At 42.6% G+C, this 219,642-nt stretch overlaps 50 protein-coding genes and 3 pseudogenes across 53 annotated transcripts, besides 3 other annotated features; 30 read left to right on the top strand and 23 right to left on the bottom strand.

Moving 5' to 3' along the window:
- Positions 1-52,038: 52,038 nt before the first annotated feature.
- NCS54_01313100 (Hypothetical protein) lies at positions 52,039-53,445 on the top strand (the record flags this gene model as incomplete). The annotated part of the gene is made up of 1 exon (XM_053158340.1): positions 52,039-53,445. The coding sequence occupies one exon, from the start codon at positions 52,039-52,041 to the stop codon at positions 53,443-53,445; it is 1,407 nt and encodes a 468-aa protein (XP_053014315.1).
- Positions 53,446-54,199: 754 nt separating this feature from the next.
- On the bottom strand, positions 54,200-56,252 carry NCS54_01313000 (AA-permease domain-containing protein; the record flags this gene model as incomplete). The annotated part of the gene is made up of 4 exons (XM_053158339.1): positions 54,200-55,262; positions 55,327-55,536; positions 55,613-55,820; positions 55,919-56,252. The coding sequence occupies 4 exons, from the start codon at positions 56,250-56,252 to the stop codon at positions 54,200-54,202; spliced, it is 1,815 nt and encodes a 604-aa protein (XP_053014314.1).
- A 1,552-nt stretch (positions 56,253-57,804) lies between these two features.
- On the bottom strand, positions 57,805-58,389 carry NCS54_01312900 (N-acetyltransferase domain-containing protein; the record flags this gene model as incomplete). Its single annotated transcript, XM_053158338.1, has 1 exon — positions 57,805-58,389. The coding sequence occupies one exon, from the start codon at positions 58,387-58,389 to the stop codon at positions 57,805-57,807; it is 585 nt and encodes a 194-aa protein (XP_053014313.1).
- Positions 58,390-61,361: 2,972 nt separating this feature from the next.
- Positions 61,362-62,927, top strand: NCS54_01312800 (Calpain catalytic domain-containing protein; the record flags this gene model as incomplete). Its single annotated transcript, XM_053158337.1, has 1 exon — positions 61,362-62,927. One exon carries the CDS (start codon positions 61,362-61,364, stop codon positions 62,925-62,927), a length of 1,566 nt encoding a protein of 521 aa, XP_053014312.1.
- Positions 62,928-64,237: 1,310 nt separating this feature from the next.
- NCS54_01312700 (FAD-binding PCMH-type domain-containing protein) lies at positions 64,238-66,050 on the top strand (the record flags this gene model as incomplete). Its single annotated transcript, XM_053158336.1, has 5 exons — positions 64,238-64,495; positions 64,554-64,641; positions 64,854-65,266; positions 65,367-65,743; positions 65,801-66,050. 5 exons carry the CDS (start codon positions 64,238-64,240, stop codon positions 66,048-66,050), a joined length of 1,386 nt encoding a protein of 461 aa, XP_053014311.1.
- A 1,020-nt stretch (positions 66,051-67,070) lies between these two features.
- Positions 67,071-68,225, top strand: NCS54_01312600 (annotated as a pseudogene). The gene is made up of 2 exons: positions 67,071-67,681; positions 67,739-68,225.
- Positions 67,071-68,225: a sequence feature.
- Positions 68,226-68,587: 362 nt separating this feature from the next.
- Positions 68,588-69,325, bottom strand: NCS54_01312500 (Hypothetical protein; the record flags this gene model as incomplete). Its single annotated transcript, XM_053158335.1, has 1 exon — positions 68,588-69,325. The coding sequence occupies one exon, from the start codon at positions 69,323-69,325 to the stop codon at positions 68,588-68,590; it is 738 nt and encodes a 245-aa protein (XP_053014310.1).
- An 84-nt stretch (positions 69,326-69,409) lies between these two features.
- On the bottom strand, positions 69,410-69,934 carry NCS54_01312400 (Hypothetical protein; the record flags this gene model as incomplete). The annotated part of the gene is made up of 2 exons (XM_053158334.1): positions 69,590-69,934; positions 69,410-69,535 (listed from the first exon to the last, which is right to left on the bottom strand). Exons 1-2 carry the CDS (start codon positions 69,923-69,925, stop codon positions 69,410-69,412), a joined length of 462 nt encoding a protein of 153 aa, XP_053014309.1. The 5' UTR covers positions 69,926-69,934.
- Positions 69,935-71,335: 1,401 nt separating this feature from the next.
- NCS54_01312300 (Integrase catalytic domain-containing protein) lies at positions 71,336-75,540 on the bottom strand (the record flags this gene model as incomplete). The annotated part of the gene is made up of 2 exons (XM_053158333.1): positions 71,336-72,661; positions 72,727-75,540. The coding sequence occupies 2 exons, from the start codon at positions 75,538-75,540 to the stop codon at positions 71,336-71,338; spliced, it is 4,140 nt and encodes a 1,379-aa protein (XP_053014308.1).
- Positions 75,541-76,682: 1,142 nt separating this feature from the next.
- Positions 76,683-77,081, bottom strand: NCS54_01312200 (Hypothetical protein; the record flags this gene model as incomplete). Its single annotated transcript, XM_053158332.1, has 1 exon — positions 76,683-77,081. The coding sequence occupies one exon, from the start codon at positions 77,079-77,081 to the stop codon at positions 76,683-76,685; it is 399 nt and encodes a 132-aa protein (XP_053014307.1).
- Positions 77,082-78,316: 1,235 nt separating this feature from the next.
- Positions 78,317-80,207, top strand: NCS54_01312100 (annotated as a pseudogene). The gene is made up of 3 exons: positions 78,317-78,603; positions 78,652-79,413; positions 79,472-80,207.
- Positions 78,317-80,207: a sequence feature.
- A 1,076-nt stretch (positions 80,208-81,283) lies between these two features.
- On the top strand, positions 81,284-82,645 carry NCS54_01312000 (HET domain-containing protein; the record flags this gene model as incomplete). Its single annotated transcript, XM_053158331.1, has 1 exon — positions 81,284-82,645. One exon carries the CDS (start codon positions 81,284-81,286, stop codon positions 82,643-82,645), a length of 1,362 nt encoding a protein of 453 aa, XP_053014306.1.
- Positions 82,646-84,369: 1,724 nt separating this feature from the next.
- On the bottom strand, positions 84,370-87,161 carry NCS54_01311900 (Sulfatase domain-containing protein; the record flags this gene model as incomplete). Its single annotated transcript, XM_053158330.1, has 3 exons — positions 84,370-86,576; positions 86,626-86,870; positions 86,929-87,161. The coding sequence occupies 3 exons, from the start codon at positions 87,159-87,161 to the stop codon at positions 84,370-84,372; spliced, it is 2,685 nt and encodes an 894-aa protein (XP_053014305.1).
- Positions 87,162-90,535: 3,374 nt separating this feature from the next.
- On the bottom strand, positions 90,536-92,512 carry NCS54_01311800 (Hypothetical protein; the record flags this gene model as incomplete). Its single annotated transcript, XM_053158329.1, has 5 exons — positions 90,536-91,205; positions 91,268-91,599; positions 91,663-91,931; positions 91,985-92,078; positions 92,129-92,512. The coding sequence occupies 5 exons, from the start codon at positions 92,510-92,512 to the stop codon at positions 90,536-90,538; spliced, it is 1,749 nt and encodes a 582-aa protein (XP_053014304.1).
- Positions 92,513-93,938: 1,426 nt separating this feature from the next.
- On the top strand, positions 93,939-94,890 carry NCS54_01311700 (WW domain-containing protein; the record flags this gene model as incomplete). The annotated part of the gene is made up of 2 exons (XM_053158328.1): positions 93,939-94,042; positions 94,098-94,890. 2 exons carry the CDS (start codon positions 93,939-93,941, stop codon positions 94,888-94,890), a joined length of 897 nt encoding a protein of 298 aa, XP_053014303.1.
- A 1,453-nt stretch (positions 94,891-96,343) lies between these two features.
- On the top strand, positions 96,344-97,491 carry NCS54_01311600 (Hypothetical protein; the record flags this gene model as incomplete). Its single annotated transcript, XM_053158327.1, has 2 exons — positions 96,344-96,682; positions 96,733-97,491. The coding sequence occupies 2 exons, from the start codon at positions 96,344-96,346 to the stop codon at positions 97,489-97,491; spliced, it is 1,098 nt and encodes a 365-aa protein (XP_053014302.1).
- A 496-nt stretch (positions 97,492-97,987) lies between these two features.
- Positions 97,988-99,762, bottom strand: NCS54_01311500 (Hypothetical protein; the record flags this gene model as incomplete). The annotated part of the gene is made up of 2 exons (XM_053158326.1): positions 97,988-98,068; positions 98,116-99,762. 2 exons carry the CDS (start codon positions 99,760-99,762, stop codon positions 97,988-97,990), a joined length of 1,728 nt encoding a protein of 575 aa, XP_053014301.1.
- A 614-nt stretch (positions 99,763-100,376) lies between these two features.
- NCS54_01311400 (Hypothetical protein) lies at positions 100,377-102,129 on the bottom strand (the record flags this gene model as incomplete). The annotated part of the gene is made up of 3 exons (XM_053158325.1): positions 100,377-100,466; positions 100,517-102,071; positions 102,125-102,129. 3 exons carry the CDS (start codon positions 102,127-102,129, stop codon positions 100,377-100,379), a joined length of 1,650 nt encoding a protein of 549 aa, XP_053014300.1.
- Positions 102,130-103,219: 1,090 nt separating this feature from the next.
- On the top strand, positions 103,220-105,297 carry NCS54_01311300 (annotated as a pseudogene). The gene is made up of 7 exons: positions 103,220-103,715; positions 103,774-103,965; positions 104,018-104,152; positions 104,209-104,408; positions 104,461-104,612; positions 104,665-104,694; positions 104,748-105,297.
- Positions 103,220-105,297: a sequence feature.
- A 654-nt stretch (positions 105,298-105,951) lies between these two features.
- On the bottom strand, positions 105,952-106,697 carry NCS54_01311200 (Hypothetical protein; the record flags this gene model as incomplete). Its single annotated transcript, XM_053158324.1, has 2 exons — positions 105,952-106,536; positions 106,587-106,697. The coding sequence occupies 2 exons, from the start codon at positions 106,695-106,697 to the stop codon at positions 105,952-105,954; spliced, it is 696 nt and encodes a 231-aa protein (XP_053014299.1).
- A 361-nt stretch (positions 106,698-107,058) lies between these two features.
- On the top strand, positions 107,059-108,734 carry NCS54_01311100 (Autophagy-related protein 1; the record flags this gene model as incomplete). The annotated part of the gene is made up of 2 exons (XM_053158323.1): positions 107,059-108,221; positions 108,272-108,734. Exons 1-2 carry the CDS (start codon positions 107,065-107,067, stop codon positions 108,732-108,734), a joined length of 1,620 nt encoding a protein of 539 aa, XP_053014298.1. The 5' UTR covers positions 107,059-107,064.
- A 1,210-nt stretch (positions 108,735-109,944) lies between these two features.
- NCS54_01311000 (Hypothetical protein) lies at positions 109,945-111,465 on the top strand (the record flags this gene model as incomplete). Its single annotated transcript, XM_053158322.1, has 9 exons — positions 109,945-110,055; positions 110,114-110,256; positions 110,310-110,351; positions 110,405-110,471; positions 110,522-110,549; positions 110,618-110,630; positions 110,684-110,773; positions 110,830-111,172; positions 111,223-111,465. 9 exons carry the CDS (start codon positions 109,945-109,947, stop codon positions 111,463-111,465), a joined length of 1,080 nt encoding a protein of 359 aa, XP_053014297.1.
- Positions 111,466-111,781: 316 nt separating this feature from the next.
- NCS54_01310900 (CBM21 domain-containing protein) lies at positions 111,782-113,047 on the bottom strand (the record flags this gene model as incomplete). The annotated part of the gene is made up of 1 exon (XM_053158321.1): positions 111,782-113,047. The coding sequence occupies one exon, from the start codon at positions 113,045-113,047 to the stop codon at positions 111,782-111,784; it is 1,266 nt and encodes a 421-aa protein (XP_053014296.1).
- A 1,599-nt stretch (positions 113,048-114,646) lies between these two features.
- Positions 114,647-115,619, top strand: NCS54_01310800 (BHLH domain-containing protein; the record flags this gene model as incomplete). Its single annotated transcript, XM_053158320.1, has 3 exons — positions 114,647-114,748; positions 114,896-114,926; positions 114,991-115,619. 3 exons carry the CDS (start codon positions 114,647-114,649, stop codon positions 115,617-115,619), a joined length of 762 nt encoding a protein of 253 aa, XP_053014295.1.
- A 5,429-nt stretch (positions 115,620-121,048) lies between these two features.
- On the top strand, positions 121,049-122,245 carry NCS54_01310700 (Hypothetical protein; the record flags this gene model as incomplete). The annotated part of the gene is made up of 3 exons (XM_053158319.1): positions 121,049-121,466; positions 121,520-121,749; positions 121,808-122,245. 3 exons carry the CDS (start codon positions 121,049-121,051, stop codon positions 122,243-122,245), a joined length of 1,086 nt encoding a protein of 361 aa, XP_053014294.1.
- Positions 122,246-122,649: 404 nt separating this feature from the next.
- NCS54_01310600 (Pyruvate, water dikinase) lies at positions 122,650-125,046 on the bottom strand (the record flags this gene model as incomplete). The annotated part of the gene is made up of 1 exon (XM_053158318.1): positions 122,650-125,046. One exon carries the CDS (start codon positions 125,044-125,046, stop codon positions 122,650-122,652), a length of 2,397 nt encoding a protein of 798 aa, XP_053014293.1.
- A 913-nt stretch (positions 125,047-125,959) lies between these two features.
- On the top strand, positions 125,960-127,513 carry NCS54_01310500 (Pyruvate decarboxylase; the record flags this gene model as incomplete). Its single annotated transcript, XM_053158317.1, has 1 exon — positions 125,960-127,513. One exon carries the CDS (start codon positions 125,960-125,962, stop codon positions 127,511-127,513), a length of 1,554 nt encoding a protein of 517 aa, XP_053014292.1.
- Positions 127,514-128,249: 736 nt separating this feature from the next.
- Positions 128,250-128,874, bottom strand: NCS54_01310400 (RING-type domain-containing protein; the record flags this gene model as incomplete). The annotated part of the gene is made up of 3 exons (XM_053158316.1): positions 128,250-128,427; positions 128,484-128,690; positions 128,741-128,874. 3 exons carry the CDS (start codon positions 128,872-128,874, stop codon positions 128,250-128,252), a joined length of 519 nt encoding a protein of 172 aa, XP_053014291.1.
- A 2,267-nt stretch (positions 128,875-131,141) lies between these two features.
- Positions 131,142-131,678, top strand: NCS54_01310300 (Hypothetical protein; the record flags this gene model as incomplete). Its single annotated transcript, XM_053158315.1, has 1 exon — positions 131,142-131,678. Exon 1 carries the CDS (start codon positions 131,160-131,162, stop codon positions 131,676-131,678), a length of 519 nt encoding a protein of 172 aa, XP_053014290.1. The 5' UTR covers positions 131,142-131,159.
- A 1,321-nt stretch (positions 131,679-132,999) lies between these two features.
- NCS54_01310200 (Hypothetical protein) lies at positions 133,000-134,241 on the top strand (the record flags this gene model as incomplete). The annotated part of the gene is made up of 1 exon (XM_053158314.1): positions 133,000-134,241. One exon carries the CDS (start codon positions 133,000-133,002, stop codon positions 134,239-134,241), a length of 1,242 nt encoding a protein of 413 aa, XP_053014289.1.
- An 878-nt stretch (positions 134,242-135,119) lies between these two features.
- Positions 135,120-136,211, top strand: NCS54_01310100 (Endo/exonuclease/phosphatase domain-containing protein; the record flags this gene model as incomplete). Its single annotated transcript, XM_053158313.1, has 1 exon — positions 135,120-136,211. The coding sequence occupies one exon, from the start codon at positions 135,120-135,122 to the stop codon at positions 136,209-136,211; it is 1,092 nt and encodes a 363-aa protein (XP_053014288.1).
- A 456-nt stretch (positions 136,212-136,667) lies between these two features.
- NCS54_01310000 (Hypothetical protein) lies at positions 136,668-138,015 on the top strand (the record flags this gene model as incomplete). Its single annotated transcript, XM_053158312.1, has 6 exons — positions 136,668-136,778; positions 136,834-136,859; positions 136,907-136,986; positions 137,040-137,307; positions 137,363-137,834; positions 137,884-138,015. 6 exons carry the CDS (start codon positions 136,668-136,670, stop codon positions 138,013-138,015), a joined length of 1,089 nt encoding a protein of 362 aa, XP_053014287.1.
- Positions 138,016-138,810: 795 nt separating this feature from the next.
- On the top strand, positions 138,811-139,644 carry NCS54_01309900 (Hypothetical protein; the record flags this gene model as incomplete). The annotated part of the gene is made up of 1 exon (XM_053158311.1): positions 138,811-139,644. The coding sequence occupies one exon, from the start codon at positions 138,811-138,813 to the stop codon at positions 139,642-139,644; it is 834 nt and encodes a 277-aa protein (XP_053014286.1).
- A 2,062-nt stretch (positions 139,645-141,706) lies between these two features.
- Positions 141,707-142,711, top strand: NCS54_01309800 (AB hydrolase-1 domain-containing protein; the record flags this gene model as incomplete). The annotated part of the gene is made up of 1 exon (XM_053158310.1): positions 141,707-142,711. The coding sequence occupies one exon, from the start codon at positions 141,707-141,709 to the stop codon at positions 142,709-142,711; it is 1,005 nt and encodes a 334-aa protein (XP_053014285.1).
- A 1,621-nt stretch (positions 142,712-144,332) lies between these two features.
- Positions 144,333-145,166, bottom strand: NCS54_01309700 (Peptidase-S9 domain-containing protein; the record flags this gene model as incomplete). Its single annotated transcript, XM_053158309.1, has 1 exon — positions 144,333-145,166. The coding sequence occupies one exon, from the start codon at positions 145,164-145,166 to the stop codon at positions 144,333-144,335; it is 834 nt and encodes a 277-aa protein (XP_053014284.1).
- Positions 145,167-145,569: 403 nt separating this feature from the next.
- On the bottom strand, positions 145,570-148,809 carry NCS54_01309600 (C2H2-type domain-containing protein; the record flags this gene model as incomplete). Its single annotated transcript, XM_053158308.1, has 3 exons — positions 148,510-148,809; positions 147,282-148,458; positions 145,570-147,233 (listed from the first exon to the last, which is right to left on the bottom strand). The coding sequence occupies exons 1-3, from the start codon at positions 148,732-148,734 to the stop codon at positions 145,570-145,572; spliced, it is 3,066 nt and encodes a 1,021-aa protein (XP_053014283.1). The 5' UTR covers positions 148,735-148,809.
- An 8,040-nt stretch (positions 148,810-156,849) lies between these two features.
- On the top strand, positions 156,850-158,398 carry NCS54_01309500 (Hypothetical protein; the record flags this gene model as incomplete). The annotated part of the gene is made up of 4 exons (XM_053158307.1): positions 156,850-157,689; positions 157,742-157,796; positions 157,846-158,229; positions 158,277-158,398. 4 exons carry the CDS (start codon positions 156,850-156,852, stop codon positions 158,396-158,398), a joined length of 1,401 nt encoding a protein of 466 aa, XP_053014282.1.
- A 3,461-nt stretch (positions 158,399-161,859) lies between these two features.
- Positions 161,860-163,740, top strand: NCS54_01309400 (Hypothetical protein; the record flags this gene model as incomplete). Its single annotated transcript, XM_053158306.1, has 1 exon — positions 161,860-163,740. One exon carries the CDS (start codon positions 161,860-161,862, stop codon positions 163,738-163,740), a length of 1,881 nt encoding a protein of 626 aa, XP_053014281.1.
- A 565-nt stretch (positions 163,741-164,305) lies between these two features.
- On the top strand, positions 164,306-165,183 carry NCS54_01309300 (Hypothetical protein; the record flags this gene model as incomplete). Its single annotated transcript, XM_053158305.1, has 2 exons — positions 164,306-164,708; positions 164,768-165,183. 2 exons carry the CDS (start codon positions 164,306-164,308, stop codon positions 165,181-165,183), a joined length of 819 nt encoding a protein of 272 aa, XP_053014280.1.
- Positions 165,184-166,034: 851 nt separating this feature from the next.
- On the bottom strand, positions 166,035-166,709 carry NCS54_01309200 (Hypothetical protein; the record flags this gene model as incomplete). Its single annotated transcript, XM_053158304.1, has 1 exon — positions 166,035-166,709. The coding sequence occupies one exon, from the start codon at positions 166,707-166,709 to the stop codon at positions 166,035-166,037; it is 675 nt and encodes a 224-aa protein (XP_053014279.1).
- A 1,366-nt stretch (positions 166,710-168,075) lies between these two features.
- On the bottom strand, positions 168,076-169,944 carry NCS54_01309100 (MFS domain-containing protein; the record flags this gene model as incomplete). Its single annotated transcript, XM_053158303.1, has 8 exons — positions 168,076-168,267; positions 168,324-168,558; positions 168,612-168,778; positions 168,830-169,093; positions 169,147-169,405; positions 169,458-169,582; positions 169,638-169,731; positions 169,787-169,944. The coding sequence occupies 8 exons, from the start codon at positions 169,942-169,944 to the stop codon at positions 168,076-168,078; spliced, it is 1,494 nt and encodes a 497-aa protein (XP_053014278.1).
- An 871-nt stretch (positions 169,945-170,815) lies between these two features.
- NCS54_01309000 (Peptidase M20 domain-containing protein 2) lies at positions 170,816-172,215 on the bottom strand (the record flags this gene model as incomplete). The annotated part of the gene is made up of 4 exons (XM_053158302.1): positions 170,816-171,063; positions 171,112-171,242; positions 171,294-172,075; positions 172,126-172,215. The coding sequence occupies 4 exons, from the start codon at positions 172,213-172,215 to the stop codon at positions 170,816-170,818; spliced, it is 1,251 nt and encodes a 416-aa protein (XP_053014277.1).
- An 805-nt stretch (positions 172,216-173,020) lies between these two features.
- Positions 173,021-174,468, top strand: NCS54_01308900 (Zn(2)-C6 fungal-type domain-containing protein; the record flags this gene model as incomplete). Its single annotated transcript, XM_053158301.1, has 3 exons — positions 173,021-173,661; positions 173,709-174,024; positions 174,079-174,468. The coding sequence occupies exons 1-3, from the start codon at positions 173,186-173,188 to the stop codon at positions 174,466-174,468; spliced, it is 1,182 nt and encodes a 393-aa protein (XP_053014276.1). The 5' UTR covers positions 173,021-173,185.
- Positions 174,469-174,528: 60 nt separating this feature from the next.
- On the bottom strand, positions 174,529-176,410 carry NCS54_01308800 (Hypothetical protein; the record flags this gene model as incomplete). Its single annotated transcript, XM_053158300.1, has 3 exons — positions 175,889-176,410; positions 175,302-175,844; positions 174,529-175,257 (listed from the first exon to the last, which is right to left on the bottom strand). Exons 1-3 carry the CDS (start codon positions 176,363-176,365, stop codon positions 174,529-174,531), a joined length of 1,749 nt encoding a protein of 582 aa, XP_053014275.1. The 5' UTR covers positions 176,366-176,410.
- Positions 176,411-177,673: 1,263 nt separating this feature from the next.
- Positions 177,674-180,170, bottom strand: NCS54_01308700 (Fn3-like domain-containing protein; the record flags this gene model as incomplete). The annotated part of the gene is made up of 6 exons (XM_053158299.1): positions 177,674-178,573; positions 178,621-179,023; positions 179,070-179,464; positions 179,512-179,669; positions 179,716-180,027; positions 180,080-180,170. 6 exons carry the CDS (start codon positions 180,168-180,170, stop codon positions 177,674-177,676), a joined length of 2,259 nt encoding a protein of 752 aa, XP_053014274.1.
- Positions 180,171-181,312: 1,142 nt separating this feature from the next.
- NCS54_01308600 (Hypothetical protein) lies at positions 181,313-183,217 on the top strand (the record flags this gene model as incomplete). The annotated part of the gene is made up of 1 exon (XM_053158298.1): positions 181,313-183,217. The coding sequence occupies one exon, from the start codon at positions 181,313-181,315 to the stop codon at positions 183,215-183,217; it is 1,905 nt and encodes a 634-aa protein (XP_053014273.1).
- A 720-nt stretch (positions 183,218-183,937) lies between these two features.
- Positions 183,938-185,145, top strand: NCS54_01308500 (Hypothetical protein; the record flags this gene model as incomplete). Its single annotated transcript, XM_053158297.1, has 4 exons — positions 183,938-184,020; positions 184,074-184,536; positions 184,588-184,782; positions 184,831-185,145. The coding sequence occupies 4 exons, from the start codon at positions 183,938-183,940 to the stop codon at positions 185,143-185,145; spliced, it is 1,056 nt and encodes a 351-aa protein (XP_053014272.1).
- A 1,625-nt stretch (positions 185,146-186,770) lies between these two features.
- On the bottom strand, positions 186,771-187,991 carry NCS54_01308400 (2EXR domain-containing protein; the record flags this gene model as incomplete). The annotated part of the gene is made up of 1 exon (XM_053158296.1): positions 186,771-187,991. The coding sequence occupies one exon, from the start codon at positions 187,989-187,991 to the stop codon at positions 186,771-186,773; it is 1,221 nt and encodes a 406-aa protein (XP_053014271.1).
- Positions 187,992-189,645: 1,654 nt separating this feature from the next.
- NCS54_01308300 (Peptidase A1 domain-containing protein) lies at positions 189,646-190,947 on the top strand (the record flags this gene model as incomplete). Its single annotated transcript, XM_053158295.1, has 1 exon — positions 189,646-190,947. One exon carries the CDS (start codon positions 189,646-189,648, stop codon positions 190,945-190,947), a length of 1,302 nt encoding a protein of 433 aa, XP_053014270.1.
- A 636-nt stretch (positions 190,948-191,583) lies between these two features.
- Positions 191,584-193,830, top strand: NCS54_01308200 (HET domain-containing protein; the record flags this gene model as incomplete). Its single annotated transcript, XM_053158294.1, has 1 exon — positions 191,584-193,830. One exon carries the CDS (start codon positions 191,584-191,586, stop codon positions 193,828-193,830), a length of 2,247 nt encoding a protein of 748 aa, XP_053014269.1.
- Positions 193,831-196,988: 3,158 nt separating this feature from the next.
- Positions 196,989-198,262, top strand: NCS54_01308100 (Hypothetical protein; the record flags this gene model as incomplete). The annotated part of the gene is made up of 2 exons (XM_053158293.1): positions 196,989-197,358; positions 197,412-198,262. 2 exons carry the CDS (start codon positions 196,989-196,991, stop codon positions 198,260-198,262), a joined length of 1,221 nt encoding a protein of 406 aa, XP_053014268.1.
- Positions 198,263-198,583: 321 nt separating this feature from the next.
- On the bottom strand, positions 198,584-199,966 carry NCS54_01308000 (Hypothetical protein; the record flags this gene model as incomplete). The annotated part of the gene is made up of 9 exons (XM_053158292.1): positions 198,584-198,623; positions 198,673-199,092; positions 199,139-199,276; positions 199,325-199,362; positions 199,408-199,562; positions 199,616-199,657; positions 199,707-199,797; positions 199,846-199,875; positions 199,922-199,966. 9 exons carry the CDS (start codon positions 199,964-199,966, stop codon positions 198,584-198,586), a joined length of 999 nt encoding a protein of 332 aa, XP_053014267.1.
- A 621-nt stretch (positions 199,967-200,587) lies between these two features.
- NCS54_01307900 (UBC core domain-containing protein) lies at positions 200,588-201,391 on the top strand (the record flags this gene model as incomplete). Its single annotated transcript, XM_053158291.1, has 1 exon — positions 200,588-201,391. The coding sequence occupies one exon, from the start codon at positions 200,588-200,590 to the stop codon at positions 201,389-201,391; it is 804 nt and encodes a 267-aa protein (XP_053014266.1).
- Positions 201,392-219,642: the final 18,251 nt, after the last annotated feature.

Here is a 219,642-nt window from a genome sequence, read left to right as displayed (position 1 = left end):
TACCTCTTTACCTAAAGAAATATAATATAAATATTATAATAAATAGAAATAATAAAATTAGTAAATAAGTATATATTATATAATAACTCTATTAATTAAAAGAAAACCTTAAGTAAATTAAAAAGATATTAAAAGAAAAATAACTTAAGAATATTTTATTATAATATTATATTTATAAGAAGCTTTTTATAAAAAAACTTAAAATAGGTTTATTTAAATATATATATTATAACCTTAGAATTAAGTTTATTAATAAAAAATAACCTAGCTTTAATAAACTTTATTTACTTAATATAATATAATTATTAATATTAAAGGAATATATTAAAGATATATTATAAAAAGAATATATTTAGGAAAATAAGTTATTTATTAAATACCTTATTATATTTATTTTAAAGAAAAATAAAAAGCTTTAATTTTATATTAACTTTAAGATACTTAATATTTCTATAATTAAAGATTATATATTATTACCCCTTATTAATTAGCTAAAAAATTAACTTTTTAAAATAAAATATTTTATAATATTTAACCTTAAAAAAGCCTATAACTTTATATAAATTAAAAAAAGATATAAATAAAAAACTACTTTTTATATTAAATATAAATTATTTAACTACTTTATTATACCTTTTAGACTTATTAATATACTTATTATATTCTAATAAATAATTAATAATATATTATAAGAATATCTAGATATATTTATTATATATTACCTAGGTAATATTTTTATTTTCTTTAAAATAAAAGAAAAATATATAAAATATATCTATAAGGTATTATAAATATTATAAGATACTAAGTTATTAATAAAACCTAAGAAAAATAAATTCTATACCTTAGAGGTAAGATTCCTTAGATATATTATTTTATATAATAAAATATATATAAACCTTAAGAAGGTCTTAGTAATTAAAGAATAAAAAGAATTAATAAATATTAAGGAAATATAAGCTTTCCTTAGTTTTATTAATTATTATTAAAGATTCTTTTAATAATTTAAGAAGGTTATTATATTATTAATTAATATTAAAAAAAAAGATAAGATATTTATATTTAGGAATAAAATAAAAAAAGCTTTTAATATAATTAAGAAACTTATCTTAAATAAATTAATATTTAAGATATTTAATGTATTTTAATAAATTAAACTTAAAATAAATATCTTAGACTTTATATTAAGCGCTTAGATTAAATAATAAAATAATAAAGGATTTTTATACATTATTATATTTTACTTTTATAAGTTATATAAAATAAAACCTAATTACCTTATTTATAATAAAGAATTCCTTATAATAATTAATACCTTTAAGGAATTTTAATATTACCTCCTTAGAAATAAATACTAAATTAAGGTATATATAGATTATAAAAATATTACTTATTTCGTAAAAACCTAAGAATTTAGTAAATAATAATTATAATATATTAAATATCTTTTAGAATTTAATTATATTATTATCTATATTAAAGAAATAAAGAATAATAAAGCTAATATTATTAGCTAATAACCTAACCTAGATATTAAATAAATTAAAGTAAAAAAATAATTTATATAATTTATATAAAAGAGATAGCTTAAATAATAAATAATTACTTATATTAAATAATAAACATTATTATATTACCTAATAAATAAATAAAAAATAAGATTATTATTAATATTACTCTTAGAGAACTTAGAAGACTTATAATTAAATAAATAGATTAAGTAAGAAGCTAATAAGGGATAATTATATACTAAAAATATATCTTAATATTATAGAAATATATAAAAGAATGTATTAAATATTAGTATTAGACTATAAAATATAATAAAAAACTTAATAATAGAGATTTCTAGGAAGTAATATATTAATATTTTACTTAAGAAAACCTTAATATAAGACCTAAAAGCTACCTTAATTATAAGATATATAATAATAATATATAGCTAAGAGATAAAGACCTACTAAAACTATATAAATATAATCGGGCTATAGGGATATCCTATATTATTATAAGAAGTACTTATATAATAGAATAAAATAATATACTCTTAAAATAAATCTAAGAATATAACTAATAGCTCTTAGATAATAAGAAAATAAATAAATAATAAGTTTTGGATAAATTATAATATAACCTTATATATAAAATATATAGCTATTAGTTATATAGGCATTAAGGAATTAATAAAACCCTAATATAAGTTAAGATAATATTTATTTTTCTTAATATAAAGAAAACTATCTTAATAGTTATTAAATAATATAGCCTTTGCGTAAAAACTAAGCTATAATACTATAAACCTTATAAAAAACTATAATTATTCCTAATTATAAGATAACTATAGGACTTAATTACTATAGACTTTATTACTAAACTACCCCTATTAGAAAAACTAGTTATTAGAAACTTTTATAATAATATTTTTATTATTATAAATAAGTTTATAAAATTTTCTTATTTTATACCTTATAAAGAATTAATAATAATTAAAGAATTTACTTATATTTTCTATTTTTATATTACTAAAATATATAATATATTACTTAAGCTTATTATAGATTAAGGATTATTATTTACTTTAAAGTTTTAATAAAGCCTTATAAAATACTTAGGAATTAACTATAAACTCTCTATAATATATTATAAATAAATAAATAAATAAATAAAATATATAAATTAGATATTAAAATAATACCTTTGATATTATATTAATTATAAATAAACTAACTAAGTTAAGAAGCTATTAGCTATATAGCTAGCTTATAATATAGCTATAAATAAAAGCATAAAGATTATATTAATTTATATTAATTTTAGATTTATATTAGATATATACTAATAAATATAAGATATTATTATTAATCTTAAAGTAATTCTTATTAATAATTAACTTAAAAATCTTTATAAAGAAATAAAGATAAAACTTAAATTTATTAAGAATAAAATAATAAATTATATTAATAAAAAAAAATTAAGGGATTAATTTTCTTAAAAAGAGATATAATTTACTTTATAATAAATAATATTAAAATAAAATAATAAAATAAAAAACTTAATTATAAATATATTAAACCCTATAAAATTAAGTAAAAAATATTAAAATATAATTATAAATTAGACTTATTACCTAAGGTTAAGCTTTATTTAATTTTTTATATTATATTACTTAAATTAATAAAAATTATTGTTTAAGTTAAAACTAAGAATAAATTAGAAACTAAAGTTAATAAATTAGAAAAATATATTATAAAAGCTATTCTTAATATAAATAAAATTAATAATAAAATAATATATTTTATTAAATAAAAAGATTACTTAGATTTAGAAAATACCTAAGAACCCCTAGAGTACCTTATTAATATATAATGCCTTCTAAAGAACTTCTATTAATAATATTAAAAAGATATATAAACTTAATACTAATAGCACTCTAGTTAATAATATCTATAGCACCTATAGACTATGCGGTAATTATAGCTTCTAATTCTGCCTTCTTAGTTACCTCTAGCTTATCTAGAGAATATAGCTTATAGATAGCTATCTTAATACCCTTAGTATATAATTAATATTTCTAGCGATAAAGCTAAGTTAAATAAGCTAAAACCTTATTTATCCTCGCTTAAGCCTCTTATACTTCCTGCTATAAGTATAAAAAGTCCTCCTTAATATACTTTTCCTTAGAATCTAAATAATTAAATTCCTAGTAAATATAATTTACTTAAGGATTATTAATAATAAAAAAACCCTATAAGTAAGAATATATAAATAAGCACTAAAGATATTTACTAATATATTATAAGAAAAACTATAATAAGTATTTTCTTTATAATAATCTAACTTTTTAAGTAAGGCTATATAATAAAAGCTAACATATATATATAGCAAATATAATAATTAACCAAGCATAATAGAAATCTTAATTTTTTATATTAATATAATAATAAAAACATAATAAATTAATTAATTAATTAAAACTATTTATTATACTTTTCCCTAGACATCTTAATTACTACCTAATAGGTCCTTACATTATAGCCAGGCTAGCTATAGATACTATAATACCAAACCCTTAGTCATACTAACCTTCTTTAACTACTATATCTTAATACTTTAGCTACTACCTATATATTAATATCTATTTAATTAATTACCTACTTTCCTTCCTTTACTATTATAACCCCTTTTTTTTATAATTAGGTTCTTTTTGCCCTTTAGCGCTAACTAAGTATTTTATTTGCCTCCTAAAGGTCTTTATTCTTAGTAGTTAGTAAGGTAACCTAATATATAATTACCTTTATCCCCTTCTTAAGAGACCTTAGGGCTTTAAGGATTAACTCTAGGGAGCTACTTTAGTGCCTTTTGATTTATCTTTTAAGGTATTTAGATTAAGATCTAGCCTTAAGTATAATCCTTAAGGTCTTTAAGACCTAAGAGGTTAAAGGCTTAGATCCCTCCTTAGTAGGCATTAGAGTTTATAGCTATATATTAAGCTTCGAGACTATAGTTTCTAGGTTAAGGGGAATAAAGCTAGCTCCTTTAAAAGCCCCCTTGATATTTCTTTTTATTATAGTAGCTTTATATATAGCATAGAAGGCTAGAAAGAACTTAGTCTTTAAAATATAGGTTATAGAGCATCTAATTAGATACTCTATTTCTTAACCAGAGGCCTTTTTTAATAGCCTAAAGTACCTAATATTAAGAGGCTAGAGTAGATAAGAGGAATAAGGTAATATATAAAGCTAGATAATTTTTTTTTTCTTATAATATCTCTTAAATTTAATTAATTAATAACTTTTATAATTATTAAGGATTAAGAGATAATAAGAACTAATTAATTAATTAGTTATATATTAATTAAAGTATTTTAGCTACTTAAGGCTAGTCTTATTATTAGTTTAGCTATTTTAGGTTATTATAATTACTTAATTACCTAGAAGGTTATTTTCTTAATACTAATTAGTAAGTTAATATTAGCTTATATTAATAATAAATAGCTAGATCGCCTAGCCTTTTATATTAATCACTTAAATAACTATAATTTATTCTTAGTTTCTAAGCTATACTAATTTTAGCTTTAAATACCTTTCTAAGCCTATAATAACTATTCTACTTATAATTATACCTATAAGAAAGCCTATCTTATTAAAATTATAGATATTATTTAATTAGATATTATATTTCGCGATTATATTTATTATAAGCTTAAATTAATTATAAATAATAATTAGATCTTTATATTTAGCTCTTTAATAGTTATATTTATAAAAAAAATATATCTTAAGCTCTAAGTATTACTTAATAAAGTTTAAAGCCTAATATATATTAATTAGTAATATATCGCGGTTAATAAGTAATTAATTAGCTATTTCTTTAATACTATAAAGCTAAGGGGGGAATCCTTATAAATCTAGGTTAAGAATAAAATAAATAAAAATCTATTTCTTTAGATTAGATAGGTAATGCGATTTATTAAAGGTATTATATCGAGATTAAATACCTTGCTATTAGCGCTATAGCCTTATCTAATTAATATTATATATCTCTATAGCGCATTAGAGGCTTAATCTTTAGTTATTCTTAAGGGCCTAAAGTATAAGAAGTAATCTAACTTTATTATTTAATTAAGATATAATAAGTTATTAAGAATTAATTAATTAAATAGAGATGATATAGGTTAAGGGATTTTTGTTACGCTTAGTTAACTATTATGTTCGCTATATATGTATGTTATAAGAATAATAAAATAAGTAAGATATAATTTTAAATCTAAAATAATTAATAATATCGCCTAGTTTAATAATAATTAATTACTTCTTAGAAAGAATAAGATAACTAGATATATTAATAAAAGATTTTTATAAGTTAAAGATTAATATATATATATAAAATAACTAAGATTATAGATATAGCCTTAAGGATAAGATTAATAAAGGGGAGATATTATATTATAGCCTAAGAAACCTCTAGGTTATATAATAAAAGGGACCTATATTATCTTATTAATTATAGATAGATCAGGGTAGATTACGCCCTATAGGCCTTAATCCTCTCTAATCTAGTAAATAGGATTATAACAGCTTAGGCCCTATAGGCTAAGATCTTTAAATAAATAAAAAAGCTTTAAAATATTTTTTTATATCTTTTAATTTATAAATAAAGCCTTAATATATAGCTTTTAATATATTATTTTTATTATTTAATCTTAAATTTATTTCTTTTTATTATATTATAAATATTTAAAAATATTTTATTAATCTTTTAATATTATTAATTTTAATAGTTTTATGTTTTTTATTTTATTAATATTAATTATTTAATATATTTTATATTAATTTCCTTTATTTTAATAGTATTTTAATTTTTTATTAAGATTTCAGAGATATATATATTAAGTATATATTAATTTATTTTTATAATATTAATTATTAAGCTTATTACTTATATTTCTAGGCTTTATTATACTTTTAATAATCATATTAGCTTTATTAATTAATAAGTAAATAATTAATTATATTATAATAAAACTAAATAGTATATTAATTATATTAATAAACTTAAAAATTACTTAATTTTAGTACTCTGTAGTAGAACTATACTATACTTCTATGTATTTATAAGGCTTTTTTATAATTATATAACTTATATTCTTTTCTAGTAATTTAATTAAGTTACTTATTATATTTATATATTATAATACTTACTTATTATATATAAGTAGGTATTATAATTAAGTAAATATTATATTTTTCTTAGCCTTTTGAATAAATATTATAATAAAATTATTATAAATTAATTAATTAAATAAAATTATTTATTATATTTTTCCCTAAATATTTTAATTATTACCTAATAGTAAATAAGATGGCTAGTACTACGAATAAAGTCTTATATACTAATTAATACCTCTAAAGAAACTTAACTCTTATTTAATAAATATAAATAATTTAAAGAAGCTATTAAAAACAGTTTTAAAACTATAAATCAGGGTTATGATTTAGTTAGTAATTAATTCACTAACTAAATGACTAAGCTTGGTTATAATTAAAAAGTTACTAACTTTTTAGTCTTGGTTTAATTAATGTACTATAAAATGTTAATTGAAAAAAATTAGCCTAATTAATTTAAAGTGCCTTTTTAACTAAGACTTTCTAGTCTAACTAAAAGCAACTAAAAAGTTATAATTTTAATTACTTAATTATATAATAAATAAATACCATTAATTTTTAACTATATAAATAGGTTATATACTATCTCTATTTTATTTATATTATAATAAAACTAATCTTATATTTTTGTCTATTTTATTAAGGTTATTATATTAATTTTAAAAATCAGTATTTTTAAGAAGCTTATTTAGAGCTCTTTAAGAATAATAAAGGAATTTAATTAATTATACCTTATATATATTAGTTAAAAATTAAATAAAATATATAATAGCTAAAGGTCAATATATAGATATTTATAATAATTTTCTTATTATATAGCATTCTCTTAATAGCCTTTTATAGTTATCTTTAATAATTCTCCCTAGTATATAAATATTTAAAAGCTTAACTTTTTAGTCTAAGTAAAAGGTCTTAGTCATAGTCTTAGTCTCACTAAGACTAAAATAGCCTAACTAAATTATATAGCTAACTAAGACTAAAATAATTTAATTATAGCCTTAACTAAGACTAAATGACTAAAGTTAGCCCATAACTAATACTAAAGTGACCAAATTATAACCCTACTATAAATAAAGAGTAATAAGCTATATAAAAGCTTAAAAACCTATAATAAATTAAGCCTACTTTAACCTATATAGCCGAGTTTATACAGATTATCTTATTCCTTAATTAAAGGATTAATATACTTTAAAGTATATTTATAGAAGACTTAAGGATAAAATTAAAGATAAACTCTATGAAATAAATAAACCTAATACCCGTTAAGATTATATATAGATAATTTTTAAGATTAATAATTAAAAGTTTAAGTAATATATAAAATGATTTAATAAAAGACAGATTTAGGGAAATACTATAAATTAATTTAAAAAATAAAAACTAATATAAAGAGGTACCTTATATAAGACCTATAGAGCTTAGAGTTACTTAGCAAGGACTAAAAAATACTAAGTATTACTATTATTATATATAAAGCTATATGGCTAATAAATATAAGAAGAAATAATAAGATATTAAAGAAAGATATTACTAAGTAAAGCTATGATAGCTCCTTTTTAAAAAAAAGAAATAATTAAATGCTATTAATACAATTATAAGCTATAAATAATTATTTATACCCTTAAGATACTTAAGATAATATAATAAAGATATAATAATATTAATCTCTAACTAAGAGAAGTTATTATATCTTATTAGGCCGCCTACTTGATAAAGAAATAAATAAAAGGTAATTATATAATGAATAATATATAAAGAAATAACTTTACGAACTAATTAAAGCCATAAAAGCTAAATAATTATACTTTATAGACTTTAATATATAAAGGCCTTTATTAAAGCTAGGTAATGAATTAAATAAGAAAGCTATTATAAGATAATAGATTGTTATTATAGTAAGAAAAAATAAGTAGTATAATCCTAGCGCTAATATTTATTACTTTAAAAGATCTTAAGTATAATAAGAATTAAATATAAGTAAATTATAAACATACTAAAGAGACCCCTTTATAATACTTTAAAAAAACAATTATTATTATTTAATTTTATATTACTTAAAATAGGGATTAAAATATTATAATTAATATCTTAATAATTTTAATACTAAAGGCTTTATACCTAAAGCTAGAGGTCTTAATAGGCTTAAAGTAATAAGGTTTATCTATCTAATTATTAATAGCTTTAATAATACGCTAAAGCTAGCTGTATTAATAATAAATAGCTTATATCTTAATTAACTAAAGAGATTAAAATTTAACCCCTTTATATAATAGCTCTCCCCTCTAATATTAACCTTTTAATTACCCTTATAATTTTTAAGTATTTAAAGAAATTAAAATTAGTTTTATTATGCTTATAAGAAAAAGTTTAAGTATAATTAATAATAACTATAATTTATTAGTTAATTAACTAATTAACTAGTTTATAATTAATTAATATAAATTAATTAATTAATTAATTACTTAATAATATATTAATAATTATAATAGTTACATTTTATAAAAACTTTTAATTAAGTAATTAAAATAATATAACTAATACCTATTAATATACCTTTTAATATAATTAAAATAACCTTAATAAGGAAATTTATAAGCTTTATAAAAATATAAAAAATATTTATAATAAGCTATAAGAAATAATATTAAATAATATATATAATAAGTAAGTAAGCCAGATAAGCAAGTAGGCTAAAAATCTTAACCTTTAAGACGGGATTTAAGATAAAAATATAATAAAGTATTTAGTTAGTTAATTAAACTACTTTACTTTTCCTTAAATAGCTTAATAATAATTTAATATATTCTTCTATTATAACCGGCCTTACTATATATTCTATAGTAGCTTTCCTTTAGTCGCGCCGACCTACCTCGATTATTACTTCTTAATAATTTAGCCTATACCTATATATTAATATCTATTTAATTAATTACTTCCCTTACCTTATCTATAATTATCTTCCCTCTATCTTATAGGCAGGTTCTTTTTACTCTATGCTACTTACTAAGGGCCTTATTTAACTATCAAAGGTTCCTAACCTTAGACTCTATTAAGATTATTTTATATATTATTGCCTTTATTCTCTTAATTAATAACTTAAGAGCCTTAAGAATAGACTCTAGAGAGCTACTTTAATGCCTTTTAATTTATCTTTTAAGGTATTTAGACTAAGAGCTTACTTTAAGGACTATCCTTAAGGTCTTTAATACCTAAGGGTTAGGGTAATTAGCCTCCTCCTCTAGGGGTATTAGGATCTATAGCTATATATTAAGCTTTAATATAATACTTTTAGGGTCTAAAGGAATAAGCCTAGCTCCTCTAAAATACCCCTTAATATTTCTTATTATTATAATAGCCTAGTAAGTAATATAAAAGGCTAAGAAGAACTTAGTCTTTAAGATATAAGTATTAAAATATCTAATTAATTACTTAATCTCTTAATTATATACGTTTTTAAATAGCTTAAAGTACTTAATATTAAGAGGCTAAAATAAATAAGATAAATAAGGTAATATATAAAATATAATAATCTTATTTTCCTTATAATACTTCTTAAATTTAACTAAATAATAGCTTTTATGCCTATTAAGAATTAAAAGATAATAATAACTATTTAATTAAATAATTATATACTAATTAAAATACTTAAGCCACTTAAGACCTATCTTATTATTAGTCTAGCTATTATAAGTCATAGTAATAGCCTAATTACCCGGGAGGTTATTTTCTTAATACTAATTAGCAAGGTAATATTAGCCCGTAACTATAATATATAGCTAAATCGCCTACCCTTCTATATTAATCGCCTAGATAACTATAGCCTATTCCCGGTTTCTAGGCTAGACTAATTTTAATCTTCTATGCCTCTCTATGCCTATAATAACTATTCCGCTTATAATCATGCCTATTATAAAGCTAGTCTTATTAAAGTTATACATATTAGCAAGAGTAATATTATATTTTATAATTATATTCGCTATAAGCGCGAATTAATTATAAATAATAATTAGGTCTTTATATTTAGCCCTCTAATAATTATATTTATAAAAGAATTAAGTCTTAAGGTCTAAATGCTACTTAATGAAGTTAATAGCCTATCGCTTACTAATAGGTAATATATCATAGTTAGCAAATAGCTAATTTGCTATTTCTTTAATACCATATAGTCACGGGGGAAACCCTCGCGAATCTAGGTTAAGAATAAATTAAATAATAATTTATTCCTCTAGATTAGATAGCTTATATAATTTAGGAATAATATTACGTTAAGACTATATACCTTTTTGCCGGCGACCTAGGGTATTATAATATATATTATAGATCTCTGCGGCTTTCTAGATACTTAATTTTAGGTCATTTTAAAGGGCTCAAAGAGCAAGAAAAATATTTGCCTTCTTATTTAATCGAGATATCTTAGGTAATTAAGAATTAATTAATTAATTAAAAAGAGGAGATATTAAGGGATTTTTAGCCCACTCGCTTATCTAGCCCACTTACTTATTACATATATTAAATATTTTTAAAGTAATATATTAAGTAAAAACCTTAATAATCTAAAATATATTAAATTTATAATCTTTAATTATAATATTTATTTGTTATATTTAGCTTTTTTTTATATAATAATAATATTAATAAAAGAATTAATTTTATTAAAAAAAAGGCTTTTTTTATTAGAGACTCTTAAAAAGAAACTAAAAGAAAAATAAGTTTTTATTAATAAGAAAAATGAATTTCTAAGGGACTTAGAATATAACTAATATATAGTATAACTTATAATCCTTATTATAAGTTTTAATACCTTTTGCTATACTAAATAAGAGGATTAAAAAAGTTTTATAATTAGCTAGGATTTAGCTATATAGCTGTGACGATCATGTGTTTCCCAAGGGATAAACTAGTCATGCTAGGTTTATATTAGCAGAGAGTACTAGGCATAGTCTAAGCAATAAGGTATAAGTCACGTCTAATAATATATTTAAGGGTATTAAGTATAACTAAGTTACATTAATAGCTAAGGTAATTATTATATAAAAAGGCATAATAAATATATTTTATATACTTTATATAGTTTTACTAGAGCATAAGGCTCCTTAGAGCGCTTTGCTCTAGGATTATTATTACTCTTTAGAGCACTTTATTCTTTTTATATATCGCTCTTAGTCTTAATTGGCCAGAGGGGTATAAATCCCTTATGACCTATCTAGGGTTCTGCCTTATAATACCGCCCTTAGTTAGATATAGGTTATAATATAAGGTCTCCTCTTTATTAGTTTTATCCTTAAGGCTATATAAGTAGACTATATTATCCTATTAGTAAGTTTAGTAAAACTCTCTCTTTTTATTATATTATACTAATATAATATTTAGCTATATTTTAAAAATAACTATGCGAAAAAATAGTAAGCGCAAGAGCTTACTTTAAATTATTTTAAATGCTAATAAAGGTATTAATATATCTTATATTTATTATTTTAAAAATAATAAAAAATGCCTTATTTTAAGGAGTTATCGCGGTATAGTAAGTATATTTATTAATATAAACCCTATAATAAGATATAGGTTACTTCTTTTTATAAGTATTAAGGTCTTAGATATACTTTAATCTTTATATTAACTTATAATAGTAACTTAATTAGTTAATTAGAAAAAGAAATTAGATATAGATAAGGAGTTAGTGAGTAAGGACTTATTGCGGCTTTATAAGGAGCTAGTAGCGCTATAGTTTTATCTAGCTACTACTGCTGGCTAGTTATCTTATATCTAAAAGACCCATAGTAAGGTAAAAAAGTAAAAGTCTAAGATAATTAGGCAGGGGATATAGGGCCTAGATAAGAAAGATAGTATTTTTCCCGCTTTAGATACTTATAAGCATTAGGTAATATATAATCTTTAGACTAAGTATATTCCTAATAATATTAATTAGTTATTATTAGGTCTCGGTAATAATCTTTTAGATATAAGCCTTTTAGTTCCTCTAGGTAATCTAGCTAATATTACTTCTTTTATTAGCGTTATTAATAGAAGTTCTTTAAAAGGTATTATATATTAATAAGGTATTCTAGGGGTTCCTCAGTATTTTCTAAGTCTAAGTAGTCTTTTTATTTAATAAAATATATTATTTTATTATTAATTTTATTTATATTAAGGATAATTTTTATAATATATTTTTCTAGTTTATTAACTTTTATTTCTAATTTATTATTAGTTTTAATTTAGATAATTCTTTTTATTAATTTAAGTAATAAAATATAAAAAATTAAATAAAGCTTAACCTTAGGTAATAAATTTAATTTATAATTATATTTTAAGATTTTTTACTTAATTTTATAAGGTCTAATATACTTATAATTAAGTTTTTTATTTTATTATTTTATTTTAATATTTTTTATTATAAAGTAGACTATATTTCTCTCTAAGAAGATTAATCCCTTAATTTTTTTTTATTAATATATTTTATTATTTTATTTCTAATAAATTTAAGTTCTATTTATATTTCTTTATATAGGTTCTTTAGTTAATTATTAGTAAGGATTACTTTAAGGTTAATAATAATATCTTGTATTTATTAATATATATTTAGTATAAATCTAAAATTAGTATAAGCTAATATAATCTTTATATTTTTATTTATAGCTATATTATAGGCTAGTTATATAGCTAATAGCTTTTTAACCTAGTTAGTTTATTTATAGTTAATATAATATTAAAGGTATTACTTTAATATCTAATTTATATATTTTATTTATTTATTTATCTCTTTATAATATATAATAGAGTATTTATAGTTAATTCTTAAATATCTTATAAGGCTTTATTAGAATTTTAAAGTAAATAATAGTCCTTAGTCTATAATAATTTCAAGTAATATATTATATATTTTAGTAATATAAAAGTAAAAAAGGTAAGTAAATTCTTTTCTTATTATTAACTCTTTATAGGGTATAAAATAAGAAAATTTTATAAGTCTATTTATAATAATATAAATATTATTATAGAAATTTCTAGTAGCTAATTCTTCTAATAGGGGTAATTTAATAATAAAATCTAGAGTAATTAAGTCCTATAGTTATTTTATAACTAAGAGTAGCTATAGTTTTCTATATGGTTTATAGTATTATGCCTTAGTTTTCGCATAAAAGTTATATTATTTAATAACTATTAAGATAGTTTTCTTTATATTAAGAAAAATAAATATTATCTTAACTTATTCTAGGGTTTTATTAATTCCTTAGTATTTATATAGCTAATAATTATATATTTTATATATAAATTTATAGCATAGTTTATTTAAAACTTATTATTTATCTATTTTTTTATTATCTTAGAGTTATTAATTATATTCCTAGATTTATTTTAAGAGTAAATTACCTTATTCTATTATATAAGTAATCCTAAGATATTTATTTATTTTCTTAGTTTTTTTATAATACTTCTTATATCTATATATTCCTTTTTATACTTTACTCTTAAGGTTATAATTATTATAGTATTATTACATAGCTCGAGTTATTTTTTCTAGATTACTATAATATATAACTTAGTAATAATAATAATTAAAAATAATTTAAAATATTTTATTAGGGATAAAGATTTTCTTATTATAAGTCTAGACTCTATTACTTTTTTAGTAGTATCCTTATATATATTTAATAAAGTCTATAACTAGTTATTTATATTTTCTAATAAGTATAAGGTATTCTAATAAAAGTACTAATTATTAGGTTTATATAATAATTTTTTATTATAAGTATCCTTCAAGTATAAGATATAATAATTATTCTTTAACTTTAGTTTTCCTAGTATCTAGGTTAAGTTATTAGCTAATAATATTTATTTTACTATTCTTTATTCCTTTAATATAAATAATAATATAATTAAATTCTAAAAGGTATTTAATATATTATAATTATTATTCACTAAGTTCTTAGGTTTTCGCGAAGTAGGTAATATTCTTATAATTTATATATACCTTAATCTAATATTCACTTCTAAAGAGATAATATTAGAGAATTCCTTAAAGGTATTAATAATTATAAGAAATTTTTTATTATAGATAAGGTAATTAAGCTCTATTTTATATAACTTATAAGAATAAAATATAATTAGGTATAAGAATCTTTTATTATCTTATTATTTAATTTAAGCCCTTAGCGTAAAGTCTAAGGTATCTATTTTAAGTTTAATTTATTAAGATAGGTTAAATATCTTAAGTATTAGTTTACTTAGGATAAGCTCCTTAATTATATTAAAGGCTTTTTTTATCTTATGCCTAAATATAAATAGTTTATCTTTTTTTATAAGGTTAATTAGTAATATAATAATCTTTTTAAACTTCCTTAGGAATTTATAATAATAATTAATAAAACTAAAAAAGGATTATACTTTCTTAATATTTATTAGTTCCTTTTATTCTTTAAGTACTAAGACCTTCTTAAGGTTTATATATATCTTATTATATAAGATAATATATCTAAAGAATTTTACTTCTAAGGCATAAAATTTACTTTTCTTAGGTTTCATTAATAACTTAGTATTTTATAATATTTATAGCACCTTATAGATATATTCTATATATTCTTTTTCTGTTTTAAAGAAAATAAAAATATTATCTAAGTAATATATAATAAATATATCTAGATATTTTTATAGTATATTATTAATTATTTATTAAAATATAGTAGGTATATTAATAAGTCTAAAAGGCATAATAAGGTACTTAAATAGTTTATACTTAATATAAAAAGTAGTTTTTTATTTATATCTTTTTTTAATCTAGATAAGGTTCTAGGCTCCTTTAAGGTTAAGTACTATAAAGTATTTTATTTATAAGAGTTAATCTTTTAACTTACTAATAAGGGGTAATAATATATATTCCTTAATTATAATAATATTAAGTATTTTAAAGTTAATATAAAGTTTGACCTTTTTATTTTTTTTTAAGATAAATATAATAAGATATTTAATAAATAACTTACTTTCCCTAATATATCCTTTCTATAATATATCTTTAATATATTTCTTTAATATTAATAATTATATTTTATTAAGTAGGTAAAGTTTATTAAAGCTAGGTTATTTTTTATTAATAAATTTAATTTTAAGGTTATAGTATATATATTTAGGTAGACCTATTTTAAGTTTTTTTATAAAGAGCTTCTTATAGATATAATATTATAATAAAATATTCTTAAGTTATCCTTTTTTTAATATCTTTTTAATTTACTTAAGGTTTCTTTTTAATTAATAGAAGTATTATATAATATATATAATTATTTATTAGTTTTATTATTTCTATTTATTATAATATTTATATTATATTCCTTTAGGTAAAAAGATATCTTATATTTACCTCTTCTTAGCTTCTTTAATATCTTTAATGAAAGTTAGAGATTTTATATTATATTCTAAGTTATTATTTATTATAAAAGGTATCTTATTATTAAAAAAAATACTTAGCTAATTCTCTAGTTAAAATATAAGTTATAGTATTATAATTATAGGTGTTTAAGTATAAGGTTATATTACTTATTTAATATAATATTAAATAATATCCCTTAGTTTTTTTTTTTAATAAATACTTTAAGGTAATTAATCTCGCTAATAATAATATTATTATTATAATTAAAAGGGGTTCTTTCTAGGTTAATAACTAAGTAAGGCATTTATTTATACCTCTATAATAGCTTAAGCCTATTTGCTATTATTAAGTTAAAGTAATTCTACTTAGCTCTATTGTTTACTAAAGCGTTTAATTATTTTCCCTTAACTTATACTTTTAGTTCTAGGTATTATTACTTATATACTCTATTTATAGAGTAGAGGGCCTTTTAGGGTAATTTCTTCCTATATTTATCTATTTATTGCCCTATGCTAGATAGGGTATCTAGTTTTTTAATATTATATAGCTATAGTAGTTAAATTTATATTTGCTATTTATATAGGCTTTATAGTTATAATTGTTTTCTAAGCTATCTTACTATTATTAATAGCTTTCTTTTATTATCTTATCTTCTTTATATCGCATATTACTTAGTTCTAGGTAGACCTTATTAAGGTCTCCGCGCTAGGTATAATTAGTATATTCTTATAAGACCTTATCTATAGGCTTATAATCTTTTCTAAGGTATAATTAAATGCCTTTATATTATTCCTTATTAATAATATTTCCTTAGTAAGTTAGGAAGTTAAACCTTTTCTTTGTTATATATTCTAGCTAGTTATATATAATTAATACTTATTATTTATATTATAGGTATATTTCTTTATAGTATAATATAGCTTCTATATTAAGGTAGCTTCTATTAAGGGCTTTTTCTTATTTTATTATAGCTTACTATATCGCAATAATAATTTATTATTTTAAACTAATAGCTTCCTCCTTAGTAAGATAGAATTATAATATAGTAATACTAAGTCCTTTATATTATTCTTTTACCTTATATTAGAAGGTTTTATAAGCTAAGTAAGGCTTAGTATTAGGCTAAGGTAATTAGATTAGAAAATAAGTATTTTATTATTTATCTATAATATATATACTATAATAATAGTTTTTATATAATACCTAAGAGATTTCTTTATATTATAGGTATATAGATATTATGCGTGGGTTATCCCATGGGTTATAGTAAGGTTTAAGCTATCTTAGGTTTATAGCTATTTCCTCGTAATATACTTATATATAGATATCCTTTATATTATCTATATTTTACTATTCTCTAGCTAATTAGATATATTAGGTAATTATACTAAGCTAATAATATTTATTAATCCCTTCGCGGATTAATATTTTATAGTTATCTTCTTAGAGTGCTATATATTAGCTATATTATTATTAGCGGATTTATATAGTATTTTATTTTTATTATGCTTATATTCCCGCGGAGTATTAGCTATGGTTAATAGGTTTATAATATCTATTTAGCTAAGTAATAGTAATTATTTATTATTTATTAATAGGGTTTTCTTTTTTATTATTTAATTCTAATAAAGGGTTTTATATATTTAGGTTAATAAGGTATAACTAATAGACCTTTAGGGGTTTAATTAGTTTATAGAGTTACTTTTTTATAATATTACTAATTATATAGTTATTAATAGCTTATTCCTTTATTAGGTAAGTAACTTAGTAAGGCATAGTAATTTCTCTAGCTTAAAGTCTTATTTTATTATATTTTTTTTATATTATTTTTAATATCTTAGTAGTATAAATAACTATTTAGGGGTTACTATCTTAGTTAGTTATATTTAGGTATTTCTTACCTTCTAGGAGGTTTTATTATAGCTTTAATTAATAATACCTTTCTTTAATATCTTACTATTTCTTTTAGTATTTATTATTAACCTTATAGCCTTTCTTATAATAATAATAATACTTAATATCCTTATTATCTTTTTAAGCTACTCTAAGTTCTATAGGTCTAGCGTAGGTCTTATAAAAGGTATTACTCTTAGCTTACTTTTATTTTTAAGACTAATTAGTATTATTCTTATTGCCTTAGATTTATTTCTTATTAGATTTCTCTATATATTATTTAAACTATTAGTTATTAATCTTAATAGCTATATTAATATAATCTTAAAAATTATTAGGTTTTTCTATCTTATAGAGTTTATCCTTAACCTTATCCTTAAGTCCTTTATAAAATATAATCTAGAGGGCGCTTATTCCTTAGTTAAGAAATAAGGTAATTTATATAAACTTAGTTATATAGGTTAAAGCGGCCTTTATTTATTATAAGTTCTTAAGTTTCTATATAGCTTATTATTCTTTATTAATAATTTTAAAGTTATACTTGATTATATCCTTAAAGTTTTTATATTTAATAAAAAAGAGTTATATTTCCTTAATAGGTTTATTTTTAAGAAAGTTATATAGCTTAGGCTTAAACTAAATAAGTATATTACCTATAAGGTATTATTAGTATATAAGACCTTACTTTTTATATTAATTATCTTAATAAGAAAATATTATTAATATGCCCTAAGGGATATAAAAAATATCTTAATATAAATAATTTATTTATTAAATAGCTCTAAGTCCTTAAGCTTAATAATCTTATTAATATCTTTATAGGTAATATTAATAGTATTATATTTAAATATTAAGCTACTAAGATTATAAATCTATTATTATGCTAGGTTATTTTACTAGGCTTAGAGCATAGTAAGTTAATTAATTTAATTCTATTATTTATTAATTATTTATTAATATTATTATTATTACTATTTTATAGCTTAATAAAAGTATTTTTATATATTATTTATAAATATTTTTATACTTATAAATTATTCTTAAGTAATCCTAGTATTATTTTATATATTATCTAAGAGGTTATTATACTAGGTAATAGAGTAATTATATTTATTCCTAAGTTTATAGACTTTATTCTTATATAAGGCTAGAATAATATATTCTTTATTATTATTATTTATATCTATCTAGATATTAGGTTTCTCTAGCCTAATTATAAGCTATTTTTACTAAAAAGTAATAAATAGCTTATTATAAAGGGTAAAAAAAAATCTAATATTAGGCGCTATAGTAATAATATTATTTAAATATATAATATATTACTAAATAAGAGCTATTAATATATAATAATTATATATTTCCTAAGAGATAAACTAATTATATTAGGTTTATATTAGCAGAGAGTACTAGGCATAGTCTAAGTAATAAGGTATAAGTTATATCTAGTAATATACTTAAGGGTATTAAGTATAACTAAGTTATATTAATAGCTAAGGTAGCTACTATATAAGAAGGTATAATAAATATATTTTATATACTTTATATAGTTCTACTAGAGCATAAGGCTTCTTAGAGCGCTTTGCTCTAGGATTATCGTCGCTCCTTAGAGCGCTTTATTCCTTCTATATATCACTCCTAGTCTTAATTAGCAGAGGGGTATAGATCCCTCGTGACCTATCTAGGGTTCTGCCTTATAATACCGCCCTTGGTCAGACATGGGTCATAACAATAGCTATAGGCATAACTATATTAGGAAATAGGGGTTATTAGTATTATAAGTTTTAGAGGGAATAGTTCCTAGAGTTAGCGTCAGAGTTCTATTACTAAACCTAAAAAGAGTTAGCGCTGGGGCTTAGCGCTGGACTAAAACTCAGAGGCAGATAGAGGTTTATAGGTTTAATTAATTATACTTATCTAGTTAAATGTATAATATATATATCTTAGCTTATATAAATATGCGAATAATAATAATTTTAATAGTAATTTTAATATTAAAAGAAAATAATTTATATTATTAAATTAGTTTAAATATATAATATATCTAGCTAATTATAAAATAATAAGATATAAATAAAATATAAAATAATATATATTTAAGTATATTATAAAGAATTAATAATAAAGGCTTAATAGGTAAGGTTATATTATAACCTTAAGATAATTCTTAAATTATATTTATTAATATAGCCTTAATATAAAAAAATCTTATAGATTTTATATAAAGATTATTATTATAATATATATAGTATAAATATATAATAAAATAATTATTTCATAACATAATTATTATAACGAAATATTAAATCCTATCTAAAATATAAAACTTATTAATATAAAATAAATAAATACTTTAAAGAAATTAATATTAATACTCTATGTTTTTATGCCTTGAAAAAAGAAGGTATTAGCTAAAAATATTAGATTATTATTATATATAGAGAATTATAATAATATAAGAAGAGATATTAGATAGAAATTACCTTAATATAAAAGTAATATTATATTATAAAGAGATATATTATATTATAAAGAGATATATTATATTATAAAGAGATATATTTATAATATACAAATTAGGTAATAGCTATATATAATTAGCTATAATATATAATAAAAGAAAGATTTCATTTCTTAACTTATTAAAGAAATATTATTAATTAAGAATTATATAAAAATATTTAATTATACCTTAGAAAAAATTATAGACCTATTAATATAGTCGTATATAAATATATTAATTATCTTAGGTATAGAGACCTTACTAAGGTCTATTAAGAAATATAATTAGTAAATTATATTAACCCTAATAATAATAATAAAGCTATTAAGTAAAGCTATTAAGAATAAACTAATAGCTAAGCTAATAACTATAATTATAAAGCTTATATAAATAATAGCTAGAAGTTTAATGACTTTAATGATATAATAATAAAAATAAAAAATCTTATTTAATATAAGGCACTAAGTAGATAAACATAATAATATATTACTATAAAAAGCCCTATATTTTATAAATAACAAATATACGTAATAATACTTAGAACTAAAAATATAAATTAAAAGAAAATAATTAAATACTTTAGTAAATAATAAAGCTAAAAAGAATGATTTTAACTTAATAATAATAAATAAGCCTAAGTTATTATAGAGGTATAAATAAATTCCTTATTTAATTATTAACTTAAAAAATCTTCTTTTGATTATTATAATAAGATTATTAACTCTAAGATTAATAACCTTAATATCTTTAGTAATATAAAAAACTAAGAGATATTCTTTAATATTATATTAAGTAAATACTATAACCTTATACTTAGGTACTTATAAGTATAAAAATTCAACCTATACTCTAATTAAAGAATTAATTAAGTATTTTTATTTAATAATATAATACACTTTGGAATAGAAAATAACTTATATATAAGAGCTTAAATTATTATTAAAAAGAAATAAAAAAGTTAAAAAGAAATAAATATAAAATATCTCTATAATTATAAAAATAAAATATAAATATTATAAAAAATAAAAATAATAATAATAATAAATAATTATATAAATTATCTAATAATTCTATAAACTTAAGAAAACCCATAAATAATTAATAAAATTATATAATAACTTGAAAAAGAAATTTAATTTGAGAATATATTATCCTAGTATTAGCGCTTTAAGGAATTCTTTATAAAAGAACTTAAAATAGGGCTACTAAAATATATATATTATACCCTGCAAATTAGATCTATTGATAAAAAATACTAGAGCTTTAATAAGCTCTATTTACTTAATGAAATATAATTAATAATATTAAGAAAATATATTAAAGATATATTATAAAATAGATATATTAAGGAAAATAAGTTATATATTAAATACCTTATTATATTTATTTTACTAAAAAAATAATAAGCTTTAACTTTATATTAACTTTAAAAAACTTAATATTATTAATAAATTAAAAGCTTAATAATTTAAAGTGAAATATTTTATTATACTTAACCTTAAGGGAGCTTATAATCTTGTTTATATTAAAGAAAGATATAAATAAAAAAATCGCTTTTTATATTAAATATAAATTATTTAAAAACCTTATTATATATTTTAGACTTATTAATATACCTATTTTATTTAAATAAACAATTAATAATATTTTATATAAATATCTAAATATATTTATTATATATTACTTAGATAATATCTTTATTTTCTCTTAAATAAAAAAAAATATATATAAAATATACCTATAAGGTATTTTAAATACTATAAAATACTAAGTTATTACTAAAGCCTAAGAAAAATAAGTTTTATACCTTAGAAATAGACTTTCTTAGATATATTATGTTTATAATAAAATATATATAAACCTTAAGAAAATTAAAAAAATTAAAGATTAAAAAAGATATATTAATATTAAAGAATTATAAGCCTTTCTTAGATATATTAATTATATTTATAAATTTCTTAAAGTATTGTTAAAAGAAAATCACTAAATCATTAATAGAATTTATGAAAGAAATTAACCCTTAAGAGTAAAAACTTGAGCTTAATAAGGGTTTGAATAAACTAAAAACTTACTTTAAATAAGCCTATATTTAAGATATTTACTTTATCTTAACAAATTATACTTAAAATAAATACCTTATATTTTATATTAAGGGGCCTAAATTAAGTAATAAAATAATAATAGACTTTTATATTTAATTATATTTTAGTTTTATAAATTATATAAAATAAAATTTAATTACTTTATTTATAATAAAGAACTCCTTATTATTATTAATATACTTAAAGAAGTTTAATATCATATGCTTAGAGGCTATTACTAAATTAAGGTCTATGTAAACTATAAGAATATCTCTTATTTTAATAAAATATAATAACTTAATAAAAAATAATTTTATTATATTAAATACCTTTTAGAATTTACTTAGACTATTATTTATATATAAAAAAAGGAAAATAAAAAAGTTAATATAATAAATAAATAACCTAACTTAGATATAAAAAAAACTAGGATTAAAAATAATTTTTATAAGTTATGGAAAAAAGATACCTTTAATAAATAATATATTATTACTTAAACTTAATAAAATTTACTTTATTACCTTATAAATAAATAAATAATAAACTATTATTTAACTTATTATATTAGAAGTTAAGCGGCTTATTATTAAATAAATAGATTAGGTTAAATACTAAAAAGGAATAAGTATATATTAAAAAAATAGTTTTATATTAAAGAAATATATAACAGAATTTCTTAAATACTATTATTAGACTATAATATATACTAAAAAACTTAATAATAGAAGTTTTTAACAGATAATACACTAATATTTTAATTATAAAAACCTTAATATAAGACCTAGAAATTACTAAGACTATAAAATATATTACTATTATTATTAGCTAAAGCTATTTCTTAAATATTATAAGTATAACCTTATTATAATAATATTTTATTTTATTATTAAAATAACCTATATAATAAAATATAGTAATTTATTCTTAAAATAAATCTAAAGATATATTAAATAATTCTTATATAATAATAAAATAAATAAATAATAAGTTTTAAATAAATTATAATATAACATAATATATAAGATATATAATTATTTATTATATAAATAGTAGGGAATTAATAAAACCTTAGAATAAATTTGAATAATATATATTTTCCTAAATATAAAAAAAAATATTCTAATAATTTTTAATTAATATAACCTTCATATAAAGACTAAGGTATAATACTATAAACTCTATAGAAAATTATACTTATTTTTGATTATAAAAACTAAGATCTCTAGAGGGGAGGTTATTATAAAAATAGAAGGTAATTAAGTATTAAAGCTATTAATTAATTAAAATAACCTTGGCTAGATATTATATATATAGGGATCTCTTAAAACTTTATAATTAAGCTATTATAAAAGACTTAATAAATTAAAGTCTTATATATTAAAGACATTCCTTTAATTTATAATTTTGCCTTGATCTGATTATTAAGGCCTATTATCTTATAAAATCTTTAATTTTTATATCTTCTAATTAACTAGATTAGTCTGAAACCCTAAGTAAGCCTTTTAAAGGTTTATCTCTAAGAACCTTAAAGTAACTATAACCTTTATTAAATAATAGCTCTAAATATGAAAAAAATAAAAGCTTTTTTTTATTTAAAGATATAAAAAATATAATTATAAGATAAGAATTATAACCTTTATTTAATTAAATAATAACGAATTATAAATAAACTTAAATTAAAAATAAATATTTATATATAATTAAAGAAAGACTTTATATTTATAATATTAAACACTTTAGCTATTTAGATTATATTATTACTTAAAATATTATAGCAAAATAAAAAATATATGAAATAACATTAAGAATCATATTAATTAACCGAAGAGAAAAACTTAATGTAATATAATATATAGCTAGAATATATAATAATTATTAATTAATAATTATATTAGTTATTTCCTTAATAGAATCATCAAGCTTTTATAATAAAATGAGCTTTTTAGTAGTATTACTTAATTTTAAATACCGATTATAATAGAAAAAAAAAGACTAAGATAAGAGAATAAAGAAATTAGAAAAAAATAAAATATTAAATTAATTAATTTATAATAGCTATAAGCCTAATATTACTATAGCTAAAGAGACCTCTAGGCAGGGTTATGATTTAGTTACTTTAGTCTTAGTCAAGGGATAATTTTAGTCATTTAGTCCTAGTTAAGGCTATAACTAAATTACTTTAGTCTTAGTTAGCTATATAATTTAGTTAGGCCATCTTAGTCTTAGTTAGACTAAGACTAAGCTAAGACTTTTTAGTTAGACTAAAAAGTTAAGCTTTTAGTTACTTATATATTAAGAAAGATTACTAAAAATAGCTATAAAAAGCTATTAAGAGAGTATTATATAATATAAAAGCTATTATAAATATATTTATATAAGCCTTTAGCTATAATATATTTTATCTTTATTTTAATTAATTTATATAAGGCATATTTAAATAAATAACTTTATTACTCCTAAAGAGCTATAAATAAGCTTCCAAAAAATACCTATTTTTAAAATTAATATAATAACCTTAATAAATTAAATAACATTATAATATAAGATTTAATATAATATAAATAATATAGAGATATTATATAACCTATTTGAAAAATTAAAAATTAAGGTTATTTATTTATTATATTAATAAGTAATTAAAATTATAACTCTTTAGGTACTCTTAGCCTAACTAAGAATTCTTAGTTATAAAAAGGCATTAACTTTAGTCTAATTAAAATTATTAATTAAAAAAATAAGGTAATTATAATTAGACTGACTAAAAAATCACTAACTTTTTGATTATAACTAATGTTAGTTAATTAGTGCGTAAATTAATTACTAACTAAATCATAACCCTGCCTCTAGGCTATATAATAAGAAAGGCCTACCTTATCCTACTAATTATATATAGATTAAGGCAGATTACGTCTTATAAGCTACAATCCCCTCTAATTTATTAAATATTATTACAATACCTTAGGCTCTATAAGCTATAATCTATTATAATCTATCCCATCGCATAAAATATATAAGCTATACTTATTATACTTTTTTATACAAAAACTATCTTAATTATTAATATAACTTAATTATACTTAATACGTTTAAATATAGTACTAGATATACCTTATACCTTCTTTACTTAGATTATACTTAGCACTCTTAATTAATATACACTTAATAGAATTAATTTATCTCTTAGGAAATATATTATTATTATATATTAATAACTCTTACTTAGTAATATATTATATATTCTAAGTAATACCTATTACTATAATATCTAATACTAAAATATCCCTTAGAGCTTATAATAAGCTACTTATTATTACTTAGTAAGAATAACTTAGAATAATATAAAAAGACTTAAATATCTTACTAAATACTAATAATAGTATAAAAAATTTTATTCTTACTTTATTTAAAAAATAAGACTTATAAACCTAAATATAAATATAATTACTTTAATACCTTATATAATAGCCTCTTAGATAATATATACTAATACTAAAGTTACGTATGAGTATCTTATCGTAATATAAGATATTATAAATAATATATATAAGCGCTTTTTAGAAACTATAAAATAATAATAATAATAATATTAATAAACTATTAAGAATTAATATAAATAAATTAATTAGCTTATATAGCTCTAAGAGTAATATAGTAATTTAGCTAGATAATAAATTAAAGATATTAATAGCCTTATAATAAGTTATTATAATATTAATATTACTTAGTAAGATATTAATGAAATCTTAAAACTAAAAGATCTTAAAGTATTTAATAAATAAGCTTATTAAGTTAAATTATCTTTTATATCTCTTAAGGTATATTAATAATACTTTAATCCTTATAATATAATAAAGCTTATTATAAATATTATAATATTAAACTCTTAATTATATTAATTTTTTTAATTATTATTTTTAAATAACTTAATTAGTATTTATATATTAATATTTATTTAATTAATTAATTATTTTTTTTATTTTTATAACTTTTATTGTTTATAATTAAGTTTTTTTTTAAATAATAAATAAAATAATATATAATATATAATTATGCTTTTTTATTAAAAAAAACCTTATAGCTTTAAAGATTAACTTTAAAGAGCTATTTTAATACCTTTTAATATATTTTCTAAGATATTTAAACTAAGAATTAGCCTTAAGTATAATCCTTAAGATCTTTAAGACCTAAGAAATTAAAGACTTAGTTTTCTTCTTAGTAAATACTAAATTTATAATTACATATTAAGCTTTAACATTATAATTTTTAAGTTAGGAAAAATAAAATTGATTTTTTTAAAAGTCTTCATAATATTTTTTTAATATAATAATATTATATATAATATAATAAATTAATAAAACCTTGATTTTTAAAATATAAATTATAGAATATTAAATTATATATTTTTTAATTTAATTATATATTTATTTTAATATATAAAAATAATTAATACTAAAATATTAAAATAAATTAATAAATAAAATAATATATAATATTAAATTATTTTTTTTTTAATTCTTAAAAATTAAAAATTAATAAAAATAATAAAAGTTAATTAAAGTATGTATATTATTTAAAATTTACTTTATGTATATTTTAATTATTTTAAGTTATTATAATTATATAATTATTTTAGAAATTATTTTCTTAATATCAATTAATAAAGTAATATTAGCTTATATTAATAATAAATAATTAGATTATTTAGCCTTTTATATTGATTATTTTAATAATTATAATTTATTTTTAGTTTTTAGGCTATATTAATTTTAGCTTTAAATCTCTTTCAAAGCCTATAATAATTATTTTATTTATAATTATACCTATAAAAAAGCTAATCTTATTAAAATTATATATACTCTTTAATTAAATATTATATTTAATAATTATATTTATTATAAGCTTAAATTAATTATAAATAATAATTAGATTTTTATATTTATCTCTTTAATACTTATATTTATATAAAAATATATCTTAAGCTTTAAGTACTATTTAATAAAATTTAAAGCCTAATATATATTAATTGGTAATATATTATAATTAATCATAAACGATTAATTATTTCTTTAGAATTATAAACTAAGAAAGAAATCCTAATAAATCTTAATTAAAAATAAAATAAATACTAATTTATTTCTCTAGATTAAATAGCTAATATAATTTCTATATAATATTATATTATGATTAGATACCTTTTTATTAGTAATATAATTAATATTTAGAGACTATATAGCTCTTTATAGTATATTAAATACTTAGCTTTAAGTTATTATAAAGGGCCTAAAGGGTAAAAAGGGTTCTAGCTTTAATAATAATAATAAATATCTTAGGTTATTAAGAATTAATTAATTAAGTAGAAAATATAATATTAGAGGGAAAAATATAATGCTTACTTAACTACAATGCCTAGTTATTATATATATTATAATAATATCTTAAAACTTTACTTAGAATTATATTTATACACTTTTTATTAAGCTTTTATCTGGGTAGTAAAAATATAAAACCTTATCTTATTTATTAAGAAACCTATAACTTAAGCTTCTTATTTATTAACTTTTTATTTAAACTTACTTTATAAAGTAAAAAAGCTTTTATAATTATATTTCTCATTACAATAAGGTCATAAAGAATATTAAGTCTTTATTATATAAAAGCTAATTATGTTTAATATACCTAGTAAGATTATCTAGAAGTTACTTTTAATAATTAATAAAGTCTTCCTTATTATTATATATATGAATAACTTAAAGCCTAAATAAATAATAACTAAAAAAAAAATAAATTAACTCTTTATAGGCCTAATAATAGCTATAAGGCTATAAAGAGCTTTTTTAGCTTTAATAATCTTATAAAGCTAATTTATTTTAATTAATCTAACATAGCTTTAAGTATTTATCTTAATAAGGTCAATATATTAAGGAGATAAATTAATATAATATTATATTAATTTACTTCTAGGCTTAGCTTATATATAAAGAGAATATACTTAGTAATTTAAGTTATTATCTTAGATTATATTATTATTAATAATAATTATTAGCTATTATTAAAATAAACAAATAACTTATTTTTATTATTATTAGTTAATACTATATTCTTAGTAAGATAAGGTGTATTAGGGTAAAAGATCATGTATAAAAGTATCTATAAAGTATATTTAATATTAATTCTTATACTAAAAGGCACTAAGTATATCAGATTAAGTATATATAAAATTATATTATTATTATTTAGGTATCTTACTTTACTTTTAGGTATACCTTAAGGTTACAGTACTCCTTAATAACCTACTTCCTTATAAATATTTTAATTACTTTATTTATATATATAATAAAGTTCTCTTAATCTATACTATTAATCTTAATAATAATATTTTTTAAGAACATAAGCTAGCTATTAAAGCTATTAAGTAATTAAGATAATACTAGCTATATATTATATACATAGGGACCTCCTAAAAGTCCTATACCTAAGCTATTACTAAAAGGCTTAATAAATTAAAGTCTTATTTATATAATAGACTTACCCTTTATTTATAATTTTATCTAAATTTAATTATAATTATATCACTTTATGCCACCTAAAATGGGAATCAAAGTATCTCAATTAATATCTCAATAATTTCAACAGTAAAGGCTCTATACCCAAAGCCAGTAGTCTCAGTAGGCTCAAATCAATAAGGTTTATCCACGCAATCATCGATAGCTTCAATAACGCGCTAAAGCCAGCTCTATTCATAATGAACAGCTTGCTTCTTAACCAACTAAAGAGGTTAAAATCTAACCCCTTCACATAGCGGCTCTCCCCTCCAACGTCAACCTTCTAATCGCAATTCTCGACGACTCAAAGAGGTCAAAATCGCTTCCATTATCCTCGTGAGAAGAGGTTCAACCACAACCAACAACAACCACCACAACCAACCAATTAACTAATCAACGACCGGTCAACTAGCCAACAACACGTCAAGGAGATCGCGATGGCTTTCCACAGAGACCTTCAACCAAACGATCAAAGCAGCGCGGCTAATGCCCATCGGCATGCCTTTCAATACGACTAAGATGACCTTGCCGAGGAGATCCGCAACTAAATTTAATTATTATAGCTTATTATCTAATTATTAATTAATTTCCTCTATATACATCATTAATATAAAATTAAGATAAAAAACTAAAAAAACTTTATTATTCCCTAAGATAATAATTTATTCCGCGGGATATTATAAAAACTAAGCTAAGAAATATCTTAATAAATTATCTTAATTTAAAAGACCTTAAGAAATTAATTTAAGAAACTAAAAACTATTATAATTTATTACTATTTATAAGCTAATCTTATAATAATATATTTTTAATAAATAAGGTAAATTTTATAAACCTCTTTTATATTAGCTAATAATAAATATATAAATTATAATAGATAATAAGATCTTATATTACGAAAGATATTTTATAAATAAGAAAATATATATTAATACTAATAATCTTTGTTTAATTTTTATTTTTAATATTAATATTATTAAATATATTAACAAAAGCTTATAAATATAAGTAATATAAATAAAACAAACCTTTTATTAAAGCTCTTAGAGTACCTTATAGACTAATTAATTAATACTTAGCCTAGGGACTATATAAAGTGATATAGATATAATTAGAAGCTATTAATTAAAAAGGCTATTATTATTAATATAAATATTTAACTTAAAGGAACTAATATGAGAAATTAACTTTATATATAAATAATATTAAAGTAATGTATTAAATATATAATAAATAAATTAACTAATAAAACTATATCTTAGACTTAATAAAAAAAACTTATATAAAAAGAGTTTAAGACATTTATATAAAAATAATATATTATCTTAGAGCTCTAAGAAAAACAAGTGAAAAATAAATTTATAACTATAAGCTTAAAGCTTAATAAGGTATTAATATAATATTTTATTTATTAATATATATTTTATAAGAGCGTATTGAAAAAATAAAACAATAATAAGGCCATAATTTATTATTTCTTTATAACTTATATAATAAGATAAGAAAAAAGCTTAAGAGCTAAAAATATATTTTACAAAAGACATATTATATTTTATAAAAAGCTAAATACCTTTAGATTTAAATTATTAATTGAAATAATTATCCTAAAAAGAAATAACTATAAGATAATACTAAATAGCTAAGTAAAAAGTATTATTTTTTTAATAAATATCTCTTGAATCTTATATCAAAATAGAACTAATATGTATATATACTAAATATAATAATTAACAAAGTATAATCAAAATCTTAATTTTTTATATTAATATAATAATAAAAATAATATAAATTAAATAAGTAATTAAAATTACTTATTATATATTTTTCTAATATTATAATAATTACTTAATATATTCTTATATTATATTTAATTTTATTATAAATACTATAATCTTAAACCCTTAATTATATTAACCTCTCTTAATTATTACTCTTTAATAATTTAACTATTACTTATATATTAATTTTAATTTAATCAATTATTTACGCTTTATTATTATTATTATAACCCTTCTTTTTTATAATTAAGTCCTTTTAACCTTTTACTATTAATTATATATTTTATATACTTCTCTAAGGTCTTTATTTGTAATAATTAATAAGATAATGTAATATATAATTAAGTTTTTTAAACAGACCCTAAGGCTTTAAAGATTAACTCTAAGGAGCTAGTTTAATATTTTTTAATTTTTCTTTTAAGGTATTTAAACCAAGGTTTAGCTTTAAATATAATCCTTAGAGTCCTTAAGACCAGGGGTATGATTTATTCGGTAATTAATTCACTAATTAATTAATTAAGATTAGTTATAACTAAAAAGTTAGTAATTTTATAGTCTTAGTCTAACTAAATTTGTATTAAATTTACAACTAAGGATTTTAATGAGACTAAACTTAATAGCTATTTATAACTAAGAACTGTCAGTTAGACTAAATAGTAATTAAGACTAAGACTAAGGATTTTTTAATTAGACTAAAAGTTATATCTTTAGTTACTATATAAGTTATTTATTTATTTAAAAAATAGCTTATATTAGTTATAACTACTTAAATAAACTTATTACTTAGTTCTTATTAGCTTTAATACAAAGAATATCTATATTTTATTATATTAAATATTCTTTTTTAATTTTATATTACTTAATAAGCGGTATATATTTTAATTATACATTATATATCTTAAAAGCTCTAATTTAACTCTTAGAAGAGCACTTAGATTGAAAATACTATAATTAAGCTAAAAAGGACCTTTATTATAAATACAAAATTTTTTATAATAGAATTCAAATTATAAAGAATACATATTATATAATAACCCTAGCCCTAATTAGCTTTTTAAATTTATATAATAAAAATATGATTTTTTTTATTTTAATAAGTCTTATAATAATAATAATACTAAGGAGAAATACTTTTTTAAATATTAATAGTTTTTGGAAGCTTATTAAGTAAAAGTAATTATACTTAGAAAATAGTCCTATCCTTTTAGTATATATAAAAGTTATAACCCGAAGGTTATTATTATACTTAGTTATCGCTATAAAATTTCTTTAAAAATTATCTCTCTTAAAAGCTCTAATTTGACTCTTAGAAGAGCACTTAGATAAGAAAAGATATAATTAACCTAAAAAAAAATAGCTATAAGAGTAATAAAAAGATATATATATATATTCTTAATAAGATAATTATTACTATAAGCTTGATAAGGTTATTTAAGTATTTATAATTAATATAGGTTATTTTTAAAATAAGTAAGTAATTTATATAATAACTAAAGATATAACTTTTTAGTCTAATTAAAAAATCCTTAGTCTTAGTCTTAGTTAGACTAAAATAGCCTAACTAAATTATATCGCTAACTAAGACTAAAGTAATTAAAGTTAGCCCTTAACTAAGACTAAGGTAACTAAATCTTAACCCTGGCTAGAGGTCTTAATAGCTTTAGCGCGTAATTAAAGCTATTAATAATTTCGTGGATAAACCTTATTTAATTAAGCCTATTAAGAATTCTAGCTTTAGGTATAGAGCCTTTATTATTAAAACTACTAAGATATTAATTAAGATATTTTGATCCTTATTTTAGGTGGCATAAAGTAATATAGTAATAAATCAATTCTATATATAAATCACTCTTTATATCTATATAATAGTTAAGAAATAACTCTAATAGCCTTTAATATATATTATTATTAAGCTATTATTTATTAATAGAAATTAGGCCTTTTATATTACTTTTAAGATTTTTTATATACTTATATCTAAAAAGTAAGTTATATTTCTTTTTAATAATAAGAATTAATAGCTAGCTATACCTTAAAGTATATTTTAATAACGACTCTTTTAATATCTTAGGTATTAAATAATTCTTAAGAAAAAAATTATAATAAAGGGGAAATTTATATATATATATATTCCTAAGTGTATTATTATCTTTATTATATATATTGTCCTATTATAGCCTATTATATTATAACTTATATCCTAAAAATAATTAAAAACTATTAATAAGAAGTTAAGTAATATAAAAAAGTCCTTAAGCTTAACTAATACAAGCTATCTTAGTTAAAAAAAATCTTTTATATAAAATCTCTTGATTAAATTTAAAAAATAAGCCTAAGATACCCTTTTTATTATTATATTTTAAATTACTTAAAACCCTTTTCTAAAAGAATTATCTCTTAAGGACTTAAACTAAGTATTTTACTTTATATATAAAATACATTACTTATAACATATTTCATAAAAGACCCTATTTATTCCCAAGGAGCTTATTTTTAAAAATAATTTTATTATAATTAAGTATTAATTATTAAGGTATATATAGGGTTCTGATTTAGTTACTTTAGTCTCAGTTAAGGGCTGACTTTAGTTAGATTAAAATAGCCTAACTAAGACTAAGACTAAGATTAATTATAATTAATTAGACTAAGATTAAGATTTTTTAGTTAGATTAAAAAGTTATTTCTTTCGTTAAGGGAAAAAATTACTTATAGTATATATAATTAATTAAATAAGCTTACTAAGCTTATATTAATAATACCCCTATAAATTATACATTTGTTATTTATAAGAAATACTTTTTCTTAATTTTATATGGAATAATTCGCCCTATAATTTAATTAAGACTGATATTTCTTAAAAGCTCTAATTTAATTCTTAGAAGATCCTTAATATAGAAAATTCTATAACTAAGCTAAAAAGACCCCTTTATATAAGTAAAACAAACTATAAGATAATTAAAATTATAAAATACATACATTACATCATAACCCTAACCTTAATAAAAATTTTAAAATTATGTAATAAAAATAAGATTTTTTTTAATATTAAGTTTACCCCTTTTTACCCCTTGTTTTGGCTTTAATATCTTTTTTTCTAGCTTTAAGCTAGCTATATATAAAGTAACCTAAAATATATACCTAGAAAACGTTTTCTAGACTATATAAGTAGATAATATATTTGCTTATCTTATACTAGAATAGCGTACTTTTACCCCTTTATTATATAATAATTTATAATTTAATATTTAATAATCACAGAGGGTTATTAGGTTGATTTTATATAACTTAGAGCTATTATTAGCTAAAAAGGTTCCTTTTGATTTCTAATAGCTTTTTCATTAATTCTAAAGCTATCCTTTTAAGTTCTAACTTATTATAAATCTATTTTTAATTTCTAATTAATTTTTATTATCATAATAAGCTATTTCCTCTCTTAAGGTACTTTTTCTCTATCTATTTATAATACTATAATATTAATTACCTATTTATTATATATATTAACCCTTACCCTAACCCTTACCCTAAAATAGCTATATTAATCTATATTTAGTTAGAAGACTAAAGCTAATCTTAATTATCTAATTCTAATACTATTTAATCTTAAATTTCTTCCTTTATTAATTCCTTTAAAGATAATAATAAGAAAAATTACCTCTACTTTTTACTTTCTTTTTATAAAAGGTCTAAAATTTATATAATTAAAAATTAGCTTTTAATATAAACCCTATTACCTATATATTAAAATATACTATATTAAATCCTTATAACTTATATTATATAAGTAATTATTAGGGTTTTTATTATAGTTTATATTAATTATTTTTAAATATAATAAACATAAGATTATACAAGTAGCTAGCTTTTAAGCCTCTAATTTTATAACATATTATAAGTAAAAATACTCTAAAATTACTTATAGTAAAAAATTAAGAAAAAAAGCTAAAAAAAACGTAAATTTATTTCCTATTTTATATAAAATAAAAAACTAATTAATTATAATTATAATAGAAAATAACCCTAACCCTAAATTAGATTTTTTTTAATTAAATTATAAGGGAAAAGTATTAAAAACCCTTATTTTCTTAGCAAGACTATCTAAAGAAGATATTATACTTTATTATCTAAAATAACTTATCTTTTTAAGTTATTAATAGTAAATCATTCTAAGAGCTATTATATAATTATAATAGGTATTTTTTGCCTTTTGTTATTATGTAATTCTAAAAAAAAAATACTACTTCCCCTATAGCGAATTACCTACTATTAATAGGTAAAATTTTAAAAGCATTCTAGATAAGACTTTTAATATAGCTTTATTTCATCTGAATTCCTAGTTAGATATAAATATAGCTAATTTAGGGTCTTTTTCTATTACCTTTAATATTTAGTCTTCTAATAGGTAAAATTCCTATTTAGGAATTATCTTATCTTATATTTTATCTAATTTTTATTTAGAATATAAGGTTACTAGTAATTATAACCCTAACTTTAACCCTAACTATAACCCTAACCTTTTACTAATATAAGTAGGCTTAAATAAGCTAAATAAAGCTTATACCAGGTTATATATTTATAACTAATTCCTTTCTACTTTAAAGGAATTTCCTACTATTTCTATATAAAATATATTTAGGTAAGCATAACTATTTTATTATCTATTTAGAGCTACTTATTTATAATATCTAAACAAAAAAACCCTTTATTATATAAGAAAAAATAACTATGCTTATTTATAGTATTATACGCGATAATATAGTAAATAATAAGTATTTTTTAAATACCTTTCGAAATGTAGCTAAAAATAGCTATAGAATAGATTTTAAATATAATATTTACTATATTAGTTATATTTTTAACCTTATAACATAAGATATTCTTAAAGAATATTTAAATATTAATTTTCCTACTTTATCTAATAAAGTAGATAATTCATTTACAGAAAAGAATTTAGAAGAAGAAGACAATTTAGAAGAAGATAAACTTAGCCCCCCGGGCTATAATAATAAGTATAAATTAAAGCTCTTTTTTATTATATTTTGTTATTTTATATATAGCCTTAATAACCCAAATACGCCGTATTATTACTATTATAAAATATCATAATACTATAAAAAAGCTATTCCTAGAAGCAATAAAAAGGGGAAAAGAATATAAAGCTTTACCTTATGATTTTAATATTTAATTTATTCCTTTAGGTAATTTTATTTCCTTTTTTTCCCCTTTTTTATATATATTATATACTAATTAATTATATAGATAATATAACCCGTTAGAACTCTACTTATAATATAATATATAGCTCTTATTTTAAAAGTGCCTATTAATTATATTATTAAAGTAGATTCTATTAATAAGGAATTAAAAGTTATTGCTTTTAATGACTTAGATTGGGCTATTTTAAAAGACTTAGAATTTATTTTTTAAGTCTTTTTAAAAGCTTTAATTAAGCTATAAGGCTAATTTTATTTAACTATGCCTAGGGCTATGATTTAGTTACTTTAGTCTTAGTCAAGGGCTAACTTTAGTTATTTAGTCTTAGTCAAGGCTATAACTAAATTACTTTAGTCTTAGTTAGCTATATGATTTAGTTAGGCTATTTTAGTCTTAGTTAGACTAAGACTAAGATAAAGACTTTTTAGTTAAACTAAAAAATTAAGCTTTTAGTTCCTTATATACTAAGGAAAATTATTAAAAATAGCTATAAAAGGGTATTAAGAGATTATTATATAATCTAAAAATTCTTATAAATATTTCTATATTAACCTATAGTTATTATATATTTTATTTAATTTTTAACTTATATATAAGGTATATTTAAATTAACTTGCTTAATGATTCTTAAAGAGCTCTAAATAAGCTTAGTTATTCAGTTAGTAAATTAATCACTAACTAAATCATAACCCTAACTATGCCTAAAGGGTTATTAGATATTTATAAATTATATAATAACCTTAAAAACTTAAAAAAGAACTTTATAAATAAGTTAAAATTACCTAATAAGATAATTATTTGATTATTTATTTACTATATATTTATTATATATTTATTAGATATTTATTACTAACTTATTTATAGGGTTATTATGCTAGTTATTTTAATACTATCTTAAAAGGTATAGAAAAGCTAGAAAAATATTACCTTAAAAAGCTTACTTTTATATATTTAAAAAAATATAAATATATAATTCTTTTTTATTTATTTATTATTATATCACTTTATGCCACTTAAAATAGGGATTAAAATATCTCAATTAATATCTTAGTAGTTTTAATAATAAAGGCTCTATACCTAAAGCCAGAGGTCTTAATAGGCTTAAATTAATAAAATTTATCTATATAATTATTAATAGCTTTAATAATACGCTAAAGTTAACTCTATTTATAATAAATAGCTTATATCTTAACTAACTAAAGAGGTTAAAATCCCCTTTACGTAATAGCTCTCCCCTCCAATATTAACCTTCTAATCACAATTCTCGACTACTCAAAGAGGTTAAAATCTTAAAGGATTATGCTTCTATTATCCTCATAAGAAGAAGTTTAACTATAACCAATAATAACCACTATAACTAACTAGTTAACCAATTAATAACTAATTAATTAGTTAATAATATATTTAAGAAATTATAATAGCTTTCTATAGAAACATTTAACTAAATAATTAAAGCAATATAGCTAATACTTATTAATATATTTTTTAATATAACTAAGATAACCTTATTAAGGAGGTCTATAAGTTTTATAAGGGCATAAAAAGTATATATAATAGGCTATAAATAATAATATTAGATAATAGCCTTAAGAGTATTAAGATAAATATATAATATAATAAATTAATATTAATTAAAATTATAATCTTTAGTTATAATATTTTTCTTTTACCTAGCCTCTTTTTACTTAATTATAATACTAATAAAAGATTTAATTATATTAAAAAAGAGCTTTTCTTATTAAAAGCTCTTAAAAAGAAACTAAAAGAAAAAAAAAATCTTATTAGTAAAGATACTAAATTCCTTAAGGACTTATAAGATAATAAGTAATATAAGGCATAAGTTATAACGCTTATAATAACTATAAAGACTTTCTATACCGCTAAATAAGAGGATTAAAGAAGTCTTATAGCTAGCTAAGATCTAGCTATATAGCTATAAGTATAACTATATTAGGAAATAGGAGTTATTAGCGTTATAGGTTTTAGAGGGATTAATTCCTAGAGTTAGCATTAAAGTTCTATAAACCTGAAAAGAATTAATGCTAAGGCTTAGCGCTAGACTTAGCGGTAAATAAAAGTCTATAGGTTTAATTAATTAAACCTATCTAATTAAATATATAATATATATATCTTGGCTTATATAAATATATAAATAATAATAATTTTAATAGTAATTTTAATAATAAACTTATATATATATATATATATATATTTTAATAATATTTTAAAAGATTTTAAATAATATTAATTTTTAAGATTATTATTTTTAATATTTAATTTTATTATATTTTTAATATTTATTTATATTTATTTATATTTATTATATTTTAAATGTTTATAAGACTTTTTTTATAAATTTATATTAATCATTAAGTATTATAATTAAATAAATATTATTTAACTTATTTTAAGTTATTATTTATAAATTTAAATATAATATTAATATACTTTTTAAATATAGTATTATTTAATTATAATTATTTTTTTATTATATTATATATTTTTTTATAAATATATTAAAAAATATATTAGTTTTTTTTTAAATAATTAAAATAATATATTTTATATTATAATATAAAAAATTTAATTTTCATTTTATTATTTTATAGTATTTAAATTAAAAATTAAAATTTATAATTATTATTTTAATAATTTTAATAATAAATATTTTATATTTAAGATTTAATATTTTTATTTATATAAATTTATATAATTTATATATATAATTCTTTATAACTTTAATATTATATTAAAATTATTTTTATTTATAATATATAATTTATATTTTATTTAATTAAAAAATTAAAGTTTTTTTTATATAATAATTTGTTTTAATATTATTAATTTTATAATTATTTTTATAATTTTTAATGACTTAAAGAAATTAAAAGTATTTTTATTATTTATAAATAAAAAAGTTTAATTATAATTAATTATAACTATAATTATTAATAATTATAACTAATTATAATTATAATTAATTAATTAATTAATATATTATTAGCTAATTAATATATAATATAATAAAAATTATATTTATTACTTTTTATAATTTTAATTAATTAATTTAAATAATATAAGTAGTATTTATTTATATATATATATTTTTATAACTAAGATAATTTTATTAAAAATATTTATAAGCTTTATAAAAGTATAAAAAATAAGGTTAATAACTTATTAATAATAATATTAAATAAAAACCTTTATAATATTAAAATAAACCTATTACTTAATAAGTTAATTTTAATTAAATATTTAATATTTAATTATAATATTTTTCCTTTTTTACTTAGTTTTTATTTATTTAATTATAATATATATTATAAGTTTAATTTTATTAAATAAAAAGCATATTTTTATCAATAACTTAAAGGAAAATTAAATTAAAAAAACCTTATATTAATAAAAAAATATTTTTATTTAATATATAATATAACTTATAATATTTATTATAAATATTAAATCCTTATATAATCTTAAATAAAAAAATAAAAAAAAGTTTTATAATAGCTTACTAAGATCTAAGTATATAGCTATAAGTATTCCTATATTAAGAAAAAAAAGTTATTAATATTATAGGTTTAAAATAAATTAGTTTTTAAAATTAGTATTAATATTTAAATATAAAAAGAAGTAATACTAAGACTTAGTATTAGACTTAGCAAAATATAGAAATTAATAAACTTAAGTAATTAAATTTATTTAATTAAATATATAATACATATATCTAAGCTTATATACATATATAAATAATAATACTTTTAATTATCATTTTAATAATAAAAAATTAAAATATATATAAATTAAATATATAATATATATATAATAAATAAACTAAGTATGTAAGTAAACTAAATATCCCTTAACTTAAATTCTTTTTATTTACTTAATTAATTCTTAATTACTTAGTATATTATAATCTAATTATAAGGCTAGAATACTTCCTGCCCTTTAGGCTCTTTAAAATAACCTAAGATTAAGCCTTTAATATACTATTAGATATACATAAGGTTAATGAAATAATATTATATTACTAATAATAAGGTATTTAATTCTAATATAATATTATTTAAACATTATATTAATTATTTTATTTAAAAAAAAAGATTTATTTATTTTATTCTTAACTTAGATTTGTAAGCATTTCTTTTTTAACTTTATAATATAAAAAAAATAACTAGTTAATTATTTATTAATTTTAATATATTATTAATTTTAATATATTAGCCTTTAACTTTATTAAATAAAATTTAGAGGCTAAGATATAGTTTTTTATAAATATAATTATTAAAGAGCTAAATATAATTATTTAATTATTATATATAATTAATTTAAGCTTATAATAAATGTAATTATAAAATATAATATTTAATTAAATTGCATAGATAAACCTTATTAATTTAAGCCTATTAAGACCTCTAGCTTTAGGTATAGAGGCTTTATTATTAAAATTACTAAGATATTAATTATAATATGTTCATCCCTATTCTGGGTAGCATAAAGTTAGATAATAATAATATTTAACTAAATAATATTTATAATTTTAATAAAATCAGGCTTTTTTTAAATAGAATTATAAATAAAATAATTAATATAAGCTTAAAAAGGTATTTAAAGCTAAAATTAATATAACTTAGAAATTAAAAATAAATTATAATTATTTAAATAATTAATATAAAAAATTAAATAATTATATTATTTATTATTAATATAAGTTATTATTATTTTATTAATTAATATTAAGAAAATTACTTTTTAAATAATTAAATAATTATAATTATTATAATAATTTAAAATAATTAAATTAATAATAAAATTAATTTTAAATAACTTAAATACTTTAATTAATATATAATTAATTAATTAATTAATCTTTAGTATTTTTTAATTTTTAATACTTATAAATATTATTAATTTATTATATATAAGAAATATTATAAAAAAAAATATTTAATTTTATATATTATTTTATTTATTTTATTTATTTTATTTATTTTATTTATTTTATTTATTCTAAAATAAATTTATAATTAAAAATAAAATATTTAATTAAATATTTTATAATTTATTACAAAATAATAGGCCTAATAGCTAGATTAAGGTAAAATTATAAATTTAAGGTAAATTTCTATTATATATAAAACTTTAATTTATTAAGCCTTTTATAGTTATTTTACTATAAATATTTTAAGAGGTTTCTTTATATATAATATCTAATTAAAGTTACCTTAATTAATTAATAACTTTAATAGCTACCTTATATTCTTATAATTACCTCCTCTCTAGAGATCTTAGTCCCTAAGATCTTTAAGTAAATAAAAAGGCTTTAAAGATATCTTTCAAGTTCTTTAATTTATATTTAAAGCCCTAATAAAAGCTCTTTAATATATTACTTTTAATCATTAAATCTTATCTTTTTTCTCTTTTATTATAATATAAATAATTAAAAATACTTTATTAAATCTTTAATAGTATTAGCTTTAATATAAGCTTATTCTTATTTTAATTTATTAATATTTATTAAATAAATAATATTAATTAATATATTTTATTATAATTCTATTTATTATAATAATACCTTTTTTTTTTTTTTTTTAAGATTTCTCTTAAGATTTTATTTTTTTTATTATTATATTAATTTCTTTTTATAATATTTACTTTTAATATTATTATATATATTTTTAAGCCTTATTATATCTATAATAACTCAATTAATTTTTTAAATTCTAGCTAAGAGATTCTTTTTATTGTATTTATTTCTCTAAGATTTATATTAATAATTACTTAATTTATATTATTAATATTAAGTTTATTATTTCTATTTTTTATAATTATTATACTTAATAATATAATATTATAAATTCTTTAAGTTAAGCTATTAACTTTATATTATTAACTTTTAGCTTAGATCCCTAATAAATCACTAAGTATTACTTAATAATATTAAAATTCCTTTATTACTCTCTAAGAATATTACCTAATATAAATTACTTCTTTAATATATAATTTCTTTTTATTTTTTATATTAAGCTTTAATATATTATTATTACTCTTAATACTTATAATAATATATAAAATAATATTAACAATTAATATATTAACCTTACTAAGAATATTAATAATAAAACAATAAAATACTATTAGCTTATTAAATTAGCTTTTACCTAAGAATTATAATTTATTTATATTTTTATATTTATAAATTGTTTTTTATTTACTTTTAACTTATTATTAATTTATTATATAAGCCTAAATTTATATCTATTAAGATTTATAATTTAATAAATATTATTTAGCCTACCTATACTTATAAATATATTAAGTATTAAATTTTATATTAAGCTTTATTTTACCTTATATCTATTAAGATTATACCTATTATAAAAAAAAAAAAAGCTTATATTTTCTATTATAACCTTTTTAGTTATTACTTAACTAAATAAATATTAAATATCTTACTACTAATTTTATTTTTATTTATTTTATAGCTTATATTTATATTTCTTTTATTCCCTAGGCTAATAAATATATTATTAATAATAAAAATAATAATAATCTATTAATAGCTCTTTCTTGTATTAAAAAGACTAAGATTATTAAGAAGAATAAAAGTAAGGCTATAATAAGGCCTTAGTTTACTATTAATAGTAATATTACTATTAGTCTTTTTAACCTTTAAGTAATTAATTCTAATTAGAGTCTATTCTTTATAGTTTTTAGCTTATATTTAATAATAATTTAATAATAATTATTTTTTTTATAATTTTATTAAATTATAGTTTTTATTATTTATTTTCTTTATTTAAGTATTTTTAATAATTAATACTTTTATCTTTTTTATAGATATTTAACTAAAAGATTAGCTATATATTATTTCATTTTTTATAGCTTTTTATTATAACTTTATAATATTTCTTTATTATTACTTGTATATTTTCTAAGTAATAATTAAACTCTTAAGTATTATATTTTATTAATTAGCCTTTTTATTTAATAAAATAAAATAATATTTTATTAATAAGCTTATAGTTTATTATCTTTTTTATTTATTATTTATTAAGCTTATTTTTAAGCTTTAATAAGGCTTTTAATATAATAATAGTATTTAATTAATTATTTTATAATTTAAGAAATAATATATAAAATATCTTATATATAAATTAATAGATTTTTAATAATCTTATAATATAAGCTTACTTATTATATTTTATAACGATTTTAACCTTAATAAATCTTAGCGCTAATTTAAAATATTTAAACTTTTAATTCCTTATAAATATTTTAATATATTATCTCTAATAATATATTTATAGCTTATATCTTATAATATAATATTTAAATTAAGATTTTAAAATATAATATTAATAATTCCTTATTAGCTTATATATTTAGCTAAATATCTCTAAGTACTTAATAATACTTTAAATATTTATTTTTACTATTAAAGAAATATATTTAGTATTTAATTTTATATTACCTAAAATATAAATTAAAGTATTATAATTAATATCTTAGTAATTTTAATAATAAAGGCTTTATACCTAAAGCTAGAGGTCTTAATAGGCTTAAATTAATAAGGTTTATCTATATAATTATTAATAGCTTTAATAATACGCTAAAGCTAGCTCTATTTATAATAATTAGCTTATATCTTAACGAACTAAAAAGGTTAAAATCTAACCCCTTTATATAATAGCTCTCTCTTTTAATACTAACCTTTTAATTACCCTTATAATTCTTAATTACTTAAAGAAATTAAAATTACTTTTATTATTCTTATAAAAAGAGGTTTAATTATAACTAATAATAACTATAACTAACTAATTAATTAATTAATTAACTAATTTATAATTAATTAATTAACTAATTTATAATTAATTAATTAATTAACTAATTTATAATTAATTAATTAACTAATTTATAATTAATTAATTAATTAATAATATATTAATAATTATAATAACTTTTTATAAAGACTTTTAACTAAGTAATTAAAGTAATATAATTAATACCTATTAATATGCTTTTTAATATAACTAAGATAACCTTAATAAAGAAATTTATAAGCTTTATAAGGATATAAAAAGTACTTATAATAAGCTATAAGAAATAATATTAAATAAATATCTTTAGAGTATTATATTAAATAAGAACCTTAATAATTTAAAATATATTAAACTTATAATTTTTAATTATAATATTCTTTTTCTTTTACTTAATCTCTTTTTATTTAGTAATAATACTAATAGAAAGATTAATTTTATTAAAAAAAAGCTTTCTTTATTAAAGGTTCTTAAAAGGAGGCTAGAGGAAGAATAAGTTTTTATTAGTAAGGAAAACTAATTCCTTAAGAACTTAGAATATAGCTAATATATAGCATAGCTTATAACCCTTATTATAAGTATTAATACCTTCTGCTGCTATATTAAATAAGAGGATTAATAAAGTCTTACTATAACTAGCTAGGATCTAGCTATATAGCTATAGGTGTAATATTAGGAAATAGGGGTTATTAGCGTTATAGGTTTTAGAGAGATTAGTTCCTAGAGTTAGCATTAAAGTTTTACTAAACCTAAAAAGAGTTAGCGCTAGGGCTTAGCGCTAGACTTAGAGGTAAGTAGAGGTCTATAGGTTTAATTAATTAAACCTATTTAGTTAAATATATAATATATATATCTTAGCTTATATAAATATATAAATAATAATAATTTTAATAGTAATTTTAATAATAAGAAGAAATATATTTAATATATCTTAAGTAATACTTATATAATATCTTATTAAAAAAACCCTTTATTATTAAGTATCTATTATTATTATATATAAAAGTAGCCTCTAAGAGTTATATTACTTAATAATTAAGCTTATTTCTTATATATACCCTTAGGTATTTCTCTAGGATATAATATATTTATTTTATATATTTATTTATTTATAAATAATAAATAATTAATAATTAATAAAATATTACTTTTTTTTTAAAAAGTTTATTTTAAATTTATTAATAATAGATTTATTTTTATTACTTATACTACTTTTAAGAATATTAAAATACTTTTTTATATATTTAAATAATAATACTATTAGGCCTATAGCTTTAAGCTTTTTTATAATTAAAATAAATATTATATATTTTATTATATAATATATAATACTTAATATAAGAATATATCTCTTATTATTATTATATATACTTTTTATTAAATTAATTATAATATTAAGATTAATTTCTTAAAATAAATATAATAAAAATAATAATAATTAAAATTTATTATATAACTTATATCTTAATATTTGAATACCTTAATATATTAAGTAATTTTTAATATATTTATAGATATTATTTATTATACTTAGCTAAAAGAATTTCTTTTTTATTAAGTCTAAGGTCTTTTAAATACTTATATATCTTACTCTTAAATTATTATAATATTAATAAAATATCTTTAACCTTAAGGCTTTTTACTTTAAGATAATTAATTAATTATTATATTATAATAATTTAAGTCTATTAATAATATAGCCCTTATATTTATTAATAGTCTAATATATTTTATTTTTTAGCTTTTTATATTATTAATCTTAGCTTTATAATTTCTTAATTAATATTTTAAGCTTTTTAAAAAATAAAAAAAAAAGTATTATTTTATTTCTTATAAATTATTTTATAATATAATATAAGATATATTATTTTAAAATAATAATCTTAGCTATAAATAATTTCTTAAAGACTTAATTAAAGCTTTATACTTCTTAAATAATTTATTATATAATATCTTTTTTATTTAACCTTTTAGTGCTTAATAATAATTATAAATTTAATATAATAAGTATTATTTTTTAATTTATATTTATTAAAAATAATAAGGCCTTTTAATATAACTTTAATAGCTTATATATATATAATTATAACCTAAGTTATACCCTAAAGGCTAATAATAATATTTTAAAGCTCGAATAATAATTTATATATAAGAGCTAATTTCTTAATTAATATAAAATATATATTTTTATAGAATATTCTTTTATTTATATAATTTAATTATAATAATAAGTTATTAATAAGGTTTTTATTCTTAGGTTAATATTAACTATTAAAATTAAAAATAAAAAATTTATAAATTTATCTTATTAGTTTCTTTCTTAATTCTTTTAATAATATTTTAATAATACCTATAAGGGCTTAATAATTAATAAGAATTAAAAACTTCTCTAAGAGGCTTTATAAGTAATAACTTTAATATTTAAGGCTATTAATAATAGCTAATAATTCTTATTATCTTATAGCTTAGTATTATTTTATATCTTAGAGTTTTTATAATTAATATATAATAAGTTATTATTAAGATTTTATTAATTAAGTAAAAATAATTAAAATTACTTTACTTAATATATTTATTTTAACCTTAATTAATTTTAATAAGTTTTAATAATAAAAAATAATTATAAAATAAAAAGTATATTATAGGCTTTTAAATATATTATTAATTTTTATAAATTAGCTAAAATCTTTAATTTCTTTTTTATTTTTATTTATTATTTATTATTTTATTAAAAAGCTTATTATTACTAGGTAATATATATTAAATTTCTAATAAAAATTATAAAATCTTAAAATACCTTATATATTTTTAAAAATAATTAATATTAATTATTTTTTTATTTAATTAATATATAAGGGTTTTATTTAGATTTTTTTTATCTAATAATATATCTAAGAAACTTAATATTTTATTAATAAAAGTAATATTTAAATAGCTTTTTTTAAAGCTATATTTTAATAAGTTATTCTAAAACTTTATATAAAAAATATATATATTTTTTTTTAATTTAAATATATATAAAAATATTATTTATATATAAAATATCTATTATTAAAATTACTATTAAAATTACTATTATTTATATATTTATATAAGCTAATATATATATATTATATATTTAACTAGATAGGTTTAATTAATTAAACCTATAGACCTCTATCTACCTCTAAGTCTAGCGCTAAGCCCTAGCACTAACTCTTTTTAGGTTTAAACTCTAACGCCGACTCTAGGAACTAATCTCTCTAAAGCCTATAACGCTAATAACCCCTATTTCCTAATATTACGCCTATAGCTATATGGCTAGATCCTAGCTAGTTATAGTAAGACTTCGTTGATCCTCTTATTTGGCGTGGCAGAAGGTATTAATACTTATGATAAGGGTTATAAGCTATGCCGCGTACTAGTTATATTCTAAGTCCCTGAGGAATTAGTTTTTCTCGCTAATAAGAACTTACCCTTCTTTTAGCCTCTTTTTAAGAGCCTTTAATAAAAAAAGCTTTTTTCTAATAAAATTAATCTTTTTATTAATATTATTACTAAGTAAAAAGAGACTAAATAAAAAAAAAAATATTATAATTAAAGATCGCGAGTTTAATATACTTTAGATTATTAAGGTCCTTACTTAATATAATACTCTAAAGGTATCTATTTAATATTATTTCTTATAGCTTATTATAGATATTTTTTATACCCTTATGAAGCTTATGAACTTCCTCGCTAAGGTTATCTTAGTTATATTAGAAGGTATGCTGATAGGCATTAGCTGCGCTGCTTTGATCGCTTAGTTGAAGGTCTCTGTGGAAAGCCATCGCGATTGTTGATGTGTTGTTGATTAGTTGACTGGTCGTGGATTGGTTGATTGGTTGGTTGATTGGTTGGTTGTGGTTGTTGTTGGTTATGGTTGAACCTCCTCTCACGAGGATAACAGAAGCGATTTTAACCTCTTCGAGTGGTCGAGAATTGCAAGGGCGATCGGAAGGTTAGCGTTGGAGGGGAGAGTTACTACGTGAAGGGGATTTTAACCTCTTTAGTTAGTTAAGATATAAGCTATTTATTATGAATAGAGCTGGCTTTAGCGCGTTATTAAAGCTATTAATGATTGCGTGGATAAACCTTATTAATTTAAGCCTATTAAGACCTCTGGCTTTAGGTATAGAGCCTTTATTATTAAAATTACTAAGATATTAATTATAATACTTTAATTCCTATTTTAGGTAGTATAAAGTTAAATAATAATATATAAAATATAATATATATTATATAAATTAATAAATAATTTATAAATACATATTTAAAAAATAATTAATATATTTATTAATTTAAATAATATAATAATATACTTAAAGTAATTATATTTTATATAAAAAGTAATCTCTTAATAGTTTTTTTATTAACTTTTATTTTATAATAAGTATTATAGGTATTAATCTTAGATATATATTTAATTCTATAAAGCCTATTTAATAAGTTATTAATAAATAAAAAGATATAATAATTTTTAATTATTACCTTATTTAGCTCTTTATAGTTTATATAAAGCCTTAATTTTTTAGTTTTTTTAAAAAAAAAATTAAGGATTTTATTTTATTTATAAAGTATTATATATATTTATTTTTTAAGTTTTTTATAATATATTCCTAAAAGGCCTAATATTATATTTTATTTATAAGATATAATAAATTATATAAGAGATTTTTATTTTTAATTAAATTAATCTTATATATAATTTTTATAAATATTAATATATTTTTTATTATTTATTTATTAAAAAACCCTTTTAATTTTTTAAGTTTTAAAAAAAACTCTTTAAGTATTTCTCTAAATATATTTTCTTAAGCCTTAAATATTTATTAATTAACCTCCTTAAAAATAAAAAATATTATAATATATAATATATATATTTTTTCTTTATTTTTAATTATTTCTTAAGTAAAAAATATTAAATTAATAATAATAATTATAATATAATATTATTTATTAATAATATAATTAATTGTTATATTTTTTTTCTTTTATTAATAATTATAATAAAATGCTATTATATATATTATTTTTAAACTTTACTTAGTTAATACTTATTATATTTTTTATAATTTATTATATAAATTAATAAAAATAAAATTAATTAATAAGTATTTCTTAGATATATTTTTTTTTAAAAAAATTTAAGCCTAAGGGCTATATAATTTCTTATTAGCTTAAGGCTAAGTTTTTATATAAGCTTTACATTAATAATATTAATCTTTATATTAATATCTATAAAAACTATAATTTCTTTTCTAACTATATTTTAAACAATTAATATAAAAGCTATAATTACCTTTTTACTTAATATTTATTTTTATATAAATAAAAATAATAATTTAAGTTTAATCTCTATTTTTCTTTAATTTTTTAATAAATTAAACTCTTAGGCTTTAACTTTATTAATTTTTATTAATAATCTATTTTTATTTCTAAGAAGGTTTTAATTTATAAAAATATTATTATTATTAATATATATCTTAATATAATATACTTAGGTCTTATAGCCTTAATAATTATATTTATTATACTTTAATAATAACTTATTTTCTTTTTATTCTTAATATAATATTAATATAAATATATTTAAATTACTTATATTATAATAATTTTATTTTAATATAAGGTATAAAAGATATTTATTAAAGGAATTTCTTTTAAAGCTTTTTTATAACTTAAGTTACTAAAGAAATAATATTTCTTATTTAATTATTTAAGATTATCTTAGAGGTATTTCTTTTTAAAATAGTTATTTTAATTAATAATCTAAATTTAAAGATATTTAGTTTTTTATATAATATAATATATTTTTTATAAGGAATATTTTTACCTTTTAAGATTTTTTTTAATTTATTATATAGATTATAAAAAAAATAATAAGCTATAGCCTTATTATTTTTTTCGTAATCTCTTATAAAATATATATTAATAAGTAAAATACTATATTAATACCTTACTAGGCTTTTAGCTTATAATTATAAGTTAATCTCTTATTTATTTTTCTTAGAGCACTAAGTTAGTATATTATTTTTATATAAATACCTTAAATTCTTTTTATATATATTTTTTCATTAAGCCTAAAATATAATTATATTACTTAATTTATAATAAGTAAATAAATTTATTTATTATTTATTTAATTTATTACTTTAATATTATTTTTATATATAATTTATTATTTACATTAATTATTTTAAGCTAATTATTAATATTAATAATTATAGCCTTTTTAATTAATAACTTATAATTATACCTAGGTAGTCTTTTATAATCTCTTAGCTAGTTATTAATCAATTAATTTATAAGGTATTTTAAAATCTTTAATAAAAGATGTTTTTTTTATTTATTTTTTATATTTTTATTTTTATATTTATAGTTTTTTCTTTATTTATTTATTAAGATTAATATTAAAAATATAAAAAAAAAAAAGATTATTAATATTAATTTTTATTTTTTTATTAATAAGATATTTTTTTTAATATATAATCTTATTAATTATAGTAATTTTAATATTTATTATTAATTTATATTAAAAAAGTTTATAATATAAATTAATAATAAATATTAATATCTTTTAGTCTCTTAGATTAACTCTTTAAGGCTTTTTAAATTATAATAATTTAATAAGTTATTTCTTAGATTATTTTTTATACTAGCCTATGAAGTAAATAATTATTTTAAGAAATAATAAGATACTTTTAATTCTTTTATTTTAATTTAATATTAATTATTTATTAATAAAAATTAAAGAATTATAAAATAATAAGCCTTAATAGCTAAATTAAGGTAAAATTATAAATTAAAAATAAGTTTTTATTATATATAAGGCTTTTATTTACTAAGCTTTTTATAATAACTTAGCTATAAGTATTTTAAAAAGTCTTTTTATATATAATATCTAACTAGGGTTACCCTAATTAATTAATAGCTTTAATAATTATTTTATATTTTTATATTTATATTTTAACATAATTCTTTTTTTTTAATTTTTTATATTATATATAAAATTAATATAATTAATAAAATAATAAAAAGGCTATTAAAAATTAATTTTATTTTTTTTAATTTAAAAATTATTATTTTAAAGCTTAATATATAATTATAAACTTTAATATTTATTAAAAAAAAAACTAAGCCTTTAATTTTTTAACTCTTAAGAATATTATAAATTATATTTAAGGCTAAATCTTAGTTTAAATACCTTAAAAAATAAATTAAAAATATTATAATAATTTCTTAAAATTAATTTTTAAAGCCTTAAGGTTTTTTAAAAAAAAAACTTAAATAATAATATATTAAATTATTTTATTAATTATTAAAAATAAAAACTTTTAAAAAATAAATAAAATATTTAATTAATATTAAAAAGTTAAAAAGACTTAATAATAAAAAAAATTATAATAATAAAATAAATAAATAATTAATTAATTAAATATATATTAATATATAAATAATAATTAAGTTATTAAAAAATAATAATTAAAAAAATTAATATACTTAGGGATTTAATATTATAATATTTATAATAATCTTAATTATAATATAAAAACCTATTAAGTAATAATTAAGATATTTAAGAAAAAATATAATAAGTAATTTTAATTAATTAAATAATTTATAATATTTTTATTATAATTTTTATTTATGAGGGTAAGAAAAAATAATTTATTTATTTAACTAGTTTATTTATTATATATATATATTAATACTTTTTTATATTTTTTATATTTTTATTTTATTTAATTTTTTATCTTATGTTCTTCCTATTATATTTATCTCAATACCGCCTCTTATCAGCTCTTGGGCGCTTCTCTACTCAATTAGGCCTAGACCAAGATCATAGCGTTACTCTACAGTGTCAGCTTGCCTTAGCGCGTAGTCAGCCGTACCATGTCGGAAGTCCCTTTCATTTCCTCCTGCTGTAGCTCCTCCCCTCTCTCGAATCTTGGCTTTCTCTTAAGGTCTTGGCTTTTCCTTCCTTGTCTCACCCACTTTCCTTCCTTCACATGCACCCATCGCGTCAATTTGTGCATCAACGCTCGGTAGGCACTCCGAACTCCACTGTTTCCTTCACCATGAGAGACTGACTGACTCTCCCAGTTTTACAGAGATCGCGTCCCCTAACGCATTCGTCGACGCCGTGAACCGTTGAGCAAGATGCAGGCCACCACTGCCACGGTCCAGGCGACCGAAGACAAGACTCAGGCGGCCCCAAATGTGAAACCTCTTCACTCGCCCGGACTCGACGTCCCGTCCTACCCACAATCGCCTCCTTCGCCAAGCGTCCACGTCCACCCGCACCTCTTTCATCGCACTACCGAACCCGATGACAGCTACTTCACCGGCCCGCGAAACCTCCAGAGCCATTCAAAATGGCCGTTGGTCATGCAACTCCATGGGTCCATCATCCCCAAATTGATGGTACCACTCCTTCTCATCGCAGCTTGGTCGACCCTCATTACCGTCATCTCCATGAAGGTTAAACCCATCAACGTTAACTCCGTTCTTCTCACCATTCTTGGTTTTGTCGTCGGTCTGTGCCTTTCTTTCCGCGGGTCCACCGCATACGAACGTTACGCCGAGGGCCGTCGTTATTGGGGAAGCCTGACCTTGGCATCACAAACCCTTGGTCGCATCTTCTGGATTCACACCGTTGAGCCTGCTGGCCAGGACTCTCGAGAGATCCTCCTCAAGAAGATTGGGGCTATGAATCTTATCGTCGCCTTTGCGATGGCTCTCAAGCACCAACTCCGTTTCGAACCCTGTGACACCCAACCCGATATCCAGCCCTACATTGCGTCTCTCGATACCTTCATTGTCGCCAATGGCAATGGCACTTCACCCGAGGCTCGCGTCAGCCGGTCGAAGTCGATGTACCATTCTGCTGGCGAGTATCTGGGCATTCCCTTTGCCACCAGCAATCCCCGGAAGGCTGTTAAGAAGGCCGAACAACACCAGGGAAATCTGCCTCTTGAAATCCTCAACCACCTTGCTGTCACTCTGGACTCGATGGTGCGCAACAAGCAGCTGCCTGTTCTCATGCAACAGACCCTCGCGTACAATCATCTGACCATGCTCAACGACGCCATGACAGGCTGTGAGAGGGTCCTCAACACCCCACTACCGATCGCCTATACAATCGCTATCAGCCAAATCACTTTCATTTATGTCATCCTTCTCCCGTTCCAGCTGACGGGTAAGCTTGAGTGGATCGCCATCCCGGCCTCCATCGCTGCCGCCTACATCATCCTTGGTCTGCTCTTTATTGGCCAAGAGATCGAAAACCCCTTTGGTCATGATGTGAACGACTTGCCGCTCGAGACATACTGCGATCAGATTGCCGCGGATATGGACCTCATCGCCTCTTTTGACACTCGCCAGTCAGACTCTTTCCTCCTGAGCAGAGACAGTCTGCCCCTGCACCCGGTCAGTGGCTCTTCCCCTGAGGTGTGGATGGACCGAAGCGTCGACAAGCTTCGACAAGTCATCAAGGAAAAGCCTCGCACCATTTTCGAATGGCGGCATGGACGTGGCCGCAAGGAAGATGGTACGAAGCAAGCCTAGAAGAGTGGAGGGCATGGTGACATGGTCCGGATCATTTATATTATTGGAAGTTTCACCTGTCTCAATGTTACTAGAAAAGCTTAGCATAGTTTAGCATGGAGTTGAGAGAAGCAGGAAGGCACTGTTAATCAAATTGACCCTTACCGTTTACCTTCCGCCTCCAACAGTCAAGCTGGAACTCCCGTTTAAGTCGGTGCCTGGGCCAATTTCACAGCTTGAACTCCAACAGCTCTTGGCGCTTGTCAAAGGGTTCAAGCCAATAGGATTTGCACATTTCACAACGTGCTCGTGGTCCAAGCCGTCGTGTACCCATCCATTATTTCTTGTATGATGACTTATTCTTCTCCTTGCTGGTGTCACGAGTTGCTGTCAAGTTCCCACTAAGATGGACCTCACCTCTTGTACCTAATACAACAAGGCGATATCTCAAATGATGGCATAGGCTTGTTTCGTAGACAGCTTCACGGCCAACAAGATCACAAGAGCCCAATGGAGGATTACAGTCTGCTGTTGGGGCTGTGAGAACGACATGCCCTTTCACAATGTAGAATGGAGCTAGGTCTCGATCAGATCTTGCTCGCTACGACGTGATCCCCGTGTTCGATGACATCGATGACAATAGGGCTCGTTGATTGAGTAGTGGTTGCGAGGTTTGAGAATTGAAGCACATCGTCCGAGCCTAGTTGTGAGAATCTTGTCAGGTATTAGGTCTATTGAACACTTTGTCTTCGCCGCGATAGCCTATCTAATTAGTCTAACACATGGTATTATACACTCGTTTCCAGAGGGGCCAGCCTTTTCTCGCCTCCGCCTCGTCTTCGTTCCAAGTCTGCAGATACCTCCGACCCGTATCAACATCCATGTCCTTGTCGCGCACAAACTTTGTACGACACCAAAGCTTGTGACCTAGATAAAAGGCAAATATTATAGGCACAGTAAGGACTTGCATGAAGAAAGTCTTAACCCTCTCTTGCGTGGAGGGTTCTCCATCTTCAAGCGGAATTGGGGATGCCGCAACCCAGAACTGCAAAACCAGCACCATTCCATAAGATCCCAGCGCGACCCAAGATCCCCATACGCCGACTTGGGAGCGGAATGCTAACTGTGAGAGGTTATATCCAGATAGTTCCCAAGCTTTCCGGAAGCGGATGTGGCAGAGGCAGATGCTGGCCCAGGTGAAGAGGGTGCTGAGCCCACTGATCGCAAGAAGCCAGTTGAAGATTTCGGTATGGATGTCAGTATCGGCGAGAAATGCAAGTAGGCCAACGACACAAGCAAAGATGATAGCAGCCAGCGGGCGGCCACGACGATCGATGTAGGTGAAGATCTTTGGCGCCAAAGACTGCTCTGCCAATGCAGTCAGGGTGCGGGACGAGGCATACACGGCAGTATTGCCAACGCTGATGAGAGCTACAAGGATGACGCCGTTCATAACACTCGGAAGCACCGTCTGACCACCGCTCTCGATGGCAATGACAAAAGGACTAGCCACGGCATCAGAGCCAAACTTGGCCCCCAGTAGCCTAGGTTGGTTATAAGGCACCAGCAAGCCGATCAGCAGGATCGAGGTGATATAGAAGATGCTGATTCGCCAAAACACTTGCTTGACGGCGGCCGGCAATGATTTTCGGGGGTTTGCGGTTTCGGCTGCGGCGAGTCCAACCATTTCAGTGCCAGCAAAGGAAAAGGTTGCCGTGACCAGAACGCTGGCGAAGCCTTTGAAGCCATGGTGGAAAGCTCCAGGGTTTGACCAATATTGGAACCCGATGTAGCCGCTATCTGGATGGCCCATGACGTTGATGATGATACCGAGGAGGCTAGATCACGTCAGAACTGGTCCCCTTTCTGCCTTGCCGTAGAGGGGGAGTTGAGCTCTCTTACATAAATCCTAGAATGGCTATCACCTTGACCGTGGAGAAGATAAATTCTGCCTCGCCATATCCTCGCACACCAAGCAGATTGATGCCCGCGATGATGACTAGGAACATGGCAACAAATATCGACTTGCTGGGCTCTGGATTCCAGTACATAGTAGTGAAGGCGCCCGCAATGATTTCAAGCGGTAACACGATGAGGTACTGGAGGGTATAGCTTCACATGGTGTCAGTGTTCATTGTCTACTTCAGGTGACTCCTGATGAGGGGTTCAAGGCCGACGGGACACTCACTTCCAACCCATCGCAAAGCCCCAAGATGGATCCAAGAAACGAGTCGAGTAATTGGCGAAGGATCCGCCAACTGGGAAAGCCACGGAAAGCTCGCCTAGAGCCTGCATCGTGAAGAACTGCATGACGCCCATGATGACAAAGGCAAGCAACAGGGAGGCTGGACCACCACGATAGAGAGCTACTCCTGACGCGACGAATAGACCAGTTCCTGTAATGGAGATAGTTGTCGTCAATACATGAAGAATAGATGTCATCGAGGGCGACGCCAATACCGCATGAGGCAGCTGAGTTGAAGGGTCCACATACCAATTGAACCACCAAAGGCAATCATCTGCAGATGACGATTCTTGAGTTCCCGGGCCAATTGCGTGTTGGCAGACTTGTAGTTGGCCCTCCGAAGACTGAAGAACCGCCCATGGGGACCATGGGCTGTGCCGTGGCTGCTCAGGCTCATGCCATCATCTGAGCTGTTGGAAGCTGGACCAAAGCTGTGCAGCAAACGATTGAAGGCCCCCGTTGGCTCCGGGACCGGCTTCTCCGGCTCGCTAATGGTGACGGCGAAGCTGTTTTCGACGAGGATGACTGGCTTCTGGGGCGGCGGCGGTATCGCCTGCATCTCAATCTCTCGTTGATAGGCCATGGTTGAAGGCATACCCTGAGGTTGAGCGATGCTCAACTCTCGATCTGTTCTCACCTCACTCGTGGGTTGGGCTGGCTGTCGATTGACGACGGGTGGCCAAATCTCCAAAGGGCGTCGCAGCCTTTTCACAGGCAGGGGATTCCCTCGCACATCACAGCACGTGCCAGCGCTCACCTGAATCGCTTGAGCCCCTGTCTCCACGTCCGTTCGCGGGACGACGATTCCGCTGCCAAGAGACGCCTCATCCTTATCAGCAAGCGAGTGCTTCGAATGTCGTCTTGGGAGGGTGGTCTCGCGAGATCTAGATGCCTTCGAAGCTTCCTGTGGTGCAATTGCCATACAGGAGAATCATGCTTCATCAACAGAAGCGATTCATGCCATGTCCTCGATTCGTGAAGGCGCGCCACATGGCGTCGCCAGCTGATACGATTGGCAATGAGCTAAGCAAGCCACAATGCATGGTCCAAACTCTAAATAGCTCGATTTGCCCCCTTAACTAACTTGTTGTAGAAAGGTTGAGACGGAGTTCCAGCCGAGCCTGTGGCACAGATTTTCCGATTGACGGACGGTTCTCAGGCCAACTGTTCCCTGGATGAGCTGTCGCAGGAGTCGGTTCCAACTCTCGGTACCGGACGAAACCAGGAGATAGGGCTAAGGGGCCGTTGAAATTGCCGGTTGCTTGTCATGACTCTTGTTGCCTCTACCGAAGTCCGTTGTGGGTTGAGCTGGGAGGTAGAGGGACCGTGCAAGAACTTTGCCTGAGATTCAAGGCATCGCTTGGGGAGTCGGGCTGCTTCTGCGACTGAATCCCTGCTCGCGCTCATTAAGGAGTACATGGGCTCGTATAGAGCGACCACGCCAATCTAAGTACTCCTTAGCAGGAGCGTCTAAGTTTTCTTTCAACATGGTTCCACTAGTTCCTCGACTACCTGGGTGGACGAGCCGGGCTCGGCGGCTTGCTTCATCTCCGCCATCTCCACCAAGACAGGCAAGCAAACGGGAAGCCATGTGGCAATTGTCCCGTACCCAAGCCACTCAGGAACCTCGATCTTGGACGTGACGCAAGTTGGTCAAAGGGTTCGAAGAGGCCTGGGGGCGGGGGCTTTCCACACGCAATATCATCGATTAGATGCTTTGCAGTCAGGGGATGATTGATAGAAGGTGCTTGTCATGCTTGAGCTATCAACCTTGGGTTTTCTTTCTTGAGGAAATTTCTAATGAACATAGGAATGGGGTAACTTCTTGCACATCTCCCCAAATGTCAGTCATCTGTCGCGGAACCGTGTCAAATCCCGAAAGCTTCGGTGGCGATGCCAAGATGAAGCATCACCCCCATGGGGCCGTGCGACGCCCTCCTTGAGATGCCACTTGCCTAAACGGCTCTTTGAGAACTGTGGGGGTAGGGAGGTCCTCGGACGAACCCTGAAATGTCACATCATGCAAAGCGTTGACATGGTTGAGCCAGAGTCGTCAGTTCTAGGATGACAAATTCACAATGTGAGGTACCACGTTGTTACAGTGCGTGCTTGAGCCATAGATTCATTGTCTCTGTTTATGCAACTGCCTCGACGAGCTTCTTCTCAAATATCTTGTAATCCGTGGGTCCCGAAAGAATCTTGGCCAGTTCAGGGTAGTCCTCGTCAAAACTGCCAAGCTTGACAACCTTGTAACCCAGTCGTTGGTACCACGCCTGCATCCTCTCCTTTCCAGCATGATGAAAGGTTTTCGGCACCAGCACTTCCAATTGCATGATCGTGCATCCGTTCCTGCGGCATTCGGCTTCCGCGAACATGGCTAGTCGCCGCCCTAACCCAGCGCCCTGATGCGTGGCATCCAGTGCCAACATGCCGAACTCTCCTCGGCCGGGCCCGAGCAACTTGATGCACACACAACCAATAGGGTGGCCGGAATCCTTGAGGTACGCAACTGCCAGTTGTCCGTTGCGGATGAATTGGGCGACTTCGGTGGGAGAGGTGCGTTGGTAATTAGGTAAGAAGATGTCCCCTTCAGCCTCTGTATAGGCTGAATTAACAAGACTGGCCACTGTCGCGGCAAAGGACTCATCGTCGGCGTGAGAGGAGGGCGGGATCTTGATGGCAATCGCTACCTGCGACTCGTTGGCTGCTTCGTCTCCCATCTTGGCTCGTGCGATAACCAACAACTTCGATTACAAGGACGCTGCACTCTAGTATGTGACTGAAACAAGCTCACAACAAAACAACAGAAATTGAGGATCAAAAGAGTACCGTGTTGTTCACAGTTTGTGAGACTTGTCTTACTCAGAAAATCAAGGCTCGGATATACGAATATCCCACTGTGACTATCCACTTTCATTGCATCTTCTTGATGCATTATGAAACCTGAACCGCTTTAAGAGACCTTGTATTTTTAGCGGGGTGTTACAAGTCTGTGAGCATGACTAAGATTCAGCTCCTTGTGTAACCTTCCATGGAATGCCAGAGAAGGGAATGCGAGAGATGAAAGGATCTTTCACTTTGGACAACGTCAGGAGTCATAGATATCACGATTGTATCAATCGCACTGGCACTGGTCTCGGCATATATACCAAACCCAGGACCGGTTGTACGCGCCGGACCTATCAGGAGTGAGTGACACTGGCTTTTTTTTTTGATTTCATGCCAATAACATAGCGGGCCTTGTATCGAAGCCCCTTCATGCTTCAGTTGATAGATCCATCGCTTCAGGCGCCAAAGTCTTACCCGGAATCACCAGGGGAAGTGGTCATGATAGTTCCTCAAGAATAGGTTTCCGCACAACTTGATCCCCCTAGTGTCGGGCCTAGGTCATTAGACACTGTTGGCAGATCAATCGAGTTACAGAAAATCCGTCAACTATTGAAAAGGTGGTGTAGGGTGGCATGCTCCGTTCTCAAACCACACACACCACTTTCGTACGGCTCCATCAACATGCAGACCAGAGTTGAGATGCAACTGCGCGGCAGCTCGCCCATAGCTAGGCTGGCTAGAATATTTCGAAACATTCGATCATCGAGTATCCTCCTATGCAATTGGAGGAGACCTTTTGTTAGCTGTAATCAAAGCCAGACTCTATGGTGTCCATGACCCTACCCTCCTAGCTGGTGCGGCAGGACAGGACCCGGGAGGTCAGTTTTGGTCTAGCCACTTCTATTGTCACAGACACAAAGAGAGCTCCAGACTTAGTAGCAAGGCACGCGACTAGAATCTTGGAGGCGCCTTGACAGGACTGCCGTCGACGCGATTTACCGGCCACATGCGAGTGTCTACTCGTGCGGCATAAGATACCGTGAACTCTCCCCCTTCCCTGAAACGTGGCGTTATTGTAATTTATCCAGGAAAAAAAAAAATGCTTAGCGAGTGCTATTAATTGTATACGGACGAGAAGCATCATGAAAAGTCAGGCTGTTTGGTCTCGCTAAGTGCAATGAAACTCTCCCCTTCTCTTTGCCCTCTCGCGTAGGTTGGTCGGATCTCGGCCGGGAGCATCGCTCTTGGATTCTATCATCGGGCGATCTCCCGAACTGCTGTCGGTCGTTGACATAAAGTTCCACATGGGATTCATTGATCTTGCAATTGACTTCAAGCCGCACAGCCGCCCCTGAAAACGGTCGGCTCTTCACCTCAACTCTCCCACGTGAAGTTATTGAGAATCAAAAGCATATGGTCACATGTGTTAAGCGAGCTGGCCGAGGTTTCTGAGTTAGGAGAAAGAATGGCATGAAAGGCCAGGGCGTCAGCAAACAGAATCATAGTGGGACGATTCTCAGATCACTGGGACAGAAATAACACTCGTCTTCACACACAGCTTGGCTTCATTCTGTGCCAGAACTCCGATCCTCAGACTTTCCCGTGATATCAGAAGCAAATATGTGAGCAAAGCCCCGAAACTTAGCTACGCTTAGTTGATTCGCATGGCATGCTAGTTTGTCAGGCTAAGAAGTCTAGAAGCTCAGGTACCTGGTTGTCCATCTTGTTCGGGCCGTGCTGGAGGACATTGAGCTCACAGTACAGACTGATGGACTTTTTGCCTCATTTCAGAAAAGACCAGCTCTGTCCCAGCTCTCATGGGCCTGTGGGATGAATGCCATTGAGTTTGGACTCAACTCGTAGTATTCTCATCTTGGGGAAATGATCTACAGCCGCCCTCGGGCCGCGGTTAACCGTGTCTGAGAGAAAGGTCACCAAAACTATAATGTGCAAATTTTCAAGAGTGACGTCGGGTAAACAGACCAAAGCGAGCATCAAGAGATAGGGTATCCCTGAGATGGATAGGTGAACACACGGCATCGGCGAGCTCAATATCTCGCTCGCAAAAAGCTCTCGTCAAGCCTCTGATTGAAGATTACGTAGTCAACAAAGCGTCTAGACCGGCAGTGATGGTGTGGCGTCTAATACCCCTCAGACAACGTTTCAAAAAAAGTCATCGTGGGTTGTGCTCCAATGGCGCCTCCCGCCCGGTTACATCCGCACGCGCCCTTACACGGCCCTGACTTAATAGCGGGAGCGTTAATCATCGTATCCCCTCAAACTACATGCTTCATACAACTAATATTTGAAATCAATTGACTGTCTCTGACGAGACCCTACCATTCGGGACAACGGAAACCAATGCTGGATCGCCATCCTCGTGCGGGGACGCCATCCACGTCCCCCGCAAACTCTCTTGACAAGTGACTTTGCAAAGGCTGACATGGCGGAGAAACCGAGCATCTCTGTGTTCTGGGACTCAACATGCATGTACACTCGCGTTAAGCCGTGAGTAAGGCCGAGCGAGCCGTCCAAGCCATGCATCTGGTTGCTGAGAGCAGTGTACACGTGAAGATTAAGGCAGTATCAGGCCATGAGACTTGATGAAACCCGGCCAAGGGCAGCTACGACTGCGGAGAGAGTTCTATTAGGTGCAGACGTGATTCATCGCTGACAATGCGGCGTCTCGCCATGACGCGGATCTCATGTGTGCTGTTTACAGTCGGTCAAGGGGAGTATCTATATCTATCTCCTCCCGTTGACTCAGAACTTCCAGGACACAAACAGCTCAGACACAGCTACTTGTCTATTCATTGCAACAATTACTCTCAAAATCTTTTTCCCAACATTCACTACCGCCAACATGGGTGACCTTCGTTTCTCTTCCTCTTCCTCTGGTTCTCAGGACAACAGGACCTTCAACATCGACCCCTACACCTTGGTCGAGGCCCTTCTTGGCCAGAAGCTCGAGAAGCCCTCGGATGGCCTTCAGGCCGACTACGAAGAGGTTCCCGAGGTGACGCCAATGTCCTCTCGACGTGGCAACAAGATGCACCCCGACTCTCCTCCCAAGGACATCAACGTCGGAGCTGTCAACCCTTATGCTCTTTGCGAGGCTCTCATTGGACGCAAGATTGACAAATACTCGCCGACCTCGGCCACCATCCTGTCCAATGTCTTGCAGACGGATTACGATGAGCTCTTCGACATGAAGCACAACTCTGTGCTCTTTGCTGGACTCAAGCTCGATGAGAAGGACCGCAAGGCGGAGCGACTCAACGAGAAGGACATGAAGATCCTCAAGGAGCGTGATCTCATGACCCCTGATCTCTCCGAGATTGAGAGGCTCGACGATCTCGAGCACCTCGGCCTCAAGGACTTTGCCAAGATGAAGGTCAAGATGGCCCGCATGCAGAACGGCAAGATGCATCTCGTCCTCAATGCCCACTCTATCGGCAGGACCGTGTCCAACCGCGACTTGACCATGACCATCAACGAGCTCGTCAGCGAGTATCGAAAGCAGGGTGGCCACTGGAGCCCTCCCAACGGTACCTGGCGCGACATGTACGACCGCCTGTTCCAGGACGTCAACAAGCGACTCATTGGTGACATCGCCATGTTCCGACTTGGCGAGGAGAGAATCGCCATGCACGGCTTTGACGACCCCACTCAGGGCTGCTCGAGCAACAGCTGGCTGATTGCTGCTCTCTTCTCCGTCTTCTGGGCTGATCCCTCTTGCATCAACCGGGCTACCAGGGTCCACCACGACCAGAACCAGAAGAGGAAGCTTGCTATCAAGTTCCACGACAAGGGCGGACACAACAACTCCAAAACAGAGACTGTTGAGGTCAACTACGAGATCCCCATCAATAACTCGAACAACGAGCCTATCTACTGCCGCTCCAGCGATGGTGCCGACATCTGGCCTTCCCTGTACGAGAAGGCCTTCGCCAAGTGGATCACTGGCAGCAACTCTGAGCACCCCGATATCACCAAGACTCACTGTGGTGACCCCGTCAAGGCCATGGCCCAGATCAACGGCCAGGACCCCCACTACTTCCAGACTGAGAAGCACTCTGCTTGCAGCCTCCTTGGCCTTGTCCGCCAAAACTGCGTCAACTTCAAGACCATCAACCCCATGACCGCCTGGACCTACGCCACCGGCGACATGTACCAGGGCAGCAACATCGTGGCCAACCACGCCTACTCTGTCCTCGGCTATACCTTCAAGGGTGACAAGCAGTACATCGTCCTCCGCAACCCATGGGGTGTGACTGAGCCCCTCGGCCTCAACAGCTATCCCGACCTCCTTGAGCGCCTGACCCCTGATCAGTGGCACCCCGCTGCCATGCTCGACCACGGTGGTCTCTTCGCCCTCGAGGCCCGCGCTTTCAAGCACTGCTTTGCCTGGATCGGTATTGCCGACTAATTAAGCGAACACACCTCAACTGGTATTTCCGACCCTGAAACGAGGCAGTCGATGACCCCAAAAGTCCACTTCGTTGTCTTACGTCGACCCAACAAGCTGGGCTAATCATTTGGGTTTTCCTTTAAAATCCTTTTATTGGTGATTTTAATGTAACCACACTCCTTACTTATCCTTCTTGTTTGGTAGTCTAGGTTTGGGGGTTGGTTGTCGGGTCGGGGACAAGTCTGGTTCGCAATACAACCATGCTTTCAATTGCACGTCATTGATCTGGTGATTTTCTCAAAATGAAAGTGAATTCAGTACTCGACTACATATGTTTTAGCAAGATAACGGGACCTTATTACGATGATAGATGTGAGGAGAGGTTCTCGCTAGCAGTAGCCTAGATGTTGCTGATTACGATTGTTCAGTATTCCCCTCAGCGCCTCAACATGAAGCACGGCCACAGTGAACGGCATTGCTCGGAGAGTGCTGAATCATGGAGGAACGGATATGAAAATACTCTAGCTTGGATCTACTCGCGATAGATGGCGGGCATGTTCCTGAGTAAGTGGTTCTCATTAGCTGCAACCTTAGACCAGGGAAGATGGGGTAAATTGATCAAACATTGCCTTCTCTAGCTGCCAGTTATCATCCATAAGCCTCAGAACTGGTGTATAATGCCAGCTTGTGGCTTTTGCGTCATGCAGGTGGGCGGCGTACGTTGGAGCCCAATCTTCTTAGGGGAACTCCTTGTCACGCACGAGTATTTCCCCCCATTTTTCTTGAAAGACCGAATGCCGCCCAACGAGCTTCTTAGTTCCAATGGATCAAGATAATGCCTCAACCTTACTCTTGTGCTCATTATCGACAATGAGCCCATTCGGCTTCTCCGGACGCAGTCTGCTGCACTGTCAGCCACTAGCGTTATCCTCGGCCTCAGCTCTCGGTTGAGCAATGTTTTCAAGATTGCCTCCACTCCCAGTTTGTCATTTGCTATCTACTTGTGCTTCCTAGCCTTGGCGCTGCCTAATTGAGTATCGATTACTTCTAGTTCGTAGCTGAATATCCACCTGTCAAACCTGTCAGACCTGTCAGATTGGTCCCACCATGAATTCCCATGTCATCTTCCAATAATACATCGCTTCGCTAAACAGCCCTACCAGGGAGGGCTGCATTTGGCAGTTTCAGCTGCTTGGCGTACAGCTACAACAACGAAGCAGATATTTGGAGACCCGTATGTGAGTGATAGCAGGCTTTAAAAGTCGTGGGTGCTCGGTTCAGAGTCATTGAATTTGAACATCGCCATCCTAAGAGTAAGCAGAGCCAAGATGAGGCAATTCGCTTTCATTCAATACGCTTTGGCCGTGATATTCTTTTCTCTTGCGTCTGCAGCATCAACAGCGTCGACATGCTTTCCCGCCAAGAAGATAGCGGCTCAGCTGGGCCCCATGCTGTCTGCTGATGCCGAGATTTACATCCCAAACCAAGTAGACTTTCTCGATGTTAGCCTGAGATGGTCCAAGTTTGCTGCTCCATCATATGCGGCATACGTCAAAGTGGCTAGCGAAGAGGATGTTCAGGCAATTGTATGCTTCTTGAATCGATTTACTACGGAGCCTATCGCTAACTTGTGGCTTTTGACAGGTTCGATATGCCAACAAGAAGGGCATCCCTTTTCTGACTGTCTCTGGAGGCCATGGTTGGACTTCACAACTGCAAAGAATGCAGCATGGTATCGGAATATCTACTCAGAAACTCAACACCATGAAGTTATCAAAGATGGCAAGACAGTCAGTCTCGGCGGAGGAGTAAAAAGTGGGCAGGTTGAAAGGTTTCTTTCTGCCCAAGGCAAGCGCTCAGGTGAGTACAGCCGACTCTCAGAGTGCTTCTTACCTAGGCCTTATCAATTGAATATGTGTACTGACTTTTGATCTTCACATCAAGTGACTGGTGTCTGCGAGTGCACCGGCCTCATGGGTGTTGCCCTTGGAGGCGGTCATGGAACCCTGCAGGGGCACTACGGTTCGCTTGCTGACCAGATTGTTGCTGCCCGCGTTGTGCTGGCCAACGGGAAAGCTGTCACCGCCTCCACAAAGAAGAATTCTGAACTCTTCTGGGCCCTTCGAGGAGCCGGCCACAACTTTGGAATTGTTACAGAGGTCATTTACAAGGTGTACGACGCTCCTGCCAAAGACAACTGGCTTGTCAAGACCTTCATTTACCTCCCTGATCAGATCGGAGCTTTCTATGAAGTTGCGAACAAAGCCATCGCAAACGGGTATGGCGTTGATCGGCAGCCAGCAGGCATGCTCGTCGCCTCCCTGTACACCATCGTTCCTGATGTCGACCCAAATACGGTACGTGGCGATGTCTCTTATTTCTTCGCTTGTTTTGGACGCACAAGAAACCCCCACTTACAAAGCTTGAGCATCATCGTCGCTGACAGAGCTCCAATAGCCAGTACTACTCTTTCTCATGGTGTACGATGGCTCAGAGAAGGAGATGGCACCACATGCCAAGCCTTATCTGGACCTCAAGCCAATTTTCAACAGCACCCAGGAGATCTCCTACAGTGAGATCTCTGCCGTATTTGCGTTTGACGATAACTCTGTCGCATGCCAGAAGGGCATCCGCACACAAGGCTACTCTCTGAACCTCCAGAAGCATCATGTCCCGACCCAGTGTGCTGTGTATGATGAGTTTAGTAAATTCATAATCAAGAACCCCGACTTCAAGCGCAGCTATGTCATATTTGAGGGATACCCTCTTCAAGGAGTGCGGGCAATCGATGCATCGACCACTGCGGTGGCAGATCGAGAGAGCAACGTTATTGCGTAAGTCGGGCTCAAAATGATGTGCAATGTGGCCCTACTCTAACAACTCATCTATAGGCTTTTCTCCCTTCTCTATTCGTCGCCCAAGAATGACAAAATTGCCACTAAAATTGGCACAAAAGTCAGGGGCTTGTTGCACAAGGGGACCGGTGAGAGAGACATGAGTGTTTACATCGGATATGCAAGGGGCACCGAGGCTGCTCGACAGATCTATGGAAACGATGGCGTCCGATTGAGGAAGTTGAAAGGTTTAAAACAGAAGTATGACCCCCACGGGAGGTTCAACTTCTATGCGCGTATAGAGTGAAGGGCCCTGCAGCTCCCGTCGCATTTTGTATCGGGTGCGGATTAAAGTTTAAGGGACGATCAGGGGTTTCATCCTTCATCTCTACACCATGAAGAACGCACGGATAGCGGTCACAGGAGTCGTGGAAACAGGATAAAGATTGGGGAACAGACCAGCTCTGAAGCCGGCTATTTGTTTAACCAGATGGCTCTACCTTCATAGGTGCTCTTCGATAAGCCGACAGTTTCGGATGGCATGATTTAGTGTTTATCACGGGGGTTGCAATTGAGCACAGGGCCATGAAAAAGATTTACCACCACTAAACTGCTTTCTTATACACAAGGTAGAGAGCTACATATCCCCACCAATTGTTACCCTACGGAGCGCGGAGAACCCCCGAAAAAGGCGTCATTGGAGTTAAGGTGGTTGCTTAGTTCAGAAAAGCCTTAAACTTGTAATACCCGCGCGGCTCGCCTCCGAGGCTGTTACCTGTAGTTACCTGGCTTATTGGTTGTCTCACATCAAGTAGTTAGAAGATCAAGGACAAATTTTCTCCGTGGTTCGAGCCCGCCAAGGATTGCCACTTATGCTTGAAAACCAGTGCTTGAAACAAGGCAAATATGCTCTCCGTCATGTTTATGAAAGAATTTTGTAAGCAAAGCACATTGTACTTGTGTCCTCGAGCCACTGCAAGGAAGAAGCACTGTTCCTTCTAGGCCAAACAGAGTATCTGAAGCCGTTGTCTAATTATTGTGATACATGCCAGGCCTGGAGATCCACACCTTCGGCCAACGCCGAACGGGCATTCGTCGTGACCAGAAACATAGCCCACGATGGTTGCATTGACGCGTTTAAATCAAGCGGGTCATCCCGCTCGGCTGTCGTAGATCTTACGCGGCAGCTTATTGATCACCATTGCCAAGGCAAGCAGCATTGCGGGATATCCCTTCAGATACTTGGCAGAGGTCAGCGGTGAAAGTCAGAATAAAAGAGCAATGTCGTCGCCTTTCATTGCCATCGAACACTCATCACTTGGTTCTCAATCAGGAGTCCAATCAGTCGTTGATCATGATTCGCTTACTTCTTACCATTGCCCTGCTGGGTAGCCAAGCCCTCGTCAATGCGGCGGCGACAAAGGTCGAAAAGCGCAGCATTGATGAGATTTACAAGGCAGCCCTTGCCGAGGGCGGTGTTGTTACCCTCTGGCACGGCGGTGACGAGGCCAATTCGCGAGAAGACTTGAAAACGGCCTTCGAGCAGCGATTCCCTGGCATGACCCTTAATGTCACTGTCGACTTGTCTAAGTACCACGACGGCAAATTGGACAAGCAGATCGCCGAGAAGAACGTCCAGGTGGACAGCATCATCCTCCAAACCCTGCACGACTACCCTCGATGGGCCTCCCAGGGCGCTCTGCTGGATTACGCCCCTCTTGGCTGGGACAAGATTCACCCCCAGTTCAAGAACAAGGGAAACGCTTACCACTACGGAATGGCCATCATTGCTTGGATTGGCCAATGGAGATCCGATAAGCTCCCGGGAGTTGAGGGACCGGTTGAGTGGGAGGATTGGGTGCGTCCCGAGTTCAAGGATAAGCTTGTCCTCACTTATCCCAACGACGACGACGCCGTCCTCTTTGGCTTCGATCTGATGTGAGTATTCAGTGTTCCAGTAAGGCTTAGAAAGAGTCGCTTATACATCATATTTAGCATCAAGGAGCTCGGAACTGAATGGCTTGATAAGCTCCTTGCCCTGAACCCTCACTGGGTTCGTGGTACCAGATCCCCGAGAACCCTCCTCACCCGCAACGATACCGAGTGGGCTGCCACCTTCACCGCATCCGGCGGCCTCAGCCCTGTTGCTCCCTACAACATCTCCTTCCCCGTCAGGGGCCGCTTCGTCTCTTGGCCTCAGGCTGGCGCTATTCTGAAGGATGCTCCTCACCCTGAGGGAGCTAAGCTTCTACATAGCTTCATGTTGAGCAAGGAGTTCCTGGAGCCCCGTGGCAGCTGGACCGTTCGCCAGGATATTGCGCCCCCTAAGAACTATCCTTCTATCCTTGAGATGCCCGGAACTGACCCTACTGCTTTCGGCAAGTGGATGTCTGACCGAGCGACTGTTGAGAGACTCGGATTCTACCTTGAAGATCGTATTGGAACTGCTCAGGGTGTCAGCCCGATTGTTGACGATATCTAAGAGCATCGTTGTTATCATTCATAGTTAGTAGTTGTGCATCTATAAAAGCGTATGTTTGGAGATTTCATAGTTGATCTTTGTGCGCATCTACATGCTCAATCTCTCCATAATCAGTTACGGCCCATCCACAGATGGCCTTGAGCTCGGAGAAAGGAAATGAGTAGACCATTGGCGTGTATGTTGGTAGGTCGAACTGTACATTGATCTATCGAGTTTATTTAATGCATCTTGCTACTTCTAGTAATAAGTGTGTAAACGCAAAGAAAAACTATTTGACTCCATGGAAGCCATGAACCAACATCTCCGCCTCACCTATCGTGACACAACGCTGTAAATCCGTAACTCTATAGATGGTGAACCATCTAGAGCCATGCTGGCGAGAGAAACACCCCCAGAGGAACAGATCTCAAGCTCAAAAACGACTCAAGCACGATATAGACCCTCGCAACGATATACATCACCAAGACGGGAATGTTGAAACAAATCAAAGTAAAGAATCCAGTGTCCCAATAGTCAGTCTCGCTCTCTTTCTTTGATTTCCCATCTTCTGCATCCTCCCCGTCTCTTGGGCGGTTGGTGACGGTCCGAGAGTTGATAAGCTCGACCAGCCCCATAAAGGCAATGTCTATGATGAACATGACCGGGGATGCGCAAACAAAGAAGAGGCAGAAAATCTTCCAGAAAAGACCCTTAAAATGGCTTGGGAAGGTCCATTTCCATGCTGCTAGATGGACACCGCCGTAGCATGCAGGAAGAAGCAGTGCCAGGCCAAGAATAGCGACGTGAAAGTTCACCACCGGGTTCCGTTCACGGTGGCTGAATGGAAAGTCGCGAAAGTCCTCTGGCTTCTCAAACTCGTCAAGACGGCTGAGATAAAGAGCCTGACAATCCGTCTTTCCCTGCCGCATGAGTTCAATCTCTTCTTCCAAATGCGGCGCGTCAAACTTGGGGCCAGTCCCACGAGCAAGCACCTCACAGTCTGCGTAGGGAAATGCACTGAAAATGGCATTCCATCTTTCGAGAAACTGCGCAGTGACCTCCAGCTCTCTGGAACTTGTGTGAAGGGCCAGGCCAGATAACAAGATGTCGCCTTGCCGCATGACTGATGAGTGTTCCGGGCTAAACCATAGCATAGATGCTCGGTCGCTGGCAAGCCTGAGCGGAGGTATCGGCCGTTCCGCAGATCAAGGCGGGAAGATGGCCAGTTCGTTTGACCAAGAAGAGTAGAACTGTTGTTGAACCATCGCTGCGGCCTCTCCAAAGAATTGGCTTGGGTTCACCATCTCTAGCTCCTGTACATTGAGCGGTTTCTGTGGAATTCGGTCAGTGACCAAAGCGAAGAATTGGGTCAGAGGTCAACATACCTGGAACCAACAGGCGTAAAGAAACACGGCACAGATGACATGCACCACAGCATGTATCTCCAGCAAGGTCAAGGGTAGATCATTCACGTAGCACGTGACGCACTGAGTAACCATCCAAAGAATCTGTGTCAGAACAAGAGCCTTCTGGATGTAGTCTGCTTTGCTTTTGTCATCAATCCGTTTCCTTGAAATGTACAGCCAATGATCTTTCTCGGCCAGCCGGATGAGGCCACGGGGGCTAATGGATACTGTCTGAGGGGATGGCATATTGGCAAAACGAGTATATGCACTGGGATCCAGATCCGGCAATGAGAGGATTTCTGTTGAGATGAGCATGTTGTATTGATTAAAGAAGAAGAAAGACTAGCGCGAACCAGCGAAAGCTATAGACAAGAAGACATCCACATCCCAGCCACCAATGGATCGGAATAGCCATTGATCCGTCAAAGCAACGGATCTCAACACTCCCACTCGAGCCATTGGTGCGAGATGTTTCTGCGTAACAGAGTGTGGCCTCATTAAAACCTCAAAAACACCTTCGTGGGTGAAAAATAGGAAAGAGCTTCTATTACCACACCTGCGTTGGATTGTTCGGTCGCCGGGGCCTTAGCACCCTGGATCCCCCAGATTGTTTGATGATTTGATATTTGTGAGGCGGACAGCCTTGAGTTTCTGGTCACTGGAGCCTTAGCACCCCATATCCTCCAGATTGTTTGATGTTTGGATGAAGCCTTGGAATCTTCGATCACTGGAGCCTTAGCACCCCAGATCTCCCACTTCATCACGGACAGGTGGTTTTGATGTTTGGATGAAGCCTTGGAATCTTCGATCACTGGAGCCTTAGCACCCCAGATCTCCCACTTCATCACGGACAGGTGGTTTTGATGTTTGGATGAAGCCTTGGAATCTTCGATCACTGGAGCCTTAACACCCCAGATCTCCCACTTCATCCTAGGTTTAACGTTTGTTTGATGTTTGATGTTTGAATGAAGCCTTGGAATCTTCGATCACTGGAGCCTTAGCACTCCAGATCTCCCACTCCATTCTAGGTTTATATTTTCCGAAATAAATGTAGAGGACATTGATACTATCCTTTGTTGATATTGACGGCTGACTACGATAGTCGAACTGTCTTGCTTTCTTTGGCCGGATCCGATTGAGCAGGTTCCGTTGTATGTCTCGTAGGACTGTGGTTGTTAAGGCTGAAGAAGCCAATCCAGCGGCGTTCGCTGCGTTTTTTGTGTTTTTGTGTTTTTGTGTTTTTGTGTTTTGTAGTTTTGTAGTTTTGTAGTTTTGTAGTTTTGTAGTTTTGTAGTTTTGTAGCTCGGCCATGTGCACCTGCAATGGGATTCTTTTGCAATTGGATCCTGTGTGATCCGTTTCTGAATGAAATGGCTCTTGTATGTACGTATTGAGCGTTCAGTTATAGCTGGAATTGTTGTAGAATTTGTTATAAGAAGCCGAGGAATTCCGAGCTGAGGACCTGTGGGTCGCTTGGAGGCTCGATGAACGAGATAGACTGTTGGGCACCCATTCTCTCCCACTTGGGGCATGATGAAAAGGGATAAAAGAAAAGAGAAATCGTGTGAACTTGATATAATAGACTTTCGACGCCGCTGCTTCCAAATCCCAAGTCAGTTTGTTGGTAGGTTACTTGGTTGTCGAGAGATCGCGGAGTGTCAGTTGGCCAGGTGTTCCCGGCCACCTCCTTTTCTCATGATCCATACTTGCGTGACCAACAGCGAATCATGGGTTGGAGAGGCCCAGCGCGTTGCGAAACACGATAAACCGGTCTTTTGGGAGAGCTTTCGTAAGTCCGTCTGCGATTTGTTGCTCGGTTGGGACATATTGGAGTTCAACGTCTCCATCCGAGACTCGTTCTCGAACGTAATGCCATTGAAGATCAATGTGCTTAGTCCTGGCGTGGAACTGTGGATTTTTGGCCATTGCAATTGCCCCTTGATTGTCCCCGTAGAGAATAGTTGTTTGAAGGTCTCCATGTTTGTATTGGGCCAGAAGTTCGCGCAGCAACCCTCGTAGCCAGATCGCCTCTTTGGTGCATTGTGTTTGTCCCATGTACTCCGCTTCGCAGGATGATAGTGCGACCGTTGGTTGTCGTTTGGAGTTCCAACTGATGGCGCCTGTGCCGACGTTGAAGACGTAGCCAGCCGTTGATCGTCTGGTGTCGTGATCGCCAGCCCAGTCTGAGTCGCTGTACCCAACTAACGGTCTGAGTGGTCCGCTGAAGGTGAGTTCCAAGTCGATCGTCCCTCGCAAGTACCTCATGATGCGCTTGACGGCTTGGACGTGTTCGTTGGTTGGGTTTCCCAGATATCGGCTGCAGAGGGAGACGGCAAATGCGATGTCTGGGCGAGTGCCAAGCATGGCGTACATAAGTGACCCAATTGCTTTTGCGTACCATAGTTTCGTCGTTTTAGGAGCTCTGTATTCGTCTGGGACAGGTTGGAATTTTGACGTGCTCAGGGGAGTTGTGACTGGCTTGCTCTCCCACATGTCAAATTCCCGTAGGACCTTCTCGACATATGCTCGTTGGGAGAGGAAGATGGCCTTGTTGCGTCTGTCTCTCCGGACGGACATTCCCAGATAGTACTGACACGGGCCAAGGTCAGTCATTTCGAATTTCTCGCTCAAGGCGGCTTTGATTTGGCGGATTTCTTCCTTATCGGGACCAGCGATTAGGAGATCATCCACGTAGACGGCGATGTAGGTTGTGCCACGGATGAAGACGCCAACGTCGGCGTTGAGTGGTTTGAAGCCGAGGGTTTCCAGGAAATCAGATAAAGTCTGGTACCAGATTCGGGGAGATTGTTTGAGGCCGTAGAGAGCTTTCCGCAGTCGGAAGACTCTGCCTGACTTGTCGTCGAAACCCTGTGGCTGAGTCACGTAGATTTCTTCTTTGACGCCGCCATAAAGGAAGGCAGTTTTGACATCCATCTGTTCCAGTTCAAGGTCTAGGGCCGCAGCGATGGCGAAGATCATTTTATAGCTCATCGGCTTGACCACGGAGGCAAACGTTTCGTGGTAGTCGATTCCCTCTTTTGTTCGAAGCCTCTGACGACGAAGCGAGCTTTGAATCTGGTAATCTCGCCATCCTTTCCCCGTTTGAGCTTATACACCCATTTGCCTTGGAGGGTATGTTTTCCTGGAGGCAGGCTGACTGGTATGAAGGTGCCGTTTCTCATCAAGGAGTCGATTTCGTCAATCATGGCTTGCATCCATTGTTCGCTATGAGGCGAGTTCATTGCTTCGGCAAAGGTTTTGGGTTCGGTCGGTTCAAGGTTGTTGGCGATCATAGCCAGGTGAATGGCGATCATGGTGAAGCGCCACTGGTTTTGTTGGGCTGATGGGTCTTGTTGAGCTAGGACTGTGTATCTTGATGGAATTTGTCCTCGGGTTTCCCGTACTGGAAAACGTTGTTGGGGATGACCGTCGGCTGCTTCCGCAACGACTTGGTGTTCGTCGACTGCACCGTCGGGGCTTTGTGTTCTTTCTGGAGTCCCCAGTTCCACATGGAAGCTTGGCTCGTCTTGATTCAGTTGATAGGATTGGCTGGGGGCTGACTGTATCTCTTCGTCTGTTCTGATGTTTTCGGTTAGGGGTATAGTTGGAAGAGATGGTGTGAGATCCATCCGTTTTGCGTTGGGTTCGTCAGTTGGTTGCTCGGATGCAATTCGTTTTCTCAGCAGGGATTTCTCATCGAACACGACGTTATTCGCAAAGAATATTCTTCCATCGTCGTCGACTAAGACGTAGTTTGTGCTCCCTTGATAGCCGAGGAGTCGGCAGGGGACTGTCTTGTCGTCCATCTTCTTCCGTTTGGCTGAAGGCATCTTTGCAAAGCCTCGGCTGCCGATAACTCGGAGATGGGAGAGATCCGGCACTTCCTTGTGCCATGCTTCATAAGGTGTGATTTGACGACCCGAGGCTGGTGAGAGGTTTCGTACGTATGCCATGGCTTTGAGGACGTATGGCCAGAATTTCTTTTCCAGTCCTGAATGGATGAGAGTCGCTGTGAGCTTCTCGAGTAGGACACGGTTTGCTACTTCGGCCACTCCGTTTTGTTCGTGCTGCTCGGTAGCAGAAAAGATCATCTCAATCATCTTGTTTTCGCAGTAGAGAGTGATTGCATCAGCTTGGTTTTCTCCCCCTCGATCGAGGCGAAGGTAACGGCAGCGACGGGTTGGTGTCTCGGCTTGTTCCAGAAGTTGTCGAAGGCAGTTGCCAAATTCGGACTTTTGCCTGATTGGGAAGACCCAGGTCATTTTGGTGAAATCGTCTATGAAGCAGGCCCAGTATCTATGGCCGTCGATGCCTTCGTCTGGGAAGGGGCCAGCGATATCGCCATGCAGGCTCTCCAGTGGTCTTGTTCCTTTTCGAATGCATCCGCGGTGAGGCCTTTCCTTCATGCGCCCTTTTACGCACGCTTCACAGACGTTGGAGTCAGATAGAGGAGTGATGCCCGTGGACATCTTCATGAGTAAATGCACGTTCTGTTCTCCCAAATGGCCGAGTCGGTCATGCCAGATCTGCAGTTTGGGGTCGCTGACAGAGTATGCGGCCATGGCAGTGTGCAGTTGTTGGTCGTCCTCGTCGATCACGTACAGACCAAATTTCCTAGTGGCGCTGAGGATGACTTTACCGTGGCTTGTAATGACGGCTCGTCCTTTTCGAAATAAAATAGTTGCTCCATCTTCCTCGAGGGCTGAGACCGAGACAAGGTTGCAGTGAGCGTCTGGGACGTAAAGTGCCTTATGAAAGATCGTTGTTCCTTTGGCATTGTTCCGTATGGTTCTGAGGGTGTATGTGCCTTGCCCCGCGGGCATAATGGCCGAGCCAGCTATGCCGTTGATGGCAGAGCCGGTGAATTTCTCGAGTGATGTAAAGTTCTGTCGACGGCAGAACGTGTGGGAGGAGGCGCCACTGTCCAATACGTGAATTCGCTCGAGCAGCCCGGACGGCTCTGATGCAGCCAGGCCAAACTGGGGTTGAAAGGATAGAAGGGCCGCGTTTAAGAAGGCGACGGCGGCAGTGTGATCCTCGTCGAGTTCCAGTGACGAGGTGTTCTCCTTTCTCTTCTCAAGCTTGGCTTCTCGTCGTCCACTCCGAAGTGCTCGTTTTCTTCTGAACTCCTCAAGAAGGTCGGGGTGTAGGCCAAAACATCCGGCCTTGGTATGACCTGGTTTGTTGCAGTGGCCGCACGTCTGAGCTACTCGTTCTTTTCCAGGGCCACGCATTCTAGCCAGCAGAGCCGTTTGCGTCTTGGCCTTTTCTCGTTGTTGAATGTTCATTTCCTCTTGCTCTGCGGCGGCAAGAGCGATTTCGAATGTTACGGCAGGTTTGGTTATTTCTCCGTTGGAGCCTCGCTCGGGTAGCAAGTTGTGGTTTTGGTAGAAGGCAGTGAGGAACATTTCGTATTCGGGGCCAAGTCCGGTTAGGAACTTATTGATGAATTGAGGCGTGCCGATTTTGCATGTCTCGTCTAGTTGCAAGAGTTCAGATTGAGCTTCTCGCAGCCGTTCTGCAAAGTTCATGACTCCCGAGCATTGGTCTAGGGTGAGGCAGTTGTATCGTCGGTCGAGCTCTTGGAAGACCGCACTTCCTTTTGGTTTGAAGCGCTTCTCAAGCTCATCGAACATCTCCGTGACGGTCTCCTTGTCCTTTACCTGCTCCCTGGCGTTGTATCCAAGTCGATTGAGGACGGCTCCGCACGCGCGTTCCTGCTTGGAGAGCCAGTTGTCGATCTTTTCGACGGTCGCGGCGCTGGTGCCGGTGGGTTTGTCCTTGTTTCGTTTGAACAAGTCTCCGTATCCCGACATTGTGAGATGGTCCTTCATTTCTCGGCTCCAGTTGATCCATCCGGCTGTCGATTCTAGCTTCGGGATGTTGGCTAGGTTGCCAAGTGTTCCAGTCGATTCCTTCGAGGCCGACATGCTTGAGGATGGGTTCCTTGATGGCTGGACGAGAGAAGGCGTAGGAAGAGTGTGAGGTAGGCTCAGGTGAATCTTCCCTTTTCGGTGTAGCGATGTCTCTTGCGAGCGCGAAGCTGGAGTTCTGATCGTTGTTGATGGTATCGGCAACGGGTGCGTCAGAACTCCCACTGGATGTAACGTGGATTTGTTCTGGTTCTGATGAGGCAATCGAGGCAGCTTCAAGGCTCCAAATGCTGGTTGGACTTGCGTCTGAAAGCGAGTCGTCGGTGTCCAAGTGGGTTGCCCTAGAACCTATTGGAAGGACTGAGGGCTCACTTAGATCGTAGGATATCGCATATCACCACCAGGTTCGTGCGACCGATGCGAAACGCGGCTCGGACCTTAGGTCGTGTATCCCGTTTCATCCGGTTTCACATGCGGTTTCACGTCCGGCTTGTCGCATCAAGTACTCCAGTCCGAGAGAGGACCACTCGAAGATGCAAGGTCTCAAAGGTCCTGTGCAATCCATCAACAGAATTCGACAGCGGAAAGTTTGTCAAAGTCAGCGACACGATGAGGAAAATGTTGCTTGTGGAGGAAACAAAACAATGTCGGTTTCTAGAGCGGTCTAGCTCTCAAATTAGAGTCGTGTGAGGCCATCATGAGGCCGAGTCTCGAGTAAAAATTTTGCGCAAGTATTTTGGTCGAGAGGCTGGTGACGGATGAGGCCGGGAGGCGTGCAAAATCAAGCACTTGATTCCTAGATAAGGCGGCTAGCAGTATTCAGTGAAAATTCGGGTAAGGTGTGATGAGTATCTTTAACGCAGTGGAAGGAGGCGGTTAGACCTCGAGTTATATTGGAAATTATGATTAGGAGGATACTCAGCTGTAAGGTGGCTTTCCGGGCTCATAACCTGTTGAGATGAGCATGTTGTATTGATTAAAGAAGAAGAAAGACTAGCGCGAACCAGCGAAAGCTATAGACAAGAAGACATCCACATCCCAGCCACCAATGGATCGGAATAGCCATTGATCCGTCAAAGCAACGGATCTCAACAATTTCTTCCACGTCAATGTGAACGCCTAGCATCACGACGAAGAAGGCATATTTCAAGTCGAAATTGAACTGGGGTAATAGTCAGCAAGAAAGCCACTAGCATATATCAGAGAAACAGAGTAGCGCCTACAGATTTGTCTACTGTGCCGCTCCGACTCTGAAGGTCGCGGAGCTTGCGCCGAAGCGCCCAAGCCCGCTGTAACTGGTCGGCAGCCATGTACAGCACAATCTCGGGCGCGAAGAAGGTCAAAGCGACCCATTGCGTTTTAGACCATAAGATTTGATACCAAGCCGTCTTCTCGGGTACGTTGAGGCGCAAAGCAGTGTAAATGCACGCCACGAGAGTGAGGAGACAGCTTTGGAGGATGTCCATTGTGCCTCGGACATTGGGGGAGTTGACCCAGTTCGGGACGACGATGGCGCGAAGGGCGCTAGTGTCATTCTGATGGGGAAATAGGACGGTCCATGGCGAGTTTATTGTCGAGTTGTCGTCTGATGGCGCCATGAGAGTTCGTTTGCTTCCGGTTCAAGCCCAGAAGTTGTCTGAGAGAATTTCTTCGAAGCCAAAGCAAGCCGATGGGAGAAAGAAGGCCAAAGACACCATGAGCCACCCTGCCACGTACTGGAGTTTTCAGCTGCCAAGAGAGTGTGAGTACCCAGCCAATGAGGAAGACTGGTACCTAACAGCCGTGATTGAGACTGGTGAGATAAGGAGACAGGGCATCCAAGCGGTTTGGGACGGCGATATCTATCATTATTTGGGTACTCAATTAGGGAAACTCATCTTTGTGTGAGGGTGTGACAGCAGGATATTCATGGCTGTAGGTGCATTGGACATGGCAGCCCAAATTCTGAGAAGCGGGAGATGAGATTAGGCTACGGAGGATCCAAAATATTTGAAGATGCCATTATCAATATCTGCATGGATAAATTCTCTGTTTGTGTTTCTCCTTCAGTAGATCCTATCTCTATCAGTGATGCCAGCAAACAGCGTTAACTACGCCTTGCTTGTCAGGCAGCAGGGAATGCACGTGATCAGAAGCAGTGAGTGGGCGATTACTGGCTGGGTGAGCATCTATCCAAATCCACCTGGCCGATGTCGCATCTTCACTCGCCTTTAGATTCCAAGCATTTCAAACCCTATCTCACTGAAGAAAAGCAATCAATAGTTCCTAGTCCAATATATATATATATATTTTTTACTCCCGGGATCACCCGTAGCATCCCATCATTGTGCGTTCATGCTCCAGGCGAACGAACCCAACATACTCCCTGAAGAGGCTATCACGTGATCTGTGCTACCAGTTGAAGCAGGCTGTGGTACGAAGCAGCGGTTGGTCAAGATGAGACACAACGACACCGCAGGCATCATAGCTTCCTTTTTTGGGAAATACGGCAGTTACAGCTCTGTCAGTCGATTCAACTTGCAGCTGTGTCCAAGCAATGGGCATATCACTTTGCACTGACGCACAAGAGGGGATAGCAGTAGATGGCAGAGTGCAGAAAACCAAGTCCAGGCTTGGTACGAGTGACAGTGCGATACTTAGAACCTCTGAGCTGGAGATTTAGAGATAGTAAGCCATGTTTTGCTCAGGATCTCTTCAATGCACACCCTACAGAGTACAGCTTTCGTCTCGATGCTACCCCATAAGCAGCGGAGCCGGACCCTTGGTGGGGTTAAGCTTTTGCACGGATTGGGATGCCAGCAACATGATCTTACGCTGAGTGCTTGATAATCAGGCCCCTGGTCTTTTCTCACCTCTGATCACTTCACCGCTCCATACAATGAATGCAACGACCATCACTTCTACGACGGGTTTTGCTGCTGAAACGAGTTCGTACGGCAAAGTCCTCGTGTTTCTCGTGCTGCCATGTCTCCTTACATATGTCTATACCTCCTACGGCAACAAGGGGTACCGCTATGACCAGGCATCTCGGGAACCACCGAGGGTTCCGTACTGGGTCCCCGTCGTCGGCAACACATTTGGGTTTGCCTTTGACACGGAAAAATTCCTCTTTTCCGCTATGTAACTCTCCACCTCGCCCCTTTTGACGCTTTCCCTAACAACCCCTAGATCCAAGTTTGGCAATGTTCCGCTTCGGCTCCTGATTGGGGCTGAGCCCATGTACTATATCCCTCACGGCCAACCAATCCTTGACCTTTTCAAGGCGTCTCGCCATTTGACGACCAAGTCCCTTGGTGTTATGACCATTCGAAACGCATTTGGTTGTCCACCTGCAGATGTCAAGATTTATGCAGACGACGAGTCTGGGACAGATGCAAAGCCTGCGCCTGGCTGGGAGCACGTCGATCCTTCACAGCGACTGCACTTTGTGCACCATCGCGACTTACACACACTTCTAGCGGGAAGTTCGTTACATGCTCTTGAAGAAAAGTTTGTGGAGGCATTGTCAAGGAGTATTTCAAACGATTCCAAGTTTAAGGAGGACGAATGGACGGAAGTGAGCGACTTGTACGCCCTGTTCAGGGACTACCTCTTCTGTGCTGCACTTGAAGCCTTCTGTGGTGAAAAGTTCTTGGAGCTGTCCCCGGATTTCCCAGAGGATTTTTGGGTGTTCGATCATCATCTTCCAAACCTATTCAAGAGGCTCCCCAAATGGCTCATTCCCAAGAGTTTTCGCACGAGAGACAAGGCGCTTGAAGGAGTGCTGCGATATCACAAATATGGGCGAGAACAATTTGACTTCACTGACAATGATGCCTTGAAAGGAGAATGGACGCCCGAGTTTGGATCACGACTTATGAGGGCGAGACAGAAGATGTTCTTGACGGCTGGGTTTTCTATGCAAGGCGCTGCTGCCCTTGATCTAGGCATGTTATGGGGGCAAGTTGCATTTCTCTCCTTTTACTCCTGCCATGCTAACAAATTTCAGTGTCAATGCCAACGCGATCCCTGCTGCTATGTGGATGCTACTTGGGGTTCTCCTCGACGACAACATCAAAGATCGCCTCATGGCTGAGATCGAGCCTGCGTTCTCTGCATCTTCACTGTCGTTCGACAAAGACAGGCTTTGTTCAGGGCCACTCCTTAACTCAATCTACTGCGAGACCCTCCGTGTTCGAGTTGCCGCACCTGTGGGCCGGACGTCGTTGATCCCAGACCTCAAGTTTGGGAAGTGGAAACTGAAGCAGGGTGTGACCATGCTTTCAACATCGTGGATTGGGGGCCACGATACTAAGTTCTGGAACACTGGGAGGGAGTTCCCTGACGGATCTGTGGAGCGTCCTGTGGATTCTTTTTGGGCCGAGAGATTCCTTCAATACCAAGACGACCCCTCAAGCGGACCAGTTCGCAACCCATCCGTCAAGGCCCCATTCAAGACGAAGAGACGCACACCAGAGGACGATAGAAACGCGCAGGTTGTAACAGATGGCACGCAGGGATATTGGTATCCGTATGGCGGAGGAACCAAGATGTGCCCTGGTCGGTTCTTTGCTACTCAGGAGCTGAAGGTGGGGGTTGCCATCATGCTTCGTGCATATGACATTGAGTTGCTTGACCATGAAGCAGCTGCCAAGATCGGACCCAATATGGACTACTTTCCTTTTGGCACCATCCCTCCTAATGGCAAGGTTGCCGCTCGAATTAGGCGTCGCAAACTGGAGTAAGAAGACTTAGAATTACTTATATTTTCCGCTATGCTTTAGGTAAATGCAGACAATGCCGTGTTCCATGCCATGTTCTGATGTTGCTCGATTTGTAGCTCAATCCAAGGGTCAAGAAGGGTGGGGGCACGCCAAGCCCTCACGAATGCCCTACGACTACACGAGTAGATAGACGAAGTCAACATAAACGGTAACCAAAGCAATCGGCATGTCGAATATCACAAACCCTCAAGGCAAAGAAACGCCAAAGTGTCAGCCAAGTCATACGACCAAAACCCAAGTCCATCGTGGCTGTGCTAGCTATCCTATCAGAATCAACCCCTCAACATCTACAGATCCAATGTTTCCCCGCCCTCATTTCTTTGCCATGTCAACTGTCAGTCCTATGAACCAAGATACACTCTCCGTCTATAGCGATACCCACCATGGCATCCCAACTGTGCCACCGCTGTCGCGTCCTTGAGATCGACGACTCGGCAGTTGGGACTATCAAGTCCATCTTGAGGGGGTCGGTGGAGTATCTTGACTACAACCGACAAGGCGCAAGCAGGCAGCCAGACCCTATTCAGCTCGACTACCTCCTAGAAGATACCTTACCAGATCTCGGAGTACTGCAATTCTCAAGGACTGGTGGGGGGTTACCTTGTGACTTCTGCCAACTCCTTCGAGACTGTATCTTGGATACCAGACCTGAGGACTCGGCCTGGGCAGGCAAACTCAACATTCGTCTTCAATACATCTTCAGAGAGGGGATCCCGGAAGCATTACGCGCCTACTGGGAACCACCAGTCGGGACTGAATCGTTTCCCCAAGGCGTACTTTTTGCTTTAGAAGGAGGTCCACGAAAGTCCCCCCTCCTCCGTCGTCCAAGCAGCAAACACTAACAAGCAACAACCCAGATCAAAAGCTGGCTACGATTGGCCTATTCAAACCCTATTCGCGAGGCTTTGGACGCAGAGACTATCACGATGTTTCAAGGTGCAGCCGCACGGAGCGGCCAATATTACCCAATGATGGAGAAGGTGGGATCGTTTTGGCCATCCAGGTTGATCAAGATTGAGGGTTCCCCATCAAACAGAATGCTCAGCCTAGTCCTTCGCCATGAGATTGAGAAGTCTGAGGACCCAAGCAAGACCAAAGCTGGATACGCCGCTCTGAGCTATTGCTGGGGAACAGCAAAACATGCTGCCAAACAAGCAAAAACATTTACAACCACATTGGCGCAAAGACGAGGTGACATACCCGAGTCTGACCTGACTGCACTGATCCATGATTCGATCACCGTCTGCCAGAGCCTGGGTATCACATACCTCTGGGTGGATGCCCTGTGCATTTTACAGGACTCATTCGAAGACTGGTCGGTGGAGTCCATGGCGATGTCAGAGATCTACGCAGGCTCTGCCATCACGATTTGTCCACTGGATGCTCAGCACTGCGAGCAGAGCTTTCTTTCTCGGCGGCTGGACTGTCAAGTCGAAGTTCCTTTTACTTCAAAGCTCAGGCCTAGAATCACAGGGACATATACACTACGATATGCCGGAATGGAATTGAGCAACCCTGCCGACGACGAGATACCATCGCCTCCAGACTCTTTGGACAGAGTATTGAAGAACTCGCCATGGATGAAACGCGGTTGGACGTGTCAGGAAATGCAGCTCTCCAGGCAGATGCTTTGTTTCGGAAAGACCAGAACCTGGCTCCTGGGCACTCTCAACGCCACCACCGAAAAGGGTGATTCTGAAGTCCCCAACCCAACTATCTTGCCAACTATTTCCGAAGAGTTGTTCTCAAATAGTCTTTCTGATCGTCTGAAGGCTGCACAGCTGTGGATGTTTCTTGTGCAAGACTATACCAGTCGGCAGCTCACATACCGCAAGGACACGTTCCCAGCCCTGTCCGGTATTGCCAAGATATTTGCCAAGAGCCTCAAGGACGAGTATGCCGCTGGGCTCTGGAAAAAGAATATCTTGCGTCAGTTGATATGGACCATCACACAGGAGGAGCTCCTATCACAATCCACGTTGCCTTTCCAAAGTTTAGCGGGCTTGCTGGGGCATCTCTCTGACCCGAGAAACTGTTATGGTCCATCTTGGAGCTGGGCAAGCCGATCTCTCGCTGTTGAGTATAACTCAGACACCGATGCTGCATCAACCTTTCGAGACGAAATCGAGGAAATTAGCGTCCACACAAAGGTCGAAGGCCCCAATCCATTCGGTACTGTATCAGGGGGCACTGTTAGGATCCGGACGAGGGCAAGAAGCTTGGATTTCTCCAAAGCTAGGCCGTACGATGAGGCTAAATTCAGGTTGAATGGTATATGCCATTGGGTCGTGCCATTCGAAAAAGAGGAAGTCCATTGTCATTTGGATTGGATCACCGAAGAGTTACCAAAGGATCTGAGCAGCGCTCGCGTCGTCCTATTGCTCAGCGCAACGGACTAGCTAAACGACGAAACTGATACGGACAACCAGGTTTTGGGTCTGGCCGTTTACCCTCTTGACAAACTCCAGAACACTTGGGTACGGATTGGAACTTTTAGTTGTGGTGGTGGCCCTGGTACTATCGGCATGAACCTGTTCAAAGGTTGTACGATTGAGGAGACAACCATCCTCTGAACCGTAAGAACAGCATGGTCACTGGTGTCTCTCAGGAGAGAACCATGGATTACCTAGGGGAAATGAGTTGTTTAACCAGAGCTTGGATGAAATAGATCACAAGACCAGCCTCAAGGCGTGCGTTGTGAGTTACAGATGACCTCAGACCACTCATGATCACTAGCATTTCTATAATTAATGACTTGAGCACATTAATTTGTTGGTCCTGCAGTTGGCCCATGCAGCTGTTGGCTCCAGTTGAGCCTGAATCGTATGTCGACGGCACAACACCAACTTCACGCTGAGTTGGCCGTTGTTATCCACTTGTTGGTTTCAGATTGTCCAATCTGCATGCTAATTGATGAATTTCAGACACAGAACATGCAGCTGAAAATATTCTTTTATCCAAGGCATAACAAAAGTGTTCAGTCGTACAGTCCGGGCTTCTTCCTAGTTAGTCTCAGGTTCATTAATTGCTGGAGCTACCACTTTCACCTCACCGGCCAGGCTCGTCTTTACCCACTTCTAAAAACTTGATCACATCATACCCATTCAATGGCTCATTAGACAGCTTTCCCAATATCTGCTCCCCCACCTCGTCTGGGGTACATTGCTTAACGGGGCAACGGCCGTGTGCCTCTTCGCTCTAGCCTCTTCACCGCTTCGCTTTCATCCAAGCTTACTCTCAAAGATGTTAAGCCACGGCCAGCTGTTAAGTGTATAAGCCCTATACACTAAGGCCAGAGAATGGCATTGGCCTTCCTTTTATGTGTTCCAGTCATCCCAAACTCACGCCAAGTATTTCCAAGAGACATGAGCCGGAAAGGTGGGATCTGCCCCCACGTAGAGTCGGCAAGCATATCCGCTTCAACCTTTGGCCAAATTCTTATTGATCCATAGTGAAACATCTGCTTCCGAGACATGCTACTGCCGAGTTTGCTCCACAGAGTCTCCGTGGATTGTAAATGCGGCTGTGATCAGACTCCACTTCCCCGCTGGTAATGGGGGGCGAGTGCACCAACGGCCCTCAGCACTGCGATCAAGGGAGATGCCAGCTGGGAAGTCACATGCACCAGGGATCCCAGGGGTACCGGGATCTCTATCCAAAGTCTAACCGAGCGCGGTCAAATTTGAGACGAGGCATGAGCGCAAGGCCCGGTGGCCCGACAAGCTCTCCTTAAGGTCGGGCATCATTTCAAAAGAGGCGGCTTCCGTAGATCACTTCTGGGAGATTGCGGGGAAGGCTAGCAAGGGAGATTACATGTATCTTGGCGCCGATCGACCAGTTAGTCTGCGGTCTAAGAGTACACCGTCCAGCCGCTTCGAGAACTTCCATGGCTGGGTCCAGTCCAGGGAGCAGGGCTCTCGATATGGGGTATCACATTGGAATCACACGGCCCGTCAAGCATAGATGCTCCCGTCATTCATCATCTTCCAAGCCAAGAATCACTGCAACCAGTTCAAGCAGATGGATGCATCTTTCAGCACGAGTCACAAAGGTACAGCCAAGAATCACGACACATTCATCATAACAATAAAATCAGATTCGCATTACTCCTTCCTAATCCTAATTATTCTTCTTTATTAGAATTAAAGCCCCAGAGCCGTTTTCGCTCTGGACCCCACCACTTGGAGACGGCCTCGGCCTCGATGGCCCATTGCGCAGCCTCCTCGCCATACTTGGACTTGACGCCCTTGGCCAAGTCGCTCATAGACCACTTCTCGAACGGCGCAAGCTCGAGAGGGTCGTTCTTCAGATCGGTGAACCGATATTGGGTATTTTGGTCTAGAGGGATGACGATCCTCCAGGGGGCATCGGCAGAGGTCATGGAAAGCATGCTGGCTCCGCCGTTGATGATGCCAAAGTTCCAGGCCCTGCGGCCGTTGTGCGAGGACTTATATGGTCGGATTAGGGATTGGCCTTCGTAGTCGTTGATAAGGTCGGATGCGGCTGCTGTGTCCTTCTTGTTGAGCGAGCCGGTGTTGATGAGGAGGTCGAGAATAGTGGGGAGGATAGAAATGGAGGTGGCATTAGCATTATATTGGACCCGAGGGATATTGGGGTGTCTAAAGGTGATGGGCACGCGGAAGTTGCTGACGTGGCCGTTCTCGTAGGTGCCGGTCTTGGAGCGCTGGTCTTCCTTGAAGGCCTGGCCGTGGTCGCCGACAAAGACGACGAGGGTTTCGTTGGAGATGCCAAAGTCGTCAAAGGTCTGCATGAGCTCACCGAGCCACGCGTCTGTAAAGCGGATCGCGTTCATGTAGTTGTTAAAGTCTTCGTGCCATCCATTCTTGCCGTGAGTCTGGAGATACTCCTCCGACTTGAAGGAATGAGGCACGCCCCAGGGGTGATGGGTGGTGCTGGTAAAGTGAGAGAAGAACATGCGCCTGTTCTCCTTCTGGATCTTGGTGATGTAGTCCTTGATGTGGGACTTGAGGGTCGTCTCGGCGTATCCAAAGTAGTTTATCTCCTCCAACTCGCCCTCCTTGGCGTCAGCGTCCAGTCGGTCCTTTGTAACAATGTGCTTGAAGCCGATCTTTTCGTCAAACTTGTCTTGACGATCGTATCCGTCGGTGATGGACTGGAAGAAGGCGGGGTACCACTGCTGGTCCAAAAAGTCCTCGCTGGGCTTGTCCTCCTTGATCTTGTTGAAGAGTTCCAGAACCTGGGGAATACAAGCTTGGTAAGCCTGTGTCTCGGACTCCTCGAAGCCGTCGACGGGCATGGACCAGGCACCGCAGTGGATGGCGGCCATGCTCTTGAATGAAAGAGAAGATGTTGTGAAACCTCCAACGACATTGATGCCACCAAATCCCTCCTTGGTTGTGTCGTTCCACTGGGGAATTGCTACAGGGTCGAAAGCGGAACCGTCCTTCTTCTTGAAGTCTGCCGACTTTCCAGTGATGCGCTGGGCAACGGGCCCCAGGCCGGCAAGTCGAGCGTTAATCTCATCCTCATCCTTGCCCTTGTTAGCCTGCATAATGATCTTGTGCATGTCAGAACCGTATTGAAGAGGGAAGAGCTCCTCTCGGAAACTCTCCATCATGATCAAAGCAACGTGCTTGATCTTGACGGTTCCGTTGTTGAGCACGTCCTGCAGCACCTCCAAGATGTCGCTGTCCTGGTTCGAAATCTTCATAGGGTCGCTGACGGGGTTGTAAAAGGCGTCCTGGGCCTCGATGCCAGGGCAGCTGTTCTTAGCCTTGTCGGTCGAGTTGTCGGTCTTCTCAACCTCCTCAGGAACTGCCTTCTTCAAAGACCACTTGCCAAAGCCAGAAGGAACCTCCTCGGGGAGCCAATCGGGGACTGTGTCGCGGTACTGCTGAACGTAATCGTTGTTGCTTCCCGGAGCCCATCCCTTGAAGTGACCATTGGGACTCTCCCACTTGGACACTTCAAGCTGCTCGGGGTAAGGCCACGGGTTTCCGTTGAGCGCAGCATTCTCAGCGCACACATCGGGCGTCGACTTGAACATCTCGAGCATCTGAAGGGGGAGGGTGGCCGACATCATGTGGTACGGCGCGAATGGTCGGCAGAGGGTGGTGAGTGTGATGAAGACGGCAACACCACAGACAATGAGCCATGGTGTCTTTTGAGTCGGATATTCCTCCCGGTTATCTCCATAGCCACTCTCCAGGCCACTCTTCATCTCGTCGAAGTCATCGCTAGAGTCGCTAGTGTCGCTATCGGAGCTGTACGGGTCGAGGAGTGTGTTGGGGGATCGAGGGTAGTAGTTGCGGCGTCTCTGGGCCTTGGAGCCTCGGCATGATGTCCAGACTTGGTGATATTAGCATGAGTGAGGCTGATGAGATGTGAGACGAAATACCATAGTTGATAGGTGTTGCGACCAAGACCAGCAATGCGCCAACTCCTCTGTAAAGATACCACTTAGCAACCCAGGCAAGACCAAAAATGAGGAGCCCAGATGCAATGACGGTGTTGAGACCGCTGAGCAGGATCTTCATGCCATCCTTGTCGCCAGCATAGCTTCGTGCCTCGGACCACTTAATCTCATTGCCGGTTGAGTAAAAGAAGCCAATTTGTGAAGAAGCGGCGCCAAAAACGATGAGACTGAAATGTCTTGTCAGTACAGCACAAACAAGTGAGACAAATTGAAGCTTCAACGTACGAGAAAATACAGCCTAGCACGCAGGCGGTGACAGCAGCAACGCCCTTCTTCTGTCGCAGAGCTAGACGTGACACCAAAATGACCAGGAGGTCTGGGAGAAGCAGCGAGGGTAGGAAAAGGACAAAGGCAGCCAAGGAGACGGTCTTGGCGTGGATGGAGAGGTGGACCAGCTTGGTCAAGGTCAATGAAACGAAGGTTAACGAGAAACAAAAGGGAACGAGCGTGGCAAACATCTTTACTAACACGACTCTGATAAAAAAGTACAGGCTAGAAGAAGATGTCGAACATGGGAAAGGGAAACGGCTTCAAGGAGAGGAGAAAAGAAAACGAGAGTCAAGAAGCCGTTCAAGAATCTGGGGGAAACAGAAGAAAGTGGAGGAACGGGATCCGTCTCCGTAAGTACGGAGACAACAATGGCCCAAAAGCAAGCCGCCTTCACTTCAGGGGATCAGAATGCAGCAACAGGTCGCGTGTGGCAATGACCAACAGGCAAGTTCCATGATTAGTCTAATTAAACACACCTCGCACGGGTGTGACCTCGCGCTCTGAGCGTCAAGCAAGCATCTGTCCGTCGGGCACCTCAATAGGGCTGAGCCGTGATGAGTGGCGGTCGCATGGCTCTCTCGTATTCAATCTCGACCCGGGACACACAGTTTTCACTTTTTTTTCCTTCTTCCCGGCTAGCCGATGAGCATTGGTCGTCGCACTCAGGGGCCATTGTTCGAGAGAGCCAATGAACCATTGTGTTTTCTTCTCCTCTGCTTCCATGGCTTCAGCCCAGCGGAACCCCTCTACCAATGCCTGTCCTCATCCCGGGCGAAAACCTCCACCCCCTGGGTTGTACAGCGCATGTTACGCCTCATACGAGCTGTGCCTAAACGAAGCCGGTCTGTCAAGCTACCCCAGAGAACCAACGCGGTGGAGAAAATCTCACAAAAATCTTCCCAAAAGTTCCCGCTTCTTCCTACGGTCCCAGGGGTGGTCCCCGGCTGGGCGGTACCTGACCTGGGCCGTGGGTCGATGGCTCAGATTAATGGCACCCGCTAATGGCATAAGCGGCATGGGCAGTCAGGCTAGGGGCGCACAGGAGCGTAAGAGTGACATGTGAGGCATTTCCCCCTTGGACATGGCGTCTTTTTTTTAGAATCAATTTGCGGTACGGGGCACGCGACCATTGCGAGCAGGCACGCGAGCAGTACAGGAGAGTACAGTACAAAGATGTTCATTGTTGCAGCGGTGGCGGCATAATTCAAGAGCTACGACAACCTCTAAACTCCTTCCTAGTCACCATGATGCGCCCATTGCCGCTCCAGACTGTGCCCTCACGGAAAGTTCACCACCGTCCGTTTCATGCCGAGGCACTGCTGCACTGCACTGCGCTTTCGTGATGGAGTCGGGGAGATTACACGGCGCTCCGTCCGGTCAGTTTAGCGAGCGAGCGAGAGAGAAAAGAGTAAGCAGACAGGTAAAAAGAATCAATGATCGCCTGAAACCGAGGCCCATCGCGCCATGTTTCTCGTCTTGGCGGCGATTCGGACCATCCATGGTTCCCGGCTCGTAAAGCGTCCATTGACGCACGGCTGTTGATCATCGCTACATTCTGCTCGTTTCGGCATCTCTGTCGAGAGCCGACAGGGGCGATCCTCCTGGATCCAATGAGTTGGCGACAGATCAGCTGCGCCACAACAGCTCAGAGGCCGTCGGGGACCACGCAGGGCGGCCTGAGAGGCCGATGCTGGCCAGAAGTCAGCCACATCAGATCATCTCCGCTGGTGTGGTGTTCTAGCCGGAGCAGTTAAGGGATACTTGTTTCCCACGCGCTGCATAACTCGCGCCCAAGTACTTTTCATCCGCAGCCCTCGGAGTGTTTTCTCATTAGCTGAACGCTACCCCACAAGCCTTCCAGCCTCTCTGATCCTTTTGGTGGCTGATGCTACACGCTAAACGAGTTTGGCAGCCTTCAACCTGGACGGAAATAGCATCATCACGGAGATTACTGCTTTTGTTGCTTCAAGATGACTTGTTCGGCTGTCAGAGCCGAGAAGTGCATGTCTTTGTTGATTCAACATTGGTCGCAACAATCGACAATTCACTTGTTCTTGAAAGTCATGACAATCACTTGCTGACCACCAGAGCAATCCATCCTGCAGATCCCACGTCCTACTGTGCCGCTTTACCGCACCACTTTTACCAACCTGAAAAATCCCTTTCCTCGCTCCATATCGACAGGGCTGGTTTTCCTGCCTGTCATTCAGGATCCGAAAAAGATGCCTAAATATGGATTACGATACGAACTGTATCCATTTCGCCCCCTTTCATCTCGCAATTTTGCGAATCCTTCGCGCAAAGCACCTACCCTAGATTTGAACACCGTTTCTTCTGCGATGACGTAAGAAAAACTCTTTTGACGCTGACACTGCGATCGTACCGGAAAATCGGCATCGCCAGGCGCCGACTGATCGTTAGCCTCTGCAGCCTCTTGAAACAAGCCTGTTTTGATCGAAGCCGTGACGTGTCGAACGGCTGTTACCTTGTTTGCATAGGATCTCAACGAGGCGCAGGCGGAACTAAAGGGTTGTAAACAAGAGTGGAGGCGAATGCGCCTTTCGTAGCGGAAGGCATCGATTCTTAACTAGGCAGCTGTCATGATCCTTGCAGGATCTCCGTGGTTGATGCCATCACTGCCCGCATGATTACTGGCAGTTGCCTGCTGTCGTAAGAAATGGTCAAGCTGAAGAAGCCGAGCTTCCGTGGATAGCGATGCCTTTGAGCTTCCATGGAGTGGAATCGCCCCCATTACAGATGCCTCTTCCGAAATCAGTCGGACTCAAGTTTTGACTCAGAAATGCCTTGTTTCCAAGATTTCTACAAGTGCAGTTGGGCACTCTGACCCTTGTATACCTTTAATTGCCCGTTAGGGTCTAGACGTAGGCATGTGAGGAAACCACGATGGTTCCTTGCCTCGGCTGAGTCATTCGTCCTCGATCCGAAACACTCCTGGACAGTAGAAAGCATGTGGCTGGTTGATGAGACTTCTGGCACAGCAGCTTCAAGGGCGGCTCGGCAGACGGAGAGTGGCTGACGTATGTCTCCGTTCGGAGACTTGACACTCTCCACTTGGTTTCTTTTCCTAGATGTTAGGCAAACTCTATCTATTTGGAGTGTTATCTTGATTAGGGAGTTGCCGTTGGGTACTCAACGTCTCTGAAGTGGCGTTCAACAGATATGACACGCCCGCACCTGGTTCCTACAGGCCCGGTTTGGTGATAGGGTGCGAAATCATTAAGACTTTCTGTGGTACACCTATGGGCTTTGCATTGTCTGCTCTGCGACGTGTCCCTTTGACCCAGCCAGGGACTGATTTCGACAGGCAAGTCTCAACGCCTCTAGTAAGTAATAGATCACTGCCTAGAAATACCATAACCGTAAACAGAGTAAAGACAGAGTGGTGAACAAGTACATTCGCTGTGAACTGGCTTACCCTAGGCAAACACGGCATTGGGCTTGATGCTGTCCACGCTACGGCGTAATCCGGACAAGACAAAAAGTTGCTCATGTTTCATGGGTTTCATTAGAGACATCATGGTATATAAAAGCTAGAGATAATCTAGTAATTGAATCTCTCGCCGTTTGACGGACTCCTCACTGCCCCAGCTCCCGCAAACCCAAGCCTGACAACACCTCCACCAGCATCCCATGCTCCATACCTCACCGGTCCAAGATTATCCACCGCCTTGACAATCCCATTGACGTTCTGATTCGGATCAACGTGCTCCATGACGCGTGAATCTTGACCAAAGGTTCCAAATGCGTTTGCAATCTCCAGCGGGTTCAGGCTCACATCTCGGCCCAGCTCCCACCAGCCCCAGAAGATTGGTAGAACTGCAAAGATGCCGACGAGGGATGCGCCGACGGTTATCCACATCTTTTCATAGTCCGTCACATACACCAGTATTGTCGTACCGCTGCTATACTCGACGCGTCGCTTATCCGTCTTGTTGAACTGGGCATACTGCAAGCTTGCTCGGAAACCGAGGTCCCTGGTGAGCTCGATCAAATCGTCCATAGGATTCTCCCACGTATCTTTACATCCGGGTACAGTGTCGTTCATGGTCATATACTGCGTCGCGGGTAGCCCGTCAGATTTGATATCGTAACCCGTAGCACCGGTGAAGGACATCCATGCTGAGGAGCCGAAGAGAGCATCGACAATGGTACTGAAACCGCCTAAGATATTTCCGGTTCCGCTCGCAACAGTAGCAGCAGGAGTCATATATCTATGAAATAGCCCGGGTTAGCATCGATATTGAGTATAGTCCGCCGGATGTGAGATGCGTACTTGCGCTGGACAAACTTGTCGTCCTTCCACGTCCCCCTGAGCTCCACCTTGTTGCCATCCAGCTGTACCGGAAACGTTGAAATCCCAGCATGCAAGTCACAAGTCTGGACCTTGAGCTTCCCATTGCATTGGCTGGTGTCTTTGAAAAGCGTGGTGTAGCGAAGAAACGACCCATCTTTCATCTGATGGACCGAGTAGTCGCTGAACTCGGTCACATTAACCTGGAAGAGATACGTTCCATCGAATGCCTTTAGCATACTTGCTCGATCCATTCCGATGGTGAGATTGAAGTTTCGTGTCGACTCGGTGCAGTTTACCTGGAAGCCGAAGCCCTGTGCTTGGTCAGTAAAGACATAGCCTTACGACCTTGAAGCCAAGTTTCGATGAGATGGTACCTGGACAGAGGTTGTGCAGTTCTTGCAGTTGGTGTTGAAAGCAATAATATCATTCCGATTGTTGTATGCTTGGGCAATGTCGCTAAAGTTCTTGGTGAGAAGAGAAACAGAGTGAGTACGACCAGTTTGTATGCTGGCGTAGTTGCTAGGAAGTTCTCGAGCAATATGAAAGTCAAAGACACCTTGCTGCGCTTGGAATTCGTTTGCCGTCGAGGATGCACGCTGCATGAGAGGGCCACGTAGGACGGATAATGTCATTAGAATCGAAGCTGATAATATGAGAATGATGTGCTAAGATGATAGGATATGGCCAAGTACATACCTAGACCAAGAGTCTTGGATTTCATGCTGAACAGATTTATCGCTGCATCGATAAGGCCTGTAGATGAACCATATATGGCATGTAGTCGTTGCAACTGATGACTGTCAACTACTCATATCCTTGAACGATGATCGCATCGCTTACCGTTGCTGTCCTTCCAGCAGCTCGCCAATACGAAATTGCCGCACCTTCTGCGAATGCACATGCCAAGAAAGCGCCGGTCAAAGCTGAAGTCAAAGCTAGCCAGACAGTAGGCTGCATGTACTTGTCCCAATGATTAACAGGGACTCCATCGCTGTAGATGAGTATGAAGATGGCAGCTCCAGTTCCGACCAATGCCAACAGCCATGCCCCGAGACCACGGGCGGGGAGTCGTTTCCAGAAACCGGGTTGCCATGGTCGACTGACCCTTGCAGGATCTGTAGAAGATGGCTCATTCATAGGTTCGAGCTGGTACCATGGTCTTTTGTCTTGGACAAGGCCAATAGGACCATCATCCTTGAGCGGCCATTGGGGTGCGACACCCATTGCTGCGGCTGCCTCACTGAAACAGTGCAGACTTTTCCGAAAAGAATTAATAGAAGAGAAATGCCAAGACGCTAAAGGAATGAAAGATCGTGACTAGACGATAGTAGAAAGAATGGCTGTGGTGAGACACATCAAGGGGAGACACTGCTTCCGCAGTGAAGTTTAGGGCAAAAGGAAGGGAAACAAAACAAACTTCCCAAGACCCTGAATATAACATGAAACTTCCGAGACCGGCTGTCAAGTCTCAATAGCCCACAAATAATGACATCCTCAATTTCTATACGAAGAATAGGGTTCACCAGATCGCCTAGGGGAGCCGCTGGTAGGGGGATCAACGCTCCACGGGTTTGCTACTGGACGATCAACTCCGGAGGAAACGAGCCGGCAGTGGGTTGAAATATGGTGTTAGAGGCACGTTCAATGACAAGGAGATGTACTATTTGTTGTGTCGGCCAAGATTTATTGGCCTTCTCCCGTGGTTCTGGAAGTTGCATCGTCTAGACGTTGAACATCCCCTGGTTTGCCATGTGGTGATGCCAACAAGGATGGTATTGATCGGCCTAGGCGTTGCACGAATGAGGAATAACGCCCGGCATGCCCCTTGGAAAGGCTGAACGGCACTTACATGGTGCCTTTACACTTTCAAGCTATCGTACTATGCGACTGGAGATGGTCACACCCATAGCTTGGCTGTCTTAGTTCCCCTTATAATATGAACGACAGCCGCGACTGGAGAGATCTTGGGCCTTGAAGTACAACCTGGTGAGTGGCATCGGAAGCTTCTTTACTGATATAAACATGACTCTCAATGCTTTCTCCCGCTTCTTCGTTAAGTTGGCTGACTAATTACCAATTAAGAAACTGATCTATAAGAGGTGTATAGTTGAAATAAGGCACAGGGCCCCGGGATGTGGAAGGCCAACGTGCATCCCTGGAATGAGCAGCTACTTGGGCGATAAATTCTCCACTACGGAGTGCCTTATCGTTGGAAGAAGCCTTATCTGGGGTTACATGGCTAGACAGCCACATCCAAAAATACAGATCATTGAGCTGCTGCCTTTGCGTTGCAGACCGAGGCGTCGTTAGCGTGTTCTGGCCGAGATGGTTCCTTCAATCAAGTGTTGGCGCCTTCAACTTCTCAAGCCTTCGCGCAGCCACCAGGCACACTAGCAGCAACTGCTGAAGCAAGCCATATCAAATCAATCGACCATGCGCCGGCTATACGGCACGGCATATGGAATGAGGAAATCAGGTGCCTAGATTAGCGTCTCTCGCCAAGACTACATAGTATGTTGCCATCTTCCCTTGTCTTGGCTCTCGTCGATGTGATACTTGATCCTCCCGGTCAACAGAATATCTAACCTACCGGTATAGCTTAACGCTCCGCCAAATCACCACAAGCCGCTTATAGCACCTGTGTTTTTAGATGTCCACCCCAAACTTGGCATCTCCGGACGCCCGTCCTGAGGCCTCCTCGCCTCCCCTGCCCCCTGGCTGGATAGCCAACTGGAGCCCCGAACACAATTCATGGTAAGTAGGAGCGAGGCTTTTACTATTAGACCTGTCCATAACATCGATTTCTTAGGTACTACGTCTTCACTGCTACCGGCGTGACGCAATGGGAGTACCCGAGTGCTCCACCAGATCAACCACAATACTCGCCCGCCCCCGACCACCAGAGCCAGCCTCCGTACGACACCACGGCCGATACACCAGTCCAAGATGGAGATCGTGGCTTGGGGAAAGTTGCACTTGCCATGGGCGGCGGTTACCTGCTTGGACACGGGCGCAAACATGAACAGCATCAACAGCATGGGCTGGGCAAGATGACGCAGTCAATGGCAATGGCCGGTGCGGGTGCGATTGGTGCCAAAATATTCGGGTTATTCGGGAACAAGCAGCAACAACAGCACCAACCGTCACCACCGCCACAACCGCAAGTACATGTGTATCCGGTATACGTACCTGGCCCCCAAGCAGCCCCCTCACCCGGACCTCCGTCGTATTACGGACAGCCTCCGCCCGCAGGGCAGAACTTGGGCCACTACGGTCACACTCCGGATATGACACCGCCTGCCCAACCCTATCATCACGGGGGAATCCAGTCTCCAGTTACTGGTGGTATGGGTGCATTCACACCTCAGAGTGGACCGCCGCTACACATATACGGCGCCGTGTTTGCAGACAGGGACGTCACGCAGATAGTCAAGAGTCTTGTCACCCCGCAGCAGACCGTGACGCTATCCGGAGACACACTGGCTGAGAAGCTTGGGGATCCATGGCCTGAAGCAGAGCGAAAAATGTTCAACGTCTTGTACTCGTACGGCGATCGACCTATGGAGCTTATCGCAGCTGAGTTGGTCATGCCCGTTGCCTGAATGTGAATGATACTTGGACTAACACACACTGAACCGCAGCACGAATACGGCCAACATCGAAATCAAGCACGAGGCCATATCGAGAAAACGTATGGAATTCTGCCAGCCTCCCCCTTCACATATTATCGCCTGCGTATGGGGTTGTGAGAATCCTTTGACGTGAGTACTAAACTAACACATCGACCGAGCTCCACGAGACTAACAATCTTGTAGACAGCCGAGGATCCAGCAGCTGGAAAAAGACGGCGAGATGGAAGGTTCGAAAGAAACTCTTGGACGAGGCGGATTCTGGGACTGGGAACCAAGAACGCTGGTCTGCTATTACAGGACAGAGACTGGAGCTGTCGGGATCGCCTATTGTAGAGAGGGTGGCACGATACGCCTTCCGTGGAACCCTCTTGCCAAGTGGTCGTGATCGAGCATGCACTCCATGAAGAGTTGTAGACCGGATCTGATTCGTTCAAATTGCTGCTTCATTATCGCATGTGCGGATCCCACCAGACGGAAGTTAATAACTAATAACACCCGTTTAATAGTTGTTGAATGCTCAATCTTTTGTCTTCTCGTCGACAACACTTTTCCCCAACGATCAACTAAGCTGGTATAAAACTTGCCTGCCATGCTGAGTGATTAGAGACATCCACAGTCCCGGATCTTTGAGGCTTATCCCTAAGTATATTCATATTGAAAATCGACAACAATAACCCGGCGGGCGAAAAATCAGACCGAGTCGGCAACGCGGCTCTTATAATGCACCGCGTTCCGGATCAAAGCGCGGGAGACGAGAAGCCGTCTGTAAGTCAGCATGAGCTAGAAACATCACAGAGTTGCATCGACACTTGGCGTTGCAGCCGTTTCAAAACCGTTGGTGCCAAAAATATGACTCCCTTAAACCAAACAAGCACGGTAGATAGAAAATTAAAGCACGAGAGTCTGCTCAGCCTTCCGGACCATCAGGGCGGATCATCGGCTCATATGCCAGAGACGGGACATTGGAGTTTCCTAGAGCCGTGTTATTAACGGGCGGACGATCCCTAACGGTTGTGACGTCTCTGGGCCGAGCATGTAAGCTTTGCTTCTTCCAGCGGGACCCTATTGACTACCGATTGGTGGTCGGTAGTTTGATTGACCATCTTAGTAGGGAGGCTGAGCAACTGGCTTGGAGACGATGTTGCTGACAGAGGCAAGTGTAATCTGCTCAATGTTCAAAGTCTAGACATCGTGACGGAAGTTGACAGTCGATCACAGCGGTGTTCTACAGCATGCCGCGTTTCTTGCGCCTCAATGAAGCATTGCATCTGGAGATTAACCTTGAAGGCTCGGTGTTGAGTCAATATGTATAAAATCTCTTCATCGTCAATAGACTGTTCTTCTAGCCAGCCCGTAAACCAAGCGCCAGCTCATCATCAGATCATCCATTGCATCATCTACAGAATCCATCAAGGGAAGCAACATGAAGGCCGCTTGTATTATCACTGCCCTCTTGAGCAGCTTCGCGCTGGCTCACCCCTCAAAGCCAAGGACCTCCAACCATGGCTATCCCAATCCCACCATGGAGCAGCTGAAGGACATCTCCCGTCGAGCTGACGGCACCTTGTCCAACGCGCCTCCTCCTCCAAAGCTGGGCGAGAGCAGCAAGACTGCGTTCCAGGCTCTTGCCTTTGGTGAAGAGTTTGAGCAGGCGTACTTTTCGTCTCTCCTTCAGAATGTCACCGATGGAGTGGTTGGCTATAGGCACCATGGACGGTTCACCAAGGCTGAGCTTGTCAAGGTGTTGGAAAATGTTGTCGCTGTAAGTTTTCAGCCCTCGTGTGTAATTCACTCGCTAGCTTTGACCAACAGCAAGAAGAGCTTCACGCAATCAACGCGATCAACGTCCTGAAGCACTTCAACGTTCCCGCGCCGATGCCCTGCGAATACCACTTCCCCATGAACAACATCGAAGACGCATTTGCACTCGCCGAGAGCTTTACAATGCTTGTTGTGGGAACTCTGCAAGACGTCAGCCAGACACTTGCACAGAACAGAGACAACGGCGTTGTTCGAGCCATCGCCTCGGTCATCGGCCAAGAGGGCGAGCAGGGTGGCTTCTGCCGTACTCTTCTTGGACGGGTGCCTTCTGAGAAGCCTTTCTTGACTACTTCTGTCGGAGCATTCGCATTCTCTTACATCCACAACACGTTTGTTGTTCCGGGCTCTTGCCCGTTCGACATCTCAATGATCAACCTGCCCATCTTTGCCAAGCTCGACGTTAAGGATGGCTCGATGGGTCTCGATGTGAAGCCTAAGGACCAGTATCTCACCCTCACTGCCGACATTAGCACTGCGGGAGGTGCCGAAAAGTTCCTTGGCGGTAATGGAAAGGGCCTGTACCTCACCTACTTCAGCGGCCAACTTCTGCCCATCAGCGAACCCATCACCAACGTCAAGTGGAACAAGGGCCGTATCACTTTTGACGCCTTCTTCCCATTCACGAAGAATGTCATGAAGGGACTGTCTGTCGCGGCCTTGACAACCTCGAACAACTTTACCGCCCCGGGTATGGTCCCTGGGGCTACGATCGCTGCCCCGGCTGTCATTCAGGTCAACGAGAAGCTGTAAGTATACGAACAGTTGGACTTGCAACAGTCAATCTGCTGCCTGATGTGCATGAAGGGGATGGGCGGAGTGTTTTGATCTTGGTTGATGTGTAATATGCTATTATTCTTTACCTTCTAGCTGCAAATACTTCTATCAATTTATGTGCGACTCTCACACCGCGGCTTTTTTAACGGTGATGTGGATGGCGAGGATTCTCTTAAACCGACCTCACATAGCTAAGCAATCATATTTACTTGTAGCCCCTTCAAATTTGACCTGGAGTGATTGTTCATGCCTTGTTTACGGGAGAGTATCAGATGTCGCTCATCACTCTTACCAAGCCTGAAGGAGTCTGAGGAAAAGTAAGATACATCATATGACCCTAGGCGATGGAAAACGTTGAGATATGTATTTTTGTTCGTATGTACATACGGGGTTTCTTCTATTCATTCCGTCGGGCAAAAGCCTTTATCCCTGGCTGTCCATCTATGCACAAGCCTCATGTTGAAATACACGCTCAGAGCTTCGACCGAGAAAGGTCAATACTGAATTCAGCCTTGGCCATATCCCGAAGAGCCCTTCTGAGGATCTTTCCAGACTACAAGAAATTAGCGTCGTATCTTGCCATGCCGTGGGTTTACTTACCGGGTTCTTTGGAATCGCCTCGACAAACCTGACTCCCCCTTTGAGACGCTTATGCTTGGCGACCCTCTCTTCCATCCACTTCACTATCTCTTCTCCAGTGATCTGTGAGCCCTGGGCTTTGACGATGTATGCTCGTGGGACTTCGTCTCCATTGGCTGGGACACCAATGACAGCAGCGTCTGCTATCTCGTGGTGGTCGAGGAGTACAGCCTCCAACTCGGCCGGTGCGACTTGGTTCCCCTTGACCTTGATGAGTTCCTTGATCCTGTCGACAATGTGAAAGATTGCTCCTGGCTCGAAGGACTCCACATAAGCGATGTCGCCAGTCTTAAGCCACCGTGTTCCATCTGGGTCGACAGCAATCGTATCAGCTGTAGCAGTAGGATTCTTCCAGTAACCCTTCATCAGAGTTGGACCTGTAACCCAGAGTTCACCGCGCTCATTTGCCTGTTCCACCACGGTCTTTCCATCCGACTTCATGATCCTCGCTGAACAGTTGGGCGAAAGCTCACCCACTGCCGCGACCTTGCTCTCAACACGAGGGTCCCATGTCATACAGGTGCATGTAACCTCCGTCATGCCCCAGCCCTGTTTCACGATAACACTCGCATCTGGCCACAAGGCTTCGACGCCCTGAGCTACCTCGCGACTGAGAGGTGCAGCGCCAGAATTGACACGTTCGACACTGCTGAGGTCGTACTTCTTGACAATCGGGTGTTTTGAGAGATAGACAAGAATAGGCGGAACACACATGAGGGTCGAGATGCGGAACTGTTGCACGTGCTGCAGCATCTTCTCAAAGTTGAAAGCTGGCATAACGTAGACGGGCACGCCGATGCGGGGGTAGATGGAGACAAAGTATGTCTGCCCATAGGCATGATATATGGGAAGAAAAGCAAGCAATCGGGATCTCTTTCGGAACTCGGCTTCTTCGGGGTCCTTGTTTGCGAGCTCAATGACGCCAGTGCCATTGGCGACGTAAGCCCCGTGGGTGATCTCGACACCTTTGGGGACTCCTGTTGTACCACTGCTGTAGTTGAGACAACAAACAGTGGTCTCTGGGTTGCTTGGCTCTCGCCATTCCCAGGTCTTTGCTCGTTCTTGGTTGCCTAGTAGAAGGTTGGTCCAAGACCGGACACCGCTCACTTGCGTGGCCTGGGTGGGAGCTGAGTGATCGAATGGCGGCAGTACCGAAGGATCCAAGGCAAAGATTTTGTCCGACGGAAGGCCAGCGGCCTTGGCAGCTTCGAGCGCAGTCTCAATTGAAGTCGACACCGTGAATAGAAAGGTACTGCCCGAGTCTTTGAGCTGGTAAGCGAGCTCTCGCGAAGTGAAGCCAGGGTTTGCGCCAGTGAATATTCCCCCGCTCATCAAGATTCCAAGAAACACGCTTGGGAAGTATATATTGTTGGAAGAGAACACGAGGACTCTGTCACCCTCGCGCATGCCTGCATCGATAAGACCAAGTGCAATCTGCTTTGCGAGGAGACGAAACTGAGTCTTGTTGAGGTGGTGAGTCTCTGGTCGATCGGCATCGATGAGAATAGGCTTTTCAGAATCTTCCATAGGACCGGAAGCCGAACCAAAGATCCATTGCTGCAAAGAGCAATCGGGGATTGGCTCCTCCCAGCGTGATCTCAGCGTCATGGTGTTTGTGAGGAGGAAGTTGTAGCTTGTAGGGCTTCAGTGGGTTTTTGTTGAGGAGCTAAGCCAACACAGGCAACCGCAGAGCTTGAGACACGGCTTCTCGGAAGATGTTTTAAAAGAGGTTTCAAGATGAAAAGAGAGACAAAATACACCCACCAACGTCTAGAGACTGCTCTCCAGGCTTTATACCAACTCTTCATCGGCTGGCGCCGCATCGAAATCTCGGAAAAAGCCAAAGTGTGGGGTAAGATCATCAATGCCCTTCTGGGCGCGTCTAACCCCGCAAAATCATCCATGACCTCGGCGTCTGGCTGCAGCCTCCCTTGTTTAAGTCGACGAGAAGAGAAGTGAGCCGAGGCACGTCTCTATAATGATACGTCACCATTGTGTTGGTCACCTGGCTTCGTTTGTGACCGAAGGGGCAAGTGTTGCGTGGGCTGAACTGAGCTGAACAGAGTTAAAGGCTACAAACAGAAATTCGGGATATGCATTTGCTCCAACGGTATAGTTGCTATTCTCATAATGAAAGAAACCCCGTAGTCCACGACCTCCTTGGCGGCAATGGCTGAGGGCATGATGGCTCCCAGTCCCACCACACCCCTCGCTCTTCTCTCTCAAGATGGAAGTTCCGCGACCACGGAACTGTCAACTTCCGCTGGCTCTTCCTTGCGAGGAAGATTCGCGATGACAAGGTATAATACATTCTATGGGTCTTGTTAGCATATTCCCCAAGAGTTTGAATGCGGCTTCTTACGCTCTGAAACAGCTGTCCCCATCCACCAGAAGAAATCTTGTCCTCGTCTTTTGATGCACGCTGATCTTTTTCCTCATCATCACTCGAATCATCAGTCTGTTTCTTCTTCTCTCTCTTCTTCTCTTGCTTCTTCTGTTCCTTTTCGCTATCTGAATCTCGATCAGAGTCTGCCTTGCTAGCACTGCTCTCTGCCTCAGCAGGTTTCGCACGCCCATACTTCCAACGACCACCAGTGAGCAAGGCCACGATATCACCACTAGAAGCCGGATGATTCGGATCGGCATACCGCGACCGAAACTCGGGTTTGGGTAGCATGTTGGCCACTGAGTGATCTGGATTCTTCCTGATCCACTTGGCCTGCCCACGCCTATCCATGTACTCATCGAGCCACTTCTCTGCATTGTCAAGTTTCTTTTTCTTCTTCGCCTCGCTTTCTCTGCCTTTGGAAATCTCGTCCAGTGACGGAAAGGTGAGTGGTGCTGGTTCAGGCCAAGAAACAGTGCCTTTGGATGGCTTCATGTTGTCTTGAAACTGGTACTTGAACTTCTCCAAGCTTTCCTTGCCCGAGGCTTTCTGCATCACTATGTCCTTCATCTGTTGAGTTAAAGGTGGCGACTCAACCGGCCGGCCATCCAAGGCGACCGCAGATACAAGCTCGTCGTCGTTGGTGTTGGGGCTCCAGGTCACGACGAGACACACAAGACCACGCGGAGCAAAGAACTCTGCGTTGACATGGTCCAAGAATTTGTTTGACTTGAATCGACTGTGCGCCTCGACCGTCATGAAACTCAACACGTCGATACTGGCACCAATGAACATCGAAAAGGGCTCGGGAGCAGCCATGCTGGCAAGACCAGTCAAGTTGATGGCATAGAGATATGGGTTCGGCTCCAAGGACTTGTTGAACGAATCGATCAGGTCAAGAAATGTTTCTTGGTCGATACCAACGTCTGCCAGTACTGGGGCATACGCTCGCACAAACCCGCGACCTCTATCCTTCGGGCGTCGCTGAGGTAGGATGACGGGCAACGCGAGTTTCGTGTTGGTTTCTGTTTGGCACTCAAAGGGGTGTCTCTGAAGAAAAGCCTTGGCGACGTCTTTGGGCTCTTTTGGTTCCTTTGGTTCCTCCGGCTTTGGCTTCTGCAGCTTATTGCGCACCTTGGACTCTTCGGGCTCGTGAGGCTCCTTGGGTTCTGTAGACACATCGAGCTCCTTGGGGGACTGCGGGCGTTCCTCCCGTACCGCTTCTTGGCCGACAGCGTCCAGCTCCCAAATGGCCTCATTCAGCTGTGCGGCGATGGGAACTTCATCTGGCTGTCGGGTCACAGGCGCATTCTGTTTCTTTTTCGCTTCCTTCTTCTGTCGTCGGTAGTGGATGGCTTCGGAGACGAATCCGATGCTTGCAGCCGTCAATCTAACGAGGTCATCGACTGGGTCATCCTTCTTCTTGATGAGGCCCCCGGGGCGGCTGATGTTTTTGTCTCTCTCACGAATAGCCTCTTGGACTAATCTAGAGGTGATCTTGGGTGCCACCGTCTTGTCTTGTTTTGGTGTACTGAAGACTATTAACACGGCACTGGTGTTACATGATTGAGCACATGTATTTACCTCATATTGGGATGGTGGTAAGCGATGTTGCTGAAATTTGAAGCTGTTCATGTCAGTCTTGCTTGAGACAAGATCTCAACACTCTTTTATGCAAATTTCGCAAAACACACCGCCTCATTGCTTTGCCTGACGGGGCGTAATTTGTTTCCAGAATACTTCGAGATTGAGGCATCCGACGGTGAAACTGAAGAACACTCGTCATTAAACGGGAACGAGGCATGACGAATGCATCCCAATCCTTCTTTCTGGGCGTGATCTTGGCGTTTAGCGGCCAATCGACAGAGAGTACCCACGGCGCCCGCGGGGAGCGAAAGATCTTGGCGTAAGACTTGCACACGAAGGAGCCAAGATCGCCCGATGAAGCATGGCAGCTCGAATGGAGCCCTGTCTCAAAATTAAAGTTTAGATATACGCGTTTGTGATAAGCTTCTTGTCCCTGCTTGGCGTATATGTTGTCTTGTAGTGGCATCAGAACTATGGCTTTGACGATAGGAAGGCTATTTTTGACAGTGGATTCCTCCGTTGTTGATTTGTCCAGGTACGTATTGGAATCTTGCCCTCCACGCTTTCACTACAAAGTTGCGAGACAAGCAAGCTCCTTACACAACCAAGAACCGCGATGCCACAAATGGCTGGACTACAGAAAATCGCTGTGCATGGGCATGGGCGTTAGCGATCTCAACACAGTCCAGTTGTAAGGGGTGCACTCGACGTCACTGGAAGAGTGCTGTGGTCTTGAAGTTGATTCGACAAGCGCACATGTCGACATTTCACCTCTATTGGCAGCACACAGACACAGCCATGTTCATGCCGCTGACTGGCATGAATAGTCCATTGCCACCTGAAGCTAAGCAATACGCCCCACGCGTCATCAAGGCACCACCTTGGAGATGTTTAGCATGTGTTGGTTACTAGCCTTGTGAGGCCATCCTTGCAGCGCACAATGCCGCCAATTCGAGGCAAAGAGAAATGCAATCCGTGATTGTTGATTTGTCGCCAGTTGTCCTGCATCTTCAGCCGCTGATGTCAGCTCTACAGAATATGTTTCATTTTTATTGAACAATCCAGCATACATGAAAGGCCATATTCTTCAGCTCGAGTTCCAAAGATGCAGCTCTTGCTCGTTCTTCTTCTTTCTCTTTTGGAAATTGTTTCGATATGGCGACCCTGGGCATAGTACTCAACTCAGCCCTCGACTCAGCCCCGCTGATCACGGCCGAGGTTTCATTTTTGCTAGGGATCGTCGCACACCTGGCAATCAGGCCGTTCGAAATCGACAGCCAAGCCTGGGCCATTGTTTTTGCCTATTTGGGCGTGATTACCACCCTCCTGCTTACTTACATCCAACTATGCAAGTTCACCCTTATCGGGGCAATTTTGAGAGCAGCATTGGCCTCGAATGCCTTCAATGTTGGTCTTGCGAGCAGTATTCTCATCTATCGAGCTCTCTTTCACCGGCTTCACCGTTTTCCAGGCCCGTTCCCGGCCAAGCTTTCGCGTTTCTATGCTATGAAAAATGCCGCGAAAGCATTGAAAGCCAACGAAGAAGTCCAGAAGCTGCACGAGATCTACGGGGACTTTGTTCGAGTTGGTATGCTTGTACATCATAAGCCTGCAACACGAACAGCAGCTGACTGGGAGTGGTGCAGGGCCTCGTGAAATCTCCATCACTCGTAAAAGTGCCATCTCAATCATCTACGAGCCACCAAATCAATGCACAAGATCAACATGGTATAGCCAAGTGTCGGACGATGTGAGAAAGATCTCGCTTCATACCACTCGTGAATTGGCAGCCCATAAACTCCGGAAGAAGGCATGGATGAGAGGCCTAGGCTTTAGAGGTACGAGATTGAATACCCAAACAAGAGTCTGTACTGACAAGAAGCGATCTAGCCCTTGCCGTATACGAAGAGAAGATCGCGTCGAAAGTAGAAATCTTGATGTCTCGAATTGCAGAGAAACAAGGCACACCAATGGACATGACTCTATACGCAGCCTTCTTTGGATTCGACGTGATGGGTCAAGTTGGTAAGCCAATCTCATCCTGAATCTTCTGACATGACATTAATCATTCGCTCTATCAGGCTTCTCCAAGGACTTCAACATGCTGGACTCAGGTCACAAGCACCCAGCCATACAAGCCTTGCATGAGAACATGGCTGCCGTTGGCGTACTTTCAACAGTACCTTGGCTTATGTCTATGCTCGGCAAGATCCCAGGAGCTACTGGGAGCTACGCAAGATTCGCAGACTGGTGCGCACGAGAGCTTCAAGCGAAACGTGCTGTAAGTTATGTCACTGTTCAATCTCCTAGACATTTAGCTGACCTCATTTAAGATCGACAACAAGAACAAAGAAACCCTCAAAGATCGCGACCCGAGAGATGTCATCTCCTGGTTGCTCAGGGCTGAAGACGAGAATGACCGCTCTGCCCCTCCTGGAGAGGGAGCTTTTCAGGAAGACTCTCGTCTCATGATTGTTGCTGGCAGGTAAGCCGTCAAGCGATAGCCCTCTATCCATGGTAATTGCTAATGATTGTAGTGATACAACGGCAGTAGCCTTGACGAACGCGTAGGCCATCATTTTCACCCAAACTCTCGATGAACCATGCTAATCATGCCCAGGCTATTCTTCTTGACCAGGTACCCAACATGTTATCGAAAGCTACAAGCAGCTGTCCAAGCTCAGTTTCCCAAGGGAGTCAAAGACTGGACCTACGAAAAGACCAAGTCGATACCATATCTCGAATACGTCATTCATGAAACACTGCGGTTGAAACCGTCAGCGCCCGGAGGCCTTTCTCGCTTGACACCCCCACAAGGTCTCCAGATCGACGAGGTCTTCATCCCTGGCGACACTATAGTCTCTGTTCCCACTTACACCATCCAGCGAGACGAGCGATATTGGGAGAATGCCCTCGAGTTCAGACCCGAACGCTGGGAGAGTGTGAACCCGGAGAAGGTGGCGTGGATTCCATTCTCAAGAGGTCAGTATAGCTGCCCTGGAAAGAACCTCGCTTTCATGGAACTCCGTATGGTTCTTGGTCGTATTGCTCTCGAGTACAGTTTGGCCTTCCCTCCTGGGGATGATGGAGAGGCCTTCGATAAGGGAGCCAGGGATACCTTCACCCTGAATGTGCCAGAGCTACCTATTATATTCACGCCGATCAACTGAGAGGTCACGGGGCTCCTAGACAAGGGGTTTCTGGTGGAAGGGCATACACCGAAGATGCTTCGAGAAGAGTCACTGCTCGAATGATAAATAGAACATGGTAGCCGTTTGATGATTTGATCAGTGGATTAATGCAAACATTGTATCTAGCCAACCATTCCAAGACTGTTGCTCACATCTAGTGCCTCAAGGAGCTGCACGCCCTTGGCTGAAGGGAGTTTGTTCACAACACTTGTCCACCATTACCCGACAACAGCAACGTCTAAACGACCCGTGAAGCAACAACTTTCTGAACCCGACGTCTCGGTATTGGGTTTCATTATTGTCCGCAATGACGTCTCCAAAAGCAGCCATTTGTGGCTGATGGTTCCTCCTGGAGCCATCATTGCGGACAATAATGAAACTGAATACCGCATCACATCGGACGTGGTTTTGGGGCTCATGCCAGAGGGTTATCGAACTGTCATTGATGGCCGCACTTCCCTTCATAGAAATAGCGAGCGCTAGCCACAGTATCAAAGAACGCAGATATTAGTCAAGAACACAGCTAATTACTATGCTCTTTGCTAACCATGTTTGCTATTGTGTCCAGCACTCTCTGCCTTTATCGATGAAGAAGTGAACCGACAACAGCGCTTGCCTCTCCGATAGTGAAACTCATTGTCTGTCCAGCGTTATATGATCGAGCCGTCGGCGTCGCTTTTCGTTGGTCGCGCCTCTTGCTGGTGTTGGGGATTGGGTGTCCGTCTCGGCGTGTTTCCTTTTCTTGCTTATCGAAACATTCGCTGCTGGCGGCGACTTGGTATCAATATTCGACAAGGGCGGAGAGGACGGGGTGACGCGGAGTGGCTTTCCAACAAATGGGCCCGTCCGTACTCCGAGCCTCAGAGCGACAGTCTGTTTCGATGCAGCGTGTGACACCATGTCACAACTCTGCGGAGTATTGGCCGATGCCGTCGTTAACGATCGCTCGGACGAGGTGCTGCTGTCGGAATCGTAGAGGCCATCGAGGGCAGCCCGGCGCATCTCTTCTCTCAGGCCTGGTGGGGTGTGTCCCGGTCGGATGTCATCGGCCGTAGCTGTTCCATACATACTACGGCGAATTTCTTGTCGAAAGATAGCGAGCTCTAGGCATCTGTGTAGCCTTTCGACAAACTCGGGGTCGTGTGATTGATTGGATGTCGGCGTAGAAGGGGCGTTAACGAGGTGCGAGCCAGCGGTCTCGACAGGATCTGGAAGAAACTAGGGGAAAAGTTAGACGCGAGACCATCGTAGGGAGGGAGAAGTCACACATCACAGGTCTGGTTCTCGTAAAGAATTGCTTCGACCAGTCGCCATGGTGCTGGATGGTGCGGAGCGCGTGGTTCAGGTGTTAGAGAGTTGCATGGTTCAGATGTCGGCATGTCGCCTTGAACAAATAATTTGGCGAGTTTCAAACAAAAGCTATATCGCAAGCATTTTGCCAACTAGATCCCAGCGATATTGAGCGACTAGGATGTTGATGCGCCGGCTTATTGACTGATTGATGTGGGAGGCCGACCATCCAGAGGCCGGCCTCCAAGAACTGGGAGGCGACCCAGCCGCGTGAGTGTTGTGATGCCGGTATGGAACAATTTTGGCCCGTCACCGGCCGGAACAAATGTGCCCGATCTTCCACCATCCTTGCCCGGGGTCGTTCGGCCGGCCCCACACGACGATAGCGTCATCCCATTATTCAACGGCTTATCGAGCTTCCAGAGCAATCCTGTGGCACACGTTTGAACTCGTCCAATGGCCTCGAGCCCTGCTAGTAGCGAGGTTACGAATGAAGACCCGACAGGGCCACTTTCGCCAGCCTCTCATGCCACGATAACAATCACACCTCACAATGCCGAGGCCAGACTTGCTTTCTCAGAGGTTGTGGACTGGCTCGTTGAAAAGTCTCAGGAGGGCCAAGATGATAACGATGCAAGCTCTGAGAGCAACGCAAGAAATCACGCGATGGGCTACATATGGTCACCACTCAGGCATGTTCGAGATCCAGGAGTTGGGAAGCTCATAGAACAGATGAATACTGGCCAGCTCTCATCGTCATCCCCAAGCTCGTCTTTCAGCCATCATTCGCCGACCCAAAATTCCGGTGCCGCCGTTGCCGTAGAGGAGGACCATCCTGACACATACATCCGGGCTGGCTGTTACTACATTGATCTCAGACGTCTACCAGGGAGCCCTTTTCGTGGGTGGTCAGCTGGAAGACGAGGAGCACGCAAGGGGCACAATGAGTTTGTATTATGCTTGCAGAACTCAGCCCTGCAGGGCATCCGACAGCATCACGCCCTCTTCCAAATCCATGAGACTGGCAGAATTCTTTTAAGGAAGTTGTCAGATCAGGGCTTTGTAGAAGTTGACGGTGACACTTTGCAACCGAGAGAATTTCGCGTCTTAAACAAGCACTCTTCCTTTATCCGACTAGGTCAACTGAAGTATGAGGTTGCATACACACGCTTCAGCACCACAAAAGAGTACACCGAAAGGCTCACCCAGTACATACTGCAGTCTATCGATAGCCATTCTATCACCCTTGACCTAAGTCTAACTCCTACTCCAGCAGCCGGAAACAGCATTCAGGTTGGCCAGTGGACTCTCACCAATGCAGGAACCGTCGGCTTAGGGGGCGAGGGGCGTGTGAGCGTGGCGATCAACAAGACTGGAGAGGTCGTCGCCTTGAAGAGAATGTCTGTGTCAAAAATCAGAAACACTCTAGAGAGGCGCCAGAACACACTTGAGGTCCTCACACGAATCGCAAACACGGCAAAGAACAATAGCATTGTGCGACTTCGGGAAGTCATTACGGATGACCCCAGAGCAAACAATGACACAGCAGACGTGTGGTTTGCGTTGACGCCTTTTGCACGCGGAATATTATCTCAGTGGAGAGCACCTGTGCAGTCAGTTTTTGCCCCGTGGGTGAAACTGCGACGCTGACCCCCCTACTCAGACGAGACATGGCTCAGACAATGATTGTGTCCTTGCTGGAGGCAGCCGACTTTCTTCACGCCAACAAATGGATCCACGGGGACATTAAGCCCCCAAACATTGGGCTTCATCACTGGAACTCGGAAAATGCGTCCATTGTGCTTCTTGACACAGAAGACGCTATCTATGCGCCCCAAGATTATGCACTTTCAACACCAGGGTGCTCCGGGACAGTGGGGTGGTTGTCACCAGAGCGGGAGATGGGGCAATTCGATTACTCAACGGATGTCTGGGTCATAGGTGTCGTAGCTTTACGGATGCTCCTCGGGAAGCATCCATGGCAGTTCAGCATCAATCCTTGGCGTCAAGGACAAGAGTTTGAGAGCTATCGTGAGCGTTTTCATACTGAGTACGATCGGGTGACAGAAGTGATCACCTCAAACTATCCTGGTAAGTTGTATGCTCTAGCTTACGAAGCGATGTGAACACGGCACTAGGAAAGCTCGGAACAGCGATACTCCAGATGATTCGACATCCCCATGCACGTGTCGAAGAGCAGGCTCAGAGAAGACCCAGTTGTCGAGAGATTCTCAAGGTCTTGGGGGGCTCAGAAACCAAAACTGAGAGTCTAGATGGTCCGTCAACCAAACGAAGTCGTTTGGATGGGTGATGTGCCATACTTGAGTATCAGTGGAGGCCTCAAGGGAGTACAGCATCACCCACCCTGTGGCTTTGATGCATCATTATGCACACAGCTTCTCACTGCCATGAAGCGTCACTATCATGTTTTTTGAACCAGCAAGCGGACCATGAAGTTCAGTGCCTTCATCTTCCGTCTTGACCACCCGTTTGTGACTTTGACATGAATGTGCAATAGGTGAGCTGAGAATATCCATTTCGGAGATGTTCTCACATCCGATTGGAATACTCGTGTCTCAGCCACAAAGGGTTGGCGGCTGGCGCGGCAAACGTAAACTCTCATGGCTTTAATGCCATTCATTACATGGCGTTCCCTTGGCTAGACCAATTCCGTTTTCGTTCTGCAGCTACTTGTGTGATACTGCATTTTACTGGGGACTCAGCTCCCATTGGAATTGGTTAGGGTACATCGCCGACCTCGTCAACGCAGCCGAGCTTTAGTGGCCGTCAGCATGGCCAGATGGGAAAAGCCACGTCAATAGGGGGTTGCAGGCCTTTGTATCACTCACACTCTTTGAGGTAACGTTGAAGGGAGTTGTAGACGTGAAATAATATGAGACTCTAACAGATATTGATGCTTTGCACTAGAGTCGGATAACCGGAATGTCTGCTGACATGGCTGAGACTGAATAGGAACCAACCCGAGCAACAACTTCACGCCCAGACACGGAAAGGGAACCAACACTCTCTTGGCCCTTGCGCAGGGCATTCCCAACTGTCACACGTCGCATCCCAGCCTCATATTTGAGGCATTTCCCACGGGCGGGGTAAAGTTTGCGCATTGTTTGTCACATGTAACCAACCAACCCAGGTCCAGAGGCTGCCTGCCAAGATGCAATAACGTGGAGTAGTTCCCGCGTGGGAAGAGGCAAGGGACAAGGGGGCCTTTGACCGGGAATACTGCAGCCCCGCGTCCAACCGAGCGTGTCAGATAAATGATATGACAGTAACTGTGTTCTTCTTGGCTCTTTTTCCGAGTGTCAACTGTCTGTAAAGATGTCCGAGAAACAAGCAACGAAGGAGACCGAGGCCTCTGCGGTCCCGCAGGCGCAGAATGAACCTCTCCCCGGTGTTTTACCCGCCAAGCACTGGGCCCAGATAGCACAGGTATGCGCAGATCAGCGGAGAAAGACACAATTAGCGAGAAAGCTAATCCTATTACCAGCAGACCCAGGACCCAGATGACGATACGGATTCAGCTTTTGAGGATAACGCCAGTAGCACGGCTTCTTTGTCTTCATCTATCCTTCAGTATCGGACGATCCACGGCCGGACGTACCACAGCGATCGGGGAAACGCCGAGTATTGGTAATGGTGACATGTCCCCAGTAACAGCTCAGAACCTAACCTTGTCTTTCCAGGGCATCAAATGATGAGAGGCAGAATGAAGCACTGGATATCATGTGAGCTTGGCTTTTCCGCACTTAGGTATGATAAAGCTAACAATCTTCAACAGTCATCATGTTCTCACACTCTCTCACGATGGCAAACTTCATCTAGCGCCTTTGAAAGATAACGTTGAGGTGTGTTTATTCCCTAGACCTATCAAATCCGCAGTCTAACTGTGTATTAGAAAGTCATCGACATAGGAACAGGCACAGGTGAGTCTTTTTAATACTCACAAGATTGAATACTCCGCCTCTTGAGGCTAATATGACTGATTGTGAAGGCATCTGGGCAATGTAAGCTTCACAGGTCTCCCTCTTAAGTTCAAATAGTGACCGTTAACACGCAGCGACTTTGCCGACGCGCACCCCAGCGCAAAAGTAGTTGGCACAGAAATCTCGCCCATACAACCTAGCTGGGTGCCACCGAACCTTGAGTTGTGAGTCTGGACCGGGCATTTGTCTCGCCTTTTACAGTAGCTGACATGGCTTCCAGTCAAATGGATGACTGTACGCAAGAATGGACCTTTGGAGAGAACTCTTACGATTTTGTGCATATCCGATGGCTTTTCGGAAGCATCATGGACTGGACCGCTCTCTTCAAGCAGGCTTACAAGACTCTGAAGCCTGGCGGATACATCGAGACCCAAGAACCTTCTATCCGCTTTGAGAGCGACGACGGTACCGTGAACGAAAAGACCGCTATGGGCCAGTTTGGCAAGATTTTTGTTGAAGGGGGCAAGAAGATGGGCCGTACCATGACAGTCTTGGAAGATGGTATTCAGCGCAAGGCGTTGGAGGAGGCTGGGTTCGAGGCGATCGAAGAAGCCAACTTTAAGGTTCGTTCAACCACTGAAGTAGATCACTTCAAGCTTCTAACTCTGCATAGACTCCCATCGGATCCTGGCCACATGACCCAAAGCAGAAGGAGATTGCGAGGTTCCAGCAGCTCGCTGTTGAGCAAGATACAGAGGGAACAATGATGTATGTGGCGGCCCTGGCTGGTTGGTCCAAAGAAGAGGTCACTGTCTACATTGCTCAACTTCGGCGAGAGTTCCGATCCAAGGCTATACATGGATACTACCGGCGCAAGATTCTCTGGGCACGGAAACCGGAGACATTTGACGGATAGTGGATATTATCTGAGGACTGTTTTTAGGTTTGTATCGAAGATTGGCGTAATTTGCGGCTTTAGTTTTGCTGCGTTTCAAATCGTACTTTTGATACTGTGCCTGGAGTTCTCTTTGGTTTTCCCTGGAGGGAAGTGAAGCTGTGAGGAAATATATCTTTTGTTTGGAAAGCCAAGTCATCAAGCAGGTAATCAAGTGCCGAGAAGGTCATCCGACACAATGGGAGCTCAAGAATTCGGGAAAGTAACATGCGACTAATACGAGGACTTAACACAGTGATGGATAGCCTACGCAGACCCTGCTATATTCAGTTTGCCTCTAACGCAAGGGCCTTTTTCTAAAGTCTAGCTGAACGTTCAGACTAGAATTGTTATCCCAGAACTCCTGACCGTTTACATTATATCGAACGCAAAGGAACATGGGCTTCATCTCAAGATCTACCAGTTCCGCCAGCCCAACTGTAAACTTGAATACGTCATAACCTTCAATCTCGCGGCAATGCTGCGCCGTAACTTCAGAGATGGTATTCCAGAAGTCCATGGTGAATCGACACACAACAGACTTGTGGTAGGCAAGATTGGCCACCACGACAGTGCCTAAGAGATTCATGCTGTCATTGGAAAGGTAGACACGATACAGTCTGACAGGTGCGGTCTCTTGAGACACGCGAGAGCGAGGCAAGTTGGGTGTGGAGAGCTCCCACTCGTACGGGCCCAGCTCCTGTGGGAGCAACGAGAAGTGGCAAGATGAGCGGTCCATTATAGGCGAGGAACCTGCACTCACCGCTATAGGACGCTCGGCTTGGTTGAAGAAGCGTACGTCCTCCAATACTGGACCGAAATGAACCGCCTTGGGGGAGGTGGGGGCGCTTGCACTCCGCCGATGGACACAAGGATGAATGGCGGGGCGGACTGGATCCGTGAATTTCCTACGCTCCCTCGCTCCTCTCCATTGATCGACCTTGTCCTGGCTGTTGGAAGGGAAGGACTGATGTTCCCCTATGAAGTGAGCCGGCAACAGTCCTCCTCCGCAGCCACCTTGGCTCGCCCTGAGCCTGCGGCCCAAGACCCCCGTGCTGAAGCTCGACCAGCAATCGTCACTTGAGGTTTTCTGGTCTTTCACGTCGAAGCCAACACCTGCTTGCGAGCAGTTGGAATGCAAAAGCCAATTGGCGAGTTGCCGCAACTCTGTTGATGTCTTGTCCTTCCTGCCCAGGAAATGTCGATCTTGGTTGATGGAAGCGGGGGTGATTGTCGTGATACCCCGGTACTGGTGCTTGACTACCTGTCTTGGCGGGGGCGTGATCGGCGCCCCGGCGGCCACATTGCTTTTCTCCGTGTGCGTGTCCTGCAGGGTCCTTGCACCCATTGCTTCGGCACAGAGGAATGTAAGTGTGTGCAGAGCATGGTGTGGGGCTGACGGAATGGGTAACGACCGCTCAGGGGTTCGATTGGCGTCGACAGAGACGGCTGAAGAGGAAAAGGAGGAAGCAGGTGATGGAGGAGTAGAATAAGAGTAAGAGGAGGCTGAGGAAGAAGAGGACGAGGGAGAGGAGGAGTGCCGTATCGGAGGAGTGTAAGGCATCACTGTGAGGATGTCCGCCTACTATCTGAGTGGCTCAACAATACGGATGAATTGAATGCTAGATGAGGAATAGGACAAACTCAACGCTGTGATTGAGAGGCACGAGGTTGGGAAGCTCGCAACATATCCTTTTGTGCCGAAGGCCGACCACGGTGTTGAACCGAATGGCCCTGATAACAGACATCCGAGATGAACCAGCTATGATAGATAGATGGTACGATTCGACGGACCCCGGAATACCCCAAGTTCAGCTCCAGAGTTCTTCGTTCTTCAGGGGTGGGGTGGAAGCTTGTCGTGTGGTCCCCTCCCAGCGATGGTCCCGAACTCAGACTGCTGGGAGGCTGTTGACTCACGGGATGTTGCCCAACTTCATGCGAGGCTGGGGTTGAAATCCCCAACCAACAAGTCTGTTCGGCTTTGCACATTCCGACCAGAGTCAGTGGTAGCCAGCCAGCCGGACAACGTGAGAGGATGAGGCCGTACAGTATAAGCTGGGTCTTGGGATGTGATGCTTTGGCCTCAATGACGTCATGGTGATGATCTGATGGACAGATGCGTGGCACAATCTCTATCCGCTGATTGGCCCGCTGGCCCGTCTTGCTTGCTGAGGTGAACAGGGTCCAGAACCTCGTGCCCTGTGAGGCTTTGCATTACCTCTCGCCATACAGTACAGGCCAGTGCAGCGAGCACGCGATGTAATGCACCCCTACACACCATGATTGTTCCGGTCCTATCCGCATGGTTAATCGAACCACGTCCCACACAGCACTCGGCACTTGGTGGCTCTCATCTCCCTCCATCACGGGGTCTGGACCTGAGGCTCTGAACCCCGAAAAGTAATCATGCCCCTTTGATTGGTCCGATCAGCTTTCCTCATTGCCCCCTCCGTAGGCAGGAAATAAGCTCCTTCATGCTGCGGCTGAGAACTGTATCTCCAAGTTGTTTGGGACTGATTGCGTGTGACGGCGATGCCACTTTCCGCTGCCGAGGCTCGATGCCCCCGGCAATGACGAGGGCTACGTAAGTTTGTCACCATGAGAATTAACACTGGGGCACTTTTGCACCTCGTCGAGTTCTTATCTCTGATCATCCACTGTATGCATGTCTTTGAGAAGGGTGACTATCCAAAACCAGGCTGTTGACCATCGTTCCAAGAGTTGACCATTGGATGCTCAAGATTTGATCTAACCCCCTTATAGGGAGATCCCGTGTGCCACATGTGTCGACTTGGAGGAGCTTGCACACTCCAAGAGGACGATTCCAGCCCCGACTGGCTGGGGACCGTCGAGGCCGGCCCCGGCCGTCCACACAACGGTGAAAGCTTCCTTGGCCTTCCCGGCTCTCTGGAGGGCGTGGGGTGACTCGTAGATGCTTAGTGGAATGATCCCAGGGTCTTGCAACGGGATCGATCGGCTTAGACTTAGCCTCATGAACCGATATCGCAACGCCTTGATCAACATCTCGATTTGCCTCACTGACGCGCCATTCACCGATGGTCTTGGTAGATATAACATCATGGGCCCATCTGGAGAGATCCTTGGCACGTCCAAGCGCTGTAACAAGTCAATTCCATCTTGGAACTTGTGAAAGAACTCCAGAATGGGCTCACTCCATACACTACGACCCTTGAAACCAAAGACATCTCCCCTCGACATTAACGATAAATTTGGGGTCTCCTCTTGGGAAGAAAATCAACTGCAGGTCAGCCGTCTTTGACGTGTTTCCAGACCAAGCCAATGCACATCACCCATCACACCCCAGCCCTGTTTCCTGGAAGAATGTTACCACCGTCCCCTGGCTCCTGCTGCCGCACCTACTCTTGGGCCCTGCTGACATCGGCTGCTGCAGATGATATTCGAATCACCGCCATGGGAGCAAGGTAATCCCTTGACTGTACCTCAGATAACACATCTAGTAGGTGCTCACGCAGCTTTTTCACGCAGCGCCCCTTTCCACGAGAACCTGGGATGCGGACGGATCATCAGCATCTGAGTACTTCACCCAAGATGCCATCTTGGCCTATGGGTTGTCTGATATCCTGTTAGCCGATCCATCACCTCTTTCTGCAGCTGGCCTAGAGGTAGACCCGAGCGACGCCAACTGCAGCGCCAGCCCGGAGCATCTTCTCTTGGATAGCAGCCCTCTTCCGATAAACCGCGATTTCCTAGAACACTCAGCACACCGGGGACCTAGACGCGGTTCAGACTTCACGCTGAGGACGGCTTCCGAGAAGCCAAAGAGACTGGCGCGTCACCGCAAGCCAGTTGGTCCGTCAATGGAGGCCAGCGCCCGGGAAGGCCACAACCTGGCCGAAAAACAGTACCGCATCCGACTCAAGGCGCAGTTTGAGGCTCTCCTGGCCGTGCTGCCAGTGGCGAACAAGCCCAACGATGTCGACCATGCTCCCAGGGTGATTCAGGGCCAGTGCTTCAGCAGAGGTGAGGTGCTGGACGCCGCAAGGGAGACCATTTTGAAACAGGAGAACGAGATTGAGGCCCTGACTGCAAAACGCGACCAACTGGAAAGAGACATGGCAACCTTGGAGCGGGTCCTACGGAGAGGCCGAATATGATATGCATGTTGGACGAACCAAAAACTGCTCCTGGCCTGTGGAATGGTTGCGTTCAGAGTGGCACTTTCGCCGTCGGCTGAAGGGAGGTAATAAGTACGGCCATGAGTGGCATTGGCCTAAGCGGGGTTACTGGTGGCCTCTTGTAAATTGATTTATGAGTTTCATATCTAGCCACAGCTGCCCTTATCTGCATTCGACTGGGGAGGACGCTGACAGGGCCTCGTTGTCAGGGTGGTGAGTAAGATCTGTGAGATGGACAATCCGTCGTTGAGTCGGAGCAAGGACGTAAAGTCGTCTGACGTGTCTTGTTCCGCGGTTGTGAGGGGTCCCGAAAATCATCGGGTTTTTGGGCAGAGCGCCTCTAATGCTGACCACGCGAGAGTACAGTAGACCACGCAGTTCTGTACAGGCCACAAGGGTATCGAGGCCGGCCATTGGAAGCCACCTGTCAGCCCAACGTGGTTTGCGTTGCGTAATCGCATGTAGACCCTGTTGGTGGCTTGGAGATACAGTCACTCCGTGCGAGCGAGATACATCAACAGACGATAGTGGCATGGTCAAGCTTTTCTGCCTCCTCAACCCCTCAACGACTTGGTGTGCTCCTGCTGACTGCCCAAGAACTAGCCCAGGGGTTAGTAGCTTCTCGATACTGCGATCCGTCTGATATCACCGTTGCTGATAACGGGGGAGCGGCCTTCGAGGACGTGACGTGTGCTCTAGGGCTAGACTTTTTGTGTGGCTTGCCCACGCTTAGACTTTGGGCTTGCAACGGTCATGAGCTCGGCGACGGATGTGTCGACCAGACCCGAGTCCTCGCAGACCCAACATGCAAACCAAGCTTCGGGGATATTACCTACTGATCCGACTGGGACCCCACGATTCATCTAAGGCCCTGGACGCGCCAACCCGGTCCGTCCTGACCTCGTCACCTCTCCCAGACCCACGAACCATAGCTACAGCCAATAGATGATAGGGACTGACGTGTGCCGCTCGAGGCCCCGCCCTTCTGGTCTGCCGGCGCACATAGCCTCGACATCTTCTACGGACCTCCAGTGAGAGATATGTCGAGGTTTGGATGCCTCGCTTTCCCTCTCACTGCTGGAGATCCGCGAAAGATATTGAGCCTAGTATGTGTGAGACTATCTTTTCTACTCTACTTTTTCAATGACGTTTCCGTCATACACTGGATCAAAGAACACATGAAGAGACACATAGCAACATCAAAACCCAATGCTGCAAAACACCGTAAGAGACTATCTTTTCCACAGCGGCCAGCCGTGGAAACTTGTGCCATCGGTCAATGGATGAGATTTGACCTGCACGTAAGGAATCAACCAGCAGTGTGCCCAGGCGCCGCTAAATTCGGCTTGCGGCGCCAGTCCGCCAAGATGATGGCGCATGTGGACAGATGTTTACACGAACCCATCAGGGATAGGAGACACCGTGATGTGGCCTGCCCAGGGTACTGCTTAGCTAGGCACTCCAACTGCCTCAATTATCTACAATGGGACCTACAATATCAACTTGAAGTACGTTTTCCTCTCATTTCTCATCGCCATGCATTGTCTCACCACATTAGCTGGTTGAAGTCGAAACCCGTGGGCTCAGACTGTCAACTGTTCTCCGGGCTTCTTTCTCAATGTACTCCCGGATAAGCAAGCAGTCGCAGCCAGCATGCTGCAGCAGCTCCATCCTCGTACGGAGCACCTCTTCCTTGAGAAAGTTATAGTAAGAGGAAAGGTATTGATTGTGGCTCTGCAAAGCATCCCCCTGTGCGACCAAGGCCTGTGCCTCGCTCTTCCTGCGCTGGCGGGATCTTTCCGCCGCAAGGCGGTTGCCTTCAAGACGGCTTCGGTAAAGTTCTTCATCAGACGTCGCAGAACCCCTGCGGCCACGTTTCGATGCCCCTCTTCTGCCCTTGCGCGGGACCGCCTTTGAGTTCCGACCATGTGACATCCTCCTGGGTAGTTCCCGGTCAAGACCGGACGCTGGGTCTTGTTGTTGTTTCTTGCTACCAGAGCTGGGAGCGCGCCCCGGCTCTTCGTATTTGGGCGAATAGACGCTCGGTGCAAGCTCTGTGATCTTAATGGCTTGCTGAAAGTCGGCGGGTGCGGGTACCAAATGTTCCAAAGCCATGTCGTAGGAGAATCTGTCGATGGCCGTATCGTCGACATACATCTCTAATCTTTGACCTAAGCTCCTCTGCAAGTCAGATGCTACAGGGGAGCTTGCCGTGAAAGATGGGGCAGAGGAGGGCATCCAGCTATCAGGAGTGCAGAATGCAGCCATGTCCTGAAATTCGAGTGAAAATGAGTCGGGGTCAAAGACTTGACCATCGTTTATAAGCTCATGCTGACTGGGTGGTTGGTCAAGCTCAAAGAAGCCAGCATCAAGGATGGCTTCCGTGTCTACCATGATAACGGCGCAGTTGTCAAGGTAGCGAACGTCCTTCGTGGTCGATGAGACAGGTCGTAATGTCCAGGCGTTGGCTTCAGTCTTGACGAGTTTGGTCTCTTACCTAGCAATGGTAAGGCTAAATAGACATGTGGCGGCGGTGAATTGGTACAAGCAGGGCAAGCCGTAGATCGATGTGTTTCTGCCCGTGCTCAGGGCTTGGTGCTGCTGCGTGAGGTCTAACAAATACTGGCTGGCGTGGTATATCTTCCTTCAAGACGCTTTGAGACACGTTGCAAGAGCAAAATGAAGCCAGGATATTTAAAGGTCAAGTCATGGAGATGTAAAAAGGCACAGCGGTTTAGTTTAATGGTACCGCCATGGGCCACTGTTCCTCCATATGGAGCAGGTCTCTTGACCACCGAGTATCTGGCCATTTCTGGGACGAAAGGTGTGACCAACACATGTACCGAGAGATGTCGCACAGTAGCTAGCAGTCCAGCCACGGCCATAAGGAGCTCATGATGGCCTGACCTGCCTCACGAGAATAAGTTTTCTCCAAAGCAGCCCTATACTCTACTACGTAGGATTATAGATAGCTCAGAGCCAACAGCCTTGGCCACGGACAGGGTTACAGTACGGTGCCGTTCGTGCGGCAAGGATCGGATTAGTGGGCGTACAGTGCTGTGCTGTGACTTGGGGTGCACTAGCCCACGGAGATTAGCGAAGAAGAGACAACAGGGCATCGGGGTTGACAAGTCAGGAGTGGACGACACTGGCAGCAGGGCAAACTAGCGCTGTACTGGAAGAATTGTCGACCTTGACTAACGTTTGCCTGATATCATGGGGCGTTAGATATGGACAGGCACTAGTTAGACGGAGCATGTGGAGGATGAAGGGTTCGGAGAGGCTCCCCCCTCCCAAACAAGGAGAGAGCTGCCATCAATAACAGGGTATCAGATGTTGGTTCTATTTTATGATTTCTGGTATGCAGCCAATATCAGATCATACCCCAACTCTTTGCTCTCTGTCGGAGTTTGCCGAATTTTGTGGCATGCTGCATTTCACTCACGTTGCGGATACCGATCAACCCCAGAGCCCGGATGCTTTTTCGAACCTTGAACCTTGGTTAATTCTACTTCTAAAATATTAGCCATGATGAGAGCCAACATGTCTACGACTTCTGGTCTCGGGAGACTGTCAGTTTTTGGGCGACGATGCCATTTCATCCCTTGACATCGAGGACCAAGACTTGACATATAACGGCCAGACATTGAGCATCCAGTTTGAAACGGGACGGCAAAGAGCAACCCATGCTACTGTTAAGATGAGCTCTTCGCCTTGTCCACCAGACAAGAGGGAAGGGTGCGTCGCATCGGAACAAGTACTGCACCTTCAGTCTCCCACCTTAACTGTTGTCGGTGACTTGAAGGAAGTTGTCCAAAGCAAAATAAGGTAAGGTCTCAAGTCATTCACTCCAAATTAGACCTGCTAAGCGGATAAGCAGAGTGTATATTGCATGTCTACAACTCGGACCGTGGTCCAAGCAAGAAGTGGTGAGCAACCGTAGTGGGCGATGAAAGCTACAAGACATCATGTAGTTAAGACTGTCTATCCAGTAGGCTGGCCAAGAATCCATTTTAGCCTCTATTTCTTGACATCAAGGATTCCGCCAGTGTCGCAGGACGCTAGCAAGCCCAAGGTGACGACGATACCGCCATGGAATTTGGTAAGGATATGTGGCGAGACAATTTTCGAGGCGTACTTGGGATTATATTCGAGGTGATACACTGGTCGGCTCGACTAAAATGCTATGGATCCCTTGGTAAATAAAATCTATAACCCTGCTTTACGAGTGTTGATTCATCTGCCAACCAACCAACCGAGACATAGGACTCAATATCACTAGCCCCGTTCACTGGATCGCCAACAATCTAACGCAGCAGCATTGACATAGTATGTGGCATGCAGAGGGCAAACCCGGTTTTGGAATACTCGGAATGGTCTTAGTGGTCTTTGATCTATCATATTGAGAGCGAACAGAAATCTGTGGTACAGGTATGCATCGCCGAGGTTGCAGGTATTTTGGCGAGAACTCTACCGGTTAGCAACATTGCTACGTTTATTCCTTGGACGTTTGATTCTAAAAAATTGTGCTAGGGTTTGCTCTCATACCGTGCTTCTGTGATGAGTGATGAAAGGTCGTTGGTTTGTGATAGGCATGGGGCATCGTTACTATCTATCGGCTCAGTTATCTCGTCAAGGGCCGGGCTTCAACTATATCTAAAAAACAATACGGCATCGCAAATTTGTTCAGTTCCCTTAGAAGCTGTCTCTTCTATCCTCCCATTGACAAAGTTGGCTTTGAAGGTCGTTGACGAAATGTTATCAAGAAGTAGTCTGGCAGTCTAATGAATATCAGGGACACCATCATCACCGCAATGCAATGATTTCTATTAAAGCCTGGGATGATGTAGATAATAGTTCAGATGCCGCCCATAATAGAGAACCTGCTAACTAACCAAATGACTAAAATCGCCATGACCCATAAAGAGATACTGCGAGGGCTGTCATCAAAGGCAAACTTCAGGATCGTGAGACCGCTCAGTCGGGTCAAGGGGTATGTGAAAATCGTCCAAGCACGAGGTTATGAAATTCCACCAGTGACCCTGTTATGTTTGGGCTGGCTAGTTGTCGAGATGTCGAGGGCCTTGGTAGTAGACTGATGAGATCAAATGAACAGCCAGCGTGCTTCATGGTGGCTAGATGTGTAGTCGAGAACTAAAGGCTGTCACGACAATGCCAGCGCACGATTGACACGGCGACCGCCGGACCCACATGGTTCAGCCTACCGTACGATTGCGGCCAAGGTGATAACATGAAGCTTATTTTGGCCGTGGGCAAATATGGAAGGATGGTGGAATCTGTGGGCGACACTTGGCACCAAGGTTCAGCCAGTGACTGCTACTGTACGCAACTTGAGGTTAGTCCCATGATCTGATGCAAAGACTAAATAATACCACTTTTGCGCCGCAATGACACACCTATCCTGCGTGGGTAACATGTTAGAGACTCTTGACTGGCTGTCTGGCGCATACCATGTTAAAAGGGGATCTCCATCCACGCTAGGCCCCTTGTCCAAAGCACAAGCTGTGCTGTACATGATCGCAGCGAGCATCCTGCTCGAGTCTATTATGGTCTCCAACTTTCAGACCGCAATCGTTGGCGTCGGCCAGGTTGGCGGCGCAGCGGCCTACGCACTCATCCTCAGCTCCCTCGCGAGCGAGCTGCTGCTTGTCGACACGGATATCGAGCGCAGGAATGGCCAAGTCCAGGACCTCCGCGATGTCGCCTACGGTTGCAACAGCGGAACACACATCCGGGCAGCCACACACCAAGAGGCAGCCAAGGCCGACATGATCGTTGTGACAGCCGGATCAAAGCACACCATAGGTAGGAGCTAGAAGCCGTGGCCCAGGCTGTATGCTTATTCGACTACTTCCCAGGTCAGACCAACCTCGACTATACGTCGAGGAACATGTCGATTATCCGCGAAGCAATGGACTGGATGAAACCACTGAGGCCAGACACGATTCTTCTCATTGTGGCAAACCCCAATGACCTCCTCACGTCCCTCGCATGCGAGCTCTCTGACCTTCCGCCCTCGCAGGTCTTTGGCTCGGGCACCTATCTAGACTCGGTTCGGCTCCGCGGGTTGGTAGCTGAAAGGTCCGGTGTAAGCGCTAGCAGGCGGTTGCGCTCCTTGAAAGGTCCTATGCTAAGAGAAACACCAGGTCTCGGCGGACAAGATAGACATCTCGGTGCTTGGTGTCCAAGGAGATTCCGAGGTTCTAGCATGGTCAACTGCAACCATCAACGGCACGTCCATTGGCAAGTCGGCCGCAGCCGAGACTCTCGACCGCGAGCAGCTAGCGTATGAGTGCAAGCACCGATCACGCAGCATCATCCGAGCAAAGGGTGCGACCCCATTTGGGCTCGGCTCCGTCGTGGCTAGCATCTGTGCCTCGGTGCTCCTGGACAAGGGCGATGTTCACCCAGTCAGCCACTACCAGAAGGAACTTGGTTGCTGCATCAGCCTACCTGCTGCCATTGGGAGACATGGAGTTGTCGGTACCCTGCAGAGGCCTCTGGACAGCGAAGAAGAGTCCAAGATAGCCCGGTCATCGGCGGAGCTGAAAGAGATGATTGAATGGGTGCATTATAGCTACTGAGAAGGACGTATGAGGTGTTTTGGGGAGATTGAAATGCATCTATGTATTTGTTTGGAGTTACATAGTGAGATTTAATGACCAGGTTTGCGACACGCGTGGCTTACATGGAGATAAGTACTTTCATGCTGAATAAAAAGTGACTATCCTCAGGGGTATTGTTTTTGGAATAAAACGTTTGCTGTTTCTCAAGCGACAGTGAGCGCCTCTTTGTTACACCTCAAGCCTGCCAGAATGGGTGTGTATATAGGCCAACCCAACAAGACACTCAATGCACGATTCCACACGGAAGAACCGTTACAACACGATAAGAGAAGGCAACACTCTTCATTAATGATAGACGGCTTAAGCTGAATAACTCAACTATAGTCATACAAGCCCCCCATACCGTATCAAGAACAACATGCTCACTCGGGCCTCTCGGCCGCCACCGCGTGTCTCTTGACAGCGACGAAGCTGTCAGGACTTACCGAGATGGAATCAATGCCTGCGTCCACCAGGAACTTTGCAAACTCGGGATGATCGCTCGGCGCCTGGCCGCAGAGGCCAATCTTGCAGCCCTTCTCACGGGCGACCGAGATGACGCGGGCAATCATCCACTTGACGGCCTCGTCCTGTTCGTCAAACAAGTCGGCCAGCTCGCTAGAATCGCGGTCGACGCCGAGCGTTAACTGCGTCAGGTCGTTGGAGCCGATGGAGAAGCCGTCAAAGTGCTCGGTGAAGCTCGAGGCCAGGATGACGTTGGAAGGTATCTCGCACATGACATAGACCTGCAGGCCGTTCTCGCCTCGCCGAAGCCCATTCTCTACCATGACTTGCAGCACCTTCTTGGCCTCGCAGACAGTCCGACAGAAGGGGATCATGACGATGGCATTGGTCAGACCTATCTCCTCGCGGACTCTCTTGATGGCGCGGCACTCGAGTGCGAAGCCTTCCTTGTACAGCGGCGAGTAGTAGCGCGAGGCGCCTCGGAAGCCTATCATGGGGTTGTCCTCCTTGAGCTCGAACTGGGCGCCGCCGATGAGCCCGGCGTACTCGTTGGTCTTGAAGTCGCTCATGCGTATTATGGCGGGCTTGGGGTAGACGGTGGCGCAGAGAGCTGCGAGACCACGCGACAACTTATCGACAAAGTAATCGGGCTTGGTCTCGTAGCCGGATGTGAGTCGAAGAATCTCTTGCCGGGCCTGCTCGTCTCTGAGCTGGTCGAAGTGGACCAGAGCCATGGGATGCACCTGGATGGCATTGCTCACGACAAACTCCATACGAGCGAGGCCGATGCCGTCGGTTGGGAGACGCCACCAGCGGTACGCAGCGCCCGGGTTGGCGAGGTTGAGCATGATCTTAGTGCGCACCTCGGGCAGGCCAGCCAGGTCGACCGTCTGCGTGACAATGTTCGAGATGCCCTCGTACACGAAGCCCGTGTCTCCCTCGGCGCACGAGACCGTCACGTCCTGACCCGTGTGTAGCACATAAGTGGCATTGCCGGTGCCAACTATGGCCGGGACGCCCAGCTCGCGGCTGACGATGGCGGCGTGCGAGGTGCGGCCGCCGTGGTCGGTGATGATGGCAGCGGCACGCTTCATGATGGGCACCCAGTCCGGATCCGTGGCTTCGGTCACCAGGATGGAGTCGTCGACGAACTGGTCGATATCCTTGGCCGACTGTAACAGACACAGTCGCCCAGAGACGGCCTTGTCGCCGATGGAGAGGCCCGAGACAAGGACTCGGCCCTTGTTCCTAACCGAGTAGGTCTTGAAGACGGCAGCATCACGTCGCGAGTGCACTGTCTCGGGCCGGGCCTGGACAATGAACAGCTGGCCCGTGATACCGTCCTTGGCCCACTCCATGTCCATGGGGCATCCGTAGTGCTTCTCGATGGTGCATCCCCAGTGTGCCAGCTGGAGGATCTCGCCATCGCTGAGGACGTAGGCCGCCCTCTCCGCCTTGGAGGTGGGCACGTTGCGTGTGCCGCGATGGCCGTCGCCGTAGATCATCTTGGCCTCCTTGTCGCCGCACCTCTTGGATAGGATCGGAGACAAGCCGGCGTGGGAGAGCAGTGGCTTGAAGACCTGATACTCGTCTGGGTTAACGGTGCCCTGGACCACATTCTCCCCGAGGCCCCAGGCGGCGTTGATGAGCACCACCTTGTCGAAGCCACTCTCGGTGTCAATGGAGAACATGACACCCGAGCCACCCAGGTCGGAGCGCACCATGGCCTGGACGCCGACCGAGAGGGCATTGGTCGTGTGGTCGAACCCCTTGGCCTGGCGGTAGCTGATGGCCCGATCGGTGAAGAGAGACGCGTAGCAACGTCGGCAGGCATCCAGAAGGGCTCGCTCGCCAGAGACATCGAGAAATGTCTCCTGCTGGCCGGCAAAGCTTGCGTCTGGGAGGTCCTCGGCCGTGGCGCTGGATCGCACGGCAACGCTGAGGCTCTTGACACCGAGCTTTGCACACAGTTCGCGATAGCTGGCTTTGATGGCGTGGGAAGTGTCTGCTGGCCAGCCGCTGTGATGGAGGAACAGACTGCGTATGGCGTGGCCCGCCTCGGCCAGGGTGATGGAACCATCCTGCCACTGGGTCATGAGGGCACCTATCTTTCCCCGGATGCAGTTGGCGTCCACAAAGTGCCAGTATGCGATGGACGTTGTGGCAAATCCGGGAGGCACCGCGATGCCCTCGGTGCTTAGAGCCGTGATCATCTCGCCCAGAGAAGAATTCTTGCCGCCGACGAGGGGACCATCGCTGCGCGACAGGTCCTCAAAGTTACGGACCAGGGGTCCTTCAGTCTCGATGTCATTCATGGTGCTTCAAGTTGGCTCGTTTTGGCCCATTTCTGGTTGAAGCTTGCTCGTCCTGTGGCCGAGGGCTGAGGGTATAAATAATAGCATCACTGCAGATCATATTTTACAGTAGCGGCCCAAAGGTGCACCTGACAAGTGGAAGCCACCATAAAGAGAAAGGTGGACTTGCAGTAGCAGTCCGGCATTGCGCCTACCCTCCCCTCCCCTCCTCCCATAATGCATCTCGTAAGCCAACTCACAGAGGCAAAATGGATGATAGAGACATGACGCATGAACAACGCTTTAACCCAAGCTTTTCTTCAAACTCCATACCATCGTCGTGATTCCTTGGCCCGTAGTCTTTGATGATATCACCGGGAGGTCGGAGCCGTCTGCCCGTCCGATGGTGGCCAGTAGCGAGGTTGTAGCTTTTCCTTGTGTCAACCCTGTTGACCAATAGGCACTCGTAAACATTAACCACAGACTTTCCGCTTCACCACATCTTTAAGTTTCGAGAGTTGATCATATCATGCCTCAGCCTTAGTTCTTGATGATATGTTACATCTCCTCCTAACGCGGACAATGGCAACACCTCCAAACTCTTATGCTAAGCCACCGGTTGGTGGTGAGGCTTCCAGCCGTCAATACCCGTGGCATCATGGTCATGCAATCCTTAGTCATGCTACTCAGTCGGTAGTTTGGGCCGTTGTTCCAACCGTTAGACATGCCTGTGTACAATTAGCCCTGTACCGTTTCTCGTCCCAAGGCCGTAACCATTCGTTAGAAGTCTCACTTCATCAGAGACATATTGCCATAAACTCGGCTTCAACTGTCTAGCATAAATGAAGACCGTGTCATCCATCCCTCATCCTAACCAGACTCTCCAGCTTCATCCCCCTGGCAGCAACTGTGCCAATATCAGTGAATGTGCACCATGGCCTCGTTCACAGTTGGCGATTATCTCGCCGAGAGGCTCGCCCAGATCGGCATCCGCCATCACTTCATCGTGCCTGGGGACTACAACCTCATCCTCCTAGACAAGCTGGATGCGCACCCACTCTTGACCGAGATTGGCTGCGCAAACGAGCTCAACTGCTCTCTAGCAGCCGAGGGCTATGCCCGTGCCCAAGGCGTCGCCGCATGCATCGTCACATACAGCGTGGGTGCCTTCTCGGCCTTCAATGGCATCGGGAGCGCTTATGCAGAGAACCTGCCTGTCATCTTCGTCAGCGGAGCTCCCAACACCAACGACGTGGGCCGTCGCCTCCTCCACCACACGCTGGGGGAGTACGATGTGGGTTACCAGCTGGAAATGGCCAAGGCCATCACCTGCAGCGCCATAGCCGTGCGCACTGCTGCTCAGGCGCCCGAGGCCATTGACCGCACCATACGGATGGCCCTCTTGAAGCGGAAGCCGGCGTATCTCGAACTGCCCACAAACCTATCCGGAGAGCCCTGTGCCCGGGCCGGCCCTGTCAGTGCCATCCTTGAGCCGACGCCGAGCGACGGGCCGACTGTGGATGCGGCCATAGCCAAGGCATCCGAGCATCTGGCCACGGTGAAGAAGCCCGTCATTCTCGTCGGACCCAAGGTGCGAAGAGCCGGCGCCGAGAAGGAGCTGCTCTCCCTGGCAGAGGCTATCGGGTGTGCCGTCGTTGTCCAGCCAGCAGCGAAGGGCTCGTTCCCTGAGGACCATCCCCAGTTTGCGGGCACATTCTGGGGCCAGGTCAGCACGCTCGCGGCCGACGCTATAGTCAACTGGGCAGACATGCTCATATGCGTCGGCACCGTCTTCACCGACTACAGCACCGTCGGATGGACGGCTCTGCCCAGCGTCCCGCAACTGATAACTGATATCGACAGCGCATCCACAACTGACCCGGTTTCCTACTTCAGCCGTGTCAGAATGTGTGACTTTTTGTCTAGGCTGGCCGAGGTGGTTAGACGGAACGACTGCACCATGGCAGAGTATAACCGGCTGCGCCCTGACTCACCCTTGACGTATCGGCCCAACGGACATGGCAAACTCACTAGGAGGGAGCTCGAGAAGCAGACTCAGACCCTCCTGACACCGAATACGACAGTCTTTGCTGACACCGGTGACTCATGGTTCAATGGCATCCAGTTACGCCTCCCGACGGGGACAGACTTTGAGATTGAGATGCAATGGGGCCACATAGGCTGGACTATTCCCGCATCGTTTGGCTACGCTGTGGCGAAGCCCGAAAGGAGAATCGTGGTCATGGTCGGCGACGGCGCCTTTCAGATGACAGTCCAGGAGGTCTCGCAGATGGTGCGGTTCCGCATGCCCATCATTATGCTCCTGATGAACAACAGAGGCTACACGATCGAGGTTGAGATCCACGATGGGCTATACAACCGACTCCAGAACTGGGACTATGCGCGCATGATACAGGCGTTCAACTCTAGCGAGGGCGGGGGGCGAGCTCTTGGTCTCAAGGCCCAGACCATCGAGGAGCTGTCTTGAGAGAGCAAGGGCGCATACCGACGGGCCGGTCCTCATCGAGTGCAATCTCCATCAGGATGATTGTAGTAAGGAGTTGATCACCTGGGGCCACTCTGTCGCGGCGTCTAATGCCCGGCGCCCGGCCAAGGATTGATGGACGAGGCTGTTTGCGGCTGGCTGTTGGATGGGGTCTGTCTGTAATGTTCAGAACTTAAGAAACAATCGCAACTCATAGCTTTGCAAATAATAGTGCATATTTTCGCTGTGGCTTATATGATTACTACTGCATTTTGTGTTCTTATTAAACATATCAATTGAAATTATAAATGACTGATATTAATTAGTCTTATCTTATTATCTTTAAAATTGTGCGATCGGGGCCCTTTGAAGTGATGCCAATAACGAATGACGAGTCTCGGCAGATAAGCAACTACATATTCTGACAGCCGCTTGTGATAAAATACTCCAACAGCCCGGGTATATCAGGTTTCAGATGCTTAATACGATCCATGTTTGTCAACACTCCATCACGTTAATGAAGCTTTCTGGACATATGGCAGTTCCGACCACTTGGCACAGTAGGCGGATTACCACGACGTGTCTGATCTGATTGCATTATACTGAACAACCCATGAATTTTCAGGTTACGAGACAGAAAGAAATCGGCCAAGGATGGAACATTAACATCAATTATCAACTATAAACTCATTCGAAACATTCAGAATCTGGACATCTGTCTATCTACCTTGTCAGTCCCTCACCCTTGCTCCGTCCGGCCGTGCTGACGCGACGGTGTCATTAAGTGAATTGAGCAGATGGGACATGTGTCGTGCCTCCTCATGAACCATCGGGAAATGCAATCTGAGTGGAAATTATGCTCGCAGGGTAGATGGCGGACTAAGTCGTCATCCTCGATAGTGTCCAAGCAAATGGCGCTATGCGGATCTGTCAGTCTCGGCAAACAGGTCTGTATACCAAAAAGTGAGCGCACCAGATCACGAGTGAACCCAACCTCGCCCATGGTGGGAGTCTAGGCCTGGCTTCTAGCTGCTCCCTCATCTTGTTGCAGGCCTTGGGTGGAGCAATAGAGTCCAGGCTTCTTCTGGCGGAGTCGGCATTGCTAGATGAGCCAGAGCTCTCTGTACTGGAGAATTCGTCATCATGTGGGGGCCGGAAGTTTCTAATGAACTTGCGCAGTCTTGATCTCTTAGCGAATGGGGACCGGTATCAGCGATTGTGTGTACCTACGCGGGGCTGAGAAGGACGGCCAAAACTACGGCCACCAGGAGTATGGCGGGAAAAAAGGCCAAGGCCTGGTTGGGTGAGTTGTCCCCCTCGTTTGAGGGGGCGTCGGGGTGCATGTCGTTGGTTATCACAGGCATTGCGTAAGGGGCGAGGTATGGTGGTCGTCCAGCAAACGAAACGAAGCACGGCAGTGCGAATCTATACTTATGTGCTCTGCGCCATGACGGCTCCTGCTACGTATGTCTGGGCTGACATTGTCGTGGTGCCTTATCCAACCCGTCGACCCGGCCGGGACCGTGATGATCTGGGGTTAAGGTTGGCGCCGTTACTTTGCCATCGAACCACCTCATGACAGATGCTAGACAAGAATGTGACTAAGTCAAGTCACACAGTTCCTAGGTCAACCCCTTCATCTATATTCACCGTGCAATTGTCCATCGGAGTAGAACGGAGAATATCAAGCTCAGGAGTAATATCGCACAAACTCAAAGGTGATTCCGCTGTTTTTAGTCCTCCCTGAGCAGGCACAGCTTACACAGGAGTACCCAGAATTTAAACTGTATGTTTTGGTTTATGTTAGCTCGCGGCTTTGGCGTTCATAATGTCGCTAACATGATGGTGAACTGATTGATGCAAAAGCACATCATAAATGACATGACGTCTTCTTCCCCAGGAGGGTCCCGGCAACCCACAGGGAGCTTCCTAACCAGACTGCAGAAGACGCACTGAGAATAAAAATGGCGCTTGCTGACTTGTCTCCTTCAAGCAGAGCTTCGTTGGCTGGAAGACTGTGGAGTCCGATAAACCGTAGGATGCGTGAGTGCCCACTCGGGGACAAAGCACTTGCCCATCTCGTGCTCTAGAACATGGCTGCGCAGTGAGGGCTACTCGCATTGTTGAAGGATGTGGTTCATATGCCAAGGATGAATAGCTCGGAGGCAATACTTGCAATCTGGGAAGGCTTAAAATTTAGTGGAATCAGAAGAGTACCCCTACAGGGATGTAGTTATTTCCCAGTGACTTCTCATCAGTATTGCCGGCCGCGGCGGGCTGCTCTTTAAGAATGCTCAAAGATGTCTTTGCCTTAGCTTTAATGTCCTGAAAGTTGAGCTTCCTAGCTTCTAGAGTTGACTGATATTTCCCGACCCCAAACCCTCGTTTCGAAGTCCGAAGCAGTGGCTGGAATGACACTCGGCATTTGATTTCATGCTTCCTACCCTACGGCGATACTGGGAGATATGACATTGTTCTGTTTCCGATTGCCTTGTTTCCTGACTGTAACTTGGGGCTGGGAGCTGCATTCAAGCAAATCCAATCAACTTGTGCACTCTTGTAAAAAGAAACTGCAAGTTGTGATTTTTAAGCCACTATGACCGAGTACCCCTCCCTCCCCGACTTTTCCACAATTGCAGTGACAATGTTGCTCCAGAGCCTCAACACCACGGTAAGCATCACTAACCGACCCTATGGCCGCCACGAGTTGAAAACCGCAAAAAGAAACCATCAGAGGGCACAGAGAGACTTGCTCCCGCCAGGGCTTGAACCTGAGACCTTCGCATTACCGATATTACAGTGGAAACTGAAGTATTAGTACGACGCTCTAACCAACTGAGCTACGGAAGCCATCCGAATGGTTGGCGGGTGACCCGCTCTTGGATGGAGACCAGAGTTGCAAATTGGGTCCAGAACGCTCAAGCAGACCCTGCGAGCTCTCTCATGGGTTGTCAAGGCTGTGTTTCATGGAGCTGTCTTGAGTTGCAAAGGCTCAATAAGTCTTGGCTCTGTGGCCCCTTGAGAGTTTGGCGAGCTTTTTGCCTGGTTATGGACGCAACATCTCATCATCATTTACTACTCCTCTTTTGAACGCTAGACACAAGTAATGCATTTGGGCGAGTGGAATTATTGAGATCGGGCAATCCCTACCGAATTGAACAAGGAGGTCGACCTCATTGCTGTCATAACATGATCAAGTTACTTGTGCCGCTTTGGGGTCTCCGAAGCAATTTGACACAATGGATAACATAATAAACAACCAACGCTTTCGCCATAGATTATCTCACGAAACCCTGGGATGCGCTATTGACTCTGTGTAAAGTGAATCAATAGTCTGATTCTAGATAACCAAACCAGATTGGATTGTAAACTGTACTTGGAGAATGAAGACATACCCACTTGACACTCATCAGCCAAGAGCAAAGCCTCTTCCGAAGCTCAGCCCTGCTCAGCCCTACCATCCTGTAGCCCCATTCCATGCTGACGCCCAACGACGGTCTTCCTATTGGTAGCATTTTTTGCGAGCCATCCCAGCGATGACTAACGGGCAGTCTAAGCCACGCAGCTGAAATGAGAAAACAGGCTTTCACCTCACGACTTGGCTTGGCATTTTTCTTTGTCTTATCACTCTCATCATACAGCAAACATCATGTCGCGCTTCATCAGACGCATCATAAATCGCCGCTCATCAAAGCACCTGGATTACGAGGTCGACGATTCACCACAAGGCCCAGAGGAGATAGCCACAATCAGCAACATGCGGCGCATCAAAAAGCCGAAAAGCATGCCCTGGCACGCCCGCCTCTCTGGCTCCGACATGACAAAACTCCCCAGAGGCTTTCGACCATCCGATATGGAGCATAAGTGGGCCATTGCCGCCAGTGGACCAGATAACAAAGGCATCATTGACGTCCATCTTTGCAGAAGCTGGACCGGGTCCGAGATCTACACCGTCAGAGTGCGCGTCTTGACTGGTGAGGACGGCAAGCTTGGCGATGCCGAGAAGGATGGAGGCGAGGTTTTTGAGATTTTGTACGAGACGAGCAACAAATTCGACAACACGTGTGAGAGGGAGGTGGAAGACATGGCAGTTGGGCTCTGTCAGGGATTTTTGGATGTTGAGTTGGGGAAAGGACCTAAGCGGCCAAAGCCTCTACTAGAGCTTTAAATTCCTGTAGGAACGTTGTGCTCTAAGCGAGGGCTCAGATGAGGCCGGTCACTCAACAACTGCCGAATCTGAAGTGTTTTTGTAGTAACTGATTTGATAGCCTTATTCTCACTGTAAATCAGGCTGTGAAGAGAGAGTTGGGAGCCTGAGAGGGTGTTTGATACCTTTGATACTTCCCTGACCGGTAGTTTTGAGAGGTGGTGTCTACCTTGGAGAACATCTTGCCACCACCGGGCGAAGCTGATTCCAGAAAGTCTGAAGACAGCACGGAACTGTCTCATGCTTGCAGCTTTGATATAGCATATGCGCGGTTAGAAGATGGAATCAGGGACGAGCCGCAGCTGTCTCCTCGGAGCTTCTTCCCCGCATCGCTTAAGCTTGTCTGAGCCACGATCGCCTTGCCGGACCAGCAGGCACCAAACCCGGAACTATGCAGGAGACAAGGACTATGTGTCTGGCAAATTTTAAGCCATTTTTACAATTTGAAGATATATTGGCCACATTCTCATGCGTGGCTTGCGTTCTAGGTCTCAGATTGAGCTTGGCGTTACGTCAACTTATTGCTTCGTTGGCTTGATGCAGAGCCTGGTCGCGTGAGCGTCGTGATCACCTCGAGCAAGGGTAAAACGATGTGTCTTAATAGGAGAGCTCATGAAGATGGGAAAGGAGTAGCAGAGAGAGTGATTGACAAGGCTGTATACTGACTGCTCCTGATCCAGCTACGCTGGCTTCACGACATCAAGTAATTGTTACACAAGATGAACATACAGCCAACAGAGCCTTGTTTTTTCGACAGCCCTATTTCTCTACCTTATGAACGCCACGAACAGAGTCCATTCCACATTGGTAAGCGTTCCTGGCGGTCATCTGGTACTCCCTTACCTAACCTCCGCAAATTGACGGCGAGCAAACAAGCACCCTGCAGACGCACAGCTGTGGTTTCTGCCTGACAAGAGTCTAGACGGCTTGAATGGCGCTGCTGCAACTGCATACCCCTCATTCAATAGTGTCCGAGAGCCGCCCTGCTTTTCAGCTTGCACATTGAAAACCTATCACGGCTGTTGTGGCTGCCTGTATGGCGCAGGTCCTTGCACAGCGGCATTCCTCTTTAGATCTTCCATAGAAAGTGTCCAATAGGTGAAGAGCTACGCTGGCTGGTAACAGTGCGTCCTATGCTCTTGGCCAGAAGTCCTTGCTAGACTGAGCAAACTCTACCTGATGGGAATAAAAGGCCTTTGCAACCCCGTGACAAAACTGCATCCCCCAAGGCATTTTCTTCTGCATACTGCATACAAGGCATTGTTCTACTTGCTTCAACATCATGATCCTAGACACTTGCAACAGCAACTCAACAAAAGTCGGAACTGAAGAGCTGGGCCTGACCATCGCGGACTTTTCTGCATCTTTGGCCCACGGCGAGTACTGCGCCAAAAACGCTTCATACATCAGGCCCGATGATGCTGGGTCTATCCTTCCGTGGCCCTACACGCTGGCCTGGTTCCTCATCCATTTCCCAATCACCTTGATCAGGGTCCACCGTTGGGAGAGGGTGCAGGCCCTGTCCATCATCCTGGCCGTCACCACGGTGTGGTTCCAGCTTCAGGCCTACACTAGTAGCATCGAACCAGAGGCTGTGCTCGTGTGGATGCCCATCTTTGTCATCCTAGACATTGGAGCTATGATGCAGCTCGTCTTTCTTATCGTCGAAGACACTGGGTTTTGGCCTCTGGTGAGGGCTCTGCCAAACTTCTTGCCGCTCAGTGCGCGCCGAAGTAGTACAGCGTCAAGCACGGTAGTAGGGAGCGAGGAAGTTAGGATTGAAGGTATGACATCTCACAACATGCGGTGGAATCCATTCACTGATCAACTAGGGTCTGGCAAAACGGCAACGGCTACTCCACTGCCCCCGTCATGGACTGAACTCAATAGAGAGCCGCCAAGTTCAGAGCTTGTTGGCCGCGCTTGGCTTGCGTTGCTGTCCTTTGTCCTGGGTATACTTCTTCTTTCTATCCAGCTCTTTGGCCTTGCCATGGCCATCAAAGGGTTTCATAGCGACCATGTCACAGCGCAATGGTGTTCAACTTTCTTTGCTACCGCCGTCGCAGTCGAGTCTGACTGCAAGCTGTACGATGTCACGCCCTCGCTAAGTCAAGGCATTGGATGCATCACCATCAAGGGATACGAGCAGTACACATGGCTGCAGGCATCCATCATCATCATCTCTCTATCCTTGGCCTTTCAAGTATTTGACTGCACAATCATGACACTGGTTAGTGGAACGACGAGATGGAGAGGAGCCAAGATGAAGCGGCCTTGGTTCACCATGTTTACCGGAAATATCGTACTCCTGGTTCTGATTGTTGTTGGAGTTTTTCAGTCACAGCGTTTGCCCAGAGATGTGAGCCCAAGCGTTCTGGTATACAAGCATGGTCGAGGACTAGGCAATAGCAATCACACCTGTATTGGCGAGCTTACACCTTATGGTGTACGGGGAGCCATCATTGGATGGACGGATGGGTTCTTGGAAAGCTGGGGAGACACTTATTCTCCAAAGTTCTATTGAAATGGCTCAGGACAGGCGTAAGACGATTCAGATGGTGTTTCATCTATCGCGGTATGAGAAGCGGAGTATAAGACAGGTTCTGGAGGAGTATAGGCATTGGATTTGGGTTACAAACATTGGGACTCTGGCCGTGGTTTAGATAATGCCTTTGAACAAATATGAGAAAGATGCGACAATGTTAATCGACTCACTGAGGCTTCTTTGCCCGCTGATCTTGCTTGCGACATTACTCAAATCGTTAAGATCAATGCCCTTGACGATCACGTTCGTGCCTCAATGAAGCCAGAGTCCAGATGTCCCCGTTGCGGATTTAGTCCCCTGCCTTGAGCCGCGAATATGCCCGGTTAAAGCTCTCCGACCGCCTTTCGTGTCTTTTTTGTTGCGGTGGACAGGCTGATTGATTACCTCCAGGCTTCTTATCGCTGACATGGAGCGCAACATGATTCCCGATCTGGTATGCTCTTCATTTCATGGAACACGAACTAGTTTCTAAGTAGTAGCTTAAACAGCAGGGTATACAGACCTGCCTGGGTCGCACTCGGTAGTATTTGAGCGCTGAATGGCGCCTGAAGTAGTTGATGTTAAATGCGAACTGCGACCAGATGCTTGACGAATGCCTCATTATGAGTCAATGACCATCACCGTGATGTCGCACAGGCCCTTACCACGGCGGTCTCGGTCTGCCTAATCACCCGTGGCATTTATTTCCTTGCTGGAAGCATGCTGAAGATGGTGGCCAGCCCTATCAGTTGACGGTCATCGCTGGAATTCGAATCTCCGAAACTCCGACTCTTCCTTGGACATAAAATTCCATCAACTCCACTCACGCCTCACGTGTCGTCAGCGTCGGCGCAGGATCTCATCCCCACTTTCTCGCAATGCCACCATCAACATTGGGCTTTCGAGTGCTCGCGACCTTGTTGCACACCTACAATTCAATTCGTTACGGTAAAGACAGCATGGAAGCTCTTTTTGGTCAGGCTATGAAGGATAGCGCGACACTGCGGAAAAGCGGGGTGCCATGGAAGGATGATGAGCCTCATGCGCAATCTTACTACACATTTGACTCGGCTACTTCGGCTTGGGTCGCAAAGACTCCGTCGGAGGAGACGGCCGGAAATGGCGGAATTGACGACATCGCGCTCTACAGCTGGAACATTGATTTCATGCTTCCCTTTGCTGAAGCGCGAATGAAACCAGCGCTCGCCTACCTTGGCAGCCTGGTAGGCTCCAACCCGACAAATACGGCTCCCGTCATCTTCCTCCAAGAGTGCACGCCCTCAGATTTGGCCATCATCGCCGCGACTCCATGGATCCGGGAGCGATTCCATCTTACAGACCTGGATGCGACCAACTGGGCGACAAATCATTATGGCACGGTCACGCTCATTGACTCGCGTCTGCCCATCACGGCCGCCTTCCGTGTGCATTACTCCAAGACGCGCATGGATCGTGATGCCTTCTTCGTGGATGTGTCTGTCGAAGGCAAGACGGTCCGCCTGTGCAACACACACCTTGAGTCCATGGTCTTTAACCCGCCCTTCCGTCCACCTCAAATGCAGCTCGTAGCACAATACTTACACGAAGAAAAGGTCCATGCGGGCCTAGCTGCGGGAGACTTCAACGCAATCCAGCCATTTGACCGCACGCTGCACACGGACAACGGTCTCAAGGACGCATTCCTGGAGCTGGGCGGAAAAGAGGATACTGATGAGGGTTACACCTGGGGTCAGCAGGCGGCGACAAAGCTAAGAGAAAAGTTTGGATGCTCGAGAATGGACAAGGTCTACTTCTGTGGTGGCGCCGACGTGGTCAAGTTTGAGAGGTTTGGTGAAGATGTGTTGACCGACGGAGAAGACGAAAGCAACCAAATCGTGGCGCTTGGGTTTGAGAAGGCTTGGGTGACAGATCATCTCGGCATCAAGGCAGAGGTCAAGATTCTCGGGGATAAGAGCACGAGCCGTCTTTAGAGCCGTCGACAAAGTGTCGAGAACATGAGAAGAACCCATGAATAGAGTTTCTACGCCTCCGACACACCTCGAGCTTGACCGCCTTGGCTCATCACACGCCAGCCCAAAGCCCTTGCCCATGGCTTGCCCCATGGAATGCAATCAACCACCCAATAAAAACCCCGTCTCCCTGCTTAGTTCACGAACCAAACATCGAACGACCCCTCTTTCTCCATCAGCGTCCCAACAGTCTGGGTCGCCCTGTGTCAGAATTTACCTCATGCAACCTCCCTTAACTTTGTGCGTCCCCAGAGCCAGAACCAGACTGTCGGTATCGCCAGTTCCACTCGTGTTTTGTCCTCGTAAACATCACCAACAGACCCCTTTTCACACTCTCTACCTACTCCGGCCTAGCCGAGGGCTTTACACCACCCTTTCCGCTTTGGGTTGGGTCTTGAGGCCTGACGATTCCCCACCATGGACTCGAACGATCCAGCATCCAGCTCAACGACACCAAGAGACAGTCTTTCCGACTACAAGTTTAGCTTCGAGTCTTATCTTGACTATGCGTCAAAGATTGAGATTGACGTGAGTTTATAATGAGTATTCCGACCGATGTTTGACCTGTGCTTACTTGACACAGTCGAATCCCCGAACACACTTCACATTGTAGGTCTGGTGGTCCTCCAGCCAGTCCAGCTGCTCATATTTCGCAGAGACACCGCGTCCATAGCAGAAAGCATATACGAGTTTCACAAGGAAAATGGACGAACCTACCATGCTTATCGTGCCGGCTGTAAGTTCTCCCCCCTGGTTCAAACCTGAGCGAGAGGAACGCTAACGTTGTAGCGTACCACTATCCCAACGACGCGCTTGAAGTTGAACGACAAGACGCGCAATACGACATCCTAAAGATTTTACTTGACGGCAGGGCCTATCTGTCCCCATTTTCCCAGGAGAACCCCCCTCAAAAAGTCCTCGACATCGCCACAGGCTCAGGTTCTTGGGCCATTGACATGGGTGATGAATATCCCGAGGCTCGCATCGTCGGCACTGACTTGTCGCCCATTCAAAGCGACCTAGTCCCACCTAATGTCGAGTTTATTGTTGATGACGCGTGAGTAACAAGTAACAATCTTTCGACAGTGGAAGTCGCTAATCTGACGAGACAGAACTGACGAGTGGCCCAACGGTAGGGACTGGTGCGACTTTGACTTGATACACACAAGAGTGACTATGGGTTGTTGGTCCGACATGGGAACCCAAGTCATCAAGCCAGCCTTTGACCATCTACGACCAGGCGGATGGATGGAGTGCCAAGAGCTCATGGGTCTCTTGGAATGCGACGACGAGACTGTCACCAACGCAAATGCCTTTAAGCGATGGTGCGACGACATAGTAGATGCCAGTTACGCTGCAGATCGTCCCTTGCCGTTAGCTGCCAATTTGAAGCAGTGGTTCATAGAGGCAGGGTTCGTCGATGTGGAAGAGAAGGTGTATAAACTTCCAGTAAATGGGTGGCCAAGGAACCGAAGACTCAAGAAGCTCGGGGAACTATGGCATGCAAATATCGAGGAGGGACTTCAAGCCCTCAGCTACGGCCTCTTGCACCGGTTCAAGAGACGTACAAAGGAAGAGATAGAGGTATGTCCCCAGCTACCTGGCCAAGTCAGCTCTTACTAACACATGATAGGTGGATCTCATCAATGTGAGGAAAGATTTGGCAGACGAGAGGATGCATGGGTATCAAAAGTTTTATGTCGTCTGTGGTCGCAAGCCTGAATATGCGCAATCTGCGAGTTTGACAGACAGCACAATGTGGTAGCGGGAGAAAATGTTTCATGTGGTATTTATGGACACTGCAGGTACAAATAGATACCCGATCATTTCTGGGAAGCCGAGATGCGTAATTTTCGCGTGAGAGTTTGCCAGGGTTTCGGCTGGAAGGATGCTACTCTCGTTGAGGCAGAAGTGAAGATGAAGGGGGTTTGACAGTAAATACCGCGACCCAAACCCCGACGGAGATTTGTCTTGAGTGCCCATTCTTATGCTCAGTCGTCGGATTATGAGAAAGGTAATGGTAGATCAAGTCGGATGAGACGGACACTTCTGACGAGGGCCAGAGCGTTAGTGAGCAGGCCCGTGATCCTTCAAATATCCCAGGAGTTGGCTTGAGTCGACGCCACCAACACGAAGCTGCTCTCCCTCGTTTCATCTTTTTCCCTCATCATGTCTAATTTTTGTTTCAAGACTCTCTGATCATGCAGATGGGACCCTCCCCTTTCTTCATATACCTCTTCATTGTGACCCTGAATCGCTCCACCACGAGGTCAAGACTTGTCGCCAAATCGGCTACGTCGGAAACATGTGGATGAAAGAAAACATGGCCTACCTAACCAAGCGAAGTATGTCAGGAATTTATTGACATGATGATCCTCCGGATCGTAATCCCTGTGTAATTCAGTGGAAGAACCCTTGCCTTGGTCAGGCAGCTTCGTTTCACCACTAGCGCTTATGTTGACGAACGTACGACGCTATTCGATCCTCATATAAAGATATTAGGACTGAAGCAATGTGAAGGCAGGTATTCGGATACTGGTATCGCCCTCACGATCTCGATATGCGCTTCTCAACTACTGTAGGCCTTCTTGTAGGCCAGGCGATATCTGCCGCCGCCACCGGCATCCTACTTCCCCTTTACGTCTATCCTTCCCAAGATGCTGGCGATGGCGCTGTCAACTGGAATCCTGTGTTTGAATTTATATCATCAAATGCCAACATCCCATGGTTGGCCGTTGTCGATCCGTTGAACGGTCCCGGCGCTTCTGGCAAGCCCGGCAACGACGACGTCAACTACATTGACGGCACATCCAAGCTCAACAGCTACTCCAACGTCAAGACCATTGGTTACGTTCGTACCAACTATGGTCAGGCGCCTCTCGATGAGCTCAAGGCCAACATCACTACCTGGAGCAACTGGGGAACATACGCTACTGCTGATGTTGGCGTGGACGGCATCTTCTTTGATGAGAGCAGCGCCAACTTTGACTACCTCAATGAGGCCATCACCTTTGCTCGTAATGCCTTCAGCAACAGTATTACGACGATTTGCAACTTTGGTAGCAGGGCAGAGGCCGAGTACTACAGTATCTGCGATGTCGTCATCGCCTTTGAAAGCTGCCTCAACTGCGCCGATGGCCCGCCATACGAGAGCCAGAAGACTTTGAGCAACAGCATTCCCGCTGGTTACGAGTCAAAGGCCGCCGTCATATTGAATAGGTTCACTGGGACGTCTGTGGATGGCAAAGAGGCCAACCGAGGACTGATCAATGAGTATGTGGAAACCATGAAGGAGAGTGGTCTTGGCTGGTACTACCTCACATCGGCTGATTACAATACTATTGATGTTGAACCGGCAACTGTGGGAGCCAATGTGGATGCACTGGTTGCTTGAAATGGAGCTCTGTGAAGAGTTGAATGTGCATGCTGTGTTTCCTGGAGGATTTGGTACACGATTGTCATAGATGTTTCTCGAGCTTCATTCCACCTTACTGGGCTCTTCGACCAGTCGTTTTCAATATATTCCTCGCCTTAATGAGAGACGTGTTAAGGGGGTTGCAAAGCTGGACTGGGATCGTCAATCCATGACTGGCCTGCTCGGCTTTGTGTTGAGCACAACGCGTAATGATTGATCGAAACCACCCACAATGAGAGTGATGCCTTTAGTTTTTCAACCCTCAAACTTTGCATCAGGCCATCTATTTCAACGCTGTCAAAATGGTCCATCTTCTAGACTTTCCTCTGGATATTTTACATATCATATGTTCAAATCTCTGCCGTCATTGCACCGGTGAGCCCGTTGAGCCTGATGAGCCTGGTGAGCCCAGGAACAGCACGAGTCATGTTTCAAAGGGGCCAAGGCTTTTGTCATGGACAAAGCCAGGTTCAGGATCGCGGCATTGTCTGCTATAACGCAGGCGTGTACGGCTCTACGACACATTGCTCAGCCGTGCCTGTATCATTATCCTTGCGTACGCGCGCCCGCAGTATACAAACCGCTACTCCGAACTCTCGTTGAGCGTCCAGACCTCGCCCAGTACATCAACGAGCTGTCCGCATTTGACATGACCTGTGACCAAATCGGAGCCATTTCACGAACCGTCCGTCTCCTAACACATATTGGACATGTCGGAGAGAGGATGGTCTTGCGTCACACTCAAGAATATGGCAGGTATCATGATCCCCCGAGCCGCGGAAAACGCGTCGACATCAAGTACGACGCCAATACATTGTTCACTACCCTTGTTTTCCCCTTTGGCACCAGCCTTCAAACTCTACATCTCGAATTAAATGAAGATTGCAAATTTCCTTCTTGTGAGCCCGGGTCACTCCCACGACTGAAGGAACTGGTTGTTAAGAACTGGGACGCAGAGGAGTCACTCGCAAGCAGGGTCATTGCGTCTATACTCATTGCGGCTCCAGCTCTGGAGCGTCTTGGGGGTCTTGACATTTTCCCTGCTGAGTGGGAGGGACCTCGACCACCGATACATGAAGGCGTCAAAGAGATATGGTTCGAACGCAGTATGTTAGGCCCCGAAGGGGTTACTGTACTTTTGGGTCTATTCCCCAGGCTAGAAGCATTCACTTACGAGTCAGACGATGACTATTCATCCGCATCTCTGTCGGAAATTAGTGAAGCTTTGCTGGTTTGCCAGGACCTGCCGTTTCTATCACTTGACTTTACCAACTGCCAAAACGGGGGCGAAGTTTGTCCGACAGACCAACCGGGCGGCGGTCTTGCAGAGCTGAAGAAACTGCAAAAATTCTGTGTTGAGGGGTTGTCCCTGTTCAGTGAGACAGAGTGACCGCGGACAGGTCTTCCTATCAAGATCTCCGACATGCTTCCGACTTCGATCACTGAGCTTGAAGTGACACGCCCAGGCAGCATCATTTTCGATGATATGCTTGAGCTCTCTGGGGTGGCAAGCCAAGGATTTACGTTGCTAAAGCATGTGTCAATTGATGGGATTGAGCAGGAGTGGGAAGTTTTTGACTGGCGTCAACAAGCTTGCATGGGGCTGGGGAGGATAAATAAGTTGTGCCAAGCGTTTGGACAGAGTGGGATTGAGCTCTCGACGGGTGATTTTGGAAGGTTTGTGGTTTTTTTCTGACCTGATATGGGCTACGCTGAGAGCCTAGGTGCAGCAATTTCTTGGACCTGTACATATCCAGGTGGAGATGTTGTAGTCGATGGGCCTCTGACACATCGTCAACGTTAAATGTGAACCTCACAGGTTTGTCAGCTGAGACTTCGAGGCAGATATGTCAGCAAAGTTTGTCAGCGTCACAGTTTGAGCCTGTTTGCATAGTACAAGAAGAGGTTTTGGGTGGGAATAACATCGTTATTGTATGTCCAATGTTCTGCTATAAATTGACTGCTTTCGCAATGTGTTAACCTTCATCAGCCGAGGCCACCACGAGGAACTCACCGCCATTGGCTACAAATTTCAACAACCATGGCATATACAACGCGCTTCTTTACTGCTGATGGCCAGCCAAAACTCGACGCTGGGCCTCCGTCTTCCAACGGCTCTCTCACGTTGGCTTACCGCACCTATGGTTCACCTAACAACCCCGCCATACTAATCCCGACCTGCTTTTCCGGCAAAATTGAGACGACATTGGCATTCTTATACGGAAGTGATGATTCTGTCCTGAAAGACTATTTTGTCATCGTTGTTGGTCTTCTTGGTGGTAGCGAATCCTCGTCACCGTCAAATGCCCCCGAGCCTACCAAGTTCCCGCAAACTTCTTATGAGGACAACATCCATCTTCAATACAAGTTGCTCAAAGCTTTGGGTATCGAGAAGTTGGCCGCCTACATTGGCTTCTCCATGGGCGGCACTCAGGCCTACTACTTTGCCATCCTCTATCCCGACTGTGTGCAGCGCGTTGTTGTCCTTGCCAGCTCAGCGAGAACCAGCTGGCACAATAAGTCTTTTCTCGAAGGGCCAATTGCTGCACTTGAGGCCAGCGTCGACTGGCATGATGGGCTTTACACCGAACCCGCAGTCCGCGGGACAAGAGCCTTTGCACGCGTGTACTCAACTTGGGCTCTAAGCTCGGCTTGGTTCCGCAAGGAACAATGGAAGCGACTTGGTTGTGAGACAGTCGAGGACTACCTTGTCAAGGTCTGGGACAACGCCATGGGAAAGTGGGATGCTCGCGATCTGATGCATTTGGTCAACACTTGGAGAGGAGGCGACATCTCCGACCACGGGCCGGTCAAGCGTCATCTTCCTTCCGCGCTAGCAAGCATCAAAGCCAAGGTTCTGTTAATGCCAAGCCGAACTGATTTGTACTTTCCTCCAGAAGACAGTGAGGAGGAAGTGAAGCACCTAAGATTTGGGGAACTGAAGGTTATTGAGAGTGTTTGGGGGCATCTGGCTGGTGGAGAATGGGCTCTTGAGGAGGACAACAACTTTGTTGCTAGCGAGATTGAGAGGTTCCTCTCCAGTTAGTCCCCATCCCGTGCTCTGACCAGGCAATATGGTGTTGGCGATGATGATAAATACCCAGAGGCGTCCAGGGTTTAGGCCAATAGAAGGGCCCAGAGAGAATCGGCACTTCCTCTCGAACGAGGCAGGCCGGCACAATAAACCAGCATTCGCAGTGAAAACCCTAATCACGTGGTACAATACAACTCCGTGACTATATTTCTTTCTCCAGTTGTTACACCGCTTGTTTGTGAAGTAACCAGATTAATGCGAAGTACCAAGTGTCGAAATGTCCTTGATGAATATAGTGGTCGCACTGCTTGCGAGGCTTCAGCCTTCCCTCAGTCTGTTGCCCCCCAGGAGCTTTACGAATTTTCAATCCACTTTCAAAGCTAACAGTCACAGTGGGCCTAGGAAGCAAAGCAGCAGCTATCGGAACAACATTCATTGATCTTATCCAGGCTTTTCCTACGACCCTTACATCCTTGTCTACGGCAAAGGCTGGAGTAAAGCAACTAGCAGATCGTTTTCTAGTGCTTAAAAGCTGGCGATTCTGGGCAACCATCTGCACTGCTGCCTCGCTTTTGTTTGCTGTTCTGGCATTTTGTACATCTTTCAAAGCAGGCCAATACGCTAAGTGGACAGCACACAAGGATTTTACTCTCCTATGCATGGAAGAGGTGAGCTATGCACGCTCTGCAGCCAAACCAAGGTCTCTCTAATGTGAGCTCCTAGGCAACGCATTATTTGAGTCCAGAATGTCCAGATGCGGCAAATCTTAGCCTGCCAGCTCCGCCTAGCTTCCACGGCACTCCAGTTCGTCGAGACTTGACTCCCTTTGGGGATACTCAAGACAGCAGCAGCTATGGCCGCATCGACTATATCATTTGCACTCTGGCAATAACAATCATGGCGAGCACAGTTCTGATGCAAGTTTTTAACACTTTATCTTATATAAGAGAACATTTTAATCGTGCAGATGTGATTCCGATTACTCCAGTATATCGCCGCCCAAGCGCGCTGGAATTCGAAAAGTACAGCTTGGGATCACTTTACCGAATCCCGTCAACCGTCGAAGAATCCGGCATTTGGATCATCTGGCTTGATAGGGCGCGCTCTAACTCGTCAAGAAACTCTCCTTGTCTGTTATTTTTTTGCCTCATCGGTTGTTGTGTCTAAATAGAGGTGACTTGGTCAGCCAAACCTTCGGGGGCACGTTTTCTGGATGACGCGTTATCAGATCGTTCCATCTGGGACAAGTTTGGTCGTGGTCTTGGCTTGATGGGTCGTGTTGTGATCGCCCCTCTCTGGTGTACGCCTGGAAGTGTTGAGCTGGTACGTAGTGTGCAAGCGTCCGCACTTCAACTAGATAGTGACAGCTTCATGCCATGGTAGATGGTGTTGCATTCTATCCAGGGAAGGTTTTGGGTAACTACATGACGTGAGGCACGGATAGGGACCGGGAGCCAAGGTCGTATGCCGAGGGTGTTCAACATGTTCTTGCAATGGCTATTTGGTGATTAGGCATCGTTGTATATCGGATGCCTCTCGTGAGAGCAGCAGCGAGCCAAAAAAGGAAAGGAAGAAAAATGATGAATTTACAAGAAAAATACCGCCTTATACGTCAAATATGAATACCATTTGCCTATTGTATCCAACCATGCTGCCTAAGCCATGCCTCACACATCGATGGCCACTTGGAAACGGGAAGATTCTGGGTGTCAAGCGCAAATCCGTGAGGAGCGTCAGCAAAGATATGAAGCTCCACAGATCCTCCACCGTTGGTGATTCCCTCAGCAAGCCGGTAGGCGTTAACAACAGGGACAACTGGGTCGTTGTTGGAGTAGACGATAAATGTCGGTGGAGCCGGAGACTTGATCTGCACGTCTGGCTGTACAATGTCGTAGAGAGATTGCTTCTCCACCGGCGGCAGAGGCGGCTTGTCGGCAATGATTGTGCGGCCAACTGCATTGGTAGAGATTGGTCCGTATCCGAGAATTGCAAAATCAGGTCGAGGAATCTCGGGGTCGGGGGGAGTCCATGCTTGTGGGTAATCGGCCAAGAGAGCGGCTCCAAGGTGGCCACCAGAAGAAAGGCCGCATATTCCCAGTCCTTGAGGAGCATGCCCACTCTCCTTAATCAACTTCAATGCGCGTCTCGCGTCATCCAAAGGTGCTGGGGCACCAGTATCGGCGTTTGGAAATCGGTGGACGAGAACGAAGGCGTAGAAGCCAAGACTGTTCAGCCACTTTGCCACCGCAATACCTTCACGCCCAACCATGAGCTGAACGTAGCCTCCTCCTCCAAGAATAAGAACTCCTCGTCCATTAGCCTTCTCGGGGCGGTATCCAAAGAGAAAAGGTTTCTCGACACTGGTGACGACTGCATTGTCGGTCTTGCCTCCTGGTGTTTCGAGTTCAAAGGCTCCTTCAAGGGAACCCTCTCCCCAGAGGGGCCAGTGCTGGTCAGATTCGAGCATCGTGCGTTTTTATCAAAGTGAATGAAGAAGGATTGTTTCAAGTAAAGAAGTGGCCAGAACAACAGACTTTATGCGGGGGTTATGACCTGTTGTGATGTGGATCTCGGTCAACACCAACCCGAGGCCCGAAATGCGCTTTGGGGGTTGAAGCTGGTCCATGTTTCTTTACTATTTCGAGAAAGGATTTACGCTAGGAAAGGCTATTTCTAGGGGTACTAGGTTGTAGTCTTGCAAGTTATGAAAACACGTCTCCCTACTGGTCCGTCACTCACATTCAAATCAAACGCCCGCAGCAAGCAGCAAAACATGTCAACAAGACAATAAACGAGCAAGTGAACATATAAAATTTCATTACAATATATTTATATCTGTCCTGAACTCCTTGAACTCCTATAGCCGCAGATCATCTGTGATCTGGTCTAATCTCCGGCGGCTTAGGCCGCTCATCATGCTTCAAAGACAAATGATCCGTGAAAATTCCAGCTCGCGCAAACCGTTTGTGACACCAAGGACATCGATAGAGTCCATCAGAAAAGCAAAATTCAGAGATCTTGGGGTTCTTCTCAGTAGTCCTGAGCCATCTCCTAACTCCCTGCAGAATATACTCGGAAACGCCATAGAGTGTCTCTCCGAATCGGGGCTCCGCTTCTTCTACGGCGGCGGGTCGGTGTGGAGCGAGAGGTCTCTGTGTAGGGACCGGTCTCCTTGGAGCGGCAGGTTTCTTTGCGATGGCAGTTCTCTGCGCTGTGGCAGGTTTCGGTGTGGCGGAGGCCCTATGCGTGGGCACTGTAGGGACAGGTCTTTGAGAAGGAACAGGTCTGTGTGTAGGGACTGGTTTCCGTGGGCCAGGTTTCTTTTTTATTGTTGTGGCAGGAGCCTGGGGGACGGCTGCAGGTGTGTGTTGTGGTGCTGGCGCATGCTGCGGTACTGGTGTATGTTGCGGTGCTGGTGAGTTGTACGCAGACGAAGGTGCGCTCTGAGATGGAAACGATTGTGTCTGGCTAATACTGGGGGCCGGAGAGCCCATCTGATCACTAATGGGTCGGAGAGTCTGAGAATAGCCCTGCATGCTAGGAAGTGATTGGATAGGTGGCAGTGTTGACTGCAGCGTCTCCAGGTCGAATACGGCTTTAGGAAAGATGAGGGTTGTTGACTTTGTCTTGAGTTGAAAAAGATCGGCTGACATGTGGTTGAGTAAGGCGCGTTTAACGCTGTGTTGATGAGATTGGATCTCTGATGCGGGTGGTGTTGGTACGGGGTCGACGTAGGTACTCGCAGGTGAATAAGTGTACTGGTTCTCCATGGCCACATCTTCGGTATGAAAGCTCCGAGACTCGCTAGGCCTGCTTGGTTGGTTCTCAATGGATACCTCTTGATGGGAAATGTTCGCGGGCTCGGGGCTGTTGAGAGGCTTGAAAGCGCTGGTAGACTCGGGTCTGTTGATGGGTTCGGGCTTGCTGACGACCTCTGGGCGGCTAATAAGCTCGAAGTTGTTGTTAGGCTCAGAGTTGCCGATCGGCTCAGGCTCGTTGGTGTGTTCGATAATGTTGATGGGCTCGGCATTGCTAATAGACTTGGGGTTGTTGGATGCCTCAGTGTCGTCGACAGGTTCAGATTTGCTGATGAGCTCAGAGCTACCGACGCGCTCGGGGTTGCTGATGGGTTCAGGTTCACTGATCTGCTCAGAAATTTCAATGGGTTCGGAGTCGGTGGGCCTAGAATCATCGATAGGATCAGTGCTGGCGACTGGCTCGGCGTTGTTGATAGATTCAGAATTGCTGATGAGCTCTGGCTTGTGGACGAGCTCAGGGCTGCCAATGGGCTTGGGATCAGCGTGCTCTGAGAAAGACTCAGTAGTGACTGAGGGCTTCGAATCAGATTCCACGGAAACCTCGCGACTGGGCTCCGTTGTTGGTGTTTCGACTGGGGGAGTGGCCTCCTTTTCTGGGATAACAGATACGACGACCGGTGCCTTCGGCGGCAAGTTGTTAGAAATCATCAATACGGGGCTTTCAATCTTTGTCGGTTTTGCTTGTGTCGATGATTGCATCTCGGAATCAGCTTCTGCTAGAAATTGTTAGCTGCTTGAAAATCAGAACCGGGTTTTCAACTTACTATCTGGAATTGCAAGAGGGCTCAGGTTCTTGCAGTCTCCAGTCGTACCCAGACGCTTCGCAACGAAATCTTTAGCCAATAAGAAATGAGGCTCGAGAGATGCAGAGGCATCAGAAAGGTCCAGTTCCTGCAAATCACCAGTGCCGACCCATCCCGCAGCATCCTTGCTTGGGAAGCCCGTCGCATCAAAGTAAACCACTGGGAATTGCCGTTGAGCAACAAGAGCACCACCATCTTCGTACTGCGCCTTCCATTCCAAGCATTTCGTCCCCGGGTCGTAGACATAGCACTTGGGTACGCTTTCTACCAGACCCAGTGATTCCAGTGTTGTTGACAAGCCGACCTTGTGGAGGTTATTCCGGGGCAAAATGAGAGCGGGAAGCCAAGTTTTTGTTGATTCTCGGTAGGCCAGATACACGATGCCTGGTGTCGGGCTTATTATCGGGTCATGGCTCGATTCCTCCATCGGTTCGTCCTTTGTGGGTGGTACCTCGTCTTCCACATCGCACGGTGTTGATGACGGTTTTCGCTTCTTGTGGCGCGGGGTGGTCTCTTCTGGCACCAGTTCTGGAGTCGATTCTTGTTGTGTTGATTCTTCTGGTGCTGGCTCCTGTGGTACTGACACTTCCGGCGCCGCTTCCGATATTGTTCCCGGTACTGCTTCCGGTACAGCCTCTGATGCCGGCTCTTCCGGTAGTGGCTGTTCTGGCACCGACTCTTCCGGTACCGCCTCTGGTGTTGGTTCCTTTGACACTGACTCTCTTGGTGCAAACTGTGCTGGTACAAACTCATCCACGTGTCGGGTTTCCTCTTGCTTAATGGCGGGTTTAAACTTCAAGGCGGCTGCATTGTTCTTCTGCGCAAGTTCCTCATTGCAGTTCAAAACCTTGGTGCCGAAATGCTCGATGACGGCTGGTCCGGTCGTGTCTTGCAGGCGACCGTGCTGTCGGCTCCTCAAATGCGCCGAGGCAGCTCGTAGAGGGTGAGTCTTGAAGTCAACGTCATGCTCCTCGCATCGGAGAATATACCAGGATCCGTGGCCTTTTGGGAACTGAGTAATGATGCGCTTGACTGATTCATTCTGAAAAACCTCGTCAAATGGTATTGATCGCAGTGTCAGCTGCTGCTCCTCTTCCTCCACGTCCAGCTCATCTTCATCCTCGATAATCGGCGCCCACTGATTTCTAATGTCAGGCAAATTCAATGAGATCCATCCTTTCATACTCACTTCAATCGGCGCGCAAATAATGGTATCCTCTATTCTCTCTGTTTGCGACTGTTCAGATTTCACCGACGGGCTTGGCGAAACTCGCGATCGCTTCAACTTTAGATTCTTGGGGGAAATCTTTGACGAGGCGGGAGACATTGGCGGAGATGAGAGGCGGAGCTTTTTGGACGGCCTCTCCGGAACGAGATTGCTGGAACGCGACGCGAATCTTCTTTTAGGGGGCATCTTGGCGGCGATAAACAGCGACGACGAACGGCGCCTTTCTGAGCAGGTTACTGCTTGAGATGATGCTTGAACAGAGTCCAGAAGCCAAAAATTAAAAAAGAAAAACATGACTCAACTCATTTGCGGTAGACACGGTCTCCTTATACCACTCAGCCCGAGGCCCGATAGACTGGTGCAAAGCGTGATTGGCCGACGGGCACACCACTATCTCACACATTGCCTCCTATGGCCAATCGCTTATAGCGCCCCAGCGGGGTTGGTACGCGTTTGCAGGTGGCCATCATCATGTGCCAATAACGCCGCCCGACAAGGGTGATTCCATACAAAACACGTGGCCCCTTTTGGCCGAAGGTGACACTGTCCGGTGCGTATTCATTAATAGACTGTTACTAAAAGCATGATTCACTGAAACATTACAAACTTCAACACCCGCGATGATCCCAATGCTCGCTGTTACGCTGCTGTTACTCTGCATAATCACTCCCCCCCATTGGTGCTCCTTGTTGCGACATGGGCTAAGCAAGGGGGGTCCGCTGAAACATGCCAGGATAAACGGTGGAGCTGAAAGCGTTATTTTTTTTTTACGCCTTTTTTTTTCACCCTCGTAATCACACCAGGCGTGTCCATCTCATAGGAGAGCTGTTCCGGGAGTGCCACACTCACAAGGTATGCCAAGACTGCCGGCGCACGGCGTCCACGAATCAAGTTATACCAAGAATCAAGGTGCTCCGGCCAAGATGTGTGGTGCTGTCACCAGATGAGTCCGAGCTTAATACGTAGCGGTAGCGAAATCGAATGGTTCAGGGGTCCAGATGACCCTTGTGAGTGAAGCATGGGTTTCACACGTAAGCTCACAGGCTCAGTAATCGGGCTTTTGGATTGTCTGTCTCACTTGGAATTGCGAAGATCTTGGCCCAGAGGGGGCAGCAGAAGTGTCAGGTTAGCGCCGATCGGACAGATCTTGAGGGATCGACAGAGTTTTCTTTTACGGCTCCATGGTTGAGGGCCTCACTGGAACTTGCATACAGTACATGACGCGATGGTGTGTGTTTTACCGATTCAAGGCACATCATCACAACGGATCACAAATACTTTTGTCAGACACGCATGCTTAAATCAGCACCAAATCTGCAGGCCAAAGCATCCATGACAATTCAGTGAATGTCCATGCATACAAAAGCGGCCGCCCAAAAGCATTGCCCTATTAATTGGTCGCGCTGGATAAGACCTAAAAAGGATTCACAAACCTGCTCGTTCGCTTGCGAGCGAACCAATCCTACCTCGAAACAGGTGGCGTTGGGGTCGTATCCTACCCTATGAGGGCATTCGCGAGGATGGTTGGCTACCCTTTAATTTCAGCCAGTCAACAAAAGGCGCCACCAACGGGAATGAATGCGAGCTGCCTAAAGAGAAGAGAATAGCTTAGAGGAGCTGCCAAGGTGAGTCTTGTCTCACAGGCTGCGCGCGACCGGTAGAAGTAACTGATTGCAAACCGTGGTTTTTTTGCTAACCTGGACACTCTAATTCGGAACAGCGGACCGCGAGGCGCAGCATTACAGAACACGGTCTAGCTCGGTTATTGAGAGTTCACTCTAACAAGGCCATAGAGTTTAATCAAAGCTAGCTTAATATTTCAATTTATTAATCTTATCAAGTTACCTCGGGAGTTGACAAACCCAGCTGAATATTGAGGCCGGGAGAAACACCTGAATGAGTTCTGTGTGTTTTCAAGTGACAGGGCAATTCACTGCTCAGCCGGAGACAACCGTTAGCATTTCGCAAAGGACACATGTTCCAATACCACAACAGCTTGAAATACAATGCTGTGATCCTCTTCGAATTAGATACTCTTCGTCTTGTTCATGTTTATTAGCCTTTGATTACTCAGACTCTTCCCGATCTTACCCTCTGATTATCCTTACCCTTGCCGCGCCCCGTGAGGGAGTCTGTCCCTAAATACCCAGCCCGAGAAGCACATCCTTACCCTCCCATCAGTCTCCACGTTCGATCTCTAATTCTTGATGAAATCTCCCAAGAAAATAATATCTTTGGGCGCCCAGCTACCAATATTCCAATCAATATCGATGGAATGCTACCCCAGGAAAAGAAGATTAGCTGTTCGCATAAATTCCATATCATAAGATGATATAGCGACATGGGCGCTTTACTCCACAGCCCCTTATTTCCTTCTCACAAGTCTCAAACGGGATTGAATTCGCCTCGCCATGATCGAAACGAGAAATGTCTCGACCGTCTGGTTTGAAATTCAGGTTGGAAACCTCGTCGATGAGCATCATTTGGACATTCAGCTTCCGTGGCTGGGAAAAATCCATTTGACCATAGACATGTAATTGTCCTGCGATCTTTCCGCTTCCTCCGGAGACACATCTGTCCTAGCACTCATATATATTAGCTCTTTCAAACGCATTGTCACCATGGATAGCGAGTGAGAAAGGAAATCGGCTAGCGAACTCAGGGCTTCGTCGACGTGGAATCTGTTGCTCGAGGCCACTCGTGGCTGTGCTCGGGATTGTTGAAGGTCCCGAGATCTCTCCATTCCATATTGTTGCATCTAATCCTTCAAAGCCTCATCCTCCACGACCCAACTGGACACAGGCAATCCATTCTTTTGGATGACGGTGTTAGACAAGACCGAGGAGAGCATGACCGTGACGGAGAAGCCCTTGGGCACTAGCGCCATGTTTTTGTTCCCACTGACTTGTCCACAGTTCATGGAGTTTTGTTGACTTTGTTTCTTTGGAGTCCTGAAGATTGCTTCCAACTGAGAAAAGGATGGAGAGCACTGATGCGACATTGTTCCTGCCTGCTGAAGAGTAGGTGGCAAATTAGGACTTTTCTAGCTTAAGCTCGAGAGCTCGGCTGTCGGCTTGATTGTTGACGCTTGCAAACGCGTACCTAGCGGGAGGAGCGGGGCACCCCTCAGCAAGACGGATCAGCAACATTCATGGAACACAAAACCAGTGACAGCCAATCTTTCTGTATCTTCGGACCGGGAGCTCTAGAGAAACGCCTTAACAATCAGGTTTTTGTTCAGCTTAAAAAACCAATAGAGGGTACTGTGTCTCCCTCCTTCTGGATCCGGGGTTTACGGGGTTAGTTGTAAGCATGGGTGCGGGATTGCCCCCCGTGGCTTGTTATGAGGGACGGTGCTCTTTGCAAAAGTCGGGGATAATGGCTTCACGCTTATCATTTGAGATGATCATTTCATTGGTCATGGCTTCCACCACCCATTTCTCTTTTCGGTGTCGACGTTATCTGTATTGACAATTTCAAACTCCAGAAGGAGACAATGGCATATTGACCCAAAGACAAGTTTGGCTTGCTTAGAAAATCCCCCCTGCTTCATTAGAAGCCCAAGTTACAGGACAGACGTGTATCACAGCACTTCCTAACTAGATAGCTAGCTATCGCCAACAGCGCTAAATTTATGCGGGGAGTTCCGGGCAGAGAGAGGAGCAGAGTAGATCAAGTCGGCGACCATGCACATGTTGTCCAAGCCCGTGGCTGGCTGAGGTCTCGACCGACGCCAAGAGAAGCGGCCTAGCCGGGCCTGGTGCGCCCACAGGTGGCGATCAGCTGCGCCGTTGTCTACCGAGGCTGGAGGACTGCATGCCCCATCGCGCTATCGACGCACCATCCTGGGGCTATTGGGCAGGTGTGACAGGGTAGTTTTTGCATGGTGTGCTGTTGATACAACCTGATGTGATGTTCATCCGTGCTGACGCGCACACAAGTAGACACTAATGTGTTTCCGATTGACTGTCGAGGTGTCTGGAGAAGCTTGGAAACTTTACGAGCGAAAAGAGAGTAGTCATAGTGAAGATACATCACTACGGGACACGATGATTAAATCATCGCTCAGCAAGTATTTGCAGAAATGAGCTAATGAGGGGATATTTCACAAGTATTAAGCCAAGAGACTCCCTGCTGTCAATGCGGTAATTACGTTCATAACTGCTGTCATTATCGATATGCACAATAGATCTTTTGGCCCACGAGAAGCGAAGTTACTGTCTTTTCCACTTCCATTCGTAGCAGTAGCCTGGTCGCTCCTATAACAGATCGTGCTAAGATGAGTAAATGCTGAATGGTCCTGGAAGTGGTGTCCCCAAAACCCAACCAGGTTCGCCAGTCTTAGCATTCCACTCCTTCTCTTCCTCTGTTAGAATGCCGCGCACGCCAGCAAAGTCCACAACCTTGTTCCCATTCTCCCGCCTGACCAGGGTAAGCTTGACCTCTACTTATTGCTTCTCTTTGCCTATCCATTGGCCCGATGCCTTAAAGAAGCCACGCCGCATCGTTGTGTGGTTGAGGTATCTTGTGATGTCCCCGGCTGGGTGACGTCTCGGGCCTAGATGGAATTTGACTGATTCTACTTGGTGTCTATCCCTGAGAGATCCGAGGTCGTTGAAGTATTCGACCCTTTCCTTGTCGATTTCCTCGACGCTAATGAAGATGCAGTGGTTGCTAGCCTTTCTTTCGTAGACATTTGCTGTGGTGATTGCATCCTCAGGGAGAGGACGACCCATGAACATCTCGTACTTCGAACTAACACGGCTACCAGTTGGAATTGAAGGCTAGGTGGTTGTTGCTGTTGGCTGCTCATGGGCCTCGGGATCATTGCGACCTCAAATACCTCCAAGTGCTAGAGAGCCTCCTCTATAGGGAGTTGTAGATCTCCAGAAACCGAACTACTCACTGTGGCTGCTGCTCAAAGTTGATTGTAGACTGGTGACTCTCACCTGGGATTTTAGTGCCTCTGCAGATTTGAGAACTAGCTGGTAGATAGATTGGAAGTTGCCGCTGGTGATGTGAAAACTCTTGGAAGCATATCCCTCACATTTGCCATGGACAAGCTCTGATCCGTTGGTGTAGTAGACCTCGAGACCACAGACAGATCGCTCTTGACCCAAATGGCTACCTCGTTCGGTACCTACTTCATGTCAATATGGGTATCACATTTGACCATCTCTTGGCTCAGTTATCCCATCAAGGGCCGGGCTTCAACTATAGCAAAGAACACAATATTTGTCAATGCGGTCGGCCCGCTTGGGAGAATGGTGCCCTTTCCGGGGCCATCAAATCCACTCCATGTATCTCCCACTCGTTGGACGTGATCTTGTGACGGCCGAGGGAGCTTGTCAGGGCTGGGAATAGCGCCCGTGAGTGTGAGCTATCCATGCAGTTTTACAGCCACTACTCCAACTTGGGATCTTCATCTGTCTTGCTGAGAATGACAAGATTCTTGAGGTTGAGATTGGACTCGGCATCGTCCGTCCAAGCGGCCTGCAAAGTGACGACTAAGAGCACTTAGCTGCAGGCTTCTCTTGGAGGGTGGCGGAAAAGGATCGTACAGGAAGGGGCTAAGTAAAGCTTCGAGAGCTCACAGATTTTTCTTCTCGCTGATAATTCTTTGCGAGGCTGGGAAAGGTGGTGATGTCAACCTGGGTCATGGTAGTCTTGGAGAGAATGCACGGATCATTGGCACACATTGAGCCATAAGATCTGGAAAGGTGCAAGTTGCCACTGTGAGGTTATTTAGATCCCAGATGGCGTCATTGCCCTTTATCCGCCCGCCACCGCTCCAATTGATAGTGACGGTCTTCTTGGTCGGGTTTCTGATCTCATCTTTACCGGCGTTAGCTTTATCCTTGAATTCTCCAAAGAGAGCGGGTGTGCCTAGGGTGGCCTCGAACTCTGCTTTCACGGCAGACGTCTTGTTCTTATCCGAGACCTTGACTGAGATCAAGGCGTTGAGTTCTTCTCCGTCTTCACTTCCGGACATGAGGGTGTTTTTAACTTATCAGTACCCGGCTCCTAGCGAGTATGACAATGCATTCACACCATAGGCTTCATTGAAATGGGAGCCAACAGGTAAAACTGCTTGGCATTCGGTGTAATCCCCATTAACAATGGTCTGGCCTACTACCTTGCGAACTTAGTCACTCTTCTAAAAGAAGTTATCATTACCTACAATAATAAAAAACGTAGATATTGACATATCCCGGTATTAGAACCAGATGCCGAAACACGCCATGATCTAAATGATTTATCACCTGACGTGAGCGAAGAAGTTGATGTCGACTCCCTTGAACTTGTCGCTATTAATAAACTGGCCATTTACTCTTCCACCTATCGTTGGAGTCTTGATTGACAATGAGAGAGAGATGCTCTGGGCATCCCCAGCAGACAGATAGAAACCCATTCTTAGCACCGTGCATCACCTGCACCTCTTTCCGAGAACCACGCAGTCGCTCGCCAGCACATTCCTCAGTCGTAGATGGAATCGTATGTGGCGTTTACGCCAAGTTCAGCTCGCGTCCCGCAGTTTCAGCTGAGGTTAATGGGAAAGCACCATGAGTCATTGATTCAGTGATCTTCCCAGGTTCGTATCATGTAAATGCCTCTCAGGGAGTAACATCACAGCCCTTCTTGGCTCTCGTAGCCGGGTTTGATGCATAGCGGATCGATACCAAGACATGCACTGGGTATCCTCAAAAGGCTGTTGGCGATCACTTTTATTTTCGCTGGCGACGACCTGAGATAAAATAACCAATAGTTTATTGGCAAACTATCGACACCACCAAATCATCGCCAGTGACGATCTCCATCGGGCTCCAGACTTTTCAGCTAAGCCTGGCTATTCTTACTAAATGTTAGTCAGATCTCCTCTAACAGGAGTTTTCCTTAGATGCTACCATAAGTCTGAGTGTGTGAGGGCGCAGGCTCTCCCAGCATTACCTTCCAAAGCTTGGTCTTCTGACCACAGCTAGAACCGCCTCACGACTTCGCGTTTCGTCCACCTACCCATAGATCCGCCGTACTTTTCTTCCTTGAACGAAAAGAACATTGTAAGAATCATACGAGACAAACAATCAATCCCCCAGCGCCTTACGCATGGCCGAGCCGTTGGACTTCTATTCCGAGGACTCCTTCATCCTGCCCAGCCCCCAACATGAAATCAGAAAGTGCGAATGAGGCCGGAACGCTAACGTCAAGGAGTAATAGCATCAGCGGCGAGATTTAATACACAAAGAATCTGAAAAGGCTAAAGGGGCTTCTTGAAACCATGAGAGAGTAACAGCTTAGGAAGGTCAAGTTTGCCAATGAAACTCGAAGGAGGAAGGACGCAGTCGTGGATCAGTTCGTACAAAATCTCAGGAAAGACAACCAGCAGCGTGAGGACTTTCAGATTCCACAGAAAGGTTGATGGGTGACATTTCCTCTGTGTGGTCCAGACGACGCGGAGGGCGACTGGGTCAAAGGTGAGACTTCCCCCATCAGCTGGACGGGCTACAACATAGCGCATACGGCAACCTAGCACAAGCTTACCTATTAGTTCGGCACTTAAGAATACAATACCGGTCTCGCCACAGCCCCTATAGATCCTTCTTTGTTGTCCCAGACTAAGGAAACGCTTCGGAAAGTTAAGCCTCTTGGGGATGACTCGAGTTACAACCCTGAGACGCTGGCTGCAAAAGAGCCTGAGAAGGGTTCAGAAGCTCCCACAACCACTTCATTCACAAAGAGCCCTGCACACGATGAAAGCACTGCACCCGCTGATGCTGCTACGACCGCACTCACCCAGGCGAAGGCTTCATACACTCACAAGTGGGAGCCTGTGGTGCTTCGGTAAGCATTCGCACTTACCCATCCTTCAACGTAATCCTTCTGACAGCGGCTTTAGGCGGGACTACTCTCTTTAAAGTTGATCTCAGGATCAAACCGCGCCGACCACAGTGCCATAATACCTCTTCAAGCCCCAGGACCAAAGGTGACAGGGAAAGAGAATAACGAGGGCGTAAGCATGTACTCCAATGGCCAAAAGGAAACAAGGACTTTGGTATTGAAGACTGTGCGCAAGAGTGTCAGATTTTAGCGTTTCTGATATTATCCACAAATGACAAGACTTGACCATATCAAACCGAAATGACACACCCGTAGTACTGTCAGATCAGCACAGGTCCGAGTAGACCGAGGCTGACTTGCTTGTCAGCAATTCATGCCTAAATCTGCCTTGAAAATGGTCATAATCGGCTCATATACCCGTCTGTTAACCATCCTCCTTGCAAGACTTCGCATTAGTTCGACCCAATGGAGGCGATACCGGTTCATCTAACAGACCAGCCAAACCCTATCGACAGGCTTCGCTCTCGCACATTTTTTATTTTGCCAAACAAGCTTGACAATGAAGTTCTGAGAAATGCGCTTGATAGACTCCTCAGGAATCATTGGCGGAAGCTTGGGGCGCGACTCGTCTTGTCACCCTCCACCAAGCTTCTAGAGTATCGTGTTCCGTCCTCGTTTGATGAGAACTACGTCCTCTTCAACTGGTCTTCAACAACCAATGCTGAATCTATCCAGAGGGTTGAGGAGCTGTCCCCTTTTCTGTCACCTAGCCAGAATGTTTCTTTCTTGCCATCCATGAATGTCATCGACAAGCTCTTTCGGCCAGCAGACTGGCCCTTCGAGCGAAAGGACGAGCCGCCCAATGCACCCCTCCTATACGTTCATTTAACCATCTTCAGCGATGCATCAGTTGTGGCCATGAGCTGTCCGCATGTATTGGCTGATCAATTCGGAGTGGCCAATATTGTCAAGGCCTGGCTTACAGTCGCTCGCGGAGAATCGCCGCCTGACATGCTGGGCTATCGCGACGACGTGCTCCCACCAGGACACCCAATTATTGATTTCATTGATAAAGAGTCCAGAAAGGGCATGATGCGAGTCAGAGGGAAAAGAGACCACACTGCAGTGATGGCTGGCATTGTCCTTGACCTTGTGAAAGCCAGGGAGGAGGAATCTCATATCGCCTTTGTTCCCCTCCAACTGGTAGAGAGATTACGAGAACGAGTATCAAGAATTCTAGCAGAGAAGGATAAGTCTCCGCCAGTTATTAGCAATGGGGATATCCTTACTGCCATCTTTACCAAGGTAAGTGTTCTCGGTCTCAGAGCCATGTTACGCTTTTCTCAGTGGTATCCAGATGACTCGACACGATAGATCAGAGTATTCTCTGAACCTTTCTCAGACTGTCAATCGTAAGTATCGTGCACTACCTCCGGAGTTCCTTCATCAATGAACTCGTAGTACGACGTCGTGTCCCGGGATTATGGGACGACGATGGCGACCGATTCATCCACAATGCCCTGCATTACGCCACAGCAAATTTCAAGATCAGCGCAACTACCCCGTTGCACGAAATCGCTCTTCATAATCGCAAAGCTATCAATAAGGCCTTGGAGCGGTCTGAGATCGAAGTCGGGTTGGCGGCGCTGCGAGATGTGTCCAAGCGGAGGCAGTTCATGCTCATTTGCGAACCATTCGAAAAGCTGTACAGCGTTTCAAACTGGTGCGGAGCGTGGAAAGGCATCGACTTTTCCGCAGCAGAGACAGAGCCGCAAGCGAAAAGGGAGCATGCCTGGGATATGCTTGTACTTGGCCAAAGTAGGCCCGCCAAATCGCCTACACGATGTAAGTTGGCCCCATTTCTCCGAAATACCGAAGCTGATCGGCAATAGACCGGCTGAGCATCATGTGCAAGACCAAAGAGGGGTTCTGGTGTGACTTTGCGGCTCCGGTTAAGATAATTGCAAGGATAAAGGAGCATTTGGCGAAGGACCCGTTGTTAGAGAGGCTCTGAGGAAGCCCAGTGAAGGGATCCCTGGTCAGGAACGATAAGACAGCCCGGTGCCGGCACCATTCGGGAAACGGGTTTTGGTCGGCAGTTGAGAAGGGAGGCTGAGTGCACCCCTAAACTACATCATGTGATAGGCTTTTCCTTGTCAGGCGAACCATGAGTGATCGAAGGTTCCGAATCTTCTCCTGGCTTTGGTCATCGAACTCATCTGTCCATGTTGTTATGAACCTCCAACCTCTGCTCCGAGAACATATGTGGTCCCTGTAGAAAATGACGAGACTGACGATAATCACTCAACTATTGGTTGTCGAGGAGATATCTCAGGGCTATATGCTAGAGTACATAGCGATGCTACACTTCCTGGAGTCTTACCACAATCTACCTACGCCTATTTACTACCAAAGGTTACGGTCTCTGTATAGTACGTAGCTTGGCATATAAAACAGCCTATCTGAAGAAACGGCCAGAAGACTAGTTACCGCAGCAGAGACAAACCTACGCGGGCTTCCTCTGCCGAAGAACAACAGCCACGTGATTGCGGAAGCGTTGCGCTTCCGTTATTGAACAACATCCCCGCTTAGCGATAGGTCATATTCTACGTGTTGACAAAGATGAGTAAAAGTGACAACTATGTTCTTGATCACACCACTTGGGAATCGGGTCCGCAACTGCTTCCGCCGGAACACCTGCTGAGCCGCACACGGCACGGCCTTGAGGCTCCGCGCAGTGGCCTGATCAGTCGGAATTGGAAGCTGATCTGGTGGCATATGTGAACGGAACCGAATAGAAACTCTATCCTCACGGAGCCGCAGGTGGTTCTGAGAGGATTCCGCATGTTCTTTTCCGCCGGTATAGCGACCCCGATTATTGCGGCAGTGAAGTCGAGGTTGTCCGTGGTTGGGAAATAGGACATTCCGGTGAGCGCGTCCGCCGCGGACGCGCAATGATGCATTGCAGTGCGTTTCCGCTGTGGAATCATGCTTCTACGGATGGTATCAAGGACCGAAGCCTTTCAATTACGATGCGCGGTGATGGAACTGGATGGATGTAGTGAAGTGTGAACTGGTGATCATATCGTGCTGGACAAGCGTGAATCGTCGCCTGACATCCCGTCTCCGTACCTGGCAATCTATCTTCACGCTCTCCATCTTAAAACAGTTACCCAAGTTTATTTCGGAAAAGGCCTTTGTGGCCAGCAGCGTTCAAAGCAGATCAGCCCATTCAGGACTGAAGAGCATGGACCCGATTCTTTGGATGTATGCTGGCCCTTGCTGGCCGATGGAAGAGCGGTCAACTCGAACGTGGCTCCGCTCTCAAACAGGAAGGTCTTCCGAAAGTTCATGTTAATGCGGACGCGGCGGATCACGATCGGGAACCCAGAGCGACTTGAACGTACTTCACTATCATTCCTCAGTTCTTCAACCTATCTGGGACTTGGATCGCTTCCGCAACTCGGTCAACAAGCAAGTGGCAAAACGAATAGAGTTTGTTCCTTGTCGCAACCTTATCCCGACGGGGCCGCATCGGCCGCGATGCCGAACCAGGTCCGCCCCGGGTCCGCGTCGGCATTCAAGACGGAGCAGTCCCACGCCGGATCCGCATCGGATTGCATCATCGGATCCGCAAGTGAATCATGAACGGAAGCCAAAGTTTGTCAACTCCAATGTAGAGAAAGTATTCCGTATCTCGAATTCTATCTGATGCGCAAATGCCATACACTGCATTTAGCTCCGGAGCCGCATTTTGGAATTCATGTTGCGGAACCAACGGTTCGAGTTGACGGTTCCGCTCTCAGACCAAATGGCATGATTGGTTCAGCCCCGAAATCTGCTGAGAGAAGGTGAGAGGAGGATCATTCTCAATTGCGAGTGGTTCTTGGATATTTCTACTTCACCTGGCCTATGAAACCAGGAGTAGGGACGTCTTGGCCATAGCCAAACCGTCTATATGTGAACAAATTCCACCATCACACCAATAGCTAGTGGTCAAGTGCTCCTCCGCGGGCAGGACTAGACAATTGCTTTTAACATGCAACTTAATATTTTCCGTATCTCTAACTAAGCTATTAGTTCTGCTGCATCGCATCTATATTGGTGCGCATCAGTTTTCGCCTTGGAGCTCCAAGTTGAATCCCGCTCTGACAAGGAGGGGCTGAGCAGAATAACCTGGGTAGAAAACCACGCTTGAACGCAACATGATGACTTCGGAGTCAGTTTTAGCTCCTTAAAGCCTTGGTTCGAGATTCTTCTTGGCAGATAAGATAACTACTATGCTCCTGGTTAATTAGGCTCCATTGGATCTTGGGGCTGACGGTTAGAGCAAACAGAGCGGTTACTCAGACAGTCACAATGCCATGCGGGAGACATATTGCCGTCGCGAAGATTCGTGGAATAAGAAATATATTAACAAAGTTAACATAGAATGTTTTCTTGGGAGAATAGAATATACTCATGCACGGCCTAAAGAAGACGTTGATTACGTCTTCTTGGAGGTTTTGCGTAGGCAATTTCACGCTCTGCCGGCTAACTATGAGATAATAGCAAATAATAATGGCAGAAGACCATCGCCCTTTTGTACCTAGGTATGAACAGAGAAATCACTCTGTAGCCCAGAGTGGCTCAGCATGCTTTCACTCCAACTCAATATGACCTGGGGTATCTTGGACCAAGCTGCTCTACATTCATAAGGCACTGGCTTAGCGATTTGCCGCCTTGAGCTAGAAGAAGAATATATCGCCTTCAATGTTGTGCGGTCCTCATAGAATGATGAAAACTCGGTGCGGTCATATTTGCCAAGGTTACGACGTCAAGGCAACACACGTATTACAACTTGTTCTCAGTTTCTCTTCCCATTCCTTTCCCGCCCCAATCACTCTTGAAATGAAGCTATTTAATTTGCCAAGATATCGTCACGACCCCAAGAAGGCAGCTACAAACACTCACTAGCAATAGTCTCATTACCAAAGTACCTTGGGAAGCATGTGGTGCATCGTTCGAGTTGGGGCACTCAACTAGGCAGCAACGGTCACTTGTGGAACCAAGTCATCGTGAACTTCTGAATAGAGAGCGCCACGCATTAGCTAGTCAAGTGCCTGAGTACTTCAGTGCCATTTCCGCTAGGCAGCAGGCTCTAGCTCGGACACTTTCAGGGCAGCGTGACCATTGTGACATCAAAGCTGAATTGTAATGATAAGTTTTCTGCGACTAACTGTGTAAACCACTCGTTCATTACAGCGTTACATAGAGCTGAGTATTGAACTTTCCATTGTCAACACACTTCAATGTAGGCACCACTTTCAATAGTCTCTTGGGGGCGGCTGACGTGAGAAGTTGAGACATTCATTACGTCATGATGAAGATGGATCAAGGAATATTCCAAGGTTATTTCATTCCATCTTGTCGGCTTTCGAATCAATCTACATATCAACAACGAACATCGCATCTCATTCTTTTGCATCAAACACCATGGTCAAGATACTGCCACCTCCTAAGCCCGATATTCCGGAGCCAGAGCCTGGAATGGCTCTCTCCCTCTTTCCATCAGGTCACTACTTGTGGCTAGACGACTATGAGTACTACGACCAGCTAGGCCGCGATCCTCTTCAGCAGGCAAAGCTATGGCTCATCACCGACCCGGAAGAGCGAGTGGCCAAGCTCGAGGAGGTGCTTGAGAACTACCCGAAGCAAGTTCACAGGCGGAATATGCTATATGACGCCGCAAAGCGCGGCGACGAGGCCTTGGTTCGACGCCTCGTGGCCACGGGCTTGAAGGTGCACTCTGATATCCCAGAGGGTCCTCAATCAGAGGAGGAGGCTCAGGCCGATCAAGAAGCGAGAGAGAATGGATCCATCCCGGATAAGGATGACCCTTCGGCAACCCCAGTTCATGTTGCAGCCCTCTACGGCCATGTGGGATGTCTTGATATCCTCTTGGAACAAGGAAAGACCGATGTGGATGTCCGCGATAAGTCTGGACGCACTCCACTCATGTTGGGCGCGAAACATCCAGAGGTGGTGCGTTACCTTCTCGGCAAGGGAGCCGATCCAACTGCAAGGGCAAATCCTGAGTGTGGGAATGGCAACGCACTGGAGTTTGCAGCTGACAGTGCTGCAATTGAAAGTGTCAAGCTGTTGCTGGAACATCCTATTCATAGCTCGACAAAGAAGAGGAAGAACACTACCGATGAAGAGCCGGAGGAGTGGGTCACTCCGTTGGCCATCAAAGCGGCTGCGAAGGCGCCTCAAGGCTTCAACACGCTCAAACTTCTACTCGAGCACGGTGCTTATCCGGCAGAGGCACGAGATGGTAAGACAAAGGGTGAGTTGCTATCAAAGGAACAACGGGAAGCCATTGTCGAGGCCATCCCAGAAGCAGCAATGGCCGGCTCTGTCGATGCTCTCAAGCTGCTCCTCAGCTACCAGTATCCCACCGATCTAGATGGCGAGATCCTCCCCTTCGACATTTCCGAGGACCTCCACAAGCCGTTTGTGTATGGGGCGTACGGTGCCATGGAAAACAACAGCCCCGAAAAGTTCGAGTTCATCAACAGCTTTGGCATCACCGAGCACGAGACCATGTCCCTCGACCAGCTTCCCGAAGGCCAAACCCTCAACCTTCAGCATCTGCTTGACCAAGCTGCAGGGGCGGGGTCTATTGACAGCGCTCGGCTGATGATAGAGCGCTACGGCGCTGACCCCAACAAGCACCGCATGCCGCCGGGTATGAAGCCCTTATACTTGGCTGCAGCTAACGACAAGCCCGAAATGGTTCGCTTTCTTCTTGAAAGCCACGGCGCCGACGTTCACGCGGGGAATGGAAGATACGCGACAGGTCCGACTGCGCTATGGATCGCGGTAGTCCTCAAGTCTATGGAGTCCGTCCGTCTTCTCCTCCAGCACGGCGGCCCGGTGGATCACATCGAAGAGGCGATCCGCAATGTGTCAGGCCCAATGACTGTCGTGCTGAAAGCCGACCGTGAAGACACTGGCTCCGCATCTTCAGTGCGACTTGAGACCCAAGAGACGGCAAAAGCGTATCTCGAAAAGTACAAGGGCAACTTCCAGAACCTCAACCCACCATTCGTTCTCTTAAAAATCGGACCCGAGGACAAGGAATGGATCGAGAAGCTGCAGGCGCGAAGGTCGGCCGAGGAGCTGGCCGAGTCTGGAGAAAATGCAAGGGAGCTGGATGAGAAGTCGGGGGCCAAAGACGAAGAGCTCAGCGACGATGATCCCCGGAAGCTTTCGGCACCATTTCCGACTATTACTGAAAGAGACGATGAGTTGCTGAATGATGATGATCTCATCCCAAAGTTTGTGCCGTTCTTGGTGCCTGCGGGACAGTAGGGGTCTGAGTGGTTGCGACTGGGCGAGACATGCCTACAAATAAAAAGCTATTTCCCTCTACCAATAATGGCTGCTCATCTGTCAAAGCTGATGCTCAACTGGCTGCTTACGGTGCTATGAACGTTTGGGGGTATGAAGTTGATAGAACAGTCTCACATTGCTTGCTCGATTCTTCTGTGATAGCAATTCGCCTCTGCCCAAAAAGTGAAAACAGTCTACAGTTAATAGATAATGACACGGATACGCGTTTAAACCAAACAGCATAGTCGGCAGCTTGCGTAATCTGGTCCTATTACACCCTTGCAAGTGGTCCCTGCTCATTGCACCCTCTGAGTTCCATCAATCGCATCGCTGTTTCGAGTTTGGGTCGAGTTTCGGGTTGATGGAATAAACAATTGGTTCGCCATGCTGAAACAACAAGGTCGATCCTTTATTAAATTCTCTGTGGATATGAGGGAAGCACATCTGTTCTTGAGCGCCATAAAACAATGGCCTCACGCCGACTGTGGCTTTCGCTATGGGGCTAAGGTGTATTGTTCCTTGATTCGCGAAACGATTATTCATAATGAAGCTTGCGTTTTACCTCGCTGCCCCTGCCCTCGCAGTGAATGCGTTGGCGACAGGTCCCCTACGCCGCGCGAGTGGCCAACCGACTTCAACTTTCTGCGGGGCCCCGAACGAATTCGAGGTTATCTCTGGCAGTCCGTGGATTGTGTTTTCCATGAACTACAACTATCAATCCATTGACGGTTCTTGCTGCACCGGATACTATGGCATTTCGGGGTCTGGAGATGCTCAGCAGATCCACTGGAGCAGCATCTGGGACATTAGCCCTTCAAAAAGCCCAGACTTGGTAAAGGGCTATTCCTTTGTCGGCCTTACCCAGGGACTTCAGACAAGACTCGGCGACATTGGAAGCATCCCGACTACATATGAGTGGACTGTGTCAAACTCTACTGCTTACAAAGGTACTTTTCTGCCTTCTGGGACCAGGATACGTGAGGCATCAGCTAATCTCTTGAGCTAGGCAACGTCGTGTATGATTTCATGACTTCCGACACTAAGGGTGATGAGACATCAAGCGCAGCGCAGGAACTCATGCTGTGGGTCAAGTACGAGGGCGGACAAGTGCCGATCGGTTTCGACAAGGGCCCCGTTGCGACCATCAACAACCTCTATGGAAAGAGTGGCTGGAAGCTGTACCAAGGCCTCAACACCGACACTGGCATCACAGTCTCTTCTCTGCTGGCTCCCGAGAATGACCAATTCGGTAATCAGGCTGGGGGTTCTTTCACGGGGGACATCAAGGACTGGCTCTTGGCACTCTCGAAACAGGGTGTGTTTAGTGAGAGCACTTATGTCAACGTGGGAAACGCTGGCATGGAGCCGTTCTGGGGAACTGTGACATTCGACAACACGCTGTCGCTCAGAATCAACTTGTAGGGAGAGGGGCTGTAGGGCTTGTTGCATTGTGTTTAGTAAGAGGCAGGTTGTAATGCTATCAACACCATTCTCGCCGGTACGAGAAGCCTTTCGGAGATGCTGGCACACATCCTTTTCAGGAGAGCAGTCCTGACAGTCGTTCATTTCTTTTGATACTGTGTGAACTTCGCTGACTCCTGGTCTGCACGCCTCTTGATGGTCAGATCATGCCCGATCAAGCTCAGGTAGCAACGCTCAGATCACTTTCTGACCTGCATGTCCTCTGTTGCATTGCCAACACCGCTCCTTGGTCAAGGGTCATTGCCTTTCAGCCAGTCACGCGACTAGGGCTGGAGAGGAAAGAATGGGGAAATGATCCTGCAGTGAAAGAAAACCCGGATTGCGCAAATTTTTTTATTTATTTCTCTTTCTCTTCTGAATGTATCTGGCCTCAGGCGCCTGCCTCTGTTCTCGCCAGTCGAGAAAGGCCAACTCTAACGCACAGTATCAATATGCATCTTATCGACCCAATGGTAAGCATCAAACAGTCTCCTTCACTTTCCCTGTCTATGATGAAATCGAATCAATTACTTCCATGGCTATGAACTTCTGTCATGATTCAAACACATTCCGACTATTAATCTGAGACACCCTTTCATATTACTTGCTCGTGAGACACTAATCTTCGAAGGAGGGTGCTGACCATTTAAGTTAGGTCTGATCTGGCGGGGAAAGCTCGAGATTGATTCTCACTTCAGACTGATGCTACGACTGCGTCTCATGCCCTTGTATTGTCCATTGCGTTAGGTAACTGGTGAAATCCATAGTTAAGTATTAACCATTAATGGAAATAGAAGAAATGAGTGTTACGACTACAACGAGTTCACTGCTGCCACAGCGAGTCCTGCTACGGCGACCGACCATAATTCAACGCTTTGGCCTCGTCCACCACCATTGGAGTTTTCCGGCGTGTCAGTAGCTTTGGCACCAGTCTGACTGACTCCTATACCACTCGTTGCTGTTGGCGCCTGGGTATCTGTCGATGCACTCGTCGCGTGCGCTGCGACGTAGCAACCGACAATCGCGAGGGTGTCATTCAACCACACTTCCCCATAAGGTACCGCTTTCATAGCTCTATACCATCGGTTGGGACAGTACGCGGCATTCTCAACAGCTTGGGAACTATGCTCAGCCCACCACGATGACGCCACGCTACCAAAGGACCAGTACTCAGACAATAGAGTTGATGGCACATAGTCTGAGAAGGAACACACTTTTGATCGAGGGGGGTTGGTGCAGGCGGATCTCCCCATGACATCAATAAAGGTTGACTTGCAGCCTTTGTTCAGCTCGCTGCCAAAAGATAAAAAGGCAGAGCCGAGTTCTCCAGTTGGTTTGTGGACGTCAAAGAAGGACTCGAAGGAGCGGGTTGTGCATTCTGAAGGGTCGCTTGTGATTGTTGGTCTTTCTGTAGGCAAGATGGTGTCGAATAAGGATGCTATAGATCCGGTGACGTGAAGGGAAAGGACTGCTGTGGTGGGTTTCATGTTGAAAATGGCGTGAGTGCGTTGTCATGAGGGTTGGTGTGATCACAACAATGACAGACAGCGGCGTCCAGAGACCCTGTTTTCTTGATGAAATTTGAAGCAAGAGGAAGTCTAATATCCTCGTTGATCGTGAGTTGGGTTTGGAGTCATCAAAACTGACCTGATGCTCCCCTGTTCGGCGTTATCCCCTTGAGGCACGCGCGTCTTCGGCCGCTACCATAAGAGGCTTGTCGGTTCAGGCTGGGTAAATTGCACCCTCGCCAACATCCAATGAGAATTGGCGGAATGGCGCTTTACCCCTTGGGGATGAATTGAGCTCGTGGAGAATTGAACTTCTTCCGAAGACGACCGGAAATATCGGGCAAATTCAAGGCCGGCCCGTCGAATGTCGCCGACAACAACGCGGGCATTAACCTTTCACTTCTGGATGATGGATCGCGATCCTAAAAGTAAGATTGATGGTTCATGTTAGCAGAAATACTGCTAGTCAAAGGAGACCAAGACAATAGTATCCTGAGACGAAACGCAAGGGACACGCGTGTCAGCAAGGGAGCCAGCCGTTCTTGTGGTTCGTCTCAATTTCTTAACCATTCTCGCCCCTGAGCATCGGGACCTTACATCCAGGCGGCTTTCTTTCTACCTTGACTTTGTCGCAGAATGATTTACTCTGGGCTAAGTTGCCAGACAAACTTAACTGATGATCAAGACTGAAAGGGCATGGATCAGACGAACCATCGCTGTGGCCTCGCTGGATCAATCATCACCGGCATATGGACCCAAATATCTGCTCACTCCCCAGCCTGCTTGACTTGGATTGCCAAACCGATTAGCGCGGAGAGAAAGCGTGACATGTAGGTGACACAAGCTGACACGCGGTGCATAAAATGGCTGAAAGTTACAGCTGGCCAGCTTGGCTTTGGGCGAATTCCGCCTACGAAATGCGCCCAGAATCATCGCTTCTCCAATGAGAGACATCCCTCGCGTAACTTTTACTCTGGGCTGAAAGACACTCTTGTCTTGGCCAAACAGGGACACCGCTCAGCCTCCACAAGGGTGATAGACACTCAAGTTCAAAAACAAGTCCAAGTAACTGAATTAACCTTGATTCAGCTCTCGTTGTCTGTTAGGCGAGTGGGCGATTACTTCTTCTTCCAGCAGCTAGAAAAACAAGCCATCGGGTACGAGCCAGCATAACCGGTGAGAAGAGACATCATTCTTTGGCGCAGGGCTGAGACACCACGATCCTCGAATTGGAGGCTCCGTGATGGCCGTGCCCCTTTAGTGCCTTGATATGTGGTAAAATGCAATATATTGGCTATGCTTAAGCAGGGTGCTAGATTTCAGATGCTAAGTGCGTCTCCGCACACTAATAAACATATCGGAAGTTGAGGTTGCGACGATCCGTCTTGTCGGAAATTTCAAGTTGGTCCGGAGGCAGGGAGATGCTCGTCTGCTGAAGCTTGTCTCGGCGTTTATTCTCCGCGATCAGCGTGAAGCGCAGGACCAGCATGGTCAATGTGGAGATACCGAAACAGATAGTCGTTGCAAGGAAACCACTCTGGGATGAAGTCAGTGATGCGCACTCTCCTGCATTAAGAATGGATCGTAACTCACTGCATACTCTGGGGCTTCACGTGGGAAGAAGAGGAAAGGCCCAATGATGTTACCAGCGGCGTAGCAGAAGAACATCATGGCTGAAGCAACACTCTTCTTGGTAAAGCCCGCAACATTGGAAGCAATCAACGAGAGGGAGATGGGAAAGCCGGCAGCAAAGGCTACAAATAGCCATAGGCCAAGCAGCCGGCTGCCTTGGTTGGGGCCAAATCGAACCAGAATCGAACCCGTCAAACTAAGGTTGTGTTAGTTAGAGGCAGTGAAAGCGAAGGCAGGGTCTATACTGACCTGATGAGGCTCAGAGCTGCTCCAACGATGGTTCTGTAGCCGTTGAAACGACTGCACAAGTAACTCGAACCAATGGCAAAGAAGGCCAGGATGGCACCCATGGGCATATTCAGCAGATACACCTGGAACCGAGTGAACCCAAAGCCAGCCATGACCAGACTGCTGAACTATAGAGGCGTCAGAGAGATGCATTTCATGTCTTTCACCGCTCTACTTACCGTTGTGTGGGCACCGTTTGGAATACTAAACGTCAGCTGATAGACCATCAGCAGCAACACGTTGGGATCCTGGACCACCTCGCGGACTTGGTCCCACTTGAAGTTATTATCCTTCATGCCGGTTTGGTTGCTGCGGATTCGGTCGACGGCTTGAGTTCGCTGTTGTTCATCGAGGAAGCGTGCTTTGTCAGGCGTGTCGGGGAGAAAGATGAGAAGGACCACAGCCCAGACGAGGGTGATGAGGCCAAAGATGATAAAGAGCCACTGCAATTTGAGCGTTAGCTGTGAAACGGTAGAGAACTGGGAGTCTTCCATACCCTCCATGCGTCAAGGCTTCCGCCGATATGAGCGATGCCGTAGGCCAACAGACCTCCAAACATGGTAGCAATGGCGTTACCAAGGAACCAGATGCCATGTCTGAGGGGCTGCTCCTCTCGCCTGTACCACATTCCGGTAATCAAGGAGAATCCTGGCGAGATGGATGCTTCAGCGGCACCGAGAAAGAAGCGAGCAATGATAAGACCCTTGAAGTCCTGAACTGCAGCATGACAGATCAAGACGACAGCCCAGACAAAGCTGTGAGCCAGGTGAGCTTCTGTTCACTGCATCGGTGATTGAGTTGGCTCACCTTGTACCAGCCAAATATTTACCCAGTGGCAAGCGAACCATCAAGAATGAAGCCGGGTAGCTAAAAGCCAGGTAACCAAAGTAAAAGACGCTGCTGCTCCAGCTGTATCTTGATCCGACCAAGTCCTAAAGTTGTTAGCTGACTCGAGTTGGAAATCTTGACAGGGGAAACTTGACTCACCAGGTCATCGATAATTCCCATGATGGAAGAAAAGTTCAATGATTGCTTGTCGAGAAACTGGAGCGTGTACGAAACGAGGAGCAGCGGCATTAGGCTAGATGGCCATCGTCAATATGCGCACCTCAAAATTCCTGATACTCTGGGCTTACCATAAGTCAATTCTCCTCAGAAGATGTTTTCCTTGGTGGTTTCTTGCCGTCCCCTCCTCTGCTATCTCGAGAGAGCCTTGCAGGCTAAGCATCTCGCCGACCTTGGGAGTTGGCTCCTCGGGGTGGAACATGGTCTTGTCCGTCTTGTCTTGATCCATTATGGGTGTGTTAAGTGATAATTATTCGAGATGTTGATGTGTCTGCTGAGGTCGCCACTGAAAGGCAGACAGTTGTCTGATTAAGTAGGAGAAGCTGTATCTGCTGAATGGGGAGACCGAGCGTGACAATGACCTGTTACATTATCAATAGCTCCATAGAGCGGTCCAGTTCTTCTCCTCCCCCGCAATCTATAACAAGGGGTATTATCTGGCTCACCGACGTCGTCGTCAATTCTAGACGTCAAACTTTACCTCCCGTGATAACGTGCCGCGGTGTTAGCTTCCGCGGATCAGTAACAAGTCCAACATGATTGGCCACATCGGCAAATGAAGGTTCGCTTCGCAACGTCCGAGCGACAGGTGCGCTAACTTGATTGAAAGGGAGATGCCGATTGGACACGTCGGCAACGAAAAGCCACCGTCCGAGTCGTGCCCTGGAACCTGAATCATCAAGTGGGAGTGGGTTACTGATATGCTTCCCGTTCCCCGGATCCGAGATGATGGGTTGATATCTCGAACGTGGGGTAATTGGGTTTTGATTACATTCCTGGAGATAACGACGTAATCTCAAGTGGAGATGATGGCATCTAGACTGCCAGATTTGTCCATGTGGGAAAGTCATGGCGGCGGATGTGAGATAACGGGATGTGGGATGTTGTAGTCAACACGTCGGGTCTCGGATCCGAACCTTACTGCTAAGACTGAGACTAAGTAGGCAGGTGATGCCATGAAACGAGTCAGGGGAGAGACCAGACGACAACAATTCGACGAGAAAGGAAAGAACACCAACTCAATGCAACCATTACACGAGGGATATAGCCAATCTCTTGGTAATTATGTACATTTGTACTTGAATATGCGCTTTCACATGCTACAGTCCGTCTATAATCGCTCCCACATCCTGATGGAACTCGTTCCAGGCCTTGCTTGACAACTCCGGTCCCAGTAGTAGCTCACAAGCTGTCGCCGCTAGGCCTTTACCACAGTCCAGCGAACTTTCCAATGCCTCCTTAGTACCTGCTGCCGCTGCAAACTCTGGTGTGTGAGGCTGAATCAGGGGGTCCTCGGTTCCTATCGAGAACATGGGATGAATGCCCGGTACGAGATAGGTGACGTTGCCTGAACGTGTTAGTTAACGGGTGCTTGGTGAGGTACATCTCGACTTACCCATGTCTGTTGAAGCTCCCATTGGTGGTTTCCCTGATTCTTCAAGGTACTCTCTGCCAAATGCCTTCATGTGTCTCGTAAACTCTGTAGAGATGGCCGTGTTGGGGCATAGCTCCATATAGTCTTTGTCTCTATTTCCAAGTCAGCAAATGCGCATTCAATGAGTTCAGATCTGTACTTACGAATGCCAGTCGCACTCCAATGTGCAGCCGGTTCCCACCGCTCCAGCCTTGAAACACGCTTCCACCTTGCGTGACAGATCTTGGATACTCTCGACTGTGCTCTCTCTCAGATAATACTCGAGACTCGTGGAATCAGGAATGATGTTCGGCTCAGCGCCTCCTGATCTGATGACACCATGCACTCGTGCCGAAGGAGGCAACTGCTGTCGCAAAAGGGAAATGTTGACATAAGACGATACCACAGCGTCGAGGGCATTCTTCCCATGCCATGGACTCATCCCCGCGTGAGCATTCTGGCCTTTAAACGTCACCTCCAACTGCCTCCGCGCACTCGACTTGGCCGCCGAGATACCATCCACCTTCCTCGTTCCCTCAGGCGAGAGACGTCCTGTGGGGTGCGCCATGAGACAAGCGTCAACACCTTGATAAGCTCCAGCTTCGATTAGACGGATCTTGCCTCCGCCTCCTTCTTCAGCTGGAGTTCCAAGCAGCCGTACTCGTCCCTTGACCTTTCCATGACGAAGAACTTCGGCTGTTGCGAGGAATGCAGCAATGGAGCTTGTTGCAATCAAGTTGTGTCCACAGGCGTGGCCAAGACCAGGGAGAGCGTCATATTCAGCATTGAACACGACCAACTTGCCTCCTTGACCGAACTCGACTTCAAAGGATGTCTCGAGACCATATGCATGTCTCGTTACCTTGAAGTCGAGATTTTGCAAGAGATCGCAGATGTTGTCATGGGCCTGGAACTCCTGAAAGTTGTACTCTGGGTTTTCGTGGATCTGGAGCTAGATGTTAGCCTTGTAAGTAGCGCTGGGTCAGTGACAAATACCTTTTTACATATTGAAGCCAAGTCGTCGGTATGAGTCTCGATCGACTTGGAGATTGTGTCGTATATTTGCTCCGTTGATAGAATCATCATGGCGCGTTGCTGCTTGACAGATTGGTAACTGGCAATGCACGATATTTGACTATCAATATCATCGTGACTTTTACAATGCAATTCTTTTATATAACGCATCTACTTCATCATCAGACCACAGCTGCATCTCAACACCAACCAAGGTTTCACGACCTGAATCGCGTGGAGCTCACAACAGGGGACACACCGGGTCGGCTAAACCGCCCAATCACAAACTCTAATCAGGCGGTCTGTGCTGCATCCCCACTCTTTATTGGCAAGCTAAACTGCCGAGTCGGCCACTCACGAGCTCGCGAGCTGTCGCTCGTGGCTTGTGGCAGCTGAAGCTATTCCCAATCTTGAATGCCGAGCTGACCAGTCAGCATCCTGTAGAGTCTTTTAAAGTTATCTGTACCTTGCCGAGCTGTCCATTTACAATCTCAAGTTTCCCCTTCTCACACTCATCACGACTCGTCAAATGCCGAACGAGGTCCCATCACCGAATCGCCGAAAGGCGCGATCAAAGAACGGTAAGCAAACTTGCCCCTTTTTCCAATTTAGGAAATTTACCCCCTACACAGGCTGCATAACCTGTCGGATCCGAAAAGTCAAGTGCGACGAGCGACGGCCCGTCTGTGAGAGATGTGCCAACAGCCCCATGAAGTGTGAGTGGCTGGAGCCCGGGAAGTCTCTAAGCGTGAGGAGGCCACGGGGGTCCAATAGTGCGTCTAGTCCAGGGAGCTGTCGTAGCTCTCCTCGACCGTTGGCGCCGTCACGTCCAGCCACGCCTCGAGATAGTCCATCCTGCAGGAGCAGCGGTATGCAGCATGCCACGACACCATCACGATCGAACGAAGATGCCTCGAGTCATAGCCCGGAAAACAACAACCAACAGCCTCAGTCGACTCTGTCCGCGAACCATGCTCCCCTCGCGAATTCACTGCAGCTCAGCGCCGACGATGAAGCAGCGTTTCTCTACATTCCGGAGTCGATGATGGTGTTGTTTTATGGAAAACTCTGGAAATGGAGCTGCTTCTCGTACATCTACACCCACATTGCGAGCCAATATTCCGGTGTGATGAGAAGTCTGATTGCCGTCGCAAGCATGGAGTTGCGAGCTCAACAAGTGCTTCAGGCTCAAGACAGCGATAATTCGACCAAATCACTCGAAGCAGCTCATCGCCTTGGGGCCGCAGCCGCATCGCACTACAGTCTAGCTCTACAGGACTTGTCATCTCTGCTTAATCTTATTTGCCATTCTGAGGGTCGAGACGACGATATAAACGCGTTGTTTACAATGTGGTTTCTCATTTTACGGTACGAGGCCTACGACTCGGAGAGTACTGGGGCATCTTTGGTTCATTTGGAGGGTATCCGGTCATTCCTGAAGCCGTATCTGGATGGCGACGAATATTTGGATGGGAAAAGACTGCCGTCCCTTTCACAAACAATGCTACTATACACACTGTAGGCCTTCCTCTCCGAGATGCGAACCTAGATTGATGGGTTTTCAGATACTTGGATGCAGATTCCGCTACGGGGAATGTACATGGCGGCCAGCTCTGCATGGACTTTTCATCCCGAGAAGCCTCAGACTACATCTCCCACGAGCGCTTGTTCCTGAGCGGACGATCCATCCTACCCAAAATATGGGGAGACGACTACCCGGTTACCGAAATCCTCGATGATTTGGAAAACTACCGGCCACTGCGTCTGTATCACCTGTGTCAGGGTGCGAAGCTGGAGCTCCTGAGACTGGCAAGATCAGCAGCAGGTCCCGATAATGTCAGTCTGCAGAGACTCTGGCGCCATATCCAGAGCTTTGGTGATGTAAGCAGCAACTAACAGCCTAAAAAAGAAAAGCAGCTGACTGATATAATCAAGGAATTCACTGATATCTTGCTCTTGGCCAGGCAAGTCACCAGCTCTGGTGGCAAACGACTCATGTGGACAGTCTACTCAGCCTTCTTGGACTTTCACGCTCTACAAGTCCTCTACTCCTGCCTACACGTAGATCAAGAATCCCAATCACGAATGGACTCATCACTCTCCCAAATTCTGAGAATCGCATCCAAGGCCCTTAGAGAGGACTCAAGACAGACATACCGCTTGATGTGGTCGTTGTCGGTGGCTCTCTGCAAGACTCAAGGGCACCCTGATCATATGTGGCTATCAGCTCAACTCGCAAAAGCACGGGTGTTGTTGCCAAACTTTGGCGTTCCTGGGTTGATACTTGGACAGTGTGATGGGCTTCAGAGTGGCCATGTACAATGAACTATGGACGTAACGGATGGCATCATATCATAATCGACAAAACAAACAAGCCTGCTTAATCTAAACACTCTGCTGGGGTCCTGTCTTTTCCAAACTCAAATAAACATACTTCGGCGACCTCGTCAAAGCAACACTCTCATCCTGCTTTCTCAACTCTGGCTTGATAGGGTTCATCTTGAACTCCCAGAAAATCATGGTGAAGAATATCCGCAACTCAATGTATGCCAGCTTCTTTCCAAAACATCCTCGAGGACCAAGACCAAAGGCTTGAGCAGGTCCGCCGTTGGGATCAAAGACGGTCTCTTCTTCTCCGCTTTCCGTCTTTTGGGTTCTGAGCCAGCGCTCGGGGAGGAATTCTGTTATGTTGGAGTTATCAAAGGGTGGAACCTTTTCTCTGTGCGCTTTGGAGTTTGCTGATCGTTTGCCATAGTCGACCTCGACGCTTGGTGCCAACATACCCGGTCCACTGGCCATCATGCCTACAGTCGTGCCCTTTGGAATATGAACACCAAGAATCTGAGTGTCAACCATAGCTTGGCGAAGAGTGATGCTAGCAGCGCGGGAATGTCTCAGAGACTCCTCGATAACGGCGTCAAGATAAGCGACGTGCTGGTTCTTGGTGATCTCGGCAACTGTTGGGAGGCGGTTCTCGGCCGCTGCCCCGGGGTATGCTTGGTAGAGGGCTTTTCGAAGAAGGGATTGCACACGCTGGTCATCGGTTAAGTACTTGCATGCCCAGCGTATAACAGACGAGGTGGTGTCGTGGCCTCCCACCAGGTACCCAAGGAGCTGTACAATGTTAGCGCAAATAGTAGTGTCTAAGCACAACTTACCTCGCTCTGGATGACCTGAGAGTAATAGTTTGGCTTCCGACCCTCCTTTTCAGCAATGACATCCTCTCGAGCCAGCATGTTATCCAAAGCGCATCTCTCTGGATGTCCAGATCTCCTCCGCTCAACACTCTTTGCAATCTCACGGTTCCTGAGCCTATCACGACCTGCTGCAGCTCGCCTCATCATCGGTGAGAGATTCCTGTACAGAAAGTGACCTAGTCTTGGCAGAGGCGACCTGGCAGCAACGATGATACTGTCTGTCAGTGTCGTGAAGAATCTAAGTTCCTCGTCGAGGGGCACCTGCTTGAACTCGAAAACGTCATCTCGTCCGCCTGGGCTGGATGCACCCTCAAGCTCTCTGGTTTGCTTAGCAATCTGGGATTGTTCGAGGCCAAGACCAAAGGAAGCGGCCATGATGATGTCAAGGGCTGCATTGTGGATGTCTTCGGCCGCGTCAAACGGTCGTCCGTTGGAAAGACGAGCCTTGCCATTCCAGAGATCAACAAGAAGGGCAAACTTTTCGTAAATCTCGGGGGAAGAAACCTAGAAAAGTCAGAATAGTCCAAGAATCGGGGCATGATACCAACATTCTGCAGGAAATTCACCGACATCAAGTCTCGGACAAGCTCCTTGTTCCTCTTGAACTGAGGGTCTGAAGAACGCATTACAATGTGATGACTCGGAGCGACACCCTCAAACGTATAGATGGTCTGATCAGCTCTGTCAAACTCCTTCAGACGACGCGTCATGATATCCGCAGCCTCCCAGTGATCGGCCACAAACACCCACGGCAGATCAAAAGGACGGAGAAAGACCTGGACCAGGGGCGACTGGTGCTTGATGACCTGGCTCACCAACCACTCCCTGCGATCTGGGGCGGCTCTGAACCCGGGAATGTCGCCAAAGAGGGAGTTTGCTGCTTCGACATTGTGCGGGATGCCCGGGATGGGCTTGGGACGAGCAAGGCGTAGAAGGACGAGAAACAAGCCGATGAAGACGGCGCCCACGGCCAAGCCCAGGCCTGGCGGCGCTTGGTGTAACAGGTGAATCGTGTTCTGCAGCATCTTCGCTGTGCCAAAACGCGGTGGAGATGATGAAACAGACAGAGGTCAACCTCGTTCAGAGGTGGCTGGTCCATTATTCAATTCACCAACTGCCACGTAGTAATCAAACTCCGATGAGTGGCTGCATCGCCGGCGACTGGGCTTGAGCTTCTCATTGGTCTGCAAGGAATGGTGGAGGGAACATCCCAGCCCGATTTAGTTAAACGTGGCTAACGTAAGATAAGCAGTAGAGTCGATTTGGGGCGTATTCTGCGCTTGGTAGATCAACTCCCATATTTATCCGTATTGAGCCGCCTTACCAACCCTCAGAGAGTTCGAGGTCGATACGGTTATACGCCTGAATTTGCCTAAAGTTCCGCCGAGGGATCATATTTATAAGGCAGTGTATAAATAGGTGAGGGTAGCCAACTGGTAGAAGGACCAAGCAAGACACGGCTCAGTCGCCGAAATATGAGTTGGCGGGGTTCATAACCTGTCTTATATTACTCACTTAATGGGTGGCTCAGTGCCAAGCATATGAGCATGGCCGTTGTGTTGGGGAAGCTGTCTTGTCATCACTCGTTAAGAGTCCGAGAAGGGGGTCGTGACGCTTAGCAGAAAACAAGGAAAGACAATCATATCGTACCTCGTGCGAGAAGTAAAAGTTCATATTGTGAAAAGGCCGTCAGACTCTCAGCAAATAGGTACAGTGGAATATCAATGCTAGAGTGACATGGGGCCGGGTGGTAGGCGACTTCGTTTTGACACGTCCAAGTATCGACCCGGCAGAAACAATAACTATCAATAGACCCAAGTGATACAAGCAGGCTTAACCCTTCCTCTTTCAAATCCTAAGTAACAAAGAGTGCTCTACCTAGCCGAGTAGTTAACTTATAAGACCTTGCACCGCCCCAAAGCAAAGTTCTTCCTTCCGTAATAAACCTAAAAATGTGCTCTCTTTGTTGGATTTTCCAGTCTCGGTCGATCAAGAGTCGTATAATCAAGGTTAACCCTTTCTCTCCCATCCTAAAAGCACAAAATGTGCTGGCGCCTGGTCAAGTGGTCAATCTCTAAAAAATCCGCTCCTAAAAACAAACCTAAAACCACCTCTCTTTATTCCGCATACCTAAAATCCACCTCTGACCAGGTGCCATCTAAAAAAAACCTACCACCTAAAAACCTATCTTTTTGTATTTTTAAACACATAGCCTTTATTATCATGGCCTTTTTGAACACATTCCCTAAGAGATAGCAGCAACCACGTTGGCACAAGGACACGGCAACTTGGAAACAAACGATCTATTGCTCTAGTCTTGACTCTTTTGCCCATCAAAGGTTGAAACTCTCCTCAAGAGGGAGACTTCTACTGCTCGCACCCACAAAAATAGTGTAGTTGCCAGTCTGAAGAGTCCACTCCTGCTTCACCACATCCCATACGCTAAAGTCTCGTCGAGTCAGCTCAAACTGGACCTCAGCTGATGATCCCTTCTCGATAGCCAGCTTCTCAAAGCCACGTAACTGTTTGGGTGGGCTATTAGGGATGGCTACATAGAGCTGGGCCACCTCCTCGCCACAGACCGGGCCGACGTTGGTGATGGTGGCCTTGACTGTGGCAATCGCCTGCCACAGATCCTCGGTCGAGGCAGTATCCTTGATGCTAATCTTGAGAGAGGAATACTCGAACTCGGTGTAGCTGAGGCCAAATCCGAACTCGAATCGCGGAGTAATCTCTCGAGCATCGAACGAACGGTAGTCGAGGTAAACACCCTCAGTAAAATCGCACTGCGGGTCTTTGCTACCTGGCTCCAGACCACAAGGAGCATACGGCGTGTAATCGCTCTCGTTCTTGGCAATGGTGTAGGGCAGCTTTCCCGAGAAACCAGCTTCACCGTAGAGAAGTTTAACCAGGGACTCTCCGCTGTCCTGGCCGGGAAGGTGGGCAATGATAGTCGCGGTGATGTTAGGATGCTCGATCCATTGATCGACAAGACGGATGCCAGCAGCATGGATGACAACGATGGTGTTGGCGCACTTGGATGCCACGTTCAAGATCAAACCGTCGCTAAAGTCATCGTGAAGACCATCACGATCCCAGCCTTCTGTGGCCATGGCGTTAGTAAAGACCAAGCAAACATCAGAAGCACCGTTGACATCAGGGTTGAAGGATGAAAGATCCCAGTTGACCCAGCCGCCGTCCTTGGCTGCTCTCTGCTGAATGGCGCTGAGGGGCTACTCAATGTTAGATAGTTCAACCATCTTGGGAAGACTCCACTTACATCGCTGATGTATGGCGGCGAGTTGGCAGCAGCACGTCCTCCTGAGACAATAGTTCCTCCTCTAGCCGCCTGGTCGAAATGCTCCTCCTTACCAAGGACAGCCTGACCCATTTCAGGCGACGACGTATATCCAAGCTCGAAGAGAATATCCGTGTTCTTTGTCTCGGGGACGGTGGCATCGTATCCGAAAACAGAAATCATCTTGGGGTTTTCGCGGAAAGGGAGCGCGTTGTCTTCGTTCTTGACCAGGACGTGGCCAGCGATGGCGCCCTCCAAGAGGATCGGCTTCGACTCGGGGACACGTGCATCAACTTGTTCGTGCGGGAGACTGAGGTTCTTCATTCCGATACCAGGAGGAGGGAAATGGAGATCCTGGCCAGTGAGGTACCACGCTGCAAGGATTCTGATAGGCGTCAGTGACGAATCGAACAAACTGGCTATGAACAAACCTAGTGGCCATATCCGTGATGCGTTCCTCGCTGATGGTGCCATTGTGAACAGCCTCTGTGAGGTTCTCTCCCCAGTTTCCTCTCAAAGGCATCACCATGTCGAGACCAGCATTGGCACTTGAGAGGCTGTGTCGAGCGTTCCAGTCAAGAAGCACAAAGCCATCAAACGACAGCTCGGACTTGAGAATGCCATTCATGAGCTTGCTGTTCTCGCATCCGTATGTACTGTTGATGCGGTTGTACGAGCACATGACCGAAGCAACACCAGCTCTGACGCTATCGACAAAGGGCCAGAGGTAGTACTCATGGAGAGTCTTGTCATCGATGTTGGAGGAAACAGCCTCGATTCCGAAGTAAGGGCGTCGGAAAGTCTCTTGTTCGTTGGCGATAAAGTGCTGCAGGAATAAGCATAGGACCAAGAGCCACGCCAGATAATACGCACCTTGACGTTGGCAATGACTCCGGCATCTTGGTGGCCGATGATGGACTCGGAACTCAACTGACCCGTGAGATACGGATCAACAGAGAAGCCTTCCCAGTTGCGGCCTCCCAGAGGTGTCCTTCCAAGGGGACCAACATTGGGGCCAAGTAAGACGTTTACTAAAAACCATTAGCAGATGTCAGAACCGTGGTAAGCTGAACTTACCTCCTTTCGCCTTGAATTCTTTGCCCATGTAATAACCCCTTTGGTACGTCAAGTTCTTATCCCAGCTAGCACCAACATGCAAAGCCGAAGGATAAGAATTCACAAGGTCAGTAGCCCTGACACCGTTCCCTGCATCATGCAAACACATTCCTGGCCATCCAAGACGAGGCACTGTCCCGGTATTCCCGGCGCAGACATTGTCAGCCGTGACACCCCCTGTGATGTTGACCTTTTCCTCCAAAGTCAGCAGCGCCACAAAGTCTCTAGCGCTCGCGTATGCATTCTTCCAGATGCCCTTGCCAGAGCCGGGGGCTACGGATCCTGTGAGTGGAGGTTTGTTATTGTTGGAATCTGGGGAGCTCACGTGACGGTAACACTTCCGGCGAGGGATACTCTGAGCGAGCAGAGGCGCCAATCGCCTGCACAATCAGACACAAAAGCCCCGAAGACCACATTATGAGCGGCGGCATATAGTGGTCATGGACCTGGAGGTGTCATTTCCTTCTGGTATTTATTGTTGATACCTGATATTGGCTGATCACTCGAAACTCGTGTCAGTGCCCGAGTATTAACCGGCGTCACACCAGGGCGGCCAATCGGAAGCGAGCAGACTTCACCGCAAAACATCCCCGTCCAACCGGAGGTGATTCCGTGTTGCACTGCATCCCCACAAGCCAAGTCAACCCCTGAATGCGTCAAGCAAAGATTAAGCGAAAAGAAGTGCCGATGGTGAATTGGAGACGTGATGTTGTATAATTCTTCGCTTCGTGACAAGAATGAACCAATCGGATGCTGTTATACACGTGTTACGGATGCAGCGGGCCTATCCCCGATGATCTTCAGACCTTGTTGCCATCCTCGACTGAAGCCGTATCTGACGTCTCACAATGGACACTGTACCCGATACCCTTGGTCACCACATCCTTCAGGCGGTAAAAGGAAGTCTCCTAAGTGCTTAGCGGAACGTCTTAGAATAGCCTTCATATGACTGAAGTCGTAAACTGATAAAAAAAAATGGTGCTCCAGTAGCAAAAAAAAGAGAGTAGTTATAGGAAAAGCCCGATGCGGGGGTCGAACCCGCAACCTTGAGATCGCGTACTCGTTGCGCTTAAATGCGCAAGCTAAGAGTCTCACGCTCTACCGATTGAGCTAACCGGGCTCAATCTGTTTGGTGATTGGCTGGACCCCTGTGGCAGCCTCAAGTTGCTGGCACGTGCCGTGCTGAGAAGGTTCTAGGGTAGGTGTTCGCGACAACATTGTCTCCGACCACGTTCAACATTAACTCAGGATCGTGTTCGATTTGTGACCCAGGCCAATCAAGAAAATCGGAAATTAAGCATCGCCTTGGCTAGGACGACTAGAAGAGGCAAGTTGCTGCGACCTGAAGGGAGTAAATCAATGGGTCACTCGCTAGACGGGAGCCACATGATAGGTCCCTCGATGCTGACATGCAGGAAATGCCTGCTGCCTTGACCTTCAACGTCGAGATCCAATAGACGGCGTATGAGTCATCAACAAAGCTACTCAAATCTGGCATCATCTTGATACCCATTTCACGATCCTGTTCGATCTATCACTTGCACCGTTCACGCCAACAATGCCTTCCCACATCGAGTCTCTCCCAAATGAGCTATTCGAGCCCATATTACTCGACCTGAGCTTGCTCGAAGTCGCACGACTCAACCAATCCAGCAAACCCCTCAACAAGTCCTTGGATGGCTACCTACTCAGGCTCCCAACCGCCACGAGTAGGCTGATGAGATGGGGATGCCAGAATGGGGAGAGATGGGCCATCGAGAAGGCTCTCGCTCACGGTGCCGACATTACTCTGGTCGAAGTCGGTCCTATTGTGTCGTCTACCATCTGCCTCGCCGCGCGACGACATCAGTATGAGACTATCAAGTTTCTCTTGGAGTCGGGTGCGCGACTCAACCCTAGCGGCGTTAACCATCGACAAGAGAGGGCCTTCAAGCAGCGGCTGTTTGAGCCCAGAAACCCGAAGCTGCTTCGACTTTTTCTAGAACTTGGGGCAGGAGACCAAATACCGAACCTCCAAGAGGGCCTAGACGATGCACTTCTTAGATGCGTCAGGCTGGGCCTAGATCATGCAATCTGCCAGCAATGGATGGACCTGGGAGCCAATCCTGCGAGCTTACCGGGGAAAAAAGACGACCCCCAATCACCATTTTCGATGGCTGTTCTCTCTGGATCTCTTCCGTTGGCACAATTACTCCTCCCCCCAGACGCGAACCTGGGTGTTCCCAATGACACTTTGCTATTTGAACTGCCTCGGTTTGCATACGCAGATTTACACCCGTGGCATTCCATACCCATCTTGGCTGCCGCGCGCTCAATGGCAACAACTGGAAAGACAGACATGATGGAGGCACTTCTTGACATGGGCGGAAACATCAATCTCAGCGTCAAATGTCACCTGTCAGCTTTTGGACTGCCAAAACGTGGTCCGCATCCAGTAAACCCACTCCTCACATATGTGCTGTCGCTGGATACGAACCAGGATCTGGGAGCCATGAAAGTGACTCCTGCTCAAGGGATCAAGTATCTTCTCGAAAAGGGCGCCAAGCTCGATAAACCAGGACTAAAAGGAGACGACTATGGCCCCTATGGTTCCCATAGCTCCGTAGTTATTCCGCTGATCAGCCTCCTGTGGGAAAAGCACAAAGGTCTCAAGTGTCTCCTCAACGACGAGATATTCGCCGCCTTCAAGGTCCTCATCGAGAACGGCGGGGCCAAAGATGCCGTTTCTACCTTTATTGTGCCGTTTGATCCCGGCCACTACAGAGGACCTTATCGTCGTCGTGTGTACGGGCGTCTTCAGACCGGGAATGGCAAAGACCCTCTTACTGACGACGAGTACCGCGTGCTGATGGAAAGATGGGGGGTTCTGCTCGACTTGATCCTCAGAGATGAAAACTTTGAGATAGGCCTATTAGCGGAGATCAACGACCTCTTCCTTGACTTTATCAAAGGTATATTCTCGACGACACTGCACCTCACGATAGACGTGACAGAGGAATCTCCCACCAACGACTTGTATGAATTCATCGATGAGAGTCATCCAACAACCATACAAAAATTCGTCGAAAAAGGCGCAAGCCTGGACAGGAAATCTGCAATGGGCCCATCCTACGCCGACGCCCTCAAACACGGTGGCTCTACCCTCCTCAAGGATATTTTCGAACAGGCCGATATAAGTCGCGACAGCTACTACCTACCAAAATGGGCCCCCTGGGCGCGTCTCGGACACAACCTCCAAGCGGCGAGGCAGCGCTCATTCATCGCCATGCTGGTAGCGATGGGTGCGAGGCCGTTCCTCAACACTCCTGAGCCTGCGACGCATTCGCCTCCTGCGTATAAGAAACTGCGGGCTGCGTTTATGGGTGAGATTGTGGAGGCGGAGAAGTTGCTTTGGAATCCGAGATGTGGGTTTTTGTGGGATGGGTCTTGGGAAGAGAGTGACACGGATATGAATGATGGATGAGAAACGTTTTCTTGATTGATGAGGGAAGTGACAAGGGGGTTGTGGTACTCTGAAATACCTTCATTTACTTGATGAAACGATACCAATGACAGATGATGGATGAGCTACGGGTCTGGTTCTGAAGTGTGTTGATGAGTTGAAAACCTTTCCGCTCTGTTAGGCGGTTAAACTGACTATGCTTGACTTAGAGGAAACAGTGTTAGTGTTTCATCCCTGTCATTTTGTCTGGGCAGAAAGACACGACGTTTGATGAGCGATGTGAAACAGTAGCTTCTCAACGACCACCGACCCCGGTCTCGTGCCCGCCCTTTGCCTCTACTCATGCCCCATCTTCAACTCGAGCACTCATCAAGATAATTACCATTCACAGATTTGTTGACATTGAAGACCTCTTCGCTAACCGTTGCTCGGGTGATTACGATCGACAAGGCTTTAATTCCAAGCATAAGCTGGCAATCCCGCTTCAAATTTACGTCTCGCTTCCTAAAACCGCCTAATTAAAACACCCAATTATTATCCGACAATACACTTGGGGTAAAAAAAAACTCGTATTTTGCCATGACTAGCCTCTGCGTTAGTAGGTACGCAATGTCCACGTACCTCCTCCCCCACGTGACGCGGCGGTCTCCAGTTTTGCCCCCTTTCCCCTTCAACCTTTTTCAAAATTCTCGTATTTCGTAACGTGTTGTGTATAAACCTTGAAAAAGATTCGTTGTAAGAATGAGAATTGCAGACACGAAGCTGGAATGGGCCTTTTTCGGTGTGGTGGTTGCACAATTTGTGCTGGTCACGCTTCTTCAAATGTGAGCATCTCCCTTCCGTCTTTCAACTTAACGCTAATGTGCATGCGATATAGATCTGTTCTCGTTAGATATCTAGACTGGGTTAACCCTGCAGTCTATCAAGTTCCCTTATCTTACGTCATTCCCATGGTCTTTGTCATACCGACCTTTGGGTGTCTCTTCCAAGCTACCGTGGCTCTTGATACATGCCGCATCAAGAACAAGATCCAGATATGGGCGCAGTGCGTCATCAACATCTGCCTCTCTGTCACGGCGGGAATGCAATATGTCCAAGCCAAGGAAGCGACTGAGAGGATTCTGAAAGGCCATGACATGTCTAAAAATCCCTTTGCGGATAACGATAAGCCGTTTTGGAAGTACACGCAGCCGGCTTTGATTGCGAGTATTGTCTTGTTCTCGGCCTGCAGTATTCTCATGGTTGCCCTTGCATGTTGGCTACATGTGGAATTCTCATGGACGCTGTATGAACATGTCAGTCCAGATGTTAAGATGAAGGCCCGGCACTTGAGATATCAGGCAAGTTCAGAAGAAATGGGATCAGCCGAGCGTATGCTAATTATTTGAAAGGCGTATCTAGTGTGTCTCAAGATTTCACTCCTCTTTGTTGTTCTCTTTGTCGTCGTCTACGGCTTTCTCAATGTTCATTACGAAGAGCCCGAGTTTGGCCTGACAATGGCGATCCTACCTATTGCCGTCATACAGGCGGGTCTCGCAGCTTACTGCGTAACAAACGAGCATAAAAAGGGCATGTTTGTGGTGATAGTAAGTATTTCCCTCTGATGTTGATTGTGTACTAATCTCATTATTAAGGCTTTGCACCTCGGCCTTGTCGGCTACCTCGTCAGCAGGCTGACGATCCTTTTCGGAAAGGGACTTCGGTCTAGGACACTGATGAAGGAAGAGATGGTACTCTTTGCTGCTATGGGTCTGTTCTTGAGTATTGTATCGGTGATAGCTGCAGCCATTTGCACGGCGAATTTCGACAAGGGATTGAAGCCGTTGCTGTTGGGTCAGGAGCCAAGGAATCTGGCACCACCGCAGGAGTTTGAACTGACGAGACCACGGCCCATAAGTGGTGTGTTTTCTCGTCCTGAACGGATGTCGCGTCGCTTTGACATAGACTAGTCACTGCTGCCATGAGGGGCTGGGAGGATATCTTTTGTAATTAGGTGCAGTCAATGATGAAATGCGTGCATACTTCACAGCCCAAGCCACTCAATCTCCTTTGGTGACTATTCTTGACAAAAATTGTGCGTCCCTGACATGATTCGTGAGACCATGGCAGTACGAATTGACCTTGTGCTAATTGGATGGTCACTGTGAGTGGATCACGACGGGAGGCAGTCAGCCGTAAGAGTCACAAGACAGCTGCCTAACACGACTGATAGTCAAGCCTCTTCTTCCCATTCCCATTATCAGAATAAACCAGAATCAACCAGAATTGCTGCAAGATACTCCTCTCTAAACATTCTTTAAGACGCAACGCCGTGCTCTCAACATGGGAGGCCGTAAAGGCTCCAGGTCACAGAAAAGTGGCCAGAGTAAGGCCGCGGCCGCAGTGCTGGTGTTTCCGCCTTTTCTCTTCCTTGGGCCATGTTCAGCTGCATCTTCTTCGCCATTTCTACAAAGCAACGACATTACTTCTGTCATTAGTATCGGATCAACTCCTTCAGAAAAGGTCGACGGAGTCACGTACCACCGAATTTCAATGGTAGACTCACCGTCTGCACCAATATCCGAGTCAATTGAATCAGCCAGCAACATTATTGATGAAGTCGCTGAAGCAGGCGGAAAAGTATTGGTGCATTGCTCTGCTGGAATATCAAGATCTCCCACAGTAATTGCCGGTTATCTAATGACCCGACAAGGCCTGTCACTGAAGACGGCGTTGGCAGCCATAGTCTTGGCGAGACCAACAGTTTGCCCCAATACCGGATTCATTGGTCAGCTGCGGTCGCTGGATCAAGAGTTACATGGTCGTGACTCTTTGGGGGTGGATGAGCTTCCGAGAAGGACGGAAGATCGCCTTGCACTCTTAGCCGAAGCGGAAAAGGAAATGGAGGGATGATGCATTGGAGCCCTTGAGATGAGAGGGACAAATGGGAACAATGAGCCACGTCATTGCAACACCTATAGTTGGGATGACCAGAAATGCGGTGTAAGCGTGTGACAGGAGTTGTATTTCCGGTAGCAGGAAGAGAAATCAAGGGTCAAATTTCACTGCAAATTTAACCCCCCTCAAGAGCTGGGAAGTAATGAGTGAGGGAAGCACCCATGCACACCTTCCACAACAGTATTCATGTAACCTGTACTTCTAGAGTCGGTTAATTAGTTTGAGAAAATAGAAGTTTAAGGATTACCGTAATAATAGAGACCAGTTTTAGCCTCAGAGAGATGTCTCGAAGAGGCAGAGACTCAACCAACAGCCCTCATATCCGGGGTACAAATGACCTGCCTAGTCAAGGTTGATATGTACCTAGCAAAGTGCCATTTGAGCTGAAGCCATGGGTACATAGGTATCAATTTTATTGATTAGACTAAACCGCTGCCCATCTGCGACCATTTGTCTCTGCCTTACCTAGGTGCCGATTCACCCAGCGGGGTGGCCTTGCCTCTGACAATTGTCCACAGGCCATCGTAGCCGCCTCTTCATCAAACTTGATTCTTTGTCCAAATACTTCCTGGATAGATTCATGCGTGAAGAAGTGAGGATATGCACTCGCATTGCATGATGTTGAATGCTTCCTGCTTCACGACGGGGGTAGACGCAAGAGCGCCAACTCGGGCCAATGCTCAGAAACATCCCATGCAGAAATCTGATTAGAGTGAGATCCACGCTCAGAGCCATCATCAAAGGCATCCACCGGGAAAAGCCAAAAGCCAAACGTAGGCCGCACTGCCTTGTCGAGATCCTCGTCTCGGAATTTCGGAAGCGAAGAACCTGGCGTAGTTTTCCAGTCTATAGTGGAAAAGGGTCCGGTGTATTCGTATGTGCCGTTCCAGATTTCGTCTTCTTTCTGGACCCATTTTCTGCCGTCTTCTTCGTTGTATATGCGATCATATGGGCGAAAAGTGAGCAGGATTCGGTATTGGGCCTTTGGCGGATCGATACCCATGCCCTCCATTGCCTCTAACCAGGAGGTGTACAGCTCATGTGGGTTACCCATGATAGAGAGACTTTTAAAGTCCTCCCCAGCCTGTCGAGGGTCCCGGCCTATACGATCAAAGTTGAGTGCCATGCCCATGATGGGAAAGGAGCGGTTGAAGGAAGTTTCGTAGAGCACGAGGGAGCCAGTATCACGGCCTAGGACCATGCGGGCGATACTTTGAACGGATACAAAAAAAATCTCTTCGAGCTGAGATATGATGCCATTAAAGGCCCTCATGGCTTCGGGGTTGGTGTTTGAAGCTGGCAACGGGGCGAGGCGGCATGGATTATTGCCTAGCGTCCTGCGGCAGAGCGCCAAGTTGCGGATGCCAATGTATTGTGGATCATATTTGAACTTCAAATCGTAGAAGAAGTCTATCATGTCCATGCTTTCCTGCCTAACGTGGAGAAAGTCGTACTCTGGATTGAAGTAGATGGTGCCAGGGACTAAATCTTCACTCCTGGAAGCCCCCTTTGCCAGCCAGCAAGGGAGATGGACCCGGTAGAAGGACAGAGCCGCTCCTCGAGCATCTTTATTGACTCTCAGGAGCTTGCTCAATGTCTGATATCCTTTGACTACTGGACGATAGTTCTGGCTTTGGTGCGAAGCTGGTCTTGTCTGACCATTATGGGCCAACTTTGAATCGAATGCGGAGGGGTACCGCAAATGCACCTTGAGGATACGAGGGTGTTCCAAAGAATGTTTCCAGATCTTGAAGCGGAGTTCAGTCGGCAATTTGGCGAATAGAGGGAACCCTTTCAAGTCTGTGCTGGACTGAGGGGCATCAATCTTGAAGATCTGGAGATGCGGTTTCGAAGTCATGTTTTGGGAAGATGGCTGCATTCCTGCATTCCTGCATTCTGAAGTATCATGGAATTTTTGCAGGGATTTGCATGTATTCAAGGCCCTCCTAACCACGTGGTGGTAATGGCTGCTGCCTACCTACGCTGACGTGTGCGAGTGGCGCAGCCAAGCCTGACACCCAGGCAAGCTGACCGACATTCATTCTGACCTATGAATGAAAGACTTTGTTCCAGGCTTGAAGATGCACACCCTTACTGGGTAGCAGGAACTGAAAAGGGCCGCCAAGAGGACGTATTTTGGTTTATGCATGAAGATAGATGAGTTGGAGGCCTAGGAACTTGACCATAGTAGAGTACTTTGCTTCCCTCTGAAGCCTATAATGGCAAGAAGAACAACCAGGTCTAAGCCAAATACCCTACGAACATCTAAATCGTCATAGATCCACTCCTCTCAATCTGTAACAGAGCAAAGTGCCCACGGCAGCTCAACTGGATGGCACCCAATTTCGACACCACCCGCCAACCAATCAGAGCCACGCCCGGTTAGCTCAATCGGTAGAGCGTGAGACTCTTAGAATGCCTCGGTAACAAAGTTACTCAGGTACGAGTACGCGATCTCAAGGTTGCGGGTTCGACCCCCGCATCGGGCTGTTCCTATTATACGATTGCTAGCATGGCTTCTTTTTTTTGCCTGTCTCATCCGTTGGCCCCCATCTTTTTGGCCTGGTTAAGTCGCGAAGTTTCTCACAATGCAGCAGGCTATCTGCTCCTGAGTTGGCTTTGAATGCCTTTGTGCATCGAGTGACGATCGGTGGGACCTTTTGTCCACACGATGTGGAAGAAACGGCAAATTCAAGAAGTTCAACAGTTACGACCTCTATCATGACAATCATTTAATGGAAAAGGCTTCAATCCGTGATAAATTCCAGTTCCAATGAAAAGCGGCAATGCCTTCACTAGATGGCTGCATTGCCATGGTTACCTCTCCCTCCCATAACCCAACCACGTTCACTCACTCAAGAGAGGAATGCTTTACTTTTATATAAACATCATGTCACCTGATCTCCCGACTTGAAACTCCTCCCCTTACAAAATCATCTGAAACTCGTCAAGTGTGTTAGGCGCCACCACTAGCCTCGTCTCACAATTCCGTTATACCCGTACCAGCCATCTTCCACCAATCGCCCCGGCTCCATTTGCCGTACTAACCGCCCGCATCTTCATCTGAACTTGAAAAGCCCCTTAAGCGCGTTTGGAAACGTTTCTATTGGTTCTCGAAGTGCACAAGCCGACAGTCTCAAAACTGCCGGTTTTCCGACGGCGTCAACTAAACGTGACCGCTTTAGCATGTCATCCACTGCAGGAAGACTTCAGTTACTAAGGAGAGCCGTGTTTAGGGGATGAAACTCGGAGTTCCGCAGCATGATCGTGTTCCTCCTGGTGACGCGGATATCTCTGTCAAGCTATTGTTTCACTCGTTGGTGGCCTCCGAGTTGAAGGCCGAACAAAGGATCCTCAAGGGATATCTTGATGATGTATAATAATGGCCTTCTTTCGCTGCCAAGAGATGTACTCACCAAGGTTGCAGGCCAATCCATTCCATTCCCTGTTCTGTGAACATCCTTTCCTTCTCTCATTGTCTTTTACCACCTTTAATTTTTATACCAGTCGCCATGAAGTCTACTCTCTTCTTCACAAGCTTCTTGGCTTGTTCCCTCGTTTCTGCCCTCCCCACTGTCTCTTCCGGAAACCAATGTTCAGTTCAGCAGGTCAAGAACTCCAACTTCAAGAGAGACGGCACCCGCGCTCTCATCAAGGCATACAGAAAGTATGGCATCACACTCCCTGAAAACCTCGCTGCTGCTGCAAAGGGGATCCACGGCCGCAGCGACACCGGCAGTGCTGTAACTGTGCCCGTACAAAACGACGCCGAGTGGTTGACTCCGGTTCAAATTGGGTCTCCTCCCAAGACATTCCAGATGGACTTTGACACTGGATCTTCGGATCTTTGGGTTTATGGTCCTCAAGCTGCGGCTGCTGGAGGTGGTCAGACTCAATATATCGCGGCTGAAAGCAACACGTCAAAGCAGTTAGATGGTGCGTCATTCCAGATCCAATACGGAGATGGAAGCGCTGCTGCTGGTCACGTTGTGACGGACACTGTCTCTATTGGTGGTCTCGCCGTGCAGAATCAGGCTGTTGAAGTTGCGGATGAAGTTACCCAATCCTTCCTTCAGCAACAGGACCTCGATGGTCTTGTTGGCTTGGGCTTCAGTTCCATCAACACTGTCCAACCAGAGAAGCAGAAAACCTTCTTTGCTGGCACAAACGCTCAGCATGGAAACACACTCTTCACTGCAGACCTACAGCAGGACGCGCCTGGCAAGTACAACTTTGGCTTCATCGACAAGTCGGCTTTTACCGGTGACATCGCCTTTACCGATATCGACTCCTCCTCTGGTCTGTGGACATTCACTTCAACTGGCTTCTCTGTCGGAAAAGATGCACTTTCTCAGACACCTCTGACTGGCATCGCTGATACTGGAACTTCGCTTCTTCTGCTGCCCGGAGAAGTCAACGAAGCTTACTACTCCCAGGTCAAAGGAGCCCAGTTGGACCAGGCCGCAGGTGGCTTTACTTTCCCCTGTGACTCAGAGCTCCCCGACTTTTCCTTTGGCGTCGGAAAAGCAGCCATCACCATCCCCGGCGCCTTCATCAACTTTGCCCCCATCCCAGGAAGTGCAAGTCAGGGTCAAGGTCTCAACAAGAGGAGGTATGGACAGAGGTTTGAAGGACTCAAGGCTCAGGCAGCTGGACAGGGATCTGGCATGTGCTTTGGTGGTCTCCAGTCAAGTGATTCTGCTGGTATCAACATTTTTGGAGATATTGCGCTGAAGGCTGCTTTCGTTGTCTTTGACGGAGGAAATTCGCGGATAGGATTTGCCAAGAAGCCACTCCCAGCTGCTGCGAAATAGATGTTGCCCTGATATAGAGATAGACTGTTGCTGGCTCAACACTGGAAATGCATCTTGCCCAATTTTACTCTTCATTCAAACATGCTAGCATAAGTGGCTTTGGCGGGCTCGGCAGATGAAACCCCCGGGAAACGACGTAATGAGCCTGCAAATGAATGTCACTGCCTGATTGATCTCTAGGGAAGGGCTGCTTCAGCTCATGCAACAAGGGACCTTGTGCATTCGATGTCTGGTGATAATGCAGGGGCCCGACATACAGACCCTAGCTTATCACATCACTAACCTTCGTTCATGAAGCAAATAAATGCAGCTAAAATTCAGCTCCTATGCTGCCAAGTGTAGAAACGCGGGTTGAACCAATCAGATGCGTCACTTTCGCGCGCACTCCTGGCCCATGTCAACTGCGGCTGAAGTAAACTCAACCAGAATCCATGACCAGAATATGATTCCGAAATGAACAGCCGGACGCCATTTGTAGGAGCCCTGGTATTACATATTAGGTTGCAACCCTCCTTGAAAATCAAGTCAGGTCACTATCGAAATATTGTGAATCTGTCGGCAGAGTAATAAACCGCATCAATCGCACAGAATCCCGTCCACCAGGTGCTAGCATCACTGCCCGTCTTAAGCTTCACCATGTCATCCGGACTCCCATTAAGACTTCTTTGCCACGACAACGGCAACTTCTTCGTCGTCAACCCTGCTGCTCACCATGTGACAAGCTTCGATATCCTCTCCTACACCTGGGGCCCGGAGGTGGAGCCGTACAACTGCCGACTTGGCGGCGTCACCTGGAATGTCAAGATAAATCCCGACAAGCTGGAAGACATCAAGCGACTGATGATGGCGGCTGACATCAAGTATGTCTGGGCCGACTGTGTGTGCATAAACCAGACAGACGAGAATGAGAAGGCGACGGAAATCCCAAAGATGTTTGAGTACTATAGGAGCGCCGAGAGATGCCATCTCCTTCTCGACATGGAGGAGGAGTGGATCCCGCAGAGGATTGTCGACGACCTCAAGTTCATTGACCACGTCCTGCATCACATGCGTGGCGCGGCACTCGCCTCTGAGGCCGTCGGGCTGACCGACAACCTTATCAATCGCCTGGATCAGTGGGCCAACACGGACTGGAACTTCGACATAGGCCAGTCAACCGTGAGGTCTGCCGCAATCGACATGGGCGTACTAAACTGCTACTCAACATGCATCAAGTGTGTCATATCGCTCTTCGACAATGAGTACTTCTCTCGGGTCTGGACGTTCCAGGAGATGATTCTCGGCAAGAACATAACCATGTGGGGGATCAACCCCACGAGTATCTTTTACATCGGCCAGCTCCATACCTGGATGGACCTGGCTATTGACTGCACCGACAAGGCGTCCAAGTTGCATGATTGGATAGAGAACGGTCGGTTTCTCAAGACGGCAGCCGTCAGCGCCATACTGAGGGTCATTGGGGAGGATATTCAATCTCTCGTCAGCCTGCAGACCCAAGTCAGGGGGATCAACAGCGCAAGGACCGACATCATCAATGGTGGTTCCTACTGGTGGCGAGAGAACTACAAGGGGATAAGCAACATCTTCTCCGCCATATCCATCAAGCCACGAAAGTGTGGACACACTGCCGACATCTTCAGGGGCCTGCTGGGCATCTTCAGTGGGCTGTTCACCAAAGATGAGGTGAATACGCAACTGTCAGGAAGCGACATCAAAGTCATCTCGTTCAACTTCTTCAAGAGACTGTCTACTGAGACCGGACTGGCATGGACTAGACTTGGGGTAACTAGCAAGGCAAGAGAGGGCGGATGGAATTGGATTCCAGTAGTGGAAAGCGACAACCAGATCATGACGACCGACTGCTTCGCCGGGGTCCTCAACTTGGGCAGGCTCAAGAAGGAAGGGCGGGCCAAAGCACCGGCTATAACAGGTCTTATCGGAACTCCGCGGAAGTTCATCAAGATCCGACTAAGCCAGGGAAATGGAGATTTTCAGTTCATCTTCAAAGGCTGCAACTGTGGGAAGAAGCTCAAGACTGGCCGCTTTTCAAGTGAGCGCATACCCACTTACGACCAGCCCAGAGACGTGGTCAAGGACGAGACAGGCCGGACCTTGGTGCAATGCGCCACCATCCTGGGAGCCATCATGGACCCGGGGCGAGGCAATTTAGTCGAGTATCGGAGGAGGTTGCTCAAAAAGCTGCAGCCAATGTGGGAGACCACGGATCCCATGGCGAAACCCGTCGGGTGGGAAGACCGGTCTGTCAGCGGCACGTTCTGGGAGAATCCAAACATCATCGGCTTCCGGGCGCATAATCTATCGATGAACTACAGGATGGTCTCGATAACGAAATGCGGTTCGCGCCTTGCAAATGGAAGCACGGCAAGCATCAAATGCCACGTCAGTGTCAACTGCGGATGCACCATAGTTGCCCCATTCGCCCTCATCTTCGAAGCTATAACTGCTGTGGAGCAAAGCTCCCTCGGTAAAACGGCTGTGAGATCGGACGGTGATGGTAGGATAGTCTTGCAAGATGGACTGGGGTTGGTGCAGGTCGGGGACGTCGGCAAGGCCTTCGACCTGATAGCTTTCTCAGGTGATATACAAGCCCACAGGTTGTATGCTGCCAGCTGCAGAAAGAAGAAGGAGAACGAGCCTATTGATTATGGAGTGCCTTTGCCGAGTGGCAGGGCTCTCGTGAGAGAGGAGTTTACCCACGACGTTACCGACATGATGAAGGATTATGGGTACGTGAATACTGGGGGGTCTGGGAATTTGCTCCTGTCTAGGAAACATGGCTTCGATCCGTACAAGATCGTTGGCGTTTGCATTGACGAGTTTTTCCCGGATAAGAAAGGAAAAGGGCTAGTCAAGATTCAATAGGGACATTGCTCAAGTAGTAGATTGATAGCGTCGGACTTTGCTTGTGTTTAGGAAGGCTCGTCTTATAAGATGACTGTAATAATAGGGATAGGTGGTATGAAGAATCTGCCGAGCAGTAGTGAACAGTGCAAGTGAAACGCAAGAGAGAGTCTCAGCGACGGTGGAAAGGAACAGGTGTCAAGATAACGGCGAAATGCAGGTGTAAACTCAAAATTGTGAGATAAATGGTGGAAGCGCATTAAGTACCAAGCAAGATTAGAAATTAGATTAAGATGGACCCAAGGGTCCGGCCTGGTTCAACCAGGGTGTTCTTCCCAGCATGCTCACCCATGCCTTTACACCATCATGGTTGAAGCCAGGCCCTGGATGGGATAACTGAGCCAGAAGAACGCCTCTACACCATCCTTGCCTCTTGACACATCTGTGATAATGAACCAGCATCAATCACTCCAGAAGGTAACCCCAGCTCGCGGATAGCATCGCCATGACAGAGTATCTCAGCGCTATTGATGGTTCGAACATCCACGTGAAGCCGGCATCCCGTGTGCAACATGAGAACCTGTTGCCAAATAGCTTCAACAGTATGATGAAGTCTAAAACCCCAGGTACTTTGTGCTGTAATTGCTGCTTTCTGCCGGCTGTATCTGAACGCGCATGCGTGTCCCTTTCCGCCGTTCCAGAGAATCATCTCTTGCAGCTTGGGCATCCTCGATGCAACAAGAGCAGCGAGATACAAAAAGCTCCATAACATGATATATCCTCTCCTTGGTCGTAGAAGCTCCGACGTCAATGAGAGGAATTCCAGATGGTGCCACGTCCAGAGTTGTTGTTCCGGTCGGAAGAAGTGGAATGCCTCGATTAAAAATGATACCGAGAGGTGCGTGAGCTGTAGACTCCGGCCTGCTATTGTTTTAGCAAGCTCGGGGGATCCGATTCTAGCTAGTCCGGGACGTGGTTGGGGCCATATGCTTCTTCGTATCGGCCCCATATGGATCTCATCGAAATCTTCGAATATCGATAGCCTCTTGAGTGTCATCGGTAGCCCGGTTTCAAGCATCATGTTGTAATCTGTGCTCTTGTCAGCCATGAAGGCATCATGTGACCAGCAGATACCCTTCCTTACCTTGGTCACGTAGCCGTTGTATTAATGGATCCCACTGACGCCATGGTTCAAAGAGTAGGCACTCCAGCCGCGGAAGCTTGTCCAGCAACATCCGCAAACTGGAAGCTGTGAGCCGTCGACGGAGATGTCGACGTATCACAAGCCTTGTGACCACGTTCACCCTGAGCAGCCGTCGCCTCGAAGTCAGATCTATGGTTTCGAATAAGCGTCCTAATGTTCGAGAGTTAGGAGAACTTATTCGAGTACCATTAGACCATCCATGATCCGAACTTCCCCAGTTCCTTACCCCTTGGCTCCCATCTCCGAAGCAATAGTTCTTGAACCAGTGTTGGGGGTCACTTGGTGAATTAGTGCTGAGCTCTAGAGTGATACCGTCGGTCGAGTCCCAGGTACTCAGTACAGCAAAAAGCTTCAATACTGCGACCTTGATCATGCGGTTGTTGCGTATCCAGGATGATTGCGATTCTCGACGATGGCAGATCAAACAGGTGTATCGGGGGATTTCGACATGAAGCCAAATATGTTGCACAAGTGGTCGAGTTCGGTCGGTAACCATGGTTCTTAAGCCTTCGATGCAAGTTGATCGGAGCTTCAGTCGGCGGAAATTTCGCTTCTCGATCAAGTCCTGCCATTCTCTGCAGACTGCGGCACAAGCGGACAAGTGCCCTGTACCATAGGCTGCAACATATTCGAAAACCATGAAGCGGAGCTCCATAGGCAAGGAGTTCCAAGATTTCATGATACATTGTGTAGGTCTTTGGCGGTGTGGCGCTGTTGGTGCTTGGTGTCATTGGTGTCATAAAGATGATGAAGGAGACAAAAAGAAAGCGTGTCAATTTTATCATACGGGCTCTGTTGAAGGTTTGGGGGTGGTTAGGATGTAAAACTAACACAGAAGAGAATTCTGAATAGCTTGATGCTGCCTGGACGTGTTTAGGTTCTCATCATGCAGGATGTGTTCTGGGTTCAGCATAAATGCCTCCCTTCAGCCCCATCTTGGCGACGTTTCCTTAAGTGGGAAATATGAGAAATAAATATCATTGTCAGAGAGTTAAAAAGATTGCTGGAGCGAGAGTTAAAGTTGCCAATTTTCACACAAAACACTCAATGCCATGACAAACCGTGAAAAATGGTGGCTGTGCGTGCTCCCGTGACAAACCATCTCCCACGGCCTCCACGGAAAAGTCTTTTAAACTCTGACGTCTTTATGCATTAAACATGGAAGCCTTGTCAAGTTAATTTCTCGTATTCCCGAGGACACGTTTTGGTCCTTGTCAAATACGTAAAACCACAAGGTGTATCTACATGAAACACCGAACGGCTGCCAAGATGGTCTGGGCCGGGTTCTTGCCTGTCAGCAAAGGTTTTAATATTGACCGCGTGATGGGATTCTTAAATAAAGACTCCGTATTATTCTTCGGCAAGTGCATTTGTCCTTAAACCCGAATTTATTGATCCTACCATCTTATCTAGTGATGGTTGGGGACCGTTGTCGTCCGGGTCATCGCCTCACTTGCACCGTATCTCCCCAAATGACATCAAATACGACCCCAAACTCAAGACTTTTGTAAACCGCATGGGGAACAAAGAACCCCTATATATCCCATTGGCCCGCCTATCTCCACCTCCTGCAACTACCGTGGTATTCCATCCTCCTTCGACAGGGCTGTCGAAAGAAGGTGTCATGTCCATTTTAAACTTCCGTCTATTAAGGGGCCCTACTGTCCAATACGACGGGGGCTACCTTCCTATCTGGGCCAAGCGACTAGCCTCTGAGACCCGGAGCGTCGGTTCCGTTGATCCTCATTTAGATGGACGTTTGACGGCTTTCACGGCGTGAATCATTACGCCAATCAGGATGAAGGGAGCCCGCGGGAATGGGATGGATGATGCGGGTTCCATGGGTCGATGGACCCCGAGGAAGAAGCTTAAAAACTGCCGGTAGGGCATATAAGTCGAGTTGTTTGGACTGACAAGACGAATTCCAGCATTGCAGATCAGCTCTTTACATTCTTTGGCTTACTTTTTAAACAAAATGGCTATTTCTAAACAACTTCTTCTCGCCCTTTCTCTTCAGGCCATCACCGGCTGGGCAGCTCCCGAGGGCATGCTCGTGGAGCGACAATCTGGATCAAGCTACGAGGCAAACCCCAACATCGGACCCGGTGGAAGCCAGTTCAAAGACTCGAACCACTTCCGCGTCTATGGCAACAGCGGCCAGGCTGACAAGGCCCTTTCCATGCTCGAGGCCGCATATGACTGCTTCGTCGGCACCCTGGGCTTCCGAACCTCCGGTCTCTCGTTCAACGATGCTTCCAACAATGGAAAGAAGACCAAGACCAATGTCTACTCGGTTGCCAGCCTGCCTGGAGCAGCTGGCGTCATGCACTCTGATTTCTCAACCGGTATGGGCTGCTCGAGGTCCAGAACTCGTTCCTTACCGCGTCCGGCGTGACAGTCCACGAGTACGGCCACGTTTTGCACTACCATCAGAAGACTTGGGTAGACCAGGGCCGGACTGGAGCTTGGTGGGAGACTTTTGCCAACTGGGTCGCTGACACATATCGCACTTCTGATCTATGTGCCTCTGCTCGTCGGGCCCATGGACAGGCTACCGAGAACACCGAGATTGAGCTGCACAAGACCATCGGCGACTCTTTCCAGCCCATTGTTGACGGTTCAGTCGACACTGGAAACTATTACCAGGCTTGGCCCTTCTTCACATACCTGACCAACAACCCTGACAAGTACGCCAAGCTGGGTACTGATACCCTTCACCAAATGATGGTCCAGTACAAGGCCAACAGCAACGAGACACCTCTCCACACCCTGCAGCGTGTGGCCGGCAGCACCACCGTTGCCCAGATCGTGGGAAGTTACTGGGCTCGAATGGCCTACGTTGACATTGGTCACGCCTCTGCCCACCAGACCTTCCTCGATCAGCGTCGCTCTCTGAACTACGCCAACGTCGACTCCAACGGCAACGGTAAATACACCGTCAAGTCAGCCCGTCGACCTCAGTACATGGGTGCCAACATCATCCCTCTCAAGACCTCGAGCACCACCGTCAAGGTCCAAATCACTGCCAACGGCGCTTACACTGCGACTCTTGCCCTCTTCCGCAACGGCGCTACTCGTTACGTCAAGGTCGACGGCTCTGCCTCTGTCACTGTCGCCTCTGGTGAGGAGGTGAGCCTTGTTGTTGCCAACACACCTAGTCTTATCCTTTACGACCCTTTCAACCTGTCTGCTGAGGCTAAGAAGGGGCTTGACTACTCTTTCACCCTTACTGGAGCTACTGTTGCTTGAAGCGGTGGAATTTTTCTGCGATGAGTAGCCTTTTGCTTTCGTGTACATATTGAGCGGAGCTTTGATAGCTCGCGTTGTCTGCTTGCCAAGCGTCTGTTTCATAGTCTTGTTTCTGTCACATAGCTTCAAAAGCATTCTATCATCAATGATCTCAAATGCCTCCCGTTCTTGTGAGATTGTCTACTTGCCATCTAGTTAAAGTGCATACGTATCTGGCCGAGACCAAGACTAATTTTATTAGGCATCCAGCTGACCATATTGATGGCCGGTACACCATCTTTTGGGCAACACCATCGACCGTCAAACGTTCTCGTAAACCCCTCACAAGGTAGTCTCAGGCTTTCTTGCATAAACGGAACAGCTGTACGGGTGTCAGTATCAGAGTATCAGAGGAAACACGAGCGGCTTACATAGGCCAGTAAGCATGAATCTTTGGGTCGTTGAAATCCTTCCGAAGCTTGACGAGGAACAACTTCACCTCCTCAACACTCCAACCGAGACCTCGTGTAAAAGGTGCTAGAGTGAGACCTTCAAGCAGGATATTCGAGTTCTCATTATTCCATGCCCCGAGCTCCTTATACTTGGGATCCTTGGGCCATCGGTTGGTGGGCCATTTAAAGCGCGTCTCGACAATTTCGGTGAACCCCGCGTCAGAAAGGTAGTCCTTGAACGAGGAAGTCTTCGCGAATTTTCGTTCTAGCTTCGCAGCTGCTTCTTCGAGAAGCTTGCACCATTTGGCGAGAGTGTCGTCTTCGGAAAGAGTACCGTCGTCACAACCCATGATGACATCCACCTCCTGAAGCTCAACCCAGCCTCCAGGAGTTAGGTTGCTACCTGTATCAGTAAGAATGGTTGAATCAGGCAAGGAAAACTCACTCGTAGATCTTTTGCAGATAAACCGGCCAGTCTTGAACGCTAAAGTTCATCATCCTGCTGTGGATATAGTCAAATGGCTTGCTGTAGGTCCAGTCCTCGTCGATATCATCGATGAGGAATTGAACATTCGGAGGGACCCTAGGTCGATATTAGAAACCGGGTGCCGGGAAGAACCATTGTGCATACATGTTGGGCTGGCTGGGCGAGAGGTCAACCCCTACGACCTGTACACTGTCAGCTCCGATCCAGGACGTGACTATGCCACTAACCTCAGCCTCGGGATGTTCGTCGCCAAAGTCAATAGCCCAGATACCGGTGCCTGTTCCAAGATCGAGCACGCGCTGAACATTCGAGTCAGGCAAGTTGGGCGGGCAAAGGCCAAGCTTGTTGTCAAAGGTGAGAAGGCAAAGATGGTGTTGAAGGTCTGCAGGGCATAAGCACACTTCTTGGAGTAGCCACCAAGACATCGACACCTACCCAGTCGCTCGTTTTCCTCGTTGTCGTTCGGAAGGTTGTATTCTGCGTATGTACATCAGACCTGGCCGTTGATGCATTGGTTGTGACTTACTGCCATCCTTGTATCGATGGTACGTTCTACCGTTTTCGTGACGATAATCAAGAATAGAGCTTCTCAGGCTCTCCGTTGAAGTTGCGGCATCCTATTTCGCATCAGTCTCATGTGCCACTTCGGGAGTAAGTGTCTGTACACCGCCAAGCGACGAATCGCCGTCATCGAACTAGTTCATGTCAGCTCGAGCTATTATATCATGACAATAAGATTACATTTTCATCAGCAGCAATTACGGGATCCGCGTCGACAGTGGCCATTGTCGCTGTTCTTCGAGAGTTTATTGTGTCACCACCACATGAGGGGATTGAAGTTGGTCTCGCTGAGGGATTAAAAGGCACTCAAATATCGCTGCTTGCTTATGAACAAGGCCAAATGGCCAATCGCTAACCGCTCAACTTGCATTGTTGTCTCTTGTCTCGCCTGATGGTTTGCAGGGATCGGGCATAGAATGAGCTGTTGGTTCTGCCGTTGTTGCTTGTAAGTGGTAATGATGAGCATAACAGGACTGGGATAAAATAATGCAACATTATGTGCATACTTGATCCACAGCAAACAGCTTTGATCAAGTTGATGATAGCTACTCATACACGATTGAGTCGAAGCAGCTCTCCTCAAGAATACATACTATAATGTAGGTAGTGATCAGATACCCACTGAAACTCCTATGCAAAAGAAACAGTTGAGATTCAAACAAAACTCTATTGGCTACGAGAACACATTCCAGGCAGCCATTTGGGAAGCTTCCCCCACACTGTCAGCTTGATTGATTTTCCGGCCCGACGAGAGGGGTCAGTCAGCCTTACGTTTGACCCTGCATACCTACGTCAAGCCATGCCATCATTCTTCAACATTCAGTGACTCTGTCAACAGAAATCATCATGGACATGCCAAGTCCAGAGGGTATCTCCATGCTTGGGGAAGTGGGAAAAGGCGGCATCGCCGCGATGAGTATATCGTCATCAGACTCGTCATCGGACTCATCAGACTCTCGCAGCGCCAAGACGCCTGACGACTTCGACTTTGACGACTTAGTGGCTCACAACATCAAGGCGTGCACTGCTCTGGCACCCACTTTGGACTCGACGGCGCCTAGTGTAAGCCGCAGTGATCAACGCCGTATGCTCATAGAGCTTGAGGCTATCAAGTCATGGGGAAACGAGACAGAACGATGGTATACACTGAGACCAATTGTCGAGGACCGATTGGATGCATATCTCGGAACATTTATCGGTCCCAAGGACACACCATATGAAGGTGGCATCTTTCACGTCCGCTTCAGCCTCAAGGAAGGGTACCCATTTACACCCCCAGAAATGTGGTTTTTGACCAAGATTCTCCATCCCAACGTCGATACCCGAGGTACAATCTGCATGGACCTCGACTGGTCCCCATCACTCACTTTAGAAGTGCTATTGGCCTCTGCGGCATCCTTGCTCGACACCCCAGACTGGTGGGATCCCATGCCAGATGGTCTTGTTGCCGCGCTGGGGAACGATGCAGAAAAGTTTGATGAAATGGCAAGGAAATGGACAAAAGATTTTGCAACTGGAGAGCTTGTTCGTCCTGGGGATAGAATTGATGGGTTCTGCAATACGACTGATTCGGTGCCAGGATGGGCCAAGCCGATTATGTGGGCGAGGAAGAGGCTCAATCCGAATGCTTTTGGGTTGTTCAAGAGATAGTCATTTTGCAAAGAACATGTTTATAACAAGTATTTCTAACAGTTTATCCGTGTAATTATCGAGAGCAGTGTGGATTTGATGCCCTGTGGTCTCAAGTTGATGCCACCATGATCAAAGACGTGAACCAGGAGATGTCTTTTTAAATCCGATAAACAATTTGAGGACGATAATCATCTCCTCTAACACTTATATCACTTCCACTTCAAATTTTCTGGAGTACCGCACTTGTCCCTACTATATCCTGTATTAACCGTCCATTGACAGCACGATCTCCTCCCACGACCTCTGAATCAACACCCATGCAATGGCACGCCTTGTCGAGTTGCCTGAATGGTGGTCAGAAGTCAGTCTCAAGGAGAGAAGGTCTGTAACGCATTTGTAATCCGTCCAATCAAACATCAATTAGAGCTACGCTTTTCTGGTTCAATGTAACCTCAGCCCTCCTCTAAGTGGTCGCTTCGCACTCAACAAGAAGCGAGACGAATCAGGCAGTGGCCGAGTACGCGCGCGCAATCCTCCTCAAGCTCGACTGGGCGAACCGACTGCATGGATATGACATGGCATGACCCTGAATCTCTTAATGTCTCCTGGGAGTAACTCTGCCCTGCAGGAATTCCCATCCCATGTTTCGGTTCAGTCTAGCAGTCTGCTTTGATTTCGGTAGCGCTACAGGCATGCTTAAAACCACTCGAACCAAAGTATCAACCCCCTCGATTTCAAGGGCAGCAGCTAGGGTGTCTCCGTGGCTGGTTGTGGATCACGGAGGCCGTCCGCCGCGGCACTGCGAATGGTGGTTTCCCTTACAGCGACAGAATTTTATTTGTCACCAATATTCGGTGTCCATGTGGAAGGCCCGCGTCGGTCTTTTTAGTCCGTAATTCGGAGTTACCATATCGTACAAAGACCCGGGTCCAATATCACGTCTCATTGCGCCGGCTTCGTATTTGGACATCAGAACGAAGGACGGCTCTCACCATCCTTACTTACTTTTTCATACATAAAGTGGTGATAAGGCCCCCTTCTTTATGGGTGATAAATCTCCCAACAAGCATCAGGCTAATCATAATTGGTCCACTGCGAAGCCGCTCAAGTTGGTAGATTCCCCTGACCACTCCCCTGACTCGACATCGACTCTGGCCTCAACCATTCGAATGTGTCGAGAAGACCAAACTCAAACTCCATTGATGTGTCTCCAAGGTCCCAATTCCACGGCTCGAACGCAGGCACCGCTTGTGAGACTCCGCCGGCCGGAGGTGCGTCCTGTGTCACCTTTTCCAAAACGTGACGGATTATCCGCTTGCACGATCTGCACAGCTCGCCGTTCGGTGCATTCGGTGACACCCAGTCAAGGAAGCTCATCAAGAGGAATAACTTCTCCATGATGGCGAAACGTGACGGGCCCTGTTTCCCGTCGGCTGATACCATGGCGGGGGCTGCGGTTCGTTTGAGGAGCTCCTGGGAAAGGATACCCCCGGCCGGGGCGGCATATGCCATAACCTGACCAGTGGGTTAGCTGAATCACCAAAAGAAACTTAAGCACCAATTACCAACCACTCCAAGTCTCTCACGATCCAGGGCAACCGGTCGAGGTGCGTCCAAAATAGGAGGGCAAGGGAGACCATTTCGAAGCTCACAGCAACTAGGTCGGCCTGGCTATCATGCCCCTGCTGGATTAGTAGTCTGTAGATGAAGAAGTGGTTTTGGAGATGCTCTAGATGGACCTGGAGCCGACTGTAGAACATGTTCTGATCAATGCGAGGATCGAGCAGGTCCTCATGTTTGTACTGGAGACCGGCCGGGAAGGTCGCCACCGTAGCAACCTCTCGTCGGAGAATATCCCTGTGCTGTTAGCACAAGACAGGTGGTTGCCGAAGATGAAAACTCACAAGAGCGTATCGACTGTCGTTTCAAGCCTGTGGCCCAAGGCGATCTCAAACAGCTCGTCCCTGAAAAAAGCGATCATGGACCGAGCACGGCAGATTGTGGAGGGGGTGACTAGTCCGCTCTTCTTCCAGCCGTCAGTATCGAGCTGTTTCATGGCCTGGGCCAGAGACTCCTTGTTCCCCAGCAACTCGTGGTCTGCTAGATCGAGGGGTAAGGCAGTCAGCATGTACCGGCGACCGAAGGCTGGCGGCCTGCCCGTGAAAGATGCCAGGACCTTGTCGATGTTGAAGATATCGGCGACAACTCTCCGCTTCCACTCCGAACAGATCGTCGGCTGATAGTTCGGGTGGCTGGTTTGTGCGTGTAAGCCCAGAAATGTGAGGAGGGAAACTGTATCACTGTGGAACCTCCACACCAAAGGACCTCCTTAACGTTAGCGAGGAGGGTATTTGCCTTCAATGGTGGACTCACTGGCGTCTCCGGATCTCATAGACTCAAGAATGCCTCGCCGCAGAAGGACAAACAGCAGAAACGAGTTTCCGTTGGTCAGACTCCTGCAGACGTCGACGCAGACGTCGACGGCCTCGAGACAATCCGTCATATGGGACTTATACCGAGGATCCCTCAGAAGCTCAGCGCGGAGGGGCGTCGAGACATTCGTTCCAAACGCCCAATAGGTAAATATGATGCCCAGGGCCTCCCATCTGAAGGTCATCCCAGAGAATTGTTGCCACCATCGCTCCGGTTCCTCTTCATCTTCCGACAAAGGCTGGGAGGTGTTATAGCACATTCTCTTTGCAATTTCCCCAAGGCCAGCGTCTGTTCTATCGTGGCCCAGAAAATATCCAAATGTGTCATAGAACGAGTCGAGCGTTCGATGGCCGACAAGGCGGAGCCACAGCTCATTGGGGTTGGCGTATGCCCTACATAGTTTCTCGCCCTCTTCCCGGTGAGGAACTTTTCGAAGGACGGAAAGACATAATTCCAGCATCCGAGGGGACAAGTCCGGCAATTCTATAGAAGGGACAGGCTCAGCTTGCTGTGGGGTGCAGCCGCAGTCAGTCCGACGGGCGATATAAAGGTTTTCTTCCGCTTCTTCATAGATGTTGCAAAAGCTCGTCGGACCCAGATAGCCGAGAGAGTTGGAGGGGTTACAGGGCAAGGGGTCTGCAAAAGTTCTAATATCTCCCGTAGACGGCGCCCGCGTTGACCCGGTAGGAGGTTGGGAGGACGAGTGGCTGGATGTAGGCGAAGATAGAGACCGGCCAGGTGTGGACGGACTTAGGATGGACATCCGCGGGTCCACGATGTACTGGCATTGCCTACTTCGAGAAGCCTTCTGGCACCTGTGGCAGATGGGCTGACCATTGTCGCAAGCCACCTTGCGCTTCCGGCATGGCTCGCAAGCCTGGGGGCGTCCATTTGGGCGGCGAAGCGAGGGCCGGCTTGCTCGGTCAGCTGCGTGAGGCGATGGCATGGCGGCACTGGCGCACATAAGTGCTCAATACGGGGGGTAGGCTGTTGGTTCGAAGAGTACGCCGTGAAAGCTGATTATGACTGTAGTCACACTCGGCTCAAAACTCGGCTTGGAAGGCTTGGGCTTCGGTATCGGCTCGAACACAATTGGACAATCCGGTCGGGTCGAGCAATAATCGGTACTGACTGGATTATAAATTGACCAACAACGATGTCGCATTTGTTCGGCTTCGGCTAAAGATCGACCCGCGTCCCTCGCCTACTCCCGGCTTCGAGCCGAACCCCGACTCGTGAGACTTTCGTTAACAAAAACGCCTGCATAAGAAGGCATAAGAAGGGCCACAATCCCTTGACCTGGGCTTCGTTTCCAGAGTCTGAATCCAGAGTCCGAATCATCCTACAAAGCTATCCATTAAGTTTCAACGCCTCAACAACTCCAACCTTCAACATGCCCCCTCAACTAGGTCAAATAGTGGAGACGATCCTCTACACCTCGTCCGTTCCCTCGCTCGTGGCATGGTACAAGGATGTCTTCTCCATCACTCCCTTCGAATCCAATGAGGCTTTGGCAGGCTTCAGCCTGCCCAATGACTCCATCCTGCTACTCTTTGATAGGAGTGCCATCACGGAGGACAGACACCCGCCTGGCGGCACGATCCCCAAACACGGCTGTCCTACGGGACTGGGCCAGCACATCGCATTCGCATGTAATGGTAAGGAGGAGCTTAAGGAATGGGAGGAGCATTTCAAAGTGAAAGGAGTGGAGATCATTGGGCGCATGGAATGGGAGCGCGGGGGGAGCAGCGTCTATGTTAAGGACTGGGAAGGACATGTCATCGAGGTTATGACCAGGAATATTTGGCAGGTTTACTGACTCGACAATTGCGGGTAAGAGAACACAATTGGGCTTCTTGGGGTGGGGGGTTTGCAATTCCGGCTTTGTTACATTCCCTGGAGCGATGAAAAGAAGCTTCTTTTGCGCCATCCTATCGCCTGTGGGGTGGCAGTGCATAGAGTAATCTCCAGCAGCGGGACCGCCTCCTCCAGAATATACCGTCCATAGACTACCTGATATGTGTCTTAACTATAGGTAGAGGCATGTGTTAACTACGTACCAATACGTTATTAACCTGGCGTTGAGGAGGTGACTTGTTGCCGAGGTGAGAACGGATCTATTCAGTTGGGCTTGTTATGTGGGTTGACACCGACCTTGGACGCTTTCTGTACCGCGACCTTCAGGCCCAAGACGGGAATCGGCGACGGTATGAGTGCGATGGTCTCGGGTGCATCAGCCAGTGTGACCGGAACCACCCTTGTGGCCAGTTCACCCAACGTGATGCCTAGCATCGAGCCCATGACGAGAGAACTCCCTCTCCAATCAGCCTCGGAGGAGCCACTCCCCCGAGGCAGCCGGACGATTGCGAGCGGGGTTGTCTCGATCTTCTCGACCAAGCCGTCGACGACTTCGTCCAGGACAGTCACGAGCAGATCCGGCAGTTCACTTCGCCGGGGAACTCGAGAGAAACGTACAAGGTTCTCTTCGACTCGCTCGGAAACGAGACAAACGAGGTGGGAGAGGAAAGGACGCGGTGGTCGGACGGCTCCGAGTGGGTTTTCCTCCTAGAAGCAGGATATGGCGAGCGACATAAGGGGACAATTTGCTATGCGCTGACGGCCATCACCTTCGCTAGGTGGCACACGTCTCAAGTGCAGTTGGTCGACGGTGCAACAACGGCTCAGAAGGCCGCGCAAGAAGTATCGGCGAGAATCCTCGGTCCCAAGCCCGACGGTGACGAGAACAACAGGAAGGGATGGAAACGACGCCGCAAGAGGCTCGGCACGCACCTGACCCGTGGGCGGAAATGGTCGCGGTTAGTGGAGGAACTCGGCTCCGGCATCTTGCTCAAGGATGCGTGGTATGCTCGTCTTTGGGTTGAGGGAGAAGAGGATTGACTAACCTGTGGCAGGCAGCTCTCCAAGTCCCCAGAACCGGCATTGGGCACGCTGGTCAAAGAGCTACCAGGCAGCCCGGAGAAGGCGACTGTTTTGAGACTCCTGGCGGATCAGATGACACTGCTCATGGAGACTGGCAGGACGAACCCAGACAAGTTCCGCTATGACCTGAAGAGCGAAGGCTTGCCGTTCTCAGACCCATGTTCGTCCACCGAATGTGTCGAGCTTGACGGCTTGTATGAGCAGGTACGGGACTCCATCACTGGCGACATGCTCCTCGTCAAGGGCACCGAATTTAGGTTCGGCGTGGACTCGCTACTCAGGCTTGGTGGGACGAGGTGGCTCAACGACGAGGTCATTCTCGCTTGCCTACACACTACAGGTTTGAAGCGACTTAACAGCTGGTTACCCGCCGCAAGAGAAAGGGGGGTTCTTCCCAGGACAGTTGAATTGCAGGTAACGTTATATGATATTTACCCTTCGGGCTGGATATTCAGCCGTTAAGTCTCTTGCCTTGGCAACTTAACGGTTGTTCGAAGTATTTTAGTTTAAGGCCTGTACACTGCGTTCGCCTGCGCATCGCGGATGGCGTGAGTAATGATGGTACTTCAGGGATGTCTGACAAACCGAAGCATCCCAGGAATATCCCGCAGGACCTGACAAGTCCTCCACAATCTTCATGGTGGCAGAACTGTCACGGAGCTCCTTCCGTGAGCACCTCATCTGACCCTTCACCCTGCTTCTGGGAGTACACAGAGTGTCGGTGAGTCTACGGGCATTCTGGGACATCTGTAAACCATTTTTTGCTAATATCGACTGCGGTAGCTCCTATGTCCGTGGCCCATTCGGCTTGTCTCTGTACCGGGAGGTGGCGGGTTGTTAGGTCGGCGGCGTGGATGGCTCACCCGGTTCTGACTCGGGATGCCTGTGCGATCTGGTGTAGGTCAGTCCCGAGTTTTGTGGCGATGCGTTGGATCTGCCTCTCCAGGACGGAGCAGCCGCAAAAATACATCCAGACTGGCAGGTCAGTCCCTCCGCAAGCAGACGGATGCGGACGACTCAGCGCAAGGGAGCCAGACCATCACGCCAATCCCTGCGGGCTGTGCAAGCCATGGCGTTGAAACGATTGCACCTTGGGTGGTGGGCTATGTCAGAAGACTTGGGGTGAAGACATCCTTACAGACCAATTAGAGTGCGGCTGGTGACACAATGGCGATGCTGAGCAATCTCGAGCGATCGCGCTTGAAGGAATCAAGGCTGACTCAAATTGATTATTTAAACCTTCAGTGACGACCCCAATTCTTAGAGCCATTTCCCTAACACCCCAGATCCAAGCCTCATCGACTTTTGCAAATCCCCAACCTTTTATCCCGTCCAAAAAAATTCACCAACGGACCTTTTCTGTCAACATAGATCACGAATTAATTAACGCCCACCCACTCCTCTGACATCAGATCCAACATGGGCCAAACCGAATCAAGACCCGCGAGCATCACTCCTACTCTCTCACCAGAAATAAAAAAACTTGGCTTCCCTCAAAGATTCATCGTATCTTACAGGGAATCATGGACAGGCTCCCCCTCCCTCCTCCTCAGCAAACCCTACTCAGACCCTTCCTTCATCATCAGTATGGCCCGGGGCCGATTCGGAGATATGGTCCTACACAGCGGCCCAACAAAAGACGATGCTCCTCTTGCTAACGCTAAACCAAGAAAATGGCACCAACACTATACTATTACTCTACCATCACCCGATGGTGGCGGGCGAGAGGAGGTACTGCAGCTTAAATGGACGCTTTTACGAGATAAGTTCCGGTTCGGCATGGAGGCGGGAGACGGAACAGATCGACGTATGGAGAGGTTTGAATGGAAAACTAGGGGTTTTGGGGGATGGTTGGGATGGAAACTCGTGAGAGTGCGCAATACGAATGAGAACCCAAACAAGGTCATACAGGAAGGCCCCGAGAAGGCTGTGGGGAATGATCCTGAGAAGATCGAGGCAAATGACCGAGATAGAGAAGATGAGTTCACGAGGGACGGTGAGGACATCGTCGCCATGTGGACGGACGCCAAGATGAACTTTTACAAGGTTGGCGAGTTCGAGTTTCGAGGTGCTGGCGCTACGGGCCAGTTTGGCCAAGTCTGGGCACTTATGGCAGTGATGACTTGTTTATGCATCTGGCAGAAGTATGAGCACGAGGCGTTTACTACTGCGATGCTTGCAGACGACTCTCACTCTCACTCTGACCCTAACTCTCACTCTGACCCTAACTCTCACTCCGACCCTCACTCTCACCACCATGCTCACCACCATTCGGACTCTGACCACCATTCGGACTCTGACCACCACTCGGGCTCTCACCACCACTCGGGCTCTCACCACCACTCGGGCTCTCACCACCACACTTAACTTCCGACGGGGTCTTGACACTGTTGAAAATTTCTACTGTACTAAGCATTGCTCGTATTTTAATAACATACACATTTTTCGTCCATGCGGTGACCCCTGTCTCTCTTATCGTTATGAAATTACGCCTTTTTCTTCCCTGCACGCTCGTTGGGTTTATTTCCTTTAACACTTGTCAATCCGGGCTCGCATTAAGAAACACCCAGAGTCCTTAAACATTGTAGAAATTCCCTGTAACGCAACGTGCATGATAAGCGAGTGCCACACCTCAAATCCCATACAAAACGCCGTTCTTGGCCCTTTGAAAAAACTATCAGCTTCAAATAAAAATTCTTAAAAATTGCTCTACCTATGACTTATGAAGAATGGATAATAAAGCCTCTTTTGGGGTTTCTGTTGGATACGGCTGGGGTGATTGAATCGCAAGACTATCATTTATTTGAAGTGTGGTTCAGAATCCTGATGATTGTATTGATCTAGGATGCACTGCAGCCCCGCTCGACAGGGAGGGTGTTTTATACCAGGACCAAGGGCACATTTGGACGATGGCAAGAAGTGGACGAGAGGACTGGCTTTCCCCGGAAGCATGGCTGGGCTTACGGAATCATGAGTGGGTGCAGCAGGTCCATCCTCTGCTGTTGCGATGATCCCTCGCTACGGCTGGTTGCAGGCATGTGATATCCGGTCCCCTATGTGCACAGAATATAGATGTTTGCGCTGATACATGGCCCTGTCTCGGCAGATTTCACGTGCGGAAAATCCAAGAGATGGCCGACACGAGAAAGTCAACTCCAGCCCTCCTGCGAGGACATGCAAACTTCCCAATGCATCCCCTGTAACTTAGCTAATTGGTGTCAAATGTAAACACACGAAACGGAGTCTTATTGGCCTTCACCACTGCTCAAGTCAAGGGGACGAAGGTCCCAGTTATATACACAAGAACGATGCCCATGTGGGTCGGGACGCCTCCTCGGCTGGGGCGGAATATCGTTTGACAATTGGCAACCTGGCATCACTTACAGACAGGCTTGCTAATCAATCAACGGCTTTCAATATTGATGCAATATTATTGAATCAATTCAATCCTGAATTCCAGATTACAAAAGTCAATGCAATACAATTTAATGTAGGTGCCCATTGATTGATTCCGGTTGATTCATCATGATATTTGGTCTTGGGTAGGTGAGAGTCCGTGAGGATCATCGGATTGGCCAGCAAGGAAGCTTTTGAGGCTCCGTAATTTGCTGATAGTCGCCGGTAAGGAACCAAATCGAGATAGAAGAATTTTCTTTGGCTTCCCCCAGATTACAGAGCCACATATGCGGCTATTTTCGGCGATAGGCTGTGATGGTGGATGAGGCACAGCCACCACACCCACCGGACAAGAGGAGAGAATGGGGACTGACAGAGTGAGGGACAGGAAGGTCAAAGAAAACGTGGCTGCAGCGTCCGATTGGTCCCCAATAGGAATACTGCAGCAAATAGAAACGGGGATAATTTAATTGATGAAATGAAAACGAACAAAAGGAGAGTCATAATTAGAGCAAAAGGCCAATCAATTCATGTGTACGCCAAGGAAACGAATAAATAACCTCGTATGTACGCACACATGGCTCACCCCTTTTGTTTTTTTCTAAAAAAAAAAAAAATGAAGCAAAGAATAAAGCTTTCCTGAGCGGCCAACAGGAGTCGTTAACAGTATTGCAATACTCAACCCCCGGAATATCAGCCGTAGGAAAGCACCTGATCGTCGGTAATTGTTGCCTTAATCAAGTTAGCTGTGAGAAGGTTGGCGCCACAAGTTTACAGAGCTCTTAGTCTATTATTAGCTCTAGTATCGTGTGGCACGGTATGCGTCGGTTGCTTAGCCAACCAACGAGATGCAGACTGACTCACTAGGTATAGCACACTGTACCAGAAGCCCTAGGTGTACTGCGGCTTAGCGCCAGCCCTTTCTAAGTTATGGTGCCCTCCTACCTATCGCAGCGATAAGGGCTGTGCATAAGATGAGCTGACAGTCCGGTATAGATGTCGTCAGGGCGACGGCCGAGCCTGATACAAACTTTTGACGCCAACCTTCGTACGCGAACTGAATAAATTTTAGAAAAGCGGGTGAAAGGATCACTCCGCTCAGCCAACCGAACGTTGCATGTCGCGCGCCAGGGGGGTGAACACACCAGAGAAACAAGACATCACGCGTTGAGAGAACCTGATTGTCATCTTAGGTCTCGTTGCTGACCTCGACAACCTCGAGCGCGAAATCTCCAAACCCCGACCGTCAAGGACCTGAAATCGAGATCCTCCGTCGAAATCGCTCGCCTTGGGTGACTCGCGATGGCGATAGAGCTTCGAAGGCTGACGAAACCGCCGTCAAGTCGAATTTTGTTAGACTCTACCGACCCAGGTGACGAACCGAGAAGAGCTTCCCGCCGATCCATATTTTCGTCAGGGTGGAAGTCAGGCCTTCTATTTGGCGCGAGTAGCTGTCTTCTTGTCTTCGCTATCAATCTCGGCGTCACTATCTGGTCAACCACTCTGCCAAAAGGAGGTGCAGACGAGAACCACATTCGGAGGATTCTCAAGGAGGGATCGTGTTCAGAAATCCGCAAAAGACTAACCTTTAGACCTTCCTTAGATAAAAAAGTGGGTCCTCAATCTACACTGATCTTTTGTTCAATGTCTGCATTTGTGTATCGGTGCTAGGTTGAAAAGAGGCGCTCCATGTTGAGCCCAGGGTTCAAATCCACGGCACTCCACGACACATTTGTGAATGGCAATTGATAGGGGTGCCGCACCTTATACAGCCTTCCATTGGCCCAGAAACTTGTCCGCCCGTCAGGGCACCCGGCACAAGACGGTGAACCTAGTCTGCTCCACCACGCCTTAACACTATCGAGATCACCCTATCACAGAGGTGTTTCCTTAGCTGGGTCATCACTGGAATGGATGCAAATGGCCTAGGGATTACAGCCGTGGACAGTAGGCAGGGTGGTCATCAATTCAATCTGGGGCGTCGATTGAGTTGAAACAGGGTGGGGGACGGTCTGTTTTATGGCACGAGCACGCTCGCACGGTACACATAGTGATCTTTTGTCCACCGAAGGGGCGATTGAATTGAAGTGATGACCACCCTGACAGTAGGGATACACATCTAGAGTCTCCTTCAGGAAGGCGCTTTATATAAGCTCTCTCAATGCTATGATAATATCCTGGAACGGGCCTCCATTGGTGCGCGTGTCCTGTGAACCTCAGGGCTCACATTAGGATTTGCTTTTCGGGCGTCGCGACTTAGCCTGGGGATGCTATCCCAAATCCACCCGTGACAAGCATTTCAACTCATTATCTTCTACTACGTTACAGTTTAACTACAATACCCTGGCCCTTCTGCATTTCCGCGGATTTTGTCCCATCTCTGCAACGACCTGTGGCTCAATTAATAACGGATCGCGACGGTCGACAGCCCGTGACGCGACGCGACAGGAATTGACGACAGGCCGAAACTTTGGTCACCAGCTGGCAACAATGCGGCAGAATTTGGTACGTACGAAGACGACAGGGACCAGTTGATCGGTTGGTTGTATACCGGTTAAAGTGCTTTAGCCACTCAAGACCTATCTCATTATTGGTCCAGCCATTTTGAGACGTTGTAATAGCCCAATCGCCCGGGAGGTTGCTTTCTCGGTACTAGTTGGCGAGGTGATATTGGCCTGCACCTATGATAAACGGCTGGATCGCTCGGCCTTCCGCATTGATCGCCTGAATAACGGTAATCCCTTCCCGGTTTCCAGGCTGGACTGATTTCGGTCTTCTACGCCTTTCTGCACCTGTGACGGCCATTCCGCTTGCAATTATGCCCATCATAAAGCCAGTCTCGTCAAAGTTGTAGGTATCATCTAATTGGATGCCATAATTCGCAATTATATTCTCCACGAGCCTAAACTAGTCGCGAATAATGGTCGGATCTTCAGATTTAGCTCTATGATAGTCGTATTTACGAAAAAAAACGCGTCTTAAGCTCTTTGTGTCGCTTGACGAAGTTGGAAGCCCAGCGCTTGCCGACGGGTGACCAGGGCTCCTAATAGTGCGGACCATTAAGAGCACTATTAGTGCACACTGTAGTCCAGACTAATAGTCCATGCACTATTGGTTCAGTGTGACGTCTCTCGGACTACACTGATAGTCCAGTGTAACTCAACCAGACTGACCAGTAGTTCAGTGCGAGGGACGCAGGCTAACAGTCTCACTATTAGTGCGCCCAAGACTCAACGTGCGTCAAGCAGCGTCTTCCCGAGTTTGGAGGCCGCTGCAGAGAACCCAGTCCAGAACTCCGTGACCCAACGCGTCGGACGCGTCGACCGCGCGTGGCGAAATTTTCAAGATGGTGCTAAGACATGTTAGCATGTACAATTGTTAATTCTATCCAAAATTAGTAAAATACAATTGAGCATTGTATAAAGATTCCTCCAATTAAGGCATCACTGTCTATCCTGTCGTCAGGCGCGTGTTCTATCGATCTTGACTCAGGCCCAAAATCATTGACAGAATCCTCAGACCATTTGCTCGAGGACGTCACATGATTTTACCGATTAGGAATAGTCCAGTCCGGTGCCTTGGCACGAGCACAATGGTCTGAGCTCGCTGAGGTAACAATTTCGCAAACTAATTGCACGTGATCCGTCCTTGGCTCAACCGGTGTTGTGGCAGTTGTGGCGCAGTGTCTGTGGTGATAGGGATTTGGCGCGAGTTTGGTGGGACGGGTGTTAGTGGTGCAGGCGTCTAGCACTGATCGTTTAGTGGGCCGTGCTTAGGAAGGAGGACGCGGAAGAAAGAACCGTTTCGTTGCTCAAAGGCAAAGGCATGGAGGCTTAGTTTGGGATGCGGAACGGAAGGAGGGCACGGAAGAAAGAACCTTTCGTTCCGAAAGGCAAATGCATAGATTTCTATTTTTAGACACATTCCTCCAGAAACTCTCGAAGAGACAACGTCGCACACGTTAAGTCTAGTTAACCTGCAAAACCGGGAGTGGTATTTCTCGCAGAGTCGGCTGCTAATACTACGTATCTCCCCAGTGGTGATGAGGCTCCAGTGTGGTCACTCACAGGGATTCAATCTAATCAGAGAGGATCAGTCCGAATTCATCACTGTTAGCGGCCTAAGTGGCAAGTTTCTGCACTAAGATCGCAACACAGAAAGTGGCTAATTTACGGCGCGTTGCCGCCACATCTGTTAGTAACTTAATACTGGGGTCGATTGACTAGCTGGAGCCTTATCACCACCACTGGGGAGGTTAGTCGCTGATACACCAAAGCGCAGCGCTTTCTGTATGGAGCGCTCCACCTCAAAACATTTGATTGGCCAAGCCACTAACCTAATGTGCTTAGCGCTTACGCATCGCCACACATGATCGTCTCAGCGCAGGCAGACCATCAAACGTGTAGGCAATGAGACTGTAATAGTTGTGACACCATTTATAAGTATTACCAATGCAGGCTTCTTTAGAGATGCTTTGACAACCACAACCGAACCGAAGGTCGTGAGCATCGCGACGTAATCCAACAAGTCGCCGCTAGCAATCAACCGCTCGTCTTTTATCTCATCAAAGACAATATGCCCAATCTCTGTGAACAACATGGCTGTCCAGTTTCAGAGATTAGAACATTGCATATTGGTATTTTAGCATCTTTGTCGCTCAGGAAGTGCGCTGATGAGAACAAGGCAATCACGGCCAAGCAGTATCACACCCACACGCCACAGATATTATTCCCATAGTTAACGCTGGCTTTACTCCCCCTTCCTTCGCTGATAGGGGTGGCGTTTCAGTAATGTGAGTCGCGTAGACCTTTGGAATTAGGACTGCCATTCACACCGCGCCAAGGTTTGCAAACGCGGATTACATACGAGATTGTCCAAAATGCCGTTCGAACTTCTCTGCCATATTTTCCGTGCCAGATATATGGTGGTCAAGCTGTTGTCGAAACGCCAAAGGCTACTTTGGCTATGAGGATGTCTTAGATGCCACTGGGAAGCAAAGTGGAATTAGTGAGTATTCGCCTACAATCTGAGATTGTTTTTATCCCAGGCTCATACTCACACTTATTGCCAGTCACGTGGTGTCGCTTCAAAATGAAGCACGCCTGGCTAACCAATGACCAGAATGTTGAATACTATTGGCCAAAGCTGAACATGTTCTCGCGATGGTATCACTCGACAAACCATACGGTTGTCATTGTGTTTGACCCGAAACCGCACCTACGCCAGAAGTTTGCTAGTTGTTTACACAACAATATAGATCCACAAGAGTTGCACGACCCTTTCTGGATCTACCCTCGACTGGTTGAAGAGATTGTTTTACTTCAGGACGAGGCCGTTACGAGAATCCGCAATCTCGTGAGAGAAATAGAAATAAACAGAGTGGGCCGGAACAGCCCTACAGCACCCGATCCTGATTACCAGAGGCTCCACGAGGTTATGAGGCATGCCATACATGTCTCCGAGACCCTTTCTGTTGCCTGCACCACGGTTCAAAGCATACAACTTTACCATGAGCGCCTCCGCGCTGAACTAAAAACGACACATGGCATATCAAAAAATATCGCAAGCCGCCTATCGTTCTACCTCCATTTGCTCGGTAGTCTACGTCACCGTTCCGACTCCAGTAGAGCTCGGCTAGGAAGCGAGATCAGTTTGGCTTTCAACACTGTTGCACAATATGATTCTCGGACATCAGCCCGGATTGCAGATGCCACTCGGTCAGATAGCGCGACTATGCGCACAATCGCCCTAGTAACACTCATTTTTCTCCCCGCGACTTTCGTATCGGCCGTGTTCAGCACCTCATTCTTTGATTTCGATGCCCGTACTGACGTTTGGGCAATCTCGGCCAAATTTTGGGTATTTTGGGCAATTTCCATCCCCCTCACGGGGCTCTCCGTCTCAATCTGGCTCTTTTGGAAGCCTTTGACCAGACTGATATTTGGCGTTACGTCATATTAAACTCCGCTGGAGGCTCATCTCGAGGTTGTCGAGATGCAGTTGCATCAATGCAGGTCGCTGAATTGCTGTGTATCCAGAGTATCAGACAGTTGGCTCCACAGGGGTCAGAGATGGCATCAGTAAATTGATGAGAATTGTCACGGGCCAGATGAGATCAACTCAAGAGGTAATGCCACTGTATTGCGAGAATACTACGTTGAAGAGGAAGAAAGAATGCTAGCATCCGCGTCGACGCGTCGACGCGTATCAACAAGTCCCTGTGGTGGTGTCCCGTGCGCCTAGTTACGCATTGTCAGACAATTAGCTCCACAGGGATCATTGATGGCACCAGTTAATGAAAAAGAATTATCTGAGGAGTAATTGTACTATACAAAAGAGAATGATATTGCTATCTTATATAGAAGACGGAAATCCGTGTGGAATAGAAATTCCGAGTAGAATTCCAGAAATAATCTAGTGGGCTATGCTATGTATGCGATAGGCTAATATGCGATACTAAAATTAATTAAAATAGATATACGCAAGGTAGAATAATAGGGTTAGTTATAGCATATTTATATTAATAAACCTTAGGTATTTATTTAAGGGCGAGCCTATTAATATAATAATTATATATATTCCTAAGGGATAAACTAGTTATATTAGGTTTATATTAGTAAAGAGATTAATCGTGTTATGCTTAAATAAGGGGGGCTATTATGTCTAGTAATATACTTAAAAGGTATTAAATATAACTAAGTTATATTAATAACTAAGGTAATTACTATATGAAAAAGTATAATAAGTATATTTTATATACCTATAATAGGTTATCTAGACTAATTATTCTAAGGTTTAATCTAAGGTATAACTAATATTTCTATTATTTAGTCTTAGGACTATTAAAAATAAAATTTAATCCCTTTAGTCCCTAGCTTAATTAGATTATTTTATTAGGCTTTACTACTTAGTTTATATTATAGCTATAATATAAAGTCTCTTTTTTATTAATTTTATTCTTAATATAACGATTATATGTTTCCTAAGGGATAAACCAGTCATACTAGGTTTATATTAGCAGAGAGTGCCAGGCATAGTCTAAGCAATAATAAATATAAGTTACATCTAGTAATATACTCAAAGGTATTAAGTATAACTAAGTTATATTAATAGCTAAGGTAGCTACTATATAAGAAAATACAATAAGTATATTCTATATACTTCGGCTTCCTTAAGTAAAGCCGATCGCGAGTAGGCGTAATATCATTCTAAGACTAACGCAGTCTAGGAACAATATTAGTCCTTAGTATATTAGTCCTGCTATAATTAGTAGTTTAAGACTTAGGATTTATAGAGACCACGTAATATAGCCGCGAGGGTCATAACATAATATCTCCCCTCCATTAGGTCTTATCCTTAAGACCTATATACCCTTATCTTCCCAGTTCTATTCTTAGTATATACTAACTTAGACCTTTTATTATTATATTACGCGATATCTAACCATATCTCTAAATAATCTTCCCGCAAAGATAAAGAAATTAATATACTTACCCTCTCTATTAAGTTTACTAACAAAGAGGCCAATATGCCCTATACTCGCTGCTTCTATTTAGGCAAAAAGTGCCTAATATCTATAGACTTTGCTCGCTATAGTAAGTATATCTATAATAAAAAATCTTGCGATAATACTTATATAGCATTGTCTTATAAGTCTGACCTCTTTTCTATGTCTTCCTACTATAATCCCTATTTCTAATATTATCTCATAGTTACTAATCTAATAAAATAAGAAAGGAAATTAGAGATAGATAAGGGTAAGGCTAGCGATGATTTACTAAGGCTTTACGAGGAGATAGCTACGCTATAGTCTCGCCTAGCAGCTACCGCAGGCCATTTATCATATATTCATAAGATTCAGGCCTAAGTAAAGAAAAAGCATTTAGAGGCTACCCATCAAGGTCTCTAAGAGGTAGAGCAATAAGACGGCATTCTATCTATACTAGATGCTCACGAAGGTACTATTATTTACGATCTCTAGGTTAATTATATCCCTAATAATATTAACTAGGCATCCCTTAGCTTAGGTAATAACTTTTTTGATGCTTTGCCTTTATTTAATCCCAGCATTATTAATAAAAGTTCTTTAGAAGGTATTATATACCGGTAAGGTACTCTAGGGGTTCCTATATATTTTCTAAGTCTAGGTAGTTTTTCTATTTAATAAAGTATATTATTTTATTATTAATTTTATCTATATTAAAAATACTTTTTATAATATATTCCTCTAGTTTATTAACTTTTATTTCTAATTTATTTCTAATTTTAACTTAGATAATATTTTCTATTAATTTAAGTAATAAAATATAAATAATTAAATAGAGCTTAATTTTTAATAATAAGTCTAATTTATAATTATTTTCTAAGATTTTTTATCTAATTTTATATAATTTAATATATTTATAATTAAGTTTTTTATTTTATTATTTTATTTTAATATTTTTTATTATAAAGTAAATTATATCTCCTTTTAAGAAGATTAATCCCTTAATTCTTTTCTTATTAGTATAGTTTATTATCTTATTTCTAATAAATTCTAGTTTTATTTTTATTTCTTTATATAGGTTTTTTAATTAATTACTAATAAGGATTACTTTAGGGTTAATAATAGTATCCTATATTTATTAGTATATATTTAATATAAATCTAAAGTTAGTATAAGCTAGTATGATCTTTATGCTTTTATTTATAGCTATATTATAGGCTAGCTATGCAGCTAGTAGCTTTTTAACTTAATTAGTTTATTTATAGTTAATATAGCATTAAAGGTATTATTCTAGTATCTAATTTATGCATTTAGTCTATCTATCTATCTCTTTATAATATATAATAAAGAGCTTATAGTTAATCCCTAAGTATCTTATAAGGCTCTACTAGAATTTTAAAGTAAATAATAGTCCTTAGTCTATAATAATCTTAAGTAATATATTATATATCTTAGCGATATAGAAATAGAAAAAATAGGCAAATTCTTTAGCTATTATTAATTCTCTATAGGGTATAAAATAAGAAAATTTTATAAGTCTATCTATAATAATAAGAATATTATAATAAAAATTTCTAGTAGCTAGTTCTTCTAATAGGGGTAGTTTAGTAATAAAGTCTATAGTAATTAAGTCCCATAGTTATTTTATAACTAGGAGTAATTATAGTTTCCCATAAGGTTTATAGTATTATGCCTTAGTTTTTACGCAAAGATTATATTAGTTAATAACTATCGCAATAATCTTTTTTATTTTAGGGAATATAAATATTATTTTAATTTACTCTAGGGTTTTATTAATTCCTTAGTATCCATATAGTAAGTAATTATATATTTCGCATATAAGTTTATAGCATAGTTTGTCCGGGACTTATTATCTATTAGTTTTCTTATTATCTAGGAGTTATATATTATATTCTTAGATCTATTTTAGGAATTAATTTCCCTATTCTACTATATAGGTGCTTCTAATAATAATATAAGACGTCCCTATAACTCGGTTATATTTATATAATTT

Source organism: Fusarium falciforme, chromosome 11 (assembly GCF_026873545.1).
Source record: "Fusarium falciforme chromosome 11, complete sequence".
NCBI lineage: Eukaryota > Fungi > Ascomycota > Sordariomycetes > Hypocreales > Nectriaceae > Fusarium > Fusarium falciforme.
The sequence above is the reverse complement of the archived record's forward strand: the minus strand, read 5'-3'. Positions and strand labels throughout refer to the sequence as shown.